The sequence below is a fragment of the Camponotus vicinus genome, unplaced genomic scaffold (genome assembly GCF_025532165.1).
Source record: "Camponotus vicinus isolate PSW18456_S1 unplaced genomic scaffold, iyCamVici1.0 SCAF_2, whole genome shotgun sequence".
Classification (NCBI taxonomy): Eukaryota; Metazoa; Arthropoda; class Insecta; order Hymenoptera; family Formicidae; genus Camponotus; species Camponotus vicinus.
The window spans coordinates 5,884,193-6,157,814 of record NW_028141956.1 but is presented as its reverse complement, the minus strand read 5'-3'; the positions used below and the strand labels follow the sequence as shown (position 1 = coordinate 6,157,814).

General features: G+C 34.1%; 25 protein-coding genes, 3 long non-coding RNA genes and 2 pseudogenes across 63 annotated transcripts; 14 read left to right on the top strand and 16 right to left on the bottom strand.

The window, feature by feature from the left end:
- Positions 1–3,608: 3,608 nt before the first annotated feature.
- LOC145966717 (putative inorganic phosphate cotransporter) lies at positions 3,609–18,002 on the bottom strand. Its single transcript, XM_083091020.1, has 5 exons — positions 17,855–18,002; positions 16,873–17,470; positions 6,047–6,267; positions 4,992–5,883; positions 3,609–4,918 (listed from the first exon to the last, which is right to left on the bottom strand). The coding sequence occupies exons 2-5, from the start codon at positions 16,895–16,897 to the stop codon at positions 4,587–4,589; spliced, it is 1,470 nt and encodes a 489-aa protein (XP_082947146.1). The 5' UTR covers positions 16,898–17,470; positions 17,855–18,002; the 3' UTR covers positions 3,609–4,586.
- Positions 18,003–18,871: 869 nt separating this feature from the next.
- On the top strand, positions 18,872–24,107 carry LOC145967285 (cilia- and flagella-associated protein 52). Its single transcript, XM_083092026.1, has 11 exons — positions 18,872–19,028; positions 19,331–19,530; positions 19,614–19,791; positions 20,005–20,254; positions 20,450–20,726; positions 20,827–20,999; positions 21,084–21,232; positions 21,557–21,702; positions 22,647–22,798; positions 23,074–23,624; positions 23,732–24,107. The coding sequence occupies exons 1-11, from the start codon at positions 18,965–18,967 to the stop codon at positions 23,992–23,994; spliced, it is 2,403 nt and encodes an 800-aa protein (XP_082948152.1). The 5' UTR covers positions 18,872–18,964; the 3' UTR covers positions 23,995–24,107.
- On the bottom strand, positions 23,620–25,019 carry Atg12 (Autophagy-related 12). 2 transcript variants are annotated; one of them, XM_083092036.1, is made up of 4 exons: positions 24,671–25,019; positions 24,436–24,572; positions 24,196–24,362; positions 23,620–24,126 (listed from the first exon to the last, which is right to left on the bottom strand). In XM_083092036.1, exons 1-3 carry the CDS (start codon positions 24,828–24,830, stop codon positions 24,240–24,242), a joined length of 420 nt encoding a protein of 139 aa, XP_082948162.1. In that variant the 5' UTR covers positions 24,831–25,019; the 3' UTR covers positions 23,620–24,126; positions 24,196–24,239. The 2 variants fall into 2 exon arrangements, with proteins under 2 accessions (XP_082948162.1, XP_082948161.1); XM_083092035.1 differs by having other exon boundaries at positions 23,620–24,362.
- Positions 25,020–25,117: 98 nt separating this feature from the next.
- Positions 25,118–28,385, top strand: LOC145967291 (uncharacterized). Its single transcript, XM_083092038.1, is given in 9 exon segments — positions 25,118–25,218; positions 25,424–25,599; positions 25,754–25,967; positions 26,269–26,385; positions 26,451–26,624; positions 27,429–27,615; positions 27,708–27,891; positions 27,974–28,106; positions 28,192–28,385. Coding segments are annotated over 8 exon segments (1,338 nt in total). The 5' UTR covers positions 25,118–25,218; positions 25,424–25,443; the 3' UTR covers positions 28,365–28,385.
- Positions 28,386–28,563: 178 nt separating this feature from the next.
- Positions 28,564–36,557, bottom strand: LOC145967282 (maestro heat-like repeat-containing protein family member 1). The gene is made up of 22 exons (XM_083092020.1): positions 36,039–36,557; positions 35,769–35,914; positions 35,487–35,695; positions 35,195–35,361; positions 34,833–35,124; positions 34,476–34,685; positions 34,222–34,312; positions 33,995–34,144; positions 33,774–33,917; positions 33,406–33,704; positions 32,800–33,325; positions 32,514–32,671; positions 31,808–31,892; positions 31,541–31,728; positions 31,209–31,464; positions 30,905–31,082; positions 30,607–30,800; positions 30,158–30,535; positions 29,775–30,086; positions 29,353–29,703; positions 29,098–29,267; positions 28,564–28,951 (listed from the first exon to the last, which is right to left on the bottom strand). Exons 1-22 carry the CDS (start codon positions 36,082–36,084, stop codon positions 28,762–28,764), a joined length of 4,740 nt encoding a protein of 1,579 aa, XP_082948146.1. The 5' UTR covers positions 36,085–36,557; the 3' UTR covers positions 28,564–28,761.
- A 1,718-nt stretch (positions 36,558–38,275) lies between these two features.
- On the top strand, positions 38,276–40,193 carry LOC145967288 (calcium and integrin-binding protein 1). 3 transcript variants are annotated; one of them, XM_083092031.1, is made up of 6 exons: positions 38,276–38,360; positions 38,523–38,704; positions 38,840–38,874; positions 39,057–39,304; positions 39,402–39,600; positions 39,672–40,193. In XM_083092031.1, the coding sequence occupies exons 2-6, from the start codon at positions 38,654–38,656 to the stop codon at positions 39,691–39,693; spliced, it is 555 nt and encodes a 184-aa protein (XP_082948157.1). In that variant the 5' UTR covers positions 38,276–38,360; positions 38,523–38,653; the 3' UTR covers positions 39,694–40,193. The 3 variants fall into 3 exon arrangements, with proteins under 3 accessions (XP_082948157.1, XP_082948159.1, XP_082948158.1); XM_083092033.1 differs by having other exon boundaries at positions 38,305–38,360; positions 38,554–38,704; XM_083092032.1 differs by lacking the exon at positions 38,276–38,360 and adding an exon at positions 38,434–38,452 and having other exon boundaries at positions 38,554–38,704.
- A 228-nt stretch (positions 40,194–40,421) lies between these two features.
- Positions 40,422–41,680, bottom strand: LOC145967289 (oligosaccharyltransferase complex subunit ostc-B). Its single transcript, XM_083092034.1, has 4 exons — positions 41,397–41,680; positions 40,999–41,072; positions 40,710–40,927; positions 40,422–40,621 (listed from the first exon to the last, which is right to left on the bottom strand). Exons 1-4 carry the CDS (start codon positions 41,533–41,535, stop codon positions 40,603–40,605), a joined length of 450 nt encoding a protein of 149 aa, XP_082948160.1. The 5' UTR covers positions 41,536–41,680; the 3' UTR covers positions 40,422–40,602.
- A 265-nt stretch (positions 41,681–41,945) lies between these two features.
- On the top strand, positions 41,946–44,518 carry Hmg-2 (High mobility group protein 2). Its single transcript, XM_083092030.1, has 8 exons — positions 41,946–42,313; positions 42,566–42,656; positions 42,735–42,906; positions 42,981–43,095; positions 43,170–43,331; positions 43,407–43,488; positions 43,616–43,831; positions 43,921–44,518. Exons 2-8 carry the CDS (start codon positions 42,569–42,571, stop codon positions 44,055–44,057), a joined length of 972 nt encoding a protein of 323 aa, XP_082948156.1. The 5' UTR covers positions 41,946–42,313; positions 42,566–42,568; the 3' UTR covers positions 44,058–44,518.
- LOC145967283 (protein MMS22-like) lies at positions 44,208–50,851 on the bottom strand. Of its 4 annotated transcripts, none has more exons than XM_083092022.1 (21): positions 50,340–50,851; positions 49,570–49,781; positions 49,208–49,430; positions 48,944–49,081; positions 48,718–48,871; positions 48,452–48,637; positions 48,255–48,377; positions 47,985–48,188; positions 47,664–47,911; positions 47,481–47,581; positions 47,239–47,411; positions 47,000–47,158; positions 46,676–46,919; positions 46,319–46,547; positions 46,146–46,242; positions 45,868–46,062; positions 45,617–45,790; positions 45,177–45,539; positions 44,901–45,103; positions 44,648–44,836; positions 44,208–44,566 (listed from the first exon to the last, which is right to left on the bottom strand). In XM_083092022.1, the coding sequence occupies exons 3-21, from the start codon at positions 49,420–49,422 to the stop codon at positions 44,512–44,514; spliced, it is 3,450 nt and encodes a 1,149-aa protein (XP_082948148.1). In that variant the 5' UTR covers positions 49,423–49,430; positions 49,570–49,781; positions 50,340–50,851; the 3' UTR covers positions 44,208–44,511. The 4 variants fall into 4 exon arrangements, with proteins under 4 accessions (XP_082948148.1, XP_082948149.1, XP_082948147.1 ...); XM_083092023.1 differs by lacking the exon at positions 50,340–50,851 and having other exon boundaries at positions 46,319–46,343; positions 46,464–46,547; positions 49,570–50,012; XM_083092021.1 differs by lacking the exon at positions 50,340–50,851 and having other exon boundaries at positions 49,570–50,009.
- On the top strand, positions 49,722–58,942 carry LOC145967284 (uncharacterized). Its single transcript, XM_083092025.1, has 18 exons — positions 49,722–49,797; positions 50,412–50,840; positions 51,488–51,612; positions 51,727–51,987; positions 52,129–52,321; positions 52,413–52,602; positions 52,685–52,931; positions 53,027–53,141; positions 53,223–53,312; positions 53,452–53,666; positions 53,745–53,985; positions 54,061–54,225; positions 54,296–54,657; positions 54,742–54,896; positions 54,991–55,263; positions 55,354–55,598; positions 55,683–55,812; positions 55,899–58,942. The coding sequence occupies exons 2-18, from the start codon at positions 50,793–50,795 to the stop codon at positions 56,012–56,014; spliced, it is 3,171 nt and encodes a 1,056-aa protein (XP_082948151.1). The 5' UTR covers positions 49,722–49,797; positions 50,412–50,792; the 3' UTR covers positions 56,015–58,942.
- A 1,252-nt stretch (positions 58,943–60,194) lies between these two features.
- Positions 60,195–69,539, bottom strand: LOC145967286 (trehalose transporter 1-like protein). 2 transcript variants are annotated; one of them, XM_083092029.1, is made up of 6 exons: positions 69,264–69,539; positions 65,878–65,956; positions 62,683–63,030; positions 62,255–62,412; positions 61,615–62,067; positions 60,195–61,285 (listed from the first exon to the last, which is right to left on the bottom strand). In XM_083092029.1, the coding sequence occupies exons 2-6, from the start codon at positions 65,932–65,934 to the stop codon at positions 60,694–60,696; spliced, it is 1,608 nt and encodes a 535-aa protein (XP_082948155.1). In that variant the 5' UTR covers positions 65,935–65,956; positions 69,264–69,539; the 3' UTR covers positions 60,195–60,693. The 2 variants fall into 2 exon arrangements, with proteins under 2 accessions (XP_082948155.1, XP_082948153.1); XM_083092027.1 differs by lacking the exon at positions 69,264–69,539 and adding an exon at positions 68,136–68,801.
- Positions 69,540–77,848: 8,309 nt separating this feature from the next.
- On the bottom strand, positions 77,849–79,140 carry Nd-sgdh (NADH dehydrogenase (ubiquinone) SGDH subunit). The gene is made up of 3 exons (XM_083092018.1): positions 78,993–79,140; positions 78,323–78,534; positions 77,849–78,212 (listed from the first exon to the last, which is right to left on the bottom strand). Exons 1-3 carry the CDS (start codon positions 79,075–79,077, stop codon positions 77,967–77,969), a joined length of 543 nt encoding a protein of 180 aa, XP_082948144.1. The 5' UTR covers positions 79,078–79,140; the 3' UTR covers positions 77,849–77,966.
- Positions 79,141–82,015: 2,875 nt separating this feature from the next.
- On the bottom strand, positions 82,016–102,524 carry LOC145967280 (uncharacterized). The gene is made up of 4 exons (XR_014437328.1): positions 97,913–102,524; positions 94,552–94,683; positions 82,891–83,069; positions 82,016–82,716 (listed from the first exon to the last, which is right to left on the bottom strand). It is a non-coding gene; the product is annotated as an uncharacterized LOC145967280 (long non-coding RNA).
- On the top strand, positions 82,305–98,938 carry LOC145967275 (facilitated trehalose transporter Tret1). Of its 2 annotated transcripts, XM_083092011.1 has the most exons (9): positions 82,305–82,624; positions 86,567–86,731; positions 92,792–92,921; positions 93,301–93,436; positions 94,235–94,691; positions 95,136–95,385; positions 95,582–95,788; positions 95,894–96,086; positions 96,369–98,938. In XM_083092011.1, the coding sequence occupies exons 2-9, from the start codon at positions 86,712–86,714 to the stop codon at positions 96,611–96,613; spliced, it is 1,638 nt and encodes a 545-aa protein (XP_082948137.1). In that variant the 5' UTR covers positions 82,305–82,624; positions 86,567–86,711; the 3' UTR covers positions 96,614–98,938. The 2 variants fall into 2 exon arrangements, with proteins under 2 accessions (XP_082948137.1, XP_082948138.1); XM_083092012.1 differs by lacking the exon at positions 86,567–86,731.
- Positions 100,632–102,548, top strand: LOC145967281 (uncharacterized). The gene is made up of 3 exons (XR_014437329.1): positions 100,632–101,049; positions 101,155–101,241; positions 101,345–102,548. It is a non-coding gene; the product is annotated as an uncharacterized LOC145967281 (long non-coding RNA).
- A 112-nt stretch (positions 102,549–102,660) lies between these two features.
- Positions 102,661–138,811, bottom strand: Chb (CLIP-associating protein). 14 transcript variants are annotated; one of them, XM_083091987.1, is made up of 27 exons: positions 138,005–138,811; positions 128,309–128,414; positions 127,607–127,778; positions 127,333–127,509; positions 126,486–126,562; positions 111,899–111,930; positions 111,454–111,538; positions 110,681–110,755; positions 109,982–110,139; positions 109,670–109,906; positions 109,213–109,466; positions 108,941–109,131; positions 108,635–108,760; positions 108,310–108,429; positions 108,113–108,208; positions 107,855–108,035; positions 107,555–107,783; positions 106,853–106,918; positions 106,256–106,587; positions 105,846–106,149; positions 105,582–105,766; positions 105,349–105,487; positions 105,134–105,263; positions 104,902–105,061; positions 104,613–104,826; positions 104,330–104,536; positions 102,661–104,255 (listed from the first exon to the last, which is right to left on the bottom strand). In XM_083091987.1, exons 1-27 carry the CDS (start codon positions 138,191–138,193, stop codon positions 104,049–104,051), a joined length of 4,449 nt encoding a protein of 1,482 aa, XP_082948113.1. In that variant the 5' UTR covers positions 138,194–138,811; the 3' UTR covers positions 102,661–104,048. The 14 variants fall into 14 exon arrangements, with proteins under 14 accessions (XP_082948113.1, XP_082948115.1, XP_082948116.1 ...); XM_083091989.1 differs by having other exon boundaries at positions 105,149–105,263; XM_083091990.1 differs by lacking the exon at positions 106,853–106,918.
- A 557-nt stretch (positions 138,812–139,368) lies between these two features.
- On the bottom strand, positions 139,369–146,225 carry LOC145967271 (uncharacterized). Of its 3 annotated transcripts, none has more exons than XM_083092003.1 (11): positions 146,045–146,225; positions 145,334–145,396; positions 144,862–144,990; positions 144,621–144,755; positions 144,363–144,520; positions 143,968–144,033; positions 143,409–143,559; positions 143,122–143,322; positions 142,417–143,044; positions 142,052–142,328; positions 139,369–141,971 (listed from the first exon to the last, which is right to left on the bottom strand). In XM_083092003.1, the coding sequence occupies exons 1-11, from the start codon at positions 146,117–146,119 to the stop codon at positions 141,833–141,835; spliced, it is 2,022 nt and encodes a 673-aa protein (XP_082948129.1). In that variant the 5' UTR covers positions 146,120–146,225; the 3' UTR covers positions 139,369–141,832. The 3 variants fall into 3 exon arrangements, with proteins under 3 accessions (XP_082948129.1, XP_082948131.1, XP_082948130.1); XM_083092005.1 differs by lacking the exon at positions 146,045–146,225 and adding an exon at positions 145,643–145,992; XM_083092004.1 differs by lacking the exon at positions 143,968–144,033.
- Positions 146,226–146,742: 517 nt separating this feature from the next.
- LOC145967276 (PTB domain-containing adapter protein ced-6) lies at positions 146,743–174,498 on the top strand. 2 transcript variants are annotated; one of them, XM_083092014.1, is made up of 9 exons: positions 146,743–146,889; positions 168,489–168,598; positions 168,700–168,767; positions 171,632–171,814; positions 171,934–172,260; positions 172,391–172,605; positions 172,680–172,894; positions 172,964–173,190; positions 173,278–174,498. In XM_083092014.1, exons 2-9 carry the CDS (start codon positions 168,526–168,528, stop codon positions 173,350–173,352), a joined length of 1,383 nt encoding a protein of 460 aa, XP_082948140.1. In that variant the 5' UTR covers positions 146,743–146,889; positions 168,489–168,525; the 3' UTR covers positions 173,353–174,498. The 2 variants fall into 2 exon arrangements, with proteins under 2 accessions (XP_082948140.1, XP_082948141.1); XM_083092015.1 differs by lacking the exon at positions 146,743–146,889 and adding an exon at positions 157,159–157,338.
- Positions 174,499–175,584: 1,086 nt separating this feature from the next.
- Positions 175,585–186,065, top strand: Clic (chloride intracellular channel protein 5). The gene is made up of 4 exons (XM_083092016.1): positions 175,585–175,854; positions 183,694–183,999; positions 184,118–184,444; positions 184,642–186,065. Exons 1-4 carry the CDS (start codon positions 175,786–175,788, stop codon positions 184,720–184,722), a joined length of 783 nt encoding a protein of 260 aa, XP_082948142.1. The 5' UTR covers positions 175,585–175,785; the 3' UTR covers positions 184,723–186,065.
- Positions 186,066–187,047: 982 nt separating this feature from the next.
- On the top strand, positions 187,048–199,439 carry Tab2 (TAK1-associated binding protein 2). Of its 4 annotated transcripts, none has more exons than XM_083092009.1 (10): positions 187,048–187,267; positions 193,928–194,068; positions 194,908–195,388; positions 196,035–196,406; positions 196,971–197,198; positions 197,815–197,966; positions 198,038–198,131; positions 198,217–198,480; positions 199,160–199,216; positions 199,315–199,439. In XM_083092009.1, the coding sequence occupies exons 2-10, from the start codon at positions 193,961–193,963 to the stop codon at positions 199,338–199,340; spliced, it is 1,782 nt and encodes a 593-aa protein (XP_082948135.1). In that variant the 5' UTR covers positions 187,048–187,267; positions 193,928–193,960; the 3' UTR covers positions 199,341–199,439. The 4 variants fall into 4 exon arrangements, with proteins under 4 accessions (XP_082948135.1, XP_082948134.1, XP_082948133.1 ...); XM_083092008.1 differs by having other exon boundaries at positions 198,196–198,480; XM_083092007.1 differs by lacking the exons at positions 199,160–199,216; positions 199,315–199,439 and having other exon boundaries at positions 198,217–198,897.
- Positions 199,440–199,447: 8 nt separating this feature from the next.
- LOC145967278 (pre-mRNA-splicing factor Syf2) lies at positions 199,448–201,234 on the bottom strand. The gene is made up of 4 exons (XM_083092017.1): positions 200,795–201,234; positions 200,378–200,518; positions 200,002–200,297; positions 199,448–199,931 (listed from the first exon to the last, which is right to left on the bottom strand). Exons 1-4 carry the CDS (start codon positions 200,888–200,890, stop codon positions 199,766–199,768), a joined length of 699 nt encoding a protein of 232 aa, XP_082948143.1. The 5' UTR covers positions 200,891–201,234; the 3' UTR covers positions 199,448–199,765.
- On the top strand, positions 201,171–206,875 carry LOC145967274 (uncharacterized). The gene is made up of 2 exons (XM_083092010.1): positions 201,171–201,750; positions 203,908–206,875. The coding sequence occupies exons 1-2, from the start codon at positions 201,628–201,630 to the stop codon at positions 205,540–205,542; spliced, it is 1,758 nt and encodes a 585-aa protein (XP_082948136.1). The 5' UTR covers positions 201,171–201,627; the 3' UTR covers positions 205,543–206,875.
- A 542-nt stretch (positions 206,876–207,417) lies between these two features.
- Positions 207,418–213,817, top strand: LOC145966579 (uncharacterized). 2 transcript variants are annotated; one of them, XM_083090766.1, is made up of 6 exons: positions 207,418–207,577; positions 207,736–208,017; positions 208,182–208,281; positions 208,358–211,920; positions 212,120–212,281; positions 212,344–213,817. In XM_083090766.1, exons 1-6 carry the CDS (start codon positions 207,539–207,541, stop codon positions 212,566–212,568), a joined length of 4,371 nt encoding a protein of 1,456 aa, XP_082946892.1. In that variant the 5' UTR covers positions 207,418–207,538; the 3' UTR covers positions 212,569–213,817. The 2 variants fall into 2 exon arrangements, with proteins under 2 accessions (XP_082946892.1, XP_082946891.1); XM_083090765.1 differs by having other exon boundaries at positions 208,358–211,932.
- Positions 213,818–214,325: 508 nt separating this feature from the next.
- On the bottom strand, positions 214,326–219,256 carry LOC145966770 (uncharacterized). Of its 2 annotated transcripts, none has more exons than XM_083091106.1 (4): positions 219,126–219,256; positions 218,663–218,827; positions 214,877–217,237; positions 214,326–214,622 (listed from the first exon to the last, which is right to left on the bottom strand). In XM_083091106.1, the coding sequence occupies exons 2-4, from the start codon at positions 218,824–218,826 to the stop codon at positions 214,580–214,582; spliced, it is 2,568 nt and encodes an 855-aa protein (XP_082947232.1). In that variant the 5' UTR covers position 218,827; positions 219,126–219,256; the 3' UTR covers positions 214,326–214,579. The 2 variants fall into 2 exon arrangements, with proteins under 2 accessions (XP_082947232.1, XP_082947233.1); XM_083091107.1 differs by having other exon boundaries at positions 214,326–214,619.
- Positions 219,257–220,019: 763 nt separating this feature from the next.
- Positions 220,020–238,077, bottom strand: LOC145966744 (MOXD1 homolog 1-like). 2 transcript variants are annotated; one of them, XM_083091069.1, is made up of 10 exons: positions 236,516–238,077; positions 224,818–224,967; positions 223,688–223,861; positions 223,359–223,439; positions 222,702–222,891; positions 222,152–222,417; positions 221,474–221,892; positions 221,045–221,256; positions 220,805–220,935; positions 220,020–220,646 (listed from the first exon to the last, which is right to left on the bottom strand). In XM_083091069.1, exons 1-10 carry the CDS (start codon positions 237,554–237,556, stop codon positions 220,485–220,487), a joined length of 2,826 nt encoding a protein of 941 aa, XP_082947195.1. In that variant the 5' UTR covers positions 237,557–238,077; the 3' UTR covers positions 220,020–220,484. The 2 variants fall into 2 exon arrangements, with proteins under 2 accessions (XP_082947195.1, XP_082947196.1); XM_083091070.1 differs by having other exon boundaries at positions 221,045–221,244; positions 236,516–238,076.
- A 4,670-nt stretch (positions 238,078–242,747) lies between these two features.
- On the bottom strand, positions 242,748–244,303 carry LOC145966700 (uncharacterized; annotated as a pseudogene). Its single transcript, XR_014437134.1, has 3 exons — positions 243,938–244,303; positions 243,724–243,858; positions 242,748–243,662 (listed from the first exon to the last, which is right to left on the bottom strand). The product of XR_014437134.1 is annotated as an uncharacterized LOC145966700 (transcript).
- A 181-nt stretch (positions 244,304–244,484) lies between these two features.
- LOC145966239 (uncharacterized) lies at positions 244,485–248,776 on the bottom strand. Its single transcript, XM_083090196.1, has 6 exons — positions 248,536–248,776; positions 246,224–247,549; positions 245,809–245,989; positions 245,258–245,658; positions 244,945–245,159; positions 244,485–244,882 (listed from the first exon to the last, which is right to left on the bottom strand). The coding sequence occupies exons 2-5, from the start codon at positions 247,399–247,401 to the stop codon at positions 244,985–244,987; spliced, it is 1,935 nt and encodes a 644-aa protein (XP_082946322.1). The 5' UTR covers positions 247,402–247,549; positions 248,536–248,776; the 3' UTR covers positions 244,485–244,882; positions 244,945–244,984.
- Positions 248,777–252,492: 3,716 nt separating this feature from the next.
- Positions 252,493–253,839, top strand: LOC145966039 (uncharacterized; annotated as a pseudogene).
- Positions 253,840–262,443: 8,604 nt separating this feature from the next.
- LOC145966566 (uncharacterized) lies at positions 262,444–263,233 on the top strand. The gene is made up of 2 exons (XR_014437072.1): positions 262,444–262,582; positions 262,861–263,233. It is a non-coding gene; the product is annotated as an uncharacterized LOC145966566 (long non-coding RNA).
- A 1,644-nt stretch (positions 263,234–264,877) lies between these two features.
- LOC145966157 (zinc finger-containing ubiquitin peptidase 1) lies at positions 264,878–272,460 on the bottom strand. 5 transcript variants are annotated; one of them, XM_083090029.1, is made up of 9 exons: positions 271,833–272,460; positions 268,963–269,196; positions 267,090–267,349; positions 266,706–267,009; positions 266,174–266,604; positions 265,690–266,092; positions 265,492–265,619; positions 265,195–265,418; positions 264,878–265,104 (listed from the first exon to the last, which is right to left on the bottom strand). In XM_083090029.1, the coding sequence occupies exons 2-9, from the start codon at positions 269,166–269,168 to the stop codon at positions 265,060–265,062; spliced, it is 2,001 nt and encodes a 666-aa protein (XP_082946155.1). In that variant the 5' UTR covers positions 269,169–269,196; positions 271,833–272,460; the 3' UTR covers positions 264,878–265,059. The 5 variants fall into 5 exon arrangements, with proteins under 5 accessions (XP_082946155.1, XP_082946154.1, XP_082946157.1 ...); XM_083090028.1 differs by lacking the exon at positions 271,833–272,460 and adding an exon at positions 270,809–271,042; XM_083090031.1 differs by lacking the exons at positions 268,963–269,196; positions 271,833–272,460 and adding exons at positions 267,498–267,600; positions 267,686–267,865.
- Between the last annotated feature and the right edge of the window lie 1,162 nt (positions 272,461–273,622).

The window sequence follows — 273,622 nt, the reverse complement described above, 5'->3', positions numbered from 1 at the left end:
ATGTTTTTATCCCACAGCAGGCATTTTGTGTTTTGTAAATAAAAAGATATAAATATGACAATAAATATAGAAAAATATTTATTTCATCTTTGAATATTACAGTATCTTTCGCGATTGAATTATTTATTTACTATCAATTTACATACATAAGTATCTTGTTATACAACACTGGTGCGCTACCGGCATTTCGTGCACATAGCACGGAACAAAACCAGAAATTGTGCACATTATATATTACTCTCTGAAAACATTCATGGACATTGGCTTTGTAGTTCATGTCCACGTTTTCAATGTCCATAGAGGGAGTATTGCTTTCAAGGATCACCTAAAAGCAGGCCATGACATCTCTCAGGCCGGTATTCATAGTCCGATCTTATATTTGAGATCTCGTCTTAAGCCGAGTCTACATTGGTCGTATCGTAAGGTTGTAAGGTCGTAGTCGTAAAAAATTGACCAATCACAGTTGATTATTCTCCTGAACTTCAACTGGGATTGGTCAATTTTTTACGACTACGACCTTACAACCTTACGATACGACCAATGTAGACCCGGCTTTAAATATAAGATCGGACCAGATCGGACTATGAATACCGGCCTCAGGGCCGTTTCGACCAAACTTAATCGTTGATTAAAGGGTTGCCAACATGACAAAATAATTCAGTGTGACCAATTGTATTTCTGACGATATACTGTATTTCTACAATTATATTGGGTGCATCCAGAAGCACAACCGCTCACTGAGAGGCTAAGTAGCAATTGAATGTGATTGGTTTCTATCTTTGAATTCACCAATCACATTCGAGTGCTACTTAGCCGCTCAGTGAGCGGTTGTGCTTCTGGATGCACCCAATGCGTGCGACAGCGTTAAATGTTTTTCCTTCACAGCTTTTTATATTATATATTTTGTATAATTGACAAATATATTATTATACATTTCAGTTTTAAGAAAATATTGATAAATTTTTTATATAAAAAATTAAATCGTAATTCTTATAGACGAAAATGTATGTGTGTGTGTGTGTGTGTGTGTGTGTGTGTGTGTGTGTGTGTGTTGTGTGTGTGTGTGTAATATATTTATCAGTTATAAAAAATATCTAATATAAAATGCTGAAAGAGAAAAACGTTTAACGCTGTCGTACGTAGTGAGATATCGAGACGCGAGCAGCGTCAAAAATGTATGTACTCTTTATGTACCAAGCGAAAAGAACGGATTGTCAGCGGATTGTTAAATTATACTATTAAAATATATAGTTATTGAATTTTAGATATATTTAGAATATGTGACGTTTTATAAGTCTGATCAGTTTAATCATCAATATTTGTTTTTCTAAACAAAAGTAAAAAAACAGGAAAAGTCCATTACGACGATGATATAACGGTTTATTATAAAAGTAGTGGAAATAATATATAAGATTATAAGGAAACTGGTATTTGTGGATTTGGAGGTATAATTATAATTTATATAATTATAATTTACAACGAGCGGCAGCATCCATCCGTGGCAACGGCATCGATGCATATCCTGTGAAGAGAGCACTCCCACATTTTTTAGTCCAACGAATAATTGCTAGAAAACAATATCCATGGACTAAAAAAACACATGGGGTGCAAATGGCAAATGGTATCGGGAATCGAACCCGAGTCTTTCACTTTCCGTGCAACTGCTCCAGACCACTGAGCTATCCAGACCTCACACCTAATGCTGCTTTTTAACACAATGATATACGACTCCAGAGCGATGTTGGTATCTCGCTCGATGGATGCCGATTGCCACGGAGAACCCCTGAAATGTTGCCACGGATGGATTCTATCGCTTGTTGATCAAATGGGCGTATAGACTATAGACACGTCCGACCTCCTCCCACAACATCCCTATCTTTTCTGAAAAGAAAATAAGAATGAATTTTTTTTTTGTTTTTTTCTTTTTATATTATATCTCCATATAGATATATATATTTTTCAGATTTCGAAGAAAGGAAGAGGAAAAGAACGCTGCAACTAAAAGCATGTAATGCATATATGTTATTATATGCATATTACGCAATACATTTTTTCTGGCTGCATTTCTTGCATCTATACACAATCTACGTAAAAATTGCGTCTATCTATGTAAAATGTACACGTTTTCAGAGTGTTATGGATTTAATCATCCATGCGATTCAAATGGCACGATCTTTGCAATTGCGGAAAAACACATTTTGAATATCAACATGCTATATTTCTCGCAGGAATTTGCTCTGTAGGTATGTCGACTAATTGACTCTTATTTTACAAACTCTCGTCTACATCAAAACTCGTTAAAAATCGGGCAGCGCACAATTATAGCGAATGACTATTGTATTATCTGGCTATTATTAACGTAACAATGCACGCGATACATTCTGTAAATTTCAATTACATCATGCAAGTATCATGAAATTAAATATTGAGAACGATATAAAAACCGAATGTGACACAAGAATAAAATTAATTAATTTTTTGCAAAATTTTATATAATTTCATATACAAATTTGATAACGAAACAGATTATAAAGATACTTTCTCTCGCTTGGTATTATATGTATAATTATCATATCTAATTTTAACTTTCATCATGTTTAATTTATATCTACATCACTCTCAAAAAACCGAGATCAATCGTAAAACTATGCCAAGTATTTGATGAGATTAATTATATCTGATATTAATGATAATCGAGTAGAATGATTTTTTGTGCTCATCATGATATTAAAATTAAATATTCATCTAATTGAGATTAAAATTTCCGGTTTATATTTACATGGAGATATCTTGGCTGATCTTCAACATCAATATGCTATTTTTATTGTCTTTTTTTCTTGTACAATCTCGCTTTCGATTACGTAAAATGTTGAATACATTGTGAGTCTTGGAATAAAAAATTTTTACAATGTCGTACATTATAAATCCATTACAATTTCATCAAAATAGAATCTTTCATTTATAATTATATTTTTAGATATATACTGTTTGTGCGTTTTTGAACTATTTGTAATTAAAAAAACCCTCTACACATTATCAGGATATCTAAATTTTATTAAAATGCTAACGTAGAACACAGTGAAAGGGTAATAATAGAGAGTGTAACTGGATCAATCTGGATTTTGCAAAACGGGTTCTTGAAATACGCGCGAAGTGTTGATAAATTAATAAATCTTGTTATGTATTTTTATAAGATACTTTTTATAAGACGCTTGTTAACTTACGTGATATACAATGAGAATACGTATAAGAAAGTCGATATAGAGCTCATCTATACATTTCATATCCCTTCGGAGACGCAATCTGTGAATTATTAAACAATGAGAAAGATTTCTCATTGATTTCAAAACTACAAATATCATTTATCTGTTTCTAACAATTAGCATGAATAGTTTTTACATACATAATTCTTTAATTTTTGATAAAACTTAAATTGAATAAATTGATATTAAAACGTAACGCGATTTATTACATGCTTTTTTTGTAAAATGCATTTTTGCAAAGATACTTTACTTTTTTTGAATTATAATGATACGACAAATGGAATTCGCGAGCACCTATAATTACATGTAATGATATGATTGCGAAGGAAAAAAAGAAAACGTGTATTACATAAAGAGTGCAATTTTCATCGAGTCTTTGGCAAACTTTGCTGGAATTTGCGCTGTTTAATTAATGATGCGAAATAATGTTTTACAATGTACATGATATCGATAAAATCGGCTTATTACGTACATTACATATCAAATGATATTTATAAAGCGATATATAGAACTACTGAAAAATTAATTAATCAAATATGTGTTTCTTTCTGAGATTAGTTGTTCTCATTTGTCTATTCGATAGTAGCCACATCTGATACAATTAGTTAGCTCGATAATTCTTTAATATATAATTAATTCGTCAATATATTTTAATTAATTGCTTTGATTAATTATTTAATTAATTGCTTTCTCCTTCGCAATAATATTTGCCTACAAATTTTCAGAGATTTTCGAATAATTTAGCTATATTTCAATTTATTAATTATCATTCAATTCTTCGCGATGACGAAATAGCGATATATTGGCGATGTGTGTATACAATTAGCAGATTATTTTAATTAACTAATTAAATTCTACTACATTCGTTTAATCTCTTTTTATCTTATAAAAATCCTTAAAATCCGCAATATGTACAAGTCATTATTTATCAATTGTCTCTAATTTACAATTCCTCCTTTCAGACAAAAACTGCTTATTTGAGAAAAAGTGCACATTGCAATGCTGATTAATGCACATTCGCAATTTGCGACGTCCAGAGCTATGCGAACTTAACTCTTGAATTATTATTCAAGGATCATGTGTGAGAGTGAACACAACGCATGTCTTTCTCATCTATCATCTCGTCGTTATGCAGATGCGATGTGAAGTCCTTATCGTAGAATATGGAGAAACGAGAGACGGAACTTCCTCTTGTCGAAAAAAATGATATCTAGGATATCTGCGCGAGATCTTTTTGTTTTCGGAAGAAAAGCTTGACTGTTTCGCGTGTTAAGCGTTTAAGAGCGCTTAACTTTGTAAGGCACCGCGCCAAAAACAATGCTTTCATGATTTCTTCGAAGGCGTTTGTCTGTTCGTCTCTTTACTCAGCTGCCTTTCCTCCCGGTCCCGTATAACGAACTCGGGATCGTTCCAGTATTCAACCTCGCCACTCGCGTACAGAACGAAAATCAGATTCGTCACGATGAAGAAACTTAGGACGATCCAGAAGACGAGCCGCCATTGGCTGAGTGTTTGATCGGGCGCCAACACGCCGACGATGTACGGCGTGATTATACCAGTAAAGGCACCCATTCCATTCACCAAAGCCATCAAAGTGCCGGAGTAATTGGGGCTAAGATCCAGCCCGTTGACTTTCATCCCGGGATAGAAGGTGCCTGTGAGAAAGAAAGAAAGAGTGAAAGAGAATTCGCGTGCCAATTGTAAGTAATACTGAGTGAAATTACGTACCCATCATAGCCATGCCGATGGTGAACATGGTCACCACTAACGTTCTGTCGCACGAAGCGTACGAGGCGGCGATGATGAAAGCAGCTGGGCCCAAGGAAGCAATCGTGGTACCGAGTTTTCGTACATTGGTGCGCGACATGATGCCCTTGGTGATTATCCGATCGGCCAGCCAAGATGATGCTGTGCTGCAGAACCACATGACGAGGTAGGGCAACGACGAAACGAAACCGTTGCTCTGGATGGAATAGTGGAGCACACTGCTCATGTACTTGGGGAGATCGGTGACCATGGTAAAGAAGCCCCAGTCGTGACCGACCTGGGCGGCGATCAACGCCCAGACCGGCGCCGAACTCAGCATGTGACGCCAGGGTACAGGCGGCGGTTTCGTGTGAGTATGCTCGTTCATACGTTCGTGTAGGTATTTCACCTCGCGCTCGGAAATGAACGGATGCTCATACGGATTATTATAGCATATCAGCACCCACACGAGGAACCACAGCACGCCCATCCCACCGAACACGTAGAAAACTGCAGGCCAGCTGTAGGAGTGTAGAATTAAACCGGACAATAGATTGGCTAGTACCGTACCGAGTTGGGCACCGGCAAACACCAAGGAGCCGATCATTGATCTCTCCTCCGGCGGCGTCCATTGCGCTAACATGGCGTTCAACGCCGGAAAGGTCGTTCCCTCGCCGAAGCCCATTAAGATTCGCAGCACTATTAGGCCAGCCGATTCACCAAAATCGACCACCACCGGCGTCAACAGGGTGAAGATTGCTGTGGAGAAAATGCCGAGACCAAGGGAATACTTGCCACCGAACCTCTCGGCCAATATCCCGCCTGGCAAATGTGTGAGAATGTAGCCCCAGTAAAAGGACGAGAGGATCAGACCCTGAAATGAGAAGAGAGGCGTTATTAAAAGTAAGATATAAATAAATATAATAGTAAGATATAAAAATAGTTTTTAAAAATAAGTTTCTCTCTCTCTCTTTCTCATACACAGTTTGATAGTATTAATAATTAAAATATAATTTTTAAACAAGTCTTTTACATACCTGCGTATGTTCATCCCAGTCGTAAAGTTTGACATCTTTTGTATTACTTTCATCTTTATTAATCGATCGATTGTACGGGCAGGAATCGTCCATAGACTCTTCATGTGTTGTAGGTGCCATTTCCGTAATAGTGATCGAAAGACAGACTCTCATACTATACGCATTCAAGATTGCCAGAAATCCCATGACGGCGAACACCCATCTTTGCGGTAATCGACCACCTGTAATTGCAAACAAATTTAAATAACATTTTTTCTAAATTTTACGTTATCATTCTCATATCATTCGAGAAACTAAATAAATTGAAGCGAGACTTGGATCAACGCGATTTTTATAATTACGAATGCAAAGCGCAATTTTATTATACACATAAAAAATATACCTAAACAGTTTATTTAAAAAAATTTATATTATCTGTATTTGTTTAATACGATTAAAAAGGATGGAATGCAATCTGTGACGAAAACATTTCAGATTATAATGGATTAATCGATTTGTTTACACAGAAATTGTTTGCGCACTTCTCGCGGATTTGCTTTTTGTTGGACTTGGATTGCGTTACGGAGCACTTATCTTGTCTATATAGACTTTGTTATCCCGTTACTTGTCGCCTGTTTCACCACTATCGCCGTGCGTTTTTTTTTTTACGATTCTTTCGTCCATAAATTACTCGCGCGAGGAAATTTTTGCACGACTTTACTTTCACTGTATCTTACTACCGGTCACTTTGAATGCGCGATGACGTTTTGTAACTCGCGAAACAAGACTTTCTTTATCTATAATGAGACATACAAGATATATTAAAAATATAGGTATAGTACTATATATATATGATTGCGAATCTCACGAAAATCACTATTCCTAACATTAGAAGAACAATATGTTACAAAAGAAATGGCTACAGCTTTCTAATTTTGATGGTGTGACAAAGATCTTCTGCTCAAGCGATGGACATTTCCGTTTTACACGAAGCAACAGTTTCCCTTCCCGTTTTGGTGAATGAACCTCCGATCGCGCGTTTTCTATTCCGCAGCCGATGCGCCCACGTGCGATCACGTACGCATGTACGTGCCTCGACATACATAATATATATCTTGCCCCGCGTTTTCGATGAAACGGCATCCGTTCAAATCGATCGCGTGACAAGAAGAAAGGAACCATGGGAAATCCAGAGAGGGAGGAACCATCTTGGAAAAGTTTCTTCTGCTTCTTTGGAGATTTTCCGATCAAAATTGCTATATCTTCCCTTAAGATCCATGAGTCATGCTAGAATGTCTTCTCTTGATCTTTATCTTTATACAGGGTGTCCCATTTTAATGTCCCACCCCAAATAACTTTCTTATTTTTAATTTTAGAAAAAGATGTTTCAGACAAAAGTTGTATGGTTTCAAGAGGGACATAACAATTTGCAATTAACAATTACATTTTTTTTTCGAAACAATTATGTGTTTTCTTTACACCAATTGATTTCTCTCATTATTTTGTACATAAAAGTGTTATGGTAAGATAATCGAAAAAAGAATATTTTACAAGATATTTTACGGTTTATGTAAAATTAAGAAATGATTTCAAGCCTCATAACTTGGAAAGTACTTAATGAAAACTAACTTAATTATAGTGTTTTGGAAAGCTCTCGAGATGAGATGCAAGAATATGTAATAAAAAGTAGGCGATTCCATTTAAAAAATTGAAAGTGGCCTTCACGTGACCTTCAAGTAACTATTCAAGGTTAAACTAATGACACCACCTTATGTCCCCCTTGAAACCATACAACTTTTGTCTGAAACATTTTTTTCTAAAATTAAAAATAAGAAAGTTATTTGGGGTAGGACATTAAAATGGGACACCCTGTATAGAGACGACACCTCGACTGCCTGACATTTATCTGTCAAGCCTACCTTTCCGTCGAGTCAACAACCAAGCCGATCATTATTCTCATATTCTTTCCTCGTGCACGACCTCGAACTCTCCTCGTCTTCTCCTTCGACGATTTAAAGTCACGGAGCAAGTATGCGTCATACAACGGCATACGCGTGAAAATTCTTTTCCGTATACCGTTAACTGCTGTTTGAATGTGGAAAATGCTTGACATGCGTGCGAGCGTGAGAACGCGTGATGAAGTAAAAGTAAGAGCAAAGAATTTAAAATTATCATCGTGTCTATACATATGTATATGTGTACGTAACCAAAGGAAAGAAAGGCCGTCGTTAAATTAAACATTTCAAGAGGAAAATCGTACGAAACGATTTTCTCATTCCTTGTTCACTTATCATTATTAAATAAGCGATTCTAAGTATATACGCGATTGAGCCATTTCGTCATCAATCTTGTGACATTTCGGAATTGAATTTTCCTCATGGAAAGCCGCAAATCGGGGAAAAACCGCGAATATCTTTTTTGCCTTGCGAAAGAGCGGTCACGGAGATATTTTTCGTATCTCTTGCGAAAATCTTATTGCTTATACGAATACCGCAAACTTTTTCGTTTATCTTGCAAAAACCATTGACGTATGAAACTTGATCGATAATTATTCATGTGGGTAGTTTTGCGCGAAGAAACTCGATAATATTCAAGGAAAAAAGAGAAAGAGAGAGAGAGAAGTTTTAGAAGAACTTCTTACAGGAAATTTGGTCTTTAAAAAAAAATCTTTATCTTAAAAAAAAAGCATGTACAGTCATCAATTTCTATAATCAGAAATTCACAGTTGATTATCGCAGCGATTATATGCGAGATAACGATACTGGTTATTTCATGTTACAAAATCGTAGTATTGACTTATTTACCGATTTTCGATGCTACATTTGTTAAATAATTAACTTGCGCGCTTGTAATGAAATTAGTTCACCGAAACGTAAGGATAATTGGCATGTTTTCGCATTCATACATACATACATACATACACTGTATATGTAAGCCTTGTAATACTTCTTGTTTTTATCACTATATCCCGTTTTATTTTTTTTTAAATATTTGTAATGCTTGTTTATAGCCACATGAAGAAAAAATAAGAGAAACAAAAAGATATTCGATAGATAGAAGGGTTTTTTTATAAGTTGTTATCGTAACACCAAGTGAGAGGTGCATACTTGCATTTGTTGGTACTTTGGTATGTCAACAAGCGATAATTCGAGAAATATTGATTGAACTTTATCATGATTATGGATTTGTGTTATTGTGCACTTCGAGTATTCTCGAAGTATTAAGACCGCTAAATGTACTTGGGACAGATAAACAATGATAATTGTTTTTTATTCAATGATCGTTTTTCCGGGAAGATTAATCTGAGAAAATTTTTGTTTTATTTTTTTCTACTCGGAACGATCGAAAGGAATGAAACGATTAAAAGGAATTATTATTATCATCGAATCTCTGATATATCTCGGCGTACATATCTCTTATTACTTGTGTTGAGTTACTTCGACTATGAATTAGCAGAAAATACCTGTCGACGCACACAATGTGATTTATTACGGCGCGTAATCGCAAGGGCTTTAGAAATCGCACACTGCGCAAGAAGCACAAATCTGCGAGATATTCTGTCATACTATAATCAACGCGCTATATATAGGATGCAATCGCGAAATAGATACTGAAAAAGCCATCAGACTTTTGCGAAATTATATTTGACATCTCGACGAAAGATTTAAAACCCTTTAATAACGAATATAAATCAGTCGCGATTGCTTCTTTGATTTTTATGTCGCAAATGGCATGGGATTTTAAGAAGTTATTAATATTGATTTTAAAACTTTTTCTTTCGTGCATGAAAAAAAAATATATATAAATATTATATATAAATAAATTATATATAAATATATATAAATATATAAATATATATATAAATATATATAAATATTTATATATAAATATATATAAATATAAATTATATATAAATTATATATAATATATAATAAATTATACATAAATATATATATATATATATATATATAAAATTATAGATAAGATCATCGAAAGAATCTGCTCAATGATAACGCGCAAATTAATTCATTATTAATCTATAAATGCGGAAATATTTCGTTATCATTGATTGTGGAAATTGATGTCATCGTCGCGTGTCGAAAATGCAATATTCTCGATTACTGTATAAATTTTTTACGAGTATGAATTACCAAAACAGTATTTCTATTGCAAATTACTTCGTTTGTCTGCGCTTATCTTCTATTTACTTATTAATAAAGTGTCGATATAAAATTTCATGATAAAACGCGTGTTCCACAAAGATATAACACGAGCGTTTCACGAATAAACGAGTTTACAGCTTAATTGTGCCGATTATTTAATTTGTCATTACAAGATATATCGCGTAAACATTGACGTTTCAATAACGTAAAAATACGCATACGAATTTAATTTATGTTCAGATATATTTACATTAAAAATATATAGCGTCAATCTCTTTTATATATAGCTTATGCTTAAATCGTTGATGTATTCGATGTACAAACGGTTGCTTAAAGTAACAGAAAATCGAATAAGTCAGAAAAAAACGTCGAATTATAGAAATTGATCTTTTAATTTTAAATTCGAAATTGGATTTTATTGTTTTGTATTTTTTATAACCAAAATACAATTATTCTTGTACAATTTGTACTCGAACTTTGTACAGTTTTGACACTTCCACGAATGTAATCGATACGTAGTGAAGTGTCATGAGAGAGTGGAGGGGAGTATCTTTAAAATAATACAATACCTCATATCTTCGATATGCGCATTATTTTCTCTTAATTTACAGAAACATTGCGTAGGAATTTTGCACACGCTCGCATGTAACAATTCGTGTGTACAGGCATATGTATATATTATGTATCCATGTGTTTATGCAAACATATGGACGTATGTATACACATGCATAAGCGTGCGTGTCATGCGTGATCGTATACATCTAAATAAGCAGAATATACATCTGCATCAGCTGATCCGGATGATTGATGTCGCATTCAACGAATAAAGAATGGGTCTCGCGTTCATCGGATGCGAAAGCCATTTATTTTCCGAAAATTTTTCGAAGATACATTGCTCGAAAATAATAATAGCAATAGCTCCCGACAAAAACAGTTACGTCACATCCTCGTCGAATCCACGTATTTTACGTGGCTTACGTGGATGCAGATTTATCCACGAATTATCTACGTGGATACAACTTTCTTTTTTCATTATTACATCGAGGTACTTTATTTTCGAAATATCAATGTAGATTTCATGTGGATATTTTTATTGAAATTATGATTAATCATTCAACGACTCGGTAATATTGAAATGTTAAAAGATATTTTATTAAAATTTTTCAATTGTAATTTTGTATCTGAAATATTTCAGAAATATACCTGCATCATGTTTTTTATAATATTTATAATATTTATATTATAATATTATAATATTTATATTTTATATAATATTGTATTTGCAATATTTCTGAAATCTTTCAGAAAGATAAAAAAGTTTGCTAAAAAAAAGATTATATCTGTATGTTTCTAAATATGTAATAGTACATATGTATATAGAATATGCTTCCTCGCTTTGCCGCTATGTGGCGCTGCATCAAATTAGCTACTCGTATTCAACTTTTCGTCATAAAGTGTATATAAAGAACTGATACTAACACGGTTCGAAGTTTATTTTTTCTTTTAAGGACCGTCTACGATGGAAGTAATATTGGTGGAGTGGACGGTGGAGTAAGGCGTAAGCGAATGGTTCTTTTCCATTTCGCATTACTCTTAGTCTTACGCCTTACTCCACCGTCCACTCCACCGATATTATTTTCATTGTAGACGGTCCTTTTAGTCAGTTTAATTTAATAAACTGATTTAATTTAAAATAATTTGTTTAATAATCTGGATCGCTTGTTGGGATTCAGAATATGGAACAGATTATTTGAAATTAAACGGATAAATGGGAGATAGCCTATTTATTGCGTATATTAAAAATAAAATATAAATAAAAATAAAATTATTCTTATGGCCGAGTGTATTTATATACTTTTATAAATGTCCAAGATATTCACTTATCAAAAATGAAAAAAGTAATATGTCTCGAAAGTTCATGAAATTTTCACATAGATTCCACGTAGATTCTAGTACCGTTTTTGAGCGGATTATCCACTCGAATATCCACGTGGATTCAACGATATTAATCTACGTGGTAATAACGTGGATTTCACGTACTATTTTTGTCGGGAGTCTGCGATATCATTGAGTGTCGCTACTTGAGGAGACGATCTTGCTTAGTCTCGCAACAAATATAGGAGCCCGCGGCAAGAGATGCAAGCTTTTAAAGAAAAATACGATTTCGCGATTAATCAAGCGCCACGTTTATTAGCCAGATAATTGTTATATAGTCATTTTTAATTTACAATCAAGTTCTCCATAAAAGTTTTTATCGACTTATTTAGAGCGTTTATCAATAATAGTAATGATACGCACAAGCCATAACATACGCAATAAAGTTCAATAAATTGAAGAATTTTATTTTTGTCTCGATAGAGGCAAAAGAGTGATCATTTTTCTAATTAAAATCTTCGATTTGAGGCGAATGACTTTACAATTCGATTACGCTCATATATATATATATATATATATATATATATATATATATATATAAAGTATATATGTATACATTTATATGCAACGTTAAATTTATCGTTACCGTTAACATTTGTTAGCATGCAGTATAAGCATAAAAATTCTAAACAACGCGCACCGCAATTGATACACTAATAGTGTTGTAAACAATTACTTTTTTTTAAAGAATGCTGATCGCCTCCTGTATCGGGAGCGCTATTTTATTTCATAATGCGCGAGAAATGCAAATAATGCTCGAAAAAGCCCTAGTGCTAAGTTTTACTGATAACAATTCTCTCTTTCTTTCCATCGTAATTTTCTATATCTATTTCGATGTTGATTCGTCAAGAAAAATGATAACGTGAATGCCTGTTTCCGCTGTGGTGAAGCGGGCCAACACGCGCTCGCGATTTAATTTCTGTAATCAGTCCCGCGATCTTTGCTATTTTCAGCAAATGACAGTGATTATGCCCGCAAATAAACGAGCAAGCACGATACACGGATGAGATGTAACGCAAAATTAAATTTACGCCGTATTTTATTAAGTGACGCGACCAATCACGTTAATCGCGAGATCGTCGACATTAAAAATGAGCGATGACGTAATCTTCTGTCAGGAAAAATATCAAAAATTTTGTACATGTATCGTGCAAAAATTATAATGGATTACTGCTGTTACTTGCCTTGTACACATGTATACACGTATGAGTTTAAGGAAAAGTACGAGCGCAATATTACTATCGTCATTTAGATAGTCGATTACGTAATTTTCCCAAGTAGCACACGTTTGATTTATATATACGTTTCTTAAACGTATTCAATATTTTTTAAGAAAACGTACTTTTCACGTTTCTATAGACAAAATAAAAACTAATTTTTATTAATTTCAAATTAATTTTAAATTATATATACATATATACATACATATACATATACATACATACATAAAAATATATATATATATATATATGATAAAGTAACAAAAAATAAGCGTTTCTACTAGAGATCAATGAAATATTGATTCTTAGTGATCTTATTCATATACATATTTGTAAATAGAAATTAATATAGTTTTCGTAATAATCATATATATATATATATATATATATATATATATATATATATATATATATAATTATTACGAAAACTATTAATTTCTATTTGCAAATATGTATATGAATAAGATCACTAAGAATCAGTATTTAAGTTTTAGTCATGAGAATTATATAAAGCTTGCAAAAGGCGACAGATAAAATTAAAAGTATCATTTCGATTTAATTTCTGATACAATCTAGATAATAAATAGAGGAACTTCAGATATTAAATCGATTTTATAAGTCGGATAAGTAAATATCCGGCGAACAAACGAAAATGATCTGTTCGTCATATATTAAAGATGTAAAATAAATCATCATCTATTTAACATTCATGTTCTAATATGCATGTAAATATAAATAAAATTTTTAATTTTATACAAAGTAGATAAATTAATATTACTGATTAAAACAGTCAATATCATTAATTCTTTCAGTGAAATATTATTGATTTACAGTGCTATAATAACTTATAGCTGCTGTAGTGACTCTGTTTACTGTTTTCAGTGATAATATACTGATTCATTTTTAGAGAGTGTGTATGAATGCATTGTTTTATTAATTCCATAAAAAAACAAACGTTTGAAGAATAAAAGAAAAAACGTATTTTAAATGTATATTAATGTATTTTAAACATTTTTTAAAACATTTTTTAAACGTATTTTTATCAGAAAAAGAAACGTATCTCTTAACGTTCTTCAAGTCGACATTTTAACTAATCAAAAACGTTTTCAAGAGTCGATTATGAAACGTTTCAAAGAAACATTTGTGAAACGTTTTTTTGAAACGAATATGTGCTACCTGGGATTCTTCTAGAAGAAAGATGAGGAGTAGAAAGATTTTTACCTGAAATTGCTAAAACTGCTTTATGATTAAATTTAATTTATTACTTAATTATTTATTTAATTTATTTACAATTTTCTGAATAAAAATTTTTGAATGGATAATTCGTACGAAATCAGAGAAAAGTCTGCAGAAAATTATATCCATTATCATATTTGTTGTTGTAAAAATAGCCACGATAAATTATTCGTGCCATAAGCGTAAAAGCAAATAATCTAAAAATTAATTTCGCAAATTTTCAAACTTAATTGTGCAATTGCATTGAGCCACGATGAAATATCAGCAAAAATTGAGTACATATATATATATATATGTACTCAATTTTTGCTGATATTTCATCGTGGCTCAATGCAATTGCACAATTAAGTTTGAAAATTTGCGAAATTAATTTTTAGATTATTTGCTTTTACGCTTATGGCACGAATAATTTATCGTGGCTATTTTTACAACAGCAAATATGACAATGGATATAATTTTCTTATATATATATATATATATATATAAAAGTTTTATACTTTGTAAATAAAATTAAAATAAAATTACTCTGATAATTTTTTTATCTTCAGATTATTTTTCGAATTATCTTTGAAGATGTAAACGAAAATATACACTCTATTTTAGATGTATAATTTATCGTACGCGCAAAGTTTCTTAACGGACGCGATCGTTATTCAGTTGGATTTTAAGAAACACGATGACTTTTTTAAGAATTCCGAAGGTTTCTTCCGTGAAATCCGTTTTCTATGCCAGACTCTTCATGTCGAACTATTCTTCCTTAATATATACAGCGAGATATTTGCAATCGTGCTTCGATTGCCAAAGTCTCGTAATGAGCGCGAACGTGAACGCGGTATTTCTGCAAAAGCAAACGTTTGGATTTTACGAGCTTATTTATGCGAAAAACTTGAAATAAAAAGCGGCCTTGACCGAGAGACGTGATATGTGCGCCGATTTCCGGTAGCCAATTGTCGCAATCGTATCTATCCAAGGTTCGCGAGAAAAAGAAAGAGAGAGAAAGAAGGGAAAAGAATGCGAAAAATCAGATATGAGTCTGACTATAACTAATAAATAGTATATTGGAGAGAAATTCGTCACGGAACTCCTTTTACTTCTTTCAGCATTATGACTTTTCGCGCTTTTGATCGAGAGGCGATTCTGATCGATTCTGTCACGGTTCAATTCGTTTCAAGTAAAAAAAAGAGATATGGATTTTGACGGACTATATGGATACACGCAAATATCTCGCGCGATTACGTGAATGTCAGGAAGTGCTGTGTAAATGAACGAGTTGCAATTAATGTCAAGGTATTCCCGCCTACGCGGTCAAACGAAAATTATGATAGATTTAAAAACCTGCAACCTTAACAAATCAAGATTTCTAATCAATCAATGATTCTCGTTTTATTAATTGATAGCGATCGCGTTTTTTAAATACGCAAATGATAAAGATTTGATACTCGAGCTGATTGCTCGATTATCGCACTATTTATCGCTTTGAGTTTTATACTCAAAAGGCTTTTCAATACTTTAAAAAAATTTATTGTACAACTTAATTGCATATTATATTAAAACAATAATCTATATCGATATATCAAGAAATATCTAGGCAATATGAGTTTTTTTATCACAGTTTTGTTATACTTGATTTTTATATCATGTTGTATAAATCAACTTTTTATACTTGTTATACTTGACTCTTATGATTATGCAATACCTGATTATTAAAAAATTTAAAAAAATTATTTTGCACTTATCTTTGTTTATTGCGAGAAAAAAGAGTCCTTTTTTTCTGAAAAATGTCAGATTTCAAGTATTTCCTCATATTAATTGGTATTTTTAATAATTAAAATTAGATCGATAAAATTCAGTCCACTATAATTGCTTTATCCTTATTAATTATATCACTCATTCGAGAAACTATACAATACTCAGCTGTTTAATGTCAACTGGCTGACTTTTTTGCATTCTAGATATCAACATTATATGATTTTATATCAGAGATAGAGAAAATGTGCATAGAAAAATGCATAAGCACTTTTTTTATTACGATCCAGTTTGATGATATATTCGATATCTAGTTTCTAATATCGATAAAATAAATCACGCAATGTTGCGACAACTATTTGCCGCGATCGATGAAATCACTAATCATCAAATCACACTCGATCAGTTTGGAATCCACGGTGATAAATCACAAATCGGTAAAATATGTATATTTATCCAACTAAACCGGATACACAAGAAAATGGGAACTTATGATGACGTAATGGGAACGCTAATGATTCAAATGCAAGATCGAGATCATACTTACAACACGCTTTCCATGTAGAGATCATCCTTGAAAATTTACTAGGCACGCAAGATGTGTCGATGATATGTGTTTCTGTCTCTTTTTCTAATTATTTCGTTAAAATTCGAAATGACATTCGCGCACTTTGTTTTCTCTTATCGATGTTGCGCCTTTTATTTTTCACGACAATTTTCGGATACAAGTCATACAAGTCATCGCACAAATTCAACCCGTTCCGAACTTCCTCCTCCTGTCAGGTCGTCCGACAAGTCACATATACGTGTCGCGAGCGACTGAATCCGGCACCCTCGATAAGTTCCCTTTATATCTGTTTTATATACTGCTCGTCGCGCATTATCCGGGGTGGGGAATGAGAGAGGAACGCAGGTGAGAAGCGATAAGCAGCTTCGAACCGCGGAATCAACGCGTGCACATCGATGTTTTGAATAGAAATACTGGGACGCGTGATCATCTCCCTAGTTTTTCCCGTTGGATCTTCCGGAGTGCGCGAATGACGCTGGCTGCGACGATCACGGGGGTATCTTTGTCGAATTCGATCTTTTCTTGTTGAAAGAACATTTCGCGGCGTGTTTCGTACTTTCCGCTTCCGATTTTTGCGCTAAAAAATTCCCAAACGCGTAATCATAGATTTGTTATCGCTGGATTTTAGAGAGCTGAAGAAATATATCTTTCGGAAAAAATTAAAAAATCTGTTTTTATCTATTTAATTTTATTCTCGAAGAATGTCGGAGAAAACTACGCAAGAGAATTATATAATAATGCGTATTATAATTAGGAGGAAAATTAGGAGATATAAATTATGATTTTAATGTAATTGCATAATAAAGTCTTTAGAGGTTTTTATTTTTAGATTTCCTCGGAATTGTCTTCGATTTGTCTCGACAAATCAGTTTCGCGCGCGCCAATATTTATTGCGGCATATCATCAGCTTCTAGGTGCGCTTGAAATGAGACGTTCACCTTATATAAATCGAGTACTTTACCTTCAAGATAAAAGTTACTCATCCATTTGTATCCTTTATAATTATTTCACTTGACGAATTCTTTTCACGTATATTTTCATGGCGAACGTCGACATCTCTTATTAGATCTTTGCATTCGCGCGTGTAAATTCTGATTCACGCGATCTTGTATGTACATATACGTGTTTGTCAGGTGTATGATATCGATATGCGATATCGATGCTAATTATCTTTCAAGAATTACGTAAGGTTGCTGGATCCGACATGATCTTGCAGCTTCTGATGTAAAAAGTGAAGTTTAAGGCAATGTCAATACTGCTTTATAATGTGCTTCCGTTTTGCAAACATTCGAAGCAATGCTTAATTGTAATGTGAAAACTATATATCTATATAATTTCCGTAAAATTCTAGAGAGATAATAAAAAGATTAATTTTTATATTAATTGTATTAAATTATATTATTGTATTAAAATAAGGATATGATATATTAATTTTTTTCTTAAAATTAATTATAGTGAGTTAATAAATATAGTAAGAGAAATATTACCGTTACTATAAAGTTTTAATAAAATTGATGAAGTAATTTTTTCTCACGATTATTTTATTATTTAATTGAAGATGAATTAAAGACTTGTTAATCCACGTAACTATATTATTGATATAATTATATATGTAACTTGAAAACAATCATTATATTCTTTCGAGAAATATTTTAATTAATCTGCAGCGGTATCTTTTATCAATCTAAAATGGAAAGTTAGATAAATTTAATTATATAATAATATATTTAAAGATTTAACATATAATTTAACATATAAATTTTTTAATATTTTGATATAAGATATATTATAATTTAAAATAATAGAACAAATCATTTTTAATTTTATTTAAAATACATATAACAAAAATATTCATTATTTCTTATATTTTTACAAGTGTAATTTAATCGTACATACACAAAATACACCACTGCGGAAAGTCGACGAAGGAAGCATAGGAAGGGTGCATAGATACCGTACAATCAATTTATCGTCACGGTAACGCCAGTTTATATCGTTTCCATTACACAACCTCTTGACGTGTATATCTTTTATAATTTAGAATAATACACTTTATCTTACTACAAAGTTAATGCGTAATTTATCAACAATGAAGCCCAGAGATCTCGAAACGATAGGAATAATCGCATTCGATGGTTTGTATAAATTAAATTTGTTATCGTGAAGTCGAAAAACAAGATTAATTGATATGAATGGAATATAAAATCGAGAAATCTAAATCTTTGTAAATGTTATTCATAAAAGAAATTTAATCTGGAAACAATATTCTAACAATTAACATATTTTATATAGCCCGACATTCTAACAATAATAGATTTTATGCAGCATATACTTTACATACATATTAATTGTTAAATATATTGTACTTGTTTCTTTTCAATAATATTTCATATTTAATATTTCATAATTATAATAAATTATACTTATTCACTTTGAGGCATAACGAAAAATGCTCTGCGATTACATCCGGATGAGAAGCACCTCCTCTATCCGATGGGCCACAAGGTGGTCATAAGGAACATCGAAACCAGCGAGCAACGATTCCTCAGCGGTCATACGAACAATGTCTCGGCATTGTGTGTTTCTCCGTGCGGAAAATACGTCGCTTCCGGCCAAAATAATCATCTCGGTTTCAAGGTACATATACAAGGTCCTTAACATTCCCGTTTCTTTCCTGAGCATATTGTATTTTATGCAATCTTACCATACGTTTGTCGTAGGCTATGGTGATCGTATGGGATTACAAAGAAGGCACGATGATGGGCAGCTACGAAACGCATAAAGTCTGCGTCGAAGATGTATGCTTCACGTGCAACAGCGATTTTCTCGTAAGCCTCGGCGGCAGAGATGATGGCCATGTGATCGTCTGGGACGTCCAGAAGAATTCTCTTACATGCGGTATCCTCTCTGTAGTGTTCAAGATTTTTTTTTTTGTAAAATCAATACAGATCCGTTCGTGCAAATCTAAAAGTCGAAAATATATTCGATTTGGAGAAACAGGGAGTTTGATTCTCGGGAGTTTTCCAACTCGATCTTTTACAATGTGTGGAATAGTTTCAATTATACGTATACAAGTTGACGTAATATTATGCAAGAAATGAATTCTGATAGGATCTTTCGCCAGCAACGATACGAGCGGTGACGCGTACAATGTCGCGAGGATGCATCTTCATAGTAAATGCTTCGTCACCGCGGGCGATAGGACTTTGAAGATCTGGCGCATCGAGGCGGAGAAACGAAGGGTGTACGGAATCGATGTGGAAGTGGGCAAATTGAAGCGTCTCATCAATTGCATCGTTGTGGACGAGAAGGACGAGATTATTTACTGCGGCACTTCTTCCGGTGATATCATTAACGCAAGGTCACATACAGAAATGCCACTTGAGAACAAAAATTTGTGCTTATCATTCCATTAATTAATTTAATCTAATTATCTAATTCTCTATCTTATTAATTCCAATAATTAACTTCTTTTAATCGCTTTTTTTATGTTTTATTTTTTTTCAGCATTATCTCTTGCTATCTATCGCTGTGCTTAATTATCTTTTTTTCGCAGATTAAACTTACGTGATGGTCTGGAATGCGGAGAATCGTTGGCGCGTTCGCCGGTGATGATCGGCTGCTACTCGAAAATCACGCGCGATAGAAGAAAAATGAAGACGGGTGAGGGTGATCTGTACGCGGGCGGAGTGAGAAGCCTGCTGCTTCTGAAGGACGGGAAATTGTTGGTTGGTGCTGGAGACGGTACCATCGAACTTATCCAGATAATAAGCAAGAAGGAAAGTCGAACGCACAAGCCATCAAAGTTCCCTAACACGCCGCAGATACTCACTGTAAATCTTCTTTTCGTAAATTTCTCACAGAAGAGAAATATATATTATAGAAAAATAGAAAGCGCACGCGAGAGATTGTAGTTGTCATTTTTTTTATCAGCATCAAAGGGAAAACGTATGCAGTGCCGTGACATCCATGGTTCTGTATCTAAATGAATTTGTGCTGATCGGAACAAACTGGTGCGAGATCTATCAGATTCAGTTATCAAATTTTCACATGCGTTTACTTGTCACCTCTCACACTAGCTGCATATACAGCGTTGCGTTTCCGCGGTAAAAGCATCAAACCTTGCAATTATGCATATATATATTACCGACTGATAAATATGATCAACTAATGACATTTTAATGTCGCAGCATCCGTTCGGATATATTCGCGACAGGCGGCAAAAATGATGTCAGACTGTGGCAGCTGGAAAAGCAAAAAGAGACACTTCGTATCACTGTGGCAAATTTCGTTTGTTCCAGTCTACAATTTGCTTGCGACGATCAAATACTGTTTTCTGGTATACATAACTTGCATATAAATTTGGAATATAATTTCGAAGATATCTGTAATATATAATAAGTAAATTTATTATATTATCGTTATTATTATTATTGTTCATTATCTCATTATTATTCCACAATAATCATCAAACAATTTATATATAATCTTAATACATTTCTTTTATTTATCAAAAGTATACCTCTGCATATATTTCAAAATAGTTTGTAGTTGCAATTTACTGCACGTACACTAATCCAGCATGTACCATGCAATAATGTACCGTATAGTAATGTATCATATCACGGTATATAAAAGAATTCTTACATTTCATGCTTTTCAGCTTGGAACGATGGTACAATAAGAGCATTTGCGTCGCACAACGGGCAGCTTCATTTCGCCATTCATAACGCCCATACGAAAGCCGTATCCACGGTCGCGGTCACGATCGACGGTGTGACACTCATTAGCGGTGGTTGTGACGGCCAGGTAATTTAATATTCGAGATCGAACCATAATAGCTAACCATGATAGCTGATATAATTAAAAAGGAGGCAAATTAACCAGATCAAATTTGCTGCGCTGCTGCGAAGGCTCGCGTTCACAAATGGTAGCGCGCTAAAAAAATCGCACTCGAGAATTAGAGATAGGCCCGGCCGTACTTACAAAAATTACCGGTTAATTGTGATCTTTTGCTCTAAAAATAAACTTGTGAAAAATTGTTGGTTTCGTGACGGATCGAAATTTTTCTAGAATGCCGACCATAAAAATTCTTTCGACGGATCATTGTGTGTACTCGTTCCAGAGTTTTAGTGATAAGAGTATATTATTTTCTCTCGCGAAATTAAACGAACAATCCGGCCGCTCATCTAATTCCACTACTCGCTTAAAAGTCACGAAATTCAGGTATCATCGCGCTCTCGGAAGAATTTTCAGAGCTCGCGAAAATTCCCATTGTTCGCTTATTTTAAATCGTGATTGCAATCGCACATCTCGCCTCGTAGCTCGCAAAGTCGCGCTCTTTATTCCGTATCTAGTGGACTCCAACTCCTTGCAAAATTCTGTAGTTAATTTAAATTGTAAATAGTAAGAGGTTGGACAAAATAAAATATGGAAAACTGAAACACTTCTCTGTGTTTTAAGAGAATCGTCAGCTTTATCAACCGCCTTCCATTCATGTGCATTTATTATTACTTCTTTCTTTAGAAAATACCGTTTTCATCTTAAAAACTAGTCTATTGCCGATTGATGCAAACTTCAATAATTTATGAGACATTTTGCACATGGAGAAAATTAATACCTGTTTATATTATTTAAATTATTCATTTGTTTTTTTAAAGCATAGTGATAAAATTAACCGCGTTTTATCAGGATTCCATTATATTTGTTTGAGTATATTTTAGCATATAATGTGAAATTTATTCGATTTTCAGGTGCGAATATGGGAGATAAAAGCCAACATGCAGCGATTGATTAGTATATTAAAGGAACATCGGGGACCGATAACATCTTTGCACATCTCAAACAATAATGAGAATCTAATTAGTTCAAGTACAGACGGCACATGCGTCATCTGGGATATAACGTAAGTGTTTTCTCTAAAAACATAAGATTAATAAAAATCAGAATATATAGCCATCATTGATCTTTTGATAAATTTTTTTCATATAGAAAAGTTTCATTACGTGATCAACAATTTCATTTAAAATAAATCTAATAGAAATGTTCCTCTTTCTTTCGCATTAAACTAATTGATTATGATTATGAAATATAAATTTAATAATCAAATAAATTTAGATTTATTATATCAGGTAAATCCTAGGTTTTTAAAAAGGAATAAAAATGATTCTCTCGCATTAGACGTTGCACTAGGAAATATACCCTCATGGGAAACACGATGTTCATGATGGCGCAATTCACACCTGACGATATCCAAATTTTGACATGCGGTACAGATCGAAAGATCGCTTATTGGGAGACTCTGGATGGCTCGTTAGTGCGAGAAATTGAAGGTTCCAATGCTGGAACGTTAAACTGCTTGGATATCAGTCCTGACGGTCGGTGTTTCGTCACTGGATCCAACGACTGCACCGTTAAAATTTGGGAATACGACAGTGCGGATCTTCTTCACGTCGGTGTTTCCCACGCAGCGATAATCACCGGATGTAAATTTAGTGCGGACGGCAAGTATATAGTGACAACTAGCGCCGATGGAGCGATTATAATTTGGAAATATTCATCTGAAATCTTGGAGGACTCAAAGTCTACGAGTGAAACAAAAAGAACCGCGAGCTCCATACATAGCCCGCGAAACGAGGAGAAAGTATCTCTGCAAAAATCAGAAGATGATAAAGATATCGCAGCGGATCAAACCGTACGATCTTCCACAAAGTCTACTTCATCATGTACAAGTAAAAATTACATTATATTTATCATCGAATATATGTATAAAATAAGTTAGAATACAGATTTTACATTACTACATAATTTACGCATATTTAACAATCGTATTTGTCAGGTGGTGATCGAAAGCAGCTATCAGTTGTTTCTGATCAAAGTAAAGGATCTAAAAAAGAAGCTTATGAAAAGAAAATATCCGTTTGTAAATGTACATCAATAAGATCAGCAAGTTCTAAATCAAGTGCAGGCACATTGAACAAATGTCGATGTAAAATTACAAAGAGTGATATATCATCTAGCAAAGTAAAGGCAATGGAACAATTGAAAGGATCTTCAGATGTGTGCAGCAGCAAATCCATTACATCAAATAATGCACAATAAACAATTCATCAAATTGATTAATTCATCAGAGATTTTAATATATCACTATTGAGAAAATAAATCTAATAACATATAAAAATTAGATTTCTTGATAATATAAACATATCACAAATATAAAAAAAGAAATTATATTACAATAAGCTATGTGTATTAAATTATATATATATATATATATATATATATATATATATATATATATATATGTATATTATTCTTTTAATGGTAAAAATTAATCTTGACAACTCTCAACCCCAGGCTTGACTTTTACAATAGTGAATGACTAATTTTCCATCTGCACCATAGCAATCATATAAATTCTTTACTGTCTGATCAGGAGCAGGTGCAAATGTCTGATTAACATAAAGGAACTGTAAGATAAATATTATTATTACCATTTTATCATTTTAATGATAGAAAAAGAAAGAATCTTTTATCACATACCAATCTCTCATTGGGATCCAACTTGAGATACTTCTTGATAAATTCAGATATTCGTCCAATGGGATTATCTTGATAAACTGACCATTTTTTCTGTTTCATAATCGGAGCATTAGCAGTAGCTTTCAGGAGTATATCAACTATGAGATAACGTTTATCAGTTTAAATACAAAATTGTACATTACATGTAATTGTAAATATGTAATCAAATGAAATCACAGATATAATACTTTTATACTTTTCATTTTATCCTTCTGTGCTGCCTGAACACCATTTCGTACTGCATTTCCTTCAGAGATAGCTTCTAAACTAGTCGGTGGATCCTCGGTCGTTGGATCCGGTGTCTCTTTATTCTTCGTCTCGGTTGTCACATTGTTTATCTCCTCTTTAGCAGCCATAATAAAATAATTTAATTGTATATTCAGAGCATATTATACAATTATATCGCGATATTGTATCTTTAATATGTATGTAAGATAAAGTAAATGATATTTAATAAATCGGCAATAAAAATTGAGAAAATATCTTATGCTCTGCACAATTCTACACTGCACAATAATAATCAGCTGATTGCCTTCGAGTGCTTATTTTAAATAGATGTTCAACCTCATTCAACTGTTCGATCATAGTACATGAATATCTAGATGATCAACTTGCTGTTACAAACACTTGCAAATGGCAGAGCATTTAATTGACCAATCAGAAAAAAAGCAAACTTTAATGACACACATGGCGTATTGTGATCAAATGATAAATATTGACAAAAGTGTCTTATAAAATACTCGAGTAATAATTATTAATTTATATTCTTGTTATTAGAAAAAAAATTTCCCTCTTAATTTAATTATAAGAATATATATACACATTCTGAGAGAGAAGTTGTATGAAATAAAAATATGATAAATATTCCAAGATAAATCAAGAAATGTGTTATATTTAATTATTTCTAACAAAAATCGGATAAATAATTCGAAAAATGATTTTTAATTAGGAACACTACACATTATCGTTATGGTGGAAGGAGCTGGATGTGGTGAATTGCAACAACTGGTCCAAGAAGAGGAATGCGAGGAACCCCTTAGTCATGGGGGAGAAGCTACTCCTCCATCAACACCAGCAAGATCTCAACGTCCCAGCAAAACTGAAGCACACAATTCCAATGTATCGGTACAGTACTTCATGTCAACACATAGTGCATTTAATATAATTTATAAATTGATATAGTAATAGCATATTAAAATACATATAAGGAAATACATAAAAAGAAAACACACACCCACTTATATTTTTATACATATATTTTTAAATAATATCTTTGCAGCAACAAATACTATGGGAAAATAACACACAAACATCACCAATTATCAGTAAAGGAAGCTCTGGTCAAGGGACAAGTCAAGGTTCTATGGTTTCCGGTCGACTCGCTAATACTTCAAGTTATACTGGCAATCAATCTCGGTTAACATATTTCAATGAAAAGGAGAAACAAAGGCCTATTCGACCGGATCCACCAAGAATCGCGAGACAGCACAAAGGTAATTGATGTTCCAGATTCAGGGAGTATATTTTATAAAAATATATCTGTTTTATTTTATTAATTTCTTGTTTTTTTCATTTTTTAATTCTTTTTTTGTATGTACTTGTCATATTTAATAAATATTCACACATATATTTCAAACTCTTTTTTTTTAAATCTTAGAAGTTTACAATTTTGTTGTACAAATAGATTTATATTTATTGTTATTTTTGTTGTACAATAGATTTATATTTAAGTTTTTTAAGTTTTATATTAAGTGCACATTTTTTCGATTCTGTTTTTGGCGTTGTTATATAAAGCTATGGTGTCATGCAAACACCATTGCTTTCTGTCAGAGGTTCCTGATGTTCGCCATATGGAACAAGCTTTGTTGCAATTACTGGAAGACTTTCACAGTGGGAATTTACGAGCATTTGGTTGGTATATGTATTTTCATCTAAACAGTAAAATGTTTAATAAGATTATTAATTATTTTTTTTAGGAAAAGATTGTAGTATGGAGCAGATGACAGAAATACGAGAACAACAAGAGCGTTTAGCCAGGCTACATTTTGAGCTTGGCCAACGACAAGAAGTGGGTGGAGAGCAATCGGGTCTTCGTCAATCGAGCGCAAATATGCGACATTTGCTTCATCGTCTCCAGCAATTAAGTATTTGTATAGAAAAGTTACACAGTAAATAATTATCATCTTATGGCAATATGGCATATTGTATAAAAAAATTCTTATATTTGAGATATATGGGCTTATACTGTTGAATACAATTTTTATGAAAAATACATTGTTGAGTAATATAATATATATGTACATATAGGTACATATATAATATTTTATATTGGTATATTCTAGAAAAATCGTAATCTTAAGTATGAATGTTGTATAAATGTATCATGTATATTTGTGAAAAGGAAGAAAAAATAATAACATAATGTAAGGAGAAAAGATTACGTGGGTAAATACGTAAGTTCATAATATTATATAATTATGCATATTTTTCATTTGTATTTCTATTAATTACATATATATGTAATTATGTATACGTGCATATACGTATACTTATTACTGTATGTAGATATTTACATATATATATATATATATGCAGATATTTACATATATATCTGTAAATATCTGCATGTCAATATTCAGAGTAATTAAAAACTAATTTCTAGACTTAATGAAAGCTAAAACAATTGCTATTTTTAAAGTTATGTTGATATTAAGTTCTATATGTCACGATGTTTAAATATTGCAATTATCGCTTTTCATTTACCGATTATGCAAATCATATATTCTCACAATTTGTAAAAATAATTATGTAAATGTGTTTGCACAAGAGAAAAAGAGATTTATATCTAAAATAGTTAATTTTAGATTAATCGAGAATTTCAAAAGCCTCTAGTTTTTCTGCTCTTTTTGTGAAATATTGAAGCAGATTGCTACAGAGCTTTTCGGGTTTTACAGAAAAAATGAAATCGGCAGCCTCGTCGCAACATATGATTACGATTTACGATACTTTGCAACGATTAAATTATGCAAAACGACCTGCATTCGATGCACTATGGGAACCGAAGGATATAGCCGGTATTGATGTAAAGGCGACAGAGAAAAGACGTATTCTTGGAGACGAATATTTGGAGAGCGTAATTAAGTAAAAATTATTAAATAATTTTGACATATGTACATTTGAATCTATATATATAAATTATTGGAATTCTCATCTTGTATCAATTAATGAATTAGAGAAAGGCCAAGAATATATATGTCGCCAAGTGTAAGTTTAGATAATGTACGAGACAAGGATAAAAGAGAACTAATGATTAATTTTATATACAAAACAACGGTAAATCAAGCAGCAAAAGAAGTTTGGAATGACTTTAAAGTGCAAGACTCTTGTTTATCGCATGTAGAAGAACTAGAAAAACCTGTATTATTTTATCATAGCAACTATTGTAAAATTTTCATGTAATTATTATATAACAATTAATAGATCTCGATATGATTTATAGTTAACTGATCAACGAATAATTGCTCATTTGCCAACGAGATTTCAAGGAATTTTTGCTAAAAATTGGGATAGTATGCAAAGTCGTTCTTTCCTTACGGATAATATCTGCTATGATAAAAAGAATAAACGAAAAAGTCAAATACATAAATGAAAGAAACAGTTTTCAATATTGTCCTTTTCATAAAGAAAGATTTTATATGATTAAGCAATAAAAAATAGTTTTTATAATCAACCAAGAACAGGTAGAAATATCAGAAAAAGAGCATGTTATAGGGAAATTAATAGATGAAAATAAATTAAATATTTTTTATGACAAATTGCCTTTATCGTATATAACACATAAATCTTATATTACATATGAATTATTTTTAGAAAAAGAACCAATAAATTAAAAGTTACAATTTTTCAACTCATTTATGAGTATGTGTCTTTTTACATGATTCTAATAAATTACATAATTATAATTAGGGATCAGCAAATATATTATAATGATGTATGTATAGATGTATATACATCTTATAAATACACATACACATATAAATATAAATATATATATATATATATATATATATATATATATATATTTATATTTATATGTACACACCTATATGTACATATATTCATTGTAAAATAAATTTATTTTTATAAATATATGTCATAACTATATTTTATATAAACAATATCACAATAAGAATAAAATTATATCCCTACAAAAATTTTGTAATTTAAAAGTAAGATGCAATTTTTAACTAGTGCAACAAATTATCGAATTACCATTATCCATACAAATTAATTCGTAAAGCAAAACGAGAGAGCTTGCGAAGCGCGTATTCTTACAATACTTTTTCTATCACGCAAAAGTTGCAACAATCTTTGTATGTCCTCAGGCTTCGGAGAGTTAAACAACCCTAAAAGCAGTGCAGATGTAGCTCTGATATGATCATTCTCCGATTTAGAATAGCCTCGAACAACAGCATTCCTTGTAACAAAAATGACAAAATTTATAGAATATATATATTTTGTGAAATTTATATTTTATGAAAATACATTGCATATATATATATATATATATATATATATATATATATATATATATATATATATATATATATATGTTATATCTACCTGAGTTCTTCCGCTCTCTGTGGAAATTCTTCCTTCAAACAATCTATCAAAACCTTCGAAAAAATCTCAAAATCAAACTTCCCTTCTGATTGCAAATTACTACATATCACATGCGACAATTTCTCATTCCGCAGAACAGACGTAATTTTACATAATGTCTCCTGTGTTGTCTGTCACATAAATAAGTATATCAAATATCCAAACGCTATAATATTTATTAATTTATTTTATAATACAATGCGATATAAAGCTTACCGTAACTACTATTGCATGTGAGTCTTCCAGTCTTATTATCAGGGATGGCAAACAACCCAGAAGATGATCGATCAAATCATCGTTCGGCAATGCAATTGACCTGTGCCAATTTGTAGCTATTGCGCCTAGAGCGCTTATGGCAGCGAGCCTCATTTCAAAATTTTCCTTTTCGATAAATGGTTTCAAAGCTAAGACAATTCGTGGACTTACAGGTCTCGTATATTGAACTGACAACAATATCGAGAGACCCCGCAACGATTCGAGTACCACTTCAGCGCTGCCTTCCCCGCCAGCAGTCTCTTCCAATCCAACGAGTAAAGCGTCCAAACAATTGTCAAAGTATTCGTTCATCTGAAAAACGGTCGTATATAAAAGACGTATGTATATGAGAATAAAATGGATTGAAAAAATCGATATTTTACCAGTCTCGAATCCAAATAAGCTATTCTAGCAAGTCCCATAATAGCGTGTTTTCGTACCAGAGGCGATGAATCGTTTTTACATTCGTGTAGGGTATTAATTGTGGTTTCCAGCCATATAACGTCGCCCACTTTGCCGATCAGTTCCGTATAAAACGTCACGGCGACCGCTCGTTGTATGGCTGTGGTACTGGTCACCAGATTACCCAACATTTGTGACATATTCAACAGATCCTCATTTCTGTTCGACATGCATTTAATCAATGTTTGTACAATCGATATTACGTTCTCCTCGGTTTGTATCTCGAAAGAAGTCTAAAATTTCATATTCACACCGTAAAATCGAGACAATCGCATATATAAATCGTCTATTCTCTAATACATACGGCGTTCACTAGCAAGCTGTATGCAACATTTGGTTGAATGATCATCAATACGTTAGTTATTATGGAATGCACTTCCGCGTACGGATTTATCTTCTGCGCTGCCCGATTCGGTACATATCCGTACTTCGTGTTTATCAATGATGCGGGAGTTTCAACATGTAGCCAGCCTGAGAGGTACTTAAGGAGATTCGATAATAATTCTGGCAAGTGTATTTCAATAAAGTCTCTCATACTCAGCGATTCCAGAAGAGATTTCAAGCCTACGATAGCTGCCAAAGATGGCAGAGACGCGGTATTATTTCTTCCAGAATTCACTGAATTCGTAACTTCACTGAATAAATTGCCAAATTCGAGTTTTACCAGTAGTAATTCCAAAGCCTAAAAAAATTATGTATGGATCTATATATATAATATAATATACGAATGTGTATTAGAAGATCGATACCTACTCGGCCTGCGAGAAAAAAGTCATTGCCGATTTCTCTCCAACATGATCTAGTACCTGAATCCAATGGTAACGGTTGTGATAAAAGATACTCGCCCACTTCTTCTGGATGGTGTTTCATCAGCGCTGATATAGCTATTAATGCAGTATACTTGCAGCCCAGATTTCCGATTTGTCTTATTTGCAAAATAATACTGTCTGCAACATACAGAAATTTTCATTAATAATATATCATAAAATTGAGTAAAATGACTCTCTTGATGAAATAGTAATTAATGACAAATAATTTGTGTTTTATGTACCGACTAAAGAAACATCGGTCCTAGATATCTCTGATCCTCTAATTTTAAAATGTTGCATAAGACCTACTCCTGCTATCAGGCATGCTTGTCCATTGAATAGTAAGCCACCAATCAATCCCTCTGCAAAACCAACTATCTCACCATTGGGAATTTTTTTTGATACCACATCAGCAAAATTCTGTTTGCAATAAAAAAAATTGTATCAAATTATACAATTTCTTTTTTTAACAATATTTTAATATATATAATATAATAAAATTAGCTGCATAATTAGTTGTAAAATAATTAAACTACACAAACTAACTTTTGCAGTTTCATAAGACAGCTCATCATCTTCAGTCAGTTCTCTCTTTATTTGTTCTATATCATTAATCGAAGCACTCTCAGATAATATCTGACGATGACGGGCTGCAATATCCAGAGAGAGAAATAGACAATCTACCACCAATGGTCTTAATTTGCAATCATCATCCGTGCACCAGCAGAAAATTTTCCCTATTAGTTGTCCAACATCCAATTTGCCACCTGGGTATGTATATTTTAAAGAATTATAATAGGACCTGTATATAAAAGATGAATCTGTTAATAATCAATTATAATGTACACATAGACAAGGGGATATGTTGTAATATTTACCGAAGCACTGTGTATAACACCGACAAAGTCGTTTTTCTTTCTATATTTGACTTGGACTGCATCCATGTAAATAATATATCAACCAGTTCAGCTAATGCGTCCGCTGAATCGGATACAATTTCACTAGATATAGCTGCTAATTCTTTTGTGACTTGTCGCATTATTTCTGGATTTAAATGACAAACAATCTAGCAAACAAAGATATTGATTAATCTCATTTCGATGATAATTATAAGTATATGATTATTATTATATTAATTTTAATACCTCTGAACTGGCACCGATCGTCTTATCCAATAATGCACTAAGAAAAATCCCTCTTTCTTCATCATTTAACATTGGCGATATACATCTATATGGAAATGTTTAAAAATATATTCTTATTGTATATTTATTTTTTTATGAAATGAATGATATTAAATAAAAGTTACCATAAGTTAAATAACAAACAGCAAACAAGAGTTAATGCAATAAGTGGAGTGCATAATTTATTATCTTAATTTATTACAATATTTTACTGTGTAAATGATTGTAAGATACAATTTTTTCATCCATTGGACGATTCGCATGTTTGCTTGATCATTCGATATTATAAACACAGAATTTTTTTTAATTCTATTTATTTTACACAATATTCTTCTATTTGACAATTATGTAATTCATTTTTATTTGACAATACAATTGCTTTATCTAATAACGTTTATTTTATTTATGTAAGCAATTCTTTTTGATAATATTATGATTTATTAGTCATTCCATTATATCTATTGTTAATATGCTGAAAATGGCGCGAAAAAAAAAGAAATAAAAAGACTGAAACGTTCGTTTTATATCTATTAAATTTATCCTATAATAAAATATGTGCTCCACTTACTATATTAGCTCTCATTTGCTACTTTTTATTTAACTTATGATTGCATTTTTATTTTATTATATATTTTTAAAAATAAATGTTATATTAAATGTTACATACATTAAAGAGTTTACTGCTTTCAATATCGCCGGGTAAAGTTGCAATGGTTTATATCCGGTTGATGTTTGCAAAATTCCTAATAAAGTAGCTAAAGCAGTAGTTTTTATGCGCAAACTTTTAAATTCGGGAAAGTTAGTAGGATGAACAGCATTGGCCACCTACGAATCAATAAACCAGTCAATATACGACGAGTAAAAAATATTTCACACTTGATATTATTGGTACTATTTTTCCATGTACAAGATTAAATTATTTAATAATTTATTAAAATTATAAATTAAATTACTTGTTCCAAAACTGACAGTCCTGCTTCTTTTGTAGATAATTCCTTACATTCGTTCAACTGTTTAACAGTCCACGGTAATACGTGCTTTTCAAATGCTGAGAAAAATTTTTGCGGATCCCCTCTCTGAGCGATTTCAGCATAGGATTGTAACAAACCTGCTTTTGCAGCTTCAGCAGTAGCGGCGGCTTTTGTGTCTTTCATTAAGCCCAATAGCTTTACGCGGACTTTCCTGGTGTCTTCGATGGTACAAAATTCCTCCATTAATTTCAATACGATAATCAAATGTCGTTTGGCGCAGATACCAACTGCTCGCGCGAATTTCTTGGTGGTGCTGTGAGAACGCGCAAGTTCGATGAGAAGAGTAATGTGAGCATTGTTATTGCATGTACATGCTAAAAACAAGGCTATATTCGGTATGCTTGCTTTTGAAACGAGTTCCTCAGCAATCTTGTTGCTCCACGATTCTCCTTCCAATTTCACACTTTCTTCCAACCACTTCACTATTTTCTTTTCCCAAATTAAATCTCTAAGTAATCAAGAAAGAAATTAAAGAAATCTCTTCTAATAATATATGCAAATCAAAAACTGATCTTTAAATATTATTACCGTTGCATGGAATCTTTCGCTTCTTTGAGACTATAAGAATTTGTTTGTTCATTTTGCAAACATTCTTGTGAAAATTCTAACAACTTTTCATCCCAGTAAGGTTTCACTTGATGTCCTATTAAAGGTGCTGCAGCTTTTAAAAAGGCCACTACTGCAAGTCGATTAGCCGGATCGTTTAATAATTCCAGACATCGGCCTAAAATTTTTGTGCCAGGAAAATCCCTCTTGTCTGTTAGAAAGTTTTCATTACGTATTATTTTTATCGCTAACGGAGTCAGTGAACGTAACACTGGTATAACCTGTGTATGAAAAAACCAATTAGAATTAGGCATTAATATACAACAAATATCTTGGACCATGTCACTTACAGATGCTACACAAGATGGATCTAGCAATGCATTTATTAAACACGGCCACAACCAAGACTCGACGCCATTGACTGTTGTTGCGAGTAAATGCAAAGCTGTGGAACATTCCTTCATGTTATCATCTTTCGTTTCACAATGCCACACCTATTTAATATAATAAGACAAAATTAATTCCTTTTAATTTTTTTATTTTTTTTTTAACTTCATCTTGCATTATTTACCATATAACGAATAAATTTAGCTCTCTGCGATGGTAGAAGAGGAATCGATTGTGCTACGAGTGCTGCTATGGCACTAACCATTTGCAGTGAATTGTCCTCTGCAAGAGATTCTTGCAGGCTTAATGCAATTCTTTGCATTGTTCCATCGTCCTAATAAAACGATACATACATACATACACATATATATATACTGTGGTGTTTGATAATAAAAATGTATATTTCTGTACCTTTTTTGGAAGAAAGTTTGTGAGATATTTTAGGATTACTAGAGCACGGGCACGTTGATTAGCAGTTGGTGACTTCAGTTGTTGCAAGATTCTGTAAAAAAACATGTGCAGCAAGTGATTATAATTTTTCCAATTTTGTATTTTGTTTATATTTATATTTGTGTTTATATTTATTGTTTATATTTATTTATATGTTTATATATTTTTTGTTTATAGTTACATTTATCAGCTAAACGCGAGAACATGCATATTACCTGTCAAGACCTTCTTCAGGGTATAAAATGACCAATGATTTGAAGCACTGTAGAACTTCGAAATGTGTAAGAACTGGGTGTTGAGAATATGATTCATAGGGGTTGATACTAACATATTCAAATAAAGTTTGATGTATGTATTCTATAGATGGACGAATTGCCTCTTTGTCACTTTCAGTCTTGATGCAATTTAAAAGTATAGCTAAAACTCTATTAAATATAATATTTGAATAAGAAAATAATTATTTTAAACTTAACATAAAATCCAGAGAAGTTATCCAAAGTAGAAAGAGAAAAAGAGAGAAACATCTAGTACAATCTATCAATAATAAACTTACTACAAAATATGAAACTCACTTTAACGAAGATAAACGTATACTTGATTTCTTAGAAAAATTTAAACATATGGGTAGCAATTTTATAATTCTCTCGCTATTCTTCTGCTCGGATAAAAGAATTATTATATAACCTAATGCATTTAAAATAGTTTGCATTGAATTAAAATCGCGAGTTGTTTTCAACCAATATTGCATTAAAAAGTCATAAATAAAGCAAATTTCTTCCTCAAACATTTGTTTGTTAATTTCTGGAACTAAGATCTCTTCACTCCTCGTATAATCATGTAAAGCCTCACAAAAGTTACTAATCACTGAAAATAAAGAACTTAATTGCATAGTTTTTATTAGTACTATCAAAAATATTGAGATATGTGTACTTACTGGAGCAAACTGCTTGTTTAAGAACTTCCTCGTGTATTTGAGTTAACATTGGTAACATAATAGTTAATATTATTTTTAAAAAAGACAACATCCCATATGGATTGGCTGCCACAAGCTTTCCTATTGTGGAAACTATTACAGCATTAGGAATTATTCCAGGTTCTAATCTACAAATATATTCATATTCTAAGATTATATGTCATATAATTTTTATATTATTTTCTTATAATTTTCTTTCTATCTCAAATACATTAATTTATATCTATGTGAGATTTAATGTTAGAGAGCATACTTAGACAAAAGTCCACCCATGGCTTGTATGCAATATATTTTACAAAGTTCAATTAACAACTGAGCTGCTTCATTCTCAGTTTCTCCTATTAGTTCATTCACTGCCACTTCAGCGAGAGATGATGCTAAATCTTGGTTTAAACTTGTCGCTGAATGTCTGCAGACATTGGACATTATGTTCAACAGAGATGCCATATGTTCCCTGGATATCTTTTTAAAACAATGAGAATTATACAATAATTGAATTATGCAATAACAATGTCTAATTATTATGAATATTAACCTTTTTATGCATTTCCCAAAAATAAATAGCAGTATGAATGACAATCTCTGGATTTTCCTTGCTTATTGTCTCAATCGATTTAATTATAGACTCCTTGACATCTGGATTTTTATCATCCAAACAATCCAACAGCACTCCAATTACAGCTAAAAATATTCTAGTCATTTATTGTTGCAAATATTTTTAAAAATATTATTTGATGGCAAAATAGTTTTTTAATTGTTAGTTGATAATTATTGATTGTCTAATAATATAATATTGTATGTTTACCTGGTAATTCAGAACTTTCAAAGCATTCTTCATGTTCTTCTTTCATATTGATAACAAATAAGCGTTACGCTTAGGAATGTTATATTTGTATAATAAAAGACTTTATATTTTTATCCACTTCAAACTTGTAACAAACAACTTGTCATCTATGCACAACACTTCATAGATTATTTACAGATTATTACTTATTTATTCATTAAGATCATCTTATATTACAACCTTCCACGATCGAATAATTTGGAAAACGTTGTACTAATATTTAACTTATTTAGCTGACTAAACAATTGTCACCTACACCTACAGTGTGTTATCTATGCATTATTATATCTATGTATATGAATTTAGCTTAATTTTTTAGAGATGTTTATATTACGAAGTATTTCAAGGACTTTGCTTTATATCACATGTAAAGTTGCGTTCAACAATCTATTTATTTTGATTGTCCAATCAGACTAAAAGAGGCTAAAAAGAGCAAAGACTTGTTCATCTTGATATATCAATTGAAAACTACTCCATTCGAATGGAGATTTTAGAATAAACCTAGCTCCATCGGAAAAAAAATTAAAAGACGAGTATGTCGATTGGCCGCAATGAACTCGATTAGGCGTCGTAGAATTGTCGTCAAGGGAGCTTTGAACAAGAATGCATGATAATAACCAAAACCTAATAATAAATTTTTGCATTGGAAAAAGATAAATTTGTTTATTTTTTTCAATTTCCATTCATATTTCAACTTGAAATTTGCATCGAGAGTATTTTGCGTTGCATTTATTGGTTACATATAGTTGATACAGGTGTTTAAAAATGATACATGGGATATGAATTGATATCAAAACACTGTAACGCTAACTTTCTTTTAAAGTGTGAAATGTGATCTCATTAAGATTGGACAGGAGACAGGAGAAAATAGAATTGTGTGTAAAGAAAAGAGATAAATAATATTAATTATTTTTCTTTCCTCTGAGGAAAAGTTTAAAAGGGTGATGTGCAGACCGAAAATAAATGCGCAAAACATCTTAAATATATATTTTTAATAATAAAAATATTTTCTTTTATTTATTTTTACATAGATTTTAATATAATCATGAAACTATGGAATATAAAATCCCTTGTCCTTTCTAATAATTGTCAAATCAATGATACTGAAAGAATCTAAATATATGTAAGAAAATAGCAATTTCAAATGCTATCAAATAATTGAAAACTATAAATTGATAACAACAAATGCTATTTATTAAAAAATTCAACAATATTTCATTTTTTAAATATTACTATGCATTTTTACATGTAAATAAAGTTAAATTATTGCGATAAGACTGTGTGATCGATGAGATGCGGAGACATGATATTGGAATATTTGAACATTTTTTTCTTTTGATATTATATAAGTTAGACTTAAACTGGGACTGGTGGCATAAGAGTCATTCCATTGCATTCTATAGCAATCTTGACACCAATTACAAAAAAGGCAATATTTTTCACTATCGACCTGTTAATACAAAACTAACATTAGTATAAAAATTATTTACATAATAACATATTAAAAATATTAATATATATAAATAATACATAATTATATATCCTCTATAAAAATGATAATTGATGAAACAGTTACAACATAGATATAAAGCATATGATTTTAGTTGAAGAAAATTTATGAAATTAATTTCATTTTAAAGTAATAATTATATTATTGACTTATAGTTTAGAAATTATATAGGTACAATGAATCCAGTTACACGAATTACTTGAAAGTTATATTTTTTAATATTGACTTGTGATTGAATTTATCTTAAGATCTACCAACAAATACACTGCGTTAACCTACCATTTAAACTGGTCGTAATAAACATCTTTAAAAATCTTGCTAATTTTTTCTGTCGCCATTGTTTGTCTTTTGTCGCAAGACTCGTTCCAAATTGTTTGAAGTTGTTCGAATTCTTTGGTTTCCAGCAAAAACTGTAGCAGTTTCTGCTTTTACCGCTTCACTAATGTGCGTCCACGTGCGTTTGTTCGTTTCTTCGCACTTTAATTTTTTTCTCCCTCCTTTTTCTCTCTCTCTCTTCGTCCGATGTCTGAATATTCGAAGTACAGGGTTGCGTTCTAAAATTTATTTCTTGAAGTAAGATAGCATTTAATCGACCAATCAGGACAGAGAAATTTTTGTTTCTTTAGTTCTGATTGGTCAATTGAACGCTATTCTACTCCAAGGAGTAAATTTTAGAACGCTACCCAGGAAGTGTAAATAGGCAGAGAGCTAACGTCATCTGTCTAAGGTTTAACTGACATCACGCTGATCAATAAGAATAGCGTACTTTAAAAGTATGTATGTCAATATTCTATTGTGATTGTAAGAGCGATTTTTAATGTTCACTCAATGATCATGAAATAATTAATCAATCGAGAAATTAAGCGTAATGTCAATTTAGAAAAAATATTAAATTTTCATTATTTGATATTTTTTTCTCATGATTATTTTGACAGGTGTCATACGAATTATACACACATATTTCAGACATTAATCATCAGTGTGTAATGCTGATTAATGATGATCGAATTTCATGATAAAGATAATTGAAACGCCTATGGTTGACATTGTGTAAAGGTGTGTAAGGATGGGTGCAGGAAAAAGTCAGTTTACTGAAGAGGAATTGCAAGACTATCAAGTAATTCTTTTCTATTTTAATCATCTTTTCTTTTATTGACAATTATATTTTGCACAATTCTTTATTTTTTTTAAATGTATATAATTGAATAAAAACTCTACTTTTATATTATTAACTCTACTTATTTATTAACAGGATTTAACATACTTTACAAAAAAGGAAGTCTTATAGTGAGTATACTATCAATGTGTGAAGTTTGACCAACATTGCACTGAAGTTTTTATTTTTTGTTTATTTAAATGAACACTATGTTTATTATAAGCATGTATTTCTTGTATATATATTATTAATTATTGTATATTTAATTGAAAAATTATATATAATAAAATTATATTTTCTTTCCTTGTCACAGTGCGCATCAGAAATTTAAAGCACTTGCACCGGAAAAAGTTGGACATAATAGAAATGCAAAGCTTCCAATGTCTAAAATTTTGCAATATCCTGAGTTGAGAGTAAATCCTTTTGGAGATAGAATCTGTAAAGTCTTCAGTTCTAGTCAAGATGGTGATTGTACCTTTGAAGATTTCCTAGACATGATGTCTGTATTCAGTGATGCTGCTCCAAAAGCTGTGAAAGCTGAACATGCATTTAGGATATTCGGTAAGTCTGATATTTCTAGTCGGCTGTTCAGTTTTATTTGCAACGTAAGTAAAATTGTATCTTTATTGACTTTATTAACAATGTTTCATTTGTGTAGATTTTGATGGTGATGATATGCTTGGTGTGGGAGATCTGAGGCAAGTGATAGATAGATTGACTGCGCCTCAAAGATTGAATGATAATGACATGCAGCAACTTCTCCAATATATTCTCGACGAAGCTGATTTAGATGATGATGGTGCTTTAAGTTTTGCAGAATTTGAACATATTATCGAGAAAAGTAGCGATTTCTCAAAGTAAGATTTATTATTATTAAATCATATAATTTCAATCTCAATTTGCCAATGATATTAACATTTTTTTACAGGAGTTTTCGTATTCGTTTATAAAAATATGATTAACAAGTATCATTAACAAAATATTTTAATTAGTAAAAGACTGAATATTGATTAATAATAATTGTGACAATGTAGACATAGGCCTAATGCATACTACAGGACAAAAAACTGACCTAATATTTGTAGAATGTGCCAAGGCTCTACAATTAGGCCTAAACCAAATAATATTAACAATTTTTTAATTTTTTATTGAGCTTATTTATTTAATACTATGTAGCAATAGGAACAAACATATATATTATACAAAATGTCTAATTAAAACTGTCATACATTATATAATGCTCTTATTAATATACATATAAGGCTGTAGAGAATCAAGAGAAACCAAATCTCTTGACCAATAAATGATCTTCACAAAATTTGTTTTTTTTTTTAAATATCTTAATAAACAAAAGAACATAATTAAATTAACATTATGAAGATACTGTATCAATTTAAATGTGTTGCTCTGATTAGAAAATTTATTTTTTTTATACTGAGATATGAATTTCTAGAGGTATTTATATATATTTAAAAAATATATATCTTGTATTTAAAGGTATTCACAAACTTAATTTTACATTGTGTATATATATATATATATATATACACACACACACACACACACAAACATTGTAAAATTAAGTTTGTGAATACCTTTAAATACAAGATATATATTTTTTAAATATAAATATCTCTTTTATATATTTAAAAGAGAGTTATAATGTCTCTTATTCTATATTATTGAATTATTGTAATAATTAATTATAATATTAAAATTATTTTTTGTTTTACTTATTACACTTTATTACAAAAATCTCCAATCAATAATTGTTACAATATTTTGTATATTGTAATGATATCTCATATACGATATAAAAATGGTATTCACAATATTCATGGAATTTATATAACTTATATTTAAGATTGTAGGTACCCACTGTAAATACACAAAGAAGAATTATTACTTACTTAACAATTTATATAAATGTTTCAAAATATATAAATGTATAAATATGATATCTTACGGAAGTTTCATTTTCATGAATATCCAGCATGCAACAAATGACACAAGTATACTGAGAAATCCAACACATATTAAAAGAACTCTATTAAGTTTCGGTGTCGATGGACCATGAGTTTGATCCAATATGATAAAGCCCAAACCTCCCATTGTAAATAAGAAACTGGAAGCTAAGCCTTCCATGATATATTGTCCATTTACACGATATGGCATAAATGCTACCTGTATGGATCACATTGATTTATAAGGTTAGAGAAACATAATTATTGAAAATAAAAATTCATTCAACTTACAGGTCTTGTATGCCCATGTTCATCTGTTGTCGAGCCTACACTGGGTGGTTCAACAATTACATCATATATGATTCCTACAAAACATATGTTCAACAATATTAAACAAATTTTATTAAGGTCCATATTCTGAATCCTCTTTTATTGATAAAAGTGCCTTTAAAAGTGGCTTATAAGCCTTCTGATTGGCTGTAAGCCACTTTTAGAGGCACTTTTATCGATAAAAGAGGATTCAGAATATGGACCTAAGTGTTATTAAGAAAATTATTAATACACAACAAATTTTTTAACATTTTATCGATATATATGAAAATATTTTTAAATTATAGGATTTGAATAATAAAGAATAAACTGTATAAAAAGTGACTTTTTTCGAAAATCAAAACATTTAAATAGCTAACCTCCTGTTACCAAGAAGTATGACAGAAGAATGAAGGAGAAGACTATCATAGCACTAGGTTTCACGAACCAGGACGGTTTCTTTAATTTTAAATTAGGCACTTCCAGGATTAAGAATGGTAATCGGTAAATGTACTCCATTCTGTTGCAATAAAATCTAAAAACTATACGATGGAAAAATAAAAGATCTTCATAAATCTACCGACACCGTTGACGTCTCCTTCCAACTGGTCACACACAATACACGTGTGTCAAATGATATTTTGAGCTGAACTGTACACGCACCGGCAATTGACCGGCAAGCTCCGTCTTTCATTGGTTGGCATCGAGAGAGAAGGAGAGAGAGAAAGTTTTCAATACATATTTAGAAAATCATTGTAAAGAATTTTATAGGAATGTAAGTAATTCGGAATTCTATGCTAATCTCAATTTACATATCTCTTTCTTTCGTATAAATCTATCAATTTAATCGCAATTTGTCACTTTAAAATCTCGTTTGCGTGATTTTATTGGTCGACTGACGTTTCAACATGAGAAACTGGCTTTAGTATTTTTGTAAACCGCGTATCTGTTGTATATTTTCGGAGCCCATCTTATATTTCGACTGTCATTAGTGCAAATATATTTGGCTGTAATTATTCCACAGTGAGAAAAATAAACCCGCTCTCTCTGATACGAAGAACATAAAAAAAAAACCACTAACTCAATATCGTAAAAAAAGCGTAATAAGCCAAAGAACGGATATCAATTAACGAACACCTAACCTAATCTAACCTAACCCTTTTGGTTATCCTTTTTTTTCCATAGAAAAGTGCAATTTGGCATGATTTTAATTGATAACGAACATAGTACAACATCATCTTTATTGTTAATGAGATACTAATTAATTCTACAACTTCGTAGTGCATCATCGGAAAAGGTTAATATACATGATTTGCCACTTAATATATTATTTTTCAGCAGTTTTCCAATGAATGATACATGTCATATTTTTAATTTAAGAAGACTCCATCGATAATATTTATTATATAATTTTGCACAAATATAGGTATAAGTTTTTTTATATATTGAGGGATATGTAAAAAATTTGATTTGTACTTTGGAAATATATGATAGATATTGTTTAAGATAGTTTATATTATCAAATCATACAAAAAATATTGTATTGTAGAAAATGAGTGAGACTCCAACAAATGATGTACCTGAAAGCAATGGTGCAATGGAGCAGTCTGCTTACAATGGTGAGGCAGAAGAACATGCTGGTAAGTATGATTTGCATAATTTAACTTGTGTCTTATAATAGCAATGAATAATTTTTTGCATCCCCTTTGTTTTGTTAGCTAAGTCTCCAGGAAGTACGGAAGAGAAAGCACCAGATTCGGTATGTGATAATGGTATAAAAAGGAATGCCATTCCCACTGGCAATAGTAATGCACCAAATAGAACAAAAAAACGCAAGAAGACTCCAAGAGATGCTACAGCGCCGAAACAACCTTTGAGTGGTTATTTCCTGTAATGATTAAACCTGAAAAAATATCTAGACTATATATTAAGTTTTTCTGTTTTTAATGGAATACGATGCATAGGTTTTTAAATGACCGGAGAGAGAAGGTTCGAAGCGAAAATCCGAGTTTAACGTTCACAGAGATTACAAAGCTTCTGGCTTCAGAGTGGAGTAAATTACCAGGTGATCAGAAACAGGTTTGTATTTTGTTATCTCTTTTAATGTATGTATCTGCATAATATTCTAATAAAATGATAACATTTGCATGTAGCAATATTTGGATGCAGCTGAGCAAGATAAGGAGCGCTATAATCGCGAATTTAGCAACTACAAGCAAACAGAAGCATACCGGCTCTTCAATGAAAAACAATCAGAAAGACAAAATGAAAATAAGAAGGAAAGAAATGGCACTGACATAAACGTCGAGCAAAATGTATGATAGTATTGTTACATTATATTCAAGATAATTTTTAGTGCAAAGAAGAATGCTAATAGAAATTTTGTTTAGGATGTCCAGCAAGATAAGGACAATGATTTCACAGGCTTTGACATCCCTATTTTTACAGAAGAATTTTTGGATCATAATAAAGGTAAAATATACATATTGTTGACATAAATATATGGTTAATGTATTTTACTTGGAAATATATTTTATTTTTATTTTACTATATTTTAATAATAGAATTAATAAAAATATTCATTTATAAAAATGTATAGCCTGTGAAGCTGAATTGAGACAATTGCGGAAAGCTACATCCGATTACGAATCTCAGAATGCAGTTCTCCAGCGACATATCGACAGTCTGCATGCTGCTGTGAATCGCTTGGAATCCGAAACTAATCAACAACGAACGAACAATCAAGCTTTACAGCGCAATTTAGATTCTCTTCGTTCTCAATTGGCAGGTTGCTTCGCTACCATACCGCTTCCAGGCAAGTTTCTTCAGGGTAAAATTCAAGCGACGATTTTATTTAAAAATTCAAATTTTATTTATATAATTATTTTGTTTTCGCACATACAGGCACGCATGATGGTGCTACATTACAAAATATCGACAGTTACTTCGAAAGGCTGGAATCGTTATTGAGTGGTAATGTCGAACAAAGTCTACGTAATGCTGTACGCAATGCCGTGTCTCGCCTAGAGTTAATTGGATGACAATCGCCTCCGGGTAATACACCATTAAAACATCATCGTTCGAGGCATTCACATCGGAAGTAGTGAAAAAAAGTTTGTTTTCGATGATGTATAAATTCCACTTTTTTCTACCTCATGGTAGGATCAATATGATTACCAATTATTTAATGAATGATTACATGTATATCGCAGCTGATTATTATTTCTATAGTATATGTGACAATAATTTACACTTTATTTTACTATATTTATATCTTGATGTAAATCTTATTTTAAGTATGATATATAATGATATATATAATTTAAAGTTTTCTGTTTCATATCTTGATAAAGTCATTTGATGCAAGTGACTTATGCGTTTTTGTATACTAAAAAGATTGGATCTGTTAGGTTCAGATTCCAATTAATGTGTAAATTTAAAGGATTTAAATTGTCATTATTTAGAGATTTAGCACTTATTAATAAATTTTTGTAATCATGAATTATCGTCCATATCCAACATATGTTTTTTTAGTTGATTCCATTTGAATCTAAAATTATAATAATTTTTTTATCCCTATCATGCATAAAAATTATCATATTATAGTTTAGAAACTTATCATTATTCTAACCTCAAGGATGCTGCATTAGGTCGACGAAACTGTTCGGCATGCAGAATAATAGTTTCAATTTGCGGGAGCAAATTGATTATAATACCTTTTTTTATTGACAGTATAGATCGCATGAACTCAAATGTAAATTGTGTGTTTTGTGTTAAATATTTTTGTACTGCAGCAGAAATGGCATTTTGGAATTTTTCTCTGAAAATATGAAGATTAATTATAAAGATGATTCAATATTTAATATATTTCGAGATTTGTTTACCTCATAAATTTATCCTCCTCATAGTAAGGATTGTTAATTACATCATTAATAAAGTCAATTGTATGCAGCTTATGTGGATGATGATCTTGAATCTTCATATAACACCCAAAAATGTTTGGAGAACAAATTTGGATAATATATTCTACAATATATTTAGGATATTTTCTTCCTTCTTTAAGCAATGTTTTTATAAGCCACGTTATCTGTGTGTGTGAATGAATAATAAATATATTTGCAACTACACTATTGATATTATATAAAAATATCTTTGCATACCAAATTGGAGTGTTTGTGCATGATATTGTCAGATGATATATTGTAAAAATTCGACATGAGCGTTTCGAAAATCGAACGCAGAAATTCGGATTTTGCTTCCTTAAAGCATTTTAACAACGTATCAGCAACTTTAAAACTGCAACCACTATTAATTTCAGTTATCAAAATTGGCAAATATTGATCAAAGATATCTCTAATCATTGCTTGTAATAATATGTCACCCTTGATGTTTAATTTTTCCAGACCAAGTATTATCATTGAGAATATTTTTTTTCCCAATTGTTTTATATATGAATGCATAGAATTCTCAGGTACTAAGATAGTTTTATTGATAAGCGTTCTTAACATATCGTTTGGTTGATTCTGTAAAAAAGATTTTTTTAAAAGTATGTAATCTGATAATTACTAAGATGAATCTTAGTAATTATCAGATTATATACTTTAGTATACAGCATTGGAGAAATGCAGAGGATCAATGTTCCGAGGCACCTATAAATCCAAAATGCAAGTTCTGAATCTTTTGTTTCCTCTGTTATAGGTAATAAAGCCCATTTCTCTATATTTTTGAAGTATATCTTACATTTTGCATTATATTGAAATTTTTCCTGTATAGACTTAGAAATGTTTCAATTGTATTAATTTGTTTCTGATTAGAGATATTGATATATATTATATCCATAAAAATAAATACCTTTAGAGCATTCTGCTTCTTCATGCATGATATTATAAATATCAAAATAGGTTCATCGCTGTTTTTAAACTCGTATAGATCGTAATCCGACACGAATATTTCTTTGATGTCACTGAGGTCAGCAATGTAATTATGCAGAATCTTTATTTCTTCTTTGTCTGTACCATAACCAATGATAGAACATTTTATCCAAGCCTATAACACACACATATATTTTATTCATTAATTGCTATACAATATGTATATAAAAATAAACATATATAAACATATATACAAACTTGGATAAGAATAATATCAAAATTTGGAATTTCTTTCTTTAAATTTTGTACAGCTTGTCCATTCTCAAGAATAGATATTAAATAATGTTGGGTAATTCTTAAAAAAAAAAGATTATTGTATTTTTTGATACATATATATCTTAGATACTAATTTTCATATAAACTATTTTTACCTTATATCTTTCAAAAATATTGATGCTGCAAAATGTTGAAATAAAGATATAGCTGAGTGCTTATATTTTTTAGCAGTAGCTGGCTCTCTAACTGCTTCTAATGTAAATGTGACAGCTAGTTTGGAAATAATTTTATAATTCTCACCAGTAAGGATGGGATCAAAAACAAGTTGGCGAATTCTACAAGCAACAAAACACCATAGTGCATCTAACATTTTCCTGACACCATCTATAAGCAAGCTTTAGTAAGTGTTCATATATTTATATCCTTTCTCTCTCCCAAATTATAAAATATATCTGGAGTAAAAAATTTCAATAATGTTTTATTTAAAATAAAAATAATACAGACATACCAACCTGAATTGTTACAAGAAACCTGCAAAATGATACATTTGTCAAAAACATTGGCGAGCATTTCCAATAAAAATCCGATCCTATTCTTTGGACATTCCAAGAGATAACGATCGATCCAACCACCAATGAAATGGTGCTCTCCTAAATCTATTTTGTCATTGTTGGATAAAATCGTATTTAAAACGTCAACAAAACTGGTCATCATAGAACGAGATGTTTCATCTTTTCGACAACTTATTAAATTGATCTAAAATCCAGAAAAGATATCTCTTTTATTAAAATTATATAATCTATATATGTACAAATATTGTAGAAATTGGAGCATACTGTTTCTGTAAAGTGATCAGCTATAGAAGCAAGAGATAATCGTCTTTCATTAAACAACAAGAGACACACTAGTTTCCCTTTCCAGATTAAATTGCACTTTTTATTGTATTCGTCGTTTAATTCATGTGTAGATGGTAAAAAATCTAGCATCGTTCTACACTAAAAAAATAAGTATTAATATAGATATTGTTAATAATGTTTATCTATCTGATAACAATTGCATACATATTTTAGCTTACAACATTTGTAACATCTGCAGTAATTGCTAAAGTAGTAAATAAAGATATAAAATTGTAGAGGCCATTCTCAGACAACTCTGCAACTTTGTTTTTTGAAAATTTTGTGTATACACGCCCCTTAAATTGATTCCAATATTTTGGATCTGTTTTGCCATATTTTTTTAAAAATGTGCCTGTGAAAGAGAGCGAGTAATTTTTCAATTGTACAATCAATGTGCGGTTCAAATTCCAATTAAACTCACCTACTAAATATAAGAATATGCTATAGCTAGATTCCTTAGAATGTTCAAATTTTCCACAAATTCTGTCATTAATTTGCTTCAGAATATCTGCAGTGGTTTTCCTATAAAAAAATTCTGCAATTATATATTTAATTATACAGTTGTAATTATAAATTTATGTACAAGTCATTTCTATACATATACTTTTCAAGGGACAATGCCCAGGGCCCAGAAGTCTGTAATAAGAATGATTGGTTCAATCTCTTATGAAAACAATCCCAAAGAAAAGATATAATTGGGACTCGTGGTTGCCACCAATTAATAATAAGATCATATAGCAATAATATTATGATTTTAAGTTCAGTATCAAATTCGTCTCTTTCACCATCCTTTCCACCTTTACACACATACGTTTTTAGAATCTTTTCAACTTGTTCACAATTAGATCTAATCTGTAAATAATGATATATATACTTTTTTTTCTTTTGTGACAGTCAATCTTTATTAGTGTGAGTTATATATTACCCTTGGTGAATTATATTGCAAATGTATACCATCTGTACTATATCCATATAACAAAGACAAGTGATGTATTATCCAGATACAAAATAGTTCAGGATTCTTACAATCTGGTAGAAAAGACTCCATGCTTCCATGCCAAGATATTATTTGGGACCGATCTTTATTTAATATTCTATTAATACAACTATTTACATGATCCCAAAATGTCTAAAATTATTTAATTACAATATAAAAACATGTATATTCACAAAATTATGTATTAAGATAGCTCACCTTAATTTTCATCCTTTCTTCTAAGCTATCAATAAATATTTGCAGCATAAGCCATAATTCTCGTGTACATGTGCAGCAATATGGTGTATGTTGTGTAAGATTCATAGTCCAGTTTAAGGGTAACTAAAAGAAAAAAAAACGTTAGATATATTAATATTATTATAAAAATGATTCTAATTCATAATTATTGTTATTACCCTTTCAAATACTTTTAGAGCAAAGTGCATAAGATCATTGATAACCATTTCAGTAGTATTCTCAAATTCTTCTAGCAATGTATATGTTTGATATTGATACCACATAGTCCTTGAATATATCAATGTAATAAAAAACCATCTTAACTCTATATGCATATGGTACAGGTGAAATTCTATTTGATTACACTGAGATATAAATAACTATATTAGTTTTGTATAACTTATTGTTTTTGCTTATTTAGAAAGATAACAAATATGTTAATTACCTTATTGCCTATGTTAGAAGCAGCACAGTGCAGAATTGAATCTGGCATATCGTGGAGTGTGTTAAAAAAGCGCTTTATGGATATAAACAAAGTGTCTACATCTTTGTTTATTTCAGGCATTATTGTTTCTAACATACTAAAATCCCATTTTATGCTGCAATATCAAATGTAAATGAGTTATTTATTACAATTTCAAATATTGCAGAAATAAAAATTTACCATTTACCTGTTCATATATGAACGGACATATAAAATAAATTCACAAATCATTTTTCTAATAGAAAGGTAATTTACACTATCATTATTGCATAATCTAGATATTGTGGCTGGCTTTTCAATTCTGTTCAATATTTTCAATTGCATTCTGCAACATAAAAAGACATGTGTTACTTATATACATCTAATATAAAATTATTACAATTTTAATAGCTTTAGATAAATACAATGAAGAGATAGTAAAAATAGTTTTTACTGAAAAATATATACTTACTCCATGCAATCAGTAAAGTGTCCAAGATTCATCACAGCCACAGCTCCAGGCATGACACAATCAAAAAGCCTTATTTCTGTATGGGCAAAAGGACAGTCTGTTTCTGGAAAAAGCACATTGTCTACTTCATTGTGACGCAACAAACCACCTCTGTTCAACTGCCAATCATTGACATTCACTTTGCCGCTGCAGTCGAAGATAACATCGAAATCCATCTGTAAAACTTTTATCAGATGATTTATTAGTAGTTATTATTATACATGCAACATTACATGGTTTATTATATATACATTACATGGTTATTATACAGTGTTATATTGTACTAATATATATCATAATAAATAATGAAACTTGCCACATACTTGTAATGAAAGCTTGCGTCTTAATCGTTTCAATGATATAGATTGCATTTAGGCGACCTGGATTTTTTTATTTTTACAACACTTTGTCCAGCATCCATCACCCAGCTTCTTTCAGGAGCAGACGATTTTCATCAAACTTTCTTTCATTTTGGCGGTATTTTCAGTTGGCGCTGATTCGCGTGAGTGAATCATGGCGGCAGAATCAGATGTGACTGATAAAGATTAGCGGTAAAATATTCACAATTCCATTGATATATTCCGTTATTTTTCTTAAAAATATATCTTCAATATTTATTATTTTTGTAGAATTAAATTCTGTTACTTGTAAAATTATAATAAAGTGAAATCAATCATGAAAACGCTTTTATGAAATGAGAATATTTTTTTTTCCAAGAAAATTTGTTTTATTTTTCTTTTTTTTGAGAGATAATCACAAATACACGTTTAAAAATGATATAATATTTAATAGTATTATGTAAAATTGTAAAATTAATATCTAATTTAAAAGACTATAACACAATTTTTTAATGTGCCGTTTTTTATGTATATTTTCTCTGCTCTTTACAGTTATTTAATAATATTTTGTAATAATTATATTTTATCTTACTAAATGCTGAAATATTGGATCATGTTCGAACATTTATTTATTGCCGTTCTGTTTAAAAATTCCAATAATAATTTTAAAATAGAGATCTAAAAGATTCACCGCAATTTTAAATAAATAAATTTGATAATGCTGAAAGAGTCAATCACATGATGCCTTCTTATACTTTGGTATTTTTATACATTTTTCATATAATTTCATCATTATCATAATATCATTTTTCGTTTCTCTCTTCAAGCTCCCGAGATCGCGCGAACTCGTCGCCGTTGTTTACAAGCTTGTTGGGAGTCGGGAGCCGAAGATGGCGACGGAAGCGAGGAGCGCATCAAAGAGATAGCCCAACCACGTGCGCGTAATAAATAACACAACGATAAAATGCGCTCCCGGCGCGTCGCTCGTCGTTGAACTCATCCAGGAATGAGATCGAGTTGTGAGACTCTCGTGCTCGATCCTGACACACTGAATAACGATCGCCGAGAGCCGCGAGAGTCATTCCGGAGCACGAAGATCCGATGACTCACTTAGTCGGTGTCGCTTGTCTTTGTAATCAGGTGACGATGCTGTCATAGAAAAGGAAACGATTATAAAACGAAGGAGAAGAGTTCGAAGACACGCCAACATGAATCTTGACCAGCAAGAATCTGTCTTCAAGGATTTTCACGATGAGGTATGTCGCGTTTCATTAAATCAAAACAATGAGATCTCACACGAGCGTTCGCTTAGGTTAGAGTGTTTTATGTCAAATTTGTACACTTTGTAAATGTTAATCGGGATACTTTCTGTCATTTTATATATTTTGTCTTTTTCGTTCTGAAGTTTGAATATATATATCTATAAATTTTACCATAAATTTATTTTAATATATATAAATTACAATTTATTTAAAAAAAAGAGAGAAAGTTGTATAAAAATGCAGCTAAAATAAACAGACTCACATATTGTTCTTACTCTTTCTCCCAAGTTATATTTATTATATATATTGTATTTTTTTTCTTAAATTAACAAATATCTTTTACAAAGTGCTTTGATTAGAATTATTTAATACCTTTAACTTTAATCTCTTTAAAATATATTTCCTCAATTCTAAAATATATTTGCTTTCTCTCTATCTTTTATATATATATATATATATATATAAAAGATAGAGAGAGAGAAAGCAAATATATTTTAGAATTGAGGAAATATATTTTAAAGAGATTAAAGTTAAAGGTATTAAATAATTCTAATCAAAGCACTTTATATATATATATAATGATATTTAATTATATACATATAAATCTACAAAATAACTTTTTTAATTCTATATTTTTGCAGTCTCCTTTATTACGGGCCATATTCCGAGGGCATGTGGAAGCAGTTCGTGTATTGCTATCGCAACAAGAAGATGTCAATTGGCAAGACAAGGAGCAACGTTCCCTCTTACATGCAGCAGCATATAGGTTATTATCTCAATCAGTAAAATCACTATGTTAAAATCACTATGAAATCTTTTGATGGTTATTATATATATGATTTCAACTCTTTAAAATGTTTGTTATATTTATATATTGCAGGGGAGATACTGCTATTGTAGAACTTCTCTTGTTAAATGGTGCAGCAGCTAATAGTAAGGATAAGAAATGGTTAACTCCTTTGCACAGAGCTTGTTGTTTGGGCAATTATAATGTGGTGGATATTTTATTAAGATATAAAGCAGACGCGGACGCCCGAGATCGTAGTTGGCAGACGCCTCTTCACGTAGCAGCGGCAAATAATGCTGTACAATGCGTAGAACTTTTAATACCGCACTTATTAAATATTAATGTCACTGATAGGTATGTACCTTGTATTATTTATCGCATATAATTTTATAGAACGTAGTATAATGAGTATAATAATAAAGTACAATGCATTAATTACTTGTGATAAATGCATATAAATTACTATATCATTATTATTATATCATTAATCTACAGAGGTGGAAGAACATGTCTTCATCATGCGGCATATAACGGGCATCTTGAAATGGTCGAATACCTGATGCAGTTTGACTGTGTAATAAATGCTTCTGACAAGAAAGACCGGAGAGCTCTACATTTTGCAGCATATCAAGGTCACAACGAGATTGTAAAAGCATTAATAGACAAAGGTGCCGATGTGGATGTTAAAGTACGTACGAAACTCATTCTTGTAAAGGGGGAGAAATGGTATACATTATATATTATATAATGTTGTACATATGTTGTATTTGTATGTTAAGGATCGAGATTTATATACCCCGTTACATGCAGCAGCCGCTTCTGGCAATGTAGAATGCGTGCATATTTTAATCAACGCTGGCGCGGATATCGAGGCCAAGAACGTGTACGGAAACACTCCACTACATATCGCGTGTTTGAATGGATGTCCCCTCGTAATCAAGGCACTCATGGCTAACCACGTAAATTTAGGTGAGTCATCTACGACGGGATTTTTGAGGATACCAAATCATTCTGATATGACCGAAAATAACTGTTTTACTGTTATATGCAGAGGCCGTAAATTATCGCGGACAAACCGCGATGCACATCGCCGCCACCAGTGTACATGGTGTTCAATGTTTCAAGATGCTTATACGCGAAGGATTGAAAGTAAACGTTCAATCGGAAGACGGTCGCACGCCATTACATATGACCGCGATTCACGGGAGATTTACGCGATCAAAAATGCTGCTCGATGCAGGAGCTTTTCCGGATGCGAGAGATAAGAACGGAAATACAGCTTTACATATCGCTGCCTGGTAAATCATATGGAAAACATATATATTAATCTTTTCTTCAGGTCACACCATTAGCGTCACATAAGATGTATATATAAGAATGGAACAAATTACAGGTTCGGTTTCGAATGTCTGGTAACATCTTTAATGGAAAGCGCCGCATCTCCGGCTACACGCAATGCTCAGCAACGAACGCCTTTGCATCTGAGTTGCCTCGGCGGACATATAGAAGTGAGTAATAATGTTCACGATATAATCTACGTTATATTTTTTCCGATTCAATATCTGAATTGTTTTTATCATATTCGATAGGTCTGTAGAAAACTACTGCAACTCGATAGCAGGCGAATCGACGCGCGAGACATTGGTGGCAGAACAGCTTTGCATTTGACGGCATTTAAGGTAATAAGCGCGCGCGCCCGTTACATCTATTTTTTTTGGAATAATGATACTATTGCACTTAATATCTTCTTTTTATTTGAAAGCATTATTTGTACCATACCACACACGGGAGAATACAAATTGCGAACGTTCCGAATAGGGTTCCGTAGATTGCTTGGATTTGCTGTTATCTAGCGGTGCCAACTTCCGTCTCGTCGATAACGACAATCGATTGGCTCTTCACCACGCCGCGAGTCAAGGACACTATCCGTGCGTCTTCACTTTGGTCGGCTTCGGGAGCGACTCGAACGCTCAAGATGTGAACGGTGCCACGCCGTTGCATCTTGCCGCAGCAGCGTCAAATTCGAACGCCCAGTCAGTAATTCTTCATTTCTCACCATGACTCTTTACTTCTCGCATTATCTGAGTATACGATTTATTGTAATTCCTTAGATCCTACAAGTGCGTGCAGTATTTGCTGCAGCATCGAGCGAATCCGCATTTACGCGACAAACGAGGTTTCACCGCGATCCACTACGCGGTGGCGGGCGGCAATCAAGCGGCACTGGAGGCACTATTGAACGCGCCATCACCGGGAAGTGTAACCGCTTCTTCGCTCAACTCAAGTTCTACAACCGGAACCGCCGGACAGGAACCGCCATCTCTGCCTGCGCTCACTCCGATTCATCTCGCGGTACAGATAAAATTGGAATTTACAACAACAAAATACGAAGCTTCGCATATACTTGATTTAAAATGTGTGTTACAGGCTTATCACGGTCACGACGAAATCTTACAACTGCTTCTACCTCTGTTTCCCGATACAAACATCAAGGAAGACAGCGGGAAAACGCCATTAGATTTAGCCGCTTACAAAGGACATAAACAGTGCGTCGAACTTTTGTTACGATTCGGCGCTTCAGTGTCAGTGCAGGTAAGAATTTAAATTTTCTGCTCGAAAAATACGTTGCGCGCGTTTCTGTTAATGTGCATCGTATTTCCAGGATTCTGTTACGAAACGTACGCCCATACATTGCGCTGCTGCGGCAGGTCACACCGATTGCCTGACTCTTCTCCTGCAAAATGCGGACGATCCCAATGTGGTGAATCGTTACGATTCCAAGCTACGAACGCCCCTGACTCTGGCTGTAGCGAATAATCATCCGGAATGTGCGATGTTATTACTGAGACACAAGGCTGATTGCAATTTGCCAGATGTCAACAAGCACACACCGTTGTTTCGGGCGGTGATTAATGAGCGAGATAATCAGCTAGTTACTGATTTGCTGTTGAAACACGGCGCACGAGTGGCTGTGCAAGATGCAAATGGTAAAACGCCGTTACACTTGGCAGCAGCTTGCGGCAGGTTGGAGAAATTACATTCGTACGAAATATTTCCACTACATTTTTACAGAATGGACTGTCTTATATTCCAAATATTTATTTCTAGATTATATGCTTTAGCAGCGCTCGTTCAAGCCGATCCAACTGCGGCTGCTTTGAAGGATGATCAGGGGTGCACGGTGCTCCACTGGGCCTGTTATAACGGCAACTCCAATTGCGTCGAGTATCTTTTGAATCATAACGTGTACGATTCCTTGGAAGGTGAGCGGTTTCTCTGTTGTGGCTAAATTATAAAAATCATTTAACATAACAAGCACAACATTCTAATATTGGATACTTTTTGAATTATTTATAGACAATCTATTCTCCGCGGTACATTGCGCCGTGTATCAGGGATCCGCGCATTGCTTAGATTTGCTAATCAACAAATTTGGCGGACAAGCGGTTGTCGCTCCAAAAGATTCGTCATGCGGCTTGTTGCACGTCGCAGCTAGTGCCGGATCCGTTGAATGCGCGCGACTAATTCTGAATTCGGTCGGACCGGAACTAGCAGGACTCGAAACGACCGATTACTTCGGACGGACGCCGCTTCTTTGCGCAGCTGTCAATGGACAATGCAACGCCATTGGTAATTGCCGATTGCACTTTTTTCAATGAAGTTATGTTTACATACACTTTTATTTTCATATTAATAAAAGTTGCATCTTGATTCGAATAGAATTGCTGCTCGAATGGAAGGCCAATGTACGCGCTGTCGATTCCAGTAAGAATACGGCGTTACATTTGGCATGTCAGAGAAGGCACTCCGCCGCGGCATCGTTGCTTCTAAACTGGATCGAGTCGCTCGGCGGTCCCGACATCGACAAAAACATATCGCAACAACAACGAGTGACTATTATCAACATGACCAACAAACAGCAAAGAACGCCGTTGCATCTGGCGGCGAGAAATGGCCTCGTAGCAGTAAGCTAAATTTGCATTGAAATATATAAATGTAATAAACGTAATATATTAGATTTTTTGTGAGAAATACATTATTTTGTCTAGATTACTCGTCGATTATTGCAACTAGGCGCGAGCGTCGTGGCCGTCGATGCTGTAGGACTTACGCCCGCGTTAGCTTGCGCCCCGAATCCGGCAGTGGCAGAGTGTCTAGCTACTATTCTCGCCGCTCATGGTACTTGTAATATTTTTGTGTTCTTTACATTGTTTGTTTAAATATTCGAATGATATAAAATCGCAATTTTTTTCCCGATCACACAGGTCAAAACGGACAAACCACGCAATACTCGCCATCTCTTCAGCAAACATCGGAAGTGTATCTGAATGATCGAAATGGCGTAGATTCGCAACACAGTTCCGACTCGGAATTTTACTGACAGCGAGCGTCGACATGCTCGGATCGCCCTGCGTTCCAAGCGAATCTGAACATGGAATCGATCATACGGAAATACCGCGACCGCTAGATTAATCTGGACTAGCTGTTGGCTTTTATCCATTCTAGTATAATTAAGATCTCTAACTCGAACGAGTGCGTGAAAAATTATTAAAAAGTCGACAAATCTCTCATGACTAGCCACTGTAAGTAGCAATCGTGACAATACCTATGTCTGTAACTCGATAGAGTTATTAACCAACTGCCAAGAGGGGTACGGATGCGTTTATAAATATATAACTAAAGTATAATAATATCTGATAGACATGCTATACATGAGTTGTAATGTTCAAAATTATCCAGCTTTCTATTTGCAATGCTTAAAAGTGCACTAAGACAAAATTATTTTATATTACGTGACACGACATTTTATATAAAGACTAAGTATTATTATAATTTTGTTTTAAAAAAAAGTCTATCGCATATATAAAAAGTCTATCACATATATAAAAATAGAAAACGATGCATTTTTAAAAAAATGTTTCCGGTTCGTATAACGATATCCATGTACGATTAGCAGTAGAATGATTGATATTTTAATTTCAATCGTGTACTATTTTTATTCCAAAAATAATCTTACAAGCTAATACTATTACGAAGCGGATTTTTAATTGGGACGAGTACAAGTTTTGCAATTAGCGCTCAGCTGTATTCCTCTTGGACATTTTCGCGGTATTCACACATATACATATTGAGATTTATTCATTTTTTAACTTTAACAAAAAAGCAAAGAAATATCGGGATTACGTGGAAAATATATTTTTTCTTTTTTTAAATATATATGTATGTATCTTATATATATATATGTATTTTACATATATTGAAAATGCAAAGATATTATAATTTCGCCGCGTATGTGCATCCTGTGCAGTTTCCATCTATAGCTTATAACTTCTAAATTAGTATAATGCACATAATAAATCTTCTCTATATATTTCAAACGTTTCCGCAAAATTTTTCAAATGATATCGGTAATGTATCATAATAGAAAGCATAATAGAATTCTCTCACGATCGATTTATCACGATTGGACCATGGAGAATAATAATAATGATAATAATCGCTAATGAACATGAATAATAACAAATAATAATAGCTACTAATGAATATAAGTAATAATAAATAATAATAATTATGTTAAGTAGGTCTTCGAATGCATTTATAGATTCAAAAGCGGTAGAACAGCGGCATATCGTTAATTTTGCGATCGAATAGATGTAACAAATCAAAAGCGCAATTTGCCCTTTATGGCAAGCAATTAGATGTCAATGCAAATATCGGCGTATATATAGATAATGCTCAATCAATTGCATTTACTAATCTATAGGTTCGCTCCTAATTATTTAGACAGACGTCTTCCATTTTCAGAGCAGTATTTTCAATTGAAAATATCGGCGCATAATCTGCGCTATAACATTAACTGTATTTAATTTACATTTACATAAGATCTTTTTCGTTGAATGATCACATTTACTTTTTCGCGTATTTTTAGACTTGGACATTTAATATTTAGAGATTACGTGTATTCACGAAGATTTTGTGATTTGATTTGGTTTGCCGTACAAAAAAAGTACGTAGAATTACAAATTCTAGTAAGGAAAAATGCCGAAAGTATGAATATTTAATTATATCAACGTCCCATTGTAAATATATCGAAGCGAATCGCGAATTTATCTCTCTTTCTCTGGGAGGATTTTGCATACGAATAAAATAAGATGACTCGACAAGAGAGGAAGAGGAACGAGTATCTAAGCTATTTTCTTAGACATTTGTAGTAAAGCCTAAACTGCCTGATTGTAATTGTACGTCGAATGAGAAAGTAGAGTTTGTAAGTAAAAGAGATATGTAGTGAAATTGAATTGGAATATGTTGGAATCAGTGCTTAATTTTTAAGTGTGTTTCGTGTGTATTCTTCGTATTTTTTGTATTAATATATTGCCATAGCAATGTCACAAATCACACAACTCATACCTGCATTTTATACAAAAAATCATGATTTATTTAAAATCTGCTTAAGAGGGGGGAGGGGAATCTTACATTTAATTTTACATTATCAATACGCGAAAATGAATGAAAAATAAAATTACTCGAATATTATAATTTCCATGGAAATAAGTGTTATTCGTTTATGTGTGATGATGTGATATGTGTGATCAAAATATTATGATGAAAGTTTAACGCGCAACAATTTTTTTTTATTATAATTGTACTTATATACAAATTTTCCCATAATTTTTGCATTTAATAGATTATAAGCGTGAGATCTTTAGACGAGGGTATATATTGACAATTTTTAAAAAAGGCTAATGTGATCAATATATATCAAAGAAAATCAAAAAATTTATCGCGCGAAAACGATATATACGGGCAGCTTTATTGTACACATATTGATTTTAATTATATATAGTACAATAAAATTGCAATATATATATATATATCGTCTTCGAGCGATAAATATACGATTTTTTACATGTATATATTGCTTAAGCATAATAATATTAATGTAATTGATGAAATTGTTGATACATTGAAAAATCGCGATCTCCGATTTGTACATGATTTTGTATTTGTGACTGTTGTATAAAACAGGAAAGCGAGAAAAAAGGAGCTGAATACATCACGCGTTATCGCTCTCTCAGAGACATGCGAAACTTCATCGCTGTCATGTGCATATATATATATACATATATATAAAATTATTTTTTCTATATGCCCTTCTCTCTCGCATATATGATAGGTTTTGCAAAATGTGTAATATCGTACATTACATAAAAATTATATCATAGGAATTTAAGGGATTCCACACCGCGGATATCATGCATTTGTATCGCGAACATTTATAATCAATATACGTCATTGCGTTTTATTTTCACACGTGACTCACAATGATTTACCCGATTCACTCCGAATCATCCCTTTCGGAATCTTTAATTCGATATTGTGAATTGAATAAAAATTTATTTCAAGAATATATATCTCGCAGTTTTTCAAATTACCAAATATAGAAATTAAAAATTGATTTTTAAAGTAGATTAAATCCGTGAAAAAAGAGTCGAGACAAGAGAGTCGAATGATTATATCCGTTCGACATTCCATCAAGGCGCGAAAGAGAAAAGTGAACGTCTACGCCGGGAAAGAGTCGAAACTGACGGCTTGTTATCAGGCGAGGATATCGAGCGAGAGGCCTTCAACCGCCGCGATGAGCCCCAATCCCCAATCCTTGTCCTCGGTGCCCGGTTCTCGGTAATCGGTCGCGCGAAAGGGTCGAATAGTCTCGACCGGCGCTGTCCGAGGAACGGAATTCCTCTAACTTTGGACCGGTAACGGAAAGGGTCGAATTTCGTGTTTTGCGATCAAAGGAGCAGAAACGCCGAGGAGCCGCGTCGGCGAGCGTCTGTCTCGGTTCGGTCTCGAAACGACGGAAATTCACGAGAAATGACGACCGGCTATCAGGAGAGCACGCGCGCGAACAGCTGATTGTCATGGCGCGCGCCACGAGACCGAAGAAATTACTCGTGCCTCGCGACCGGGACAGCAGGAACCGACGCGGAATTACGCGCGGCTCGTCGATGGAAACGACGGAAATTCCCGAGAATTAACGAACGGGTATCAAGGCAGCACACGCACGAGTAGAGGGATGGCGGGCCGGCCGGTCCCGAAACGACGGAAATTCACAAGTTTCGACGATCGAGCGTCAGGGAGGCATATGAGCGAGCTGGTGACGCGGCCGCTCGGTCGTAACGACGGAAATTCACGAGGTTCGACGAACGGGTATCCGAAGAGCACGCGAGCGAGTAGATGGTCAGGTGATACAATTGGCGATTGTATTCGCCGCAGTATGCAACGGAGAATGAAAAGGCACGGAAATTCGTGTGCCGGTAATAGAATACTATGATTTTGTAGGAGGTGAACTATGCGCGGTGACAGCGCGACAAGGATGTGTGGGATGGCGTCTGATGAATATCTCATGTATAAATTAGTTAATTTTTAAAGATCGGCTGTCGGCAACGCGCATTGGTATTAGGCAAACATGTTTGGCTACAAGATCACCGCTTCAAGAATCGATAGCGAGAGAATACCGCGATATAATGAAGATTACTTGATAAAATAAAGCTCTTATCACATGTAAGAAATACTTAATATAAATATATTATTAATTAAAATACACGACAAAATTATCTAGTCGTTATTTACAACTTATCGTATAAATGAATCTTATATTAATATTGTATGTATATATGAACATTTAAAAAGATCTAAAAAATGTACAAAATGTATCATTAGAAATAAAATAACGCTAAATTAAATTAAGGGAAATGTATCTCTAATATATACATATTTACATAAATATGTGTATTCTGTATATATAATTACTCTATAAAAACTTAAATAATTTATTTTTGATATCATCCTTTTAGGAATGTTCATAATAAGTTATAAAGGAACATTTGTCGATAAAATGCGAAGCAATAATTTTACTAATTAAAATCGTATAGATTAACGTAACTCTCGGTTTAGCAGTATAAAATAAATAAATATACACTCTTCGGAGATACAGCTAACTATAACTAATTCACAATTTCACACACAAATTATCTATGTAAAAAAATTTAGAATTTTTTATTAAATATACGCGTGTTCGATTGCGATGCTGGTTATAACTCGTTGATCCTGAATTGGTTCTTTCTGGGAGATTTTGGTACTCTTTTCCGAATTTTCTGGCGACAGCTCCAGGCAAAAGTTATCGTAAGTGTACGCGTTCGTGACGATACTCGACTGCTTCTCCTCCGAAATCGATACGAATCGTTTGAGGGTAATATTTTTCGGCTGCGAAAACATATTAGAAAAAATCTTGGGAGCATTTGTTGAGCTGTCGCTCGATTTACAGGAGAACTTCATTTCGATATCATCGAGACTTCGTCCTCGAGTCTCTGGCAATATTATTAAGGCGAAAATGGCGCCTAACAGACTGGCCGCGCTGAATATCCACATCGTAATCTCCAGGCTGACAATGGCATTCAAATCCGGATACATTTTTATCGTGGCAAATATCAGTACCTGCGCGATGCTAGTCGTGAGACCGCCCAACCTGCCTCTAAATCTTAACGGGTACAACTCCGAGGTCATAACCCACGGTAATGTGACGAAGCCGATTATAGATGCGCCCACGTGGGTCCCGATGCAGAATAGTGGTACCCACGATGGAAGTTTGAACCTGGGAAATCATAGCGAAAATGTTACTTTCAGTTAGAGTTTTCGAAGAGCGAGAATAATGAATAATCAAAACAAGAAACATTAGAAAATATTAAAAGTAAAATTACAAAAAGGAATAGGAGACAAAGGTCCATATTCTGAATCCCCTTTTATCGATAAAAGTGCTTCTAAAAGTGGCCTATAACCAATCAGAAAGCTTATATGCCACTTTTAGAGGCACTTTTATCGATAAAAGAGGATTCAGAATATGGGCCAAAGATTAAATCGCGTGTAATCCGTATAGACAAGGAGATAATAAAAATTGGATTGTATTGCATAAAAAATGCAAACCTGAAGGAAAGGGCAATTCCCATCGCCGCGATAGCCATTCCGAAACCGCTAATAAAGGCCAGGCTCTTCCTGCCGAAGATGTTAGCTAGTCCGGCGCCGAGAATCGACATAAAGAACCTGATAACACCCATGCCAATGGTGGCCATATATTCGTTTACGTCTAGGCCGATGTCCTCAAGTACATTCACGGCGTAAAACACAATCACATAAATGCCGGACAGCTGTTGAAGCGTGAAGAAGACGAGCAATATCAAGAATGGTTTCCACACGTTTGGCTTGTGGAGCGCCCGCAATAAATTAATCTTCTTTTCCTTCCGTTTCGCGTTCGCGTCGCTGAGCTCTTGATATTCTTTATCGACATTGAACCCGGGACCACGTAACCATAGAAGAGCCTCTTTAGCCTCGTCCGTTCGACCTCTCGAGATCAGCCAGGCAGGAGTTTCCGGTAGCATTCTGGAGAAACAAATCTCATGTTTAACGATCGCTCACAATTAAAAAATTGTTAATCCTTTATGGAAATATTTTAAATAGTTTCACTTTGTATATGTGTGCGTGTTGACATTATTGTATAAACTCTTATGACTTTTTTATTTTATAATATAAAAAAAAGATTAATATACACTGTAAAAAAAGTAATTACCGTGTTAATGCGAGCGACAGAATTGCTGGTCCGATGCTGATAGCTGCCGCCTTTTGCCACGTTGTGATGGTACCCAAGATGTATATTATCAAAACGCCTAGAGAGACGAGAATTGGTCCGCAACTCGCAAGCCAGGCTCTTTGATTTGGTGCTGCTGTCTGAAAAAAAATATTTGTCAACATATTTGATCTTTGCAAAAATGAAATGAATGCGAAAAACATGTGCATCGACTGTTACGCGTAATTAATTATCACATGGCTAATTAAAGATTGATCATCGCTCAAATCTACGTTCAAAAATCACCATTATAAAAACAAATTATTTAAATTACCATTATAAAAGAAGAAATTTTTTTATTAATAAAAAGTATCGCAATTATGTAATCGCTTGGTCATGGTTATCAAGGATGCATTTGCCTTCGTATGTACCTCGCTGACGTAGAGATAGGGTCCATTGACCATACCGCTGCCGATACCGCTAACGAATCTACCGGCATATAACATTGGCACGTTCCTCGATAACGCAATCAGCAGCCAGCCGGCGATGTGTGGTAGCGTGGCAAAGACGATCGCGAATCTGCGGCCGAAGAATTCGGCACAGAATCCGGCGACAAGGGCGCCGAGGGGATTCGAGACGACGCCGAGGGAGGCGATCCATGAGGCTTGCGACAGGTCCGTGAGATTTGTCTCCAAGAGCCTCGGGATCAAGATCGCGCTATATCCTTGAGTCAATCCCACGGAAATCTGACTGGAATGCGCTGCCAGAGCCGCGAGGATCTGGAAACAATGTTAGATCATCCAATGAAGTACTTTTATATAATATACTTTTATATAATATGTCATATATAATTTTATTAATGATAACGTTACTATTATAATTTATATGATAATATAATTTACTTCATTATATTAATTAATCATTATTATTATAATTTAATGCGTGTAGAGGAAATAATATTAATTAAAAATCCGACTATCGATAAATTTTATTAAATCGAAATTTATATTTTTTGTTATAATTGACGTATTTAAATATTCAATTTAAAATAAAAAATTGCTTGCTACAAAAATAAATTGAAGATAATAATTATTAATGTAGACACACACACACACACACACACACACACATACATATGCGATAGATACGTAAGTTTGGAGATATTTTTCTTACAATTTGTTTTTGGCAATGAAGCGATTAGAATTGTGTACATTTTTCTTTCGAAATATTACGTGTTTGAAATATTAATCAATTTCCGCGGATACGTATTGAAATACTAATGATCGAATGAGACATTATATTTCGAGGCTAACAAGCAGATTCTAAATTTTGTGTAAAATGTTCTTATCGAATTCATCTCGCCTTAAGTAGTACATAAACATTATGTAATAAATGTTATATAATGTTGTTATATAATTTAAATGATTAATTTAAAATTAGAGAAATGCATATATTAGACTTATCATAGTAATTAATGTAGATCGTATCTCGCAGAGTGATAGTGATAAAGATTAGTATTGAAATTTTTATATAAGATATATAAAAGCTAGCTTTAATTATTTCGAAATCGAAACAATTTTTATGTCTTCTTTCAACATATTTTTATGAAAAAAACAAAACCTATTTATCTTCTGTACTAATCTAAAAGACAATAAATAAACAGTCGATGTATATTATTCTCTTATACTTTTTCATATATATGTAATTATACTTTTATTATCTTATATTTTTTTATAAATATGAAATTATAATTATAAAATATTTTTAATCAAATTTTATTTTAAAATCTAAATAAAAATAACATATTATATATACAATTATATCAAAACATTTCAATAATTTAGTTTACATTACATCTTGGAAATTCTATATATATTCTTATAATACATATTTAATTATAAATAAAAAATTATTTCCCTTTTTTGACATAAAGAAATTTTCATTTGTATTAAAGGAATGACAGCAATGGATTTTTCATTGTTTTGAAATGATTCGATACCTGTGGAATAATCCGTAAATATATCTTTCGCAAATTTGACACGAGAATAATAATGAATAGCGATACGGTGACGCGGATGACGTGCGTTATCATTTCTCATCCGGCACGTTCAATCAAAGGATGAATATGTAATATTGCATATAAGAGACAAAACAAATCTGAACGCAAAATTCGTGCGACAGACTGCTGGTAGATGAATAAATCATTTATATATGTCTTCGTTGTTGGTCATTATTACTCAGATTGCGAGAAAGAGATCCGTATACTTTTCAAAGGTCGGATCAAGAATCATGCGTGTTTGGGGCTATGATATCTATGTATTATCATACGATTTCGCATGGAAATTTATTTCCGAATAGTATAATTTAAACATGAAAGCGATCTCTTCCCACTCCAAAAGAAATTTTATTTTCGAGACATTCAATTTTATAGATTTATATATTAACACATTTTTACGATTTTAATATAATTATAAGAACTCAAATTTCTTCTTATTAAAATAAAAATGGATAGAAAAATAATAAATAAAAAATAATTAAATTATTGAATACATATATTAATCTTGATAGATCTTAAAAATTACACCAATCCGCCCAATATTGCTCGTAAATTATTTTGCACATAGGTAGAACATCGTTAAAGTTAAGAAAACGAGTGTTGAAGTCATAGCATGAAAACGAAAGGAAACAGAATGTATTGTTACATTCGCACGTTGGCTTAAAAAATTCTGCGGTATCGTGCGCGAGCCGCGAAGGACGAGAATCGAGAAGGCCGATCTATCGATCGCCTTCGCTGTGTTTATCCATTTATTTATTTGTAAATCGTCTACATATCCTCGTTCAATGTAAATCCACTGTTCGCGCATAACGTTTTCACAATAATTATTCGCACCGATTGCAATGTGCAGGGTTGAAAAACATTAGATATACATAAAAAGCAAAAAATATATATCTTGTTTATATATAGATTTTAACTTTATACCTATAATTATGTATTATTTCATTGTTTTAATTATTATTTAACTGTTATTTAATTATTTTAATAAATTATTATTATATATATTACTTTTATCTTATAGCTATTATATTATTTATTTACATATGTCGTTACTGTAATATTATCTATATTATCTATATTATTTATTATTACCTTTCTCATCCTATTTACATTAATATGTAATACTTATATATTATATATTACTTCTACTATTTTATTTTATTATACTTTGATTCTCTCTTAAATATATTGTAATTATAATCGACGCAAAAAGCGACATACTATTTATCTGGTTAAGTAATTATTTCGCGCAAGCAATACCTTACATTTCATTGACGTTCTCTAAGAACAAAAATTTTAGCGAAAAAGTTGCATGTGTGTGAGTGTATATGTGCTTTGTTCCGTTTGTTCGATTAAATAAATACCTAATATTAAATATATCTTTGTTATTCGACTCTCTTCTTATTTATGTGCTATTTGACATTTGCTACTGTTGCAATAAAATACCAAAATTCCATAATGCGCATTCCACGTTGTAATTCCAGTCGTGGGAGAATGCGGTATCATCGCAAGCGTGCTTAATTGCGGTATCGCTAATCGCGTAATCGTAATTCAGAATTAAATAACTTACATCTTTTTTGTTGCCGGAGTAAAGGATCTTCGACCATCGCTTCGTTTGCGTAATCATCGTGCACGTCAAAGTATGCCAACTGTAAAACGATGTTATAATTAAATGATTTCATTATGTGTTATCACATTGATATAGTTTAAAAGCGGCATTACGTAATTATAGATTACTTTAAACAATTGTGGAGTATCGAAAAATTGATTATATTCACACATGTCTCTTTATCTTGGAAAAACTCTTGTGAGTTGTGTTTAGTGAACTCGCTTCCGTTGAAACTCGTCTCTTAATAACAGTAATTACGTGGTTGAACAAATAAATGATCGAGTTTGTTCCGGAAAATGCCGTGTATCCCACACTTGTTGATTATAACCGTACAACTACATCGTATATAATACACGATGAAAAACAATGATTAATTTAAAATGATTTACAATGATTAATTTAAATGATTTATAATAATTAATTTAAATGAAAAAACAATGATTAATCTTCAATATCGATTACATTACACATATAAGTATAATTGTTATAAAGTGAATCTCTGCGATAAAAAAATTAAGAAGTATTCTCACAAATACATCTCTCGAATTAATTGATTCCATCTATTTGTTTATGATGTATCAGCCTTTGTAATTCATTAATTTTCATTAATTTTGTATTTCACATATTTATTTGTATAAATCTTTTAATGTAATTATATACGAATTGATATAATTATTCAAATAAACTTCTGTTTCAATGTACGATACATAAATTGAAATAATAATCGCGCAATTAAATGTTTGTTCGCCGGCAATCGAAATATTTAGGGGCAATAATATTTTATTTTGTGACTCATGAAACTTCATTACTATCGCTGGATTTTCAATCTGTTTTACAATACAATACAATATAGCATGAGAAGGATTAGAGATCAACTTTATCGTCTCTATTCTATCTCGCGCTTCCATTCATCATACCTCATGAAATTTTATCGCTACGTTATATCGCTTGCATTTATTTGATAAGATCGATTAATGACAGTGAGCATAAATCTGCTTGAAAATATAAGTGTATAGATTTTCATGCATTTTATATGCAACAAAAGACGTGTTTCGACTATGTAAGACCATTTTATTAATTTGATCATAAGTGAATTTAAAGACCTTGAACGAAACGCCCATTCTTTCTTCCTGTCTATCAAACGGTTAAGGCTAATCACGCGAATAATATATTCGAATCAGAGTAATCATTATTTTCATGTCACAAATTCTTGCTCTCTTCTTCACACTTTTTATTTATTCATTTAAAGAAATTTATATTGGATTATAAGAGAGAGATAATTTTAAAGTTCATTTTTTCAATCTACAATTCACCAGAGAAATTCCTGCAGATTATTGCGTAACAAAAAAAAATGCAAATAAATAAAACTACTGTAAAATTATAGATTGAAACATTGCATGCTAGATGTATTTTAGAATGACTGTACTTCCGATTTCCGGTTTGCGTCTTAACGAAATTCACACTCGTTCGATATAGCAGAATACACATTGTCATTGACACAATTACATGGATGTTGAGACTATTGGACAAAGAATATTAGACAATGCTAATCTATCGTGAGATTTACGATAATTCAATTAACAAATGCAAACACGAATTATTTGCGAGAAAATACAATAATTTTTTTTCATAATTTCGTTTTTTATATAAATAAATAAGTAAATGAGAGAGAGAATGAAATAGTGGCATTATCGTATCCGAAAAATTTAACATATATATTACGCTGAAGATTAAATTTACGCGTCAAAAGAATGCTTGATTAAAACGGAAACCGCTACTTGCATTAATTTCGACAGTCATTGGAAAAAACTGAGAAAACTGAAAGAAATTCATTTTGATACGCAAACCGAATCGAAGCCGAACGCGTATATGTTCCTTATATTAAATTTCTTGTATTAAATTGGAATTTCCCAACTGCATGGACAACACAACGCATATTTGCACGTCATACGTAATGTATTAATACAATTTGTTTACAAGCTCCAATTGCTATTTTTACCAACTTGGCAAAACTCGAGATCTCGTTTCGACGCGTATAAGTAGGTTATTTGTCAAATTTCTATTCTTTTTAAATTAAACTTTATTACTATTAAATTATCAAATTATTTTAATTAAATTTATATTTAGTTTAATTTAATAGAAAATATTAATGTTGTGTTAGTATCTATCTAATTAATTCAAATATATTACAATCAAGAAATAAATATAACTGTAAAAACCTTGTTATATTATCTGCTGCGGCCTCGACTGGATCAACAATGGTAAGAATATTAATATCTTGTATAATCTTCGCGCCGTCTCTCTTATCGACGCGCATGCAAAGACAGAGTATACATCCTTCTTTGAATCAAGAGAGGTCTATCAGCGGCGTGAACTCGCTTATGTGCGATGATCGTAAACACTTTAACTATAGATCACGAATTAAAGAGTTGAAGGACAAGCGGAGATGGATTACCTATCTGACAATAATCACGAATTAAATCGACAAGAGAAAGAGAAAAAAAAAACACCGGAAGTCTAAATCTTACGATGGAATGTACACCGGTTATTAAAGTCCCGCATTCGCGGCTGTTTCCGGATCGCGAATTTTCGCTATGATCTTCACCGTGGTTCTCTTCGCGATATCGAAGAACACGTGCGTACGCATATATACATACACTGAGCACGTGTTTGACTTATAGAAGAACCGAGAATCACGTTGCGATGGCTCGCGAAGGCACAACTGCTGGCGAACCGTCGCGGCTTTTTTCGCGCTCGACACTGAAATCATTTTCGTCCGCGCCTTCGCATTTATAGCGGCAAAGGCAGCCGGCCGCTCTCGAAACGTTCGACGCTTTGCTTGCGAGTATCTTCAAAGCGCCGTCTGTTCCGAGGTCTCCCCGGAGTATCTTCGCGATCAATGAACAGAGATTATTTAATGGATATTCTTCAGTTGAATTCTAGAACAATTTCATTTTGTACACATCCAAATTAATTTTTCAATTAAGTAAGAGAGAGAGAGAAAGAAAGAATGAGATTATGTGGAGACTAGCGCGAGAAACACGTGCGGAGATATGTCCGGATATTCTTGACAGGAGGGAAATTTGAATCGATTTTCATGTGAGTGAGTAAAATGCATATTGTTTTTCTAAAAAAAAAAAATGAAATATATAGATCACCGAATCGTTGTAACTTTTCATCGATGATAATGACTTCTTCCCGTAGCGTTGAATCGCGAGCGCGTTTTTTGTCGGTAAAAGATACCATTATACTATTCATTCATGACAAAAGATATGCTCGAGTAAGTCCGTGAGTCTTTACGATAAAAAGTGTACGACTATTAATAACAATGCGAACAAATAACTTACGTGTATAGTTGCAATCGAGATCTCGATCTTGTGCATCCCTGACCTATCTCGCGAAAGGCGCGAGAGAAGGCTGCTAAAAAATTCTAAATGACGCCAGTTTAGCCCCGGCAAGGGCTCATTTTTTAAGAAAAAAATGAGCTAATAAAGATAGCGTCATTGTTGTCGGGACGATAAATTATATGAAGCATCCTCGTACCCATATAGCGTTTCTCAGTGTTTTCTTTATGTATCGCAACAGATGTTTAGTCACTTTGTCATCAATTCTGTCTGAAACGATAAGGATATTTATAACAATAAAGGAGATGCGTTTTATAAGGATGATATCATCGTGAGTTATTGTTGACGAAATATGTAACGATAGTCATGTCGTAAAAATGAAACAAAACAAATACGAAGAAAGGCTAATATCTAGAAAAAACTTACTAATTTTTAAATGTATTAATTAAAAAAAAAAACAACTTTTTTTAATTTGCACTGTAATCAATAAAAAATATCTTAAAATAATAGAAAAAAATAGAAATAAATAGCTAAAAAACTGAAAGAGAGAGATAAAGAAAGAAGACAACTTTTAAATTCACTATAATGTATCGTCCAGCATCTCGCAAGGAAATCTAGAGTTGCATGATGTTGTCAGTAGTCGATACGACTTCGAGATCTCTTTTTTTCTCGTTCGTTTTTTCTATGCGATTTTACGATCGCTAGTAAGTATTCAGTAGGCGCGATTATGATCGGCTCACCGTATACACATATCGATGCAAGTTTAAGCACGGTAACGATCTACATCCATTCACGGCAGGAGGTATGTCCTCCTTAATGATTGCAAAGTCCTACGCCGGCAATAAAAAGTCAATGTTATATACGACAATAGGGGCAATTGCGATTACCAGTGTGCGTCCTCGACCTGCGAAAACGTCATCTTTGCATTTCAATTCCGTGTGATCGTCGTCTTTCAGCCCCTCTCGCGAAAGCTCGATATACTTTCGTGCTAATAAAATCTCGCTTCTTTTCAAATTAATATATATATATCGCAGAAAAAAAGTAATACTTCGATTTGCAAATTATAACTTCTTGGGGAAAATTAAATTATCTAAAAGAAGAGAATTTTGCGAAAGTTTTAAAAATAAAAGTATTGTTAAAACATTAATTTAATTAATCTTAATTAATATATATTAAAATGCATAATTTATTATACATTTATTCACCTAGATTATTATTGATCAGGAGAAAGTAACGTCTTTTACCTTTGCTCGTAGAATCACGAACAACTCGTCAATTCGATCGCGTATCTCCATTTAATTTAACGCGTTAATTAATTCAATATGCCAGTGTCTAACAATCTGATACTTCACAAGAACTTACTTGATTAATTGGTGTCTATTTTTTTGCGCAGATTTCCTTGATGCACCTTTACGGTTTAAATTTCTTTCGATATCACCGACAAGAATTATACGGGATCGCAGAGGCCTTCGAAATCAATTTCCGATCCAAGGAGATCTCTCTCATGACCTGAAAATCCCTCTTACGTGAGTCTCCTTATGGAAGCTTATACGTGGAAATAGATGAGATATAAGGAAATTATAATATAAATACGCCCGCGTATATGCATATATTTGCTACGACTTCATTGTCAATTGCATTAAATTTTCTTATCTGTCAAATTTATTTATATAAAGAAACTACATTTATCGCGATATGTTGATTAGGTGTAAATTCCTCATCGTAACTCCCGCCAGAGATAAAATTAATATTCATTACTATAAAAAACATATTTTCGATTCAATTTTGTTTCGATATATTTATAATTAGAAGAAAAAAAGTAAATCGTCCTGTATTAGCAATTGATCTACGATAATTAATGATTATATATTTAATTTTATTATTATATATTTAATTTAAGTAAATCGTCCTGTATTAGCAATTGATCTAAGATAATTAATGATTATATATTTTTTGCAGTTATTATCTCAAAATTTATGTATCCATCACAATTTACAATATTGCATAAAGCGCATGCGATTGAGAATAATTTGTGGGTGGATCACTTTAATTTTTGCTTCGATAGCGACTATAATTTATATATTTACTATAATATTCATAGGTTTGTATAGCGCAGATCGATTCGTCAGATTAATTTTCAATCAATCTCCCGTTCGTACACGATTTGCCATATTTTGACACGATGAGTTGCACGTATTAATTAGCATACATAGATTTTAATTTGCATATATTAGTTTATCGTAAACACTAAATAGCATCGTGTCGTGGCGCAGCGATATAAATCAATGTTTTACGATAAGTATTGGATGACATAATCTGTATATACTATATATCGTTTTCGATGATACATGTGATTAAGATATGATGCATAAAAATACAATAAGAAATTCCTTCATTTCTCTTACTTCTCTAATTTTACATTATTTTTCATGCGATTCTTTTTAATTTTTTAAATTCTATTGTATTTCTCGACACAAAAGTAAATAAAATTGTTGCATATCGCGATTGCGAGAGATTATTAGAAAGGATTTAAGCCTCCGCGAATCAACGTTCCATTCGAAGGCCTCGGTCTGTTGATTTCGGCGATGATGCGAACGAATGAAAGTTTCGATCAGGAAACACGCCCAAGGACCTGTTTAACTCGAGAAGCAACTATCTCCGTGACAAATGACTTATGCAAATCACGGAAACCACAACCCTCACAGCTATTTCCGTTTCCGACTACGTTCCCTTCTCGTTGTCAATGAGATTTTTTCGGGTATTTCCAGATGATTGAGAAAAATTTCATGTTATAATTATACGATTCAAATTCTTGTTGTTCACGAAACATGAATATATTTTAGGATTTTCGATTATTATTCTATCAATTATCATTTTTCTTATTTTTTACTTTGACGATCCATTCATTTATGCGCCTAATGTAATTTATTTATATTACTCGTGTTATTTTCTAATACATATATCTAATTGAAACGAATACGTTTCATTATGACAGTACACCATTCCTATTATTACGTTATAATTGTAATATATTACACAGTAAAAAATAAAATGTTAATTTTAACATTTTTCACATGTCCCAGAAAGTCCACTCTAAATTTTAAGTTAAAATGACTCATTCGTCGTATGTTACTTATTGATAAACTAAAAATGTTAAATAATTGACACGATACTTTACATTTATTTTTGTTATTGTGACTTTAAGTGTAATGTAAAAATAACAAATTAATTAAAAATTACATGAAAAAATAGTTACAATAACTCGTAAGAATTATTGTAGGACATTAACATATAATAGTAATTATTTTAACTTAAATCATTTGTAATAGAAACATTTGATTTTAGTAAATTTGATTATTTTGTATGTCAAAGTTCAAGATTATTTGAAGATTTACTTTAACTTTTCTTAGAATATTAAACTGACTTTGAAACATGTTGATTGTTTAAAATAATTATGTTAAAAGTACTCAAAATAATATTCCATTTCTAAGAGACATATACAAAGTGTTAAGATATGAAATTGACATAAATGTAACACATGAAAATGTTATAAAAATAATAACATATAAGTTGTATGTTAATTTTACATTAAAGTACTAATCAAAACGTGGTAACACAAGAAAATTTTAACATATGGACGCGCAATTTTTTACTGTGTAGATTATGAGTATTGATAGATTTTCAATAATTACTCTAATTACTATAATTTACAACGCATTCGCACTTTTAATGCTGTAATATCTACATTTTTTGCAATATTTTTACAACCATCATGTATACAGAATGCAAATAAGAACAATGAGTAATTACAAACGCATAATTAGACTATTAAATGGCGCGGTAATAAGTGATATAAGAAAGTCCGAAAATTTATTCGAGATGCAACTTACGATAATTCCCGTTATTATAAATTCAGCATTACGACGGCAACCGACGTGACGTACAATTTTGACTTCCTGGTGCTGAAATATCATATATTTGAAACTGCATAAGACGAATCGCTATACTATATTGTTACGGATGTAAACATCTGGCATAAATTCATTACTAACATGCATGTCACGACGTTCGCGATGCACTCATTATCAAATGCAGTCTCGAATATCTTGCTTCCTTCCGAAGAAAAGATTTATGATTATTAGAAGTTTAGATAATGTGCTTATTTTATTAGAATAAATTAAAAGACCGCGCAGATATATGACATAATAATGAAATATATGTACGATTTGATTATTTAATGATCGCAAAATTATGTCAATATCAATTCGCGTATCAACGTAATGATTATGATAATTTTTAATACCTATACCATTTTTTAATTAATTGATTACGGTGTAAGTCGCACGAAAATAAATAATGAATAAATAACGATGGGAAAAAAATTGTACGATGCCGAAATTAAGTCATTTCCACAATGTTGCAATTACGTAAAAAATGATTGGTAGAAAAATTTTATCTCGTACATACGTTCGTGACGTCGAGTTCTATGGAAATGTTTCTATCGATCGAAAGAAATACTCATAGAAGTTTTGCGAACATTTGCATGGAAATTTCAATTAAAGGTAAAGCGACTCGATCGCGATGATTCATTGTACGTATTGTTATGTAATGTATGATATAATAACAGGGTCTACGTAGTCAGGCGATAAGATACATAACGTCTCGCATAATTGCTCCTGAATATCTCTCGCGCAATTGTTGCTAATCCTCGCGTGCAATTTATTTAAGATGGAGTTTTAATTGCAAGAAGCCACCAAGAGACGCTATTATGTTATAAGATATAATCTCGCATAATGAAAGGTTTTTGGAAATTTCTCGCAACGCGATGTTTATGACCGCGTGATTGTACATAATGACATTATAATTATTTGTTATGATTGTTACGACATCGCTATTCACACGTATACTGTAATAGATAACAAGTTTATTGTACTCATTCCGAATTCGCGTGCGTACAAAAACTGATTCGGCTCATTGTAATGCAATTGACAAGTGGTTTCTGATTAACAGTGAGAATTATTCGAAAAAAAGTTAAACTATACTCCCAATTAATATACCTAATTAATATACTCCCAATTATGCAAGTAACATAATTATAATTGTTGGTGGCATTTTTATTTAGCATTTATTAAATGATTATTTAATTATCAATCATCAAGATATATTTATGTTATGTATACATTTGATGATAAATTTATGAATATTTTCCTTCGTGCTACTAAACTCAATTAGTTTTTGAGCAACGATAGTTGCAAAGTTTACCTTACAGATGCGATAAATTGGAATAACTGAAAAGTTCTCTGAATACGTGCAAACTTTCGCTGGAAATCAGTCAAGCATTTAGTGAAATCGTTAGTTAGTGATTTCCGATTTATGACAGAGACGAGACGGATACATCGCGAGAGTTCGCGAAGAAAAAACTGATATAACAAATCCCCTATATATTTCAATGCGGCGAAGATAATTGTCTTAAGATCACAATTTTTTTTAATTATTTTCATATACTATTTTCTATTTAACAGAATCGTCAAAGTCAAATGCATTAAAGCATCAAAGCGATAAAAACAACAATCTGTCATGCAATTTGATGGCGTTGTTTGTAATTGCTCCCCCTGTAATTACGGAAAATATTCCACTACGATTTGTAACGAAAATATATGGCGTTAAACTTTAATTATTTTGTCAATCTCTTATATCTGGATCGATTTATTGCGCGATTGTATAAGATTTTAAAATAAAAAGAACCACACGTGTGTATCATGATATACATCTAAAATAACCTTATGTAATTTTTTTATATAATTTTTAACATCTGCGTAATTCAGCGTCAACTGTAATGTTTATTAACACATTTCTTTGCCGCTGACGTGATAAACACTTTTGAATGGTATATTCAAAGATAAATTTTTAATTACTGCTACACACGCGTTCTTCCGCTATTCTTTGACATAAATAAACAATTTCAAATGTAATTAAAAATAAATTCTAATCTTAACACAATACGCGAAGAATAAAGGAAATGACAAATAACGTATAATATTCATAATATATTATTCACCATTTCCTTTTTTCTTTGAATTGTATATTATTTAAGAGTACTTACTACGTCAAATGATGACGGAAAAGGTGTGATCGTTGGCGCTGAATTACACAAATGTCAAATTGCACGAAAATTATTATGTGTTGCGTTATTATCTGACAAATTATATGAAGATTTACAGATTGCACGCGTATTTACAATGGAAAATAACAAAAATCATATGATAAATTGTAAGTGAATTTTGTATCTATCGTTATGCTGTTTGCGTGCTTGGCAGGCGATTTGTATATGTATGCGAAGTACATATTATGAGATACATATTATGCAAGATACGCAAGGCAACCTTGACAATGACCACTGTCGCTGAGTTACGTTAGTACTCGACGATCTCTGTACGTGTTGTTAATACGCCAACCAGATAATTATACTAACGCAATAAGAGTGTAAGAAACGAGCACCCGTGTCTTTCTCGGGAAAAAAATAAATATTTTTTTTCCATTCTTACGCAATGTGCTTATGATAATATAATTGCAAATCGTAAATTCGTGCGTATTCTCCGTGTGGATTCTTCGACCAATTAAAATCGATTTTTCTTCAATGACTTTTGTAATTCAACACTATTCTTTTATCTTCACTATTTTTTTCCAATAGTTGTTAACAAATTTTTGAATACTTAAGTATCAAATTAAAATGTGTGTATATGTAAAATTCTTACGTGAAATTAGTTGGAAGAAATATATGATTCTATTATTTATTTTCTACAAGCATTTAGGGAAACGTACGCGCTTTCATGAAGAAAAATCGACTCCCTGAATCGAAAAACTTTACCGCTCACTTTCCACATTATATCGACTAAATCTTCCAATGCAATAATAAGATTTTAATATGAGAACGATTATAATGCTGTGCGCATTTTACATCCCGTAAAAAGAGAATATTATACATTATCATTCGATCAAAAGCATTTTACTATGTGGAAAAGAACAAATTGTGAAGATGTTAAAGAAAATAGAAAGAAGTAGAGAGAAATGTTCGGAATATTTAGTGATCTACCCGTAGAGAAAGAAAGAAATAAGAGTGAGAAAAACAATTGGTACAGAATTTAGTTAAAAAAAGTTGTTGACCTTCTTGATTTCAAGCCATGGCCAAGGTTCTCGATTAATGAATTTGAGAATAACCGGAGGAAATGATTATCGGGATAATTATCGAGACGCATTTGTTTCTTACAGTGTACTTTAATTCAATAACGCGAATGATCGATCCTATATTTCTTGTAGTGTCTCGGAAGATTTAATTTATTTCGAACGAAATGCAATGAGAGAATTAAAATAAGGACTTGAGAATGATGCCATTTCTTTTTTAAAATCAGAATGTTTCTTTCATTGATTTTATACGTAATGTTTTTCTTGCCAAAAGATTGTGCTCAAAAAATTATTTGAATAAAAGAATAGATAAAATTATTTTGATAAAATAACAGATCATAAAATCTTATTATATATATATATATATATATATATATATATATATATATATATATATATATAAAATAACGAATCGTAAAACTCTAATAAAATAATGCTACTTTCTCGAGTGTCAAATTTGTTTTATCAGATTGAAAACAAGTAAAGCAAATACTGTCATTCAATCGAAGAAATAAAGCATTGAAAAATCGATATATCTAAAGATCAGTATTTACCGTAAATTAGAATCGTTTTTGAAACATTACAGCAATATATATATATATATATATATGTATGTGTGTGTGTGTGTGTGTTATATATGTATATGTATGTATGTATGTATGTATGTATGTATGTATGTATGTATGTATGTATGTATGTATGTATGTATATATATATATATATATATATATATATATATATATATATATATATATACTGCGTATGTCACAACTAGATATATATCAACTGAGAAAAAACATAACTGTATAAACTAGAAGTAAAGTTAGAAATATAAATCAACATGACAAAAGCCTAATATTATATATTTAATTATACTTGTGATTTACAGTTATTATCTCAATTTGAATATATAAATTTGTTCATCCCAAAAAATTGCACGATTCTACTTTTAAATATAAAATACTGAAAACTAACATGCTTAACATATTACCATTTAGCGAAAATTACAAATGGATGATCAATATAATATATCAATATATAATCAATATATATCAATATATAATAAATTGATATATGTTAGCATTTTAATAATTATCAAAGTCGAGAATAATAAATTAATAAAATAATAGAAACATGTACCCAATATTATAAGAAATACAATAATCAATTATAAATATTGTATTTATGCATTGACAATATTGCAATGACATGCATAAGTATGCATTGACAAAAGAAAATGTATCACATTATACTTTCGTCCAAAGTTTTTAATTAATATTTTATTTTATTAACTATATTTGTACAACACGATATATTTACTGGCAGTGACTTAACATTGTAAACACTGCAGCATTAATTGATCAAATCCTAGAATATATGTGATCTACATTTTTTTTATATATATATATATATATATATATATATATATATAGATACATATATATATATATAGCTGATTAAGTAATTTTTTAGCTCCCCCTAATATTTTCCAATTAGAAATAATCGTTATGAGTAAAATAAATTTTAGTCACGCTTATGGAGAACTTCATCTATCGATTCTTTATATTTGTACAGATACTTAGAAGCATAGGATTCTTTAAAGTATTGACTTCTGTAATCGCGGTTTTGACCCATCAAAGTATGCACCTTTTTTTCAAGAAGCCTAACTTTTCTGACTTGGTCCTGATGATACATGTAATGCAGATACTTTTCGTATTCTTCTTGTTGCGATGGAAAAAAGTAGCGTTGCAGGAATCTTTTAATAGGATGCTAAAACAAATGTGAAAAATATGTTTATGTAGTTACATAGTTGATATATCTTGTGTATCAAAAACATTTAAATCTTGTAAAAAATATCATTGCCAGCATATACATCTTACCTGAAGATATTCAAATTCTTTTGGTACATAACCCTCGGGTATTTCCTGAAGTGTAGCAGGACCAATAAAGACATTAACTAAAGTGATTGTAATCCCAACAGGAATAGCACCCAGTAAAAAGTAAAAGTGGAACCAATCTTTTGTTTTGTGCCATTGAAAGCTGCTTGGCTTTATGGTAAATGTGCGTTCTTCGGACATACATCTTATTTGTTCTGGAAACATAAAGAAAGCTCAGAAATTTCTAAAGTTCATTAAAGAATAGTAGTTCATTAAAGATATAATAATCTCAGAGATTAACAGAAGTCAAATAAATAAAATTCCAACAATCAATCAATAGCTACATAATCAACTAACATTATCACAAGTTACAATTTATATATAAATATATTAATAAATTAATTTATATATATAATTATAAAATATAGGAAAAAAGAGAAAACTGTGTAAAAGTAAAAATTTTTAGTATTTTAATTATTTCATAGCCATATTTTTTATTTTCGAATGTATTCTCTTTTATTTTATGACACGATGAGTATTCGTGAAAACATGTTCGAAAACACTGTGTGCAGTCGTTGCGTAACAAAACACCAATTTTCGCAAAAGCTCATCGGTAAGGTAAAAAATATTCATTTAACGATATAATTGTAAACAATTACACATAGATAATCACCGTTTTTCAACGATGCCGTTCTAAATCCACCGTTTTGCAGCAATTTTTGACTCGCAGAACGCAAAATGTTACTCCACGCCGCCATTTTTCTCCGATTCGAACGAACACGAATGTGATGAGATTCGAGAATTATATCAAAATAGAGTCCTTACTTGCCGACTACAGAAAAGAGTCGCAAACTATACTATAGTTTTTATTGAGATAACTAGGTGGCACTATAACATTTTATTATCACGATTGGAATAAAATATTAATAAAAATATTTATTTTTTAGTTTCAATTTAAGTATGGGAGAATAAATATTAATTTTTAAGATATAATTTCAATTAATATACTATTAATTAGAATATAGTAATATACTATTTAATTATTTAATCATATATAGAAATATATATATTATTCTATTAATTTAATTACTATATATTAATAATGAGAATTTTCATTTTTATCAAATCATATCAATAAAATATCATACTAATTATACAATCTAATTATACTATCTAATTATACAAAAATACTATCTAATACTGATAATTAGAATTATTTAAAAAATAATCATTTTAATTTATCAATAAGTAAGTATTTAATTAATAAAAGTGATAACTTCATATAAAAAAAGTTAATTTAAATTATATAAAAAAATGTTTAAAAAATGTTAATATAAACAATATTAGTTTAATAATTGTACATTTTTTGCAATTAAAATATAATTTCTTAATTTTAATAATGATTTTAATAACATGAATTTATTATATTATAAAAGAGATTCGTAACTTTAGCAAAGCACTCTATCTCTTTTTCGTTGTTTAGATAAACAATAAAAATGTTATTATGTCGGAAATTGTTTTGTTACAAGTGTTTTGACATGTATATATCAATATGATTCGCAATAGTAGACAGCGATACCTTCAATTAAGTCGGGTTAAGTGAACAATTGAACTTGAGAAGCGATTCTAATTATGAACCCGGTTCATTCTCGTGACAGAATCCAAGAAAATTGGATATTATTGCTGATATAGTTTTTTTTCATCACAAGTATTTCTTTTTTCTGAAGTAGTTTTGTTTCTACATATAATTATAAAGTATAATAACGGTGCGCAATTACATGCGAAGAAGTATAATAATGGTGTAATTACATGCAGCAATTATATGATACGAGTAATGAAATCCCTTCAAAAAGGAAAAGAAACGAAATCTATTGCGTTAATGCTTAATGCTATAAATTTTCAATGCTTTACGCTCATTCAAGTTTGGCAATATCAAACGTCAATGTCAGCAATTGCATCAAAGTTAAAATAATAAATTTACTCTTTTAGATCTTAATTAAAACTTGATACAAAAATTGCAAATTCGTATAGTGCAGAATACTTCTTCATTAATAGAAATTTTGCATTCTTATGTAATAAAAAGCGCCGTTTACAGTTAAGCGTCAAGGTGTCACAAAGTTGTCCTCCATATTCATGAGTCTCAGGACTTAGCATCTCACTGCCTGTATACAATTGATACGTATATATGATACGCTGCTTGTATACAGCTGATTCACAATCATAAGAATTTCAAGTGTGCGATACGTCGCATTGTCATACAAACACTTCCTACTCTTTTATCGATTATACGAAGTAATGGATTAAAGATAACGACATAGAAAGATAGCAAGGTTAATGTGTTGCCATATGAATCACTAATTTTATACAGATCGATACGATCGGTATGATAACAGTGAAATGCGTAATCATGTAATGCCTTGATAAATTACCATTACATGCTTCTTTTTCACTCTTTAGAGAGTGGCCTTTCTTGGGCCCAGTTCAACAGTGGCCAGTTAGCTTAACTAGTAGTTAAGTAGTGATGCCAACCACTGAAACAAAATTCGGTAAGCTATTTACAAGGTTAGATTTTGACAAGTTTACTCGTCCAATATCTTCAGCCAAGCCTCTTCTTTGTCTCTAACACTCACAGCATCAGTCCGCTTATTTTCTATTATCAATTTGTATTTTTTTATTAATGATACAAGTACCAGTTTTTCCTCATGACAAAAATTTGGTGCTCGTATACGATTTGTTTTGATATCCATTTTCGTTTTGCGATGAGGTATCGCAATGAGAACGAAGTTGAATATTAATTATTTTAGTGTTCAATATATATGTATATATATTTTCAATATTTCTTATGTATATTTTGCGAAAATGCAACTTGTCAAAATCTAACCTTGTAAATAGCTTACCGAATTTTGTTTCAGTGGTTGGCATCACTACTTAACTACTAGTTAAGCTAACTGGCCACTGTTGAACTGGGCCTAAAAGTGAATCAGTGATAATACACTGATTCACTTTTAGAGAGCAGATAAATGTATTTTTATCATTTTATTTGTAAAACTTTGAAAACTGATAATAATGAGATTGATTAGTCTTATTATTAATTTAAATTTTTAAGAAAATTCTTTAATTTTTCAAAGCACTTCTAATTTTTTTATTTATTAACTTTACACTATCTCTTTCTATTAAATTATACTAATAAATGTCACAATTAAAATTCTGCAAATAAGTAACAAAAATTGTCTATGTCTAAAAATTAAAGTAAATTTTAATGTAATTTTTTTCAAAATTTTAATTTCAAATTTAATTACAAAGATTTAAAAAGTTAAATATTAGTATGTTTCAGCTTGCTCTATCTAAAAAAATCGGTAATTAAAACAAAAATTGATGGATTTACACCTCGCAAATTTTATATTTTCGACATCAATAATTTTCACAAAACAATTTTTCATCTATCGAATAGATTTTAAGCAATTAGGTCGTGTAAATTATGAATCGCTCTTACGTTTCTTTCTCGATTCTTCCGTGCGTTAACAAAACGGAAATAATTCAACTTATTATGCGAATATTGAGAAAATAACAAAAACGTGAGAATAAAGCTATAAGTCCTCTCAAATTTTAAATTAATAAATAAGTATTAAAGTCACAAAACTACTTGGATTTTCTATATAGCCTTTGTGACATGAAATATTTACGTTCTTTTTCTAAAAATCTCGAAATTTTGCGATAACTGTTGTTTGCATAATACTATCATAAACTTAATACATAAACTAAAATGTTACTCATATTTTAGTAACTGGATAATATTGTGATTTTATCTTGTTACTAAAGTTCTTTGTCTTTCCAAATAAATATAATATCACACTGTGAAGACTAATGCACAGAACGAATCAGGAAGCAGAGCAAGGTTGAAATCGGTCCGCAACGCGATAACAGGCTCTTAGCAACCCTTAGAACGATTTCCGTTGGCAATGTGTGGTGGACGGTGCGTGAACACAGGCTGAGAGAATCGGGGCCGTAGGGAAACGAGGCGACGAGGTTTTCAGAGGCTCAGTCGCCTACCGACCGCGGCGTCGAACAGAGAAGCGGGTTTATTTGCTGATCGATCCCCGAATCGCCCGAGTCGTCGGGTTACGTCGCGTTACGTCACAACAACTCTTCTTTCTGCGACAATAGCGAGAAGCGGAAGTGAGAGGAATCTCTACACCCTTTCGGTTATTCCGGTCAAACTACTCTTACTGTCGTTCTTTGTTTTTCGTGGACATTTACGGCACCCGGCGGGAGATCGATTCTCGGAGCAGGAGGCGGCTTGGAGAGGTGAGTGCTCCGCTAGACAGGAGCCGTAAAGATTTACGTGTAATAATTCGACAAATTATAGGACTTCAGAATCTCACGAGTGTCACGAATCTCTTAGGACATATTATATATAAATGTGTTATTTTTAAATTAAATATTTTAGATTTATCTATAGTATTACATTTCCAATTGATTTCATTTTTTGTTTATTTAGTATTTATATTATTATTAGTGTTATTTTATTAAACGATAACAAGTGCATTCAGAAAGAAAAAGACTTCTTGTACCTGTTGGCTTATTTAGTGTCAGTCGTTCGTGACGCTGTATCAGGGCGTTGATCCGTTCCAGATCGATCAATCCTTCCGAGGTCTTGTAAATACTGATAGTGTATAGAGAACAACTCGTGCCATTACAATGTCCAATCAGATCGATTCTTCGAAATTTTTCGAATTTCTGAGCTCTGTACCTGAAAATTTGTTCGTCGTTAATACAATACTTTGTCGCACATAATAATAATTATATTATAAAATTTAATTATAAAATTGAATTTAGAAAAATTTTTTCGTGAAATTATTATGATAAAAGCTTATGAAGCAAGCTACTTTCATTATAATTTGAAAACTTTTTATAAATTAGAGATTAAGAAAAACATAAAAGAATTCTATCACAGATAACGTAGGATGCCACAAGATCGATAAAGAATGTTTTGTGAATCACCGAAAATAAAAATTGAGAATTAAATGTTATCAAATCAGTGTGATTTATCAGAAAACGAAAGGAAGTTTAATCGCATTCAATATACAATATTTATCGAGACACATCAATAGTCATAGCCATAGTAATATTTACAAAGCGAGCCACCAAGATTTAAATCAGATGTTCAAATCAGATGTTTAAGTAACAACAGAAATTTTTTCTCGATAAACAATGAAAAATGCTTACGATAAAAATTACCATCGTAAGCATTTTTCTATATACCCTCCATATCTAAAACATCAATAATTTGAAACTCATCGTTAAATACATTGGTTTTAATCCTTGCTATAAATTATTTAAATCAAGCTGCACACACAACTTCACAAACTTCATGTTATTATTGACGTTGTGCAATTGCTTTAGCGTTGCAAGAGTTGATTTTACCCTGCGAAGCAACGTATCTCCTCACGAACCTCGTAAAATGACTTTAGGATCGATTGCAGCAACACTGCTTATATCAGGTTTATACGAAGTCGAAGTTGAAGAGAGGCAAACATTGATTTACTAAACTTGTCTCTCTTGCGTTTTATTATAGCAAAGAAATATTATTCACATTGCTTGACTCTCGCTTTTCTACTAACTTTGTGTAAAATCAGAATTAGTGTTAATTATGATTGAGCTTTCTTTGTTCATCTTTCTGTATATGTTGCAGGTAAACTTTTAATTTAGAATAATGAAATAATGTTAATTAATTTGTATCTGCTAGTTACATTCATATGATCGCAGTTAATATATCATTTAATCTGTGATTAAATTATGTAATATTGTTGGCTATATAACTTAAAACATTTAAATCTATAATAAAAAAATGTGAAATATACTTTGCGCTCTTATACAAAGAGAATATAAGGGACACGATCAAAACACATAAATATGGAAAATATGACATAGAATAAACGTAATATTTTGAAATTATATATAGAATATTTATACACACAAAAGAGAGATTACTGATTAAATAAGATTAAATTAGAGTGACTTAATTTTTTTATAATAATATCACTATCGATTTTTAAAAAATTCTTGAAATGTCACTTTCGGTGAAAGACATTTAATTTAAAATTGCTTTCACAAGTGTCCATGGAAGGCTTGGAAGGCTTCTTAAATCGCGAAGGAAAATTCTACATTAACATGTATTAATATTTCTCGAGAGAATTCACTTAATTTTCTCATATTTTTATATCAATAAACTGTAACAAAACAAAATTGTAAACTCATTGCAAACAGTTTTCCTTGTACCGTAATGTGCATAACATTTGTCTAATATGAATGCCGACTATTTCTTTCTCTTTTGTGTTACGTATGTCGATGAGAAAAAAAATCGCGACGTAAAAAGACCACCAATGACTCTTTCGTGCCAAACTATCTTATCGCGAATGAACTTTTCGTTTATCAATACGCAAAAACTATATCTCCAATGTCCAATTTAATAAGTCCAATTTAAAAGTAAATATTTTAGTTTAATTTAATTATAATTTAATTAAATCATCATTATATTTTAATTTAATTTAATTGAAATCATCATTATAGTTTTGAAGCGTGACAAATTTTATTAATCGTAAAGCTACAACATCACTTCTTTTTTGCCTGTTTCTCCGTTTTATATTCGTGAGCAACTTTATTCTTCACGCTGTCGGATTCTAGCATCATTGATTCAATGATTCAATGATGATTTCTCGGTTTCTTGATGCTCACGGGTCATTGGGGAAGTCATGCGGGATGAAAGTCAAGTAAAACGCGCGCGCATGCGAGTAATTTAGATGAAATCGCCGGTTGCGACGACGACAAGCTCGATTCTTCTGGAACCTCTGGTGATTGTTAGCCACCAATCAGATCCGAAGAAACATTTGATAGGAATCTACGCTCACGCAATCACGCAATTTACTCGACATGTGTTGCAAGATTTCTCGCGAATAAGTATATACAAAGATTCGTAATGGAGAAAATCAACGATTAATGTTAATCATAAGAAATGCTATGTAAAAACGTTTTCTTTATTATTTTATCTATCTCTATCTAAAAAAATTAATAGTAATTGAGAAGAAGGAGTGGTAAAGAGAGTGCACGGAAGACAAAAACAATTCTGTCGAAAAATTGATGAAAAATATGCATCGCATTGTTTTGATCGTGAAGCGCAAGAAGAAAAATCGGTTATGCGTCTGACAGAAAAAGTTCACGCAATATACTAACCACGAAATTGCTGCACCGCTCTGACCGAGGTATTAGATAGTTTTATTGGAAATGTCGTGTATATATAAAGAACGGATATGAGGCAACCGTGGTTAGTCCGCGGGCCAAATCGTTACTTATAAGCATCTGATCCATTTACAACTAATTATATTCGATGGAGATGATGTTAAGTCAAAGAAAAAAATAAATTTTATGTGATAATATTATATAACAGAGAATTTTAGAAATTATGAATTTTATAAATATTAAAAAATTTAATAATTAAAAGGCGATCAAACCACAAGCGTTGATAGGCTACGCAAATGTCTAAAAAGAAAATAATTTAAAAGTGTATTAAATTTCAAAAATAATAATATTTAAGCGAAAGAAGGAGTACATGGTCGTTAGATATAAAAAATTCAATACAATATTAAACGCAAACGTTTCGATCCTCTCTGGATCCTTTTCAATGCTACTTAAAGAAACGTAATAATCAAAAAAATTCAAAAGACCTAAATTCGCAACGCAATATCAAACAAAGAATCGTCGAAAAATTGCTAAAATATAAAGATAAAAAATAGAGATTACAGAGTATAAAGATAAAAAATAGAAATTACAGATTTTTATCTTTATAATCTAGCAATTTTTTGACGATTCTTTGTTTGACATTGCGTTGCGAATTTAGGTCTTTTGAATTTTTTTTATTATTACGTTTCTTTAAGTAGTATTGAAAAGGATCCAGAGAGGATCGAAACGTTTGCGTTTAATATTGTATTGAATTTTTTATATCTAACGACCATGTACTCCTTCTTTCGCTTAAATATTATTATTTTTGAAATTTAATACACTTTTAAATTATTTTCTTTTTAGACATTTGCGTAGCCTATCAACGCTTGTGGTTTGATTGCCTTTTAATTATTAATTTTTTGAGTCTTATCTATTAAAACCACTTCTAATTAAAGTAATTTTTCCTTTTTGTAAATATTATATAACAATATTAAATTGATATAATAATAATTTAAGTGGAATTAATTTCAGGCTATAAAATGTTGGCTAGTCAGGACAATATCCAGCAGAGTTGATGAAGGCCTTTTCCTGGAGAGACACCTAATTGACTAATAAGAGGAAAGAGAAGAAACACATTGCTTGTTAATAGCGGTTCAAGCGTGAAGCGAGAAACACAATGGATCCTTATTCATTAAGGTGAACATTATCGATCAACTTACATCAAAGAAATTGCAAAGATTTACGATTATATAATGAGAAGCGATATGATGTTGCTTTTCGTGTTTTTGATAGAGTTAAAATGAAAGAGAAGATGAAAAAATATCATATGAAACTAATTATTTCAAGTTATTTTAAATCATCCTCAATTTATCTAATTTTAATGTGAATATATTTAGAATAAAGATAAATAAAATCGGATTAATGAATCGAATGAAGTTTCTACTTCAATGCTAAATTAGATTTGTTTAATTTCAATTATATGCAAGAATAATTTTTCACGTTTCATAATATAATTAGAGGGATATGAAAGATTTCTTTTATCTAAGATAGGTAAATATTCATTAAATAAATAAGCACACCACTAAAAAAATGATCCATCAAATCTTCAAACATATTTCATACAGAATTTTTTCTTACTCTTTATCGATCCTTTCCTACTTGTAATATGAAACACACGATGAAGGCTAACTAAAGACTAATCTATTGATTCTTTTTTTTATTTAGATATTTTCTTGGTTAGGCCTCGAGAAATTTTAATTTTGTCTTACAATTAGTTCAGCGCACAATTCAAAAGCATTTTTAAAGAGAGACATTATTTAAAATTTCTTTGAAAGTTATTTTTCAATGGAAAGTTTTTGTTTCAGTATTTAGCATAAATATAGGAATTTTGATATCTGCCAATAATCTCTAAAAATTATGTAATTGTCAGAGAATGATCCTCTCAGTCGAAATAAAACATAATAGACATTTTAAAAATACGACGAGCGATTCGACGCATGTTGCTATTTTAACAGGAAGACTTACTCGAGGAACCAGTTTGGCTGACGTAAAGTTGAATTATCTTTGATTTGGCAGAGATGATGTTCCTAATTATATTTCGCAAATCTAGCATGTTCTTTACAAATGTATAAGCACACAATTATTCGATATATATGTTATTTTAAAATTATAAACTATTAAAATCCCCATGAGAAATGACATTGTATAGTATAAAAAATTTTTCATAAAAAAAATTATATATATATTTTTTTTACAATAAAATTTTGCTAATATAAATATTTAAAAGTATCGATAAAAGTACGTTCAAATTATTATTAAATTAGTGTTAATAATTTAACAATTTAGATTAATGGACGCTGTGTATTTTATATTTTGAAATCAAAAACAATTTCCTAACTCATGAATAGATATCGAAGTAGCTTTCTATAATCCGAGATAGTTTAAACAAATAGAAATTGAGTGACTAAATCTCGTGTGTCAACATGATATATATTCGATATATAATGATTTCAATTATCAACAACAGGTTTTTGAGGTCGCATTTGAAAGGAGAGCTCGCGAATGAACACTTGATCGTTCTCCAATTAACTTTCGACCCCGAGTTATGCATGTGACGTTAGTCAAACTCGTGACAAATTGTCTCTCGAACATCGTAAAGATTGTGAGACTCGATAGACACAAGAATTTGTAGATATTTCTTTTGTGTTAGAAACATACCCGTATGTGTTTGTAGCATGTATTTGTTTGCTGGAATTTCACCAGTAAAAAAGTGCGATAAAGAAAAATGATTACTTACAAATCGATAACGATTCCATATATATTCACATATTTATGGTGAAAAAAGAGACTGCTATGAAATTTTAAGACGTTAATTTTCATCACGTTTAACATAAGGAATGCATATGCGATACGAAATCGCTTGTGATGATGTAAGTCGTGCGTGATCGTCTCATGGAAAATGATCACTCTGAGTCGAAATGAAAGGAAATTACGTTACGAAGTCTTTTTTTACGCGAATATTTTATCGTAAAAAACAGATTTGAAGGTCTATTTTTTTTACATTTTATATGCATCGAGTTACATACAGTTTGTCGACAGGATACAGGTAATAAAGATAATATAATAAAATGATATGATAAGGAAAAAAAAGACGAATGAAATATCTTGACTCTTGTATCAAGATGATACTTGAAAAAATTTGATTACTGTATACATATATTAAAAATTTCTTAATAGTATTTTTACCGAGTTAAGATTCATTATAAATGATTTGAAGATATCGTGTTTATCGATGATGCTTATATAATATTATCATTGCGATATTCATAGAGTCGTTTATTTATAGGCATACTTATTATATGCTTATATATACTTTTCTATCTTGATTTTTCTTTGATTTTTGCAATATTAATAATGAATAAAACATATCGGAAAAAATTGTTTTGCGAATATATTATCCGCCTACTATTGTGTTATGCTAGTATTGTGCTTTGTTGAATCAGGGCCAAGGTTAACATCACGAGTTCGACGCGTCTACTTTTAGCAATGTAGCCTTAGGACAATTTTACGAAGAATCCTTCTCGATCAGCAGTAACCATGATTCGAAACCTGTACGGAATAATAAGCGCGTTTATTCTACCCGTTAATAATAATAATAATTAAAAGAACAGAATCAATATGTGTGTATCGCCTATCATTAAAGAGTTGAACAGATAAGAATACGGAACATTATAATTAGTTTCGCGAATGAATATATCCTCAACAACGCACAAAACGCACAACACGTGTAAAGTCCGTTATAGTAATTAACTCCCCGATGACGTGTAGCAAAGTGAAATAAGTACTTTCCGTCTATCATTTATGCGAAATGTCAAATACCGTAAGTGCGCGCGCGCGATCATAAAAATGTAGCTATTAAATAAGTGGGATAAAAAATTTAAGTAGGTTCCACGAGTAAAGATTGAAGAAACAAAAAGTACACCTCTTATGTCCACGAGCAAACTATTATATCAGACAGAATCGTTATTCAAAGAGTCGGTAATTTAAATAATTTACTTATGTCTACGATATATGCTTTGTTTATCACGAAGAATCTCGCATTATTCGTCTTAACTTAGTATGACGAATTGAGATATGTAGACGGAACAATAAAAAAATATATGAGCCATGAGAATATAATGAATCTTGTCATGTCCTTCTTTCCATTCTGGCATTTCTGCAAATAAAACCAGGAAAAGATAACAATAACTGAATCTCTACTATGTTGTTTGTAAAAAACATGATTCAAAAACATGATTCAAAAAATGTACATTTACAAAGAATTTAATTTGCGAATAAGATTCGATTGAGATTTTTCTTATTTCTGCAAATAATATGAATATGTAAGATAAGAATAATAATATAATAATAATATAATATTTAATAATATATAATAATATATTTTTGAATTTTTAATTCAAACGTTAAATCAGATATATTAGTTATTTACATATTAAATAATTTATATAAATATGTTATATAAATGAGAAAAAATTAAATAAATTTTTTGCTTTGAATCAATATTCAGCAATTTTCATATTCAAACAAATTAAAGCTCAAAACAAATTAAATAGAAATAGATTTTTGATAAAGAAGGAAATAATAAGCTTATAAGTTCGTTTCGAGACACGTTTAAAAAATAAATATATTTTGAAAATCATCATATTTTTTTATATAATTACATTGTAAATAAAATGAGTGATTGCTATAATAATGATTAAGGAGTCAGTTATCATTGAATCTATTCGTACGAATTTAATAAAAATATATACTCGCGCGTCGAATTTCTAAGAATGTAACAATTTTATTCTCTCAGATAAGTGAAAGAAATGACCGTGAAGATGCACTACAAATACACTCAAAAAATTCCGAGTAGAGATTATTAATCCTTTCTATACTTCAATTACCTATAAACACTTTGTGGGTGTAAGTGTTGCACAATTTGCCGCCCACGCTATGTTTATGACGTTAGCAATACAATCTAAAGAAGCAAGTTTCACATGGACTAGATTGTTTTATGATGTCATAAATTGTACAGAAAGTATAGTTTAATATCAAATAGTTGCTATAAATAGCACAATACAGTAATATTACAAAATTAATTAAATTATTAAATATAATATAATAATTAGTTGAATTTAACAAGAAGAAATTGTATTCAAGACTATATCTGATGAAAGATAAAATTGTAGTACTATATTGCACATAGATTCATTAACTCTGTGTTATTAGAGTTACTATAAAAAATTAGTTTCAATAGTTCGTGTTTTATTACATATCAACTAACATGCGTTAATTCATTAAGCACGTAATCGTATCTAACCAAGACATCCTCGGTTTATTTTTAACCAAGAATAAACGCAATCATCTGTTCAACTAGAATATTTTGAACATTCGTTATATCATGTTAGCTAAGTGCCTGTGCAAAGAAAGTTATCACAATCAAAAAAATTCAGAGATTTGCCAAGTTTATTTAAAAAATTGTATATATTATAAAATAATCATCAAAAAAATTCATGAATTATGTAAGTTGTATATGCGAAATATCTATAATAAAATAGGATTATTTTCAAAAGATTATTAACTAAATTATTTAAAATTATTATTTATTAAATTATTTATTAAATTATTTATTAAATTCTTTCAAATATTCAGTGATGAAAAAAATATTGGATGATGAACAAAATATAATATTTTTAAAATTTTGAGAACGCACATTTTTTTCTTACAATTGTCAATATAAATGATGTTGATCTATTGCAACAAATCGAGTCCCATGATAAATGAAGCACAGTGCAATACGTTCGATAATCGATTCGATGATGTCATTGTTATATAAAACAATATCGTCTGGACATTATCATATTTTGACATTGCTCGCATTTAGTAGACAGCAGCAGTTTTTTCAGCACGATAATTACTTACAGTTATCAATTTATATTCCCTGATACACAGAAATTTAAATAATAATATGTAAAACGTCCATAAATGAAAAATTAAATATCTATATTTTTTTATAAACAAAGCCAAATCATAATCAATAGTGAATTATTTATTTCATAGATATGCTTTTGTGTCATGTGTATTTTACGTTATGATAATTTTTTTCTTTACATTTTTTTAAACCGATTTATATAAAAAATGCAAGATGTCTCATAAGTTGACATAAATAACAAAGAAATTTATTGCAAAGAAATATAATATTAATAATATTTTCTATTTCATGACACATCGATGAATTTTGTATTTAATGATATCAATGATATTTGTATTCGTATAATTGTATCTAGAAATTTAAATTATTGAACCCATATTCCAGAGAAACCAGTTTTCTTAATTCGTAATAATATGTTAAATTTGCAAAAAATTTATATAAGAGAAATCGTGATTCGATAAATATATCTCTATATATTTTTATTTTAATATCTCTATTAATATAATTTCGCTTCTTTTAACAGTTCTGTATCTTTTGTATATCAGGCTATACAAATAAAATACAATAAATATCTTAATAAAAACATAATAATCATATTGTAATTTTATATCAAGTTTGATATTTCCGATCCAGTTAGGAAAATATATTATTGATCGAAAATGATAAATAATGTATAAGAACTATGTTATATGATACAAATTTATTCTCTCTTTATTGTATTTTATTTATAATGTCCTATATTAATTAAAATCTTATTTCAAATATATATCTTGCGATAATATTTCAAATATCATTTTGCGATAGTATTTTCCTACGATAAATTAAGCGTGCATTATGATGATAAAAAATGTCTACGTTCAGATCCAAACGTTATTTATATAAATATAAATAAAGTGTTATTTATATAAATATTTTGATTATCATGATAATATATGCATATGATAATGTCCGAATTGAAATTCAATTTAAAGTTTACGCATTATCGATGCATCGTGTTTTGAAATTCTCGTGAAATTAAAATTTACAATCGATGCGATAAATATTTATAAGCCATCGTTTAAAAAATAATCTGTAATAATAGGTGATATTCGCGTCGTCACTTTAATGGTATGCAGAGATGTACAAACGTACGCTACAAACTATCACCATAAATTAGGAGAAAAAGATTGGTAAAAGAACGTCCATAAAACTCGCGCCAGCACAAAGCAATATTAACGATAGTTTTATTTATCGTTCGGTTTATTTGACATTCGATTGATGACGTCGACGATTGTGTGTTTCAGCGTGGAGCGAGAGGCTTCGAAGAATATTGAGGAAAACGAGCGAGAGTGCTTCAAAGACGCGATCGTTTCGAGCAGAAGCCTCAACAAAGGTTTCGTCGAGCCGACGAATCTTAGAAATGCCATTCGAGAGGTACTAATTATATAATTTTAGAAAATCTTTCGTTTTTATTTTATAGCGGTAACTCGTTTTCCACGCGAATGAAAAATTGACTTTTTGAGATTTTATGCTTCCACTAAATAAGGAGCGTCCAATCTTTTTTATTTATTAATAAATTTATCTATTAATAAATTAAATGTAAAAATAAAATTTTTTTCGTTTTAATTAGCAACTTGAAAAAAAATATGTAAGCAATTTATCAAATATATTTAAGAGAAATCGTCATATATGAGAGAAAAAAGATATGCAGAAAAAAAATAATGATCGAGAATTTCATAGAAAAATAGCGAGCCTCGCGAAATGAGATCTTTATTATGCGGAAGGTACATGTGTCGGCTTGGAATCTTTGTAGATTGTCGCGTGCATCGTCGCAGCGTTTTTCCACATAGCAGTAGGCCTCACTATGGCATACTCAGCGACTCTCATTCCTCATCTCGAGAAGAAAGATGCGGAATTATATGCCACGAAAGAGCAGACTTCCTGGATAAGTAAGATTGCGGGAATACGTAGCGTATGAGCAGTAATAAAAATATACATTATTCCGTCAAGGAGACTATTTATAATAGAAGTATTTATAATGTTAATTACGAATTACAATAAATCTTTAATTGCGCCGTTTCGCGAATAATTTATACGAATAATTCCTCGATACAAGACAAGGTTTTATTCTGATATCGAAAATGTTCACTGAAAAATAGTGTATGTAAAATGTGTATGTAAACACAATCTCTCTCAAATTTTGTGCAGTCATTAGAAATAACATTGGCAAGTAGCCGGTTTTTCCATCGATAAAGTATCATCGCAAGAATAGACATTACATAAAGTTGTTGCAATTATCAGAAAAGAGTCACGTGCGTGACTGCTGTCAGAGCGACAACGCTCGATCAAATTTCATGCTCTGATTAAATTCGCGTTACGCAATTCAATTTACGTCCATCCGCATCGCAATCTTCGCACAACAATGGACGTTTACTGTCTTTGTGTTACAGACATGCTTTTTAATCTAGAATGCCAACAATCGTTGTTGACAATCCTAATTGAATTTTTACGTTATCGATAATGCGTGTAAAATTTTATTTTTAGAGTGTATGAAAACATGCGTATAGAAATTGTAAATTCGAAGATGACTCTATGATCAAAATATCTTTATATAGTAGGAAAAAATATCTTTACATAGTAGAAGTTTGAATATATTTCAGATAACTAAGTATAAAATAACAAATAAATATACATAAAAAAGGCATGGAATCAAAAGAGATAAGAAATAAGATTGATTTGATTTTTAGCCAGCTTGGTCGTCATATGCGCGCCATTTGGTGCTCTGTTGGGGGGTTTCCTGATGGAAATATTTGGTCGATTGAGGACCCTACAAATCGGCGCGATTCCCAGTGTCATCGGCTGGATACTTATCGCTTGTTCGACTAATGTACCGATGTTGCTGATCGGTCGTTTGTTAGGCGGACTGTCAACCGCTTTGGCGACCTCGCCAGCGATAGTCTACATCACTGAGGTGGCTAGACCGGAACTACGCGGCTCATTGATCTCATTCGGACCGACGCTGGCATCATTTGGAATGTTATTGTCTTATTTAAAAGGCGCTTACCTGGATTGGCGATTAGTCGCTTGGCTCAGCATCATTTACTCGATTGTGCCCGTTATCATGGTGCAATTTTGGGTGCCGGAATCACCCGTCTGGCTTGTCTCGAAAGGGCGCATTGACGACGCCAAAAAATCCCTAGAATGGTAAATTTAATTTGTTTTTATTAAATATATAAAATATATAATTTGTTTGTTAATACATAAAATCTCTTTACAGGCTTTAATTAATAAGGCCGATAAATTACTAATTGGACGCTTTAGTTTCTTATTTGACATATTAAATAATTAATCACTGTATGATTACTATAGTTATAGTAATTAATTATAAATTAATAAAAAGATCAATTATAATATCGATAAAATTTTGCAGTTAAATTCTGCAATTTAATTTTGTAATTAAATATTACAATTTGATGTAATGATAAACTTTATAAAAATTAGTAACTTGCAAATATGTGCAAAAATAGAAGGTATTCTTCGCGATGAACTTCCAACATTTTTCAAACCTTCACAATCTTTATGTAATTTTTCTATTTTAACACACATACGTGTGTATGAATGATTAGCAACTATAATTTGTTGGTTTAGGCTTTACAAAAACGAGAAATCGCAAGGCAAAATGTCAGTGATCGAGACGCAATTTACTACCATTATGAAAGAGAACGAAATTAAATTGAATGAGCGGCGGCGGAGCAAACACGGCAATGCGTCCAACAAATTGCGAGGATTCTTGAAACCGACGGGATGGAAACCTATGACGATACTCTTTTTCTTTTTTGCATTTCAGCAATTCTCTGGCATTTACATTACGTTGTTTTACGCAGTGACTTGGTTCCAGGTAATCAAATAATATGTAGTGATCCTTTATGTGTCCAATAAATATAAACATTTGATTTCTTTTCTTTTGATTTCTCTCTTTTATATTTTTTAACGATGTATTTAATTTAATCATAGTGATTTTTGTACGTAGGAATATTTATTCCTATCGTGATTGATAATAGTTGAAATGCTATCAAACTTATAATTGTTTATAGGAAGTGGGCGCGGGTGTGGATGAATATTTGGCTTCAATTTTAGTGGGCCTGACACGTTTTCTATGTTCCATGGTGAACACTTGGTTACTGAGGCGATATAAAAGAAGAGCGTTGTGCATAATTTCGTCCTTCGGGATGGCCATATGTATGACTGTCTCCGGTTATTTCTCATTGAATATCAAAAATGGCGATCGTAGCGGTTACTGGGTAAGTTTCGGGAGGGAACCATACACTTGGTATATGTGTGGTTTTGTTTTAAATTCAATTTTTAATTCCTACCGACACGCAAAAAGGTGATTTTAATGTTTGTAGGTGCCGGTGCTCTGTCTGTTACTTTACGTGTGCACATCGATGGTCGGGATGCTGACTATCCCCTGGACCATGACGGCGGAATTGTTCCCGACCGAAATCCGCGGGATCGCCCACTCCATCAGTTATTCCATGGCGAATGTGCTCATGTTCGCCGCGTTACAGAGCTATCGAAGTTTGCAAGCTTTTCTAGGAGGTACACGACACTCGATACTCTTATGATTATTATATATTAAATCTTATCTGTGGCGATTTTCATATCCTGATTAGATAATTTTATCAATATTTGATATTTTATATATTCAACTTTTTATACTTATATTCAATATCTTTACACTTCTATCCACTTTTAATCTAATTTAAACGGTTTTAATCTAAACGTTTTTAATTATCAGTGATAAAAATTAGCCAAAGAATTTCTTCCATATCTCAAAACGATAAAGCTCTAGTCCGATTAAGAAAATTGTATTTTGTTAAGGATCATACGCGGTACAGTGGTTTTTCGCCGGTGTTTCTGTGGGCGCAGCTCTCTTTGTATGGCTAATGCTGCCAGAGACGCATGGGAAGAAGCTGTCAGAGATCGAGGAGTACTTTCACAACAATTTCCTGGCCTTGGGAGCGGAGACGAAAAACAAGAAACGACGAGCTCAGAGAAGAGCTCAGCAAAAGACGAAATCGCCGGCAACCGAGCCGCTCAATCCGAAAAATATGCAAAACGTCTAAAGTTTTCTTTTCTTTTTTTATCGTGATTTACGAATTTTGTATGAATACAGAGTTCGAATGGTTTCAGAGAAAGTGACCAAAGTATTACCCAGTGAGAAAAGACCTATCGAATCGACATCGAATTGACGTCGAATCGATGTAAATTGCATCGATTCGATGTCAATTTGATGTCGATTTGATGGTCATTTCTCACTGGGTAAATATCTAAACTATGACTAGCCGATTCTTACACGAAATTTTATAATCACGTTGCCATGCATTGAATTGCAGGCACGAAATATATTTATCCGCGCAAAATGCCGGTCGGATTTTAATTAAAGATAGTAGAATTCAATGTTCGATATGAATCACATTTAGCGAAAAATATCCGGCGAGAATATTCGGAAATATATATACAATCTTCTGAAAAAATAAAGAATGAGAGAATAAGTAAAGATAAGTAAAGAATGAAATGTGAAATAATAAAATTTAGCTTTATATATTTTTTCTTTGTTCATTTACTTTCATTTATATTGTTAAATAAATATATATATTATAATAAATATATTATATTATATATATTGTTAAATAATTTAGAGATTTTAATTTAATATTTATAATTTATATCTAAATTTTTTTTTATATTTATAATTTAATATTTAAATATTTATAATTTAAATATTAAATTTAAATTAAATATAATTATAAATTTTTAATTAAACCTACAATTATAGATTTTAATAATAGATTTAATATTTTATTCAAACGCTCGGCAACACGTAGCATCATTATCGTAAATATGTAAGACAAAACAAATGAAGAATGTTTCTCTAATGACCGTTTCTCGCCGGACTGAAGGTGATAAATGACGCATTGAAATATATAGAATGTTATTATATAACGGGAACATGTAAGAGAAAGAAAGACAGAGAGTAGTCTTGCAATTTGCGAAAATATATATGTTCCGCGGTAAGGATGTCTACGCATGGTACTTCCATTTCTTTTTTTCTATAAAGATTTCGCGCGAGAGAATCATTATTACAGTATTATGATATTGATCTGATATTGCATAGCTAGGTAGATTATTGTTACAGAATGATTTATAATTCGCGCGATAAGGATTCTCTATTTTCTTCGAAATGATATTATTGTTTCAATTGCATACCATTTTTCTAACGTAATTCTGCGATGGAAAAACAAAATAGAGATAATATAAAAAAGAATAGAGATAATATAAAAAAGAATAGAGATAATATGAAAAAGAATAGAGATAAATATAGTCAAACATATATAAATGCAGTATATAAGACGAAGACTCACAATATTTCTGTTGTTGCACTCTTGCATTTTCCCAAAAATCAAGAGTGTATAACGACGGACTTGCAGTGATTTTTTCGGATAAGTCGAGCCATTTCTTTATAAAATTGAGTTCCACGCACTTGCTGTGTCTACAAAATCGAAAAGAAAGTTATGCGGATGATAATGAATTAACAAATTACCTAATTAATTCGCTCGACTTCGTGATCGCGTCATTCCAGGCATGGCGTTGTTTACTTAAAGCAGATATTTGAGCTATGCTCAAAGGATACTTAATTTAGCATTAGAAATTATTTAGACGGATTGTGTATTTAAAAAGAAAGAAGCAGAAATCATCATAAAGACATTACAGAAATGTTCATCTAATATTTTAGTAACTATATTTTAATTTTATTTACTAATATCGTACAGAAACATTTGAGTGACAAACTATAATGTGAATATATAATTAGACACTTTTTATTTGAATTTAAATAAATTTTAAATAAATTAAATATATAATTAAAAATTATATTAACTTATTCATTATAAATTACCATTAATCAATAAATAATTAAAAAAATATTATCAATATTATCAGTGTATCAACTAGATAATAATTAAAAGTCCATTACCATAGTTGATTTTACATAATTTTGCTTGCTCCGTCTAAATAGATTTCGGAATGCATGATCGGTTGCGCAAATTTGCGATAAACACTTTCGTCAATTCGCACAAAGATCGGAGTTTTATATTTTTTATATCTCGAAATACGATATATTTTATAACTGATAGATTATAATAATAAATAAACCTTCCGATTCATAGCTCGGGTTGACGACTCGATGTCGTTCGTCGTGATTTTGCGCAAGACACACCGTTTTTCCGATTAATGGCCGGTTTCATCGAAATTGTGATCAAGATTCGATTATTATTCAATTAATCGTTTAGCTAATAAAAAATCAATAAAGTTAACAATGAGCTCGATGCAGCCGGCCATCAACAAACATACTTTTATCACATGTGATATTGTTTTTTATTGTTTGTTTTCCACGAAAAATGAACAAATTTTAAAATATTCAATTTATCGTACGTTAAGAATGTAGTAAAATATTTTTTCATGTTAATTGTTTGCGTGTAAAAAAATGACTTGAAGAATATTGCATTTTTGCGAATAAAAAAGATTCTTTACATATGACAAGTAAATTTTATCGAGAATTTGAATCAATTACATAAGTTTTTGAACAATCGATAGGACATATAGGTGCTATTATCGCAAAAATGCGCAAATTTAAAAAATTCGTGTCTTTTCCGCGTTCCGTTGTCCTTCATGCGATCAAGATAATATTTATATCGATATATTTTGTATCGTTATACAAGCTTTTACTACAGTATACACAATGCCATTGTAAAGTTATATTGAATAAAGCGATTATGTTATATTAAATAATTTGTTTCATTATAACCAGATAAATAATAAGAACTGTTTAAAAATTATTACCGTGTAACAATTAATGAAATAAAAACTAGTTCTTAATAAGTATTACGATTACATGCGTATTTTTAATTATTTTTCAATAAGAATGTAGGATTGATTAAAGAAGATCGAATTGGGACTAAACGTTTATTTCCTTGGAAGAATCTCGCAGTATTCCTGATAAGTTTTGACTTTGAATTAAATAATGAGCGAACAAAGATAGAAATTATTATTGCAATTGCCAAGCCCTGTTGCGCGACAATTTCATAAAAAAATGTTGTAACTAAAACAAAAAATGTAATTCGAAATAGCCAATGAAAATACGGGAAGTAGAAATGGTTGCTATTTTGTAGCAATACTTTATTATGTCACAAGTTGGCAATTACAATAACAATACAGTAATATATCATCTCTCGCAATAGTTTACGATTTATCGGCGTGAAAAAATCTCAATAGAGTTCTTTTATCTCTTTTATTATTATAATTTTCCTCTCTGCCTCGTTTCAAACTCACTACGCGCGTTACTTTTCTCAGGAATCAGAAGGAAGGATTGGACGCGGTAAAAATGAGACACCGTGTACATTTTATTTTTCGTAAGAAGAGCGAAAAAGGGAAAGGATGTAACAAATATTTCGCGAACGATCGCTAATATAAAATATTTCAGCGGATATTTCTTTAATCGATGCTTTCAGAATGCCTTGTATGTCTTACGGTACAAATACGATGATAAAGAAAGCGCGAAACTTCGAAGATCCGTGCAAGATGGCGAAATCATAATCGCGCAAGTTGACGAAGATAATCGGAATAAATTGTGCCATGCAATTTAATAAATGTGAATCGTAACATGAATAATAGAAAGTCGCCATCTCTCTTTTCCAACAATTTAACCGACTAATTCGCGGAACTCTTTCGCGAAGATAGATTAACCTTAATTAGATCTCTCGTTCTACCGTATGATTTATTGGAAAATTACTCGCACACAGGCGAGTTAATGTAATTAATTGGGTGAATAATAATAATACTCACATATGCGTTGCCATAACTGAGAAAAAAATCTCTTCGCGCCAATTAAAACCTTTGTAAACGAAAGCACGAAATTTCGAAGGCTCGAAACTATCGCAAGCTGAATGAACTCTGACGAGAGTTCAAATTTCAAATGACGCTCACATCGCCGACGTCACGATATTTCAAGGTTGTGTTCTAAAATTTACTCCTCGAAATAAAATAATGCGTTTGATCGACCAATCAGGGCAAAGAAATTTTTATTTCCGATTGATCGATCGCACGCAACTTTATCCCAAGGAATAAATTTTGGAACATAATCTAGAAGCTCAAAAAAAGGCGTAATTTTATTGAAGAAAAAAATTCTCATACAAAAAATGATAGTAGGGAAAAATTAATTTTCACCGATATCATACTACTCTCGCTCCTGCAAACTATTGAAAAAACTTTCAGATAATCCCTGCGTAATGATTTTTCAAATTTGACAAGCTCGTAGCAGATCGTACGAGTTACGCTGTCAATCAATTATCATGTATATAAATGGATTTATAACGATAATAATTAAATTCTTTTCGCATCTCGGGATAATAAATGTATACTAGGATATCTTGTATTATGCACAAAGCGGGGAGCTTTGAATATTGACATATTGGAGGAAAAAAAATTCGTAGCGATGTACAAGGCGAGTTGATGAAACGCTTATAGATGAAATTCATTATACGCATGAGAGAAGGGTAACACGTATCAACAAACATTAAAATGATAACGCACAAAGCTTATGTTCTAGCTTTTTCATCGATTGAACGATCCCGGTTCGCACGAAAAGGAGAAAAATGGGGATTGTCGAGGATCGTTCGTAACGCTTGTTACACAAGTAAATCCTTACGTATATCACACACGCATTGACAGTTATAACGCAAGTTTCGAATATATCGGTATATAATAATAATAATAATAACGCTCGTAAAACTTAACAGAACAAGCGAATCGATAAACACGATCACCACGCAGAGTCTGGCTGTGTCAAAGAGCCTCTCGTATCCTCAGCACGATCACAACGCTGCAGGCAGTGACGATGAGCTACCTAATATCTGTATATCAATTATTATATATTAGGTTCTACATATCATATATTGTATATGTATATGTATATACACATAATCGTAATACACATCAGGCTCTGAGTCGGCGTGAAATCAAATTTGCCGACTAACTCTGAATATCAAAAATTAGAGCGTTCAATGCTAGAATGAACGATGAATCCGTAATTCCGTTTTCATCAAGATTCATACTTCAAATACATGATATTTCAAATGGATCCGATATATATAGAGATGTGTTTCTTGCATTGAATCCTCTAATTTTACACGCGACAATTTTGCGAACGGCCTGCTTTTTAATTAACGCATATGAATTTTCAGCGGATTTAAAAGTGCGATTATTCCGTGAAAATGCGTAATATCTCGTTTATTAAATGCGCACAACAAAGCTCCTCGCCTTTCTCTTTCTTCCTCACTCTTTATCTCAAGAGAGAGCCTACTAAATTGCATTTGTTTTGACAATAATTCAGCTTTCGAATAAAATGTCACGCAAGCAATACGCGCGTAGAATAAATATTTATTCGCGAAACTTTCGAGATTCTATTCGGAGCGCAGAATGAGAAAAATATCGAGTCCGCATCGTAATACGCTATCTGCTACACGAGATTAATCAATATGTTTATCTCGAAGTATTCACTTTATACGACGTCGGCAACAGAGTTAGACTTTGTATCTTCTTTTTTCTTTAATCTTCGTCTGTACTATTTGCGAAATTGCTCCTAAGTGATGATGAAAGACAATCAAATCCCGTCGCTTCGACGCCGAAGGCACCAAGTAAAAGAAATACAGTCCGTCATATTTTTCTTTTTTTCTCTTCGTGTTTACTCCAATTGCTCCTCCATTCTATGTATATTCAATATCTTTTTTTTTGGCACTATTTGGCCGTTATTATGTTCGAGATGTTTAAATTACTGCGTCATCACGCTGAAGTAAATGAATTATCGAGGTATTATTAGAGATTCGTATTAGAAGGCGTTTGATACCAAATAACATACGATTTTAAAACCAGTACATTTATAATACTTACGTTAGACAACGCAGTTTCCAAAACAAATTTCCAATATACTCTTCAATGATTCATCTTGCTGAATTTATAATTAAAAAAATTTTATTATACTTATATATATATATATGTATATATATATTTTGTATCTCTCGACTAAATATATATAGTAAGAAAAGGACAAAAAGGATCTACATATAATATATATATATAATTTTTTTCTTATACAGTAAACAGAAACGACAATGGCACAAAGTGTTACTAAACTCGTTACGTTAGCGTTTGATTTAGCGTTCATTCAATTATTGGCAACGTGATGAATAGTTTAAGTGTTAACGTTAGTCTCGAGCAGATCGATTGGCTAATCACTATTACTTTATTTATGCTTATTTTTTAAACACGCGCTAATCTCTCAGCCACATATTCTCTCATTCTCTCATTAAAATGCTCTCCTTTTTTTCTTTATTTCTCTCGCACACATATTTCTTTTTGTATGTATATATGTATTATTTGTGTGTCTATGCATGGTTTGTCGAGAAAGACTATTCCGTTTGTGTCTTTTACGTCATTGTGCGTCCTTGGGAATCTGACTAGCACATAGATTTCAAATGAATAAATTATACACACATTTTTCTTATCACGTGTCGTTGCTGTGAGATGCATCACGACGTATTGCCGGATACGCGATTACGCTCGGCACTCGGTAACAAGCATACACTATATTTAACGTAACGTTCACTGATAGCTCGCATGATTAGTATTCGGCTGCGTACTGAGAGATATCGAATCTGTAGACAGTGATGTTGCCTTGTATTTTTTTTTTGTTTTAGTTATCTGGTTTACTGAATATCTCACGATGATGGAAGAATTAAAGCATTATGAAAAAAAATGTTACTGCTGTGTAATTTACAAAAATGTGAATGAAAGCTTGACGAAAATACTGCACTTCCAATACTGCAACTCCATCATAAAACACAATGTAATTTGCATGTATAAACTATGTATATATTTGCACGTAGAATATATATATCGTAGTGAGAAAAATAAAATAAAATAAAAACACCAATTAACAGAATTAAACAAATCATAAGCAGTTTACTTCGTAAGTGAATAATATGTAATATTACACAAATAATTCCATAATCCTTTCACAGAAAGCAAACAGGAGCAATATTTATCAATCAAAAATATCAAATAGCAATATTTATCAATCATTACTATGTGATGCTCGTATAAGGTTTTTTACTTATCTGTAATTAATCAAGATTACTCTTACTTATTCTTATATAATCAAATAGATGATAAACACAACAAGATTATCATCTGATCTCACCCGCAACATCACTGTCGTCTCGAGCATCGATTTACACAAACACGCGTATCGCGAAATTACGCACACACATACACATCATCAGTCTCTATTGTATCAAAACTTCCGAGTCATATTGGTAAAACCATCGTCGATCATCACGGATTGGACTTACTGAGGAAGCTCATAAGCATTCGCTCATGCCGCGCGCCGAAACGGGCGAATCTCTTAAGTATCGCGACCCTGAGAGTCGTGGTATTGGATGTTAGTTAATTCTTACTGTTGCTACGCGGACTGGCAGGTGTACTGTTCGCCTGTTGCTGCGCACGTTGTATATAAATATTTAACAATTTCAGTTTGCTGGAGTACAAGTTGCTTAGATGTGGTTGCAGCACTTCCTCGCCGACCGCGAGATGAATCGCCACCATACAAAAGACTGCACTCTTGCGAACTGCGCTTTCAGCATCATCGTAGGCCTATGTAAGTAATACATATTTAGTATTATATATAAATCGATGTTTTTTCAAAGAAACTTTTTCAAATGCTCTACCTTGATAAGACCCGGCATAACCTTGGCAAGATGAGGTTCGATAGCGTCGCGTCCCCAATGCTCCACGACTTTGTGCAACATCTTTATCGCGCCCATATTTAGTGGATATGACTCTGTAGCGATTATGGTAGAAACTAAGTGTATAATCTGTTCAGGCTTTAAAACCATAGCCATCGTCGCCGCACACTTCTCCGCGTTCCAATGTACCTATTAAAAATACAGTGTTGTGAATGTAATGTATCTCTCAATTATTGTTAATTAAAATAGCTAAATCGATACTCACTGGTGATCTACCGCCGCTACCGCTAGACGAATCGACCTTCTGATCATCGGATTTGTAAGCGTAAATAACTTTCAATACCAGCAATTCATTATAAGAGGAAAAGTTCTCTATCAATTCTTGACATTTAAGCATATCAATTAGCGTTTGAAGCACTTCTACCTGTATCACTTTACCATCATTGGATAAGCTATCTAATAAAACTTTGAGCACTTTTCTGAAATATCAAAAATTTATTAAATTATTTGAATTAAATTGTCGAATAAAATGCGTAAAATTAGTCGAAACGTACTTGAAATTTCGTTTGACATACAACGCATCTCCTTCGCGAACATATAATTGAAATTCTTGTAACACTGATACTTTCTCTGTAGTTTGCGCTACTTTAGATTGTAAGGTTTGAACCATATTATCTACGATTTCTGGTCTATTCGATAAATCGGGTGATGATCCTGTATATAAAAAAATATGATAAGATATTTTAACATTCTTATAAAAAAATAATTTTTTAATTTAAAAAATACCATGCGTTTTGTAACCATTATTTTCTTGAGGTAGAATCAAGTCACCAGCAATCGTATCGGATCCGTTCACTGTTACATTATTAACAGATCGTCCTCGTTGCGTTGGTGAAGAAACCGACGATGATCGGCCCTAAAAATATTAAAACAATCAAGATTTTATATTTTTGTGGCTCTCTCGTTCTTATTTATCACGTGCATTTTCTTATTCAACATACCGAATTGGATAAAGTGAGACCTTCCATTCTTTCTTCCACATCGGCCATGTTGCTGATTCCACTATCTTTGCTAGTGGTAGCTCTTTCCAGACGCTCGAAGCCGTAATTTTGGATTTCAGCGGTTGTGCGTCGTAGTGATCTTCAAAATTAAAATATCTCAAAATTATAATCATTAAAACGCGTTTATAAAATAATGTTATACGATTGATACGATGAAATAATCGTTCACGTACTTGTACACTTCTTCCATGTTTTCATCTCCTCCGTCGATTTCGGTTCTTTCCATTTTAATATCATTTTTCGCTTTCGTTCGAGCTGGCGAGCTTTGCGCTCTAGGCGGTGGTGTACCGGGCGAGGCCGGATTACTAGAACCGGACGATTTCCTTAAATGATTCTGCACTAGGGGCCAGGCTGTTTCCTAAAGAAAGAAAATAATACGATTTAATACGAGAACATGAAAAAAAAAACAATGCTAACAAATAATTCATTCAACATACTTGATAGTATTTCGGTAACTCGGAAAGTATCATAGTAACTTGAGGCGGATTGAGATTGTAAAGTGATATCACAGCGTTCTGCGCGTGCCTCTTCACGTCTTGACTTTTACCGTCATTCGACCAGTCGAGCAGTCGCGCAAGTGCTGACGCTGAAGAACTGGTAAGCGCGGACGGTTCTGCCGTCTCGGCGATCTGCGTGATAAATTTCAATGCTGCTACTTTCACGCGAGAATTTGGTGTTTGTGTTGGATCTGTCAAATACCTCATCACAGCGGGTAGAAGTTGTTGTTCCGGGAAATAATCTCTGGATCACAAATCATATTATATTAAAAAAAAATTAAAATTATAATATATTTAATAATATTAATATAATGTAAAGTATCGTTTGCAATGCTCGTACAATTGCTTACCTTACAATGTCAAGTGTTCTCTGGATCTTTGTTTGTATAGATCCTAATAAATCAGTGCCCAATTTATTGAGCAATCTTGCACACAAAACATAAAGCCAATCACCAAGACCTTCACTGTGAGTCATCACTAGTTCATTTAACGTATCCAGAAACAAACTGAAGACTTTGGTATGGGAATCCATAAACATTTTTGTAAAAATATCTGTCACTCTACGCAAATCTGATGTGATTAATGTGTTTCCGCTACTCAAATAATGCTGTAAAGCCACCAAGCCTTCTTTCCGATCTCCCCAATGTTTATGAGCACAATTTTCAATAATTTCTTTGATGTCCTGTAAAATGAGAAAAGATTGTTGTGTGTTTCTTTCAAACTTTTAGTTTCCATATATATTTAGTTTCAACATACATAATTGCTTCAAAGTATCTTCGATGTAATGTAAAAATGTTTTTATACAATATAATCTTTCTACATAATAATCTTTCTAAACATTAAAATAGAATTGCTGCATTGATTGATTTAAAAATATTTAATGAGTTATAATAATATGTGTTTTCATTTCAATGTGTGCACAAATAAAAAGAAAGAATTTAACAAACCTTTGGGATAGATTGATCCCATATATCACGGTATAATCTCGGTTGAGAGCCACTCCACGAGTACGACTAATGGGTAGATGGGCGATGGAGAGATATGGAGAACAGAACGGCGTGTCGCGTTAGTCAACAAATACGCCGCAACAAAACCAAAAGTAAAAAAACCAAATCACATGCATTAGCTACATCTTCATACAATGCTGAAAGTACTTTTTTCGGCATTTCTGAAGTATTCTTGTTTATCTCATTTAATAAAAAAAAGATTGAATCGTACAAATATTAATATTAAGTTTCTAGAAATTATAAAACAATATTTTTGTATTCTGTATATTTGCATGCTATTGGAACTGAAATGAAACAAATATTATATAAGCATTAATTAATTATAAAAAGCGGTAAATCTATTAATTATCATAAAAAAAACGAAAACGTGCAAAAATTCTTAATATTAATGCAGCATGATATAATGATGAGATAATATGCATGAAGATGTATCTAGTTCAATTTAATTTTTTGTGAATGCTAGTGTGTTAGTTTATGACAAGAATATACATTTAATGAGATAAAGATATATTATGTAACTTCTATCTTTGTATCAAATGCGATATATATTTACTTTTTGATTAAAGTAACAAAAATAGATATCGCAGCTGATAAGGGGGCGCCATTATTTAATTTTTTATTCCCGATAAAATTTTCACTTACATCGCTAGCTCGTCTGTAACCATCTATACTTCGTTCCGAGCATATGCTGCTGTTTTCACTATCATCACTGTGATCTCCTTTGCCCGGTATTCTGTTATAATTATCGATACTGTCAAGAGTCAGAGCATCTGCCAAAACGGATTCCGCTTCGCGCGACTTTAGTAGCATTTTCTGCGCCATGACTGGTGGCCTGGTACTGTCTGTCGGTGACATATGTAGATTTCTCCCTCTATCAAATTAAAGAATTCACATTAATAGTTGCTCCAACTTATTTTTATAACGATAACGAATTGTATGTACCTTAGTTTGCTTGCAAAACTTCTGTCCATTCCAAATCTCTGTGGACTGGGTTCACGACTGTTGCTTGTGCTGCCGATACCATGTCCGGATAATCTTCTCGGTCTGCCTATCAGTGACTCACTTTCACGATTATACGTGACATAATTCAATCTAGACGATGGGGAACCTGATCTGCTGCTGGCTGTAGAGGAAAAAATTAAACAATTTTATTAAAGATCCATCGTTACAGATCTTTCTTCACGAAAAATTATCACATACGTTGGGATTGAGAAACTCCCGACATTCTTGTTCTCGTCCTTGCAACTCTTTCTGGACTAGCAATCGCGTTAGGATCTGGAGATTTACTAGGGCGAGCTGATATAACATAAAATAGTCAATTCGTCAATATTTATATTACATTCGTCGTATATTAACTAATAGTTAATTTATCTTTCGGCAATAAATCCATTACTCACGAAGTGCTGCTGCTGCTTTCTGTCTACTCATATTCGCATACATTGTTCTGGCTTTTGCTCTTTGAGCAGCTTGCAAATCGATCGCGCTAGTAGATCTAACTCCTCCCGGCGTTCCTCGGTCTGTAGAAATATAGAAAATATTAATTTGCATGGTATTAATTTTAATTTGCACTTTATAACAACTGTGCACGTAAAAAATAGGATAAAGATCAGTGTAAAACAACAGCTCCATTTGTGCATCAAATCTTTTATAGTTGGTGTGATGTAACATAATGTATGCAAGTGTGACCTCTATTTCTGAAGCAAATGACAATAGAAAAATTACAATGACTATCTGTTGGTCTTTGTAGTATCGGGATACCAGACTGACGATAAGATCGAGGCAAAGACGGAGTACGTCTAAGCGGACCGTGCGGTTGACCAATGGTCTGATGCAAATTTTCCGTACTACCTTCATACGTTTAATACAAAGAAGAGAAGAAGTCACAAAGAGAGCAGCATGAAAACAGAATGACAAGTCTTTTATATTAAAATCATAAACACGAGAATATACATCAATATATTCAAGTGCAACGTAATCTGTTTTAATGGAGCGTTTTATTACAGACATAAACAAGCAAAAAATCTTCACCTGCCGCACTCATCGCAGGTCTTGCTGTTCGTGGACTAACACTCGACGATCTCGCATTAGCTACGACATTTAAGCTGTTACTACTACCGCTATTACTGAGAGACATTAAAGAACGTTTGTATGACGCGTCCAGGTTATTAAGTAGTATCTCAGCCTGCTCTGGAAAGTGATTTTTAAATGCCCAGAATGATCTATAAAAAGCGATAAAATTATATTAATAAACCGATTTCTTCGTAAACACAAGTACATATAAATATCAAAAAGACACTCACTTCCTGGCGAAAACTCGCGCTTCCGCATCGGAATCCGCGATGCCCTTTTTAAGCGCGTCCGGCAATATTGTTATGTGCTTTTGCAATATCTGCGTAGGCCAAGTTTGCAGAATTAGAGCTAGATATTCCCAGGACGCTTTGCGAATGTCTTTGCTTTTGTTGCTCACGCACGATATAATAATAGGCACATATCGACTACAATGGGTATTTTGAAGGATAAACCGAACTGCCACCGCACCAGCTGACGCCACGACCTAGTTACCATATGAAAATGACGGGTAATTAAAACTCTTTCTAATTAAAACCTTTTATAGAAATAAAACGGAGGTAAAAATTAACGAATATACATAATCTATTATAGAATTCTATGAATATAGTTTTTAACAGAAATATATAAATGAAATAGATGCGACGAATTGAACAATAATTGAATCTAAATGACAAAATCGATATTTACCTTGGCACTGTTCTGTATGAGGTTCATTAACGTGAGCAAAACTGCCTCGCCAAAATTGGCGAATTTGATCTTCAGACTCTGACTCAGAAAGGCTAGAGTTACACACGCTTCTCGCGCTACTTGGGATCTAAGATCTGTGCAGGCCTGCTCGAATGGTCGCTGTGCGGTCCTTAGGCACTCGTGGAAATTTTCGTAATTAGTGCCACCTGCGAGTACAATAGCCCTTAATTTCTTCATCTGCAAAAAAAGAGGTAAATAGAAAAGATTGTTAGGCTTTGTAAGGGAGGAGATGTGCATTTTTCCGAAACGTACACTATCCGTTCTCAGTTTCCAGTCTTTCTTGTCGTCGCCCACCGTATCCTTGATATTCTTCAGCTGTTCTTCGAGGTCTTTCGCCGAAAATACATTTACAGTAGGTACGTCCTCAAATGAAGTGATGAAGTATTCTTCGTCGACTGCTCCGGCTTGCGCTGGACAAGCAGCGATAATTTTCTTTATATTCGCTTTAATGCGAAAATATTATACATTGTATATATAATGTGTTAAATAATAATTATTTCCGAAAACGATGTTCTTCATGCTTTACACTTTCAAAAAAAATTATCAATGATTATGATACAAAAAGTTACACAATTTGTTATAAACTGCTATGTAAGCGGACGTCATACAAAGACACGTGGACGAAATACATCAGATTAATAAAAATGATGATTGCAAATGATAATAAATAAGCACATGTATCATTACAAATGAGAAGCTGAGGATTGATAACAGAGCAACAATGCGTAGGACATTCATATATTATATTGTTCTAATTAAAAACATTGATATAATTTATCATAATTAATTGACAGAATAAACTTCGCTATATTGCAAAATTTGTTTACTCATGTAGGATCTTTAAATAAATTGATAAGGCAATTATTTTCTCGCAATTGAAAGTCTTTATCGAATGATTTTTCAAAAAATAAGAATAATAATTGCCAATAGTAAAATTTAGAAATTATATACCTGATGCTGATCTTACTGACAGAGTTCTTTTGACGGTTGTTGACCTTGGGACCGTGAAGGATGAACCAGGAGGAGCTGTCATGCAAGCGAACAGTTAGCATATTCTCGTCATCGAAACGTCAACATCACTACGTTGACCTTTTGTTGGCGAGTTTCTCTGACTATATATTATTAACAATGCCAAACTAAAGCCGCATTGCGGTTAAAACGTATAAGCATAAATAAAGTATTAAGGCGTGTTTTCCATATGTGCATTTCATTTATCGATACGACTTGGGTGTTTCTGTTACATTAGTTAACATTGAATCACAATATTCACACACATTTGAGGCAAAACATGAAGTGAGACACATTTCAAAGTAAAATATATACGATAAAAAATGCTTATACAAAAAAGCTCATTGATATATGACTAGCTCATGGTTTTATAAACTAACATTGCTATTATCGTTTCGATGCAATTAAAATATTAATATTGAATATTGATACTCTAGCCAAATACGACATAAAAATATACGTTTAATATAACCAATTTTAATTATATAAAAATTAAAATAATTAAATCCATATCAAATATTTAACATTGATTGCTACTTGCAATTTTCACATTAACAGATACTAATTAAAAGGATTTTAGAGAAACTTGTTTCACTATTTCTACTCTTGCAATGTATCATGCTCTCAATTAAAAAAATGTAAATAATATCAGATTGATAGTGTAAGTCACAATTGTGAGGTATATAAAACGATTTGAAATGATGATGACAATATACCTAAGGCAGAGGATGGTGTCTTAGCAGGTCCAAATTGACTTCGTTTTGGAGGCACAGTCAGCCTCTTAACAGGAGCCGATTTGATCTGCAATACAGACTTTTTCTTCACAAAACGTCATATCTATTTATAAACTTGTAATAAGGTGCTTTTAATGCACACCTTTGAACTCTATACTCAGGGCCGGATTTAAAGGTGTGGAGGCCCTGGGGCAACGAAGAGGTGGAGACCCCTAACCATTTTTGAACCAAAATCAAATAGAAATTTTTACGTTGTTTAAATAATTTATTGCGAAATAACAAGGTCAAGCAATATACATAGACCTTGTAAGTGTTGTATACCATTCGATAGGAAATTTTACCCAAAAATTTGTGTTGTGGAGGCCCCTGGGCTTCAGCCCCTGTTGCCCCCCCCCCCCCCCCTAAATCCGGCCCTGTCTATACTTACCGCTCTGTCGGTTTCATCGCTATCCTTGCCAACTGAAACAAAAGAGAAAGAAAATATGGTCAATATCAAAATTTTGCACATTCTTCTTCGCTAGTTAAAAGATTTAAAAATTGTAGACTTCTCAGAAAATAGTGAAAAATATTTTAAAATATAATAATTATACGAAATGTATAATACTTTATAATATAATATTAACTCTACAATTTTTACTCTTTTAATCATAGTCTCTCAGTATTTTTTAATATTAATATATTATTACGTAAGATAATATTGTAAAAAATGTTGTCATTTAAAAAATATATCTGAGACAATTTCTCTTATATATATATATATATATATATATATATATATATATATATATATATATATATATATATATATATATATATATATAATTTATACATTAATATTATAATTATTTTATATATATTTATTGCAGAATAATCTTCTTTTTTTCTACAAAATTAATTCATATACCTAAATCTGGATACAACCAAGGTGGCTTGTGGATGTCGCAGTGACATCCTCGCGCTCTTGCACCAGGATGTTTGACTATATTATCCCATTGCAATATCCACCTGCTGCTCGCGTCCCACAATTGCTTATCAATACTGGGATACTTTTTTAATCCCCGACGCAAGCAACAATGTCCATTCGGTATTAACATGTCAGCGTCATTCATTGCGGTCGAATGTGTATAATACTTTAGCGCAAGCAGCAAAGCTAAACTTCTCCGCAGATCGCAAAAGAATTATAATGACGTTGACATTTCGCCAACGTCAACATCTTAATAAACCAGTTGCGAGCGAATCTTTTTCCGTCTCTGCTGTAATTTTTTTTTCAGCAGGTCATAAATAGCAATCTGAGAACGATACTGTCACATTATCGATTTGAAAAAAAAATTATGCCAAACATATTTAGAAATTTGAGACTCTACAAGAAACTCTATTATCTCTTTTTTGCGCGTTTCTCTTAAAAGAAAAAAAAGCTTTTAATCGACAAAAGTAGAAAATAAATAATTATACTTGCAAAAAATTGAATTCTTACACAGAAAAAAAGGACATTCTTGTTTTGAAAATATCTTCAGTTTTAACATGGAAATCTTGAAATGAGATTATATTGCATTAAAGAAAAATATTGCTTGAATAATTGCTTGCTCGAAGCCATTTTATATAGTTCAATCAAGAAAAATATATTCTTATGATTTAAGATTTAATTTCCTTGAATGGAAAGGAAACAATGTTAGATAGAAAATAACATTTTTAAATCAAGGATTATAAATTTCTTAAAATAGAATTAAATAATTATATATTCTTGAGATGACAATTACAATATTGACATAAGACTATAATATTGTTAAAGTTTAAAATTATTAAATTCTAAGAAAATTATAGATTGTTGCGTATATACGAAACAACGAACAAGTTAATTTAAGTATATAAGTTTTGATTTGATACTTGTTTTTTTTCTGTGTAAGAGCTACAACAATCCCGTTCTTAGGATGCGATGAAGGGACCATGTTTATTGCACGTAATGACATAACAGTCTAAATAGCTATGCGTCGAGAATTACGTTTCGACAACTTAACGTTCAAGTTTATAACTCTTGTCCGATTCATTCTCGCTAATGAACATTATGTGAGCTCACGAAAGTGTAAAATCTCGAAACGAATGTTGGCGAAACTCGTAAATGCGAGCGGCGCGCACATAGTGAAAGTAATCTTCGTTCGTCTTTTTCCGCGGGCTGCTTCGTTGAATTAATTTCTAAATCCTAATTGGATTCTCGCGAACGCACTTTATTAATTTGCTGTTCTAAGCGATTCATTAAATCGGTTAATCTCGCAGGATGCACGGATTTAGCGAGTAGGATTAATCGGCGAGCTACCGGATTTTATTTCGCACAAAACCATGTACATTCATAATGTATTCGATCAAGGAACGTTTCAGTAATACTACAAGCTTCCAATAAAAATTTATCTCCTCTTAACAAGTTATTATCGAAATAAATGTCGAAAATTATGATTTAAAGAGACACCGCAATTTAATTCTTCCCGTGTTTTCGATCCTTCTTAATCTTCTCGCAATTTTTCAGGAAAAGAATTCAATCGATGAAATCTGCAAAAGTCGCAATCAACATCGAATGGAACCGCTTAATAAATCATTAAGGGAAAATTACTGGAATTATGACGTAAACTGGCAGTTTGCAGCAAATGACGACAGTAAACGATAGTTATATATCTCTCTCTTTCTCTCTTTCCGTTGGATTTCAAGATTGTCGACGTAACAGTTCCTAATGTTTACTCTTGCCTTTCTCGCAAGCACCTTATTATCTACCTTCCGAGCATTCTTTACGGTCGTATTGAGCGCATGCACGCGCTCTCTTTCGCATTAAGAAGGTTCTGTAATATGCAGCTGCGTGAGGCCGTTTATAGCGGTACACTAAAGATTCTTTCTTTTTCTGCAAGCCTGCCTGGCACTCGATATTTGTCATGCCATTCGAGCTTTGTACAGATCTAAACCGTTAATGAGCTTTAATCGCTCCCTCGCTATAAATAAAAATCAATAACGTAATTATTATGCGCATTCAGTTTAACTTTTAATGAATACCAATATCGTAAAATATATTGTGAATGGTCAATTATTTAGAAAGTTTGATATTGTCTTTTTTAAATGACGCGATATATGTAAAATAATAATTATAAAAACTAAAATAAAATAATTATAAAATAATAAAATAATAATTAGTAAAATAATAATTCTAAAATAATAAAAATAAAAATTATAATTAGTAAGATAAATAATTCTAAAATAATAATTATAAATTATAATTATAAAAAAAGAATGATAACGATTCATTACTACACGAGCCATTGATTTTCTCGGCGAATACCAGTTCAACGTTCTCTGTTAGTTATGTATATCACTTTACGTACTTGCTATGTATGCAGCAGCAACAATCGATGATCCAATAATAAAACGAAGTATTATTAAAGATACTACAACGCTAATAATAATACCGTTAAGAATGCGATTGGCGCGATTTTCTCAGATATCGGTCGGCGATCGCGACCCATTTATTAATATCCTTCGATACCGGTGTTCTCTCCGATTCCAACAATGAATGTATACGAACACACACGCACGCGTCGTGTAACACGCAACAAGACCGTTTAATGAGAAACCTCATTTTCTCACGTTACAGATAGTATCGTCTCGTGCGCCTTCTCTTCTGACGTTTCTAGCGTTCATTCAGATCTCCGCGCGTCGTTCATGTGAGTTGCCGGTGTCGAAGCTCTTTAAAGCAGATATCGTATATCCGAGCAATGTAATTTTGAGTAAACTAAAGAAGAAATATACAATGTTGCCACACAGGATGAAAACAATTTTATACGGAAGTGCATAAAGTCACCCATTTTAATGTATTTGTTCGTATCATATTTAAAAAAAAAATTACATAAAACTGTGTATCAACCGAGAGAATCTACACAGAAAAAGTGTCAAATCAAAACTTATATACTTAAACTAACGCGTTCATTGTTTCGTATATACGCAACAATTTATTATAATCTTCTAGAAGAATTTAATAATTTTAAACTTCAACAATATTATAGTCTTATTTCAATATTGTAATTGTCACCTCAAGAATATATAATTATTTAATTCTACTTTAAGAAAATTATAATCTTTGATTTAAAAATGTTATTTTCTATCTAACATTGTTTCTTTTCCATTCAAGAACATTAAATCTTAAATCATAAGAATATATTTTTCTTGATTGAACCATATAAAATGGCTACATTCAAGTAAGCAATTATTCAAGCAATTATATTTTTCTTTAATTAACCGCAATATAATCTCATTTCAAGATTTCCATGTTAAAACTAAATATATTTTCAAAACAAGAATGTCCTTTTTTTCTGTGTACGTTACGCCCAACTTTCAGCTTGATTAAATATAGTCAGCTTATTCGATGTATCTCATTATGTTACGAATATTTTTTTTTTCAGGAAAAAAAGGACGAGCGTGAGTTACATCAATTTGCTTCTCGGGCCTTAAACCATCATGATATACGGACGGTCGCGTGGTTTTTTTACAAAAATAATTTTATCCTACTTCCCGGAATCGGTTGCGTCACAAATACGATCGGCCTCTATTACGCGGAGTCCATTACCGCACACGTGCGCGGGCATTTATCGCCGACGTGTAGATTAACATCGTCTAGCGGTGAGACTCGCCATCGCATATATAAAAAGGGACATCGAGCCGTGTATTAAATCGCGCAAAAAGAAGAAAAAGGAGAAAACCGAACAAACTGCCCGTGTCATATTGAAACCGTATCGACTGCGATTGATTAACGTGAGCGGTTCCGACGTTAATTACGCGGTCGTTCCGAGATCTTGATTAAAACTGGCCCTTATTTATTCCGAATAAAGCGTAACACGAGCGATCTCGGTCTTCGTTTCACGCCTCGTTATAAGATAATTTACGTGAAACAATATAAGAGCATCACTGCGAAATTTTCTTGCGGCATCGAAGCCGACAACGCACTGTTCAATAAACTTACTCGAGACAATTTTATATATATATTTTTTTTATATTAATATGTATATGTATATATTTTTTTCGAGCGCGAAATCCTGTTTCTCGCTCATTGCACAAGGACGTTAAAATATAAAAAAAAGTTAACAGTACATTAAGATTGTTTGCAATCACATTTCGCTTACGATTGAGGTAAGCGGAATAATTAATGGAACATGCCGACAGGCACGCTTAGCTCTATCTATTAATTCAAAACGCGATATTACCTTCGAGGAATTTAAAGTGAAGTCATATTTTCTATAGAACGAAATGACGTTCGCATTGTATTGCATTGCATTGCATAATTAAGGATATTCTCTATTACAATCGTGTAACAAAGAAACGCGAGATTTGCATTTACATTCCCGTTTAACGGAAGATGTTCGAGCGGCAACGGAATCATCTAGTTAATCGCGACCGAGAAAGCGCATTAATAATTTCGATCAACGGGCTGCTCGACCTTTTTGCATGTTTGCCGATGCAACTTTTGTCGAGTCCCTCACGTATGCAGTAAACTCCTTATCTCTCTCAAAGGCGGCCCGAAACGTGACGCAAATAAAGATATTCGTGACACACCGCGCACACATACACAGATATGCAAAATAGTATTTGAACGGAACAATGATATTAAGTTCAGTCATCCCGATGTGCACGATAAATATTTCCAGTTTTAAATTATTAGAAAGAGAGAGAGAGAGAGAGATTTTTTAGGCTCTAGTCTTATTTGATGATTTCCCTCTTTGTCTAGAAATTTATTTGTGCGATTCCACCGCGTTGTGAAAGAAACACCCGAGTTATTCCGGCGTTCACTTCGAAACTGGATATTGCGCCGTGCGATTCTTTTCGAAATAACGCGACTCTCCGTTTACATCCTTGTCTAACAACACTATTTCTCACCGTACGTAGCCGCAGGCGCGGAACAATCGGACTCGCGTATACGTACATACTAGCCTATGCAGCTACACGATTATACGACGCCGAGCGTTCGTCGTTTATCTCGCATCGCCTTTCGTCGGACACTGAAAATTCCTTCGGCGAACCGCGACCACCGACGACGCTCAAAATCGCGCACTGTCAGGAAGTATCGCGTGTCGGGAGGCATCGATTGCGCGAATACACGATACCGCGACGATGCATTTTCTCGCGTGCTTGCACTTATCGTGAAAAATCCCGTGCGAGGTAAACACACCGCGAGATGATCGGACAGATCAGACGGTAATAATGACAATCCTGACAAGGGAAAAAAAATGAAGCGATATATCTCTCCGATGAGAGCGTAATCGATTCCACGATAGGACGGCGTACTTTACGAAGATAGACTACGAGAGGCGATTGTCGCGTGTTTCTAGCAGCATATCGAAACCACTGATCTCACCGAAATTACAGACGAGGGAAATCGATCCTCGCACGTGACACGAGGGGGAAAAAAAGGAGGAGAAAAACACACGATCGCGACAACACTCGCTCCGCGAGAAGCTACCTATGATACAACGCGTCTCTCACGTTGCTAAACACCGACTCGTTTACTCTCAGTCGGGCTGACGAGAGTAAGCGCTTATGCGCGGAACGCGAGTAAAGCAGCTGGGCCGAAGGAGGGGGTCCCACAACGGATCTTCCCCTATCGTTGGTGCCCCACCGTTGGAAGGGGCCAAAGCCAAAGGCCGTAGGGACGAACGAGGAGGCGCGGGGCCTCTGCCTTGCTGCCACCGATTCCGGAAAATCAATGCCAGCGATGCTATTGTCAAGTGTGTCATCAGGGACAACGGTGGGTACAGTCGTGAAAATGCACTTTTTGCGAGGTCGGCTTGCGCGATTTTAGTCGCATTCTTCGGCGACGTACACATGTCACGTATGAAGACTGTAAATTTACGCGAAAATTTTACACTTCAAGTTATATTCAATTTATAAGTATTTTTTGCGATTCAATTTTGTAACTTTTCTATTTTTTACTACGTATTAATTTTCATACCTTTGTATATTTTATTCTCATTCGCCTTTTTACCGATTTATTTTTTTATTCAATATTTTCTTGTGCGAAACGATAGGAAAGATAAGCTTATTCATCGCATTCAAATAAATTCAATCATAATTAAAGATTGTCAATTACCGTGCACTTTTTTTCTCGCGGCAGGAAACTTTGATTACGTCTTGAATGCTAATACGAGATAATTATCTCGTTACGTTTTATGCAAAGTAAAATATTACGTTTTTTACATGGCTCGCTCGAAGGGAACCCAAGCTCAATCAGCAGAAAAGATCGAACAGCCGAATTGTCCCGTTAATAATTATGAGTTAATTGGCGCATGCAGATAATTAACACACCGATCTCTCACCGGCAAGAAAGGCCGAAAGTCGGCGATGTCGCAATCGCTCGAGAAATGCACACGCAAGATGAGTTAAGCTTTCTGTCTTCGTCGCTTTGAATTCACGCGTGCGAAGGTGTGAGAGCTGCATCTGCAGAACGTCGGTGCTTTCCATCGCGTATTAACGATCTCGAGATGAGATCGGCCGAGTTTCACCGTCGAGAACATAAAAGACGCCGTGCAATCGGGATCGGGCATTGACTAATCGATTTATTCTGCCGCTCAAAAATATTATTTACTCATTTCCATGTAAGCACATGAGTGGTCCGAAGATGAATTCAACACAACATCAGACCTCGCGAAAATTCTTTATTTATTTCATTGATTTTGAATTTTATAATTTATTTAAATTATATATTTAATTATATATTTAAATAAATTAAACATTAAATTTTAAATTCTTGATGTCGGCTCTCGAATATAAAATAAACTTGTGTGATATTAATATTCGGGTAATAAGAGCCTATGGCGGATGTAATTGCGCGAAATTTTTCTTTGATACAATGATCAAGACTTTATTTGGAATAATCTCTTGGTTTGAGATTTAATTCCAACAAATTCCCCTCTAACCCCCCTAGATGGAAGTAGGCGAGAAAAATATCGGTCCGAAAGTCGCTTCCCGATTCAGCGACTTTCGGACCGATATTTTTCTCGCCTACTTCCATCTAGGGGGGTTAGAGGGGAATTTGTTGGAATTAAATCTCAAACCAAGATATTATTCCAAATAAAGTCTTGATCATTGTATCAAAGAAAAATTTCGCGCAATTACATCCGCCATAGGCTCTTATTACCCGAATATTAATATCACACAAGTTTATTTTAAATAAATTAATATATTTATAATTATATAATTTAAATAAATTATATATTTAAATTATAAATAAAAATGAGAATAATAATGATGAAATAATAAACGTACGTGGTAAAAGGAATATATGACATCTCTAATATATGTGTCGAATATATTTGTACATACGTATTTTTTTTTTGCTAATGAAAATAATATTTCAATTTACAAAATCTAAAAATATTATTTTTAAGACCTGTCCGTATGCGAATCTCTCTAACCGGTCCTGCATATAAAAGAATACCGCCGGCCGATTTCGAAAGAACGACAAATTGTCGACCGCGATGGAAAAACAGGTGGGTGATTGATGCGGTCCGATTCAATTTGCGCCAGTTTTAAGACCGGTGGTCCGGTCGCGGTAGAAGCAATCGAGAGAGAACAGGGAAAGAGAGGGAGGAAAGATTAATGTGAACCGCGAAATAAAAGGATCGGTTATGTCGCCTCGTAATAAACAAGAAAGGACCGAAAGCGCGCATCGTGTCGAAACATGCCGCCCTCGTAAATCTGTCGTCAAGTCCGATCTCGCGTATTTTAGACCGAAAATACGCCAATGTGTTTCGTAACATTCGTACAAAATTTTGGCGATGGATCTTCGAACGAATTTACAATCGATTTTTCTTTCGTAAAAATTTCGATTGATGTAGCAATAGAAATAGTAACAGAAACATCTGAGGATATTAAATGGCACGGAGTTTTAGCGAATTAACTTTGATTCGCATCGCGGTCAATTCCAGTAGCATTAAGGATCAATTCGAGCTAACATAAGTTGCGATCGAAACGCGTTGCTGCGGGAAGCGGGTAATAAATTATCGTCGGAGGTATCGCGCAACCCTTAATTAACGTGCGACGCGATGCATTAAGACATAATTAAGCACACGGGATACAGTTTGTGACGACCGGATTAAGTGGATCGATGTGATTATAATGTTCGATTCTAACGATCGATAAAATTGCGTTACTGCATGAGAAATATGTATAATTCATATCTATATCTCATTGCATTTCAAAAATATATTATGCGTGCCCCCGTTTAATTATTCACCTTAAAGAAACTAAAATAAATGTACCAAGTTTATATACAAATTAAAATTTAACTCGAGTGAAACGTAATATTTTTGGGTTTTAAAATTTATAAAATAATACATCTAGGTGTGTATGTAAAATTACATCGTAATTCAATGTAACTGTCGGAAAAGAAAATCTGCCGGATCTCGGTTGTACAGTTTAGGGTCAGGCGACGCTGAACAGTCCGGCCACTTGGCGCGATCTAAAATACCGGAAGTGCATATGAACGGCCTCGATTCGTCGTGACTATACAGATTTTCACGATGCAATATTCCATGCTTGGCGATATTTCGCGATTATATATTATTCTAAATGTCGGCGGGCAAGGTTGGCAAAAACCGGGTCAACGGAATCGCGCGCAAGCCGCGGCTACCTTTTTTCTCTCTCTTTCTCTTTCTCCTTCTGTCTCTGCAATTATTCTTGCATTCGCATGCGCGATGGAAGCGGTATCGATAATTACATCCGACGGTATAATTAACATATATATACGGACTTGCGGCGGCGTGGGTCGAAAGATGTGTCTTATGTCTTCTTTTCTTTTCAGAGGCTCGCCGCCGATGCCCGCCTCTTTAGAAATTCAACATGAACGTGTGTGTTACGGAATGAAGTGTTACGGAAGAACGGGGAAGAAGTTAGAAAACACAGCGGGAGTGTTTTCTCATATGGCGAGCAACTCTTCGTATTTCCGAGCATCGAGAATCACCGGTCGGTGTCCTTGGTGAAAGCGAGTTAGCTATTTAATTCGAGTTGCTAATTAACGCTAACGCGCGCCCGCGAATTCGTAATTCCGAGATGCGAGGCGGATAAAGTGTTTACGATATAGGAATGAATTGTGGAACATCAAGCCGGAAGATCTCCGATCTCTTTAGAAAACACGAGGCGAAATTTTTCAAATTATTTTCCTCGGAAGAAAATCAACGTTCCACTTTTCTTAAAAGTTACTCAAGTGACGATTTTCTTAAAAGTTACTCAAGTGACGATTTTCGAGAGACAGCTTGTTATTTTTAAGACTTTACGTAAACCTCTCCGAGGGAAAAGAAAATGAGAATCTGACACACAATTGAGAGAGAAATGACACACAATTGAAATTACGGTGTGAACGGTTCTCGGGATTGACTTTTTGATATGTCATGCTCGAAGGTTAATGTAAGGCGAGTAATCAAACGTCCCGGCTACTCGCAAAACAGGATCATTACGGACATCATTATCGACGAAAATAAGCCGGCGCTTGAATTCCGCTTTTTGCGCTTCCCATTGCAAAAAGAACGAGATATATAATTGGTCGCTAAACTAGGTAGTCTCATGACGACCTTCTTGTCGAGCAAAGAAATAATGATGCTCGAAAATACGAAGAAAATTGGCAGCATTCATCGTGCATCAAAGACCGGGATGGCTTGAAAAATTATCGCCAGTTAATAAATAAAGACGGATTTAATCCGAGATTCGCGGTAGGCCTTCGTTGATTAATCGCTTTGTTTCGCAAAAAGAAATAAATTTAACGTCTTATTCCAACGTCGAGTGTGTCGATCTTCGTTTTGTTTTTTTTCCCGGTTTTTACTTCATAAAGACAAATTATGATCAAATTAAACCTGTCATCGATACACGATGGACATAATCTTGATGAAAGTACGTAAACCTCGTTTGCGAATTAAATTCACTGCGATCTTTTACATCATCTTAAAATATCTTGAAATATGTGATCACTGAAGAAGATATTTTTAAAATTTTGCGCAGAGTAATTTACATGGTTTATTTTAAAGACGCTTCCGAGCAAGATAAAAATTAGCAGATGCTTTATTAAGATACAACAGGTAAGAACTTCGAGAAAAACAAGACGCAGTTCGGTCGTTCGCAGAAAAATAAATCAAAAACAAACACGAGGAAGAAACCGACGATCGGTGATAAATTTTCTGGCATCACGCGTCATGAGATCATCGGCATCGAAAAATGTGAGCGTCAATATATTCCTTGTCGTTAGAAAGACAACGTTAAGAAGAGTCGCCCACACGTGGCTTTTGCCAGTACCGAGAAGACGAACGATAACAGACTTTGCCGTTATATAATAGTGTACACACGCGTTTATCGAGCACGAGAGTCATGCGTCAGATTAAGCAAACAATTATTATTATATCATCATACAATAATTTGTCCCTTTTCATTCGGGAGATAGCGTAGAGGTTTTCCAAACATTCTGCGCAGAATTATCAAATAAAATATAAACTGTAAATAGATATTAACGCGAATTGTTAGAAATAATAATTTGCTAGAATAATAATTTGTTAGAAATAATAATTCAATTATTTATTTCAATATTATAGCACAAAATTTGTCTAATCGTCATTTTTCTCTTCATGATAGAAAATAAAGACGTTTGAACATTGAAGTTTCTATCGCATATAATTGTGACGCGGGATCTCTAATTATTTCTTAATATGAAAAACATATTTTTAGAATCGTTTTATTGACCTACGGCTACGAAAAGGTTAGCGGGGCAGCGGTCAAAGAACGCGGTGCGACGAAAGGGCAGCAACCGGGCGTTATTCTGTGTTTTTCATATCTGATCGGTGCGCGCAGCCTGGAATCGTGCGCCGGAGATAAATCTGCGTGTTGCCACCCTACCTTTCACTTGAGCACGTGAGTATGCATCTCACTGCCCTCGGGATAAGGTCGCGTAATAAGGCGTGAGTTTAAGAGCGAACGCGGGTGGACGGTGGTATGAATTTACGATATGATGGGGAGAGGGGGAGGGGGTAGTTTCTACAAAGTACGCGGCGGGATGATTAAGATACTATAATTAAAGTCTTTTAATACATACACAAGCAATCCAAGATGTAATAATTCAAATTTAAGAAAACTTCCTTGATCGCTTCCTCGATTTGAAGATCGATTCGTACAATTTCACATTCGGATCCTAAACATGTGCAATGTATTAGAATTTACATATATATATATATACTGTGTGTGAGAGATTGCCAAAGAGTTGTCAGTTTGTTTTGAGAAATATGTCCTTCACTTGATGGGGTGACATTTATTAATCGTCGTGCGTTGATTTTATTCACAGGAGACTGGGGAGATCTTTTTACTTTTTTAAGATGCAAATCAAGGAGCGCTGGCGTGTTCCGGAGAAATCGCGTAGTTATGTGCCTGTGAACCTCTAACACAATCCCCGCTGCACGCGGGATCACGGGGAAAGAGAGAGCGAAAACGAGACTTATGCAAATTTTTGCTCGCTCGCCAGGTTCGCGTAACCTTTCCGTGTCGCATAACTTCGTCGTGCGAGGATACCGTCGTCACGATGATGGTTTTAATCGGTGTGTTCGCGTCACAGAAATTCCACCAAGGTGCGCTATGAAAAAGTATTCATCCCGCGACTCTCATTCGCATTCGTAGAACGCGATTTCAGTCGTCGAAACACGTTGAACGGCCGTCAGCTGTAATTACGTCACGACCGCGAAGCATGTATAAATTACATTAAAAAAAAAAAAATTGGAAAATTGAATTTATGCAAAACATTATAAGTAAACGTTTATGCATGAATGAATATATGTTATGCATGAATCAAGATATATATCGATGTATAACACATGTTGATTGAAGATTAATTCCTCGCAATCGGTATTATTTTCTCATTACGAGAGTAATTCTCCTTACGAGAGGAATTTCCTTCGTATTGAATGATTTTAATTAAGTTATAAATTGCTTTTAATTGACATGCAAGATGGATAGAATTCACAACTTCAATTAATATATTCTGGGGATTTTATAATTTTAAAGATATATAGAGTGTTACTTGCAAGAGAGGCTTTGGAATATTCATGGGTGCATAATCAGCGTACAAAACATGCTACGGAACCGCTCTAATAACGCCTGAGATTGATCCCCCGGACTTTGCTATGACCGGAAGTTCGAATGTCCATGAAGGGGATGCACGGCGCTTCGCGGAAGATCGCTATTAGCGCTTCACGGCTATTTTGAGTTCTATTAATATCTCTGAAATCAAGCGAAGCGCCGTGGCTTCTTCTGCCAAGCCCATGTATGATCTAATCGTGATCGATGTGTATTCACAGGGTGTAGCAAAGGAAATGGACTCAAAGCTACGCGCATCTTCGAATCCTAGATCTGACAACTAACAGAGAAAGAGAGAGATAGATGATGAAATAACACACACACACACACACACACTCTCTCTCTCTTTCATACTATAAATCTATTTAAAATTCTATTAATTTCTAACTTTTGTCAGAGATAATGGAGATGTCTCGTTAATTGACAGTAAATATTTAATGAGTTTCTTCATCGTTTGTGACATTTATGTCTTTAATTTACTTAGACTTATAAGAATAATTAGTAAACTAATTAAAATAATTATAAATAATAAGTAGGATAACCTTCCAATGATGAAAACTATCTGGCAAAACTTTCGCGCATAACATGGTAATTAATGACAACAACTAATAATCACAACGCCACGTTCGAAGTTGGGATAAATCGTGGAACTCCGATAGAATTCCGGTAAAGGTAGAGATACAGGCAAGAAGATGAATTGCAGAGTATCTCTCTTTACGATTTCAACATTTCATGTCGATACGCAAACGGAATGTGCTACGATGTAGATGAACTTTTGGTCGGTGCGGATTTTTCTATTAATCGAGAAGCGAAGGAAGCCAAATACGACGCGACTTGTAATATTTATGATCGAAATTTGAACACACACACACCCGGGGAACTGAGCAGTTACAAGGCCGTTCGTTTTCAAGCGGGACGGTCTTAACTTCGGTATGAATTACAGGCGCGGCGCTTGAAACAATATACCACCGATATGTATTGCACGCAGTGTCTATCGCGGCGTTGCGATTCTATCACGCTTCGTATGCAAAATATTATGTAATGTCCCCGACGCAGATAACGCGAATTAGCGACCTCATTGTATCGTTCAAGGAAACGAAGCTTTATGCAAAATGGAATGTGCGGTTTTGCTGTCGCGCATAAATTTCACCCGTATTAAGTAAGTTCTCCAACATTGGAAAAAATTAAATTTTCATGTGCAGTCATTGTTTATCGCACATTGTATGAGGTTGCCGTTTTTGAATTTTTGCAGAGCTAGTGTGGAATTTTTTTTCGATAACTATTTTTTTAAAACGTGCAAACAAAAATTCGAAAACGACAAACATGTGCGGACAATATGCAATTAAATGACGTATGGAAATTTAATTTTTGTCAATGTCGGAGAGCCAACTTTATACGGATGTAAATTTCAAATCTTACTTTTAGCACTATCGCTAATTTTCCTTTTCTTCGCCGGAAACGAGAAAGTAAAAATTCCGATCCGAACGGAGATATCAACGTGTCATTAAATCCAAGTCAGCGAGATTTCACGCGGTATACCAGGATGTGGAATACCGACGAGTATTCTCGTCACATCGTGGAACATACGGTCCTTGGTAAATATTCATGATGTATGCGTGTAACATTTAAGTTGCGAGGGAGGTGAGACGAGGTAGAGCGAGCGGGGTAGGAGGAATCTTCCTGGCATGCGAAGGCAAAAATCGCGCTACATGATAGACTCCATGGCTGTGCGATGGCAGCACGATACAAGCTGCTCTCGCGTGCATTGAATAACGATAGGCCCGGGAGTGACACGCGAGTGTGCCACGCGCGTCGTTTTTTATTACCATCCAGCTTTTAAATTAAGCGATATCCCGCGGCGCCGGAGAAAATTTAATCAGTTCACTCACCGTCAGATGACATTGCTAAGGGTAGAAGATCGCCGGCAGCCTTCAGTTGATCGAACTTTTCTATTAACAGGAGCATTCTGTAAGCAAAAGAGGAAACAGTTTACATAATGTTACGATTGTAGATTTTCTTACAATAAATTCTTCTGATAAAAATATCGCCCTATGATCATATCTCTTGAGTGATCATGTAACTCTCGAGATATTGCTATTCTTATTCTTATTTGGCAACCAATTTATCTGTCAAAAATTAACAAACTAAAATTTTTATATTTTATTTTTTTTTAATAATTTTTTTAAATTAATTAATGAAATTTTTGCTATTAAAATAATATCAAATATTCGACATTATCGATACATAATAAAAAATATATTGTTATATATTTAACTAAAAATTACTCGAATAATATTGCATTTTTAATCAATCGTCAATTCAACCGCAAAAATCTTATTAATCTATTAAAAAAGTTATTTTCAAAAGAAAAATATTAATTTTACTCTTTATTATAATTCATATTTGTGAATTACTATTACTAAAAGTTTGAAATAAGAAATTTCGGAATTCTTTAATGATATCTTATCTTGCTTGCTCTCTACTCAGTTTCGGTAAGAACCCATAACTTTTAAATCCGGGAAGATAAGCGAGTTCACAAGACATACTTTTGCGTCACTAGTGATCTCCGATCTGTGAGCATGTAAGCCAAACCTATTATAATACATTACATTAACCAGTTAATGTATAGTGAGAAGAAGCCTTTCGCGATTGAATCGCGATTAGAAAATATGCCATGAAATTCTCGCAGACTGAAAGCCGAAAAGAGAATCCGCTTTCACTGGCCATTTCACTTACTTGGCTTGCGGCACATTGTGCTTTCGTTGCAAATCAATGCGTAATCTCTCGCCTACATGTCGATAGATGTCCGCCAGCGTGTTCAAAGCGGTCTCCCGAACTTTTTCCGAAGGATCAGACAGCAACTTGACAATGGTCGGGATCACGCCCGATAAAGCCATCTCGTCTGCTCCATGTCTAAAAAAATTTTAATGTTCCATACATTCTAGGGACCTTCTATCGTTCTATACACAATGTTTTACACATTTTAAATAAACGCAAACTTGCAACTTACTCATTCAATGTTGTCGCCAACAAAATCAGAGCTTCCTCTCGTAATTTTGCATTCTTGTGATTAAAAGCCGGACGAAGTCTATCAAGAAGATTCTGAGGCGACATGCATCCTTTCTCCATGATTTTTAGAAGCACCAACTGCGCCTTTTCTCTAGTAGCATCTTTACTGTCACCTGAAATAAATGCAAATTTAATCATCGGTTCTCGTACATGATATGATATATGAATGCGGGGAGAGCAGGAGATATTGTCGAATTGCTCATATGTGTGCAACTTATTCTCAACATCAGCTTTGCGGGAGAGCTGAAAGCGATCGGCGGACCGGTTCTCGACAAATATGGTGTACATCTGTCATAGACTTCAACCTCATTAAAGACATTTAAACTTCACTCCGTTCTATTTGAAACTCATTTAGCGATTAACTGATGATTCATTCAATACAGCAAAACTCGCTTCTAGATAAAAGTCTACAAGCAGTATAGTTTTCTAATTAAAAACTTGACGTCAACTCATCTTTTACCATGTTTGTATCACGTGTACTTTAAGAATATTTATAAGCAAAAATATATAATATTACATAAGCTACGAAATTATTGATTATCATAAATAATAATAGAAATTTTCTCAGTATTAATATCATTTATTGTCGATTCCTCGATGATTTATCAGACAAATTAATGGGACAAATACGTTCAGCACTCACCTAGCCTATCTATCGTTGGCTGAATGATGGTGGAAATATAAGGCTTGAAATCGTGACCCATTCGATCCGCGAGATAAGTCAGGATCTCTAAACCGTTTTGAACAACCTGTAAAAAGAAAGAAACACACATGTGCATCGTTTGAATTTATGGCGCATATCGGCGACGATTATAGCGGTGGCAATGATTGTCCTCCTTCGGCAAAATCGCATCGTCGCTTTCGCGCCGATGTGCATCAAGGCGATCGAGGTCTACCGGATAATTTAGCGAACACAGAGAAGGTGTTCATACGGGGGGCTCCATTACGAGCTATATTAATTAACACTTCCAACTACGGCGAAAAAGGTTGGCTAATAATAGAAGCGCCTTGATGCAACTGACTCTCACTACCGATATCTCATAGCATACATTCTTTGGTTATATAATATAATTAAATTTTTTTTTCAGTACAGTTTCATGTTCACATTATTATAAAATATATTGTTATTTATTTTATATTATATATATATATATATATATATATATATATATATATATTCTATTTAAACACATACATTTTATTTTATACGTATTAAATATTATTTTATATTATTTTAAAATAATTAAAAAAGCAGCGAAAAAAGCACTGAATCAAAAAAAGAAGGCGGTATTAGGAATTTTAATAATGTTCTCTGTTTTTTTATTATACTTAATCAAAAAAACTTATTTATTTAATAGATTTCTCTCTCTGTCTTTTTCTCTCTATATCTCTCTATATATCTCTATAAAGAGAAGGAGCGAGCCTAGAGATTTCAAAATGTGCGCAATGTTGACATCTCCAACTCGCATGATGTATATCGATCGGAGCTTTTTTTGAAGTCAGAAAATTGCACCCTCACACGCTTCGTTGCCTTTTATTCGTTATTACGCTTGACCTGAGAACCCTTCAAAGCGTCAGATGTAAAATCCACTCGTGATTACGACACGCGAATAGAATGTTTTTTTTTTTAATTAAGGAAATGTGCAATTAACTAACCAGCGAATCTCTAAATTGCATTTGCTTAAATTCATGTTTTAGTGACTGAACGCTAAATGCGCATGGGATCGCGGTAATTATGGTGGAAGTTATAATTAAGGAAGGCAAACTGTTAAGATTAATAGTATATATATATATAAACGCAATTAATATAATATAATATTTAAATTATAATTCGCATTTAGATAAAAAAATATGAATATTGAAAATTTTAATTTTCCATTAAATAATTTGTATCTTATCGTCGCAAGCTGCAAAAGCGTCCCAATATAGTGCGATGTTTAAATACAGTTAACGAAGTGCTATACATAGATGTATAAAACCTATTTTCGAGCCGCGGGGTAAACGTTCTCTCAGGGCTATCGTCTAGTTGTGACATCATTGCTCAGTACCGAGAGTTTTTGCCTTCCTCTTTGACTCTTTGCTGTCCTCTACATCATTTTCTTCTTTGAAAGAAATATATGCGCTTCTAAGATCTATCTACAATCAAGATATCATATAAACAAGTACATCTATTAATTGCATCGCAAAACGTAACAACTCGATAAAGTTTATCTTTGGGCGTATCTATTGATATCACAATTGTATTATTTATTAAGTGAAATAATAATATTATTGCACAAGACTTATAGAAATTTGTATTGTGATAAAAATGTTATGAAAATATTAATTATATAAATAATTAGATAATATAAATTCGAAAGGAAATATTTGTCAATCCCAAATTTTCTCTATGTCTTATTGTCTTTAAATATATGCAGCGTAAAATGCATAACATATATAAAATTTTTATCAAAATATATATAAATATTTTTATCACTATAATCTTTTTACGATTCTTATGCAAGATGATTAAAGAATGACAAGTGAATATTTTTGAAAGGTATTGATAATGATGAAAAGATGTAAGCAAAATTGTAATACTGAGTTGTAATTAGAGGTTATAATTAGAGTTAATTTTTCAAGTAAATATATTTACTTTTTTCTATCTCAATTCTCTCTCTCTCTTTTTTCTCTCTTTCACAGAGAAACTGATAATGCAACCGCTTTTCCACTATCTGTGACCTTGCTTAACATTGAATGTCTTAATCTCGTTATATTGATATTAATATAAATTGCAATTATGTGTACAAACACACAGTTCTATTTAAAGAACTTATTGCCCTTAAAATTCTTTGGACAATTTCACATAGAAAAGAAGTTATATATATTCGAAAAGCTATTTTTCTTATTAAAACAATTTTGTGTTGCCTAATAACATCAATATTTTTAGAAATTTATTTTTGATCACGCGCCTTGCTTTAATAAACGTGCAGCGAAAGCCACAATAGTGGTAAAAAGATTATACAGAAACAACGCGCGAGAAAGGGTCAAGCATAACGTACATGACACGACACGCACGCACGCACGCGTGGGCGAGAGCTCCGGCTTTACTTGTCAAACTTGGGTGCACAGTCCGTTAAAACTGTTGTTAGAGCTACGTGGGAGGTTGCAGGTCTCCTTTATACGACCGCAGAAATGCATCGCGTGCAGATTCACATCCGCGGGATGCTCGTCGAAAATGAATTTAGGAAACGTTATTAAACGGGCCGTTGGAAAATTCAGGTATTTTCGGGTACATCAGATATATCGGGTATCAAATATGTCGCTGAACTTCTTGGCAATTTAACAGAGATGCGACAGGAAGCGAGACGACAAATTTGCCAACAATTATGAAAGCGACTTGGGTTACACAAATTTCGTAAAATCGAATCAATATTTATTAAAATTATAATAATATTTTTTAAAATATGAGAAAAAACATAAGAGTCTATTTCCAAAGAAAAGCTATTAATTAAATTACTTTCGTAATCGTTACGATTAGAAGAATCATACAATTGATCGTGTCTATCAATTAAAAAATTATCCCTTGCATTATAAAATCGTGCCTCTCTTGTTTCATCTTATTTTTTTTAAAAGTCTTATTAGCACACGCTGCAAACGCGACGCGAAAGGCGAGAAAGGGAGAAATGCACAATTTCACCGCGTCGAGAGTCGGTCGTCGTCGATTTGTAACGGACTATATTTGGCAACCTCCATATTCCTCGGTTATCTCTTCCCCCTTTTGAGACAAACAAGTCTTAATGCGCGAGATAAAACGTGACTCGATAGTCTCGGAGTATATTCGTTCTGATTTTGTTGCAACAATTTTGAGACAAAGCACTAGTAATTCCAAGTTATTCTAAAAATAATTCCGAGAGATAAGCACGTCCCTGATTCCTGAACGTAAACAAAATTTACGAAATTCCAAGAAATATTAGTATACCGATTTTTCAATTCACGAGGCGGATGAATTAAGTGGTGTAAAAATGATTGAGATATGCGAAAAGTTATCTCATAATCATGTGGATCTCGATTCTTGAAAAAATAGCGAATTGATTGAGAGACATTGATTTACGACACAATTGACCATGACATATACCTTCGTGAAAATATCGCAATTTCTCATTTTTGATTACGCATGCACAAAAATGCTCGTTATAAGTATGTTTTTTTTTATTTCCTAATTGTCATCATCGCAACATCGAAGAAGTGTAAGAATAACGTTATGTAAGAGAGATAAAACGTGCTCGAACGCATATGATACGTATGTAAAAAGCATCGAGGTGAGGGTGATGTCATACTTTAAATCCTGAAAAGGAAACATCTCTGTGGCGTGGAAAAAAGCGAATGGAACGCAACGACGAAGACAGCTTCGATTCGCGTTTTGTCTCATGTCCTTGACATCGATACGGTGCATTCGTGCCTTGCAAAAATGGTACAGCTATCGCGCCGTAAGAAGAAATATTGTTAAGTCTAATTACACATGACGATTCACAGCTCGGCGACCATAATTACGACAAAAAATACTCCGCGTATGTCATACCTGTATTTATCCATATTTTTACGCTTCTGCGTAAAGTATAGCGACATAAAGGCAACGTGTTTCATTCGCATTGTCAAACGAGATGAACGAAAATAAGATCAAATATTTTTTAAGAATAATTTTTTAAACTATAGAATATTTTTATTAAAAGTAGGAAAAATATTTTGTCAAACATTTCATGTAAATATTTTATATTTTATAAATTATAATAATATGAAATAATATAATAATAGGTAAAGAATTATGTTCTGATTCTGAATTATATTACAGATCTCAAAAAAATCAAAAAGAACACAATGAAAGTTTAATAATAAAATTGCGTAGCCAGTTCTTTTATTTCCTTCATTTTTTAAGAAATCGAGTAGGAAGAAATCGGCGTTAATCGATTCGAAAATAATTGGTAAAGGAAACGTATGTTTTATTTCTCTGGTTGCTTGCCAAAATCAGGAATCAGAGCGTTTGCCGAAGATAAAAGACGGCCCGTATCCTGGCAAATGGCGTATATATTCATCAATGACCGAGAAAAATCGAGAAAGCTCTTTTTAGCAAAACAATCCTATCTTTCAAACTGATACAATGGATTGTCGCAAGTAGCGGACAGCTGAAAGGTCGCTTTCAACGCATTTTTCTCGGATATACCGTCACGAATCTTCGTTCTCATTTTTCTGTATTGCCCAAGTGAAAACACGCACACTTGCAGTTAATATTGGCATCAACAAGTGGTTTCGGATAATCACGTATTCAGGATGATTTTCATAAAAAATTTCAAGCGCTGCAATTAAGTGCGACACGCGTTTCCGCTGCCCATATTTCGTTCGCTCGTTTTATTGACATTCGATTCGCCAGTGCGTTGAGTGCGAATTGAATGACGCATTGTGAAGAATGAAAGCCATTCGCGAATTAAGTGGAAACTACACACACAAGTTTCATTTTGATCGCGATATTTTTAGATATAAAAAAAGTGTGTGTCAAATTTGTAATATTTATCGAAATATAATTTGAATTAACACAAATTAATAAAAATAAAAAAAATCTATTCCCGAAGAAAAGATTGGAAAATTCTGAGAATTGCGAATCTTTATATATTAGAATTAATGATGCGAAAAATTGATCTCCAAACGCAATTGCGGGGATTATTTTGAAAAAGTAGAAAAGAATTGTACGTACATATAGAGGAAACAGAGAGATGACTCGTACGATAATAAAAAGTCACGCTAAAAATAGCAATGAACGTTCGAGTGTATCGATATGTATAAATCTGTATGTGTGATTTTTTCGCGCGTGTTTATACGTACACAAAATATCAAACATAAAAAATTATACATAATGCAAAGGTCTCTAAATTTTGGCCGAGTCTCTCGATTCGATTAATTATTTATTATGTTGCGGGGGGATACTTTCGTACACATTCCTGCAATCAATATGATCGGAAAGAAAGTGACGTAAGACGATCTATCCGATGTGCTTCGGTTAGTGACAGTTATTTAAGAAAAATCGAACGTGAGCATATCGATTACATGGAGATCACAAGTCGCGGTAATTTGATAATCACGACGTGAAACACGAATAAAATTCCTGAATAAGTATTATGCAATTTCGAAGCAGAGACACAGAAAGTATAATAGAAAGAGGAAAATATATTATTACGAAGAATTCCAGTAATAATTGAACGATACAATAGTATATTATCGAGTATTTTATAAGATATCGACTTGTTCATTAATCTACTTTACGAAGAACGCTTTATCGAGGCAACTCGTTAGATCTACAAATGTAATATTGCGCGATGAATCACTCGTTACCGCCCAAACGACGAGAATAATTTCTTACTGCTACTCCTCTTTGAACAGATTTTGCCACACGATATAGTATCCTTCAACATTTCAGCCAATAATAGCTCGTAAACAAATCATCGCGTCTGTAACTATTAGCTATTTTCGAATAAAGCAAGTTTGATGGCTCTGAGAGTGATTAATGACGTCATAATCTCCGTCTTGAGGTACTAGAGGTACTTGGATTATTAGATTAATCAATGAAACACTTGGAATAAGCGTTGATTAATTAGGATAAAGAATCTTATATTTTAAAGTCAAAATAGCGTCAAATGGGGTACTTTATATCGCTATAATTTATCATTTATATTAATTAGATTCAATACCTATTTTCAGTCAAATATATGTTTATGTAATTAGGTTTAATTGCTATCAGAACGATCAGCTACTTCATTCGAAAGCATTATATCTCGTTGAACTGATCGCGATTTTATAACATTGTGCAATCAACAATTAATTTCTTTTATAATCTCGAATATTTTGTTACTAATTATATTGTAATTTTAACGTAAAATTTTATTTTATATATAATCGCAATTTTATTGTATTTTTCAAATAGAAATGCATGATAATTTTGACGCGATCGGAAAGAAGGATCATGAACGTAAAGCTCATGAAATCTCAAACTTAAATCTGTTAACTTTACCTGATGATTTAAATCCCGCATCAAAGTTTCGAATCGCTCTCGATACTCCATTAAACTGTCACTCGAGCTGTTATGCATTTCTCTCGAAGGGCTCAAAAACTCGCGTCGATCTTACTCGCTCGGCCATTACCGGAGGACATTTAGCGACTTAATGGCTGTGACTAAAATGACATCCCTGCGTCGATCTTTGCAATACGCTAGCAAAGGACACGTTACGTACATGGCGTGAAAGTTTTTTCCCTTATTCGCAAGTTGAACCGAACTCCGTGATTCTTCGTCGAGCGAAATGCGTCGCAAAACATGTAGAGCAAATCTTGGACTTTCGATTTTTGCTCAGGAATATTATACACAATATTGCCATTCATTTAATTTTTAAAATTAAGAATCGAGAGAAACATGGAGAAAATTATGCAAAAATTATGCTTACCAAATATGTAAACAAATATCGTGTTCTTAATTCGATTACATCTTACAATCACAAATATCGTCCTTGAAAATCCGGCAAGAAAACGAAGAAAAGGAATAAACGTTTGACATTTATTTAATTCGACAAAAATATCGAGGATGTATATCTTAATCGACAATAATAACGCGTCATAAACTTGATTGCTCTTCATGCAGATTGAGCAATTTAAAGGTCCCATCGGTGAACTCTCAACTATGTATCCTTCGAATCTTGAAATAATCTCTCTTGATATATCACGATTCTGCAAAGTACAACGTTCTTTCGTGAAAGAGAAGGAGAGAAGAGACAGAATTATAAAAAATTCAACACGCCTATAGACAAGTGACGAGAGAAAGTCCAACAATAACAATGAGATGACTATTTTTATGACTGAAGTAAATTAAATTTAAAAGCACTGTAAAGCACATCATCGTTTTAAAGTGCGATATGTGAAACAATCGGAAATATCTTATCGCGATTCTTCGAGTATTAAGAGTTAGATACGACGTATAAATAACATTCAAATAAATAGAATGAGAACCTCTGGTTACGAACGCACACAAGATAACAGATTGACAATCCGACACTCCACCTCGTGATCGTACAAAATTAGGATCAAGAGAGACCGAAATATAATGTAACAATTTCTTATATATAAGATATAAAAAAGGAAGAGATTATATAAAGATGTATGCAAAAAAGATATAAGAAAATAAATATAAAAGAGTTATGAAACACTAATATATATATTTACATAAAACCCGTACATTAAAAAGATATTAATATTCTCCTCATTTATTTCTTTAATTAATTAAATATCTCTCTTGTATGATGTAAAAATATAAAACCATTTATTTTATTTTTTATTTTTGTAAATACTATTTAAATTTATTTTTCATGATTTTTTTATATTTATTAATGTATTATAAATAAATGCAATCGGTATATTTATATGAAAGGAATAAAAGTTAAATAAAAATCCGCCATGTATTGTGTAAACATCCCGTTTTGCATCAGTATTTTTATGAAATTACACACTGCTATTGCGTAGTAATATGTTAAAAAAGGGTGGCATTAATTAACATGAATTAGAATTTCAGAGCAGTACTTTAATTTATCATCAGTAAAGCGTTAAATTTTATCGTTCTTTTAATTATGCCCCGTACAATATTGCACGTCATAATTCAACTGTCAACTCCCATAATTACAAATCAGCGACTCTCGGATTGTTTACACGTTACGCGCGTCTGTTAATTCGCAACGTGCACTTAATTCCAAACGTGACGAAGCGACATTGATCTCTTGTATACATATCGAATAAGCAGATAACTATTATAATTCTCTCGAAGGAACAGAGCCGCATCCAGCGTTGAATGAATCGTGTCGGATCGTATCAGATCGCGGTGCGTCTTTAAATCTTTAAACAGCACCCTGCCGCTCTTAATGGCCGTTTGTTTCGAATAAACACATATGCTATATATTATTTAAATTTGCTGAATCTCGAGCAACGAAGACAATCAATATCATGACTAGAAACTAAAAAAGCTGAACATAATTTTTGTCCAAATCACAAAAAAAAATATCATAAAAAAATAAGTACGAATAATAATAGTTTTACGCGAGCAGACAAATTATTTTATTTTAGGAAATAAATAAAAGTTTTATAATTAAAAATATCTTTAATGTAATATAAAATATTGATGTTGATTATCTATCACTCATTTAATATAAAAGTCTTATGTTAAAAATATTGTTGAGATAATTATCTAAAAAAAATTGTTTTGATTCTCTGAAAATAAAACAACCTGTTATTGCTCGCAAAAGCCTATTGTATATGTATTATTGGTACTTATTTTTTTAATACAATCAGCCTTATTATTTAACTTATAAATATCGCGAAGATGAATGTAATTCTACTCTGGCCTTTGAAGTATTATTTCCGCCCACATAACAAGAATAAATGAAAACTATTTTTAAACTCTGTAAGTGGCAATGTACGGTTGCCAGGTAAATTGGACACTTGGACACACGCTAGAAAACTCTTAATGGTATTAAAAAACCGAGTTGCTCCTTCGTTCCTATCCAGTATTACGGTCACTATGTTGGTCGTTTCCGCTCCTGGACAAAGGTGAATATAAGGGCGGTCACATTCTCACGTGCGAGCGCGAAAAGTGACGTTTTACGGAGCGCGCGGTGACTGTCAATCGTCTCCTTTCTCCATTTATGGACCGCGCGCGTCACGTATGCGTTTAACGAGGAGATCCAGCCGCAAAATTGACGATATGCTCGACGTTAGTTAAACGTTAAGGGCGAACTAAATCTAGTCGATTAACCCTACATCCCTGCCTCAATCATAATCCATCTTGTAAATACAGAATGACGCGGGGAAAGAAAGCCAATATTAATAAGAGACAGAATCTTGCGATAACAGTTTTCCTTCGTTACAAAAAAATAACAAAAAAAACAAACATTACATTTGCCAGTATAATTTTTAGTGCACGCGATTTTTAAAGTAGTAAAGCAACATTGTTTAATAACAATAGAATAATAGAACAATCTTTCATATATGTCACATAATGCCCCTTATTGACATTGGCACCAAGCGGCGCTACTGTTTCGTACGTCATTGTGTATAGGTCGAGAAAACAAAGTCGGAGAAAATCCTTGCATTTTTACAATGAAGATATATCCTCCGTTCTCTCTTTTATCCCGGTGTTTTTCAATAAGAAACATGGGAACGCGAAAAAAATGCTCGTAAACAATACGAGGGTTTCGGAAAATAGTTGAGAAAAGCCGAGTGAAGGTTAAGTGCTTACGACAATACGATCCCGAGACGATCGTCGGGAAACGCTTACCTTGGAATTACCGTTGCCAAGCCACGGTATTACGTTGTCGATGAACATGCCAATGTCCTGGCACTCGATGCTATTGGTCGAGTCGCCGAGGTAATTCAGCAACGCGCTGCCGACGTTCAGCTTCTTCTTGATATCCGTCGTTGACAGGAGCGGCATGAAGCCGTCCATATCACGCGGATTCACCGCCATGGTGAGCGAGATGCTAGACGTCGCGCGTCCCCGTCACCGTGCACGTCGTCGCCGTCGTCGTCGTCGCTCACTGGCCTCCTCCGCGAGTCCGTCGAAGCAAGGACGATGAAGGAGAATGGCTCACTCGCGCACGTCGACGCACATTACCCCGTCGTCGCGACGATGCTCACGAAGCTTACGCGCGGAAACGATATCTCGTGTCCTTCATCGTACCAACGAGACGAACCGTCCTCGCGCAAAGACCCACAGAGAGAGAGAAACACACATACACACGAGGGTTTTGTCACACGAGCAGGCTGCCGATGCGATACACCGGCACCGATTTACAATCGCCGTCACCGTAGCCACTACAGCTACCGTCACCGTCACCGTCACCCTCGCCGCTGCCGCCGCTCGTTTTAACGTCCGTAACGTGCGGCGCGACCGCTATAAACAAAATCGTACTTCAGGTACGCGAGCGATACTAGAGTCGTACGCGTTGCACACGGCCGTCAGCGGACGTTCGCTCGTCGTTTCGTCGCGCACGCCGTAAACCGTAGCTATCCGGATCGCGAGACGCGGCTAAACGAGATCATCGGCACCGTATATGCGACGCCATTTTCGTTTCACAACCAGCAACCTCGCCGTTCGTGTCGCGCCGCGCCGCCGACCGCAGCGCCAGCCGCGGCCGCCGCGGCAACTACTCCTCGCGTGTGTTCGAAAATCTACTCGTCCGAGTGAACGTAGGATGATGACATTTCCTTGACCAATCGGGGAGCGCAGATTTCTTCGTCCCGATTGGTCGAAGTGAAACGTCGCTTCTTGAGTAGATTTTTCGAACACGAGTCTGTTTACCGCTAAAAGAAATTTGAATAGTGATTTACTTTGTCTTCTGTAAACGCGCGCGTCTAATGATTTCGCAGGTCAAATTATGCGTATATAAAGTTACTTGTTTTTTATATATTAATCAGTTAAAGTATTTCGATTATATCATTAAATTATCATGACTAATGTCCGGTTGACCATTTGACCTTGAATACAGGTGAGTGAAAAAACATATATATTTTTGATGTGATGTTGATTTGCGAGTTTGCCGTAAAAGCACAATATTTACTATTTATCTAATTTTGTTCGTAAGTTTAATATCATTGGAAATTTAAATTTATATAAATGACAGATCGCATACACGTGCGGTTTGTATTTTGTAATGAGATTTTAATGAAGATAATGATATATATTATATATATATATATATATATGTATATACATAGTTACATTCACATATACAATATTAGGTATGTACAATATAATTTCTTATCGCTTTAAATGTGTTACGTTCTCTCGCACCTTCGAAATCCATCCTCGAAAATATATTTCTTGAATGCAATCGCGCGAGTCGCGATAAAGTAGTGATTATGTGGAATTTCGACGAACAATCTTCAAGCTCTAAAGTCACATGGCTCTTCTGATAATCGCGAAAGAATCGCACCAACAAAAGGCCCGTACTTTCAAATGGAGCAATATGTTGCAATATATAAGGATGGCAACGAAATTCTTCTCATGAAAACAATTTGTTAAAATCGATAAAGTCCATCGATTACATTACGATATTACAAAAGTCGCATTTAATCCCGACAGATCCTTTTTTTATACAACGTTCTTGAGCAGCAATATATGATTCAAATCAGCGAATTGCGAATTTTTATCGTGTTTTGTACATGTAAATATTTAGATTCACAATTGCTACAAATTTCGGATTTAACGTTAAATGCATAGTATATTGCAATCTTAGAATGAATTAGATACAAAAAGATGGCAAATAATGGATTCGTGTCTAATATGCATTTTTCGGACAAGTACATGATATTTTGATAGGTCCGACATTTATTCCATACGATGCAAAATCGTAAAATGCAATTTTCGTTAAAAGATACATTTGCCACCATCCTTATAAAAATTGACAAACACTGTATGAAAAATGTCAACTAACTGTCGATTACGGAAAATTATGCTCAAAATAAATAAGATCTGTCTACTATTATATATAACTTATACAATTTATATATTATGTATATATATTACGTATATATTACTCTTTATAAATAACGTATTGCATACATCTTTTGCACTAATATTTTCGTTTGACGATTGGATAATCCAACTAAACTTCTAAAATTGCTAAGAGCTATATCACAATATGTGGCAATAAAAATGATGGAGCTAATAGTTAACTCTTGCTTGTTCGAGTGTTTGAATCCGTTCGCTTCTGATCTATTATTATCACGATCATTAGACTGTCCAGACTATTCTGCTTACAATAATTTGTATATTCGCGAATCACACTCCTCGCTTTTATCGCATACAATCGACAGCCCTGCGAGATACTTAATTGATAAATATATATCATTCTTGTATCGCGTCTGAGCGAAAAATATTGAAAAATATCTTGCTGAACCAGTCTGGTCTATTTTACTTACTTATGTTTCAAAGCTTTGTATATGAAACAGCATGCTTGTCAAAGACAAGCGAGATTCTCGATTCGTACTCGAAACACGTTATTGTTCGTATGAACAGTTCGCGTTCACATAACGAATTAACGAGTAATTAAACTAAAACTGATTCGGAGTTGGAGAATACTTTTGATGTTAACAGTACAATTTGTACATTTTGACTTATATATGTTTAGAATTGTGTTATACTACGCTTATGTATAATTCGCGCGCGCACGTTCCGCGTTTTAAAGAGAATTTGACTGTCAAAGTCATAATTGGCATCTTGTAATTTTCTATAGGATTCTTTCTCTTTTTACTGTACGCTTCACGCCTCGCGGATGACTTAATGGACCGAATAATCGCATTACGATGAGAAAGACAAGGAAGTGTTTATCATAATCGGTCTTTAAATATAGTGTATAGTGAACGCAATCTTGTCATAATTCACCTAAATTATCTAGATTGTTTGATATCTCGCTGTGGAATATCACGATATTCTAATACATCTATCAGATACTCCGAGAGACCTTAACATGATAGCAGTCGCATGTAAGCAAAAAATAGTCGATGCGACTCGGAATAAATTTATGTACGAGTATCTATAGATTAAACTATGTAATCTCCTAAAAAATTAACTACGTATTGCTTTCTCAGCGAATGTCTCATAGAATTTACCAAATGCTAAATGTTAGAAAGATTTTATAGAATAGGTTTGAAAATGTCATCAAGTGACAATCTAAAATATCGTGTAAGCGTATCCACAAAAGACATTGTTAGGCTTTTTAATGTCCAGAGAGCTAACAAGACACTTTTAATGCAAGTTCTGAATTGAAAAGCCTCTAAAAGCCTCAACTGATATTATATATCTATTTAATATTATTTTTACAAATCAATGTAAAATAACTTGTCGATGCTGAGCTAAACCTATGAAAAATATATTTATACAACCAATCTAGAAATTATCTTTAAATAAAATTTTTGCTATGCCTATATCACATGATAATAAAAAATTATAAAATTTTAATAATAGAGAAAGAAATGTAATATGCTCAGTATCTAATAGAAAGAAAGAATGTGCCTTAATTGTATTACCATTTTATAACGATCTTGAACACTTTCTATTGTTGAATCTTTGCCATTCGATTGCATAAATTTTTCCATGATAAGGCTATTGTTGTTGTTGCTGCAGTTGTTGCAATAGTGGACATACCTCGACCAAAGGAGTTCCCAGAATTTCTTGACATACTTGGTTCATGTCTGGCTCCATCATGAGTGAAGAAATTTGATCCTCCGTTAACATCTCCACACTAATGAAAAGTTTATTAATAAGAAAAATAACAAACTAAAATTATGTTTAATTGAAAAGAATAAATCAGTGAGAACTTACCTAGCTAAACTTTCACTGTCCGATGTCTCTTCATCTGCATTGAGATAGCTCATTGTTTTTTCTAATGGACTAGGGACTTTCTTTCCTCTAGTTTCCGATTTTTCAGACTTTTCAGACTTGTCCTTATCTCTCTCCACTGTCTTTGGTTCACTAGAACGTCGTTCTGTCAAACTAGATATGTTTAGCATCATCATACCATGATTGAGTAATTCCTTAACACGTTCTCCAGTACCGCCACTCCACAACATATCGAGAGATTGTCTTCTGCTTGAATTTGCTGAAATGATAATGTTTATATATATGTTAAATGATAATGTTTATATATATTTTAAAGTATAAAAATTTTTAAAGAAACATCCACTTACTGGAACTACCAGCGCTAGCCTCACCACCGGCTGAACTCCTAGTTATCCAATTGGCTAAACTACCATCGAGTTTGCCTTTATTTTTTACCGAAGGGCTTCTTGTAACTTCAGCTTTTTTCTCTTCACTTAAAGTAACTTCGTTTACTTTTGATATTGTAGGTAAAGACTTTTGTGTTACTAATCTTTTTCGATTGGTCTGCTCTTTCGGCGGTTCGGCAGTTGCACTAATTTGCTGAGTAGTTTCTGGACTTAGATCCATTGGTAGTGGTTTGTAGGGAATTTGATCTTCTTCATCGGAATACATGTCATTGTTGTAATAAATTTCATCCGGTGAATTGTTTAGACTAATTTCCGTCCATTCATCTCCATTTTGAGTAGCGGCATTATTCTTATTATCATTTACAGGTGTCTGAATTTTCACTCTCTTCTCGATAGGAGATATAATACCCGATAAATCAGCCAAGCCTGGTGCAGAAGAACTCATGTGATTTAGAGTCGGTACGATATGTTTCGAATCGGTGGTTGCGATGCTTCGTGGACGATCTCGTTTTATGTATTTACGAGGTTCGGTAGACGAAAGATTCAGATTATTTAGGCCCAGGTATTCGGATGAGAAATCTCTTTCGATCTGAAAAGAAAAATAGCATTATTATTTAATAAAACTGAAAAGTATATGATTTATCGAAGAGATGTATCTATATTTACTTTTGTAGGCATAGGACATTGCACATTTGGACTCATTTTATCGGGAAGGCGTAAATATTCGTCGCTAGTATAATCCGTACTGTCCGGAGATCCAGTTACACTAGAATCCGTCGGAGTTGCCGTATTGGTTTGTGCATTGGAGCGATCGGGCGCGTCTCGTGCATGTTTATCGTAGTCATCTGTACCGTCGTATCTCCTTGTCTAAATATTGACAAAATATAATGAAAATTTTATACATAGTTTGAATTATTATTACTCGAATGTAACTAATACATATATATTTATACCCTGTGAATCTCGTCACTGATCTTTTCTAGATTTCGTAACGCTTCGGCGTATGATGCTTTCGCTTCACTAACTGATCTCTCCAGTACACTGACTTTCATCTTTTGCTCCTCCAGCATTTGATTAAAGTACGCTTTCATTTCATAATAAGGCCTATATGATAATTATATACTATTTTATTAAGATAGGACTAGATTATGCAGAGAAATGGTATTTATAATTATAATTATTTTAAATATATATTTTTATCGCAATATTTTACGCATAACAATTTAATTTATTTATCATATAACATTCTGATCGGGAGGGGACAAGAGCAACTTGACAAATCTTGTGTGCAGTATATTCATTGTGAAAAGCTCAATAAAAAAAGTAGCAGGTCGATATTTGAGATATATTCTTATATATTCTTATATATAAGTATATAATTCATGCACAATCAGAATAATGGTTTGAAAAACAAATAGACAAAGAGTTGAATCGTTTCATAGCACACATACAAAATAAGTGTATTGTGTATTAAAAAAATAAATAAATAAAAAGAATATCTATCCTACTTACAACATGAGCAAGTTGTGCCTGTAGGCGATACTGTTTATCAGAAGCAAGCTGCGACGTGCACCCATACTGCCAACATGAACATACAACCAAAACACATAAATACCATAAGAGGTCTATAGAAAATAATATAACATAATAATCATTCAAAAATAACTGGATGATTATTTGAATGGGAGTAAAATATGTCGATAGCTAGTATGAGAAGAAATAATAAGAGGTTTTGTATATAATTTTTTGATACATTAACTTGGTTGTATACAAGGTTTTCTTAAAATAGCTTGTATTAAATAATAATTATATACAATACAATAAATAACTTCATGCATTAACAAAATTATTGAGAGAATAGGGATATTCTCAAAGTCCAATGAGAAGGTTGCAAGTTTCTTACATACCTAGATTTGGCAATAGTACGTTTTAAATCGCGCTGCAATCTTTGAACTTCGTGTTCCGCTTTGTGATACAGTGCTGTCGTATGCCTGTGTTCTGCTTCAGAGAGAGCTCTTTCATGCTCCGATTCATTAACTCGCGACGTAGCATGATTTAACATTTCCTATTATTATATATTATAAATATTTATTTCTTATATTTTGTTATATTATGTACATTATATACTATACATTTTTTTAATGTAATTTAATTAATGATTTTACCTGCCAAGCATGATCAAAGCATCTCCCTTCGGTCCGTAATCCTTCTTCTGCTAAGTAAACCATTTCTTTAGCTGCTGAATGTTGACTATTGGCTCTCTCAAATCTAATCGCAGCCTTCTGCGTTTCTTGTAATGCCTGTGTATGTGTGTATGTATATATATATAAATGTGATGTTTCCAAAGTTATTTCTATATCTTAGTTAGAAATAGTGTTATCTACTTATATGAAAAAAGATCCTCACCTCTTTTGCTTTAAATCTAGCATCATAATATGGTCTGGATTTTTCAATGCAAGTTCCAAGTTTCTTAGCTAAAGTGTCGATTTTGATTGTTGATTCGCACAATAATTCCCTAAAAGTTGCTCTTGCTTCCTAAAAGATTATAAAATACATGATATGAAAAGATCAATTATTAAAGTAAAAAGTGAAACACAAGTGCTATGATTTTTTATAAAAAATTTTAATCTATCAAGTTATAAGTTATTTCTTTAGTTGAAGCTACCATGACTGATTGTCGTTAAGATTGTCTTCTCAATATCCATTTGTATATATCTTACACAGCAATCATCTCAATAAAATCTAATCATATCCAATCTTAAAACTTTGCAGCAATTTTGTTCTTTAAGAATCATCATCAGATATCGCAATATAAAATCTAGACAGCCAAAAGATCTCTGCCAATGCAAGGTCATGCTTTCAAAAAAGGAATACTTACATCTAAATCAACTTCTAATTTATTAATATCATCTGTAGCTGTATTTAATCTTTCAAGTTCAATCTGAAACAATATCATGAATTTTATAGAAACACACATATACATAAGCTGCATTCTTAAAGTAATATAACAATATAAAGTATAAAATATAACAATATAAAGTAATATAACAATATTATAATAATTTTATAATTTTTTTATATAATATAAAAGTATTTTTCAAATTTTTTTAAACGAACAAATAATTAATATATTCATCTCTTCCGACTATCAACATTGACATGTAAATTAGAGAAGCTATTTATGTACATTATGCTCCAATTTCTTGCGTCGAAACGAAGTTACCGGGCAACGAGGGTAATTTAGCACGCGCTGTCGTGATATATAATAGACATAGTCCCGGTCGAACGGTAGAGGGGGAAATAAGAATCGGGGACGTTTTATAACTCGGCTGTGTATGTATGTATGTATATATAGGGTGGAGAAAAGGGAAGAAATACGAGACTCGCTGAGAAGAGAACGGAACTGCTATTGCACGTGGGATCCACGTTGCACGTCGTTTGTCAAATTCGTCGTACGATCGTGACTCTCGTTCCTCGTTCACGTGTAATTAATCGCGGCCGTCTTTTTTCCCCCGACGGCGAAATGTCAATATCGTCGTCGGGAGTCGTCGCGAGGATGTCGGGATGCGCGTCGGGAAGCGAGTCTCACCTGCACTCGCGGGTCCACTGCATCGTCGATGCGATCGGGATCATCGGCACACTCTTTCTGCACACGTCCACTCATAATTAAATCTAGAGGGTGGATTTTATTTACAGCTCTTCATGCCACCTGTGCGCGTATCGTCTGCTACATATCAGGTGGCCATGTTGGATGTCAAAGCGTATCTAAAAGCTGGTCATAGCAGGGCCGTCGCCACGTTGCCGGGGGCGTGAGATTCGATACGTCTTTTTTTGCGATCCCCGAGACTTCGCAGAGTGGGAAATGTTATCTCTCAGAGGTCGCGTGATAACGAAAACGCGTAAAACTAAAACGCAGATCGCATCGCTGAATTTATATAATTGTAGCATAAGGTGACGTTAAAGATTTCCTTATAACAAGGCTCTGATATTTATTAAACGGATATATTTTCGCAAACATATTTCTTAAATAATCTTCATTTAATTATGATATATCCTTATTTTTTCCCTTCTTTTCAGAAATTTCTCAAAAATTTTAAAGCTACAAATAAACAAGACGGTTATCTCAATGTTTCTTCAACAGATGATAATTATTGACTGTTAATGATTATCTTGAATTAAAACATTCTGTACAGACTTCTTGATCGCCGTTCGACTTTCCCGCCAACGTGACATCGCGATGACAGTTCAAGATGGCGGAGGAGCGCCGCCAGGTGGCGCCGCGCGCGCCGGGTCCGCCTGAAGTTCGCTGCGTACCTTTTCCCACTCGCATTGGTGAGTCGTGTGTCCGTCGGAGCAGGTGGATTACGTTCTTCGGGGAAAGCGGCGGCCCGTGCGAAGAACGTCACCGGACAGCATAATAATCGGTCGTGGCCGGTAAGTGAAAACTTGCATACATTGCACGCTTTCGAGTTTCCCGAAAAAAAAGGTGAGTGTGTCACTCGAGTTGCCACCTTGAAGCTTTTTTCGAATGACCGCGCGCCTAAATACAAGGAAAGTATCTTTTCAAAGCGTATCGCGTACGCGTACAACTTGGACTTTCTATTTCGGCATTTTTATTACGAACGCGATCGAGCGTACGATGGAAGAATGCCGTAGTTGGAAGGAAAGAACGCGTAAAGGTCACAAATCGCGGCGTCACAGATCGGGACGACTTGTCTCCGCGTTTCGATTCCCGAGGAAGAGTAGAAGCGATCGCATCCTGCGCTCGTGTGTGTCCTTGATCCGGTCGCTCCTCATGCGTGATATCGAGCAGCTCGCCTTTTTTCCACTCTTATTTATTTACCGCTTTATCTCGAGAATTGAATTTCTCGATATGATCTCGTCAAGTTTGATTTTCATATTGTATTCTTCCCGCGATATCAGCAAAGCAAATGAGTCTCTTTACATTTTTTCTAAAGATCTAATGACATGTTAGGATTTCTACAATTTCAATCATCTGTAGACATGTAAAATTTTCTTCCGCGCGAATGTAAAAATGTGTAAATTACTCCTATATAACTTTTCAAAATAGTCGGTTTCAGCTCTCGTTTACTTATACCATTGTTTACATCGTGTGCGCGTGTGTTTCATTCGTGTTTTGATTTACATGCGGAGAACGTGTAGGAAATTCGAAAAGCCCGAAAACGATTCCGGGAAAGAAGGAACGCGAGAGAGTTGAAAACATGTTATCGGTGTATTTCTGACTGATCCAGCAGACAACTCGAATGCGGCTTAATTGTAAATAATAATAATGTAAATAGTCTCGCGCGAGAGCAGGTTAAATTTCTGACGCGCGGCGAATCGACTCAAGGACGTCGCGAAAACGTTCGCGCGCGCCATCAAATGTCAGAAGCACTTTTACCGTACGAATCGTGACCGTTTTCATGCGTGGCTTGTGTCCTTTCGATCGAGTGACGAATTTTGCGGATCTCGCTAGGTGGTTTACATATGTAAACATATTTAACTATTTCAACAATCTGTCAAATCGTTTCTCTCTCCCTTTCTATGTTTTCTCTCTGTGTGTCATTTTATTATTTATTAGTCATGTATGGTTTTCGTACATTTCTTCTTCTTGAATGTTGAAAATATTAATGTCATCGACCATGCAGATAACTGTTCGTATCATACAGACGCCTACTCTTCGTCCTGTGCGTGTGTCGACTCATGCGTTCGTATCCTTAAATGTAAAGTTGTTAAAAAAAAAGTAACATATATATATATATATATATATATATATGTATAATGGAATGATATTTTAGATTATTTATGACTGATTTGCGATCAACTGTTCGAAAATGATATTCAAAATATTATACAATAAATACTCTCATAATAAATACAATATATACTCTCTAAATTAAATAATTACTCTCACAATAAATACAATATATACTCTCTAAATTAAATAATTAAATAACTAAATCTCTAAAATGTAATACAGCGATTTAAAGAAACGAATTTATTCGTATATTTATAAATAAATAAATCGAACAAACTCATACAAATATATCGAACAAACTCATACAAATATAAAAACTATATAAAAAAACTCGGGATTTTCGTTGTCATCGGTATCGTAAATATTATTGTCTGCGAAGCGATGAAAAAAAAAACGCGAAACGTCATAAATTTTTCCTTTCACACAGATAGGCGCATTCTAGGACAATAACGGAGTTCTTTAAAATACGGTATTTGTGTGTCTCGCGCTTTAATCATCCGCTAATCATCGCCGCGCAAGTCATCGAAATGATTGATTAGTCGAAACAGCTTTCAATTAGGACGGGGATTAAACCGTCACCCAGTATGTGGGAATGAGCAACACTCGTCGCATACAGCTTGACGATTGCATGCGTGTGCGTGCGTGCAGCTGGTTGCATGTCCGATGTTGCCGACCAATGCAGACTGACAAAAGCGACCGGTTTAATGGCTAGATGAGATAGAGCTAAGCGAATCGGCTTTTAAAGAGTCACCCGGTGCACAGACCGCACGGCGGAAGACACATTGAGAGGAACAGCCGGTGCGTGTGTGTTGCTTGCAGGCAAACCAGCCAGGCATTCGAACCTTCCGACAGGACTTGATGGCGTCACGTCATGGCAAACTATGTCTGCTTCGAGTCACTTTGTACGCCGTTCTCTCATGCCACGTTCTTTCCCATATCTTATCGCTTTTCTCAAATAATCTGTCAAATGAGCGAGAGTTCCGGTTTGGGCGGACACGATAAACCAACAAGTTTGTAAGATAAAAGTGAAAAATACAAAAATCTTGAAAAGACAAACGATGAAATTTGTTGTTTCAAGGCGATATGATATTTTTATCTATTTAAATAGAAAATAATGTTATCTATAGTCGATTTATAATCGATAAAAGTGAAAAACACAAAAATCTTCTTGAAAAGACAAACGATGAAGTTTATTGATGTTTCAAGACAATGCGACATTTTTATCTATTTAAATCGTAAATAATGTTATCTATAATCGATTTATAATCGCAAATAAATCCTGTTTGCTTAAATTTTTAGACAAACCTAACTTTAATACAGAGATGTCGTAAAGATGTTTGAAGATAAAACAAATTATGAATTCTATTAAATTTTACATAAATGATTGCTAATTCTCGTATTTTTTAATGTAATTTTAAAATTAAGAGTAATCTGTTACATAAACTTTTGAAATTATCGTTGATTATTCGATTTATTCTACGATATATAAAACCATAGCGATTTCAAGATGAACCGAACGATAAAGAATCCGCGCATCTTGTACGCGTTTAAGTCACCCGGTATAAACAAGGGTAGCAATTTATCGGTAAAAAAAGGAACCGCGGAAACATCGGTTGTCAGACAGAGGCAATTTGCTTTCTAGATGGCGAAATAATTTGCATTTTAAGGATTATCGTGGTGCACGATAACCGCCGGAGACGGCGGCGCATCTGGATACGCTTTGACGGTACGCATCCAACGCTGAAGGAAGGTTCGCCTAGTTACGACACTGCGAGAGAGCAGCAGGAAAGCGGTAATACCGCAAAGGAACGGTCGACTGTTGTTTTCGTTTCGCTTTGTCTTCGTATTCCCGTGCTGCCTACATACGCGAGCCACGTACGTGAAATGTCATTAGACCTGGACACGAGCGACACGAAGCGTAACAGACCCCAATATTAACTCACAAATTTTTAAACGCGATATAGAATGGCTAATAGCCTCTTTTCATCTCTACGGGAGAAGAGATTTAAAAGACGGGTTATTTAAATTTAAGTAAAATTTCATACAAGAGAAATACTCAACTCGCTTTTTTCTTCATGTAATAAAGTGTAAAAATTGATCGGTTTATTGCAATGAAATTTCAGTTTTACTTTCCTTTGCTCTTGAAAATGACTCGCACCTGTAAGAACCACCGAAGAATCTCGCACCTGCGAGACAGATGTCGGTGTAATCTTTCATTTCTTAGATTCAGCGCGAAATATTTCACGCTGACAACTCGATGCAACTTGTAATGCTAATCATATTTTTTTATCCTTGCAAATAGTTTTACATAATACAGTAACTTCAACGAAATTTGCATATTGTATGTTAATTACTTCTATCAGCAGGCAATATTCCTCGTGCATGTGTGTGAAATTTATGTTGTACCAACATACTTGACACTCTTTTGCATTTCCAACTCGAACATTAACAAATCACTTAAATTCCTTTCAAGATGCCTATCGTAAAAAGGAAGAGCTCATTCTTTAAAAACATTATCGACATATCAACATTGGAGTTATATTCTAGTTATTGGTCTAAATATAGTCTCTCGATATATACGTATATGTTGCAGATAAAACGGTATCACAAGACTTTCAGATAATTCTATGTTGAACGTTGTCGCTATGCGTGCATGTAACGGTGCAAACGGCCCCGATGGGTCACCCGGTACATAAAGGGAAAGAGAGAGAAAGAGAAACGTCGACCTTCTATCGTGCAACGACACAATGTTGGCGCACGAAAATGCGGGCGAAGAGATCCATGGGATGGCGGTCAAGAGCATGGTCGAAGGGACCAGCTGGTTTCTTGGAATGATTTTGCGATTTAAATACGAGAATATTCCATGGTCATAATAAGCAACAGTCACATAAATTAACATGGAAATCAACTGAGTCTAGGAGTCGCGAGATTACGAAAGAGACCATGCTATCTTTAGCACAGTAAGAAAGAATAATAGCTTATTTTTATTTATTTTATCGATTATATTTATTAATTTTATCGATGTGTATTTTAAGTAATATCTTTTAAAAATTTAATTAGAAATATTTTTATAATAAATATAATAATTGTTATTTGTTACAATTGTAATTCTTTAAATTTGCCATTTTTAATTAATCGAAACGAGACGCACGATTTATTGCAGTATGCTCAGTTGACGTGAAACAGATTTTGGTCGATAAAGCAATCGATAAATTATTGGTCCGTCATATGCATTATTTATGAGTCGAATTAATGGAGAACGATTTTGAATGCCAAATTGAACGATGTGGTTTTACCGTCGCTTTTTATATTGTTTACAAATCTATGGAAATATGGCACGGGTGTGCCGCGTGATCGAGAGGTAGACGTTTTTGTACCTGGTAATCGTAAAAATGCCTGTAAAACGCCACGTAATGCGGAGATCGGCAATCGACGTCGTTCGTGAATCGCGTTTATTCTGGTGATTAATGCTCGACTTGCATTTTTTTGTCTGCGAAATTTGCATGCACGATTCGCTCATTCATCGAACGTAAATATTATGAAAAAAAAAAGTATAACGACATAAAAAATATTATATTTATCAATCTCTATGTGTATATTTACGTTCATTATACACATTTTGTACGTGTATTATTTATATATATATGTGGAATTTTTTAATAGACTTCTTAGATACTGTCAAAACGAGCCGTGATTTGCAAGTATAAAGATGCACTCCTGTCAACGAATGGAATATAAATTGATTCTGATAATAGCTTTATTGATGGAATAATTGATGGAGAGAATAGACGCTGTTTGATGCGTCTTTAAATGTCCATTGCATTGCGAGGAAGAGATTTAAAGAATGAGACGTAAGAGGAAGGCCAAGTAGGAAGTCGACAGTTGCAACGTGACTACCGACTTCTTTAGCCGTTTTCTTGAGACAGAACGAATCCGTATCTACGTATATACGTTCTATACATATGGAAGATGCGTGTACGCATATGTACGCGTACTTGCGAAGCGTTCGTTCGCACGCGCGTAAAACTGCATTCCACGATAATTTTATATTCCTCCTGTTGAAGTTGCTTCGATCTCGACGATCAAGCTTTTAATTTGATAGAGAAAAATCAAGGCGATCTATCTTTATATTATGTACACTTCTAAAATAGAAATCTCGTTGACAGTTATAGCTATAAAGTTAATAGCTAAAAAACGAGAAAGCAAAATTTAAAAAATTCAAAATTACATGTACCTCTATAATTTATAATTCTTGAATTTATGTATGAATTTTTATTGCACGAAAATATTTTTAAATAATTCCTTTGCGTTTATCCGATCTCAAGATCGTATGTTGGCGATTAAAGTTGGAAAACCATCATCGCGGAAGCGCTCATTTCTTCCCGATAACCTTCGTTCGCGCATTGTCGACGCAAAAATTATACGTTCCGAATCCATCAATTCTATTCCGCCAACTTCTCTCTAATACCCGCCGTTTCCGTAATCGTCATCGACGTCAATTCGATGATATAATAGTCCGCGCTTCGCGTATCGCACCATTAATTTCGAGTTATTAAATTCCTGTTTAATTGACTAGAGAATTTTCTGAGAAATACTCAGGTTCAACGAATGAAAATCTTTAGAGATACTGTTGTAGTTTTCTTATTATTTCCGACCGGAGACGTATTATTTTATACACGAATTAAAAAATTGTCTGTCACGTGTTTCGTCGATAGAATCGTGCTATATTATCTACTCACGATCTTACGTTATATAACACGTATGATTTATATCGCAACAGTACTTTATCACGGTGTTAATACATTGCAAACAATTTTTCAAATTCTCTCGATATTTACGATGCTGAGTAGTTTGGAAATTCTGATTTTTTGTCGTGATTGAGATAAAATCTCGAATATCAGAAAAAGAGTAAATCGAATCAAACGTGGGATTGATCGACGCACGAATATTTGAATAATTATGTTATCATTTATATTCATGTTATATAAAATCAAGACGATTTTTGCAAATACATGCATATATATATATATATATATATATATATATATATATATATATATATATACAGGGTGTCCCGAAACTACCGCTCGATATTTTAAAGGCAGATTCTCTGGCCAATTTAAAAACGATTTTTCCTCAGCAAAAATGTCGCGGCACTAATAGTTTTCGAGTTATAAACGATTGAAAATAAAGGGTTTTTCGCAAACTAAGGCTTATGGGAATAAAATATTAATAAAGTCACATTCTTTAGTTAATTTTAGGTAGAGTTACTTTAATAGAATTTTAATTTAAGGCTTAGTTAGAAAGATACATGATGACAAAAATTGGGAATATGCAAAAAATAATGATCTCCCTCGACATTTTCGCTGAGGAAAAATCGTTTTTAAATTGGCCAGAGAATCTCCCTTTAAAATATCAAGCGGTAGTTTCGGGACACCCTGTATATATATTTGCATGCATATGTATATATGTCATATGCATTATTTATATATATTTTTTTTCAACTTTTTTAAAGTCCAAATTTCTTTTTATTCTGAGATTTATACAATTTATTATATGTATGATAATTCGGCGATTCATTGAGAATTTTTTATGTGATATAATTACTTGAGTCCTTACGATCTCGTTCCATGCTTGACGCGCTCGCGATGATTGCGGCTAGAGATTGCGAGATTTCACGCCCGTGCGCGTGATCCGTGCGTTTTGCGCGAACGTCATTACGAAAAATGAAAGTGTAAATCGGAGCGCGCGCGTGGGAGAGAGAGAGAAGGAAACGAGAAGTCGCCCTAATAGAAAAATGCACTCATCAGCTGCACCGATAACAAGTGCATCGATATTCGAGATAGATGCGGCGTGTTCTCCATTACTGGGAATTTCAAGAGATAAATCGCGGCTTTGTCTTTTACCCTCTCGACGTTTATCAAGTGGGCGTACAATATGTGCATACGCAAATGCGTTTTCCAGCGAAGCTTTTAGGTGCGCGTACGAGATTGCTCCCATCAGTCGCGGATTCCAGTCGAATTACGCACATAATATAATTATTTCTCACGTAATGCAAAACAGGCCGGCGAGTCACACCGACGCGCGTTCATTTTTATGATAAGCACCAGGTCGGCCGTTATTATGTAAAGTAAAGGCGCACTGTGCACGCACGTGTATACACGGGTAAATTCCTGTCCCGTTATCACGCGGCTCACAATGCCCGTAAAAGAGGCGATTTCACGAAAACTTACACAGGGAATATCGCCGGATTGATTTCTCGCGAGAATCGATTTACGCACGATGACAGTATTACATTGTAAAATATTCTTATCACGTCGCGGAAGCAATTGGCGAATTTGAAGCTTCATTAGCGATATTCGTGGATAATTACGATCAATTCTTGTTTCATCAGCGATATGTATGTTGCACACGCGAGCGAATTGAGAGATACTTTCCCTACTTTCGCGTACGGCTACTGTTGGGAGGCTTCTATAATAATGGCGATTGAGCATTTTTTGGATTTTGAATATTGACCATCGTCGTGGCAGGTGAAACCAGAATTTGAGAAAGTTCCAAAAAGATGGACGAGACGCGTGGAAATTTGCATTCGCAGTTTGGGATCGTGAGAGATCGATAGACGAAAGTCTATTTGCGGAAATCACGACAAGGAAAAAGAGGAACCAAAACAAAAATTGTGCAACCGTAGCCAACCTTTCGGCAATTGGTTGTATAATGAATGAGGCGACAAGAGTGGCTGCGCGAGAAAAAAAAACCGGTTTTCTGCCTGGACGCTGAATCACACCTAAAGCCTGTCCTGTGTTTAACATTCTCGCCGATTCGACGCACTCACCCTGACGCAAACGCCATAACGCTTTAACACGGCGTTTTGTTTGGAAGTACCGCGTTTCGCTGCGCCACAACTGACACACGGAAATCCCAGATTTCTTTCTGCCAAAGCCGGTTTCGGCTCGGAGATAAAAATCACTTTCTGTTTTTATAGTGTGTGTTTGTGGTACGACTTTGACGAAGTCAAATTTTTTATCAATTTTTCATCAATCGCCGAAGAGGAATTTGCTCCGATGCGAGATTTTACGGTCGTATTTTATCGCTGACGCCGATGTGTTAAATTTTTTCGCAATCATATAGTTTTAATCTTGGAAAAGATTATCTTATCGCAAAAAAGAAATATTCCTCGAGAAGATTTTTGCTTTAATTTTTGCTTTAATAATCATAAAATGTAGATATTAAAATTTCTTATTTTTTTATGGTGACTTTTACACTGATTGTCAAGTAAAAAATAGCGATTTATACAGATTGGACTTTTCCTTCTAGTTAATTTCTTCAAGCGTAATGACTTGTGAATTTTCCGATGTAAAATAAAGAAAAGAAAGAGAGGAAAAAACGTGGAAAAATACGATATCTCGCAGTCACACACCTCTTACGTCGCGCTTGCGGAACGGCCCTCATGATTTCGCAATTCGGCATTATTTTCTCACAAACGGTAGTTGAATGCGCGTTCTCGCGGATGGTGACTACTCATAAAAGAGAGACGATAGTGTGTGTGTGCATGTCTATGTGTACGTGTGTACGGGGTCACTTGCTGCAAATGTTTCACATTTATACCGCGACAAATGCGTAGAAGTGCACGTGCATCCTGTCGCGAAACTTCGCCCTGAATTTCATTTTCGTACGCGTCAATGTCTATAAAATTTTTAGAAAGAAAATTTACGAATTTTTGCGCAATTTCGATCTTATAAAAAGAGAGAGAGAAATTTCAAGAGGCGAAAGGATTTTATAATTGCCGCGATGCCTACGCAGCCGGTGAAAATCTCTCCGGCTGCGAAATCGCAGTCTCATTCGCGGGGAATGAACGTAAACAACGTAATTTCGGATGAATCTAGACTTCGGCGTTGCACGTCCCGCGCGAAAATGATAGCTATATTTATTCACGACAATTGATACACAGTTCATTCTCCCGGCATCTATAGCGGGTCGAGTGAATTGAATTCGTCGAGTGATTACGCGGGGTTTAAAGGTTTCAGTCCACGGTCTCGCGCGTTAACATTCGCCGACGAGCTATGAATAGAAAATGGACCATGTAACCATCATCGGCCGATTGTTCCGAGACGATCTCGGTTGCGGCGCCGGTTATCCTCTTATCTATTTAGCGCGAAGGGATGGAGATGGATCTCCCGGTCGTAAGAATATGCGACTCGGTCTCCTTCTTTCCTTCTCTTTCTCTCTCTTTTTCTCCGTTTCTCTCTCTCTCTCTCTCTCTCTTCGCCTCCTCTCTATAACGACCCGCGATGGAGGACGGACAGGCTCGGCGGTCTCGGCCGTGGCTGGTACCGCCATCCTCTCGTATCCCTTCTCATTCTATCGGATCATCTACCATCAACGATTGCGCTCGCTACTCTATTCTGCGAAGAGCCGGCGCGACAACTCTCGACCGACCAGTCCCTCTCTCTCTTTTTCTCGTTCTCACTTCCAAGTACGTATCCCGGAGATACGAATTTCTGCAGCCTATTGCTATAGCGCTCTGCTCTCTCCGCCTTTTTTCTCACCCGACACACCTTTCTGTCATCTCATCAAAGTCGGAAATTCCATTACCGGCGTGGGAGGAGCGCGGGACGTTTCTCCGCAAATAACCGCTTAATTTAACGTTTCCCGGTTCTCTTTTTCCCCGTTAATAACAGGATAGATAACGAACAATTCGCGAAATAGATGGATGATGAGGACGGGTCGAGACCCGACCGTGGCTGGTGGTACCACCAGCTCGTATCAGTCGCCGTTTCACCGAATAATCCACCTAGGCGGCGAGCGATTCGACTCCCACGACCGCTCAGAATCGGACGCGGAGAAGAGATCGGTCGCGCTCGTCCGCGTCCGGTTCTTCTCGTCGCTCTCCGCTCTTGCTCCGCACCCCGTGGGTCGCTTCGACGACGAGCAACGTGCGCGCCGCGCACTCCAGTCCACCGCGAGCCATCGGTCGGGTGGAATCTATCGTTCTGTCGCATCTTTGAATTTTACCCGCCTGTCGAGATATATTTATCTGCTCCATTCCCTACGCGCGAAGTTTGGGAATGCGTCCCGCGCGACCTCGTTGAATGTCAGTGAGTCGTTCGTACGAGCAAGGACAGTAGGTGAGTGACTTTTGCGCGAGAGAGGCGCGATGGCAAACATATATGTATATATTATTTGATGGAGATTTAATATATCGGAAATATTCATAGACGATAAAAATTGTAGGACTTTACTTTCTATTCTTTACGATTCTAATTTTTAATCGGAGCTATATAAAGATGATGTAAAATACAGATGACATTATTTTCTCTTTCTCTCTTTTTATATATAAAATTATTATTTTATATAATAATTATATAATTATTATATAATTATTATTTTATATAAAGATATCTGTGTAAAATCCTGACGTTGAAAGATCATTACTTTAACATTGTCATTGTTATCGACATCCGGCCAACGTGCGCGAGATAGTCGGACAGACGTCATTCGCACGTGCGAAATTTTCTTGATTAAGCTTAATTACCAACGCAACGTCGTTCCCATCGCGCGCGGATTCGAAAGTCATCGCACGGAAACGAGCGAAGATGGTCCCTTCATCCGTAACTAATGACGAGCTAATTTCGCGATAAGCTTCGTATAATTAGGGGCTGATTGTTGGCTCGTTTTCACGGAATTTACGTCGGAAAAACTGCTGTGGTTTTAGGGAGGCGCGGGTAATAAAATGGGTCATTCCGTTCTCTCTCCGCGCGAGTGAAAACGCGCGAATAGAATCGCTTGGACGCGAATAGAATCACTTTCTTACGTCGAGATCGCGAGTCTGATCGCGCGAGCGGAGAGAAAGATGAAATCATAACGAGTGACTTTACGTGTTAGTCTTGACAGGGCTTTTCAGTGAAATCCGTGAATTACGGGCGGACGCTCCACTTTTCCTTAAGCGTCGTTTCGTCCATTATTTTCTTACATCGAGTAACACGAAGGCCTCCGCCTCTCGACCGGAATCGATCTTCGACTCTCGACGGCAGCTGGTCGCGAGTTTCTTCGCGCCATTAAAGGTTTTACCCCTCTTGCTGGTTTTTGTAGAGTTCTTCTTTTCAAGGAGACGAAAATATTAAACGCGATATAATACGCCTATAGAAATTATCACTTACTCGAAGAAAGAGTTTCTTTAGCAAGAAACACAATGATATTTTAAAAAGATGGAAAATTTAAGATTTCTTTCTTATAAGCATATATTGTACGTGAGATCGTAAAAATTACACATTGTTATTTATATTTATACGATTCTTTTCATTATTTATCTACTTATATTAACTTAAAAAATTACTGACATTTTCGGTCAAGTATATTATACAAACATTAGTCGATAGATAATTGTAATCTGCCTGACTTTGAAATAAAATTTTACTATTAAAGTTTTAAATTAATTTTATTCAAGACACATTTTTTAGGCACCTTTTTAAATTATATATTGTATTATATTTATTTAAAAAGATTTTGACGACTAATACACACATTGATAATTCTAATACATTATACTATAAGTGACTTTGACACTTGCTTTATGCGTTCCACCCGCGCGCCCTATCCGCGTCATTAATTTCATTCGCTCCAAGTGGTCCGATTTGAGCGGGGATAAATTTATCACCGCTTAATTATGCGCTCGTAACCGCCCAATGATAATGGCTGATAATGGCGACAGTAAATCTAGCGACAATTAGCCAGTCGCGACGTTAAGCAACGCGCCTCTCTGAATAAAAGATAATGATGCGGCTCTCATCCCGTTTCCTCGCGAGGAAATACAATTAAACAGCAGCTACTGGGAGAGTCGCAAGCATCTCAGGAAATAACAGTATTAGTTTTTACAAGGCCGTCTCGTTGGTCGGTTGTCCTTTAGGGGCACCAAAGGCCGCGCTGCTCGTTATAGCGTGTCTCAAAGATAGTCAATCGCTGGTTCCTTTTATTTTGAAATAAACCAAGGATGTCGAAACGGATAGCGATACGCATAATGATGAAGTATCTAGAAGAATCTTATCATCAAAACAACAATAATATATTAATAATGATTGAACGCTTCAGCACTTAAGGAATGACCTTTGATTTTCTCCGTTTCAAACAAATTCCATCTTACCATTTTAAAATCTATTGTTCGCGATGTGCATGCATTTCTGCATTGCATTTCAATAAATCACAGTGCATACATTTGCGCGAAAAATAACGATACAATTCGTGAACACGAGTCCTCTTTTTTTATTATTCATAGAATCATTGAAAAATGCAACTCGATACAGCTGAGTCGAGAATAATCTTGTTAAAATATTGTTCTGATTTTTCAAAACAGTATCGAGAGTGTCATTTTTGACGCAATAAAGATCTCTTGAGCAAAGGTTATCGATTTACGCCATAAATAAGTTTTAGCGATAAGTAGGTTTAAAAAATATTATTAAGCGCCACCAGGCACCAGTGCCTCGAAAAGTTAGGGTTATCGGTAATCGAAAGACCGTGAAAAACTCGTGTCAAAGGTTGACGCGATACAGCGAAGCAATCAATACAAGCGTTAAGTGTTTGTGAAAAATCACGTCGAGACTGATAGAGAGCGATGGACGCCGTGACTTTTTTTTCACGTAAATTTAACCGTGCCTTATCCTCTCGTTGCTCTGAGAGGATAAAACAAGGAAGATAAATCGAGTACGTGTCAAATGATCGAAATTTAAAATGCACTTTAGTAGATGTCCAGAAATCTTGAAACTTCTTTGATGTCCTTTTGTCAAAATAAGTCGAAACTTATCTTAAGATTTGTTTTTGTCTAACTATAAACATCGCATTTGTTACAAGATAAACAATATTTACAAAGGAGATTGTAGTTTTATCGTTTCTACGATATCTTTAGGGCATATTTTTCCATGCACAGTGTTTTAAAATAACATGAATTATCAGAACACCCATTAACGTCTCGCGCCTATCTTAGAAAGATGCTACTGTTTATCTCTCTTAGAGCGACATGGTATTTTGAAAAGATAAAGCTGCTTATATACTTGTGTGCAGGGAATATCTGTTATATAATTCCCGCAAGAACATATGTGCAGTAACATATGTTGATTATACATATGACAATTATGAATCTTAGAATTAAATTTATGTTACATATAAATCAAAGCGTAAGATATCCTGTGTGAGAAAATCACATTTATTAATTAACATCTATAGGTACATGGTGCATTATCATGTGATGAGAACCAAGATTTGCATTAAACCGACACGCTAGTAGATGTATATTTGAGGAATATAGCGTATATCAACGTTTCCTCTTTCAGAAAAGAAGAGAATAATTTTCACACAAATCTTGTTTCTCCGCCATTAACAATACCGCAATCGATTTATACGTACTTATCTATCATGTTTGACGCGATACATAATTGTCCGGAAGCGGAAAATTTTCTGTTGGTACATCCTGCACACGTAATGTATACAATAGCACATTTTACATTTGGTGTGGGAATATTAGACGCTGGTTTCTTTTCGCTTGTTACCTGGGCATTGTACCCACAATATATCGCTGGTATAAACGCTGTGGGATAACGCGCTTATATTTAAAGGCAGATATAGAGCGAAGAGAACAAGAGAGCGTTGTTGCGTGTTAAAACTGACTGAGAATTTTAATGAACACAAATATCGAATAACAAATTAATGAGTCTGAAATAGGTCAGATACGTTTTTATTCGCAAAATATAGGTAAACATTAGAAAATGTAAGACTTTTGCGAAAAAATGATGTCATTGGTCTTCTGGCTGCTGAAGCTGAAAGAAAAATGGACAGTAGATGAAAAGATAAAAGATAGTGTGAGATAAAAACAAGAATGCGCGCTTGATCTTTTTTTATTTTAAACTTAAATTTTTTGCAACGAAAAATTAAAGCTATCGTGATGATAGTCATTTGGGTCACAAGGTTTTTTTTAAATAGCATTGCGCCGAGAAGGCGTCACGGGAACTCGGGAGAAAGTGCGACCGGGGGCATTTTCTAATTGACCGCATCCGCCGGAAAAATGGTTCACCTCGCCAAACTTATAGTCATTCAATGGCGATTGTATGGTCCATAGACTCTCGGCTAATGATTCGCGAAGAAATCCGTGCGATCTTAATACGCTTTTTCACGTCATCCTTTCTATGCAAATCAAATATTCACTCGTGCTCGCGCGCGCTATCGAACGGATCTTTTTGCGTTCCGCTCGCCGCGGATCGCGTTCAAGATTTCCTTTTATTTTTCGAATGAAAGTCTCCACTATAGAAGAATGTTTCTAATAATAATTTCACGACTCTCTCCCGATATACTTGTGTTTATCGTTTTAAGAAATTGATTCTCTATGCGAAGCTGAATACGTCCAAGATGCATACAAAAATGCCCTCAAACCTTACGAACCGCACATCTTTTCACGCAAAAAAGTGCGTTATAATATTTATTACACATTGAATCTTAATTTCAAGCGGAATTTCGCAGCGATTTTAGGGATGAGAAAGAGAGCGGCTAATTCTTCGCTGAGGAAAAATCGGCTTCACTGTATTTTCGCCATAAATGAAAGGAGGACGCCATAGGTTCAAGCGGCGACTTTTGATGCGCATGGTACAGAGCTTCGGATGAGTGCTCCGTCAATTCACCGACCGACCGGATCTACGCGAAGCATCTAGGCGAGGCAAAGATTGAATTAACAGCGATACTAATTGGCCACCGGCACCGCCAATGGTGGCCAGCAGCTGCAGCTGCAACGGCAGCGATTGTCTCGTTGACGGTGGGGGAGTTTCACCTTGAAACGTTACGCAATCCATCGCTTCAACGTATGCACAGCCGGGGTCAGAGAAGCTAGAGGAGCTTTAGACTTACCGCTGATCTGTGTGTTTAACGGTCGCCTAATGGTGCCAGTGTCGTCGAGCAATTACACAAATTCCATGAAAGCGTTTTCTCGTCGCGACGCGAGCATCCGTCTTTTTCCGCGACATAACGGCTACTTCATGAAGCGATTAGACAATTACACTTGTCGTTTTGCGAGGGAAAAACCGAGGTTTCTTTGGACCGAGGTTCGGTTAATTATTCAAATAACACGTATTTACTGTAATTGCTAGTTCGGATCTCTTTATCCTTTATGGTTAAATTTTTTTTTCAAAATTATAATATAAGATACTATAGGAAAAATATAATATTATAATGATGGGGATATATACGATAATATAGGAAAATTCTCGCCGAAAGCTTTCATTGACTGACAAAATTGGCGGCGAAAGTTGTTGACATTTGGCGCGGCGGGAGTGTGTATATATTTATGACTGTGCGGCCAGGAGAAACAATGTATGATTATTCATTATTCATGACGTGATTGTTCACGGTAACTATACATTTTAATGATTTGCAAATGGGCCGGCGATTTAAGTAATGTCAAAGTCGCATCGACGAGACACTTTATAAGCCTTTTGCGTGTTGTAACTTCCTAATTACTTCTTTTGTAATCTTCGAATCTTTTTGTAATCTTCGAAATTACTTGAATTAACTTTTTAGTTACTTACATTAAGATCGCGAATGCTATTTGCTGATTGAATTGAATTTCTCTTCTAAACCGAGCGGATATTTCCTTAATTATCTATATTGAGTACCAATAAGTTGAAATTGCTCCTGGTAATTTTGTTGTTCACTCCCGGAAGCACGTGTAACCTTAAGTTTGTCCGATGAGTGGAGGATAACGGCTCGATTAAGAAAATGAAACCTAATAACAGTTTAAATCGTAACAGAAGGTTCTTTTTCTTCTCTCACTAGTTACTCAAGAAATAATATTTTTTATTTTATTATGTATACATTTTTCCGTACAATCCATGTAAGATATGCTACGTGGTGTACATCTCACGGTTAATTATATTCATTAGCAGAAAGAAAAGTCAAGTCTAATGTTATAAATTAAAACAGTTTACGTGTGTCTTTTTATATACCTATGATTTAAATATTCACTCATGCGCGGCATTCAATTTTCACGCATCATCGTTTATCATTCGATTATTTTTCATGTTTCAAGTAATAGCCAGCCAAAGTGTCATTAATGTATATATCGCTATCCTTGAATGCAGTACGTCTTATAATGCCACGTGCAGCTGGACACGCATGTGTTTCGTGCTAATAATGCGCGTAGCTATTAGCATACGTTTTTACGGCGCATCTCTTTTGATCGAACACTGAATAGATTGTCTCGAGTGATTATTATTATTTATGTTGTGAAACACACATATACACACGCATATATATTATGTGTGTGCATACAATTTTAATTTAATAACTGCGTATATTCGGAAATTCCGTTTATAAAAGTGTAAGAAAATCATTCTGCGTCTTTCGTCCCATATAAATATTAAAACGGTTGAACAATAAAATATGTGTATAAATCCGCTATATCTTAACTTGCAAACTTAACAATACCTAATTAATCCTGATAACATCCTCAACGAATGATATATGGCGTAAAAAAACGTAAAAAAACCGAATACGATTCAGTTATGATTATTTTAATAACATTCAATATGGAAGCGAAATGAGATAACTACGAATATCTTCCTCTTTATTAACACTTGCAAATTTTTTTCACAAAACATTCGCATATTTAATTTTATATTTCTAAAATGAAAAACTTTTATATCGTCACGAATAACAGATTAAAAAATAATATCGACGTATACGTGTCTCAACAATAGTTAGGGTCGCGTTGTCGTAATGTCGGTTGCTCAACAGTGCCATTTGTGAAAACGTCGGCCGCAAACGCAGGGTCCTTTATGCAGTCATGATTTTTCTTTGTGTTTCCGGAGAGTGGCGTCGAATAGAGGATCCTTTCATTTGTACGTCAAGACACGATCGCTTCGCGTTTACGTTTCTGACACTGGAATTTCGACTCTCGATTCGGCCATCCTGAATGTCATCCCGTTACATATGTGAAAGGCTCTCTATCTATTTCGTCCAGTTGCACGTGTCATGCGTATATAAAGAGATATAAGAAGATACATATGCAACTCGTAATATTGTTAGCGAATAACTTCTCATGGCAAATAATCGCTAAATGTCGAGCTCTTCCGGGTATAACGAGCGTGATACGGAAACGGAACTTTTTTTTGCCAATAAAGAGTTTATTCACGTTCGATTGGCGATCAGAAAAAAACAGAAATTGCTGTAGCAGTTTATAACGCGATCATTGCTATTAATAGCTAATTACGTGTCGAGGAAACACACTGGTCGATTATTGCCTTATTGAGGCAAGTTCGACGATATCTTGAAGCGTTTGGTAAAAAAAAAGCCGATACTTTCCATTCTTCTTATCGCGAAATGGATCACGAATAATCCACTCGGTGGATGCAGGCGTTTCTCGCATGCGAATCTGCCTTCGCAAAGTTGCTATCGCGTCTATGCGCGGTCGTGCATGACCCGACGAAGGTTCTACTTTCTTCGGTGGCCTCTCTAGAATCAATCCCGTCTTACGAACACAGCGTACGTAAGCAATGCACGCGGGTAACATGCGTCACACATTCTACCTGGACTTATGTATTTAATAATAAACATAGTCGAGTTCTCGCTTTCGCATAATAAATTGTATGGCAACTTTTACTACTGCGAGCTAAATCTTAACGATGCATCTCCCTCTTCGTTATGAAAACTTTGCAAGCAACTTTCACGATTCCCATAAGGGAATCTCTCTCAATCGCTCGAAAAAAAACTCAACGACCGTGTCAATTAGAGGAATAATTCGTAATCTGCAATCATGTAACGTTGTTAAAACGTCAAAAGAGATATAGATGCGGGAAGATAGTTATCTATGCGGAATCCAGATAAAAGAGAGGAAAGAATGCAACCGTTTATTATCTATTATTAGGGAGGCAGACAACGTGCAACGTAAACAAATACATTTATCCCTTTTATAATGAAAATTATATACGAGCCGATGTTTCTATGATCATTAAACACACCATGTCTGTAGCTCTTTTCCGTTCTAAATAATCGAATGCATGAGAATTTATTTATTACAGTATCGCGCAATTAAAAAAATTACATATTTCACATTTTTTTAAATTTATTTTTAACGCAATGAATTAAAAATATATCTAGTTATTTTTTTAAAAATGTATTAATTTTTATAAAACTTGTTCAGAATCTTTTCTTGTATCGCACCGATCGGTATAATTTTCTAACTGCAACATTGTCTGTGTGGTGCGGATGCGTTTTTAATTATCAAGGATTCGTATGATTATCGGGAGGATTTATAATTGGCGAAATACCAGTTTAATCGCTTCGTGTAATCACTATTGTCCGCCGCGAATCGTAATCACGACGCGCTCGGCAAACACGCAAGGAGAGTAGGAACGAGGGCGGACAGTTTGATGTATCGCACGACGGAGAAAGAGAGCGGCACAGATCTTGCACGGCGACGGGCCGACACAACACGCGGCTTCGGCGCTCTCGACCTCTTTGCGTCTACGTGGGAGGAATAGAGGAAGTCGTGCATTAAATCCGAACCTCTCCGCCACCTTTCAGCGCTTAAACGCCTCTCAAATGGCTTGGCCATCGTCGCGCACACTTGTGCGCAAAATGCACAAAAAAGCGATTGCGCCCATTTCCGAATTAATCAACCCCTCGATCGGTCTTTTCCTCGAGAGCTCCAGGTTTCTCTTTCAGGACGTTCGATATCCGTGGTTGGTCCATAAATTGCTTATCCTTGAATATACGTTGACATATCATGTATATATACGATGCCAATCTTGCACCACGTTCCATCATCCGCTGACATTCAGCTTTCGCATAAAATATATCTTGATGAGATATCCTTTATTTATTTATTAAAATATCATCGCATGAATATTAATTGACGATGCAAAAATTTATTGCAGTTTTTATCGTGGTATTTCATTTTTTTTTTTATTTTTGCAACAAATTTTTGCATGGCTATAGCCATGCTAATTATAAGCTCAAGTTAACGCAACTGTTGGTTTTAACGAAACCGACCGGAATAAATGTTACAATAAAATTGGATATAAAACAAGAAATTAATGATAGGAAAAAAAGCACTAGTTCCTGTTTGTATTTCATTTGATCTAAATTTTATTTGTGCTAAAATAGCTGCGTGCTGCTAGCTTAACGGACATATCTGAGAGCCCCTCAGCGACTCTTGGACTTTCTCGCTCGCGCGTATCGAGCGGAAAGATTCCAGTCTCGACCGCTCACTCGTGATTGCGCTCATTGCCGAATTAACTGCGAACGTCAGACGTTCCCGTTCACACGAGTGGAAAAATTCTGAGACTTCGTGCTCGACCGAATGCAATGGCAGGTGACATGAAAATCCGGCTAAAAATGATAAAAGTTGCCTTTTTTTTTTTTTTTTTTTGCGAGAAACGTACAGTTAATCTCGTCGGTTAATCTCGCGAAAATATCCCTGCGCTTCGCTGCGTGTTATATAATCAAATTCGCGATTGCGCGCGAAAAGATATCCAAATATTTTAACAGTTATTTTTAGTATCCAAGGTAAGTTTGAGATTCCTCACGTTGGCATATGATTACGTTAACTAAACAAACGTCAATTAGCAATTTACTATCACTTTCAAAATTACAATCCTTGGTCTATTATAGCGCGTCTTTTTTTTTAATTATCTTTAGAGGAATCTTAAAGTAAAATTTATTTATAAAATCTTAAAGTAAAATTTATTTATAAAAAGAACTTACACCAATAAAATAAAATAATTCACGATATCATTGATGCGCGTCGCATAAGTCAGATGTCGTAAATAATGATTAGAATACAGGCACTTTACATCATCGTTTTGTTATGCTAGAGTTGCAGAATAGATATAGAGATATGGGATCGCTTTAAAGTTGGAACATGCGTGACGAGACTTGCTACGCAATGCGTCGATCGCGCTCCATCTGACGTTTCCATCTACACGCATATGATCCAATTGGACGCTCAATGTATCAAAGTATGAGGTAGTGTCATGCGGGAGATGATGAAACGCGAAAGGATTTAGCCTTCGTCCTCAAGGCTGACCGCTAGTACACCGCCAACAATCGTCCGCGGTTTAAGTCGATTTACACATGGCTCAAAGCTTCTCCGAGAAACAATAGACTGTTAACGAGAAGGCTCTTCCATTTAATCTGAAATTATCATAATAATATATATTTTTAAAGAGAGAAAAAGGAGAATGAGACACTTAAAAAATGCTAATGGACAACACGAACGTAAAAACTCCGAACGTAAAAAGAAAACTTGATGCGTAACATGTATATGTGTTAACGTGCATGTAATTGACCTGCTTCTCTATATGAATACATATAGACTTTGCATCGAAAAAATTCAATCGCATTCCTCTCTCGGAATGATAAAACTGGATCTAGCGCGCGGATAAAATACAGGAGGGGGTGGGAGAAGAGTGACTGAGAGACGTCGAACAAAGATTTCGCGGCTGCAATCGTTTCCAATGAAGGAGAGGACATAATGCACGCCCTCGTTGCATTCTCCTCCAGGGCCGCGTCAATACAGACCTGCAATTCATAGCTGCAATTCATTGATAATCCAATTGATTCTCCGGTATAATAGAGCCACGGAGTTAAAATAACTATAGCTTTTGTATGATTAAACTACTCCAAATTTAAGCAGTCTTAAATGGATTTAGAAAATCCAATTTAATCTAATATAAATTAATGATTTGAAACTGCTGAAATTGAAATTAATATATTGAAACTATAAGATACAATATATTTATAAAATTTATATACATATTTACAAATTGTATTATGTAAGCTTACTTTGAGATTACAGTGATATAACTCGATATAGTGTTATTCTTTTTTGAAACATAATGAGAACGCCTTTTAATTACAAACTCTCATTGATCGCGATAATGCATAGTTATTGCATCGTACGTTGCATCGTGCAAGAGGTTTTAATGCGGTGGCTAGAAAGTGATTATCGGGGTACGGAGATATAAAAGCGAGGGAGGTGATTGGGCGGCGAGATTGTGGAAATAGGAAGAGAGAATGGCAACCTGGACAGTGTCCAAAACTCGTGTTTCACCTCATAAAAAATTGAGGGAAAGAGAAAATTATAGATTACCATTTTTTTATCAGCATTTTTTTCTGAGCTATCTATAAGTTTTTAGAGAAATCGTTCTATCTAATGTTAATTGCAAATTTAAAGTTAAAATTTTTATTAAATATTGGGCTACATATTATATCTATGCTAATCGAGAGACGACATTTGTTGCAGGAATCTAAAAAGTCGGTAGTAGCCAAAAACTGACAGCATGAGAAACTCGACGTTACTGAAGTGGGCGCAAAATTCGACGAACAATAAAAATCAGCCGAATAAAAATGGGGGTAAGTAAAAACGGATCCGCTAAAGTACGTGCGATTAGCATTAGCAAATATCGGCTGTGTATAGTGAAAATTGAAAACCATCATGACTTGCTTGTTCGCAGGAACGAGCAGAAACTGGATACATCCACCAGATGCGCTCCAAAAAGGACATATCGCCTACCTAGTCAAGGTATTGTGCTGTTCCTATAATACCATAAAAATTCCTTCATGTTGAAATAAATTTATATTGAGATGAGGAGCTAATTTATATTCTGATTTTTTAAATATTTTTTTCATTCAAATATTTTTATTACAGCAATTTTAAAATTATGATATCTACAATAACTTTCTCTTGTACGATAATTCGCATTTAAAAATTCAAAATTGCAAATAACGTAGCGATAATTATATAAAACATCGGATAAAATTCCTATTTTTTTTTTTTTTATAATTTTTTCCCAAGTCTTTTCCGATGGAATGCGAAAATATTCTTGATTAATGATATATGATGTTAGCGTGTGCACGTTGGGCAAAGTTGTGGCACGCGATTGTGAAACCGTGGGATAAACAACGACAAAGTGACAAGTCTCATCCTGGCACCGTTTCCCGATATCTCGAAACCGACTCGAATGAAAGGTCGAGGTCATCGCGACGCATGTCGTCGATCTTTGCGGCCATTTTTCCCGCATTTATTTCATCTCTGGTAGTTATAATTGAATCGAAACTTACAGAACGGGATATCTTCATTACATGTTCGTGGAATTTGTTGACGCACGTACGTCTAATTATCTTACATTGCTAACGAACGTAATTAAGCCAAGTCGATTACTTTGTCGGGTGGGACACGTGAATTCGTGCACACTGCGTGAGAAAAACTGAAGAAATTGCTGGCAACTATTAAGTAATAATCAGCGGAAGGATGAAGATAAAAACAGTTGTTTGAGAATAAAATTATATAATCTTCCGTTCATTTAGTCTTTGTCTCTTTTTACAAATATTATAAAAAATGATAAAAGAATATTTCTATATTTGTTAAATTGTATATTCAGTAATTTATAATGTAAATTATTCTATTTTTCTACAAGAAATGTAATCTTTAAGAAGCAACTTTATAAATTATAAGAATTTGTGAGAATTAAATTATTTCAGCAAAAAATTCGAGATGGCAAAAAGAATTGCAAGTATAGGACTAAAAAACTTATAGACGTCTCATATAGAATTGGATTTAATATGACGAGAGGAGTTTAATATTTCATCAAAAAGTGACTGATGTAAGACGAAAGTGATTCGAGCGATTTACACTTTCTAGTCGATTACGAATTTCATTATTCGCGGAGAATGACTTGCGCAGAGATAGAAAGAAAAACACTCTCCATGATCTGCATCGATCTACACTCGAGGCGCGTTCATTCATTTCGTGTCACCCGGAAAAGTTGCGCAACGCGTAACCGTGCACCCGTCTGCCTTTCGATTCGAATTGTTACCAGCACGTATGTAAGTTTCACCAATGAAACTTAGCGAATACCAAGTGATATCATGGATGAATTATTGTTCGAGACGCTGGGATCGAGTCGATGTGAGTTCATTGAACTTCGAAACTTTGCGAGCGGCCAGATTTCACTATCTCACGAACGAAACGTATGTCGTCAGCACTAAACGCGAAATAGCGGAATTTTATTCGGATTTATCTTTTTCGTCGGACTCGATTTCCCCATTTCAAATCTGCGCGTTTCTTTTCGGGAGATATTCCGCCGAAGAGAAAGAGTTTCTCCGCGTGATGCAAAAATATAGATATTTCATACTTTGATCGCATGCAATATTAATTTAATTGCTTACTAAATTAGGATTATTATAAAAATTATAAATATTTTTTTAATCTTTAATAACAACTTTTGAAGATGCAAATTTTACATTTATAAACTTTCTAATTCTTTTGCGATTATATAAATCAGTTGAAATGTCCTTTTACGTTTTTATATTTTTCTTGCGGTTGTTTGTGCAAAATCCTTGTTTTGTTCCTACGAAAATTAGAAATATGTTGCAATTATATGGAACACAATTATGGAACGCTATTAAATTATCAAAATCAATTTCGTATGTCATATACCGTGCAATTGCGCATTACATCAGATTTGCGTAAGCAAGACACGATTTCGTCATCCAGGGAAATGTGATCGAGAACATAAAAGAATATTAAACAAATCAAAGATCAATAAACTATGCAGTAAAAACGTCATTGTAGAGCGATAATCACGCAATTTATCTGTATTGCGTTTATCGCATCCTTCATATTATGGATTAAAATGTAAAAATATTTTATCGAGCACGAAGAATGCTAGATGTGCACTGTATTCTCAAATGTTATTGCGAAATATTTCTGGTTTTTTTTTCATTTACTTCAATTTGCGAAACTGCGACGAGTTATAATTAATTACTGATTAGTGTGCATGTGGAATGTGTATATACTTAGTCTAATTTTCCGTCTATGCATCTAATTTTTCTATTTGTTTTCCGTATCGATCAAATTTATATGTATGTATGCCTATCAATCTTTTTTATTTTATTATTTTCTATAATTCGCACGATAAAATATTTTTCATTTGATAAATAAAATTTTGATATGATTTTCGGATGCTCAATTTGGATCTTGTTGTGCATTCTGATTTATTAATATATCTGTAAGTGGTTAAGTAATTTTCCTTTAAGAAATATTGCTTTGATGAAAGATGTTGCGCATTGTCTATTTAAATATATATATATATATATATATATATATATATATATATATATATATATATATGTATATGCAAAAGATTTATGATGATTATAATGCAAAAATATTCAAGCTGCGGAAGAATGCGCTAAAAAAAACATCATTAATAAAGAAGTATATTCGTGTCACGTTCTAAGCGTGTATTTTTCTTGGAAAGGTTACACGCAACATTTCCCACGCCGTGTTGTCTCAGTATTACTGTTTATTTTTTATATTGCGCACACGAAAGAACTTCCGCCTGACTTTATTTCTCGTCATCTTTCTATGATTTAACATTTTAGTATTTGGGCAGCACAGAGGTAGATCAACCTAAAGGCATCGATGTTGTCAAGGAGGCGATTTGTAAGCTAAAATTCAATCAGCAACTCAAGAAGAGCGAAGGCACAAAAACGCCGAAGGTCGAGCTTACCATAAGTATCGATGGCGTAGCGATACAAGAACCAAAAACAAAAACGACGCCCAAGGTTTGTCGAGATAAAAATAATTTTTTAAATTTAAATAAGAAAAAGAAGTCTTTTTTTTATTTATTCGTATTTTTATAACTCGATTTGATCCGTGATTTAATCGAGGATTATTTTTACAGAGAATTATGCATCAATATCCGTTGCATAGAATTTCATATTGCGCCGACGACAAGGGAGAAAAGAAATTTTTCAGTTTCATCGCGAAGGAGGAGGATGCAGAAAGGCATACGTGCTTTGTTTTTGTCAGCGACAAATTAGCCGAGGAAATCACACTCACCATCGGCCAAGCTTTCGATTTGGCTTACAGGCGGTTCCTAGAAACATCTGGTAAAGATTTGGAAGCGCAACGACGCTGCATGGTGCTACAGCAAAAAATAAAACGACTTGAACACGAAAACAACATTTATCGGCAACGGCTGCAAGATATCGCAGCTATTAAAGGCTCGGTTAGTATGTAAATATAAATAAAAAATATTTGATAAAATATTTTTATTGTATACTTTTTAATGCATATATGGATTAATTGATTAATTGTATGTGTATGTGCAATACTGAAAATTGTTAATCCCGTTTTAGGCGGATGTGTCAACATATCTATCACAGCATAATCTATCCGATATTCTTCATGTACCTAGAGCTCCGTCGGACTCACCGCAAGTCAATGGCACAATTAGCAAAACACTACTAAATACGAGCAGCGACAGTAACGGAAATACATCTAATGGACCCCAGCAACCGCCGCCAGTTCCGCCGAGAAGTTTCGAGAAAAGTTTCGACGATGATTTCATGGGGTATATATAAAATCAACATTACAAATTTTATTAATCTCTTTTTCTTTGATTTTATACTTTTTTTTATTTTATAGAAATGAGCCAGTGTCAACGCCATCGGTTGGTACGAAATTAGAAGGGCTGTTGATGGACGAATTTGAGGAAGATTTTAATCCAAGGGCTTACGAGACTGCAGCCAATGGTCTTACCAACCATCAATCAAATAATAATTCACTCCTTAATGGTCAAGTATCTTCCGGATCAAATTTCTTTTCGCAATCTAATGGCACAATCAGTCCTCCGCCTCTATGTAAGTATTTAATTTATAAAAATAAATGTATCTTTCATTATCGCTGAAAATATTATATTTTATTTCCAGTGGCGCCACCACCAAAGACGAAAGATTCGAGACGTCAAAACGGAATCAAAGAAGATCTATTCGGTAGCATTCCTTTCAATCCCACGCCAACGCTAAATATAAAGAATGACTTTAAGGATCCGTTTGAAATGGGAGAATTTGGAGCTTCGACTATGACGTCAAATCCTAGCCAGCAAGAATTGGAAAATGCTATTGGTCTGCTAGATAAGAGGCTACTGGAGATGAAGGTGAAACATACAATTTCATTCAGTTTTTAAATTTTTTAGAGTTTTTGCTGTAGACAGATTATAAAACGTGTAATGTAAAATCTCTAGGATGGTTTTAGCAGAGGACTGTGTATTGGAACTGATGACTTTTCTTTGGAGAGCTTGGATCCGCTTCGAAATTAAACTCGTCGAGCAAGCCGAAAACTAGAAGCGCTCGAACAAGAACTTCATTAGTACTCTCGGATACAGAGTACGCGAAAAGATAAAGTAATTAGGAATTATGTCCATGTAAAACCAAAATTAGTCAATTATTATTATTACCCTGCTCGTATATTTATGATCATGCTCGATATTTATAGTACATATATGAAATAATTGTATAAGGCGTGTATCCTTCTACATTCGCTGATATAATATGTACTATTTTGTTCGCTTTAGAATTGGGGTCCAATTTAACGTACTAGGAATGTGTTATCGTTGTTTCTAATGAGTCAGTGAGACCAGATCTCAAGTTGACCGCTAGAGTGGAACGAGATATTATTCTAATCGAGGTCACATAATTTTAGACGAGAATTTGTTTTACACGCGCGGCGTGCGCATATATATATATATATATATATATATATATATATATATATATATACAAACATATACTAAAACAGATTTTATCGCGAATCTCTCACATCGACGATGATATACTTGCGTCTTTTATATTTTTTAATGAGATATTAAAAAAAACTAATGAATATTGTTAATCCTGCAGCCACCAAATCGGATAATCGCAAAGACATTCAGTCTTTAAGAAATTATTCGAATCTCTAAAATTCTAAGAGATTAATTAAAAGAAAGTCGTAATATATATTTTATATTCGGTTTAGTTTATAAATTAATTTCTTCTTTCATTCAATCATCTGTTAAAAAGTGAGTTAGTAGATGACAAAAATGGAGCACTAACTATCTGTAGCATTAGAGATCACACTAATAGTATGAATGCATTGATTCATCCATCGATTGAATTTGTACACTCCATATATCCTCTTTCTTTGGTCTGTCATTTATTCCTTACACCTTTCTTTTAAAGATAATAATTGAAAAGAAAGGTTTAACTCTAAGAACATGAGAGATTCTATTTGTAAATTTTATAGTAATCTCTACTGCATTATGATAATAATTAAATTGACCAACGTAACATGGAGTGTTAAACGAGTTTATGCTATTCAAAGAGGATTAGTAATTATGTACATATGGAATTCTATATCTCTTATTATTGTTGCTATATTGTTTAAGAATCATAGTTAAGAATATAGCATATGATTATTACAACTGAAATATTGGTTATTTGATGCGTCTTCCTTATATATAATCGGTATATTAAATTTCAGAATTATCTGAAAAAAATTTTCTCTCTCTCTCTTTCTCTGTTATGATAGCTGTTATCACTCTCCTTTTGTCTTTATAAGTAAAATATCATTTATAAGCAATTATCACATTTTCAATTTTTAACTCTGATTTAAATTATCAATATTCATAAAACTCTATATTATATTCTATAAAAATTATAAATAATGACGTTTTCAAGACCAACTCTTCTTCTTTTGTTATTTTAATCGGCATCATATATCGAGATGCAAATAATCATAAGAAAAATATACGTGAATTAAATAAGATAAATACATATATAAGATATTAAATATGTAAAGATATATCTATAAAAAAATTTTATGGCAGAGAATATATTATGCTATGATCTTCAAGAATATTACTTGCTTGTTGAGGAATATATAAATTTCTTAGAAGAATTACAGAATAAAATGCAAATTAAAAGAATATTTTACATTAAACAATAAATAAATAAACAATATATTACGTTTATCATATAGAAAATGTTGATTAATAGCCCTTAGCATGTAGAAAAGCATCTATAAGATACTTTGAAAACTGAGAAGAAATATGTACAGAACAGCAAATTATTAAAAAAAAATATTGTCTATTTGCACATTTAATTAAGAAAAGCAGTTCTAAGGAAAATTTATATAATAAGTATCTATTTGAATATATCCAATTATTTGATTGATTACATATGACAAATATGTTTGATAATTGATACACTTATATCGTTAATTTTATCGAGAATTATAATTCTTTCGGGTTTTGAAATTAAATTAAAATCTAATCTATAGGTAAACACAAAACCCTAAAATACATCCTGTCACCTGAAAACATGAGAACTTATCTTTCGTATATCGTTTAAATGTCTCGCCTTACAACTTTTATATCGCTCGAGAGCAGTCGAGTATAATTTGAGGCACTACTAAGCTTTTGAACTTGGCGCGTTTTTCGTCGGGCAACGAAACGTCACGTGATTCGGCGGATGCGCTGCAGGCGGCGCTAGCGGCGTGAACGTGGCGCGACGCGCGCTGCGTCAGTATCCCGCGAGCTCCCATCGTGTTTTGTTCGTTTCTTGCTTTGCCCGGTCTCCATTCTCCATCTCGAGTCCCCCAGGGTGGGAGGGAATCGCCGCCGTCGCCGCCTGCAGTAGACGCGAGAGCCGACGAGAAACGCCACAGAGACAAAAGTGCCTTCTTCCTTCCTCCGTGAACCGAGATCCTTCTCAGGATGGCGGACGACAGCCACGAGAACGGCACCAGTAACGGCGATGTGCCCGAGATCGAGCTGATCATCAAGGTGAGTGTGCCACGCGCGATCGTGGATCGCGGCGCGAGCGAGACAGACAGATACGTTGATAGGGGGACAGGGAGGGGAAGACGCGAAAAAAAAAGGAGGCAATCGTCCCGTGCGCGCTATGGGCGTGGAGCTGTACCGACTCCTGCTCGTTGCTCCTGCAGGAGATCCAGAGAAATACGGAGAGCCTCGCCTCTTTCTTCCCCAGCAGGATGCCCGCGACCGTGAAAATCGAGCCGCTCCGCGAACGACCGGCGCGGAAATAATCCGCGCTGACCGTTGACCGTTTCCCCTCCGGTCGCCTTTGACGTTTTTGACTTTTGTTTCCGTCTCGGGTCACGTTCGGCCGTGATCGATGCTCCCGGATGCGGAATTTTCGTCCCTTTATCATTCGAACGCGCCGACGCGTAATAACCGGAGGCAACAAACGGACGCGATGCACGCGGACAATACGTGCGTACGTCGTTGAGGCTCGCCTTTTCGCCTCGCGAATCACGAATCTCGGCCGATATGCGCTCCTTTTGACGAGTAAGGCTCGCTTTAGCGGACGCACCATGTGTCACGAGCCTCGTTCCAACGTTACATCAGGGGTCAAGACCGGTTTACCGTGGCTCGATTCAATTTCTGACGTCGCTAACCGTTGCCGCGGGTACGAGTAGACGTCATTTTCGCGCGTCTAAACTGGCCTCTTCGTCTCGAGCTCGAATAAATAAAACCCGCTGTTGGTCTCCGATGTGAAGAATACGGGTACGAACATTCGAAAACATTCGGATTCGAGATGCCATAAATAAGCAGAAAGAAACACGACGCGTGTCTCGAAGTAGCGCGTCATACGTTACACATTTCTTTACGCATGGAATCATCGAGGGCGCCGAGCCGTTCTCGCGCGCCGCTTACTATGTACTCTCCTTCCTCTGTCGATCGTTTGTGTATTCAGCGGGCAGTATTACAGACGACAGATGGAACACGACGAGAAGACGCCCGCCGTCGTCGTCCCTCGCGACGAGAAGTTGTCTCGCGCGCGACCCGGAAAGTGATCGTGACGGGAAAATGAAAGGCCCCCTTTCCCCTCCCCCCCCCACCTCACAGCTGTGAACTAGCTTTTCCCGGAGCCCGCCTTGGAATCCGGAGACGGAGATCGCGATGTCGATCTGGAATTGTGATCGATCTGTACGCGTGATGCGATATAAATTCCATCTATCGCGATTGGCGCGTTCCTATCTTATCGGGAATAAATCGCGCGACGTTTTGAATCTCGCTGGATAGATCTCTTCATCGCGATTAACGGTCGAAGAAATAAGGAAATTTCGGATTTCGTTTCTTTTTATCGAGTATGATGTTTTTGAAAAATCACGATTCTACGATGTGTCTTACATTAGAATCTTACATGACAATTAAAAATGGTGTAATTTTAAAATTTTATAAATTAGAGTATGTCAATATTATTTCAATATTATTCGGAATAATCCTTTCTTGGCCTGGAAATAATAAAACGCGATGAATCAATGATAAACTATGTGTATTAAATCATATTCAAAAGGAAAATATGATAAATACGTTGATATTACATGATATCGTAATTTCGCGATATCGCATTATTTTTGATTTCGATTAGATAGCGACATCGGAATGTTTGCGATCGCTATTCGTATTTTCGATGGACTTGACTCGATTCGATCGAGGGTGTGAGCTCGGCGCGAGTTCTCTAAACTTTCTTTTCACCGAGTTTCCAAGGGGGAATGACTCCTTATAAGCGGAAACTGGCTACCTTCGACAAATGACCATTAAAGAGCTTGCGATTAAACTTTCGCCGGAACGCGCTGATTGATCGGATTTCTTCCAAGGAAAATTATCATCCTTTACGCGACTGCAATTTCAACATGCATCATTGAATATTATATGATTCTTTCGTAAAAGAAACGTGGTATTTCTGATTTGAAATTGCAGAACAAATTTTTTCAAACTTTTCAGAAATATTTTTTCCGGTATAAATATAATTTACACTATTTACATAATGAAAAACATTTAATATATTACATAATGAAATTTACATAATGAAAAATTTAATGTAATTGATAAATTAATCGTTAAGAGTTGAAAAGTTAAATTATTAATATTAATATATTAGTAATATTATTACATGTAAGTATCTATTATTTATACAGGAATTATATATATGTAAATATATCTAATAATATTTATACGGAAAAAAGTGATAACTTTATCTCGAAACGATACGATTTTTTTAATAGTGAATTTTGTCGAAGGCGTTCACTCTACTCATCGTTGTCGATCCTATTGTGAAGGCAAGACGATTGCCATATCGGTGCAACCTGTCCTCAAGTGTGTCAATGAGAATTTTACACGAAGGCCTTTCAGATAACTTCACTTATCATCTCGATTGCATTGTTAGATAAATATTCGGGTATGTTATGCAAACCGGATATTTATTAAAAATGCGCTCTTACGAATAAACATGATAAAATATAGAAATTGATAATAAATTATCAACTTTCTTAAACGTACGATATAAAATTACGATAAAATTTTAATATATCGTAACTTATATAAAAATTTAGATCTCGCGAAAGCTCGGTATATTTTTTATAATTAATTATGTTTTGTAATTAATTACAATAATTATAGCGATAATCATAAAGTATAATAGTTGTAACAATTTAATTGCAACATATTTCTGCTATTATCGAGTGGAGGATCATAACAGTATCATCGACAACTTCTTCAAAATACGATCTGACATTCCTACGTCTTTAAAATAACATATTTCGAATATATTAATAAATAAGTGTGAATATTCAAATATTACACAGTTAAAAACGCGCATCGTCCGTATTTTCGTAACGAAATATCATAAATACGTGATTATTAAACGGTGACCGTTTAATTTATTCGATTAATGAGGTCACACACAGACTGTTATGTAGTCGATGTGGCTATACCGTTGTTGTGAATCAAAGGAACGTTCGAGTGGCAGGTACAACATAGACGTAATTTTGTATCCGATCGTCAAAATTGCGCGAGCGGGAAGATTTAATGACAAACTGACCGACCTTGCACTCTCGGGAAGCAATCATGCGAGGTCTCTCAAGTAAGTGTGTCAAACGGGACGAAACGATGGAGCGGCTACCACAAGGTCCTCCTCCGAGATTCTACCGTTAAACGATGGACTCCTTTACCTTCCGCTTTCCTCCTCTTTCTTCTGGCTTTCCCCGCCGGCTTCGATATGACTTCGTTCCTCGGATCTATTATATCTACGAATGCCTCGACGACTTGTTTACTGAAAATAGAAAAGTGCGAATATTAGGATAGGAGGAAAAATTCATGTAACAAGTTTTGCTGTCGCAAGGGAAAAGAAATATTTTTTAAGACATTTTTTTAAAACAAAAAATCGGAAAAAAATTGTAATGAAATAAGAGGAAGAAGATCTAGTTTTTTTTTTAACTTCTTCCTTACACGTACATTAATTTTCATGTTCCTTTTAAAGTGTTTACAGTATTATAATTTAATTATTATGTTTTGACTACGTCCTTCTTTTACGATGTTCCGGCTCGCTAGAATTATTTTTCCGACCGCAGTTATTTGCATTAAAATAAAAGGGGATCGCATAACACCACCTGCGGCGATCGATCAGACTTTAATCTCCTCTAAGGTCATTACAAGCGTGTCTACATGGAAGACACTCCAATAATTCGCCCGGTCGTTTCATGAACATGTAACACTGACGCTTCAATAGAGCATGAAGAAAAATGCATGCGCAAAAAAAGATGTATAGGTATAAAAAGAAAATTATTAGTATTAAACGTCGCAGGACGCGAGATGAAAGATGTGATGTTCAGCGGAAAATCCAGTCATGGAAAACGTCGTCCTTCTAATAATAACCGCTTACGAGTGTAATATTTCTTTGCGAGCAACGTCCCTTGATTTTTTTCTTAGCTAATCGTTGATTTCATTCAGAAAAGGTAGCGAGCACGCGGATGGCGGCAAATGCGTTGTGAAATTATAGCTCTCTCTTTCTCTGTCTCTCTCTCTTTCTTTTTCGCTGCATATATTCCTAGAAGTCACACACGTGCATATACACGTGCGTGCATCTGCGTATTTCTATTCGTAATGATGTACTATAAGCAAGATAGTAAGAAAATCGCACGTCTCGTACATACGCGATGGAAATATCGTAAAGAAAGAGATATAGCATCATCGTTATATTATGAATTATTTATTTGGAAAGCAGATTGTTTTAAAAATTCAGTCCAAGTAGAAACAGCCAGCTGATTAATATAAAACTTATCAGTGCATTGTATTTATTATACTTTAAAAGTATATCTCTCGCGTGGTTTAACATTGAAATCGTATTATTTTTAATGTTACTATCTCCTCAGCAATTTCAGCAAATTATTCGAGAGATAGTTTGCTCGGATGTAAAATTTGTATGACGTCCAAGGAAGAATTTCTTCGGCGAATGTCGCGGGTACGCATTAATTTCTTTCGGACATGTGGAACAAGGTTATACTCGCGATATATTCATTAACGATATCACCGATGCATACATCGCTCTTAGCCGGTCTTTCTTTTTCCGCTCGATTTCTTCCTCCTGTCTTTTTTTCCGCTAGTATTCAATGGCTTCGACAGAGTCGCATAACGCAACCACATACGCTCGCGTAACATTGTAATTCTTCTGCTTCTCGCGCACGCACATATAAAATAAACCGGAATTCTCCTCGGCGAAGATTCCTGTTTTCCCTCAATCGCGTATATCGCACCCATAAATATGCTGAATTCGATTAAACGTATTTTCTGATGCTTAGATAACCGCTTATTCCGACTTTTCGAGGAATGGAATTCGCTTGCGTACGTATGTCGTATCTGTTTTCATGGAGAATTTGACCGTGACGTTCAAATTGAAATGGCCTGGATAAATTGTGTTGTATTTTGGAGGGAGAGAGAGAGAGAGGAGAATAGAAAGAGAGAGATAACGCGAGAGAGACTTTGAAGAGATGCACGTCCTGTGTTACGTTAGGCACAATAAGATTCCGACATCATTGATTCCCATTTCGAATTGAATGGATATCGATGCATATCGATGATAGGCACACCTGACGTCGCGTACGAATTTTCAGGCTTTCGTAATAGAGAAAGGAGGTGAGGAACGAGGCTGAAGAGGTAAAAGAGATTGCAACGTTCAAAGAGATGAAAGATGTTCGGTGTCTTCGTGACATTTGATCCACCATGAGCGTTCTCCATACGTGACTCGCACCTTCGACACGAATACCGAACACGTTGGATTTCCGCGTAGTCTCGACAATATTATTAACTATAAACTATTACCGTTACCCGTATCCTACTATCCACATTTTACGTCTTACATAAGTTCAGTTTTGACAACGTCGATTGCTTTTAATCGCGGATTATTTGCACTTTGTTCGTGCTCTCTCTTCGATTGTAGATTGAAAATAAATGTAAAGATTGAATCGTATAATAATATTAAAGATAATAAAATAATATCGCGACACGCAGTCTCAATTAAAATTAAAATTGATAAAGAATCAATGTTACAGTAACATTATTGCAATACAAACTAAAATTAATGAAGACGTGTTATTTGAAGTGCGAATTATTTTCCTTTCCGTTACTTGCTTATATTGCGTGCCTTATTCGAAATAAATGACTCATCATAAAGTCATCTTGCACAATCGTACGAAGGGGAAGGACATAACTCTTTAGCTATACTCCTCGGAATTCTTGATTAACATAACTGCTGCGGAAAGTCAAGCTTGATGGTCAAATAGAGGCCTCACTAACGTGTGTCCTTATTGAATTATTATTCTATTCTATATTATTTTATTATTCTATATTATTTTATTTCTATATTATTATTCTATATTATTTTACATTCTCGTATCTTTCGGAAATAATAACGCTTCGTTGACATTACGCAATGATAAATTTTGAATAAAACAAAGAACACTAGTTTAGATATATAAACGACTCTGAAAGATAACTAAAGATACTTAACAGATGTTTAATGGATATCTAAAGACTCATCATGACACACATTTACATATATACTCCATTTAATGATAAGACTATCTGACTCTCACTTTTATAAGACAAATAGAATTTAGAAGCATAAACTAAAGGATCAGCAGATTACAACTTTTAGATATTACTTTAGAATAATTTTATCTTTAAATGTAATCTCTCTTTACCATTCAAAACTTTGCTGTCAGATCAAAGAGAAGGCTTGCTTCTAAAAAAAATATATATAAAAGGCATTTTTCCGACACGTGTATCATCTGAAATACAAACTACGAAAGAAGCCATCTATAAAAATTCGATGATGTTGCTTAGATTTTGCGGGAGGTAGAGTCGCTCGTTGACAGGATCCTTTCCGAGGATCATGTGCGCTAAATAAAGGCTCGACTTTCTCACGTTGTGCAACGTCCGAAAACAGATCGTGCGTCATCGCCGAGAAAGAATACAGAGATGTGCGCGTGTGAGGAACCAGCTGCATGACGCATATGAGACTGGAAAGTAAAACAAGGACATATGATTGGTAGTAGTAAACGATAGTAGCAGCGGCGATACAAAGGCTATGATATCGCGATCTCTTCATTCCCCTAACTACACACGGCTCATTAGATCCTGGACGAGCGGTTGATTGTTAACGCCGGATGAAAATAGAATCGGCGTCCAGGAGAGAAAGAGAGAGAGGGAGAGTTGGCAAATTGCCGAGATTTGATTTGCTCGAATTACGGCAATACTGTGGGTAATCAGTAGGTCTGGCCTTAGGAAGGAGAGCGATTACGTTATACAATGTGTGGGTTGTTTAACTATCACCGCTTGGGTGAAGGATCAAAGTATCGGGATAATAAACGGAATGTAGAGAGAGATATTCGTTCACACAATTGTCTATTAGATACGTTATTAAATACAATATTTCACATAACAATTCTCGTAATGGTTAAAGATGAAAAGTATGAACGCATGAAAGCTGCATAATTGGAATAAATGTCAGAGAGAAATAAAGCTCAACGATTAAAGTTAAAACAAAAGTTTCCGTTGAAAGATAAAAAGCCTTTTTATCAGTGATATTAAAGTGAAAAATTATTGGAAGATTGATAGTAAAAGCATGCATTGCGATTTGTATTCAAAAATAACACGTCTGTGAAAAAAAAAATAAAGATTGAAAATAAAGAGATATTTTGGATCGACAGATTGCGTAAGATTTTTTGGGATGGCCGTGAGCAACAGAAAGTTAGGAGCGTCAGAGAGTAAATAAAGTAAATAAACCGAGTAAATAAACCGTAACATCGAGGAAACGAGAACGGAGCTCTAGCAACTTTGACATGTACTCTCGATTTGGCTAATCAAGCGAGAAAAAAAAATAGGGTATAAAACTTGTCCGAGTTTAACTAACTGGCTGGGTTTGCTCATCGTTGCGCGGACACAAAGATTCGCGCATTTCGCCATTGTTGGATACGTACTAGATGACGTCAGTCCTTATCGCCCGGAGATACAGACAGGATAATCAAATCCACGAGATAACGCGGAATTTACATGCTAGCTCGCCAATAGCCGCGAAAACATAGCAATCAAATACTACTTTAAATCATAAAAATATATGTTTGAATTAAAAATTTATTTTTAATCGAAGATTTTCATAGTGTAAAATGTATTTCGAACATGAGAGGAAAAAAGGAAAAGGAGGAATAGTTTTTTTTTAATTAAAAATACATTCTTGATATATGTATAATTGCAAAATTTGATCAAGTTCTTATTTTAATTCTGAAGTGTATTCGTCTAACGTAGAAAATATTTTTTTAGGCATCGACGATCGATGGCCGTCGAAAGGGCGCCTGTCTTTTCTGTCAGGAATATTTTATGGATTTGTACCTCCTGGCAGAACTGAAGACGATTTCTCTGAAGGTGACCACCGTGGACATGCAAAAGCCGCCGCCTGATTTCCGCACCAATTTCCAGGCCACCCCGCCGCCCATCTTGATCGATAACGGCGATGCGATATTGGAGAACGAGAAGATCGAGCGACACATCATGAAGAATATCCCTGGCGGGCATAATCTGTTCGTACAGGATAAGGAAGTGGCTACTCTCGTGGAAAACTTGTTTAGCGTGAGTGTCACTTCATCAGAATCGAAAGTGAAATCGATCGAGAAATCAAACTGTTGAATTAGTATGTCTCCTTTTCTTATGAGAGAGAAATTACATGTGTTGGTTTCGTTGGTTGCAGAAACTCAAGCTGCTGCTGTTGAATGCGAAGGACAAGGACAAGGATCCCAAGTCCTCGTCGCTGATGGCGCATCTACGTAAGATTGATGAGCATCTGGGTCGCAAGGGCACGCGCTTCCTTACCGGCGACACCATGTGCTGCTTCGACTGCGAACTGATGCCGCGGCTGCAACATATCAGGGTCGCCGGCAAGTATTTTGCCGACTTTGAGATACCGGAGACTCTGGTGCACTTGTGGCGGTACATGCATCATATGTATAGGCTCGACGCTTTTCTACAGAGCTGCCCGGCCGATCAGGATATCATTAACCACTACAAATTGCAACAGGTGAGGCGCGCGAGTCGACCTCTAATTACATGCGAGTTGTCGGCTGAATTGAATAATTAGCAGTCTTCGACGAATGCCTTTAATTTGCACCCACGCTTCTCACGATGACGCAATTATTACATTCGCTGTGCGCGGTAAATTGTGATTTTCCCACGTTCGTCGATATAATTAAAACGAATTTCTGATCATCATTGCAGAGTATGAAAATGAAGAAGCACGAGGAGCTGGAGACACCGACCTTCACCACAAGTATCCCGATCGAAGTCAACGATGATTAGACTGGACCTTCGTCGAGTCTGCGATCGCGTGACTTTGATTAGACATCGGGATCGAGACTTGTAGCGAAACGGCGAATTAACTTGACAGAGTTTCAATGGCACGCGCATTTTGTAATTTAATATCCATCATTAGTATCTCAAAAACAAAGAGGAATGTTTCCATTGGAACTCGTGTCTTTCCAGCTGCCAGTGTTCGTGTCGTCGCCGCATCATTGATCGATTCATACCTTTTTGCTAAGCAATCATTGCTGAATCTAATCCCTTTTTCGGGATCAAGTCAGGTGTAAACAGATTAGCTTTTTTACTGCAAACGACGCGACAACATATATAAGTGCATTAAGACTTTAAGTCTTAGTATCGATACAATGTCGATTTTCTTCATTTTTCTTCTTTCTTTTTTTTTCCACTATGTATGGCATGCATACGTAGTTTTGACCTGAGTAGTATTAGCAAGATTTTAATTTGCTATTATTCAATGAATTAAGTTGATTAGGAGAAACTATCATGATTTTGCCATTTTCTGACGGCAACATTCATGGAAACTAATATCAAGAATGCAAAAGAAACGTATGCGTTCGAGAGAATCGGGTGCCATTATTATATTTTTGCAATTTTAATAAAAGTTATCTCTGAATAATTATTTCAATCATTATTTTTAAGTATTGTTCTTATAAAAAGATAAAACGTAAGTAAAGTTGGTAAGATATATAGAAAATGTTTGAGAGATATAAAATATTTCAATATCATTTTTAAATTTGTGCGTAACTTGTTTTTATAAATATGTTAGATATTTTTCTTATTATCATTGCTACTCCTGTTATATCATAAATCATTATAAGAAGATATTTAAGCATAATCGAAACATTTGCATTTAATGAAAAGGATAGTGAGTTCAGAATCATTTTTTAATGCGGCTTGATGTTCTTAACACGATTGCTCGAAGAACACACATTATCGATATACGTAGAAAAAAAACGTTTCGCTCTATTTTACAAGATATACGATCCAGTGTGCGTACGTTTCTTCTGAATTCCGTAATGTAGGTATCTTGTTATATTCCCGTTTCATTGTTAGCACTTTTAGTGATTTTTACAAATGAAAAACGAGTATCGCGTAGGCGACGTTTCTTGAGTCGAAAGCATTTAAAATAACGGCATTCGGAAGCATCGACTCTGCTTATTTCCGCACTAATACACAATCCACTGTTCCAGAAAATAGAAAAAACGAGCGATTTTATATTCATAAGCAACTGTCTATTTCCGCATTGGTAATTCTATTATTATTATTGCTATTATTATTACTATTGTATTATTAATTTTGGTTTATATATCCATAAAAATCAATATACCAGTGTTTACATTTAATGCCTAATATCCTATCATTTATTACGGCAAAGAATATGAGATGTAAGTTAAGTTTTCAAATCTATAATATGTTGTTTTTATGGACGTTATATTTTTTCTTGTTAAATATATGTACTATATTAATACTTTATATTTTGTGATACATGGATGGAGAGCGAGATTAAGCATACGGGATTTTTTTATTTAAAAATTAATTAATCAATAATACAGGAACGTAATATTTAAATAAATAAACATCGTATTTTAAGAAACAATTCAAAGAAAAAAGTAAAGTGCACATCAACAAACAATATGCAACAAAAATTAATTAAGAAAAAACTCCAAAATTGTATCATCTGTAAAATTATGTGAAATTATATAAAAAGTATTATTAGTATAAGATAGTTAACTTTTATGCGAATTCTCTTTATTTTTCGATAATCTTAATTTTGCTAATTTCACAATTTTTTTTCCGCGAAAGAGAGACTCGACCAACTCTCGAAGGCGAGAAATTTACGGAACTGGATACGATCGGAGGGAGGATAAAAAAAGGAGGAGGACCGTATCCGTCGCGTTGCGCGTCTATCCACGTCTCGTACACGCTTGAAAATAGCACGCATCGCCGTCCCTTCCCTTCGCGGCGAGCTATTATGACGCGTCTCCCATTCATAAATAGAGACGCGCCGCCATCTTGACTACGCGATCGCGCGAGTTCCCATCGCGATTCGTGCCGTCGTCGCTACCCGCGATCGTCTCGCTCGCGAAAAATCGGCCGAGGCATTTTCGCGCCGAGAGACGCCGCGCGTCGCGTCGAATCGCGCGCGCAAACGTCGCGGGTCCACTCGAGCGGAAGTCGCGGCGAGCGGCGCGGTGGTCGGTACGCAGTGCACAGCTGATCAGTGGCCCCGACGGACGGTAGCCGTTCGGCTCGTCGCGAGTCTGTCCGACGCGAAGGAGCGCGAGAAAGGAGGACGGGAAGAGACGTGAGCGAGTGTACAGCGGTGACAGGTGAAAGCTCCGGGGGACGGGGAGGACGATACTCCGATAAAGCGCGCGCGGATCCCAGGAGCGATCATCCAGGAGGTGGTCCCTGCCTTCCGGCCGAAGCGTGGGTGTTCGCGGCGACGAGGAAAAAAAGCGAGGAGGTGGTGCACAACAACGTCGCAGCCCGCTCGTCGGACGTTTCCGATGGTTGCCGTCCGGTAAGTGTCGAGATCGCCGATCGCAGCTTGGGGTCTGAAAATTGGGCGATCGTCGTCGTCGTCGTCGTCGTCAGCGACGTGGACGACGGCGGCGTCGCTCGTGATAAAGAGGGGAGGAGGAAGGTGCGCGGTGCGGAGCGCGCTCTGACTTTTACTCGGCACGAAAATACACCTGCGATGGAATGCATCGGATGGATACACGCCGCAACAACAATGCACTGCCGTGGTTCGGCCATCGTTCTCTTCGGCTACGCGTTTCGTTTGCGTCCCCCCCGCTTCCCTCTCCTCCGACGCTGTTGAAAATTGTGTGTGTGTAACTTGTAATTATTTCACTCTGAAAATACACATATATATATCTAAAAAGCGTAGCGCAGAAATAGGTTATCGCGAAACCGGTAGGGCTATCTTTAACGCGTCTACGCCGATACCCTGCATCGTAGACGCGGAAAAATGCTCGCCGAGGTCATCGGTTTCAATGGTTGCGCAAATGATTTATGGAGATAATCTATCACTCGAAGGCCGATACTCTCAAACTTCCGTGCGCGGTTCAGAATTATTTGTCGCGTATAAAAACGCAACAGCGACGAGCGTAAACAAACCGGAGGGCTTCATTTAACACCAATCGATCCATTAACGATTCTTGACTTACGCTGACTTGCTGAAATAAATTTACGCTTCAAATGCAGTGATCAGATAAATTATAATCATTTCGTATAGACAAGAATGGCAGGTGGAATTTTCGACAGAATAGTAGGATTTTTTCTCTTGTGACGTCGTAATAAATTTTAATTGCGAGACACGAAATGATACGGATGCACTTCTCTGTTTGACTAGAAGATGGAAATGAGGAGGCGAAGTGTATTAGTTGTACAACAGCGCGAGCAGCCTGTATCACTGCATCATTTTAACGTTCTGCCATAAAACAAATGTATCGCGTGCCTGTCATAACAAGCTCGCGGTGAAGCGTTACATCTCTCGCTGCGTCGGTTTATTTAAAGTCGGAGTACATACTAGCGACGATTGGCCAACGGGGCCAGGTGCTCGTCTCCTGCGATTGAGACGTCCTGGGGCGCCGATTGATGCGCTACGACGTGTTGAACTTGGAGCGAATCTCGATCGCAAAATCAATTTTCAATCCCACGCAAATCTTATACCTACAGTATATACTATAGAAGTGCTTTAATCGTTAAAAAAGAGCGTAGAATTTTTAATTTCTGTTAAAAGGAATTTGCCGGAGAATTTCGATTTTTACTTCGTCACGATTTTTTTTATCGATATAACATTTTAATATCATCGATATTAATGTGAAACATCCAAAGAGATGTAATTTGATCGATACTATTATTCATCTCAATCTTTTGTATTATTTTTTTTTATATTTGCGGTAAAAATCTATTAAAATTCCTACAACTCAGGAATCTAATAAATTCTACATTTGATTTTTAATTATGTAGGTTTAATCTAAATTTAAGAAAATAATCTCTGACAAAGTACAATTTTTTCGCGAGTACTTTTATTCTTGACAAAAGTCAAGCTTTCTTTCTGCTTTGAATAAAGAAAGAAATACAAATACATTATAAATAGATGAAAGGAGAGCCACAGAGTAAGAAAAGCGCAATATATAATTTTTATAATTAAAAAACAATTTTATTGATACATCTCGATCTCAAATTTGGATTACACACAAAAACGACAAAATAAAAAAATACCGATATCCGATGATCTCGACAAAATAAAAAAATACCGATATCCGATGTACTCGTGCTCTTGGATTTCCTAATAAGCGATTATGTTTATATTACATTTTCTACATTACTACATTTGATATATTTTCTTGTTCGACTCTTATCTTATCGTCTCTTTCTAGCTGCATTCCACTCGCTATATCTGTTATGATACATTTTATTACCAACATTTTCGTATTATTTTTGTTGCTGATGAGTATCGTCTTTCTTGTAGCTGACACCTTTTGAAGACTTATCGCCGTTAATATTTGTGAATCGGTACCCTGGCATTCCTTTGACTTCAAAACATGACTTCGAATATCAATACTTTTTTTATTTTACTAAGGATATATGTGATCCAAATTTAAGCTCGAAATGTATCAATAAAATTCTTTTTTAATTATAAAAATTATATATTGTGTTTTTCTTACTGCTCTCTGGCTCTCTTTCCGCCCATTTATATTACGTTTACATTTTTACACTTCTACTAGAGTCTTTTTTCATCGTATTTTCTTTAATGAAAAAAATATTTATTGTTTTTTCCGCGAAATGATCGACGAAGATTGTACAATCGCAAATGAATTAGCCGTCAAACTCGCTCGGCAATTTCGCTTCATAATTCAATTAGGATACGCGTGCAAATAGTTCGACGATTCGCGACGAATATTTGTGAAAATTTTCGGGATGATTGCACGTTGTGTATGGAATTTGGATTTAAAAACAAATAATCTATATCTGAATGAAGAATCGATTTTTAGGAGCGATTGATGAATTATGTCTGTAATTATGAAGGTGGTTTGCATAAATTTTTTTGCACAGCTTTCGCTTTGAGATGATTAAATTATCTCTCTCTTTTGTGTTTTGACGAAAATTAAAAATATCTTTTAACTAAATTAAATTAATCGCGAGAATTATGTTAAATTTAACAATATAATTTAATTAATTTAATAATTGTGGAAATGTCCAGTGAAACATTTACAGATGTAAGACGACGGTTTGCGGATTTTCGAGAGGGAAAAAGCGCGATATTGTTTTCAATATGGATGGCGTTTATTTTTGCCGCGCGACTTATCGTAGGGATCTGGTTAACGTTAACGGTGCGTCTCGCCCGTCAATTATTATTCCTGGTTCCTTATTTTCGTCTGGTGGCCGACCCGACTTGACGCCTCCGACATACTTAAATTCCGCGACGCGGATTAGCTTTTGTCATGTCGGATTTACCGTTCCAAGAAACGTCGAATCGTGTATCGACTCTCCAGCCTTTCGACAACCTTTCAACTATCGCAACTGACACAATTTCGAAAAATGGAATCGATGTCAAATTTGTAAAATGTATATCCGATATATTTGTAAAAAGAAATATTCGAAGAAACTTTATAGAGTCTTAGAATAGACACACGAAGAGCACGACTCTGAATTGCTATTAACGGTTCATTACGTTCGTACGTCGCTGTGTTAATGAAACGTTATTACGTGCAATTAGCTCCTGTAACTGTTGCGAAGCAACAGGTGCCCGACAGCCGCATTTTGTAACTTCAAAGACTCATCGTGCAATCTGTCATATAACTCGTGGCGATAAAAAAAGAACCGTAATCGTTAAACGTTCCGCCGAATTTGTGACTTTCGACGGGCTCTCGCTCTTCTCTCCGCAGAAAATTACGCAGAGATCGTCTGTTTTCGCGACACCTGCGCAAAATAATCCTCAATAGTTTAGTTAGTTCGACGCTTTCGGGTCTACCGAGGATTTTGTAGGGACTCCTGCTCGGCCCCGGATTTCTCGAAGAGGCGGATTTCCGCGGCGCTTAAAAATAATTCCGCGCAGAATAAAAGAAAAGGAAAGACGCGGTGTGGAAATACCGGGCGGAATCCACCGCTTTTCCTCGTGTTTCTACACGGAGCCAGACGAAAACAGCCGCGCTGCGCGTGTCTCCTCGGTATTTCATGACACAAATATCTTCTCGGCAGCCTGGAATTCCGCTTTTCCTTTTTCGCTTGTCCCGACGCGAACGGCGCTTTCGTTTCTCCTCTTAAAACGTCCCCGTCGCCGACAAACGCTCCGACTTTCCGCGATAAATTGTCTCTATTTTTCTGTCAATAAGGGAACTTGCTTCGTCAGCCGCGATTTTATCCTCTTACCGGAAATGTGAAGCTCGAAAATGTAAAGTATTCCAACTGTAATATATCTCTACCCACCTACGAATTCTTTGAACAACTTGAAATGGAGTTCTCTTTCGAAATTTGACCGCAATAAAAGCTTATTTCTTGATTTTGTATCAAATTTACATTTATTTTCATGTGCATTCATTTTCTTCATTTTATTACGTTTATTTTCATAATTAACTATAAAATTGAAATTTTATTAAAAAGCTTGAGCTAATTTCCGGTTTAAATAATTTTGCGGAAAAGATTCGTCATCTTTGATCTATTATCGCGATACGTTTAATTTTAAATCCATGCTACTTACGATAATTATTCTGTTTAATCACACGATGGTGGTATCTGATCACGTTCTACGCCATTGAAAAAGTGCCTTTGGCACGAACAGGTTGATTTATTCGACTGGTTGTGCGCGAGATTCGTGAACAGGGACCGGAACGAATTCGCGTAGCCCACCATCTTCGAGTGTCATCTGCCCACTCGCATTTATTTGCATTTCGCTCATTTACATATAGACTTGATTTCGAAAATCTCAAGAAAGAGAGTGAATTTCTTGCCAAAGACCGTCGGCGTAGGAATGGAAGATTAAATAAATCTAAAATAATGTCCGGAGAAGCAAACGATTATTCTTGCATAAAAAATTTCTATCATGCGAAAAAGAAACATTACTTAAATCCTCATAAATTCTAAAAAAAAAAAATCTGTATTTTTAAATATAAAAGCTGCGTCTAGAGAAATAGAGGAAAATATATGTATAATAGTTTCTAGAGATACAGATGCATGGAAGATATAGCTATGTCGAATTGAATCGAATTAATTGTATAATTAATTTAAGAATAGGAAAAACGACAGATCACGCAAAATTGTATACGAAACAATATGCGCCACGTGCCACTTTTCTCCCTGATTGATGCCTCACTCACTCGATCCGCCCTCTCGCCAGGTGCGAGATGGAAGAAAAGGAAACGGCGAAGATTATTAATTCCCTCTAGCACTTTATTTCACCGCGTGGCCGTGTGCCAAATGCGAATCCCGAATGCGACCGAAGCTTTTTCGTCTCCCCCAAAGTCTTTTCCAATCGAATTGGCGTCGCGCGCGACGTTTGCCAAATCGAGCTCTTGTGAGTGCAATCAAATGCAAATCATTGCATTCTCTAAAAGCATTCCTTTAAAATTAATTTAAAAAAGAAGTCGACGGTATTATTTTACAGAAGAAAATATATTTTTTCCCTTTTTTTTTATTATCAAATATTCACACTGGTCTCGCGCGCATATTTTAACGTCATTGTCATTGCATTTTTTCTATATTTTTGATTCTTATAAATATTTTTACCCCTTTTTTAAGGTAATATTAATTTAGATAATATTAATTTTTTAAGATATATATATATATATTAATTTTTTTAGAATAATAATTTAATTATATTTTAATTTATTATTATTGACATAGTGCCGTTTATAAATTTTTTTTGTCACGATTGGTTACATTCTCGCGCAAGCATCTTTTTTCGCAAATAAACTTATCCGCAAAATTGCATCATGTCTTTAGTACCGGCTAATTATGCGACACTATTACGTGTCTTGCTGCACAGGTGTCTATCGTCTTCCTACGTAGCTGCCAATTCCGCGATGTAACGGGTGTCGTAGAACGATCGGTCGTTGGAATAGGTCAGAATTTCAAATTAGCCCGCGCAGATTTTGGCAGTTTTTGACAAAAAATCCTGCGATGATTCAACTCGTGCGTAAGCATACATATTTAGATTTCTTCTAAATCGTATAAGTTTATATAGTTGCTACTTTTTAATTATTATTTCCAAGAAAGATATGTAATAGCAAAAGCATACATTGTATATAATGATATATATAAATATTAGAATATAAATGAAATATATTTTATAATTCAGATCTGAATTCGATCTATTTCAGTAGACCGATAATATCAATTGTATTTCGATTTATGATCTTTGCGGGAAAACAATGTAAGCTTGTAGATGACGTAGAAGAATATAAAAATATTCTTTCCGAGAGGAGATAACGTGGACTTTCCAATGTTGAGAAAAACAATTTGTTGTTCAACTTGTGCGTTACTCTTGAAAAATGAGTTAGTCAGCCGAGTTTATAAATACAATAAGATTATGCTATTGAAAGAGCGAAGAAGCTTTCGTCTCTCTTGGCATGAAGGGGTAAAGACAAGTTTCAAGAGTAACGTACTACATCTGCCGAATCTCCTCCCAAGGAAAAAAAGAGAAAGAAAGAAAGAAAGAGAAAAGAGAGAGAGAGAGAGAGAGAGAGAGAAATGAATGGGTGTGGGTGTGCGTGTGCACTTTTGACATTTCCCAATTGTCAGGTTCCACGGTCTTTCTTCTAATCTTTTTCCCGTCATTATCGCACGTGATCGAGTCATAGAAAGTCCAATACCGATCGTCATTTTCACGCTCTCATCCAACTTTCTATCAGACAATCAGACGCGATGTCGTTCGAGATCGTCGAGATCGTCCCGGCAAGTCTACAAAGATTCGATCTGGATGCGGCCCAACTCGCTTATACAATAAATTACAAAATATCCAAGTTTCTGGGAAAGCTTCCGGATCGCGTTATTACGAGAGAACTCTTGGCTCGTCTTTCATTATCGCAACGATCATTACAAAAGACGAGAGAACCCTCTTGGCTCGTGTCGGCCATTAATAGCGTAAAATTTACGGGAATCGGCGACCGACTGTTTTGTATCGGTTTGACACGACGAGACGTTCAAATGTAACGATAATACGTGGCACCTGCAGGTAGAGGCCCTGCCAGGAGGATGGGGGCCCACGATGGGGGAGTGCCACTGCTCTAACATCACTATCATGCAGCTGTTCCACGAGCTGAAGCAGCAGTTCCCCGCGCTCCCTGATCACGTCGTCTCCCAGTGCATCGCCCAGGTATACAGGTGGCCTTTGTCCGTCAGGAGTGTGGCCCTATTAAGCATCCCCAGCTCCGTATCTCTCAAGCACCCAAGAGAGAATCACTAAAACTAACTCGTCGTCTCCCTAATTGCCTCAATAATGACTAACTAGCGCATAACACGGTTTACGATGTACGATTTAATGAGAATTGGCAATCTCTCCTCGCCTCTTTCCTCGCCTGTATCATGCATATCGTTGAATCCATTTGCACGAGCGTGGAACCTATGTGTATCTTATTTAAGTAGGCCGTTCTCCACAGAACCATGGATATACTTCTTGCTTTTAAATTTTTTTAGTCGATTTGGAAGTGATTTTTTCTCGATAATAACATTTTTATTAAATTAAATTAAATTTTAGAAGATAAAATAAATGACAAAAAAAGTTTTTTTAAATTAATTCTAAGTTTAATCGAATCTTAAATCGAGACTTGTTAGTAAAAATTAGTATGACAATAAAAAAAAAAATTGGAAAAAAATATAATGAATCATGATATTTCCGTTTTCCTCAACATCGATGAAAGATTGTATCCAAATTGGCCGAGGAAATTACAAAGTATCCGATGCTTTTAGAATATTGTATACAAATCTTTCTCAGCATCACACAAACATGTACGTGCGATGTCCGGGATAATTGTAAGCAATCGCGTGACGTGTTCAAATTCGGAACGCGGTGATTTCGGCGAGGAAGCCGAAGACAAGGAACGCGAGCTCGAACTGCGTTCCACAGTATATCTCCGATATCTGGAAAAATGGACATTTCGTCGGAGAGATGAACACCGAATGAACCCGCTGACCATAGATACGTGTGCGTTGCAGAACAGCCACGACCGGGAGATATGCGCGAGGAGCCTGCGGGCCACCCAGGAGTCCCGTCCGTCGCCGGGCGCGTTTCCACCGCCGGCCCCTTGCATCGGGGTGCAACAACAACAACAACAACAGCCGTCGTCTCCGCCGCAACAACGAGATCAGCAACGTTGCTGCGCGATGAATCAGGTACAGCAACAGCAACGCGGCATCGCGGTCGGCGTCAGGCGTCCTCATCGACCGGCGTCGTTGGACATCGGTATGACACGTCGTTGCATCCCTCCCGTCGTAGGCTGCATCCGCGCCGCCACCGTCGCGACGTCGTCCACGGCGTCGTCGAACCCCCTCGTCACAACCCCGTCGTCCGCTCCGGCCGTCTGCACGTCGCGCGGCTTCTTCGACGACGGTTGCACCGTCAATAGCAACGGCAGCAACGTGCCGCCCGGCTTCGAGCTCAACGTCAACGTCGCCTGCAGCCCCGCGGGCAATCGCGGTACGGATGCTGTCGTTGCTGAAATTGACATCGTATTCGCAATATTTAACGTCATAGCGTCTTTAATTCCATCAGTTTATATATTGGACTAAATCAAAAATATGAGTGTGTAAAGAGGAAATTTTTTAAAATAATATAAATTAATTTCCTCAGCGAGATATTTCGAGTAGATTTCAATGATATGTTGCAGAGTAGTTGAGTATCGAACGTTAAATATGTGATACGATTAAGCGAATTTAAAAATCAAATACGATGGTATCGAATCAAAAGTGATCGCGGCACGTAATGAGACTTTTATCTGGCTCCTGATAATCGTAAAGATAAATAGGATGTCTACGGTTGTGAAGAATAATTAAGCGGATAGTAAAGCGTTTTCTTTTCAGAAAACCGAATCGTTATTCTTATTCTAATCGTTATTTTATCATTATTGGAGATACTATTTTAGATATTATTTTTATTATTCGCGCTCATAATAAGGCCTCACAATCATTATTCAGAAATTCGGACGGACCAGTTCGCAAGTTGACTTTGATGCGGACATACACCGTCGACTTCTTTTGATTTTAGCCATCGGCTCTAAAGTCGCGAAAATTATTGAAAAAATAAAATTGTAGACCAACATTTAATTGTAATTTTGCACCAACAGATTTTCGAACGGTACCGACTATCGGTACCTGTAAACGAAGCGACCTCGTCGTCGTGCCACGACCTCATTACGCCGAACCTCTGTTAGCCGTTGGAAAGCCCGGGACGCAAATCGATCACACGCGAAGTTACACCTCGGTCAGCTTGACCCTCAGGCCGCCTTCCTCCGAGCCGCAACCCCCGATCGATATCAGATCGGAAGGATCGAGCCTGACTTACTCGACCTCGTCCCTGGATCCACGTGGCTTTCAGAGCCGCCTGCAGATCAGCATCGGTCCTGGAAACGTCGGTAGCGTGGCGGCGGCAAGGATAAGACCGCCGATGGCCAACAGCCTATTACCGTCAACTCAGACGAGTCCACAGCGGCCACCTGGTACGTTTTCGGACAATATAGTCCAAATTTGTCAATAAACTTTCCTCTCAGTCCTTTTGTTCGATTCCGAACGTGGTGATGTCTCTCTCATATACTTGTGTTGCACACCAGATTATCACACGTATATGGAACCTATAGTTTAAGCCGATTCCGAACGGCTAGATTAGAGAGATTTTCATGGCAAGATTTCTCGGTGAATTTTTCGGTTCTACCGAGAATCGAACCCGGGACTTTTGGCTTTGTAGACTAGTGCTCTGCCTATTGTGCCACGCTTCGCTCAAATAAACTTTACTAGAGTTTAATTTATATATACTTTTAGAAAAAGATATTTATCTAGAGAGAAAGATGTAAGAAAATATATATGTATAAAAATATAGAAACATGCGTATAATATAATATAATATGTAAATGATATATATATATAAAGTATACGCAGAGAATTTATCAGCATAAAATGCATAACTATTAATTTTAATAAAATTGTAGGCAAGATCTCATCTAGATTTGTCAAAGAATCTTTTGCTAAAATTAACCCGGAATTTTTTTCATTTGCATCGCTCCCAGGACTTCCGCCAGGACCGCCGAGCCAGCTGCCAAGACCGACGACAACGACGATGAGCGCGCCGACTACACCCTCCGTACCGCCAACGACAACGAATATCGTTCCAATTTGCAGTCTCCCGACGACGCCTTCCGCACCCACGACGATCGGCATCGCATCTCCCTCCAGTGCCAGTGTTGGGGATCATACGCAGTCCACTTCCGATCAGAACCGATCGCCGTTGAGTCAAAGTAATGCCGGAACGACGACAAGCTTTCCCACTTCGAGTTCTGCAGCTATAGCGTTGCAGAAGCGCGCGCACGTGTATATTTACCTGGAAGTCACTCGGTCGCACGTACTACTCCCACGCACGCAACACCGAGAACATTATTTACGCATTCCTGACCCCACGCTTCGGGCTATACATAGCCGCACATCGCGGTTACAGCTACGCGGACCACCTGATCCGGTTTTTCTGATCGCGAGAGTTCGTGCGTTTCCTGAACGTCGCTACGTTCCTGCGTTAAACGCACCAGTGGCCTTCGCTCTTTTTTTCGCGATCAATGAAGAAATACGATTACGTTATAATGTTGTTTACGACGCAGATATAAAACGCGTTTTTTTTTTACCTGTGCAGATACGAGAGCTGTTGAAAGTACTCTAAGTCGTATTATCATTACAGTCAATAAAATTGTACTAAAGCGAAGCGTAATATAATAAAATTAACGAATTGCGACTGCGGCAATGTCATCACTCGCGGATGTGAGATAGAATAAGAAAGTCGTTGTAGTTAAAGTACTAAGCTTTGAGGCGGTTCGGCCCGCTTTTGTCTGTCTAGGCAGTTAAAATTATTATTAAAATTTTTAGTGACGGAGCACCAAAAGAAATTGATCGCGGAGCAATTGGTTAGGAAAGAAAGGCTCGCCAGAGAATTAAGAGTCGAAAAGGGACGACTCGAAGCGATGAAGAAGGAAGTACAAGCTCTCGCCAAACCAATGGATCCTTTAATATCCCCTCAAGTATGTACAGCAAAGAAGAATGCGTGATATGATATCATTTTGATATGTATTTTAATGCGAAATTTTTGCAGGAGCGGAAGAAACGGCTAAGGAGCGAAATATATATGCTACAGGTCGAGTGTGATAGGTTGGCCGATCAAGTGGATCAATGGTCAGACAGACGAGGTATTTACTTTCTATTGTGCTGTCACAATAAAATCTCATAAAGTTATAAGCAATTCGTAAGTAGGTCGAATAATTGTGCTTTTAGTACCACTGGGCGAAACCAACGAGGAGTTTTATCAGAGCATTTATACCGGCCAGCCATTGCCGACAAGACCGTTGAATCTACCGCCACCTTTGCCGAGTCAACCTCCAGTGTGGCAATCGGAACAACCAACGACAATCGGGAGCGATAATGAACGGGACGAACCATCGTGGGTCTGCACTATGTGTACTTTCGACAATCATCCGCTAATGAACAAGTGCGAGGAGTGCGACATGCCGAGACTGTTGACCTCTAGCGATAGTGCAGGTACAGTGTACGGCAAGTCGCCAGGAACGATGCTATCAACCTTGTTGTTGTCGTCGTCCTCGTCGGCAGCGGCTCGTTATGATCGTGTTGAACCTTCTTCAATACCACTCCAGCCACCTGGAATAGAATAACTCGTTGCCTAACAGCATGTTTTTTAATTTGTGATATAATCTCTGTGGAAACTTGCTAAAGTTATTTCACAATTGACGGATTAAACGCTCATCATTCGAACTTTATAAGCACTTATATAAAAGTGATATATTTTATTATCACAGTACTTTTACGAATCATCACATTGTACTTTTAAGAAATTTTTAACAAGTGTTAAAAAGCTATTATTAAACTGTTATAGAAATTGTGTACTTAATTATAATTAATTGATTTTGTTTTTAGCATAATAAAGGAGAACAAGACGTGTGCGGCTTTGTTTTTATTTGTTAGATATGCGTGTGTCGTTGTCGATTTTGATATTGCATGATTTATTAACATTTGATTTACAAATTATATACTTTTTACCTGATGCTTCTAAGCATTGTTGATGTAGCATTAATATTTTCTAGCAAAAAATATCATTTTGACTCTAATTTAAGGTAAGGAAAGGCATTGTATGTTTAATAATTATGTATGACATTTCATCGAATTTGATAGCAATACTATAAAGTGGATCTTTAATTTTCAGGGGAGACGCAAGATATTCACATACGAGTAACACATCATCACAATTTTTCGCCAAGACGTAAGTATCGCTTTTGTTGAAATGAGATTAATATTTTTTGCAAATATAATATTTATACTATCTGTAAAAATAATTATTTCCACATATTATTTTTTCAGGTACAGTGCACAGTTGGGTGGTATGACGTGAACTGAATTAGAAATTTTTAAAAAACTGTACATATATAATTATATTATTTAAATTAAATAAATTTTTGTAGCGGCTCTAAGCGATTATAATAGAACATGTGACTAATGTAATAATTTAATTTTTTATTTGCAATTAGTGTGTATATTACACGTTATTACTTAATTAGTTCGCTCTGTAAAGTCTCTGTTTTCAAGTTGACACTAAATAACTAATTGGATTTTCCTGACATATTTCTCTTTCTCTGGAGAAATTTCTAGAACATTTAGATTTTCGCGTATCAGCAATGCACGCTAAGTGCTGATAACAAAAGATACACTTAACTACAAAATTTCCTTTTCTTCAGATTCTTATTTGTATAAAAATTATCGTATAATATAAAATACAAAGTATATTTATAATAATTGTAACAACATTCCGTCATTATATAGCCGTACCCCTTTCCAAATTCAACTTTGTTTCCCGAGTATACTCGCCGTAGAATCTTTCCAGTTTCTGATTGAACTTTGCATTACGTTCATTAATGTAATCGATATCCGCGTCATCGTTATGCATTCTACGCCTACTATATTTCTCTCTCTTTGTGATTCTGTAAAAAAAAAGATAAGTGTGAAACATGAGTTATCAAAGATTTTTGTTAAAATATTAATTTGACTTACTGTTTTTCCAGATTGGTGACCATTTTGTCTATCGCTTCTTTTTTATCTTCGTGCAAGCCGTGCAATATTGTATTTCGGTCCCCATAAAAGGCAGGTCCCAACTTCTCCTTTGCTTCTTCGTAGGCTTCCATATTTGGTTTTATATTTTTCACCAATCTGTTATATGATCGTATCGCTGCTTGTTCATAATCTGAGAAACCTGGGTCTGGATTTTGTTTGCTCCGCTTTTTCCTAGCTATTCTCTCTGCTTCTGTAGCGTCAATGTTTAGCAATTTGTTCCGTTCGTAATCTTCGCCCTATAGAAAGTACAAATTAAGTAAATAAGTATTTGTATATATCTAAAAATGTAAGATTTCATTGATATCTGCTATATTACTTTAGTCTCTGCCTCTTTCCTAGCAGCTTCATCCTGTATTATCCATTCGGCCTGTCTCTTGCGAGACTCCCAATTAGCAGGTAACTTGTTCCTCTTATCCTCCTCTACAACTTCCTTGTGATTCTGCATTCTGGCTTCGTTCTGTTGAATCAATATAGATGATATAGATGTAGACAAACCAATAATATATTTTAATAGATTAATATATACATTTATTGGATAATTTGGAGCTGGAATTAACCAAATTACCCAATAAATATAAATATAAGATACAAAGAGAGAAAAAGATGTCCAAAAATATTTGATTCTTTTAAAGTGACAAAGTGATATTGATTATTCCAATTCCAAGAAATTAAATTATAAAATTTTCATAAGACATCTTTCACACAGGTTAACTTTGATTGATTGCGCACTCACCCTCTTAGCGTGAAGATCCCTGAGCCGTTTCATTCTTTCTTGATATTTCGCTGTCGCGGATTGCGAAGACGATGCACTTGGTGCGGCATCATCCATGTTCAAACGCAATTGAACTAAATACAATTTCCAAGAAAACTCGTAAACTTCGCGACCACCAACGTAAGTGAAATAAATATCGACTTGTCAAGATCAACGGAAAGCCTTAGAAGCGTCAACTGTGTCTACAAGTAGAACCACGTAGCCATATTCTAGAGCAGGAATTCCCGACCAACTGTCGATATAATCGTTTTCCCTATCCCTATTATCATTTTTGGTTACGAAATTTCATTGAACTCGAATTCCACGAAAGGAGCCATTATCGTCGAAAGCTCAGTGCTTTATAGTGCGCGACGTGACGTGGATCGATCCGGCGAGAGGTTCCCAAGTTTCACTCGTCATCCAGTCGATTCACGTACCGGCCGATCGCTTTGGCCAAGTAGCCTTTACCATAGATCCCTTTACCCCTCCGGAGGTCCCTCGCGCGATTTATCCTTCCATCTCGCTTCGTCCCCTCCTTCCGATGCCCTCTCCTAGTCTATTCGACTACACTTTCTCTACGGGCTTTTCGAGATTCCCGCGGGTAGGGCGCGGACAGGTAGGGCAGGAAGCAGGGAGCAGGGAGCAGGGACACGAGCGGGAACGTACGGGCACGAAGGAGCAGAGACGACGGAGCAGTGGAGCACGAGACGCATAAAGCGAGCGGAGGCGCGCGCGTACGCGACGTCGCGTCGCGCGAGGGCTGAGCGAGTGGTCGAGCAGCGCGTGGTGCGACGACGAGGCCGAGAGAGCGCGGTATGGAGACCCTGGAGTCGAGCCGCATGTGCCGCCTGTGCGGCCAACAGTCGGGCATCTCCATCAACATCTTCGACGAGAGCGAGAACCACGTCAAGAAGATCAACGCCGTGCTGCCGATCATGGTGCGTTGCTCACGTCCGCCTCTCGCTCTCTCTCTCGCTCTCTCTCTTTCTTTCTTTCTCCCCCCCCTCCCTCCCTCTCTCTTCTCTTCTCTTCTCTTCTCTTCTCCGCATCTTCCGTTTCTCTACTACCTGATTCTCCCTCTACTATCGGAGGGTACGCGCTATCGCGCTTTCGTTCGCGTGTCTACGCCTTCTCGCCCTCGCGAAGACTTACGACCGATGTAAAGCGCACCCTTGCATTCCCGCGAGGTCTCATTGTGAAACGCGAGCTCCGTTATTATTAGCCGCGCTTTATGCGGTTTCTTTCAATTCGTCCCCTTTTCATCTTTCCCCCTTCTCTCTTCGCCTTCAATGGTCACGTAGTCCCCGAATGAAGTGAACGAGGGTACCGTAATACGTTCTAGCGGGAGACGGAAAGAATTCTCGCGTTCGTTCAGACACGCGGGGATCGACGAGGGGGATAACGAATTCCGGGCGGGTGGCACGCACGTGGCTTTTTGTACGAATGGGGCACGTGTCGCTGACGCGACAACTTACAAGGACTCGACGCGAGACGATAAACTCTTCCCGAGGACGGAATTATCGTTTTTGATTAAACTATCGATTTGCAAAAGTGAGGTTATCGTCGGTTTTGCGCGTCCCGAAATATCAAGAATGTGAATTTCTATTGCATAATTGAAGAAGATTGCGAAAAGATTTCTTTACGTTGAGCAGATTTTTTGCATCGGCAAATTTCTTTTGCATTTCTTTCGTTTAATTACACTTTCTAAGATTCTTTTTCTTCATATTGTTTTTTTATATTTTATTGGTGCATATCTTTTTTTAGTTTTCTATCTTTTAATCAAATATAAATTCAATCTACTCATTTTTTAATTTTTTTGATATTAGAAATTGAAATACAAAATTTATAATTACATTTATATTTTTTTAAATATATTTTACATAATTATATATATTATAATATATATTATATGTATATTTTATAAAATTAGTTATATATTTAAAATGCGTATATATAATTTAATGCATTTATTATATTTATGTTTATAAGAACGAGTCTTACTTATTATCTTAATATTATAATGGATATATAAATAACAAAATTTAATATTCTAATAAAACGAAAATTATAATAAACAAAAGATTTTTAAATTTTATCTTTCGAATGCATAGAATATCTTATACATTTTTGTATTAATTATATGTTTTATAACTTGTAATAATTATATCTCTCTAGTCAGACAATAAGTGAATTTATTTTCATGTAACATTATTCTTGAAATAATGAAAAGTTTTAAGATATCTTCGAATTAACCAATTTATTACACATCTTATATATTTGTAAATAAAAAAAATTGATATTTCATAATTTATGACGATAAATATCAAATTAGACTACTTAATCATTCTGTTTTCGTAAATATCAATGTATTATATATCGGGTATATATTCACATTTATATTTTTTCTGTCTTTAAATTCTAAGGTATTGTAGATGATATGATTGGCATTCAAAGAAATGTAAATACGTGATAAATTTTATAATGAACATGTATAATGTAAGACACGAAAGTACATATAAAGAAATGTATATTGGTGAATCGATTATGAGTCAGAGATAAACAATTAAGTCTATATATATATCGCTATTTGAATCCATTTTGGAGCTATTAGCGAGATTGTAAGAATACCGCGATAATGTTAATGAACGGAAGTTTCCAAGCTTGTGCTGCGTGCTATTTACACAGTTACATATGTACATCCATTACAAACATGATGATACACACTCGATTATTCCTCATTTATCTCCTATAATTCGACAATTTGATCCTGTCGCTATCCTGAGAATTTCATAAAGATTGCCCCATCAATTATTGAACAACAATTGCGCAACAATCGAAAGATTTTATATAACGCTTTATTTTTTAGAGAAACTCTTGGAGACATAAATCTGTCTAGGAAATAAATTTCGTGAAAATTAATCTTTTAAAATATTAAATTAATTTTTTTCAAACTTTAAAATTAATTTCCCCTGTTTGGAAAAAAAAAAGATTTAAATAAACGTAAAAAAACGCTAATGCACGTTGATTGATCCTTTAAAAATTCACTGTTCCCGGAATCACGTCCTCTTGATTCGTATCCATTGTACGTTCTTCAGGTGCACGAGATGGACCTACTGCCGAAGCAGATGTGCCACCGGTGTAGTTACAAGCTGGAAGAGTTTCATAAGTTCTACGTGGACTGCCTGAAGACGGACGCGGCGCTCAAAAGCCAGTTGTCGTGGATGCGAAAGGACCGGGACAAGGAGAAGATCGGCGTGCCGATGGTACACATTGAGAATGTGAAGATCAAGGCAGAGTCGCTCGATTACGACGTATACGAATTGGAGCCGCTGATAGAAAACATGGAATATATCAATTCGATGGCACTTCCTGCCGGCGGAATTCACAATGGATTAACATATGCGACCCTCTCGCGTTATCGATGTTGCTGTGATAAGAAGGACCAAAGTAGAGCAAAAAAAACTACGGCGGGATTCTGTCAGAATTATAGAGAATCCGTATTTAAGTGCGGCGAGATCGCGAATGACTCGCGGAAGAAGACTCTTGTGGACGCTACCCCCAAATTAAGACCGATCAAGAAGAACACTTTTACGCAAGCGGAGTTTCCAGATTGCCCGCAGAATCACTTGCTGTGCATTGATACTGTCAAGAACGCGCGAGATCGCTTGACCACAGATACGAACGCCAAAGATGATGCATCTTCTCTGAATACGCGAAACTGTTCTTACGATAGACTCGAAACGATTCCTAAAAACCCAGCAGCTTCGAGAAGCACGATAGTGCGGAATTTGAGACCTAGGGTAAATTTGGTGAACTATGCGTCGAACAAAAAAACGATAGTGCACAATTTGAGACCTAGGAATACTCTGGTCAATTATACGTCGAATAAAAGGAAAACGTCGATTGATGCTGATTCGGGACCATCTATTATAGCAAGCAACTCGGAAATTTCTAATTCGAAAACTACATTTGCATCCAATTTTAAGTTAACTGGACAGATCAAGGTAGAACAAATAGATGAGATGGAAGGGCGCAGTTTAAGACCAAGAAGAAACGTCGTGGATTACCAGGAACCGAAAATGAGAAAGGTATCAGATCACCGCACGAAGAGACGCAAGGTGGAAGACGCGGAGCAGAACTCGAAGCCGCATTCGAAAAATGAAAATGCATCTTCGAATAAATTTGCTCTGAAGCTCAAGATAAAACAGGAAGTTTTAGATGACCTGGAAGACACGGTGCTCAGTGAAATGACCAACGCGATACCCCGATTACCGAATAACTCACTTGCCAATTTACCCGCAAAGGTCGAAGCAGTGACGAGTGATAACGATGTCAGTTCGGGAGATGACATGTCAGATTACTTCAAGTCGAATCATCCACAATTACGAAATAAGTTTCAACTAGCCAAGCAAAAGTCATCCAACATCAAGAAGAACAGGTTGGCGAAGACGAAGAAGATCTATCGATTGCCAGCAACGAACTATTCACCAAAATGTCTGAGGAGTCAGGATGCTTTTCTGAGAAATGGCAAGACGAGAAAAAAAGATTACATGGAATGGCCAGTGAAGAAGTTACAAACGAGAAAATTGATGGACATGGTCAATAAAAGCGCGAAGATGAAGCCAGCGGTGGTGAAACTGGCCGAGACCATTAAACACTATTGCGAGACGTGCAACGTCAGCTTTACGAATAAGGAATTATTCAAACTACATAGGTGCTACTATGATTAATCTTTTTTCACGTAGCTGAATTCCCGTAAAATACAAAATTCACGAGTTATTTAAGGGATATTTAAAAGAGTACGAAAAAGTATGAAAATATCTTTTGGATATCTTCTATAAATGAGGGACATTCGAGAGACGTATCTCGATGATATAAAAAAATAATTAAGGTATCATTTATCTTTAGTTATATGAAAATTAATTTCTATTTGCCAATTGTTTTGATGATTTCTTTTCTGACTTCCGGATATACTGCTTTTAAAATGATATAAACGCGCTTTGTCTAAATTTAATATTCTATTCTATATAACGATAACGAGACGAAATTCTTTTTTATGAATTTATGCCTATTTGTAAAAATTTTAATAAATTTCTTTATTTTTCGCAATGCTAACATCATCTATATAATTGTTGATTTTTTCGATCTTTTTATTTGATTGTAATTTTCTTTTTTTATCATTAAAATTATCAATATAAATAAGCTCGAGGACAATAAATAGAAAAATAACAGATTTGTTTGTATATATTGCACTTTGTTTAGAGATATAGTTTTATCATCTGTTATTATCTTTATGTTTTTGCTATATCACTTAATTATGAACGAGAATATACATGGATACTTCATATATTTTATTTGTCGACTTATGTAGACATTAAACAATGACAACTGTTGCATATGCTTAAGATTTTATGTAAGAAATTCACAAGTCGCCTTCAAAGATTAAAAAATAAATATACAAATATAGATAGAGATCTATTTTATGAAAGACAAGAGATATAAATATATGTCAATATATATATTTCATGAGAGTATGTGATATATATATGTATATGGAAATAACGACCGATTTTTTGGAGAACTCAGTGTATTAATGCATGTAATATATAATTGAGAGATTGCTCTTTTTACACTATTAAGTGTAAAAAGAGCAATCTCTTTACACTACTTAGGAATTTTATATATTAATACGATTACATTGTATATATTTTGACAATATTCGAAAAAATCACTATTTGAAATTTTTATTAATTTTTTTTACAATTGTCAAACATCCAAATCAACATTATGATGATATAATAAGTATACGAATTCATTAAATAATTAATTATATTTTAATTTCAGCAGTATGTTATATATAAAAATTAATACATCATAAAATTTTCTACAATAATTATATGGATATTAACTGCGAATTAAGACAAGTTTTTATGTAATCTCTTATTGCAAAATGCTTCTCTGAATTATCTGTCCGTTAATATGCAAGTAGATGTTGTTATTCTCTAAAGATATATCTTTCTCATATCATTGAACTGATTAATAAATGTTACGCAACTGCATAAATTATATAATTATTTATACAAAAACAATATCCTGATCCCACATCACTTATCTTTTCGTAAAAAAATATTTCTATTTTACATATATATGTATGTGTATACATATATATTGCCATGTTTAACATTATCACATTTAATAATGATACGCATTAAGGCGATAAAATGTACAAAGAAAATAATTTATGATCTTACGTTGCGTTATAATAATTATAGTTATCATTTTATAAATCGTTTTGAGAAAACAAAAATATTCTGCACAATATGCGATTTTATAATTTATGTACAAGATAGAGAAATCAAATTTTTACGCATTTGTTTTTCACGTATAGTAAATATCTAATTACTGATGAATAATTTTTCGCAATGCTAACATCAACTATATAATCGTTGACTTTTTCTATCTTTTTATTTGATTGGAATTTTCTTTTTTTATCATTATTAAAATTATCAATAAAATATATATATATATATTTTTTAAAATATTTTTTACAAAAGAATCATTTTATTTTGCCGTGTTTCATTGCCTGAGCTACGATAGCGTAGCGGCAACCAAGCGAATTACAGGTAACAAACAAACAAAAAGTATGGCAGGTGTCAAAGAGTTTGGGGAAGATGACCGATTATATACAGTGTTTTAAGTTAATTTCATTTGCGGCCAAACAGTGAAATGTCTTCGGATACTGTAAAATCGCCGCGAATCGAAGATGTAAGTTTCACTTTAGCGTTATTCGTACTCGCAAACTCTACGGGTGCTCATTTAACCTAAATCTATCACTGGAGACACAGTGTGTAGTGATATTTCAAAATTTTTTTCATTAGATGAAATAAACGAATAAGTGTTTTATATGTTAAAATTTTTTTTAGTTGATCTCCTCAGAAGATGATACTTTGGGATCCTCCGTAAGTCTGAGTGTTGGGGAGAATTCAGTGCGCATTAAAAAAAAAGCCAAATCTACCAAAGAAATTGAACAATTATTGGCTGATAAGAAAGACACGCAAGATAAATGGTGGTTGAAGAGACCTGAAACACGTCTAGATGTTTCAAGTGCCAAGAATGCGGACACAAAGATGAAGCAGTCTCCTACTCCTACATCGGATGTCAGCTCTTCCATGAAAGAGTTTCTTGAGAAAGAAAGGATGTGCAAAGTAATTGATTAAATCATATAATAATATATAATAAAATATCTTTCATAGTTTAATTTTACAACAGAATTGCAAATATACTTTTATATATATATATATATATATATATATATATATATATATACTATTGTTTCATGTTTTAAGATATTACTTTATATGTTTTTTAGATAGCGTCGAAAAGCGAAGGAGAACTGAAAGACAAAGATGATACATTATGCGATATACTTGCATCTGCAGCTTTTGATAAATATCCATCAGATTTTGAAAGTGAGTTTTTATATAATATGTAGAAGCTTTACAAATCGGTATTTGTATTTGATTGATGTACTTTTGTTCGATGTAGATGCTACTGATGAAGATATTGGTAGTATATTGGAGGAAATGAGCAAGATTGCTGGTGCATTAAGTCCTAATTCAGGCCCCGAACGTACCAAATCTGTTGATTCCAGTAAGAATCCTACCGAAGAAGAAAAGTCAGTAGAGGAATTATTAGAGGAAGCCGAGAAATTAGTGAAGAAAAATAGTAATACTCTGTCAAAAAGTATATCCAAATCTGATACTCTAGTACCGGAAAATAATCAAGACGAAAGCCTCAATAGAGTAAGGCAATTAGAAGCTGATATTTTTCAATTAATAGAAGAAGAAGTTTATAAAGAAACAGAAAAGATAAAGAGAAGTCCGAAAAATGAGAAAAAACGAGAAAATAGCCCCGGATTTGAAATTGTTTACGAAAGCCTAAATAGTTTAAAACCACCAAAGACACTGGAACTTCAAAGGAAAAAGTTTGAGGAACAAAAAGTCGAAATATCGAGCAGTTCCGATTTGGATGATCCGATTGAGAGACATTCCAAGTCCGAGGAATTAAAAAGCACAAAAAAAATAGAAATAGAAAAGGAAAATCTGCAGAAGGAAATCACGGACGTAGACAAGAATTTTTTTGAAGATTTCTTAAGGAAATCCAAAGAAAAGGCGGAAGGTAGGATATCCGGGAGTTCTAGTTTCGGGCAAGAAGATTTCTCACATTTCTTGAAGCTGCTTCAAGGACAAAACATGGATAAAAAAGAGCCAGAATCAAAAGAACCTAATGTAGTCTATGATCTTTTGAAATCTACCAATGCAAATCGTGAACTATCCAATGTAGAGGATCAGTTAGTTAATGGCAAAACTCCCGAGTTTCCGGAAAAAGAATTTTCTGAGATATTAGGAAAGGAATTATCAGAGGCTAACGGTGCACATGTTGAACATGAAATTAATGAAAGTGATTCCAGTGTTAGTGAAAGACATTCTAAACGAGCATCTAATTCTCCATCAATTGCGGCAACATTCTTGCAAAATTCTAGTAAAAAATCTAAAAAATCTGTATCAACAGACGTAGAAAGAGAAAGTAATAAAAATGTAACAGAAGACAATAAAAAGGTTAATTCTGAAGGTGAATTATATACAGTGGGATTGACACCACGATTAGAACTGTTTGCAGATGCAATACCCAAACTTATGGCTGAGAAATTAAGTGAAAATGTAAAAGAGAATGTAGAAAAGACAGATTTGGTGCATAAAAAATCTATATGCACAGAAGTAAAGATTGATACAAAAAAGGAGAATTTGGATATTGCCAAAGCATTCAAAGTTTCTAAGATGAATCATCAAGAAGTGTCTGGTCACAGTGTTTTGAAAAAAACAACAGATGTATGTAAAACCGATCGCGTAGTTAGTGCACCGAGCAATAAGCAATTGAAGAAAGAAATAAGATTTTGTAAATCCAAGAGCTATGATCAAATATGCCAGCCTCCTCTGAGAACTTCTCTCGAAAATATCAGAGTTAACAAAGCATCATATGTATCTAAGAAATCTGTAAATTTGGTTTCTAAAAAATCACCAATGGTAAAACCAAAAGTGCAATCCAGATCAATTCCTAAAACAATATCGAAACCTAATGTATTTCCAAAACCAAAAATGGATTCTGCCAAAACCGGATCTACATCTAGTTTACCAGCTGCGTGCAAAGGCTCTCAATTGAAATCGCCTGACAGTTACAGGAAAAATTTAATGGCTGCTGGAGATTCGAAACAGATTACCATGAAACGTGATTGGGAGATGTTATGCCGTGAGGAGAGACATAAGAATGCGCTTCTAAAGCAACAATTGGAAGCCGAGGCGAAGCTGTACAAAAATCAAATCGAAGAGATGCGTACGTCCTTCGAGACTGAACTGTTTGCTTTGAAGAAACAGAATATAATTTTGAAAGCAAGAGTCGATGAGCTTTCTCTGAACGAGAGGCTCGTGGAAGTTCCAGTTAAGAATGATACAAAAATCGTTCTTTTAGAACAAGAATTGGAAAAGCAGGAGAATCTAATCCGCGCTTACGAGACCGAAAACAAGAAATTGATACAAGATACCAAACGTATGCAAGAGGAGTTGAAAAATTTGCAGTCTAAACAAAAGATTACGGTATCGGAGGCAAACGACATGCAACAGCTCACTGATCGGGTGAAAGATCTTCAGGAAGAGACGTTGAAATTGAATCTCGAAGTGTCCGAATTAAGAGAGAAAAACATCGATTGCTTGTTGAAAAACGATGATTTGACTCAACAAAATAGTTTACTCACGGACGAATTGGAGATGTTCAAGGAGCAGCTGAGAGCAAAAAACAACTTCATTACGGACCGGTTGCAAGTGATGAGCACCGCAGAATTAGAACTGAAGAAACAGATAGAAGATTTAAGTATCAAATTGAGCTCAAAATCAGAGTACCTACGAGTGACGAAACAGGAGCTAGAGAAGTTTCAACGAGACGTATTGCCTTTAGAGAAAGAACTGATGGAACTCAGAATTAAGGAGGGAAATCTCCAGGAGAAATTGCAAATAAGCAAGAGTCACATCGAACGTGAAAAGCAACTGACTCAGAAACTCAAGGATCAAGTTATTCTAGACAATAAGAAAATCATAGATCTGAACAGGCAAGTGCGCGAATTGGAGCGTATACTCAAGAGGAAGAATCCAGATTCAGTCTCGGCTCTCATATTGACTGCCAATTCGGAACAGGAAAAGATTGGTTCCGAGAAAGTAAAACTTCTGGAGGAAAGAATAGCGAGTCTCGAGAACGAGATTAAAGACAAGGAGAATATCGCGCAGCAAAATTTAGTTGACTTGCAGAAAAAATTTTCTGATATGAAGGAGAAATATATGACACAGATAACGGAGTTGGAGACGAAACTATTGGAAGTTACCGCAAAAGAACATAAGTTATATAATGACATGTTCACGCAGACAGTCAGACATGTCGAGAGCAAAAGTGTCGAGACTAACAAGAGAGACGATAAAACTTCGGCGAAAGAAGAAGAGAAGAAAGATCAAAAGGCGATGAAGGTTGGACCAAAGTCTCAAAATCCTAAAGAGGACGCGCATCTTATCGCTACTATAAGAGGCTTGAAACTGGAAATCTCGAATAAAGATAAAGCAATCTCGAAAATAACCAAAGAATATCAGGAGTTACAGAAGACGAACCGGAGATTGCAGAAGGAACGAGAGAAATTATTAAATGATCGGAGGAGTTTCAGAAGCATGGATTTTGAGAAAGCGTTTCGAGGAATGAAGAACGGCGAAGGAAACGATCAAAATTCAAATGTCTATCAAAACGGACATGTTTCTGACTCGCAAAGATTGTCGTCGTCGACACCAAAGTTGTACGATCCGATGCAGTACACGGAAAACGGCAAGAATGGAGTTATCAAAAAGTTAACTAATGAAAACGACATTTTGAAAGAAGAACTAAACAAGATAAACAAGGACTTTATGGCTCTAAAAAGCAAGAGACTACATGATTTGAATCTCTTGCAAGAGGAACACGAACGAGAAATGGCTACTCTTGTGAAAGAATATAGCATCAAATTCGGAGATTCTAAAGTGGTAAAGTTACAGGTTTGTAATGCTTAGCGGGCACTTGGCTTCTATCACTTATATTTTATTTGATTTTTATCATCTGGTTGCACAAAATTTAAAATAGATCTTTGTTTTGCTTGTGTACTAAAAGAAATCTGTGCTTCGCTCATATATTCATCTGTCATGCATTAAGAATTTGCACTATTTCATAATTTTTATTATTAAGGGCCAGGTTAATACTCAGGGAGCGATTATATCGCATTTAAAGGAACAGATCGAAAAGTTTAGGGATTACAAGGAACAAGTAGTTGTGCTGAAGGCCGAAAGAGAGCATTTAGAGAACAAAGTGAAAACGCTGACCGAGAAAGTCAAGTACTTATCAACACCGGTATGTAAAAAATATTCTTGATCTTTAAAATAATTTTTTTTGACATGATGTTTTTATTTCAGGAAACGGAACAATTGCAGTTGTTGCAGGATAAAATTACGATTCTCCAGCAACGGCACGAGAGTAGAGAAATGACCTTGCAAACGTTAATTCGTGACTTATTGAGGAATCGAACGCAATGCAAGGATTGTAAAAACGAGAAGGGCAAAAACCGGCAGCTTTGCTACTTTCGGCAGGAGCTTGATCATATTTTAGGGATGCTACAGGAGATCACTAACGTCCATTGATATCGCTGAATCGAGAAATCGTCTCTATTATTGTACAATACATCAGATGGTTCTCGGTTCTCATCGAATATTGTGATAATTTTTACAGGATTAAGACTTGCGATGTAATCTTAAATAATTCCCGAGAGAGGCATTAGATATCGAAAGTATAGGTACGTTTGTACGCGTTTGTTCGCGTTACATTTAGCCAAAATATTTAGTCGATATCCTTTAGTCGACTCTTCCAGGATTTGTAAGGATTATTATCGTTATTAATGCGCAATCTTCTTTCTCGCGTTCATGGTACACTGTTCGTTCTGCGAGTTCGTGCCTATCAGCGTGGAATTTGCAAATTATTCGGTAGGATCACTGCCAGAGGAACGCTATCGCGAACTAGCGTAGTCCAATGACGAACGAACGTACAACTGTATTACAATTTTTTCAGATTTCTATCCGTCGTCAATTTTCTTGCCGCGCGTGCAATATCTCGAAATACTGCCCCGCTTTAACTAATCGATTTTTATTGAATTAGAAATTAATTTTTATATACGTCGTACATTCTTAAGAGATTAGCTAATATTTTTTACTTATTTATTTATTTATTGAGTCTTGAATAAAAAAAATTGAACGGCTGTTTATACAACTTCTTTTTTCATCAATGTTATTACAGTTTATTTCGTTCTTATAACGAATCGTATGACACGATAATTGGGGAGAGAGGGGGAGAAGAGAAGAAAAAAGTAGGCGAATAAAAATATCTTCCAAAGATAAATGATATCTCTAGTTTTTTACTCGATAATTTTTGGAAACTTTGCTGTGTACATAGAGCGTTAAGATAAACCGCTGTATTTATTTCGTATAAAAACTCTGCGTCGGTTTATTCGCGATCAACGAAGTCGAGTCAACGTACTTGACTATATATCATGTGTATTATCGTATACATTATAAATACTCTAATTTATTATTACTGTTGCCAAGTCTAGCTGGTGGTTTAACGATCTCATTAAATGTAGTCTGTACGCGTCATAATAAACGCGAGCACGTCGCACAAATCAACGTGGCCGAGGCTGAAGGATGAGCAATAAATGAAATGCCTATTTTTCTGAAACGCTTTCTATGCGTTTTCAAGGCAATCATCTTTCTGAGACTCGGTTACGTCAAATCACACAATCACACTCTTTTTCTAAATAGATTTAAGATCGTTACAAATACACATATAATGTACAAAATTCAAAATAACTTTAATAAACTTAATCTTTTCGTCGACTAATCGATATCTTTTCAACAGCAATACAACCAAAGTTAAAAAATTGCTTCAATTTATATTTTTCAGTAATATTTAATAATTTGTTAAAATAATATGCCAACAGCCATATAACAATTTGCCGCATGATATTTGTTATCCCTTCGAGATGTTCTACATTTTGTAATGTTATAAATTTAAATTGAATATTTGTTGTGTCTTCTTGCATTTTAAATTAATTTCGATGATTGGACCAATATCGCATCATTTAAACAATATAATTTATCTCACAATCAGTTTGATTAAGAAACTATTTTTGTGTGTAAATTTACATATGTATTATATATTTTATATTATTATTTTATATTGAATTTTCATATTTCGAAGACTATTTTTTTAAATTTCGGATTTTTAAAATTGAAGTCTATTAAATAATATATGGCATATATAAAGGAAATAAATAGCATATAATTTATAATATTTTAGTATTGAGAAAAAAGAGGGAAGGGGAATTAAATTTAAATAATACAAGTAGTAAGTTTTTAACTACGCAATTCTAATACTATTTATTTTCGGACAAAATATATCTTCCTAGAGATATACAACATTTTTGCAGGATACACATACGAGCTGTACATTAATATACATTAATATTTCTGAATATTTTCGGAAACATCACATACATTGCAACATATTATTTTAATTCGCGAAATAATCGATAGAAGCAGATTCAGAGGAAAGTAGCAGTTTTCAATACCGTTTTGATAGCCAACTATATTTTACTTTCTTTTACCAGATTATAAAACGTTGCATCTGCTGCACCATGTTGCTGCTGAAAGAATATTATATTTTATAGCATATATATCAAAAATTTTTAAATATATATATATATATATTTTCTTTTGTTGTATTGCATCTTTTATATTGTTATCTTATTATTATTACATGTTTCATTATATACTTGATATCTATTTAAAAATTTTAATAATTTTACTTTGTCATAATCGTAAATTGTAAATTAAGAAATATTTTATTATTTTATTTCATTCTATACTCTAATATTTTACAATAATTATAATATCTTACCCAATAAAAGTTTTTTTGCCATTATAGAGAGAAAGTCCATAAACAGTACAAAGTGCCACGACGGAAGCTTGTCTCATAAAGTCATACGCCGTAGGATAGTTTAAAAATCCATAGTCCATTGATTTGGGAGCGATTTTTGCCTCAGTTTTTTCGACCCTTGCATCTTGCACATTTTGTCCCCATTTTGCGAATAATCGATCATTAGATGCGATTCTAGAAATCATTCTCTCCGCAGATAATGTTCGTTGTTCGCGATTTTGTTCAGAAGCTCTGATGACTCGACGAAGAGAAGCGAGTCGCGATGAGTCCTTAACATTGAGATTCAATGATCTACGATGCAACTGTCTAATGTCTGAATCTTTTTCAGGAGACTTAGCAAGTCGATTTTCGACTGAGCGAGATACTCGGCGCTCCTCCAGACTTCTAAATTGTCGATCGCGTCGCACATCTGATCTCTTTTCCAACGAACGAAGGGTTCTCCTTTCATAAGCTGCTCTATTTGCACTGCGATCCATCATTCGCATCGAGATGGTATCACGCAGTTCCAAGTTATGTTCGCGTCCATTTTGCATCCTGGATCCTTCGCGTGATCTCGAGCTGTCGTCGATCCTTCTCTCGAGCGATTTTCGCGAGTTAACAGTAGATCGTTTTTCTAGGATCCTTCCACGAGAAATTCGCAATTCCGGGTTTCGTTCTAGACGTCGATCTATCATCCTGGATGCTTCGCGCAATCTCGCGCTCTCGTCGATTTTTCGCTCAGATAATCTTTGTGAAATATCGCGTCGCTCTAAGACTCGTCTTTCCGGAGTTCTCCTAAACTCTCGTCGTTCCATTTGTTCGCGAGATTGCTGTGGGACAATTCTTCGTTCCTCGCGAGATCGATATGCGTGGTTCGCTCTTTCTCGTCGTTCCAGACTTAAATCTCGTTGCTCTGTTAAAGAATCGTGTGATCTGCGATCTCTAGATTCTCTAATTTTTGCAAGATCTCGACGATACATCGAATTACGATCAACCGAACGAGAAGATCGAATGTGTCTCTCTCTTCGTTCCCGATTTGAAGTGTCTTCGAAATCGTAAAGAGAACGCGATGGAATAATCCTAGAATTCTCTCTCGCACCGTTTTCGCGCGAATCACGTTGGCTTACGATCCTCTGTGAACGATTTATCCTTCCTCGATGTACGTCTTCGGACGAAACTCGCGATGTCATACGATCAAGAGATCTTTGACCAGTAAGACGATTTTCAACTCTTCGGTGCTCGATGCGGTTTATTTCCGTAGATTGAGCTAAAGATCTACGTTCGGAAGACAATCTGCGTTTGCTAGACGTCTCCATGTTTGATTCAGCCGATCGAACTCGCCTATTAAGTGTCTCGCGGTCAACATCGTTGATACGTTCCACCGATCGAGACTGCAATCGACGACTGTTGGATCTAGCAAGATCTTCGCGAGAATTTCTGGTAACAATCGAAACGCGTAATCTGCGTTCTTGATTTGAAACGCGATCGAGAAGGACGCGGGTTTCAAGGGATCGCTCCCGATTTCGACGATTCAAATTGTTGTTACGATCAATGTCCCCTCGTGCGAGATTTCCCGAACGAGCTTTCAAGAGATTTTCGCGATCGTCGCGACGATTCAATCGTTCCACGTCTCGACGTTCAACGGATCGCAATCTACGCTCACGCATTTCAGATCGGAGATCCACGCGAGTTCGCGTCAAGTCTCGGTATTCGCGACGTCCAGCTAGAAGATCGCGCGATTCTTGCCGAATGATTTCACTCGGCCCTCGTCGTTCCATCGAGAGTGAGCTTCGATCGTTCATACGAAGCTGAAGATTTGGAGAACTTCGTCGGTCCGCCGATCGATCGACGCGATTTTGTTGACGTGTGATTTCGTTGAACTCGCGTCGTTCTGTGGATCGTGACCGGGAATTTGTACGATCGGCGACACGGCGTTCTAAGGAACGACGATCGAGATGTATGGTTGCACGATTGGATAAATCCTGCGATCGAGAAAGCCGAGTTGTGCGATCGTACAAGTTTCTGGCGTTGCGAGATTCCGTGATTGTCCTAAATCGAGATTCCCGAAGTCGGTTGACGGATTCGTTGTCAGATTCATGAGTCCTGGATCTTGAGAGCCTCTCAATTTTTAGATTTCTGGACGATCGTCCTTCAATCTCCCGAGAACCAATCCTAGACAAGCGATCGAGATTCTGCGATCGAGAGAGCACGAGTCTTCGAGATATTGGTGATTCGGATACTCCAATTTCATGATGGTTAATTGATTTGGAAGTTTTTTCCGGCTCGGTAATCAGATGTACAGGCATTTTGGTGAAAGGGTTTAAATTTGGGCAGGCGTCCACCCTAGAAAAATAATGCTTCTGTGATTTTTATTACAAATGATTTTGAAAAAGAAGTACAGTTTTATAAGAATAAAAATAATCTTTTTTTATATGAAACACTTTTTCTATAATAAATTAATTATATTTATATTAAATTAAAAATTGAATAAACAATAATAACATAAAGAAATAAAAATATATAAAATAAATATTCTCTTTTAAACATATTATATTATTTGTTCGCGCGGAAGTTTAAAATTTCGACGGTTGACTTTCAGCACCGACGAGATATTGGGTCTGTTCTTTCTAGCTGCACTGCTACACTAGTGCAATAAGTTAGAAAGAGACAAACATACTTTCTTTCACTCTAACTAATTGCACTAGTGCAGCAGTGTAGCTAAAAAGAAACAGGCCCACTGTTAAAGACCGACAGTCCTGGGTAAATTTTCGTGACCACCAAGTGGGCCCGGTGGGCCCGGAGATAATAGAAGATTGATGGTATTATGGCCGTTTTGATTATATTGAAGACAATTACAAGAGTTATTTAAATCATACGAGTATTTTAGATCATTCAGTTATTGTTTTATTATCGAAAATGTATAAATCTTTTATATACCTGCTTTAAAAATGACAAATTATGTATCAAATCATTATTTTATTATCGACAATGTAAAGATTTTGTTACCTACAATAGCACTTTGCACGTTTTTTTCTGGTCACGCTAAGTCCCATAAGACCATCGGTCTTTAATAGTATCTCGTCGGTGCTTTCAGGCTGCGGTGATGTATTTTAAGATTAAAAACTCACGTTTAATGTACTCAATGTAAATTCTTTAATATCGAATTAACAATCCAAACACACAAAAAAAAACAATTTAACATTAACTTTAATTTACAATGATTTCAAGTCCAGTTCCGAGTCCTATTCCGAATTCGTTGCCGTGTCCGTGTACAAAAAGAAACCGAGATAAATGTGCGTGTGTTGTTATTTAGTTTACGAGCGACTGACCTCGAGGGTCGTTGATCGAGCGGTTTTATTATCTCTATTTTTCAGAAGATTCTTTACTAGATCTGACGGTTGATAGCCGGAAGATGCGCGAATTAGAATCTTCTGGAAAACAGAGAGGATTTCCACAAATTAGCGTGTGACGCTTGTCCTAATGTTCGTAAAATGCGAGTACCATTGAACGCCGCGATACCGCGTGCCTTGCTCATGTGCGCGTTCTTGCGCATCATTGTGCGTGAATAAGTGCGTCAGCTGACGCGTCAATTTTGAACGATATCTTGAATGGCAACGCGATCTCATACATTATTAGATTATTATATTATTTACACATTATATTATTATACAAAATAAATATTTAAGAATTCAGAAAAATTAATATAAAATTAGAATCATAAGCATTTCTTTTTATAAATATGTGAAAAAATATTAATTTAGTTCATACTCATGGGGAGCTTGATGCGTGAGTTCGGGTCCTGCGAGACTACCGGAATGTCCTTCTCTATCCCTAGACACTAGTCCTAGCGTCAGACATGCCAGCGATACTATTAAAAGTCCAATATATTGCCAAGACCGTACTGGCAACACTACGTGACGTGTACGTCGCATCCTGTCACAAAATATTATTCAAATTCACGTTATCAATAATTGAATAAAATGCAATTTTATACATGTACTTTTGTTTGCCACTTAAAGTTTTAAATCGCGTTAAAAATTTAAAGAACAAAAGATGAAGGTAATACATGCAAAAATAGTTTCGAAAACAAAAAAAATGTTTCTTTTCAGATGCGAAAAAATTTTCTATCTTTCTATTCTTTTTAAAAAAATATTTTGCTTTGAAATTTCTCATACTAAGTTTCTCGCGGTTCTAGAAGATCTCAAAGAGTCTCGACGTCGAGAAGCCATACCTGAGAAATTCAAGACTGCCGTGACCAAGTTCGCTGTAGATATTCCAAAGGGCTTGAAGGGCTCTTCACGTTTTCGCGAGAAGTGCTCTTCCTCGGTGCTCCGGGAAGCTGCTGACGCTGAACGACCCGAGGGAACGGGTTTTATACTCGCGGGATCCGCGACATAATTCGATTGAAAAGCAATTCACTGCTTATCAGCAGCGACCACATGGTGCCCCATACGTCAGCCCAACAAGATCGCCATGAACAAAGCGTGGACGGGCAATGTTACGAGCGGAAAGATTGGAAAACCGCAATGCGTTTTCGGGTTAACCAGCCGGAAAATTGCGAATCGGGATGACGGTCGCACGTGGGTGTCCTTTAAAACGCATCGAAGCTTAATTCCGAAGGATCTGAATCGCTTTTATCAAAATCCAAATTAAATTTTAAATTAATAAATTCGATTAAATGAAGACACGTTATATATAACGCGTTATAAATTTGAATAATTTTTTATATGTTCGCTTCGTCATTAATTTTTATATTTTTAAATTAAATATTTATAAAATATAGGAAGCAACAATTTTTTTTGGAGGAGGAATGAAATAAAGTATTTGGATAAAAAATCTTCTACTTTCAATATTCAATTCAACATGTACTTTTAATACTTCTAATACTTTAAGTAATCAGATCACCCTATGAAACTATTTAATTTATAATTTTTCCGAAAGTTTCTTTTTTAAATTCTTAAATGGAAAACTGTTTTTCGTTTACTATCTATTTAATGTACAATGTAGGAGCTTTTTTACAACATAATTCTTACATAAATGAAATCTTCCAAAATTTATAAACGTAAAAAATAGAAATAGGTTAAAAATAGGAATAAAATTTCTCACTCGGATAGACAACAATATATACATGTTTACAGACACATTTTATTTTTATACAAAATTCGTACAAAAAGAGAAGCTTGTGTATGTCTTATAAATACGTATTATTAATATATATATAATCATATTTACATATATATTATATTATATTATATTTCTACACATATATATATAGTTTATAGTGTGTGCTAGATCGACGATAACTTTTAAAAAATTCTGTCGTCCCCTTATGAAGAGGAATTGACCAGCGACCTAGTATTTTAGGAACTTGCCGATCAGTTTCGAGTGGTCGGAAACCGTTCAATATACAAGATAAGATCGCTTAAATTAATAAATTAATTGGCCTCCTTTCGTAAATTCGGAAATGTACAGGAAACATTCATGACGTAGAAAGCCGTTCGCATCATACTCGCGCAATCGATATAGTGAGAATGCATTCGTCTTGCAACGCTTATCGTTAACTGTGTTTGACTATTTGCTCGCGGATATCTTACAACGAAACGATCGATACGATGATGATAGTGACCAGGTTTATCACGGGGATATGAAAAAGGCTTCCAGAGGAGCCGTATGTGTTCTTAAATTCGCTACAAGTCGTGTCGTTTATTTCCGGTAGTGCCGTGTAATTCGGGAAGGTCTGAATATCTGCCGGCTTGAAACAAAAAATTAAGAAATATATATATAATAAAAACAATTATATATAATATTATAAAAATTATATGAATTTAATAATTTTTTAAATATTTAATTGAAAAATGCAAATATTATTTTAAATTTTACAAATGTTTTAATTGCATTGAGAGGTTTTACCAGTGCCAATTCGTCTTTCCTTGTTCTACAGAATGTCATGTGTCTGCCGTGATAAAGATTATTTTCTATTGCTTTTGCAAGCAATTGCTCTGTCCATGGTAAAGCCAGCATATGTTCAGCCATAGTGCGATCTGGAAATATTAAAGAAAATGTTAAAAAATAAGAATTGAGTTACACAAAATATTTTAATTTATTTATAAATATTTTATCGATTTCTTATTATTTTTATTATATATTTACTTCGAAATTCTTCGGGCTCCTCGATAATAAGTCGCGCAAAGATATTATCGTCCTCGCTCTCTTCCGTATAATCTTTCATCGCTCTTAACGCGGATTCAGCTTGCTTAACAAGAACCTTGTCGATCTCCTCTGTTGGTCTTGTGACCGGATAAGCGGAAAGTTGCTGTTGCAGGTTGGTCGAAGGTAGAGTCAAAACAGTTCTAAAATAAATGCTAGATTTAAGCCAAGATAAGATCAATATAGGTTTTTATAAGAAATATGACTCAATATATTTACTATAATATCACTATAAATCTATCTTAATTAGTAATGAAAAAGGAAAAAAATTATATTTTTTAAATAATAATCCTTTCCAATAATTAAGATAATTTATTTCTTGATTAAATCATGATGTGATTACTTAACAATATTCTGTACGAGATAACTCACCCATTCATCAAGAATAGCTTTTCCAAGTAATCCATCGTTATCCCCTTGAAGCTATGCACGCCGAGGGTCTTGAAAAGATCCCTGACGGGTGTCACGCTGTAGCAGCCGGCGAGCGGTGTCCTGGGATAATGTACAATGAACGCCAAGCACATCTCCTGGGTAGCTGCGTATCCGCCTAAAGTCGGTTTTGATCTGTTCAAAGTGCCATAGACGCATTCCGCGACGAGTTCATCCCCAGGTAACACCTTCACTTCCTTCTCCAGCGTATGAGACTGCTGGTAGTCAAAATCAAAATGATTGTCCTGGACTATCCTCGGCAGTTCTTTACCTCGTCGAATGTGCTTTAAGCTGAGACGACGTCCGGCTAAATGTGAATGCAGGACAACCGATACGATATTGATACCATCTTCGGGAAACATCTGTGGAAGAAAATTTACAATCAATTCTTTTAATTTCATATATTCTTTATTTAATTATTTTGTGCACATTGCAATTTTGAACATGAATATTTATTGCGATAAAAGGAAGTATAAAATATAACAATTAAAAACAATATCAGAATTACAATAATGTTTGCCAAAAAAATAGAAAAACTATTCTCATTTTTTAAATATTTTTTTGTATGTAAGTAACACACATAAAGCATTGTTTTCAGCTCAATTTCAATTTTTTCATTACCATATTGGTGCAATGTGGAGTGCAGTATCCCGCGGTGGCGTATTCTTTTTGCTTCGGAGGCACTACATGAAGAGGACTGACTGCCACGCCGGTCACGAGGATGCTCGCCTCCTGAGGACGAAGTTTCGGAGTCAAGTAGACTCTTATGCCGCTGCTGTCGATCACTCTCTTCATACTCGGATTATTATAGTGGACTTCCAGCATATAATACGAGCTCTCGCCGTGTTCCGCTACAGGTATGCCGACGTGTTCCGGCAGCCATTCCCCTGCAAGACATCGCGCGATGATGTTACTTTAATTAAACTATTTTTGTATGTGAAAAAAATTAAATTATGTAGTTTAATTTTTAGTCGTCTGAAAGTTTTCTCTTTCGATTTCTCTTTAATCTCTACTCTTGATCGCGTGATAGATGATAGTTTCGCCGACATTCTCAACGTATTTTAGCATTTTGCAGGAAATTTCGTTGCAGCAAATTATCTTGCCGAGGGGGACAGCAACTCGATCGTGGCTTCAATATGTATCCTTTGTTTTCACTTTGTAAATAATTTACCTTTACTGCCACGAGCCCAAGCGAGGATAGGCTGCAGACACGAATCCCATGCTCGCGGCATCGTCGGGCTGTAACATTTGGCACCCGCGATCCTGGAGTGTTCGCCGAGGATCGGCGACGTCGATGTGCACTCGTACAGGATAACGTGATGGACTAGATCCTCGTTGGCCTTTTCCACGAACGGTGTGTACTGAAATTATAATAGATAACGTATGAATACGAGGCATTCAATATTCACTGCCCTCGTGTCATTGCAATTTTTGAAATTTGCACGAAAGAAATTTTGATTGATTTTCCCCGGTTTGAAAAAATTATGTTTTAGCTTCTTTGAAGAGCTTCATCGATATCTCAAAGGTCGATTCAACGAGAGATTCATGAGCCTGGGAACAATCACGAGCCTCTCTCCCGCGAGATCGCATTGACAGTCGGCCAACGTTTCGGTACATGCAGTGACATCATTCCGGATCTCTTCTTTATTCTAATGACGCGCGCGTCCACGTCGCGCGACGTCCGGCATGAATGACCGTGATTCGTGAAGCACATACGAATCAGGCCCAACCTTTGCATTCCTCGCAGCACCGAGACTTATTCTCGAGAGGTTCGCGTCTACTTGAGAAACCTGTTAGCGAGAATTTGCATCGCCGTGTATTTACTTACCCCTATCATGTGGTGTTTCTCTTTCAGCGAGGTCTTGAAGATCTTGCACCAGTAAACGGTGTCCGTGTCCTCCACCTCAAACTGCCAAAACGACGATGGTATTAAGTCGCAATTCCTTAGTACAAGCGCGAAATTAAAAAAGTGACAAAGACGATTTGGATTAAAATAAAATTCAATCATAAATAATTTATGATTATTTATATTAAAGTGAAATCATAAAGTAAAGTAAAAGCATAAAGTAAAATCATTAATATATCTATTTTTATTTTTCTTTGTTTGTTTTTTATGTACTTGGCACCAATGTCAGTATTGATATTATCTCTCTCTACCTGGCTAAGTTTCACGTCCCAGTGTCGTACATCCTGAAATTCTCGCGGTGGCGAATGTGCCGCAGCTGTCTTCAACCTTAGGGCCTTTCCGCCTCGTCTATTCTCGTGCCATACCGCCGTGTTTAATTCTGGATCGGTTGGATGTAGAGCCCACAGCACTCTGATGGTGTCCTCCTGAAATCATACAAACGAGTTTCGTTTTTTAAAGCGGCAAAATAATCAATATTAAAAGATATTAACGAGTAGAACTTGGTATTTTGTAAAATTTTGAAGAAATTTTATTCGATAAATAATATTTCAAATGTCGATTATAGAAGTAGAGCGTGCAATTAGAAGCGGATACGTTGATCGTCAAAGATTTGTGTCACAGAGACGGGGGAAGAGGAACAGACGGCATGTTAAATGCCTAAATACCACCGCGGGAATTCGAAACAGCGAGGCCTCGAGGTCTCTTAAAACCTGCGGGGCCTCTGCTTTTCAGGCATAAATCGAAAGAGGGTTCTCCGCGAATTCTACAGAGTCGCGACGGTTGTATAGTAAATCTTCCGGGCCGCTCGCTCTCTCTCTCTCTCTCTTTCTTTCTCCGACTTCCTCGGACCCCTTAAGGACCCCATTCGAGCCAGTATGAGCGAGATATGTACGCAGCGAAATTTGCTTTCTTTGCACGTGTTTTAATTATAGAGCAGTGAATTAGAGGTCGGAAAGTAATTTGGCGTTAGTTAGGTGCGATAAATTTCCGGCTCTCGCTGCGTTAATGAACGCTTGCGAGTCATTCTGATATCTGAATGACTCCTTTCAATTACGTATAATATTTGAAGCCACCGGAGATTCAGAATTAAGTAAGATTTATTTTAAGTCTAAAATATACCTGTGGACTCATAATTTTATGAGCTATTCATCATGCAGTAATGTTGTGTTTTTTTTAAATTCAATTATTTAAAAAGTAATATATAATACTTTCTTCATCATAAAATCAAATATTGATAGCTCTTTAATTATTTGAAATATATTATTTTTTAATATAGAGAAAAATATGTTTTATACAATAAAGGAACGAAAAATTATTTAGACTTAATTTCAACAGGACTGCTTATATAATCATCGTTTTTTTAATTAGTGTTTTGTTTTACCGTAAGCTGATGATCCTGAGGATCACATGTCTGCCACTTCCTAGCAAATATCACCATGGTGTGGCTGTCGTTTTGCGAGCCACCGAGTACTCGGACGTCCTGTGATATGTCGACAACTGGTGCAGCCTTCATCTCGATACCGTGCGAGTCCTGGAACACGAAGAGGGAAAAAAGACGTTAGAATCATCGTCAGGAAGTTCAACGTACCCGTTGAAACAAGGCCCCGCGGGCTCCGAAACTCGCTTCTTGTAGTTTGAACGAGAGATCGAGAGCTTTATTAGGTCAGGTGAGTGCCAGGTGTTCGCATTTGTGGCGAAGTGGGACTAGGGGTCCTCCTGTCCGACGCAATTTATTTCTCCAGACTTACCTACTTTCTCTTTTACTTTGCTTAAGCGAAGTACGGTGAATGTATCATTTTTTATATGTTATGCCGCAATTTTTTTTTCATTCACGCGTTAATGTCGGCCAACCTAAATAACGTATAGTTTAGTCGTCACAAAGCTGATACCGTTTAAATAAAATTATTTACACCGTGATTACATAGTTTACGTATGAGTTATTTAATTATTTTAGAATTGATATTAATAAAAATATTGAATTAAAAAATATATAGAATTAAAAATTATAAATTAGTAAGAAATACTAATTTCAAAAAGTTACAAATTTAACAAAAAACTTATTATCCTATCAAAAATTAAAGTTTGCAACAAAAAACAATTTTTCATTGAATTTTTTTCTACTAATAGGTTGGTTTTTTTCAAAATTTATTTAAGAACTTTGCGATACGAAATTATGTAATAGATCTAATATACACCTTGTGTAATATACATATATGATTATGATTTTACAAAAAAATACCCAGAATCTCGGGCCCTAATATTTTAGTGTCCGTCGATAAGGCGTTACACTTTGGAAAGAAAAGAAAGGAGCAGTTTCCCAGCTGCGTTATGGTAGCGCACGCGAGTATAAGGGAGGCCGCAGGCGTTTAGGTCCGTTGGGCCCCGGTTACGGTGGGGTGCACCCTGACGTTTGTACACGAGACGAGAGACGAGAGGCGAAACCCCGAAGGGAAGTCTCCTTCCTGCTCGTAATGAATCCAAATAATTGCCGTAGCGTCGTCATGCCCGGTGGAGTACTACGTTCCTCGTAACGAGCACGTGTAAAAAGGAAATAGTAATAAGTGTATCTTGCGAAACGTTGCGAGGAATCGATAGAAATATGAATAAGAAGAGATCCAAAAGGGAAAAAAGCAGGAAATCAAATATTAACATTTTAATTATTCACTAATAATATTCATCTATTTTTAATATATGAGGAATGCACACGTAAAAGGGCAGAAATTATAATATAAAATAAATATTAATATAAAATAGAAAAATATTATATATTATTAATCCCCGATAACAAAGATCACTCTTCTATTTTTCTTTAAACTTTTCACAGTTATTGATTCTATAATAAAATAAATAAATTAAAAAGTTAAAATAAATAAAATAAATGTTCGATTTTCGGTCTTCAAGTAAAGATAAGTGGGTTTTAATTACAATCGGTTTCTTTAGTGGGGAACAATCTGACCGGTCAGGGGTATCATAATAATACACGTGCATATATCTATCCGGAAGGCTGCAAAAATCTTCCTCTTTTTTATCTCGATCACAGCGGTAGAGTCGCATCGCAATTTCGTGGGGTTCAAGTGCGTTCTCACGAAGTTCGTGACGATTTTCTCATGGCATCCGGATATTCTCATCGCCATCAGGCTAATTAGTACGGCCCTGCCGTTGTTCGTTGATTAAAAGGTCTGCGATCCGAAAAGAAGGCTGTTTTTTAATTAATTCATTCGATCGTTATCCAAAAATTGATATTTCACAACTGAATCTATCCTACAACGTGTGAGACTCTCACGCTAATTTTCAATGATAAATAGAATCGCGATTTTTTTTAACATTTGCATTTCTCGACAGTTCTTTTTGTAACTTCATAGCGAATAAACTATTTCAAGATGTAAGATCGAACCGTAAAGGCTATAACATGCATATTATCTATCGACATTAATTTATCGGGAATAAGTTTAAAACAACATGGTGGTTTCCACGCATCTGAAAACCAGTTGGGTATCTCGAAAAATGTGAAAAGTTCAAAAAGAAAAAGAAGAGGAAACACCCTCGATTCCCACAGTAGATTATCCTGTTTACGCCAGGGCGAAAAATGCCGCAAAGTAGCTCGTTAGACGAAAATATTATGCAAACGATCTGTCGAGGTGCAAGCCGGCTCGACTCTCGCCGGTAGACATTGATTTTCTGCGATTGTGAGTCACGACGACGCTGACAACTCATGTCCCGTGTTCCCGATTTAAAAACGAGTTCTCTGGCAGCGCAGGATAACGATTACGTCGTCCACGATGTCATTATCCTCGCACGAAGAGCTACTATTCAATGCTCGTTAATCCCGCCTAGATATAGTCGAATCAACGATTTTATCGATGCGACGAGAAGAAAGACGAAGGTTGCAATTTAGATCGTCAGGATTCAACAAAGAATCGAGAGGACGATCGAGAGACGTCTTCGATCCACTCGCACGCTTGTGGGACGCGGAAAATTAATTCGACGGATGTGACGTCACGGACCGGCACGATTGCGCTTCCTGCGAGAGTCTCCCGAGAGGCTTCTCTACTCGCGTCACACGCGAGTTCTATTCGCGAGACATTCCCAAGATACAGGTAAGGATACGAATCCTTGAGCGGTGACGCGGATTCTCCTCTGCGAGACATCCTTTCTCATCGCATATTTAATCAACTTTTCATTTATTTATCGCAATGTGAGATTCATAAAATATCGCATGAGATAAAAAAATTTTTCTTTTCACAAGGGATTATGATCGCTTTAAAAAGCTCTAAATTGGAAAGAGATACCACATCACTGTACATCACAAGTTATTCATATCGGGATTAAGATCGGGATTAAGATCGTCAGTCGAAGATTCTTCTCGGATGACGCTTCGACGAAATAAAAACAGGATATCAGAGGATATCATTTTCCCGCGATTTTGCTTCGCACACAATGCGCGTCTCGTATAAATGCCGATCGACGGCTTTCTACGCAGGAGACGCGAGATCCCGAGATCCCGGTCGCAAATATACCATGGAATGTTTTTCCATGGGATGGATCGTAGCGTCCGCAAAAAAGGAAACGCCGCCGTGTGTTGTCGCTTTGTGCCCCGAAAACGGTTCCCATGGATCCCATGATCCTGAAGAAAAAGGAAGGAATGTCTTCGAAGAGGCGCCACTAGGAGAGAATGTTCGCCAGGTGTTTTGGTGGTAGCCTCTTCTTCATTTTTTCTCCCTCTCTCTTTTTCTCTCTTTCTCTCCTGCACTTTGAAGTATACGTGCATTTGGGTCGCTCTCCCCTCGTTCCTCTCCTTTCCTTCTTCCATCGCTGTCCTTTTTAGCTTGCTTTTTCCATGTCTTGCTCTTCCCTGCACCTTTCTCCTTCTCTCTTTCTTTCTCTTTCATTCTCACTAGTGAAACCAACCGCACTTTTCGTTCTTCTTTCCTTTTCTCTCCTTTTCACGTGCATTTGGAACCTTCTTCCCTCCTTCTCGCCCGAATCTCCTTTTTACCACCTGGCAGAACAGCAGCTGGTAGCAGTTTGTTCCCCGAAGAGAAGGGATAAAGAACTTTTCTGTCCTTCGGAAACTCCACAGAATCGACATGATGATCGGCGACAAAATTTGCGTAAATTGCTTGCAGATTTGTAACTCACAGATGCGACTTATGTAATTTAGTTGCATCATCATAAAGATGAAAAATCAATCGGACAAATCTGTATGACTCTTGAAATATTTGAATGTATAATTTAATTATATCGTAAAAAATTTAATTTAATCAAGATAATGACAGTATATGACTTTTTATACTTTAATATATTTAATAAAATAATATTTAATAATATTTAATAATATTTAATAATAGTATATTTATAATAATATTATGTGTAACATTTAACTTTTTTTAATGTTTATGAGTGAAACTAAATGAACAATAAAAAAATTTATAATAATAGTAGTAGTTCTTTATTCTTCAGCTATTGCCAAGAAAAGACTTGGTTAAAATATTTCTAAACATTCATACCTTTTAAATCTAAATCGCTATTAAAATCTATAATAGTATTAAAGTATTAAAATAAAATAACGTCATACAATTACAGCATCTACATTTAAAGATGATTACTATATATTTATGATAGAGCAAACAAGAGAGAGAGAGAGAGAATCTTGCAATTTTCCCTCTCTTTCATTTCTGAATTGATTTACTTTATTCTATTTTCAAGGGAATTATGATTGTGTCAAACTTTTAATCGCGATTCCGGCCCCGGTTCTCACGTGTCGCGGTCTCGGCATCGAAGAAGCGCGTACGCGGTTAAGCGCAATTACGCGCGGCGAGTCGTTAAGGCTCATCGTGGCCGGTTTTACGAGCGGTTACGTGGAATAATAATCAACGAATTAAAATGCGGTTGGAAACCCCTCTCGCTCCCTCACTCGTTGGGGAGGCGCCTGACCAGCCGCTACTCGGGGGTGCGCGCGTCCCCCGCAATTTGTTCGGCGGACCGCTTAACGATTCTCGCGGTTACTACTTTAATCGCACGTGGAATTTCTGCTCTCACCGGTTGCACCGATCGACTTAAAGACGCACTAAGAGATTCTCCGGCTTGATACGGCGAATAAAGTTTGCAGTTGCGTTTCGAAGTCGTTTTTACGAGGAAGAATTGCATATTTCTTTCGAAAAAATCCGATCAGTTACAGATATTAATCCGGTAATTAAACTTCTTGAGAAATTTGATGAGATGCTATTAAATAACATATAATATGTCAGTAATGTTTTTGCGCAAATCAAGACTTAATTTTCCAGACAACATGTTTCAAGAAAAGACTTTATAAGTTATGCGTCTTCAACAGTTTTAAATAATCGTAAAACTAGACAAAGTCTTTCGTTGGAATATGAGAGTGCTTCTGCGAACCAGTTTCGCGGTGGTTCGACCACTAACAGCGCTAATTCGCTCTCTTTTTTGAGCGTTGTTTTCCTGGAGGCGAGGCGGGGTCCAAAAAAGGGGGTCCGTAACTCCCATCGTGCCGCTACATATTACCGGTAACTATACCGGTAACACTGGTATAACAAAAAAATTCAACAGTAAGCAAAGAGAAATATAGGAGAAACGTTTTCGTGCTTATTCAGGACGTTAACTCCAAAAGTTACCCTGATATCAGGCTGTCTTCTTGATTTTTGCGATGTGCGGCAGAAATAGAGGAGAACTTTCATTTATTCTTTTTATCAATTGGATGTATTCAATGAAAATCTTAGGATTATCTAAGAATTATTGTTCTAATGAATGAGAGTTTTAATCCAAAGAAATTATATCGACGAGTCTATATCGATCTTTGAGATTGATATCGATGAAAAGAGATTACGAGCTACTTGAAATTAATATGGCTCGTGTGATCAATGCATACATATAACTTTTTTATTTCTAAGAGAAAAGCTCTTATTTTGATATGAATAAAAAAAGCGATTTTTTTATTATAAAATTTACAAATCTATTCAATCAAATATGAATAATTATTTTTCCAAATTTTTACTTTTACGGCATTAAATCTCTGTGCTTCCACTTTGTAATATGGAGGAGTTTCGCAGCAGACATTACTTGCAGACCGGTTTACGTATAGCGTTGCCTACTAGAAGATAACTTCTAAATTGAAAAATTTAACTAGTTTGCTAGTTGGAGGCATCAGTCAATGTGAGAACTTGGACACTTTTTATAACCCGGAAAACATGAAATAGCTCGCAATGTTTAAATGCCACTACTGGCATTAATTAATTATAATTTTTTAATTAATAATTATTTTTAATTAATAATATCACTGTGGGGGATTCCTCCAAGTCTGTCCACGGCAGGTTGTTACGGACAACATTGTAAAATTATCAGATTCTCACCCGAAGAGCGGAGTCTCGGATTACGAGAAGAGAGGTCGCGGAGAAGATCGCAGTAAGAAACGTACGACGATTCAGGTACGTGGCTCGGAAGGGTGGTTCACCGAGACTGAACGAATGGCACGGTACAGACGATATTTTATTTGACCAGGATGAACCGGTTCTGCGACGCGAGAATCATAAATCATACGGCTGGGTTATGTCAAGAATTCTGGAATACTAATAAGCGTCTCGTTCTTCGTTTATCAATAATCCTTCTCGGTGTTTCAGGGATATCCGCTCTCTCAGAGATATCCGATTGAATTTATACCTGATATAATCGATTTCCGTTCTGCTCGCTCCTGTTTCTGTTATACTTGAAATAAGAAGGTGCAAGAAAAATCGTATATTTCTTTAAAAAATCTAATCGGACATATATTTTTCAAGAAAAATGCGTTAATTCTGGACATTTTTTAAGAGATATTCTAGAGTATTATATAAATATTATATAAATATTATATAAATATTATATTACCAAAAATGAAATTTTCTGACAAAAAAGAAAGAACGTTTCGTATTAAATTCGAAGAAGCTCCGACTGAAATACACGCCACCAAGTACGAAGTTAATCTTAATCCGTGAAATATTCTTCTTCGGTCGAAAGGGAATTTCCTTTCGTCTCCTTTTCGTCGCCGCAAAGAACCACGGATGTAATGCGTGAAACGAGATAAAGCGGCGGAACCGACCAGACGACTTCTACGACACCAAGAAGAACAAGAAGAAGAAGAAGGAGCGAGGCAAGAGAGCAATGATTAGCGCGAAGACGGATCAGATAGACAAATTCTCTGGCGAATTCCTGTTCTCTTCTTTGCACGGGACATAATACACGATGCTAGGTATAAACAGGTCTCGTTGTTGATGCCTAAGCTATATGGCAGCGCAATAGCACCGTAAAGTCGAGCAGCTGTGCCTAACCCACCTTCGGGGCATTTGAAGATATATAAATTACCGACTCTCTTTCTACTTATCACACCTCCACCTTCTTTCACATATGCACCTTTGCCGCTAATCGTGCTTAATAAACGCTACCGGTGTAACGAATCTTCATTGCATCTCGAGGCGAGCTATCTATGATTGTTTATTTCTATTACAGGTAAAAATAACTTTTGAAATTTCGTTTCTCTCGTATCTTTCACTTTATGTTGCTTTTTAAGGTACATTAATAATTTATAGATTATTTATAGATTATTTATAGATTAATAATTTATAGATTATTGATAATTTATTACATAATGTTGATAATTAATAATCAATTACGATATTGCGAGAAGCATCTTTTTTACCACATTAGCCACATTAATTTTGTATTTTTTGATTTAAGAATTTTTAAACGGCGCGATAATCATTAATCACCGCTAATCCGGCTATCATCCAAGACACGTTAAGGATTTTATTTTTGCGTTTCTTCGGCATGTACGCCGCGCTTTGTGAGAAGATAGCGGCCGAGTATCTCGCGCGGGAGGGGTCGACGCGAAGTGGGATTGGAAAAGAACGAAAACGTGTTGGCCGGTGGTAGAAAACGAACAAGAGGGATCGTCCGGGATAATGAGAAAAAAATCGCAGCGAAATCTGGTAGGAGAAGGTGGCGTGGAGGAAGAGGAGGAGGCCCGTCCATGCACCGTTGCGCTCGACTGTCCGTACGTCCGCCCGTCTGTCCGTACGTCCTGGACAGAGACCCATCGGCCCTTGGGACCAGAGGATGGACGGATCGCAGATTACGTGCATTTCAGATTCGCTCGCGCAGCGACTCGTATTTCCCGGCGCGGTAATAAATTACGATCGTAATCGTCGTGTACGCGTGCACGCATTGTCGGTCACGCTGGACGACGCTGGTCGCCTTTAAACTCTTCTACCGGTTGGCTGCCGATGAGACTCATTCACGGGCTTCCCTGTTCGCCGGCCAAACTATCCGTCGTGAATTAATAGCGATTGATTAATTAATTATCCGACGCGAAAATTGAAGGTTCAATGATGCAGTTTGATTATTTTCTAATTTAATTCGATTTAGAATTCAATCTCTAGTTCGATGCATATTTTATTCGCATTCACCTTTAATCGGTGAAACTTATGAAGAGGTTCCAATACGTCGGGCGATCTTCGGGGCTTTCAGCTTTTTCCCGAGATTTTTATCGAGATACACACACGTATCGCCATTTCGTTTCACCAGACCTGGAACTACCTTTTCGTCCTTCTCGGCAGTGATGCTCAAAGATTCGCGCACGGCCCCCCTGCCGATGATGTCTGGAGGCCTTGACTGGGCCCCTAACTCCGAGCATACCCGGCGGGCCCTTCCTTCGTCCTCTCGCCGCCAATCTCCGCACACGACCACACTCAATGAACCAAATTCACATACGCAACCCTTATATCCACATCACATGTGTATCCTTCGCCGCCGGCGCCTTCAACCTCCGGGGCGTCTGAATTCAAATTCAAGTCTATCACATGTTCGTGCAACAGGTACAGACGTACAGATGATATTTGTCAAACGTGAATTTCTTTATGAAACATCATGTGCATATATATGTGCACGTGGGATACCGTCAACGATAACAAATTGTCGCCTCAACGGGGGGGAATCCTGCGCGTCGATTATGACGCTCGCGATTAAAAACACTTTGTTTCTTGTAAAAAAGAAGTTGATTTGCATAACGCTATCTTTTAAATTATAAAATGCTTAAAAATGATATATAAATTGCATCGATTAAATATAGATATTTTCTTGAAAATGTATTTTTTCCGAAAAAAGAAAATCTATATTCTCTTTATCAATTATCAAATTTGCTATGAAAAAAAGGAAGCTCGATTATAATCATTTTCTACGTTTCTATTAATTTACGCAAGGACAAATTACTCTTGATAAGGTACCTATAAGTCCGGTCCCGGTCCATTTCGTCGCAGATTTACAATTCATCAAGGTAAAAAGGGCAGGAGGGTAGATCGATCACATACGCGCCGAAGAAACGCGCGGCGAGAGACCGACGTAAATTTATCACAACGTTATCTCGTCCGTTGTGGAACCACGTTCGTTAATTTTATCCCGGCCCTTTCTTGAATCTATGCCTCCCCTCCATCCTTTCCTTCGCCATCCCCTGGTATTTCTTTGTCTCACCCTCTTTTCTCCCAATTCTCTCGTTGGGATCAGGTAAATCGATTCGACATAGATTCACGAAAATCCAGAGTCGACAGAAATGCGACTTATTCGTTTACACCGAATTTTATTTCGGACAGACTTAGGACTCGCCCGGTATACATCGCGTGACTCTCTCGAAAGCGTATTTTAATCTTTCCTGAAGAGGCGAGAGGCGAAGCGCGAATTAATTCTGAAGGAAAGAAAAATTTTTGCGAAAAAAGCTTTACAATCTGGATAAATACAAGTATCTGGTAAAAATAAAATCAATTCGTCTTACGATAGGAGGAGAACGAAGAAGAAAAAGATGCTATTACGAAGCCAAATAGTACAAGAAATTGCCGAGTAAATTCCACGTTTTCAGCCTCCGTGTTAAACGTAGAAGACAAGCCGCGATCTTGGAAGAAATTCCTCGAGCAGCGATATACGGCTGAGCGTCGTCAAGCGTAATGAATATAAATTTAATTAAGATTAGGATTTCGGGGAAGAGCAGGGTTCGAGCCGAAGCAGGTTCTGTGGATCCGGACCTCCATCGCTAGTTCTCTTCGCCGGTCCTCTGGTACCTGGCCACCAATTAAAACGTCTCGTGCCACTTTTTTCGAAATTATAATTGTCACACGCAGTATATTATATTTATTATATTATTCTACATCATAATAGATAATAATTATATCCGATATTATTTTTGTCGATCAAAATTATTACTTATATTGACGGGTATTTAGTCCTTTCTCGTAACAGATGTACCGTCCTACTCATTTCTCAAAGCGACATGGCCATTATACATCTGGACGAAGACGACTTCATCGGACGTCATGATGCCGCGTTAATTAACGTTTCTCATTAATACGATCGGTTGCGTGAGCGGGCTTCGAAAGCGATTTCGTCGTTTGAGTGGAGAGATGCGGCTCAGGGCTAGTCGTGATACTCCTTTTGTTATTTCTCCCTCTTCTATCGAAGCCTCGCGCAGATCCTTCAAGCTCGACCTCCCTCTCTGCTCCAACCGTCTTCTTAATCTTCCTTTAATTCCCCGGCTTTCTCGTTTCTTTAGCTTCTTTTTCCATTCTTTCGTTTTCTTCGTTTCGCCTCTTCGTTGTGCTTCTTCTATTCTTCTGCTCCTTCTTCTTCTTCCTCCTTCTCTCCACCTCGTTCTCCTCTCTTTGTTGTCGCCCCCTTTTTGTATACCTATCTCCCTGCTTCGCGGCCTTTCACCGGCTCTCTTCGTCGGAGAGAGATACGCGCCGACAGGTTTCGAACTGTCTCGTATCTCATGGGGAGCTGCTTCGGCGCGAAATCAAGTCGAGGAGTTTGTTTCTTCGTCCTCACTTTTCCGCTCGAACATTTCCGACATTGACGTGTCGTCGTCAAGAGCAGTCAAGATTATGTATTACAATTTCGCTTTTAGTATTCGATTAAAAAATACTAGTTCTATTTTATATATTAAAGGAAAAATCGCATTATATTATAATTTGGATTAAAATATTTTATTCCAATTAATTACATTAAAATTAGGCTTCGAAAAACTTTCTTGAAACAATATGATATTTTGCTCTTCTTCTTTTTCTCTTTCGTTTACGTTATTTTCTATAGTAATTCTGACGTGTGAGCTGTACTTTGATTTAATCATTGAAATGACTCACAGAGAGCAAAGAAAAAGCGTTGAGAGATTGTCGACTCCACGCGGTCGTATATGTTATGCAATCGATAAGCGACGATAAGAAGAAAACGAGTCCTTCCCACGCGATTGAACGACGAGACGGCGATCCATTAGTCGTTAGTCTATCTAGTTAGATCGCGACCGTTTTATTAATCCTTGTTCGCATTCTCATACCTACACAAATCGCTTTTTGCACGATAACCGCGCTAATTTCACGTCGCAATCGTGTGAAAATAATTTGTCGCGTATGAAGCATTAATAATCGCAAAAAAATTGTTTTACAAAACTTTTCATATATTAATTTAGTTTTGTACAAAAAACAAACTTTTTATATATTAATTTAGTAATTAATTTAGTTTTTATATATTAATTTAGTAATTAATTTAGTTTTTTATATATTAATTTAGTAATTATTTTGGTTTTTTATATATTAATTTAGTAATTAATTTAGTTTGTTATATATTAATTTAGTAATTTAGTTTTTGAATTAATTTTTTATTAAAATAACTATTACTTTAAGAAATCAATTACTTTAAGAAATCAATTACTTAAAAAGAACCATCGATAATAAATATTTTGATGTGTATATTAATGAATTAAAATTGAAAATTTTTCTCTGTTTTTTTCTACATTTCGTTAATTGCAATATAACATCATTGTAATGTAATGTAACATCATTATAAAAAGTATATATAAGAAATCATAGCAAGAATGATAATATAGATATACGTTTTTACTTGATCAGCAGGTCGAAATTATGCAGCTCCGATACTTTTTTGTACGATGAGGATCGTCCTTTTCTCAGACATCAAGATTTATCGATTGTCCGGTTGCCTTCCAATCGATCAACGACCATCGTGACTCCGAAATAAAGTCTAATAGGAGACCGACTTACCAGTAGATTGACAACGCCAGTGTGATCGTCTATCCAGGCGAGTAAGATGTCGGCTCCCATCATATGGCTCTTCTCGTTGAAACCAATGCCTACGTAGCCCAAGGTCTTGGCAGTGACCCTGAATATTACTTCCTTGTCGTCCGAGGGATCCCATTCGAGGATCACGTCACCATCCTCGTCGAGCTTCTCGTACCTGGTGAACTTTGGCACTCTGTTATTAAATCTTCTTCGATTAACTCCAGCTTCCTTCACACTTCTTCTAAATCTCATCTTCATCTTGTCTTTTTTGATATGAGGCTTGACCGATTTTTCAACAGGAGGAAAATATTTTTTCGGTATCCGGTTTTCCCATAATTTCGGCATCCTTTTGAAACTTGGATCATCAAATGACTTCGCATCGATTCGTTCGTCCTCGTTGATGATTTCAAACTGAGAATTTTCTTCATCCTCCATCTCTTCAGAATTCTTCCATTCTTTCACAGACATTTCTTCCAATTCTAGAGGTTGGATGACGAATTTTTCGCCATCGGTCTGGTTCTCTAGAACGATTGGAAGTTCGTCCTTCAACTCTTCTTTTTGTTTTTCGATCGCATAATGCGAAATATTCGATTCTATTTCATCTTTAATGATATTAGATGTCGATTTCATAGTCTCGATTCTCTTTTTGATCGGTACTTGTGAATTTTTGGTTTCGCAAATTATCGTCGTTTCCTCAGGATGTTCCGAATCCTGTGCACCCAAGAGCATTTCGTATTGATCAGGATCATGATTTTCCTCTAGTTTATTCGGATGGTTCAAAGCATCGTTTTGATAAGGAATCCATTCCTGATCAACATCCAATCGTTGTTTATCGATCTTGAGCAGTTCTTCATTTTCGGGACTCCTCTTTATCCTTCTGGAAATGGGATACATGGAATGCCGCTTGTTATTGTACAACTTCGTCCTCATAGTCTCGTCCATGTGCTGGACATAGAGATCTAGCAGATCGCACTTGACGATCCAGCACGCGATCAACATCACGATCACCCTGAGTAGCAACATCTTCCGCTTCCTTTTCCGTTTCTTGATTCTTCATACGATCATTTAAACAATTTCTGACGTTTGTATCAATATTACGGCCATCAACTTGTCTTTTCCCTCTCTTTCTTTCTGTTTCTTATATATATCTAATTAAATATATTTATATATACAACCGGAATTTAATTTATCACAATCATCTTTCAGCTGTTACACTCAAATTCAACTGTAATCTCCGTGCAAAAACTCTTAATTATTTATTGCAAGCATTATGCGCTCGTAAGCTTCAGGAAAAAAATTATTTCTTTTTCACGGGAAAGAATTCTTCGATCTTATTTTAGCGGAAAGTTAATTTTGATGCTAATATCTCGAATTGATATCGATTGTATTTGTGCAACAAAAATTAAGATAATTCGAAGTGCATTAAATACTAACTTCTTTCACGGTTTTTCGTTAATTCGATTTCCAACACACCGGACTCGCGAACGATCTTCCATACATGTTGCGCGCACGACAGTTGTACCGGGACTAATTTAAACATGCGGCTGCCGCTGCCCCTGCAGATGCTCGCAGCTGCTTACCTGGCTCCGGTCCCCTTCCTTCAGGGCCCTCCAATACAGGGACGTACTGTGTTCGTAGGCCGCATTAAATCGCACTAACACAATTCTTCTCTATCAAGTATCTTACCGTTTCGACGTAGAAAATGAAAGGAAATGGAATCTACGAGTCTACGACAAAATAAAATTTTTCCTAAAAGCAATTTTTTAAGAGCATTTTCTAATTTTAATTATAATTATAACTAAATTTTAATTTAATTTTAATTATAATTATAACTAAATTTTAATTTAATTATAATTATAATTATAATTCTTCTTACTTTAATTATAATTAATTTCTTACTTTAATTATAATTCTTCTTACTTTAATTATAATTATAATTTCTTGATTTTTTGTAAAAGTGAAGCCGAATATTGTAAATTATTATTTTGTTTTGTAGAACGAATTATTTATTTATTAAATGCACACACCTCTTTTAAAGAATATCTTGTTTATTATTTGTTCAGTTTTTGCAACGCTTGCCGTGGATCAATTTGCGTTCTTTTGCATTCGGCTTGTTACGTGCGGCCTCCGTTACGTTCAACCGCACGTAACGAGCCGACTTGTAATATTCTGCGAGAATAAACCTCCTGCAATATATTGCGAAATCCCAGCGATCGAGATATGTAAAATCTTCCTCTTTCCACGATTTCGCGAGCGAGTTCGCACGGATCGCTGGAGCGCGATAATCGCATACATACGATTATCGCACATACGATTATTCCACCATCGAATGCGGCTCGTTCACGCGTTTACGAGAACGTTCGATGAGGGACGAAAGAAGAGGGATCTCGGCGGTGCTTCCTGCGGAAGCGTCCCTCCCTTTTTCTCCCTATTTTTCTTTTTTGTAACCGGAGACTTATGCACACGTCGATGGCAATGTACGGCGATACTGGTGACGGTGGTCTTCTCTCTTTCTAGAAAAGAGAATGAGGGGCTGTAAAGCAGACTGCGGCAGATGCGAACCCTTGGCACGCGCCCTTCTGTTCTCCGATTCTCGCGTCGACCCTCGCTTCCTCCTCAATAAAGCGCTTCGCGAAATTTCGCTTGCTTCAAAGTAGATATCGTATAAATGAATTTTATTTTTTTTATATATACTATAATAAATTAATAAATTATTTAATATCTTTTTGGATTAAAATGATAGATTATTGCGCGAATTATTGTGCGTGAAATAAGTTTCTGAGTGGAAAAGTATCGCACATTTATTTACTAATACACAATTTATGCGAATCGATATATTTGATTCATATCGATATCGTTGAAGGTGCTGTTGATTCGGTGTTTAATCGTGCGAATCCCATCCGCTCGATGGCGATATATTATTCCGCTTAAGTGTCCGCACGTGTTCAGAAGCCAACTGTATCGAGTTACTTCCTGTAACTGACATTGAAACACTATACTTCACGTATGAGACGAGTTGGGATCCTTATTCTTTACAAACGAAGACATCGATCGATACACAACGGAAATGTTTCACGAAATATTTCCTGAAATAATAAAATCGTATATTAATTTTTGAAATAAAACTTGATAAACAATCCAGCGCAAATTAAAATATAAGTTTTCGAAAATTTAAACAATTATTTTGCAATTTGATACCTAAGGAAATAATGATAAAAAATAGATTTAACATTCATTCCTTATCTTGACGCAAACTTTTGTCGAGATGCAATTTAATTTCATTTTACGATACATCATCGTCATTCGCGTCAATTTTCGACGGGGTTAATTGATTTTTCAAATTAGCATGGTCGGGAGATTCGTCGACTGCAAAGGATCAGGATTTATTTTACGACTTGTCGGGTAACTTTATGATGTAGACATAGCGATACGATTTATAGCCTCATCGACATAAAAAATGTCGTATCTTGGAACAAACTGCTCGACTCCGAATCTCTTCCTATCGATCCTCGCAATCGCTCGCAAGCTATTCTTATCGCGAAGAAATGCCGCGGAAGATGCACGACGATCGTAGAAGTCGTACGTTTGTATTCATCCGGCGAAATTATTCATCCCTCCCACTAATACCGGTTCGTACTAACGAGAAAGAAGAGTCACACGGGAGTATCGACTTCACGCCACGACGCAAATCGCGTCGTCCTGGGAAAAACTGATGAAGCGCCGCGGAGAGCATAAGAAGCGATTCATTTCTATCGACTGCACGTGCACGCGGGGGAATCATCGATACCGGGACACGCACTCTCGATCGCGTATTCCGCGCGCGTATCTACGCGCATCGATGCCCGAAATAAATCGTCGAGAGACAAGGTCCCGTCCGCGCATATCAAAAAGAAATCCCGGCTATTCTCTCGCACGGGCATCGAGAGAGCGATATTAATCGTCACATCAATTTTTTTCGACAGTACGATATAATTCCGATTATGCTATGTTTACTCACGACAATAAAACTGCGATTGGTGCGTAAGATTTTTTGAGACTGAGGAATCTAATATATCGAAATTATTAGACTTAATTTCCGTGATGCGTGGCTATAAATAATTTTCGTTATTTTACTTAGTTTTCGAGATCTTTAAAAAGTTCGGTGGCAATCTGAGGTGGGAATTAAAACCGTCTGCTCCCAGTTCACCTGTCATGCGCGCGCGCTTGTCACTATCTATACACCTGCTACATAATCTTCGCCCCGGCATCTGCCTCTCAAGGTTTTGTATATCCGTTTGGCAGATCCCTGTCCAAGTTAACTCCTTCCACATATATGTATAAATATTAGATCGTTGGATCAAAATGTGCACTATGTGCGCGCCACTTAGCCCTTTTAAAATGTAATATAATATGAGAAAAAACATTAAAATCGATAGAGTTCCGTAAAAAAATTAAAGTCACGTAAAATGCTTGTAAGAGATAAAGAGAGAATTATGATTATATTTAGCAATTTTTCATATTTCTTCAAATTTTACCTTTTTCCCCCCAAAAAATGCAAAAATTATTTTTCTATAGTTATTTTTCTATTATTATGCTCTAATTATTTTTCCTATATATACAGAAATTATTTAAAAGAAAAAAATATACATACCAGAGAGAAGACTGAGAGGTGTCATGGCCCGCTTTTAGGTGATCCTTGAAAGTGATACTCCCTCTGTAGACATTAAAAACGTGGACATGAACTACAAAGCCAATCTCCTACGAATGTTTTCTCAGAGGGTAACATATAATGTGCACAATTTCTGGTTCTTTTCCGTGCTATGTGCACGAAATGCCGATAGCATCAGTGCTGTATAGCAAGACGCTTATGTATATAAATTAATAGTAAATAAATTATTCAATTCGCGAAAGATACTGTAATCTTCCAATGTAATGTTCAAAGATAAAATAAATATTTTTCTATATATTTATTGTCATATTTATATATTTTTATTTACAAAACACAAAATGCCTGCTGTAGGATAAAAACATTTTTAACCGTATTTCTATAAACCTTCTTAATTAGCAGTAAATTAATCTTTGATATTTATCAATCATATTTTAATTATTTAAAAATTTAATTATTAATACATGTATAGAATTTGTTAAATTAATCACTGATTCTTCTGAAGTTTTTATAATTCGAAAGTTTTTAAGATTCGAAAAATACAGATGTTGCAAAATAAATGTCTCTTCCTTTATATAAAGAATTCATATGGTCCATTCTAATATAGCCAACATTATTTATATACTTTTATTATAATTTTCATAACAGCATAATATTTTTATGCTTAATACTTTATATAATACAATGTACTAAATTATAAAATTTAATATAATTACAAAATAGTATTATTTTTAATAAATAGGTTGAATGCACACTGTCTTTTAGTTTCTAATCATTTCCAATCACTATGCATTTCTATCCAATATATTCTCTTCTTCGAGTTCTTGGATTATTATGGTTTAATGTGTTCCTTTGTGTTAACATCATAAAAATGATCATCATTTGTCATGCTTATTCCTTCCTATAGAGTCCATCGAAATACTTTTGTATGGAAATTTGTTCTCGGGTATAGATATTCAAATCACTTAGGTTTAAGATATTTAAATCATTGTAATTATCTTTTTTCTATTTTCTCGTTCGCAATCGTAATTTATTAATTTATTTATGAACATTTTCCGATACGAAATTCGTAAATACACAAATATAATATTTTATAATTGTGTATTTTATAACAATATTTTATAATTGAATAAACAAATTAATTTCATAATAATTAACTCGCGATTCTATAATATCGAAGGTGATCGTTAAATTTTATAAAACTAATATTTAATCGTTAACTTAATACATCGAAGCTTCTCATATTCGATATTTCTTTATAATTAATTAGCGCAATATTTAATTTTATTTAGTTTTATATTTTACCTATTTAGCTTTGCTGCTATTAAAGAGGAGCGTCAGCTGTTGGAGGTGGAACCTTTTAAGTCTAACAAGCTGTTGTATCCCTCTATTTTTGCGTTCCCATTTGCAGAATTCGGACTTTATATTTGTGCACAGACGTATTATTACGCACGGAATGTATATTTGAAGAAATAACTCATTATGCAATTAAGAGAAAACTTTTTTGGAGTTACACATAAAAAAACACTTGTACATAAGACGAAAATATTTATAATTTTGAATCAGCTGTACAATATTCTTAGATTATATATAAATTTATTTTATATTGTTTTCAAAAGGATAAAGGACCATATCATATAGAGGATATTAGATTATTAATCAGGCATATTTTAATGTATCACTTATGTCAAATCATTATTGTAACTGCGACCGTTTTTTGAGGCATCTCTTTGAGAATCGAGAGCATGTCGCGATTTGCATTTCTTTTCGTGCGCAAACAGGCTGCCGGAGTTGCGATAAGCGGAACCACACAATTTGCAAACGTACGACTTTTCTTCGGTGTGCGTAAAGGTGTGTCAATTTTCAGGTACTTGTACCGGACGAAGGACTTGCCGCAAATATCGCAGTGATAATTCACTTCACCCGTGTGAGTCCTTAAATGATACTTTAGCCCGTTCGATGATACCAAGGCAGTGCTGCAGATGTTGCAGACAAAGTGCTTATCACCTGTATGGATCTTCTCGTCCCTCTTCTTGTAACTCGGAATTGCGGCGAAGCTCTTGCCGCAAAATTAACAAGTGTGCGGTTTAATACCGTAATGCAATTAAGATGCAATCATAATCCGAACGAGGCAAAGATTTTACTGCAAATATCGCAGAAATACTGCTTCTTATTGTCACATGACAGTTCATCGCAGCAAACATTTGTATCAAGCGCAACATGTTCGTTTAAAGACGTTTCTCGGATCTTAAAACCACGGTCGCTCCCATCGTTATCATCAGATTCTGAGTTGGCTATCTCTGCGTTAAGTATATTCTGGGATAACGTAGTATTGTATGTTTCTGAACTTATAGCAATTTCTGAATATGTCCTTAAAGATTTCTTTGTACATCTTAAGAATCTGCTGGCGTATTTACATTTTCTTTTTTTCGGCTTTTGTCCTTTTTCTTTCAGTAATATAATTTCCTTGAATATATAAGCATCCTAAATTTAATTGAAAAGTCAGAGATTTTGTCTCTCAGCGTATAGTACTTTCTTCACTTACCTGGTCATTCTTTTCGTAATATTCATGCAGTTTGTCGTTGGAGTTTTTACAAAGGTTTACAAACTCATAAGCATCTCGTAATCTGATCTTGCATTTACAGCATATGAACTTGGATAAGTCATCATCTTGCAATATCTAATAGAGCAAAATGGCTTTTGTAATGATCTTTTCTAGAACTTTATTTTGACATTGTACAATGTGGACAATTATTCACGATGATAGAACACAAATCCTCGATCTGTAACCTCAGTCGTTGGCATTCCTCGTTGACATCGTTACGGAATAAAGGTATCACCTCGCGTTGTTCCGATTGAAGACACAATTTACATACATTTTGCATACTGTCTTTCTTATAAAATCTCAGAATACAAGTGGAATTTTTCTGTTCTCTCGGATATTGATACAATCAGAGAGCAATCCTGCATCAATTGCCAATCTTTTACGTTTAGGTTAAGATTAAATTTTTAGATTATATTCGCCGAAGAGACTCTAACGAAAAATTGTCATTCGACAAATGTAAAACGTTTATATAAAATATGGAAAACATTTAAAACTATTGTGCTTCGTTGAAGATGTAATCCTACACGATATATTATCAATTTTAGAAAATAATGTATACTGATTCTATTATATAGCATAATATAAAATAGAATTAATAATAGGATCGTCTACGTGCTAAAAATTTAACATAGAATTAAAAAAATACACAGATTATATTATTATAAAATTGTTTATAATGGGATTTCTTAAATGTACATTGTCATGATATGCATATAAATTTATATATGTATATCACAATTATATGTCACAATTTTCACTTATAAAATTAATTTATAAAATGTAATTTTTACACAAATTTATAGAAAAATATGTCAGTAATATTTATAAATGGTTATTTTTATAGTTCTATAAGTTTATAATATTGCTAGTAAATGTATTAATACATTATATATTATATATTAGTATATATTAGTATTATATTAGCATATATTAGAGTATAAATATATTAATATTAGTATATTAATTTATATCAAGTATTTGTATTATGTACTTCATAATATAAATATATTCTTTCATGTAAATGTGTCTAAAAGAAGTGAATATTGTTTCCACAAAAAATAACAGTCGCTCATATTTTTTTTCAAAAACACATCGATACCTAAAAATATCAATATATTAAAAATCTAGATTAAATTTCTCCTTTACTCTCTCATAGTATACCTGATCCATGAATGTTTCTTTCTTCAAAAATTTGATGATTTCAAAAACACGTCAATGACATGATACCCTTGTATGCATGATTTATTTCACGCACAGTATCTTCTAAAATTTCAATTAAAGCTTTTTCATCATTTATTATTGATTTATCAGCTATTAAAGATAGATTTAAATTGCCTCCATAACTAATCAGAGAAAAACCGAAAGCAGTTGCACCCCTGAAAATAAATTGTAGGTCATATTTTATAATTTCATTGTTATAATTTTTCTTATTTTTATTTATTACAATAAAAAATAGAATAATGAGATTCAATACTTGTTTGGTAGCCAGAAGGTAAGGTTGCTTGCTAAGTAATTATTGAGAGTATGAAATTTTTCTGGTCCATATATATTACTGAACAATATAGTGCTTTGACTTGATGCAATAAGTTTCAAAATTTTTGCCGGCAATATCGGGAGTACATATTTCATGACCCAATAATTAATTAATATGTCCGGACATTTTCTGAATTCATTATTTGCTTTTGTAATATCCTGAAGACGTTTAAAAAATTGAGAATCTTTATTTGGCTCGCTGATCTTCTGTCCATTCACCTTGGAAATGCAAATTCGTCGACGACCAATTGAAAAATTGTTATCGAACGTTATATATTCATCAGGCATCGTCATTCTTATCGGCCAAATGAGTGTTAATGAATCGGGTGCTGGTCTATTAATCTGCAAGGCAGAAACATTACATGTACGATAAAGAAAAAATATAGTCTATTAATCTAATTGTGCAAAAGCGTCAAATTTTTAAATATAATTTTAGGCGTATTTTAAATATTTTCTGGACTTGTGTTATTTAATTTAAAAACATATATTTACCCGTGAATGATACTTGTGTACACTAACAGAAAAAGCTGTCAATATTACATCTTCAAATCTGGTACTTGTTCTTTTTTTTATTTCGCGAACCTTCATAAAAAGCTTCTGTGATTTGTCAATAGCATCGTCTAACCAGTAGGATATGATCTTTTCACCTGTTTGTGATGGACCATGTAGAGAGCTATAATATATATTTATTTAATATATATTATTAGGATAAAACTTATTTTGTAAAACTTATTTTATTCTAGATATATAAAATTTATTTTGTTAGATGAATTAAAAATTTTATATGATAAAATTTGATTGAAAAACTTTATTATATAAAATTGTCTTAATTTTTTGGAAATCGGAAATGTTTATTTTAGCTTATCCTATTTTATAGAATAATCAGATATTGAATATATATATGTACTTTTCTTCTATACTACAAGTCTGTTCAATCACGCATTTTGGAGTCAAAAGGATGATCATTGTCAAATGCATGATTTCTTTAATTTTTTCGTACACTTGTTTCAGGCAAATATCTTTGAAATTCAACCTATGATCGATCGATATTTTCGCTTGCCGTTTTAGAGAATCGATCGTTGTGGTCTTAGAGTATTTCAATAACACAAGAAAGTGGCCTCGTAAATTTTTCAAAACTCGTGACAGTGTTGTAAAAGTTGGCATAGATGCGGCGAAAATATTCTTTTTATAGGATCGCACAATTTTCTCATTCAAATTTCTTGTCTCATTCGAAAGATTTTTTTCTGAATTACGCAACGGTGAAACAAACTTTGCGAAATTGGTTTCATTCGCATTAATCGATATATTTTCGATTTTTACTTTCGTCTTGTCCTCATCAAAGATCGTTTCGAACCATAATCTTAGGATAGATATTCCATCGCCCAGAGAATGATGAATGCGAAATATTAAAGGAATCTTACAAGTATCGGTGTCAAAGCATTCTTCGGGAGCTGAATGATCGTCGATGCGAGATCTACCTTTTGAACAACGTTTTCCGACCAGAATCTCCCAAGCGGCTGTGTGATCATCGGGCAATGTTTTATTGCATATACTTCCTAAATTCTTCTTAAAGAATTCACTAGATACATCCTCGCAAGATCCATCGCAATCAGCGTTCTCGCATTCCAGCCATCTGATCCTATTATTCAGATCGATCTCTTCATTTCGCTCCCAAAAGTAGTAACCAAACTTTTGTCTTCGACGATAAAATAATTTTTCAAACATCGTACCAGTAGCCTTTGAAACTATACGATCATGCATTAGGTTCTTCAAACCTTCCAAAAAAATCACGTTTGAGTTTTGCTCGGTTTTTTCTATTATTATTAAAATATTAATAACGGAAAAACAAACAGTCTCTTCACTAGCCCATACACAATCTGTGCCTTTCAATAAACCAACAAACTTATCCTTGAATTGTATTCTTAAAATTATTTCGATCAGACAATGATAGATATATAAGAAATTCAGAATGACAAGAATCAACGGAGTAAACAGATAAGCAAGAATAATTTCTATAATTACAAACAATTGCTGTAATTTCTGACGTCCGAATCCATTGAAAAAGACTGATTTTTCGAATTGCATTCTGTTTACGATTTTAAATCTTTTATTAATTTTAAACTTAAATTGGTTAATTTCTATTTAAATTGGTCAATTAACTTTTAATCGATTTCATCGATTAAAATGAAATAAAATATTTCTAATTTGATTTTTGATAAAATCGCACCGTTATCTGAAAAAAAATATATTGAAGGATATATTTAAAAAAATAATAAGTATATATACGTGTGTGTGTGTCCCTTAATATTTCGAAAAATACGCATTTTCGAAAAAAATATTTTACACGAAAATTGTAGGGTTTTAAATAGCTCATTATATTTATAATAATAGTATTATTTTGAATAACACTGTCACACACAAAATCACGTAAAGCTCATCTTGAAATTTTTAAAAAGAATCCTCCATATTCCTATAGCTTTTCTTGAGAGCTTTTTAAAACACTATAATAAAATATCTTTCTTTTATTTTTCTTTTACTTTTCGAATTATGAGGCTTGAACTTTTTTTAATTTTATATAAAACTATATAAAATATTTTGTAAAATATTTTTATGTAAAATATTCATTTTTTTATGATATTACTTCAATACTTAATAACGGATATTATTTATGCACAAAATAATGAAAGGAATCAATTGATGTAAAAAAACACATAGTTGTTTTTAAGAAGTCCTTTAGAAAAGCTCTTTAGTAAGCTATAAGGATATGTAATAAAAATGGAGGGTTCTATTTGAAAATTTCAATGTGATCTTTACATGATCTTGAGACAATGTTATTCAAGGTACTAATATTACTATATAATGCTCTATTCGAAACCCTTCAACTTTTGCAATGGAACATTTTTTCGAGAATACGTATTTTTCGAAATATTAAGAGATCTGGACCTTTTTTGAACACACTGCAGATACATATATATATATATGCCCAGCAAGCCCACCAAGTAATAGCTATATAATTGTTAGTTATAATTTCCCACTCAACAATATAACTGTTACATGTAATATATGTAATACTGTTACCTGAAATTATAACGAACAACTTAAATAACTGTTACTTGCTGGGTGTATATATAATTTAATATATATATGTATAATTTTCCTCACATTCTATAGCTAGCTTGATTAAGTTATCCATAATTTACAGGAAAAATTGTTACTTACTGTTAATAGTACATACCATTGACATCAGCAAAAGTATTATATATAGAGAAGCCACAAATTTTTCACTTACTTTTACAATGAGATTGTAACTAAATCTCTTAATTATCTTATATTTTTTTTACTGATATAAATATAATGTAATCTTATTTAAGTCACTGACAAAATATATTATCTATTAATTAAAGAGTACGTTCGGGGAGCATACTTTTAAAGCGTAAAGTGACTTTCTGAATACAACTGAAGGCGTTCAATCTTAAAATAATGATGCAATAATGATTCTAAGCTCGATATATATAAATTGTGCTAAGTAAAAAATTAAAATTGTGTCAGTAATAATCCTAAGATCGAGACGCAAATTATAATGAAAGATTGCGTGGCAAAATACGTAAGCAAAAATATGTGTGATCTCGGCGCTTTGTCTAATCTCGGATAGCAGAGAAGGACACTTATACCACAGTATATACAGTAGCGCAACTCCCTGTCGGCACCTTTGAAGTTTGTGTAGCATAAAATGAAATGCGCATGCGCGAAGTCAGCGAGTATACTAGTACCACAGTATATACAGTAGCGCAACTCCCTGTCGGCACCTTTGAAGTTTGTGTAGCATAAAATGAAATGCGCATGCGCGAAGTCAGCGAGTATACTAGTACTGCCATCTGTACTTTCCTCTCATTCTCTCCTTTGGTTTTCGTTCTCTTTCTAACACATTATAATATGTAATATAAATTAAATTCAATAAAACTTGAATATATATACATAAAGAAATTGTAAAAAATATAATACAAAATATATAATGCAAATATATATAAAAAATAGTATATATGACATGATGTGAATATTAATTAACCATTTTATATGTCATATATAACTGATAGCAGAAAAGATATATACTCATAATACTCATATATAATTTATAATATATTTACATATTAATACTTATATATATAATTTTTAATATATTTATATATTAATTGTACATACGTATAATTTATATATATATTCAAAAACTTAAAATTAAAAAAAAAACATTTAGATTGAGACTACAATCACTTAAATTTTATTATATAAAATATATATATTTATGAGCAAAATGAATAAAAAAACAAGAAATATATATTTGTTAATAATATATATTTATTTATAAACAGTTGTATTTCGTTAAAAATATTTATTTCACAAACAGACATAATCTTGAAACTAAACCTTTTCTCTCTCAAATCATCTGACCATACCTCAGCTACTCGGTCCACCTCAGCATGAATCAGAAAGAGAGAATGAGAGAGTAGAAGAAGAGAAACAAGAAAGTGTTTTACATTCAATTAAAATACAAATGTGTGAAATACGTTATAACATATATGTCATATAAACGTTTGATGTTTACATCATATAAACATCAAACGTTTATATGACATATATGTTATAACGTATTTCACATTTGTATTTTAATTGAATGTAAAACACTTTCTTGTTTCTATTCTTCTACTCTCTCATTTTCTCTTTCTAATTCATGCTGAGGTGGATCGAGTAGCTGAGGTATGGTCAGATGATTGATTTGAGAGAGAAAAGGTTTAATTTCAAGATTATTTCTGTTTGTGAAATAAATATTTTTAACGAAATACAACTGTTTATAAATAAATATATATTATTAACAAATATATATTTCTTGTTTTTTTATTCATTTTGCTCATAAATATATATATTTTATATAATAAAATTTAAGTGATTGTAGTCTTAATCTAAATGTTTTTTTTTTAATTTTAAGTTTTTGAATATATATATAGAATATACGTATGTACAATTAATATATAAATATATTAAAAATTATATATATAAGTATTAATATGTAAATATATTATAAATTATATGTGAGTATTATGAGTATATATCTTTTCTGCTATCAGTTATATATGACATATAAAATGGTTAATTAATATTCACATCATGTCATATGTACTATTTTTTATATATATTTGCATTATATATTTTGTATTATATTTTTCACAATTTCTTTATGTACATATATTCAAGTTTTATTGAATTTAATTTATATTACATATTATAATGTGTTAGAAAGAGAACGAAAACCAAAGGAGAGAATGAGAGGAAAGTACAGATGGCAGTACTAGTATACTCGCTGACTTCGCGCATGCGCATTCCATTTTATGCTACACAAAATCGGGAGAGTTGCGCTACTGTATATACTGTGGTAACGCGTTACTTTTTTGAAATAACGTTCCAAACTCTGATAATTATTATATTAAATAAGGGCGTATCGCTTTCAGAGATCAAGCGGGCCATGACACCTCTCAGTCTTCTCTCTGATAATATAAATAATATAAATAATATAATTTAATTAATAATAATTTATTATATAAAAATATTAGTGTGTTCTCTCTTTCCACGCTATTATTTATTTATTTATTTATGTCTTCATTTTCTCCTTAACATCATTTATTTATTTAGCTCGCTATAAGTCAGTCTTTTAAAATGCAAAACTAAATATTATAGAATTTGACTTTGGAAAAGCGCGGTAAAACAATCGAATAAATTCAGATAATTAGCATAACGTAAGATTCCGTGATACATTAATCGTTTAATAATTAATTTATAAAATAAAATATACCTCTCTATAATTTAAAATTCCGCGTGTATATGTAGTACGTAAAATATTTCGGCAGAGAATTATCAATAATTATCATATTTTATATTGGCCTTGGCAACGTATAGCAAGCGCGCTATTGTTTACATGTCACGGTCTTGTCATCATTCGCACGATGACACTCGAATAATAAAGTAGTAGTGTGCGAAATGCTGCGTATGTTATCGAATTCTTTTTCCAACTCGATCGTGACTAATGTTGCAACATAATTCGCTATAATTATTATAATTAACAAGTATTAAGCTTTTGATTAAATTTTTCTAAAAAGCAAATATAAATTAATTATTAATTAAACAATAGTTATATCACGATTTTTTATTACTTTAATTTTTGATCTTACGAGATTTATATTTTATGCATATATACTGTATACATACATCAACAGTATTAGTGCTACTCGCTCTGCTCATTTACTGCTGTATTATTAATTTTAATCTCATATAAATGTTGCTTTTATGATATAATAAAGTGCGAATTTCATATAATTATTCCGCGATCAAGAATATCATGCAAAATGTCCCACGTATTAGACTGTGGTTTAATTAATCGTATTCTACTAATCGTAATTAATCGTATTTACGCGAATGAGTGCCACAAGGAAGTAGCGAAGAATATACAAGGGAGAAAAAAAAGATCTGGAAAAGCATTGGGCAACGTACGGAACACATATGAGGTAAGTAATTTTATTATTTATCATATTTATATATTATTTTTATAATAAACATTGTTCGTTCTTTTTTCATTGTCTGGATAGTGATTCATTTTAAATTATCATACAATATAACGCATAAATAATATATAAGACACACATATAATATATATAACATACATTCCAAATTTTAATTTCAAATATTTAAAATTATAAAATAAAATAAAATATTTTTATACGAGATACATGAATACCTTATGGATCTATTAACATTTAATAGATACATTATTACGTTAGGTCATAAAATATATATGTTATAAAATATTTTTCATAATATATTTATTTAGATATTTTATATATGTATTAGATTTTTTATTCATTATATTTTTTACAAGTTATACTCAAGACAAAACTTTTTCGATAATTGTGCAATTGATGATATTAAATCTTCAACACCTCTCAATTTTCTTTCTAGCTACCAAAGAGTTATAAACAAGTTAAGATGACGGCTGATAACCGACCAATCAGGAAACAGAATCATGTTAGTGTTTCTCTCATAATATAGAAGTCTACATTTCGAGATTTTCAAGAGGATACATTCGAGAATCAATTTAAAATGCTATTTTTAAGAGTGAATTACAATTGACAAATGTTAAATATCACACATGTAAAAAACCTCGATGAAAAATACATTGCGACAATTAATAAAATACGTAATACCGCTCGAAAATTAGAAATGAGTTTAAAATATTCGTGGGATTTAGAAATTGTCCGTTTTCTGCAATATTCTACTTGAAATCTCGCGATAGAATTTTAACGGATGATTTAAGAAAAGCTAAAGTACAAAATGAGCAAATGTTATGTAAGTAAAACTTCTGCCTGATTTTACTGTTTTATACGAAAAAAAATTTCACTTTTTAGATTTATTTCAACAAAGCTTTACGGATATTCAACTTGATTCTGTTGATATAGTGCCGGAAGCTTTAAAGAGACAAGTACAGAGAACATGGCACCAAAAGTAATCTCTTTCGTATTTTAATTTGTCTTTGTATCTCATTGCTGAATATTCACACATGCACACACGCACACGCGCGCACACGCACACGCACGCACACATATTATACTATATATTTATACATTTTACATACGTCACTTTGTTATTGCAAAACGAATATTTAAAAAAGCAAATTAACGCTATGAATTGCAAAATGAAAGAAAAACAGAAACAGATTTGTGTTTTCTTGTACGTAATTATAAACATAAATAATTAGCAAGCTTATCTTATAATAGTGCATATAAGATGATCAAAGAGCAAGTTATCGTTTTTCTCGTAATACAGGGTGTATCTTAAAAAGCGTCCATTAAGTATACAATGTTATTCCTGCTCAAAAATCGAGTTGAAAAGTCCTGAACCATTTTTTTCTATAATGCTTAATAAAGCAGTAATTATGGAGTAAAGTCGCGTTAATCAGCATCATTTTTTAGTCGTTTTTAACCGTATATCATAATGATGTGCGCCCGGTTAAAAATCAGTGCTGATTAATGCCATTCACTTTTCAACTCGATTTTTGATCAGGAATAACACTATGTATTTAATGGGCGCTTTTTAAGGTACACTCTATATGTTTGCATTGTATATAATATAATTCATAGTCAAATAGGTTTTTATCACGTTTGCGTTTATATTAATTAATTCATATTGATATAATTATTCATTGATTAATTCATATTGATATTAATATAATTCATATTGAATTAAATAAGTTTTTATCGTATATTACATTGCGTTTAATGATTTCATTCGTAACTCACGCAAATATAATATTTTATTATAATATATATTTAAAATATATTCGAATGCTTTAAACAAATTTGTTTATTGTAAATCGATACTTTGCAGCAGAAATTGCTTAACCTGGCAGGAAAAATCGTAAATCCTGATGAAAATACTGAAAAAATCTGCAGAAAATGCTGGATCTTAACAAATAAAACCTAAGTTAAAATATGAATTAGGCGTGAGGGAGTTAAAATTCAAGATTATCACACATATGGAAAAATTATTTAAAAAATAAAACTTTTTTGTAAAATAAATCTTTAAATATTAAACGAACGCATGTTATCAATGTATATGTATATAAAGGAATATAATAAAATATGTTTGACTTGGACACCGACGAGATACTATTAAAAATAGTTATAGGTAGATAAATTTTTGTGAATATGAAATGAGTCTCGGGGGAGAGGGAAACAGAAGTATTGCAGAACATTATTATTAATCATTTAATTGTTCCACCGAAGATAACTACATGAATGTTAAGTTATCCAAACATATTTTATAATCAAAAGCCAAATCTTATAAAAAAAGAAACAAGATAATTAATAAAAAGAAAAAATTTTAAGATAAACAGGAAGCATAAGAAAATAAGAAGAGAATATAAGAATATAAGAGAATATAAGAGAAACAAAATATATACATATAGAAATATTTTTTATATGTATAATATTATATTAATACTATATTGATATTATATTATATTATATTAATATTATATAATTTAATATACAAATAATATAAATTTAATAAATTAATATATTATTTTATATTAATTATTATATTAATAATTATTATTATTTAATATATAAATTATTTTATATCATTAATATATTATTTTAATAAATTAATATTAAAGCAGTATGTTTCAAAATGTTTGTTATATTATATGTATATACTATAAAGTAGTTGCTTTAATATAACAATTTTTTTACTCTGATATAAATATGTAATATAAAAACTGCAAAAATTTAATACTGTCATGCATTAAAATAAAATAATGTCGCCTATTATTTTGGCTGCTGGTTTAATAAGAAGAATAGAATATTATTTGAACGAAACAGTATAAGCACAGTATATACAGTAGCGCAACTCTCCCGATTTTGTGTAGCATAAAATGGAATGCGCATGCGCGAAGTCAGCGAGTATACTAGTACTGCCATCTGTACTTTCCTCTCATTCTCTCCTTTGGTTTTCGTTCTCTTTCTAACACATTATAATATGTAATATAAATTAAATTCAATAAAACTTGAATATATGTACATAAAGAAATTGTGAAAAATATAATACAAAATATATAATGCAAATATATATAAAAAATAGTACATATGACATGATGTGAATATTAATTAACCATTTTATATGTCATATATAACTGATAGCAGAAAAGATATATACTCATAATACTCACATATAATTTATAATATATTTACATATTAATACTTATATATATAATTTTTAATATATTTATATATTAATTGTACATACGTATATTCTATATATATATTCAAAAACTTAAAATTAAAAAAAAACATTTAGATTAAGACTACAATCACTTAAATTTTATTATATAAAATATATATATTTATGAGCAAAATGAATAAAAAAACAAGAAATATATATTTGTTAATAATATATATTTATTTATAAACAGTTGTATTTCGTTAAAAATATTTATTTCACAAACAGAAATAATCTTGAAATTAAACTTTTTCTCTCTCAAATCAATCATCTGACCATACCTCAGCTACTCGATCCACCTCAGCATGAATCAGAAAGAGAAAATGAGAGAGTAGAAGAATAGAAACAAGAAAGTGTTTTACATTCAATTAAAATACAAATGTGAAATACGTTATAACATATATGTCATATAAACGTTTGATGTTTATATGATGTAAATATGTTAATTTGCAATTAACAATTCCATATTTTTTCTTCGAAACAACTATGTGTTTTCTTTACACCAATTGATTCCTCTCATTATTTTGTACATAAAACTATTAAGGTAAGGTAATCGAAAAATGAATATTTTACAAGATATTTTACGGTTTATGTAAAATTAAGAAATTATTTCAAGCCTCATAACTCAAAAAGTACTTAACGAAAATGTACTTAATTATAGTGTTTTGGAAAGCTCTCGAGATGAGCTACAAGAATGTACAAAAATATATAGGATGTTCCATTTAAAAAAATTGAAGTGACCTTCACGTGACCTTCAAATGACTCTTCAAGGTCAAACCAATGATACCATCTTATGGCCCCCTCGAAACCATACAACTTTTGTCTAAAACATTTTTCTCTATCTTGCTTATTTTTCGAGTTATTTGGCTGCCTAAGTTAAAATGGGTCACCCTGTATATATAAATTATACGTATGTACAATTAATATATAAATATATTAAAAATTATATATATAAGTATTAATATGTAAATATATTATAAATTATATATGAGTATTATGAGTATATATCTTTTCTGCTATCAGTTATATATGACATATAAAATGGTTAATTAATATTCACATCATGTCATATATACTATTTTTTATATATATTTGCATTATATATTTTGTATTATATTTTTTACAATTTCTTTATGTACATATATTCAAGTTTTATTGAATTTAATTTATATTACATATTATAATGTGTTAGAAAGAGAACGAAAACCAAAGGAGAGAATGAGAGGAAAGTACAGATGGCAGTACTAGTATACTCGCTGACTTCGCGCATGCGCATTTCATTTTATGCTACACAAACTTCAAAGGTGCCGACAGGGAGTTGCGCTACTGTATATACTGTGGCGTTACTGTTACCGTTACTTTTCGTGAAAAGTAACTCGTTACCATTACTCGTTACTAATTTTGAAAAGTAACTCGTTACCGTTACCGTTATTAAGAAAGTAACGATTTGTTACTTTTTCCTTACTTTTTATAATACAAAAATTAAATTAATTTATTTTAAAATATAATTATTATTTTATAGTATTTATTATAATTGATTTTAAAATATAATTATTACTTTTATATATTCGATAATTATAAATTATTCCATCATTGATGTTCTTCATATTCAATTTTTCATTTATTGTAATTTAGAAATTTTAGATTTATGAATACAGAGAAAAACATCATGTATGTATATAGTTTTCCAAAATATTTGACATATGTTGTCAAGGTCATATCTCTAATTAATATTCTGAAGATTTTAACCAGCGGTCGTTCTTTATTCAAAAGTTATTAAAGTATTTATGCATAAAAGGGGTCCCCTCTCCGATTTGCTTTATTTTTAAATATGTTATAGGGGAGATCTTCCCGAGTAATTTCGTATATATATATATATATATATATATATATATATATATATATATAAGGGTCGGACTCAAATAGTTTTGGAGATATAGGCTGAAAAAGGATAAAAATAATAAATACAAAAATAAGGTAAACCTTCGGAAAACCCACCTATATGAAATAATGGGTAAGAATACCTAATTCCTACGTATTTTTACCTCCTGAACATGAATATGAAACTTAAAAATGGCAGTCGAACTCGCAAGTTGAAGAAACCCAATAAACACATGATGGAATATTAAACATTTATTAAACGTAAAGTTAGTATAAATGTGGTATAAGTATATCAGATAAACGTTTTAATTTTTGTGGTTTTTATACAATCGTATAATATATGATAATGATATCCGTTTTTATTACGTTTGCATAAAACGAAACGGATTTTATGCGTTGAAAAATATTATATAAGAATATTATATAAGAATACGAAAAGAAACGTTTAATCCCTAGAATGTATCTGCGTCTATTTTATTTCTTAAAGTCGTATATTTATGTAATCGAAGAAACGTTTATTGAAAACGTATATAATTTATGAGAAAAATCTCATTTATAAATGTTTACAAAATTCTATTCTATAAATGGTATAATCTAAGTCTTTAAAACGTTAATAAATTGTTGCATGAATAATATATACACACCTGATTTTACAACTAACATATTATACGACTAATAAACATATTTTATTATTATATATATTTGACCATATTTTGAGTTAAATATAGAGGAATGTAGTACAATAAGAAGTAACGAATTGACTGTGTTACAACGACGGCAAAGGCAGGACTGACTGACTGCTCGCTGCTGCTCGTCGTTTTATATCTTAACTTAACGCATGTGAAGAAAACCGACAAACGAAACTTATTTTTCGATAACGGTTTTGGAGAACCGTATGATCTAGCCGCAATACACAACGACAGGAAGTGCGCATGTAACAAATAAAAATTTATCTCTTAGTGGCGGCTCGCTAAAGGATCCGGCAACCGTATGATCTTGCCGTAATACGCCGCGACCGAACACAAGACTACGCGAGCCGGTACATCAAACGTACTTTTAATCCTACATATATAATAATTGATTTATAATATAATAATACAATATATTATAAGAGATAAATAGTTTGTAACACAGTGTTCTTATATAAACTTATTTCAATGTCCAATCCATTGAATAGATTTATTATACACATACACACACACACACACACACACACACACACATACACACACTTATAATAACAAATTTTCATCAACTTTTTATTTCTCAACAAATAATATGTTTCTTGTAGGACTTTTTATACTGAAAAGAAATGGTTTGTAAAAAAATTTCATCACCTTTCAATTTTTATAAACTTCGACTTGTATTTTTTATGTAATAACGCAAATGAATAATATATGTAATAACTATAAAAAATGTAAATATTTTTTACAATATGGAAAAATAAATGTGATAATATAAAGCCCTTTTCATTGTTTATGTATGCAAAATTTAAAATAATATATTTTAAAATTATAAAATTTATTGGGGCAATTTAATGTCAAAAAAATAGTGTATATATATATAGTACACACACGCACACATTTTTTTGACATTAAATATTGCCCCAATAAATTGTACAAAATTTAAAATATATTATTTTAAATTTTATTTATAATATATTATTTTAAATTTTGTATACATAAACAATAAAAAGGGCTTTATATTATCATATTTATTTTTATATATTCTAAAAGAATATTTAAATTTTTTATAGTTATTACATATATTATGAATTTGCGTTATTACATAAAAAATTTAAATCGGAGTTTATAAAAATTGATGGAATTTTTTAAATAGCATTCTTTTCTTTTATTCTTTTTTAGTGTGAAAAGTCCTACAAGAAACACATATTATTTAAGTGTAATCTTTATTAATTTTTTTTTTAAATACGTATATTTTTAATATATAAAAATTTTTATTTCTTGCAGATGCTGCTAAAATGCAATTTAAGGGAAATAATTCTTCCGATCAATGCATTATAGATGCCATACAATCGTGGCTAAAGTTGGCCAAAAGTCGCCACGTGTATAATGCAAACGCAAAAAAAAGTTAAAGAAGAAATTAATTTTTTCTTATTATATATTTTATATTATATATTTTTTCTTATTATAATTACTTATTATATTATAGTAAACAATAAAGTTTTGAAGTAAATTAGTCTATAATAATACTAATTTTTTTATTAATTAAATAACATCTTCTAAAAAATAAAAGAAAATTACGATTGAAATTTGTTATTATTTTATTTTATATTTAATGACATATATTTTTTGCACTAAATCTCATTACTTTTATTATTATTGTAGCTATACAAGGTGTCCCATTTTAACTTACACAGCACAATATTTCGGAAACTAAGATTTATCGACAAAAATGTTTCAAACAAAAGTTATAATGTTTTAAAATATCTTTTTACTGATTTTATTACTTTGATCTTGGGTAGAGTTGTCAAAGTCAGGGCAAAATTATCTTAAATTTTTAAATGAAATCATATTTTTTTAATGTAAACTGATTACCCTATCCAAGGTCAAAGTGATAAGATCAATAAATAGATATTTTTAAATCCTACAACTTTTGTTTGAAACATTTTCTTCGATGAAGCTTAATCTTCGAGATATTTTGTTGTGTAAGTTAAAATGGGACAACCTGTATAATTGTATATAATACGTTTATTTAAAAACAAAAATCATTTAAAAGTATAATAAAAATAACGTATTTTAAATAGTCATTGCAATACATATTTTAAATAGTAATTGCAATACGTATTTTAAATAGTCATTGCAATACATATTTTAAATAGTCATTGCAATACGTATTTTAAATAGTCATTACAATATGTATTTTAAATAGTCATTATAATACGTTTATATAGGTACTCGTAATTCGTAAAAATTATGTATTCATAAAACGTAGTTTATTAGTTTATCAAATACGATTTTAATTGCTTTGAGAATAGCATTAAAAAACGAATAAATATAGTTTATGACAACGTATATCAGTTGGATATCACAACTAAAATTATACGCAATTGATATACGTTAAATCTATCACATTTAGACCTCCCGTAAATATTTGATTTAAATGTATAATATACCATCATGTGTTTATTGGGAAAACGCAAAAAAAGGTAAATTAAAGGTAAATAAAAAAAGGTAAACAATTTAAATTTATATAGAATTTAATAAAATTTAATATAATTAAAAAATATCACAAATGTATGTGTACACACACACACACGCGCGGGGGTGCAAGGGGGGCCTTCGGCCCTCCCTCCCGCAACCACCCCGCCGGTGGTGGCAAGGTGGATCTCGCTTTGCAACTTACAGCCTATATCCATTGTGATTGAACTCTTCGCAATGCATCCCCTACCGGCGAGGTGGTTGCGGGAGGAGAGCCGAAGGCCCCCCTTGCACCCCCCGCGAGTGTGTGTGTGTGTGTGTACACATACATTTGTGATATTTTTTAATTGTATTAAATTGTATTAAATTCTATATAAATTTAAATTGTTTACCTTTTTTCTATTTACCTTTAATTTACATTTTTTGCGTTTTTCTTCGAGTTCGACTGCCATTTTTAAGTTTCATATACGTGTTTAGGAGATAAAAATACGTAGGAATTAGGTATTTTTACCCATTATTTTATATAGGTGGGTTTTCCGAAGGTTTACTTTATTTTTGTATTTATTATTTTTATCCTTTTTCAGCCTATATCTCCAAAACTATTTGAGAGTCCGACCCTTATATATATATATATATTCGAAATTACTCGGGAAGATCTCCCCTATAACATATTTAAAAATAAAGCAAATCGGTGAACAAATAAAGTAGAATCTTTATGTCAATATTTCTCACATTTATTTGTTAATAACTTTTAAATAAAGAACGACCGCCGGCTAAAACCTTCAGAATGTTAATCAGGGATAACATCTTCACAACATACGTCAATAACACATTTGTGCGAAGGTGGGCCCTTTTTATGCATAATTACCAAAGTAACGATAAAAGTAACGGTTAAATTCGTTACCGTTACTGTAAAAATATAACGACCCACACAGCACATTATACTAAAAGATAACGAAAAGATGTCTTTTTTAATTTATCTTTTCGACAAAACGAAAAGATGTCTATAAAGACATCTTTTCGCTTTGTCGAAAAAGATGACATAAAAGAGACATAATAGAATGTGGCACGTGTTTCTTCGCTTGCCGCTACGCGGCGAGCCACTCTTAACTTATGTATCTCGTATTTAATATTTATCACGAAATGTATATAAAGAATTAGCAATTAATATAAGATCTGAAGCATATTTTTGCCTTTTACGAGCAGTAATGCCAGAAAGAGGATACTGCTCGCACGCATCAATCAGAGAAAGCCATATGCGTGTGCTACACAGAATGATTGTATGCGTGTGAGCCGCATCCTTTTCTTGACATTACTGTTTATCAGTTTAATTTCTGACAAATGGAATTTATTTAAAATAATTTATTTAATAATCTGGATCCCTTGTTGGGATTCAGAATCTTAAACGGATTATTAGAAATTAGGCGGATAAATGGGAGAAATAGTCCATTTATTGCGTGTATATTGAAGTATTCCTACTACTGAGTGTCGATAATCTATATAGAGTGAATCAAGTCATCTTTTAGTCATCATATGGACAAGACTAAAAAGTCACTGAATTCGGGTCATGAGACGACTTTTAGCCATCTTTCCGTCGATTTAACGATGTCAGTAAAAGATGTCTGTGACAAAAAAATGTCCAGTTTTAGTAGTACTTTTATGCCCGATTTCACCAACCGCGTTTAACTTTAATCTTAGTTTAACTCACTCTTTATCTCCTTTTAATTCTTCCTTTAGAAAGAGACAAAGAGTGAGTTGAACTAAGATTAAAGTTAAACGCGATTGATGAAATCGGGCATTAGACGACTTGGGTTCAATTCCACAACTCACTTTAACCGAAGTTTAATTCGTTAAAGGAGGATTTACATTGCGTCCAATGTCCGATGTATGACGTTCGATTGGATACAGTGGGCTTTGGGCGCAATGTAAATCCTCTTTTAATGAGCTAAACTTCGGTTAGAATAAATTGTGGAACTAGGCCTTGGTGCTGTGTGGGGACGTTAGCGTTACCGTTACAGTAAAAAGTAACGATCGTTACCGAAAAAAAGTAACGGTAACGGTAACGACGTTACAAGTAACGCGTTACTTTCCAACTCTGATAATTATATATAATATTTATATTTGATTATCAGTTACACGGATATATATGATATGTATATAATTATCATCATATAATACTGTTGCTGGTAATTATGTTTTACCGACAATATTATTTCAGTAGTTTACAAAATTTGTCACAGAGAGGCGTGTACATAGTATTCTTGGTTCAGAAAATTTAGGCTATTCTCCTATTAACTAATAAAAATGGGTAATTTTTCAGTAAAAGAGTTACCAATACCGGAAGAAAAAAAGAAATTAAAACCTTGCTGCGCGTGTCCTGAAACCAAGAAAGCGAGAGATGCATGGTATGCAACATATAATTTATAAATGAAGTATATAATACTAAGTATAGGTTAGGAATGTGGTCTTTTATGTCATCATATACATTAAATCAGATTCTTACTCATATTTTAATGTATTAATTATTGCTAGTAATTCTTACGTACTCTCTCTTCTGACATGTTATGTTAAAAATTAATTTAAAAAATTAATTTTTGTTTTTTTATAAAGTGCTATTGTTTATGGAACTTTTATAAAATATATTTAATATTCTATCATAAAATTATATTTAATATTCTTTCAGCATCATAGAAAAGGGCGAGGAAAATTGTGGAGATCTTATAGAAGCGCATAAAACTTGTATGAGATCAATGGGATTTAATATTTAATTAAGATATAGGAGGATAATAAATATTTTATCATCAAAAATATCTTTGCTATCAAGATATTCTGCAAGAGATCTCGAAAATGTTCGAATTATTAACATATATACATATTTATGTATACATGTTTTTGTAAATAATTTTCTTTCTAGAATTACGATGAGAATAAAAACAAGTGTTATGTTTCTTCAAAGTTGTGCAAGTTTCACATATTGTAGATAACTTGATTGAACAATTCTCATCTTATAGACAATTTTAAAGAATATGAAATAAATTATTGTAATGACTAATCAATGGAAATTGTAATTATTTTTCCAATAAGATTCATCCAACTAAATATATTTCCTATCTAGATTTTTGTCTTATAAGATATATATATATATTTTTTAATTTTAATTTCCAATTTGTATATAATAATATATATATATATATATATATATATAATTTTTTTTTATCTTTAATTTCAAACTTGTAATGGGAGAAGAGCAAAAAGACAAACCATATGTTGGGAATTCTAACAAAGCATATATTTTAATTTGATGTGTGGCTAATGCGAAGGTTTTAGTCTTGCATAACAATTCCACAGCTTGGTTTCCCTGAACACTCCAAATAATGAACAGATTCTTAAATCGACATATGGTGGAATCCAGTATTATAATAATAATTTATCGTTTCTGACAGTTTTTAAAGTCAGTCAATAATATTATTGCAATGTGGTCTTACTGGATTGAAAGACAAATTTACATTTGACCGGTGCACCATAAATATCGAAGCTATAAAACAATGCCGTGACGTGAGTATCATGTCTTCGTTAAAATGGTCGCAAATATATTTTTTTAACTATAATAAATGGACCTTAGATATATATCAGTACAATTTATGAAATATGATAAGAGTAATATAATGATAATAATTTACTAAGTCACATAAATCGTCAAGTGTATAATATAAATAACAAGTAAATGGACTTTTTGTTCATCTATCCTCTCATTCACAGCGTTGCGTTTAGACTTACAAGCTAAGACATAAGTAGCCTAAAGTCGATTGAATAATTAAATAGAATATTTATAATTAATATGAAAGTAGTTGTACTTTATGTGTGTGTGGGCAAGTGAAATACGATACAACGAAGAATGTGCAAATGTGTAATATGTGTGTATATGTTAGTATATAATATATATATAATATATGGAAATGCGCGATTTTTAGTCACTTTTGCAGACACTCCAGATTCTTTCATAGAAGCGTTTTAGCAATCAAAATGCGTCAAAGAATATCTTTCGTATTGTTATATAAAACTTGTCGCAAGGTATATATACTATACGGCTCTCTCGGCACTTTTTCTATTGACTAAAAGTCGACAACACTTTGATGAAAATCTTTGTCACAAATTGTAGAATGTAGAACGAGACAAGTGCTGGGAACACCGCATTGTTTCTGGAGCGTTTTCAAGAGTGTATCTTGTTAGATGTATATGAGTGATTAGCGTCGTATTAATAACAGCATCACAGCTACGAAATTTTCTCATTTTCCAAGCTCTGCCATGATTTTTTCGATGAAGCAACCGATTGGTCGACTAAGGATTAGCACAGCCTGTTCGGTGCGACGAAAATTGAGCAGAACATTTTATAGACAAGAAATGACAATCGATTTAGCACTTATCTTTTCTCTTGAACTTTTCGTTACCGCGAATCTGATAATTTCCTTCGCAGATTATCACACGCGCATAATATGGCAAATTTTTATTAAACATAAGAACTTTCTCTTCCGTTTTTTTTTTGGAAAAATTGCATGCTCGAACAGCGGCGCATCGCAAAGAGCTTTTTTTGATATTTAGATGTTAGCTCCGCGAAATTGTCCGCAATGTTGCAAGTTTCGCGGACACAACGATTCAAGGAGTTAGTCCATTATTAACGGTTAGAGAAAGAGAGAAAGAGAGAGAGATGCAAGAATATATTGTTAAATAAATACGATCTGCAACTACTACAATGGAGTAAGTCTGCTAGCGGTAGAAGAACATAGGACATCGCGGTAACTTTAAGGATGTCGAATAAGATTGGTTTGAGGCAGTAGTCTATAGTCTTCACCCGAGGCTCAATCGTTTCTCGAATTAGCAATTCTCACCTGTCTTGAGGAACACGCATTGATCGTAGTACTTTACTTTGCTGAAAAAAAAGACAGAAAAAATAAAAAATGTGCGCATTGTATATATTATCAATAAATAACGAGATAATTCACAAAAGCGCCTATATTACCTGGTATTGTGCTTCCGTATCCATAGTGCCGATTACAGCTACAACTTGATACTGTCTAGCCTTCATTGCTGCGGTAGACTTCCGTACGAGCCTCATCGCGCCGGGTGCGCTACTCGTGCTATTGAAATGTGTCATTTGTGCTGGACTATGACTAGGATCCAGCACCAACATGGTTATTGAACCGTCTCTCAATTGTTCCACACCCATTATCGTTCTGCTATGTCCTGAATTTATTATTGTTGAATATGTCAGTAACTCGGCGCTTTAATTTTAGAAACATATAAGAAGAATAATTACCTTGATGTTGAAGATAGAGAGGTGGCTTAAAGTCTTCGCATCGTTGAAAGTATTGTAGGACCCAATTAAACAGTTCAGGATGGCTACCATCCAAGCTAGTAGGTCTATGAAAATCCACCAGCTGACATCTGTATGCAATTAAGGAGAGAAAAATGTGCATCGTATGACTTGATAATTGATTGAAAGCATGGAACTTACTTTATCCTCAAACTAGATAGTAGCGTGAATACTTCCGTCGCACCGATCCATTTCCTAGTGTTAACAAGTTTACCGCCCAGTTGTTCAGCACCCTGTATATCGAAGCCCTGGGCCCACGCCCACTCAATCATTTTTTGTAATCTGGAAATCGACGGCATAGAACTGCGCAAGGGATTTTCCGTGGAGCTGTTGCCACCGGCGCCGGAGCTCCATGCTTTATAAACTAGCTCGTTATACCCTGTGTGCTGCAAGAGAGATGAGATTAGCATCTGCATATTCCTGTAACCGCAGCCCCAACCCTTGTCGCCGTAAGTCGACGCGTAATGGTCCACGGTGGAACACATCCAGGTATTCACTATGTTACTGCAGGCTTGACTAATGGCTCGTACTTTCGGGACCAGCCCTGCAAAAAAAATCATATCATATAAAGATTTTTAGAAAGACTTTGTTTTTTGTATAAAGAATATAATTGCAAATCATTTACCGCGTGTACAAGAACTGCCATCGTCGATGCCGCTACTCTCGGCAACCCTGAGTTCGATTTGTCTCTCGAAGAAATCAGCCACCGTCATTTCGCCTGCATACACAGCCCGCTGCATATTAGTGACGCTTTGTTCTCTGAAATTACCCTGATTGTCCATGCCGTACTGAGCTCTCAGCATCTCAAACTCGCGTTGTTCGCGCAATTTTCTCACTTCCTTTTCCCTTCTCTCCATATCTTTTGCTAGCATTCTATCGGTTGACACATCTGGTGTCACAGGCGACGGTGTGCTCTTCTTACTAAAGTGTTCATCGATGTGTGCCATTAGGTCGTCATTATTTTTAAATAATGTACTAAGACATACTGGGCAGGCAGGTGTTGAATCACTACTGATGGTAGCTGTATCGGATTGTGAGGTTGTTCCATTTGCAGGGCTGTTAAAAATAAAATATTTATCATATAATTTTGTATTATTAATTTATGATTATTTCGTATTTTCATACTTAAATATTGCAAGCAAGTGAATACATCGTACCTAAGTATATCCTTGTGCTCGATATTAACATGTAACTCAAGATCAGAAGAATTTGGAAAAGATGTAACGCAAAGCGGGCAGTTAAAGATTCCATCCCGAGACGGCGGAGACTCTGGTGGGAAGGACGGTGAGGTGAGATCAAAGTGTTGGCGATTGATATGCTCTTCTAGTCTCAACGGACTGTCGGAACTGTAGGGGCACATTGGGCACTCTTGTACTGGAAGTTTTGGGGAAGCGTGTGAGCGCAGTTGCAGATTTAGGCCTGAACGCAGTGGTGAACCTTGACCAGCTGCACCTTCCAGCACTGAATAAAAAAAAACCATACGTTTATATTCCTTGTATTCCATGCACACCATTGAATATAATTTGAACAGTATTCGTTACCAGCATTGGCATTGTTACTGTTGTTATTGTTGTTATTATTATTCATGTTGGGATTCGCCATTTGAATGTCTGACTTCCTTGGTGGCATTTGCTGCTGTTGTTGCTTGACACGCTGCCCTAGAGAGCTGCCCCAGCCATTCTGCAGATGAGGCGGACGCAGAGACATGGATGGCGAGGACGCCCGACATTCGTCCCGCCTGTTGTGCTCGTCCATCAGCGAATCGTCATCGATGAACGCCATCATATCATTCTCCGGAGTGCTGTAAATAAACAAAGCATTAGTACCATTATATTGTTATTGCAGTGTAGCAATAAAGAACAATATTTATATACAAGTGAGCGGGGATACAAGAGACACGAGAGTGTTTATACGAGTAGTGCTTGTACTGTCTGCGAAACGCTTGTTACATTTTAGTCGAAAAAGTCCATTTTTCGATGCGACGTCGCTTTTTCGCCTTTTTCCACATGATTCAAATCGGATCAGCTTCCTCCTTCTGACACTCGAACGTTTCTTTTAAAGAATTTCATCGAGACGAATTCTACTGCAGCTTTATTAGATTCACATGCGAATAAATCTAAGATACTTGGCATGGTACCGTTTTCGGGCAGGTAATTTAAACTTAGGCCCAGTTGCACCAACGTTATTTTAGCTTTAAGCGAGACTTAAATATATGTCTATCTTTATCTTTCTTTCTAAATAAATAAAGACAGACATATATTTAAGTTTCGTTTAAAGCTAAAATAATGTTGGTGCAAACGGGCCTTAGTCACAAGTCACATGGCTCTTTTGGAGATTCAATGTCAACAAAGTTACCGACAATTCATGGGCACGTCGGTAATTTTCATCCACGTGTCGATAATCATTGGATATTTTGCGCTCGCACGTGCGTTCGCGAATGCTTGTTGGAGGCTTATATCTGTAGTGAAATATCTTAGTCAATAATTAATAATTATATATATATATATATATATATATATATATATATATGTAATTGTTTATTGACTAATATATATATACATAAATGTATAATTTATTGTTGTAAAGTAAATACTACGTGATGCCGGGATTAAAATAAGAAACGATATTTTTTGTTTATATTGAAATCATTTTTTGCGAGATACTAACTTTTAAAATCATACATAATTCAAATTACTGTTAAGTAAGTGTTATTTTTTGACTAATTACAAAAAGTCATTAATGTCATTACTATATAGATCTAGTTCTGGACTATAAAAAGATTTCCAGTCGAGATTTATGGAACTATAATTAACTGAACAAAAAAAATGGTTATTATTAAATCTCTTTATGTTAATTATATTTTTGATTTTATTGAAATTTAAATCTGTTAAAAATGTTTTATTTATTTATTCAATTTTTGGTAAAATAAATGTCCTGTGATTTATATAATTAATTGATTTAGTTTATTATTATCATCTTTATTTATTATTAGGGGAAAAAGATAAAGTCAGAGGGAATTGAACGCGCAACAACTACCTATTTTTGTACCAGACATGCTATAGAACAACAAACAGGGAAAGAATGCGGATAAAATTGGATAACTAATGTTTTTATCTAACTTTAGAGAAAATATATTTCTTTTATGTATTAGAATTTTTTAATATATCATAATATATCATATATTTAATATATCATATTTTTCGTGAAAGTAAACAAATAACTAATTTGTTTAGTCTATTCGTTTTCGCCTCATTTTTCTCTTCAATAAAAAAAGATAAATATACAATATTTATAAAGATTAATATAAATTAAAAGAAAAATGTTACAAATTTTATAGGGAAATTCAGATTGTACGAAAATCTAAAAAAAAGCTAAAAATGATAAATCTATATACTTGTGTATTGATGAGTGTACCTCGGGGTCAAGTAATCCAGGTGAGCGCTGTTGACGTGGACCAACATCTCCGTAGGCGAGATCTCGCCCAGATCACAGAACGGACAGTTGGCGGCACCTTGGAGATGATACTGCACCATATGCGAACGCATCTCCTCATCGTTGAAACCCTCCAGACCGCATATCTCGCACGTGTAATTCATCTCCGGTGGTTTACTGGACGCCATCTTCAGCGTATCCGGTTCTCCGGATCCTCTATCAGAAATTCAATTAGATTAATAAATGATTGCTACATCATAAATGTAACATTGATTTGTTTTGCGAACAAATTTTTCGATGACGCGATAGACAGAATTAATTTTAGCTTTTCAAGGTGAATAATAGAGAGATACGTTGGCGAATCAAATAACGTAATCTTTACATCAATATCATTTATCCGTATTTGTAACGGAAACTCTCAATTATCGGATTAATTATATTAAAAGACACACAAGTAAAATGTAATAAAACTATTATGCAACGTATCTCTCTCTCGCCTTCTTGGGTAATATATAAATAATAAAATTTATAATTATATTTATAATTCGCGATTAATCAATAATGCGTAAAGTCAAAACAACAATAATCATTAATGAATTGTACGCTGCGGGACTCGTCAGGGACTATTGATAATTATAAAAAATATGGCCAAGATAAATGCTATTACAATAATCGTTTCTACGTGTAATACATCGCTTATAAAGTATAAGAAAATTGACATAATTTGCATCATCTCTCATAAGTTTATTTTACGTTGATTTCAATAAACGCAAATACAATATAATTTTAAGAAGCAGATTTCAAAATTGTATTGTATTTACTATTGTATTATACTTATTGACCAATATCCATATAGTATCTATGTCCAAAAGACATTCACAGGACATCTTGAAGATGTCCAATCGGCCAAAGATGTCCTCTGGATACCTTTTGGACATCTTTTGGATATGCATGCTATGTGGGTATTAAGTAAAATTGCGTCCAAAAGAGAGCAAAAGTAAGACGGTAGTCTATCAATTTTGATATACAAGTCGAAATAAACGAATGATTTCGAGATGAATAAAAATTTGAGTAATATTCTGTTCAACATCAATCGATTTTTCTTTGATGAAAAAGTCGCCAAAAGTGAAGAAAACTCGCGGAAATATGACAATAAAATCAAATATAGCACATGAAACGATTTTTAATGCGTCTTACCGAAGAAAAATCACAAGTAATATACGAAACAAGAAATAAAAAAAAAAAATGTATATATATCTTTTGCCCACGCTCTCGAGTTCATCGCTCCATACTCCGTAATTGCTTTACTCTTTGTTTTATCTTATTCTTATTCAATTAATCAACCGTCGTACACAATATCATAATTGTTATGCAGTTTAATTATTCTTGATTAAATTATTTAGTTAAAAGAATTGCTTTGAGTCGCGAAGAATTTTCTCTTCGTATTTCTATCATTTCTTCGACATTATCCAGTGTGCACGAAAATTTCAAAAATACAAAAAAACAAAAGTTTGACTTCGCTCAAAAGATGAATTTGATTTCGCCGCACGTTTCCTAATCGATGCATTCTTCGATTTCTTTTGTTATATTATAATTACTATATTATAATTTAATTATAATTATAACTTATTATTTATTATTATTTATTATTGTCACAATTAAAATTTATCATAATTTATTATAATTAAAATTAGTTATTTATTATTATAATCATAATTTAATATATGTGTGCATTAAACAATAATTAATTTGTATGAAAATAATCATAAATAGTCATAATAAAATAAGAACTGAATTTATGTTCATATTTATTTGTCATCATAATTACTTTTTTTCTCTCTCCTTGGCTTTATCTTTTTATTCCAACCTTCTTCATACCTTCGGAAAAGCGTTTTGCGAAAAAGAAACTTGATGAGGAAACATTTTCATAATCAAATGATACGGAACAAGAATAAGATTACGGGTTGTGATTATTGTTTAGATTCATTTATGACACATCGCGATACTTAGCACGCGCGGATTTATGACGGATAATTTGACGTTATACGCGCGATTTTCTTTTCGATTAGCTTCTTTCGACAATCGATATAATCTCAGGATAATATCTTGCAACGAATTTGTAATTTCTCGATTTAATTCATTGATATCTTTCAGAACTATTTTCATGGAGGATCTAATTGATTAAACCAATTAATGAGAAAGCTTAATCGATTGAATCTTCTTTTGTATATGTTACTAATAAAATTATGAATTTAATTGAAAATAAAACATTGAATGAAATGGAATAGCCAATACAGATGTATCTGATATTATACACTAGTTCATACACCATCCATATAATTTAATTTTAGAAACATCGCGCGCGCGGGAGAGAGAGCACACATTTTAATAAACTTTTAAATTTTCTAAAATGAATTTAAAACACGATGATACGAACGAACACCTGGGCAATTTCATCCTGACAATTTCATAGTGACATCGTTCGATCTTCCTAATATTTCTTTTTTCCCTTGGGAGCGCAATCGAACCGGACATTTCTTTTGGCGACCATGAAACGAGGTTGCGATGGGCAACATACTAACATCTGTCCTAAACCGTTTCCAGGGAAAAGAACTTTTTCCTGACAAATTTCCATCTTTCATCCCAGTCGAAAGGAATTAATATATATCGAATAGATTGAAAAAAATTTTGAAATAATCATAAATTTGATGATAATCACTGCAATCAACTTTAGTTAGTATTATTGCGGCGTATTCAACCTTGACGATCGAAATAGATTCGAAAACGCACTCCTCTCGAAGTACTATCGCTCATCACTCGAACCGCTGCACCTATAACGTGGCTTCTCTCACCTCCTCGGCGATTTCACCCCCGCAGCGACTCCGGCTATCAGCCGTGTCTAATGCCGTATCGCGACGTCGGGGCGGCGAGTCAATCGATGGACACGCGCCAGTCGAAGGCCAGCAGGAAGTCCGAGGGAATCCATAATTCTTTCCCGCGATGGAGAGCAGACAGTTTTGCGATCAGCTGCGTTGTCGTCGACGACGAGACGCGTGTAACGTCGCCGCGACGGCGGGAGGGAGGGGGGCGTAGCGATTCTTTTTATTTGCTCGCCCCCGATGAAACTAGGCCACCGAGTGGCGAGAAAACGGCCGCCGCTGGGTCGGGTTGACCCATTTCTGGATTCCTCGTGCCGATGAGTACGCGTGCACTCGGAAGCCGATCGTTCGCCTGGCTTGGCTTGGCTTCCTTCCTTCCTTCCTCTCTTCGACGAGCGGCACTCTTCCACTCACTGAACTATCGGATCGATCATTCGCGCTCTCCTCGTGGTAGGCCCTCGCGCTCATCCCGCGAAAGCGGGACCGCCGATTGCCTAACACGTCGCCCGGTCGTTCGGCTCCATATGACACAACCACCGCAGTCGCTCCTCCGTCGAGGACGATTTTACGGCTCGCTTCCCCTGGCGCGCAGAGAGTGCCCGCCACCCATCGCTACCACCCCCGATTCACGCTACCAGCGCCGCTCGGCACCCCTTTCAAGTACACCGTCGGTAACGCCGATGTCTCGCGAGGGTGGTTTGTGAGAGTCCCAACACGCGGTATCGGCAAAACTATCGATCGCACAACTTTATAATTATGATGGCACGTGTAAAATGCACTATTCGTATACAGTGTCAATTATAATTTTCTCATCATTTATCATAATCTTATCATTATTTTTATCTTGTCTTATTATTGTTAATAAGACGACTAAAAAAATTGCGATAGTGCACCGTAATAACGTTGCGCCCTATACACATTGATCCCTAGTATTGAGAGCAACGCGATCCCATTATAATACATTCCAATTCTTCTAATCGCTGTCGCATTCTCTTGGAGCCTTCTATAATGACAAGTCGGCGCGTAAGAAGAGAATGCATTATCCAAATTGCAGAATGCAACGCGAATCACGCACGTTGGTGCCGTTGCGCGGACAATGATTGACACATGACGGATCGCGCCTTTTTATTATACTTGTCGCGATCGCGGTGTTGCACAAACGTGCGACCGATGTATCCCGAATGCAGATGCGACTGCTCGAGATTCCGCTCGCGACAAATTTGAACGGGAAACTCGATTTTTCACAATAGGTGCACCGACGCTCGATTCGTTCGCTGACTTTTCCAGCTCGACTCGTCGCCTCATTGACATGCGGTCGACGATCGGTGCAGGATACCCGACGTTCAGCGAACTCTTTATTTCTTTCTCTCCCCTGGTCCTGTCTCTTCTCCTTCTAAAAAAATAGATGAGTCATTAAATAAATCGAAGGATATTCGTTTCAATTCGATTTATTGCCAAACTGAAGGTACCTATAAAATTTCAGATTAAAATATCAAACATCAAACTTTTAATAATGTTCTCTTTAACTTGTTAAATCTTTATTTTTCTTTTCATAATTTCTCACTTTCCTTGCTACAATAAAACTTTCTCATTTCGGCAAAACACTTTCTCTAGCAACTTTTAAGATGAATATCTAGACAGTACAAAAAGGTCAAAAGATATTTTAAAGACTTTTTAAGTCATTCTTTTAAGAGTACTGTCTAAGTTATTTAGATTAAGAGCAAGAGAAACTTTTCGATAAATTTGACGACAATGACTTTCTT

Bases quoted from the DNA above. Each gene is read 5' to 3' on its own strand.
- LOC145966717 (XM_083091020.1), bottom strand. From the start codon at position 16,897: ATGATCTCTACATGGAAAGCGTGTT. The intron at 6,268-16,872 runs GTAAGTATGATC...TTGCAATTACAG, and splicing joins CTCTACATGGAAAGCGTGTT to GTGGTCGATTACCGCAAAGA. The intron at 5,884-6,046 runs GTATGTAAAAGA...TTCTCATTTCAG, and splicing joins ACTGGGATGAACATACGCAG to GGTCTGATCCTCTCGTCCTT.
- LOC145967282 (XM_083092020.1), bottom strand. From the start codon at position 36,084: ATGAAAGAAGAACATGAAGAATGCTTTGAAAGTTCTGAATTACCAG. The intron at 33,705-33,773 runs GTAAGTGACATG...TTTCATACACAG, and splicing joins ATCCATCTTGTGTAGCATCT to GTTATACCAGTGTTACGTTC. The intron at 29,704-29,774 runs GTAAAATATCGA...ACCGTTTTTCAG, and splicing joins CTTATTTGGATTCGAGACTG to ATGAACGAATACTTTGACAA.
- LOC145967288 (XM_083092031.1), top strand. From the start codon at position 38,654: ATGGGTGCAGGAAAAAGTCAGTTTACTGAAGAGGAATTGCAAGACTAT. The intron at 38,875-39,056 runs GTGAGTATACTA...TCCTTGTCACAG, and splicing joins ACAAAAAAGGAAGTCTTATA to TGCGCATCAGAAATTTAAAG. The intron at 39,305-39,401 runs GTAAGTCTGATA...TCATTTGTGTAG, and splicing joins ACATGCATTTAGGATATTCG to ATTTTGATGGTGATGATATG.
- Nd-sgdh (XM_083092018.1), bottom strand. From the start codon at position 79,077: ATGGCGGCGTGGAGTAACATTTTGCGTTCTGCGAGTCAAAAATTGCTG. The intron at 78,535-78,992 runs GTGATTATCTAT...TTATGTTTCCAG, and splicing joins AACGGCATCGTTGAAAAACG to AACAAATAAGATGTATGTCC. The intron at 78,213-78,322 runs GTAAGATGTATA...CATTTGTTTTAG, and splicing joins AAGAATTTGAATATCTTCAG to CATCCTATTAAAAGATTCCT.
- LOC145967283 (XM_083092022.1), bottom strand. From the start codon at position 49,422: ATGGATTTCGATGTTATCTTCGACTGCAGCGGCAAAGTGAATGTCAAT. The intron at 47,159-47,238 runs GTAAGCTAAAAT...TTATTTTTTTAG, and splicing joins CTGCAGATGTTACAAATGTT to TGTAGAACGATGCTAGATTT. The intron at 46,920-46,999 runs GTATGCTCCAAT...TCTGGATTTTAG, and splicing joins CTGATCACTTTACAGAAACA to ATCAATTTAATAAGTTGTCG.
- Tab2 (XM_083092006.1), top strand. From the start codon at position 193,961: ATGGGGGAGTGCCACTGCTCTAACATCACTATCATGCAGCTGTTCCAC. The intron at 197,199-197,814 runs GTAATGCCGGAA...TAAAATTTTTAG, and splicing joins CCGATCGCCGTTGAGTCAAA to TGACGGAGCACCAAAAGAAA. The intron at 197,967-198,037 runs GTATGTACAGCA...AAATTTTTGCAG, and splicing joins ATCCTTTAATATCCCCTCAA to GAGCGGAAGAAACGGCTAAG.
- Chb (XM_083091987.1), bottom strand. From the start codon at position 138,193: ATGGCGGTGAATCCGCGTGATATGGACGGCTTCATGCCGCTCCTGTCA. The intron at 108,430-108,634 runs GTAATTTTTCTA...ATATTTCTACAG, and splicing joins AAGACCAACAGATAGTCATT to ACCGAGGAACGCCGGGAGGA. The intron at 108,209-108,309 runs GTGAGTAATGGA...ATGTTATATCAG, and splicing joins GAAAGCAGCAGCAGCACTTC to CTCGCCCTAGTAAATCTCCA.
- Hmg-2 (XM_083092030.1), top strand. From the start codon at position 42,569: ATGAGTGAGACTCCAACAAATGATGTACCTGAAAGCAATGGTGCAATG. The intron at 42,907-42,980 runs GTAATGATTAAA...TACGATGCATAG, and splicing joins CCTTTGAGTGGTTATTTCCT to GTTTTTAAATGACCGGAGAG. The intron at 43,489-43,615 runs GTAAAATATACA...AAAAATGTATAG, and splicing joins ATTTTTGGATCATAATAAAG to CCTGTGAAGCTGAATTGAGA.
- LOC145967278 (XM_083092017.1), bottom strand. From the start codon at position 200,890: ATGGATGATGCCGCACCAAGTGCATCGTCTTCGCAATCCGCGACAGCG. The intron at 200,519-200,794 runs GTGAGTGCGCAA...TTGATTCAACAG, and splicing joins GGGATCTTCACGCTAAGAGG to AACGAAGCCAGAATGCAGAA. The intron at 200,298-200,377 runs GTAATATAGCAG...TACTTTCTATAG, and splicing joins GGAAAGAGGCAGAGACTAAA to GGCGAAGATTACGAACGGAA.
- LOC145967275 (XM_083092011.1), top strand. From the start codon at position 86,712: ATGGATCCTTATTCATTAAG. The intron at 92,922-93,300 runs GTACTAATTATA...GAATCTTTGTAG, and splicing joins TTAGAAATGCCATTCGAGAG to ATTGTCGCGTGCATCGTCGC. The intron at 95,789-95,893 runs GTAAGTTTCGGG...TAATGTTTGTAG, and splicing joins GCGATCGTAGCGGTTACTGG to GTGCCGGTGCTCTGTCTGTT.
- LOC145967289 (XM_083092034.1), bottom strand. From the start codon at position 41,535: ATGGAGTACATTTACCGATTACCATTCTTAATCCTGGAAGTGCCTAAT. The intron at 41,073-41,396 runs GTTAGCTATTTA...TATGTTTTGTAG, and splicing joins ATACTTCTTGGTAACAGGAG to GAATCATATATGATGTAATT. The intron at 40,928-40,998 runs GTAAGTTGAATG...TGATCCATACAG, and splicing joins AACATGGGCATACAAGACCT to GTAGCATTTATGCCATATCG.
- LOC145967276 (XM_083092014.1), top strand. From the start codon at position 168,526: ATGAGAAACTCGACGTTACTGAAGTGGGCGCAAAATTCGACGAACAAT. The intron at 172,606-172,679 runs GTATATATAAAA...TTTATTTTATAG, and splicing joins TTCGACGATGATTTCATGGG to AAATGAGCCAGTGTCAACGC. The intron at 173,191-173,277 runs GTGAAACATACA...TAAAATCTCTAG, and splicing joins AGAGGCTACTGGAGATGAAG to GATGGTTTTAGCAGAGGACT.
- LOC145966239 (XM_083090196.1), bottom strand. From the start codon at position 247,401: ATGCAATTCGAAAAATCAGTCTTTTTCAATGGATTCGGACGTCAGAAA. The intron at 245,659-245,808 runs GTAAATATATGT...TCTGCCTTGCAG, and splicing joins TACACAAGTATCATTCACGG to ATTAATAGACCAGCACCCGA. The intron at 245,160-245,257 runs GTATTGAATCTC...ATTTATTTTCAG, and splicing joins ACCTTCTGGCTACCAAACAA to GGGTGCAACTGCTTTCGGTT.
- LOC145966579 (XM_083090765.1), top strand. From the start codon at position 207,539: ATGTCTTCGGATACTGTAAAATCGCCGCGAATCGAAGAT. The intron at 208,018-208,181 runs GTAATTGATTAA...TATGTTTTTTAG, and splicing joins AGAAAGAAAGGATGTGCAAA to ATAGCGTCGAAAAGCGAAGG. The intron at 208,282-208,357 runs GTGAGTTTTTAT...TGTTCGATGTAG, and splicing joins ATATCCATCAGATTTTGAAA to ATGCTACTGATGAAGATATT.
- LOC145966744 (XM_083091069.1), bottom strand. From the start codon at position 237,556: ATGTTGCTACTCAGGGTGATCGTGATGTTGATCGCGTGCTGGATCGTC. The intron at 224,968-236,515 runs GTAAGTCGGTCT...TTCGTGTTCCAG, and splicing joins CTGGCGTTGTCAATCTACTG to GACTCGCACGGTATCGAGAT. The intron at 220,647-220,804 runs GTAAAACCTCTC...TTTTGTTTCAAG, and splicing joins GGAAAGACGAATTGGCACTG to CCGGCAGATATTCAGACCTT.
- LOC145967286 (XM_083092027.1), bottom strand. From the start codon at position 68,233: ATGCGCGTCGATAAGAGAGACGGCGCGAAGATTATACAAGATATTAAT. The intron at 65,957-68,135 runs GTTTTTACAGTT...ATCGTTTTACAG, and splicing joins GCAGCAGATAATATAACAAG to TTGGCATACTTTGACGTGCA. The intron at 61,286-61,614 runs GTTTGCATTTTT...ATGATTTCCCAG, and splicing joins GGAATTGCCCTTTCCTTCAG to GTTCAAACTTCCATCGTGGG.
- LOC145966157 (XM_083090029.1), bottom strand. From the start codon at position 269,168: ATGGCGTCCAGTAAACCACCGGAGATGAATTACACGTGCGAGATATGC. The intron at 267,010-267,089 runs GTAACGAATACT...TTTTTTATTCAG, and splicing joins CAGTAACAATGCCAATGCTG to TGCTGGAAGGTGCAGCTGGT. The intron at 265,105-265,194 runs GTAATATAGGCG...CTTTTTTTTCAG, and splicing joins ATACGGAAGCACAATACCAG to CAAAGTAAAGTACTACGATC.
- Atg12 (XM_083092035.1), bottom strand. From the start codon at position 24,830: ATGGCTGCTAAAGAGGAGATAAACAATGTGACAACCGAGACGAAGAAT. The intron at 24,573-24,670 runs GTATAAAAGTAT...GTTATCTCATAG, and splicing joins ACAGAAGGATAAAATGAAAA to TTGATATACTCCTGAAAGCT. The intron at 24,363-24,435 runs GTATGTGATAAA...TTTATCTTACAG, and splicing joins TGGATCCCAATGAGAGATTG to TTCCTTTATGTTAATCAGAC.
- Clic (XM_083092016.1), top strand. From the start codon at position 175,786: ATGGCGGACGACAGCCACGAGAACGGCACCAGTAACGGCGATGTGCCC. The intron at 175,855-183,693 runs GTGAGTGTGCCA...ATATTTTTTTAG, and splicing joins AGATCGAGCTGATCATCAAG to GCATCGACGATCGATGGCCG. The intron at 184,445-184,641 runs GTGAGGCGCGCG...TCATCATTGCAG, and splicing joins ACCACTACAAATTGCAACAG to AGTATGAAAATGAAGAAGCA.
- LOC145966770 (XM_083091106.1), bottom strand. From the start codon at position 218,826: ATGCGACGTACACGTCACGTAGTGTTGCCAGTACGGTCTTGGCAATAT. The intron at 217,238-218,662 runs GTATGAACTAAA...TTATTTTTCTAG, and splicing joins ACGCATCAAGCTCCCCATGA to GGTGGACGCCTGCCCAAATT. The intron at 214,623-214,876 runs GTAAGATATTAT...ATATTCTTTCAG, and splicing joins GGCAAAAAAACTTTTATTGG to CAGCAACATGGTGCAGCAGA.
- LOC145967271 (XM_083092003.1), bottom strand. From the start codon at position 146,119: ATGAGTGGACGTGTGCAGAAAGAGTGTGCCGATGATCCCGATCGCATC. The intron at 144,756-144,861 runs GTGAGGATCTTT...ACACATACACAG, and splicing joins CTAGATTTAAAGCAAAAGAG to GCATTACAAGAAACGCAGAA. The intron at 142,329-142,416 runs GTAAGTGGATGT...TTATCATTTCAG, and splicing joins GGCTAGCGCTGGTAGTTCCA to CAAATTCAAGCAGAAGACAA.
- LOC145967284 (XM_083092025.1), top strand. From the start codon at position 50,793: ATGAATCTTGACCAGCAAGAATCTGTCTTCAAGGATTTTCACGATGAG. The intron at 53,142-53,222 runs GTGAGTAATAAT...CATATTCGATAG, and splicing joins GCCTCGGCGGACATATAGAA to GTCTGTAGAAAACTACTGCA. The intron at 55,599-55,682 runs GTAAGCTAAATT...TATTTTGTCTAG, and splicing joins CGAGAAATGGCCTCGTAGCA to ATTACTCGTCGATTATTGCA.
- LOC145967274 (XM_083092010.1), top strand. From the start codon at position 201,628: ATGGAGACCCTGGAGTCGAGCCGCATGTGCCGCCTGTGCGGCCAACAG. The intron at 201,751-203,907 runs GTGCGTTGCTCA...TACGTTCTTCAG, and splicing joins ACGCCGTGCTGCCGATCATG to GTGCACGAGATGGACCTACT.
- LOC145967285 (XM_083092026.1), top strand. From the start codon at position 18,965: ATGCGTAATTTATCAACAATGAAGCCCAGAGATCTCGAAACGATAGGA. The intron at 19,029-19,330 runs GTTTGTATAAAT...ATTCACTTTGAG, and splicing joins AGGAATAATCGCATTCGATG to GCATAACGAAAAATGCTCTG. The intron at 22,799-23,073 runs GTAAGTGTTTTC...CTCTCGCATTAG, and splicing joins TGCGTCATCTGGGATATAAC to ACGTTGCACTAGGAAATATA.